Below are 258,212 nucleotides of genomic sequence, written 5' to 3'. Positions count from 1 at the left end.
TATCAGCAACGTTTCCAGGATCGGCCCTACTTCCCTGTGCTGGCTTCTTGTGAGGTAGGATAGCTGAGCGGGCATTCACATGCTGGTGCATGGCTACTTCCCAGAGGCCATGCACAGCAGGTGTGCACCCCACAAGGAGGGAGCAGGGGTCCCATGCTTTCCTACGTTGAGTTGCAGCCAGTTGACCCAGGATGGACAAAGACTGTCTTCTGGGCTCCTGTCCCCATCAGCAGCGACCCTAAACCCCACCCCCATGCCGGGATCTAATATAGGATGGCGTTAACAGGGGTGTGACCAAGGGGGGCAGGCAGTGGACACAAAATGCCCAGGCAAATGCTATCCGGGGAGCCTTGGGGGCTGTAAGGATGGTCCGGTTGGGGTGACATTTGGGCTTAGAGGAAAACATTTTCCCAGTACCTGCTGTGGACTGGACTCCACGGGAATTGCTTGGCAGTCTGTTGAATTCCCACACCAACTGCGGACAAGGCTGCCATCATTACCAGCGCTTGGTGGGTGAGGACCAAGTTCCTTGTTCAAGCTCAGTCAGACAGAATGGAGATGCTGCCAAACCCTGCCTCCAGAGCCTGGGGAGCCCGACTCCACGCACACACCCAAGGGGAATGTGGCTGGGGGAGGGACAGCCATAGGAGGAGAATTCATTTCTTGATTTCAATTCTTCATTTTTAATTGGAAGAGCACAGCGTGGGCCACCTCTGGGCCCTGGGATGATGGAGAGGAGGCTTCTGAGGAGAGTGTTAGCCCAAGTCGGGAGGGGGCTTGGTGGGTTCTCCATTGCTACCTGAAACCACACTCCAGCTGATTGATAAAGAAGAGGTGTTCTGGAGGCCGGGGTCCAGGAGCTACGTCTGCTGAGGGCCGTCTGCTGGTGGGGTCTCTGCAGAGGCCTGATGTGGCGAAGGGCAGTGCACAGAGAAAGGGTTCAAACAGAGACAGGCCGGCCTGGCTCCCAGGTTGCCAATGAAGAGAGCTGTGAGCCTGAACCTTGAGTGTGTGCCTTTTTGCTTGTGTTTTTTTTTCTTTTCTTTTAATGATCCAATATTAGTAAAGAATGTATAGCCAGGCACAGTGGTTCACACCTATAATCCCAGCTGCTTGGGAGGCTGAAGCAGGAGGATCATAAGTTTGAGGCCAACTTGGGCAATTTAGTGAGAACATAAAAAGGCCTGTAGCTGAAACTTAGAACTTGTCTAGCTTGTGAGAGGCCCTGGGTTCATCCTCAGTAACACCAAAAAAAAAAAAAAGAAAAAAAAAGTTTGGAAGTCTCTAAAGGAAATCCAGAAAAGATGAGAAAAAGTTGATGGTTGTTTATACACAAGTGAGTTCTAGAGATCCGGGGCAGTCAATGCCTATTTTGTGTGTGGCTGGCAGGTCCCCAGTCAGCACCCCCAGGGGATTTCATGGCAGAGATCCTCTCGTGAGATGTCTTCCTGGCACCTTGGAGGGTGGATTTCTGTCAAGCCCCCTCAGCACGGCAGCACGGCCGTTCTCCACACCCTCTTCAGCGAGACCTGGACCTCAGCTTGGGGCCTCTCTCTTGGGCATGTCTTCCCAGCCCCTGGGGTGATGGCTGCTCTTACACCTGCTATTCATACAGCTTTTAGGGTTCTCTTTACTTCTCATCAGCCAATTGTTCAACCCCAACCTTGCTACAGTGACTGAGTCTGTACTAACCTTGCCTGTTCAGATCACGGTGTGGTTTCTACCTCCTTATTAGACTCAGACAAATGTGCAGCTCCTCAGAAGCAAGTGTCAATCACTGGGTGGACATTTCAGAGAGGTGACTCTATCCTGGCCTGTCTCCAAAGGCGAACATAGCGCCGGTGTTAAGCGGACATAGCACAGGGCTACAACATAAGAGACTGGGTTCTAGATCTTATCTTGCTACCAAGTGGGACTCAGAGGGTGGGGACCTCCCAGTCCATCCATTTCCGCATCTGTAAGCTGCAGAAGGTAATGGGCCACATGGTCTTCTTATTGGTTAGAGTAAAAGCTAAGCTGCTGGAACAAAGGGACAGTTACCTGCTGGATTAGAGCACACAGAGGTTTATTATCTCTCAAATAAGGGCCCTCAGATGAGGGTCCGGACAGGTCTGCTCTGCTCCACACGGTCATCCAGGGACCCAGGTTTTTCCTCTCTTGCTGCTTTGCTGTCACATGGATGCCACTGTTAACCTGTGGTTCATGAGAAGGTGAAGACCAGGGAGGAGCTCCTGTTGTGAGGCCTGGAGTGGTGTCTGTCACCTCTGCTGACATTCCAGAGAGGGAGGTGGAGGGCACCTAGTCACCTGGCCACACTGACCTGCAGCGCAGGCTGGGAGATGGAATGTCCAGGAGAGCAGCCCAGGGAGGCAGCCACAGCTCCATCACACAGATACAGTGAAGGGGGGCTGGGGGCAAGTATCAATGTCCACCACCTGTCACCACTCCGCCAGGCTCCCCCATACCCAGAGCGCAATTCCACATAAACACCCTATGCTGATGGCTAGGGAAAGACTTCGGAGAGGAGGGGAATCCACGCCTCATCATTTTGCTTTTGTATTTTAGAATCAAGATCCATAGAGCTTGCAAGGAAGTTCTTTTAACGCTGAGAAGTAAGAAGGTGGCAGATGTGACTGTCAAAACAGTCCTTGTGCATCTGCTACGGAATGCAGATTTCCCCTCCAACCAACAAATTGGAACCATCTGGAATTTGAAAAGTCTGAGCTAAGGCTTCCTGGATGTGTTTGCTTAGGGAGCGATGATGAAAGTTAGGAAAACGGTAAGTCAGTGTGGAGGGACTTCTCTCCTGTGCCGAGTGGAAGGCACTGACTCTGGTGCCAGGCCGATTAAAGACTGAGGGTCATGCGACCCGTCAGCTATCGTTTGTCCCTTACCTGTCCCCAAAGCCCAGTGTTAAGTCTTAGTCTCCGGGTTGGTGCTGCGGGAGGTGGTGGAACCTTGAAGGGGAAAGGCCTAGTGGGACAGCGTTAGGTTCCTAGGGACATGCCTTAGAAGAGGATATGACACAGTACTACCCTCCTTGTTTACCATTGCTTCCTGTCCTTGAAGTGAGCAGTTTTGCTTTGCCATTCGATCCCTCCATAATGTGTTATAACCTCTCCCACCAAAGGCCTAAAAGCAATCTTCACAATCAGGGACTGGTGTTCCTTAAACCACCAGCCAAAATGAAACTTTTTTCTTTATAAGTTAATTACCTCAGGTATTTTCTTAGAGTGATAAAAAGCTAACACACCATCTTCAGTACTCAAATGTGCTAGGCACTGTTCTAAGAGTTTTGAAATGATAATTCTTCTAATCCTCACAAAAATATCTTGACTAAGATCTGTCATGTTCATTTTAGCGATGTGGAAATGAAGGCAGAGAATGGGGAAATAAAGTTATTTATTTCCTCAAGTTGAACAGCTAGTAAGTAATGGATCTAGGATTCAAAGTTAGATAATTTGGGCTGGGGATGTGGCTCAAGTGGTAGCGCGCTCGCCTGGCATGCGTGCGGCCTGGGTTCAATCCTCAACACCACAAACAAAGATGTTGTGTCCACCAAAAACTGAAAAGTAAATATTAAAATTCTCTCTCTCTCTCTCTCTCTAAAAACCAAACAAACAAACAAACAAAAACAAAGTTAGATAATTTGACTCCAGAATCTGTGTCAGGGACCTGCAGCCTTTCTCTGTAGAGCATCAGATAATAAATATTTGGGCTTTGCAGGTCACTGGTGGTCTCTGTGGTGACAACTCTGTAGGGGGAAAGTAGCCATTGGCAATGTAGAAACAGTGAAGCTGTGTTCCAATAAAACTTTATTGATGAACACTGAAGTTAGAAGTTCATAGAATCTCATGTGTCATGAAACATTATGCTTCTCTTGTTTTTCAGCTGTTTAAAAATGTAAAAGCCATTCTCAGCTCCTGGCCCTTGTTTGCTGACCTCTGACGATGCAATTGACCTTGACATGCTTTAATGCTTTAGAGACACTGATCAACACCTGCTGAGGATCGTGGTCCCAGGCGCTGGGCCTCCATGACTTGCCATCTTCCTCTAGGAGGCAGGTCCTGTTCCCATCATTGGCACTAGGTGAAGAGCAAAGTGTCCCTAGCGTAAGGGGGGACAAGGCCACACAGCCCGTCAGGAGCAGCGCTGAGGCTGTTGAGGGACAGGAAGGAGGGAGGGCTGGGGGGTTGGCAATCACGGCACTGGGAGGACCTGAGGATCACGGTGGGGTCTGTCCCCTTGGTCAGTCTTCTAGGCATGACCGGCAGAGAGGCCACTGCCACACAAGGGCGGGAGGAAGAGGTCCCTGTGTCCAACGCTCCCAAGATTCCCCGGGGAGATGCTCTGGCCGGAGGTGAGCATGCTGAGAGGTGTGCGCTGAGGACCGCACTCCGCACTTCCTCACTGGGCTCCCACCAGCTCGTCCTTCCACGGCCCGGCCGGGACTGAGTGCTGTCTGTCGGTCAGGAGGGGCGGCAGGCAGACCTGGGTCACGCTGGCTGCGGAATGTTGTGCTACTGGGGCCTCTGATGTGGGTTTCCTGGGATGGATCAGGTGGAACATGGGCCTTCCCAAGATGCCTGTGGTGCAGCCCTGAGCTCTCGCAGCCTCGGTGAGCTCCCTTCTGAGCCATGGGTGCTCGGGTTCCCAGTCCCCCTCTGGACTGGCATCCTGGACTGCCACAACACAGTTCCACAAACAGCTTGGCAACAGCACAGTTCCGGAGGATGGAAGTCCAAGTCAAGGTCTTGGCAGGGCCTGTCCCCTCCCAAGGCCCCAAGGAGGAGTCCTTCCTGCCTCTTCCAGTTTCCGGTGACGCTGGCAACCCGTCTGTTCTTTGGCTTGGGGGTGGACCATTCATGGCACTGGGGGTTAAGGGGTAGAGCACTTGCATAGTGTGCAGAGGCCCTGAATCTGATCCTAACACAGCAAAAGCCAATCAATCAATCAGTCAAAAGAGGCCTGGGGGGAGGCCCAATGACACTGGATGGGAACCACACTGAGCATCTCGTGCTGGGTCAGCAAGGTCAACTGACATGAAGAGTGGACAGATTGGAACAATACTCAGTATAAAAATGGGTTAAGTTAAGAGCTTTGCAGACTTTTAAAAATCCTAACTCCTGCTGGGAGTGGTGACATATACTTGTAGTCTCAGTTTCTTGGGAGGCTGTGGCAGGAGGATCTCAAGTTAGAGGCCAGTCTCAGCAACTTAGCGATCTTGTCTCAAAATAAAAGTAATAAAGGATTGGGGATGCAACTCAGTGGTAGAATGCTTCAAATGCAAGGCCATGGGTTCAATCTCTAGCACTCCACCCCCCCACAAAAAGACCCTCAAAAAAAAAAAAAAAAAAAACAAAGCCAGGTGAGTAGAATTTATGAACTCCACCATAATCTTATGGGCCTACTGCCATATATGTGTTGACTGTTGACTGGAATGTCATGGTGCCATGCATGAATATATTTATATAAAAGATTTCATGAATGATTAAGCTATAAGCTAGTCACCTTGATTTGGGTATAATGGCTTTTCTAGTTCCCAGGAGTAGCTGTGGGCTGGGGATGCTGTAAGTTATCCTCCCCTTTGTCCATAGAGACACAGCCACACAGACTTGCCCCTGTTCTTTGAGTCAACGACAGAAATATCTTGAGCCCATGCCCCAGCTGTGGGGACCATCCTTTTCAGAGGGCTAATGCTTGGTGGGGATGCTCTATGTTTTCAAGCGAGTGTTTTATACAGTGCTGTTTGGTCAAGAGTGCTGGGCAGAGCTGTGGGGAGACTGCAGAGTTGACGCCCACCCACGCTTCTCTGCCCTGGAATCCCCCGGGGAGCAGGCGAGGCCACCAAGGTGGGGAGCTGGGGCTTTTGCTGGAAGACGGCACTGGGGACGCTCTGCTGACCCTCCAGGGCCACTTGTGTCTGCCTTGCAAAGTTTACCTGGGCTGTGGGAGAGAAAGCCTCTCCCGTCCTGCCCACACTGACCCCTCCTGCTGAGCCTTTGCATAATAGGCTGAGAAGTGTCAGCTTCTTCAGAGACCTTCAAGAAAAAGAGCTCATGTCTAGGCAGGAGAGGTGATAAAAATAGGAACTTCTTAGCTTCCAGAAGAGCAAATAAATGAACAAATTGGCCCAATACAATTAAAGCTATTTCAACTGGGAGTTTTTTTTTTTTTCTTTTGATTGTCTCCTCAATCAAAATCAAAAGCTACAAAATACACAAACTGAGCTGATTGATAGATTTTTATTCATTAATTTCAAAAACACTTATAGGTCCTCCTCTACATACACGGTAATCAGTGCAGTAGCCAGATCCGGAGGTTGAAGGCATCTTGAGTTAAATCCTCCCGAGGTTGTTGGAGGGGAATACAGACCAGGGACACCCTTCTGTTATGGAAAATTCCTGCACTCCCCTGGGAATCACAGCCATTAGGTCTTATTTTGTTTGCTGAATCCATCCAAATGCAGGAAGCGAGGTGGGGTGTGCTGGGGTGGGTGGGGCAGTGGTCCTCCACATGGGACAGGGTGGCCCAGGACGGGGGCTGAGGAAGTCTGCCCGTTCCACCTCCGGGCAGGCCAGGGAATGTGAGCCTTGTGCTGAGTATATCCTGGAGGCCTGGCTTCTCAAGGTGGTCAGAGGACAGCAGCCCTGGCGTCTCCTGGGAGCTCACGTGGGGAGGAACCCCCACAAGATGTCCAGGGGACTCAAGTGCACCGAGGTCTGAGAGGACCTGATCTGGTATCCATGGTGGAGATGGCAGTTTCCCCCTGACCTCAAACTTCCCTCCACTTTAGGAAAAGACAGAGAACCTAGTGTCCCCTGCCACAGCTCCTTCAAGAGGATTCACTTTCTCTCAGACCCATAGGAGCTGGCCAGCCTCTGCTTCCAGATGGTCTGTTTCTTCCTGGTGGCAGCAGGCCTGGGGCTTGTCCTGAACCATGAAGGCGCTGGATTAAACCTACCTCCTGGTTGGAAGGTACCAAAGGTACCACTGCCTCAGGGGTGCCGCCCAGTGACATGAGGCTCCTGGGTCCGAGACTTGATTACTCCCGGCCGGGCAAGCAGCATGTTGCTTTAAAACCCAGTGTATTAATAGAAGATGTAAGGTATGGCAAGGCTGGAAGATCAGTGAGGATTGCCATTGCAGGGCAGTTTGTCACTCGTAGTTCCTAAGGAGGGGGGCACAGGTGCCATGCAGGAAGAACCAGGGCGAGGCGGCAGGGGGCGTGGGCGAGAGCCTTCACTGCAGCTTCCATGGGAGGGAGTGGAAAGTGGGGTTGGCTGCTGTGCACCACTTCAGAGGGCTCCGGAGATAGTGCTGTCCCTAGTTGGCACATGGCCCTGGGGCAATTGGGCCACATGGTCAGTGACCTAGAGAGTGACCCCCTATGGGAGTCTGATGAAGGAGGGATTTGGGTGTGGGCACTGGACCAGTTAGATTGCATTGGAAAAACTCACTTCCATGACAGTTGTTTACTCTCTTTAGGGATTGGTCAGCCCCGGGAGGGGAAGTCCTCTGGGGTCAGCAAGAACCCAGATGTCAAAGCATGAGAACACAGAAAAGAAAAGATGTGTGTGAGCACAAGCGAATGTTCAATATCCCCCAAGTCCCACAAGGGACCATGGAGGGCTCCGGTGGATATTGCTACAGTGGGTTTGCTTCCTAGCGGGGGACCCCTGAGTTCAGGGAACATGAATGTTTTATAATGGGCAGTAACCACACACCCAACCTTTGCCTGAGAGGGAGACATTACCTTTATCACATTAGACAATAACCGAACCTGCCTCGACCCCAAGGATGCTTGCTACACCTGACAACGCCGTCTGGAACAAAGGGCAGTTAGTACCTGTGCTCATCAATGTGCAGAAACGTGACACCCAGGGAGGATTGTCCCCAGCCATCACCTCACTGCTGCTGTCCCCCATCCCCACACTCTCACCCCGCATTGGTTCCTTTCTTGGGAAGAAACACCCTCTGAGCACCTGCTGTTCTCAGTGCTGGAAACATCGGAGGGGGGAGGACAGACAGGCTGTCTGCTCTCGGGGTTTACATCCCAGAAAAGGGAGACAGAAAAGGAAACAAGTGAGCAGAAACGGAGCATCTCAGAGTGCTGGCTGCTGGGAGGGACCGGCGCTTTGTGCCATGGGGAGGGTGCCACGCAGACGGGGTGGCTGGGGAGTCTTTGCTGGCGCCGTCCAAGTTTTCCTGAAATATATCGGTTCTCTCAAAGTGTGTTCCCTGGAACAGGGAGACACTTCAACATTTAAATTCCTGGGCCTATCCCCGACGTGCTATTATGGCTTGAACGTCCGTGTCGCTCTACAATTCACGGTGAAACTGAATCCCCCGTGTGATGACATTAAGAGGTGGGCTCTGCCCTTCTAAATGGATGTCTTGCCCTTATATCAAAGCTTCAGAGAGCCACCTGGCCCATCTGTCCCTTCGGTCCATTCTGCCATGTGAACAACTGTGTTTGTCCATTCAGAGGGTGAAGCAACAGGTGACATCTAGGAACCAGACAGCAGCCCTCACCAGCCACGGAATCTACCAGTGCCTCGATTTTGGACTTCTGGCCTCCAGAACTATGTGAAATATATTTCCATTATTATTTTCTATTATAGCTGCAGGAATGGACATACAGGTACGGAATCAGATACTCTGCTGGTCTTGGGACAAGCCATCTGGGCCCCAAGCCGAGCAGGCGGTTCGGATGCACTGCAGGTTGAGAACCCTGGCGTGATCCCTTCTCCACGCAGTGCCCTAGTGGGGTTCTTATTATGAAAGTCCTTATTAAGCACACGGCCCGGCCTGGCTCTGCCTGGCTCTTCCCATGCCTGGTCCCCTTTCTTGCTGGAGGGCCCCTGCGGTGGTGCCCCGCCCCCCACATCCCTGGGAGGCTCCTCCAAGCTCTCTGCACCAGCCCCACTTGCACCCGTGGGTCTCAGCTCAGAGGTACCCTAGCGAGGCCCTTCTGGTCCCTGACTAGCGAGGACTCCCAGGTGTTGTCCCCGTCACCATCTGTTCCTGTCCTGCACTACCTCGTTTACTGTTTGCTTGCTGCCTTGTCGGAACTCTCCCACAGCATGTGCCATGAAAGCAGCCCATCAGCTTGGTTCTTGGAGGAATCTTGTGTCCAGGTTGGTGTCAAATATTTGCCAAATAAATGAAGATGATTCTTTCCTTCCCACAATACCCCACAGCTACTTTTTTTTTTTTTTTTTTTTTTTGGTGCTGGGGATCGAACCCAGGGCCCTGCCCGTGCAAGGCCAGCTCTCCACCAACCGAGCTACATCCCCAGCCCCCCACAGCTGCTTTTTCACCAGAAACTCAGGCCCTCTCACCTCCAGATGAGCAGCTCGAAAGCTTGTGGGATCAGGGCTGAGGGCTGACCCTGCTCTCTGAGGCCTGCTGCCTGCTTTTATAAATAAGGTTTTATTTATTTTTTAATATTTTTTTTTTAGTTGCTGATGGACCTTCATTTTATTTATTTATTTAATTTTTAATATTTATTTTTTAGTTGTAGTTGGATACAACTTATTTATTTTTATGTGTTGCTAAGGATCAAACCCAGGGCCTTGCATGTGCTAGGCAAGCGCTCTACCTCTCAGCCCCAGCCCCAGCCCCATTTTATTTATTTGTATGTGGTGCTGAGGATCAAACCCAGTCCCTCGCACATGGAAGGCCAGAGCTCTACTGCTGTGCTACAACCCCAGCCAGTAAATAAAGTTTTATTGACACACAGTTGCCCACTCGTCCACAGATGGTCTATCATGCTTTTGTGCAGGGGAAGCCAAAGGCATTTACTATCTTTATAGAAAGTTTGGGGCTCCTGTCCCAGGGCCTCAGAGTCCTGAAGGAAAAATGAAGGCAGGAAGGGGGAGGAGGGACCCTCGCCTCTTTCTGCCTAGGCATGGACAGGACCCTCTTCACCTCTGCTCACATTCCTTCGGCAAGAACAGGTGGTTTGGACCCACCTGACTGTAAGGGAGATGTCCAGTCTGGCTGGACATTAGTGTCTCAGAAGCCAGCACAGTGACAGGAGAGAGAGTCCTGCAGTTCCCCTCCTTGTCTCACCTCCAGAGCCCCCTCCCGAGCCCAAGGGGACAGCTCGTCAGTTCCGAGCCCTGGGAATAGGACCCCCCACTCTCAGCACTGGGCCTCGGGCCTCAGAGCAGGGCAGCTGTCTCCAGCTTTAGAGATGAAGAAGCTGAGACAAGAGCAGCACGGGCATCGGCGAGGTCCTTGGAAGTCCAGGCGCAAGGCAGCTGGTGGCAGCAGGCCAGCCATCTTTCTTTTCAGTAAACCACACTAAGCTGAGATTTTGCTCAGCTTGGTTGCCAGAAATGTTTTCTTTGATAATGTAGCGATTCCTGGGCTGTTGGGGGTTGGGGGATTGGGGAGACCCTTCTAGAAATATGGGTTTCACCGGGTTCAAGGAGGCAGGGATGACTGGACTGTCCAGCCTGACATCCAGCCACCACGAGGCCTGGGACATGGCCAGAATATCCTTCCTTTTCAAGGCTGTGTACTACTCTATGGCCCCAATATATCACATCTTGTTTATTTCTTCATCCACTGATGGACGCTTGGTTCGCTTCCATGTCTTGTCCCTTTACTGCTTGACAGCATGGAGGGAAATGGTGCCGACTTAGAATTAGGTGCAGATTCTCCTGCACCGAAAGAAGACTCAGATCAGCTTGATACCAGCCAAAGTTTTCTGTTTTCTTTGTCTCCTCCGTGACTTTTGTTAGAATTCTGGGAATTGTACATTGCAACATGAAGTTCTGTTCCTTTTGTACAATTTGAAAGTGGTGCTTCCCCTTCCCTTTATGAGTTAGTCAAAGATTGAAGGCAAGGAAAGTTCTAGAACTCCTTGTCCTAGGAGTGTGGTGGAGAGAAAGGGAGCCAGGTGATCACCCCTGAACTCCCAGCAGCTCAAGAGGCTGAGGCAGGAGGAATATAAAAAGTTCAAAGCCAGCCTCAGCAACTAAGGAAGGCCCTGAGCAACTGAACGAGACCCTCTCTCAAAATAAAATATAAAAAGAGCCGGGATGTGGCTCAGTGGTTAAGTGCCCCTGGGCTCAATCCCCAGTTTAAAAAAAAAAAAAAAAGGCTTTAGAAAGTTAGAGGGCTGTTTGTGTAGATTCACAGTTTACTCCTCTGAATGCTGATTCCTTCATCCACAGAACAGGAGAGTAGCAAAACCCAGCCACACGCTCTGAGGGCTGGCAAGGTGATGTGGGTTTCGCAGGACCTGCCCAGGGCAGTGGCCAGTTGATAGTAGCTCTCTTCTCACTCCAGGCTCTACCCAACGGAAGGTCCACCTCTCTGGTGCTGGCCTCCTGGTTTCATGTCAGTCCTGTTTCTGTTCCTAACTGGGCAACGTGACCTTTGAGCCCCATGACCTCTTCCTGGAAGGAATGTCTCTCACATTTCTGCATGTCCAAATGGTCTGTTCTCTGTAGGTTCCGCCTTCGGATGCACCTGGAACTTGTTCAGAAAAGTCATCTAAACCTTCCTTTCTCTGGCTGGGTCTAAGTCTGTTTTCAATTGCTACAACAAAATATCTGAGGCTATATAATGCATAAAGAAAAAAAAGAAGTTTATTTTGGACGTCAGTGGTTCTGATGTCCAAGAGTGGGATGCTCACATCTGCTCAGCTTCTGGTGAGGGCCATGCCCTGCTGCATGCATGGTGTGAAAACAGAAGGGAAGCCAGGCACAGTGGTGCATGTTTGGAATCCCAGCTATTAAGGAGGTCGAGGCAGGAGGATCATAAGTTCGAGGCCAGCCTGGACAAATTAGTGAGACTCTGTTCTAAAATTAAAAATAAAACTGGGCATGGTGTTGCATGTCTGTAATCCCAGAGACTTGAGAGACTGAGGCGGGAGGATTGCAAGTTTGAGGCCAGCCTCAGCAACTTAGGGAGATCCTGTCTCAAAAAATAAAAAAAATAAATAAAAAAGGATGGGGGATGTGACTCAGTGGTAGAGTGCTCCTGGTTTTAATTCCCAGTGCTGGGGATAGGGTAAGGGATGCGGGGAGCAGAAGGAACCTTGGATGGATGCAAAGAGGTCACATGGCAAGACAGACCAAGGAGAGGAGACCTGCTTTAGAGGTCACTAATCCAGTTGCCACCTCACAATACCTTATACTGGGGACAAAGCATCCAGTGCTGAAACTTGATGGGGGACAAGCCACATCTAAACTGTGGCGCTGGGCTTGAGAATCTGGCTTTGGTCTTTGGAGGCTCCACAGTGTGGCAGAGTGTGGAAGGTTCTGGAATGGAGAGAGTGAGAGCGCTTGGGCAATTGGGCATCACAGGGCTGCCAGCACCTCGTTTGTTAGGTGGTGATGAGCCACCTGAGAAAATTAAAGTCTGAAATAGTAAAGAAATAAGAGGCCGAACCAGAAACCAGGTTTAAAGGAAGTGGAGCTCCTGATAGGTCCTCCAGTCCACACAGGAGCTGGGACTGAACAAACCAGAAAATGGCTCTGGTCCTTCATTTAAGGGAGAGTACATCAAAGGCAGGGACAAGGTTTCACAGGTGGGGTCTTGCTGCTTCATGATATCTTCCAGTCGACAGGTTGATTGGCATCTGCCAAGCCACACCCGTGTCTGAGAGGCTGTGGGCTATGTGGCTGCAGCAGGTCTCCCATCTCCAGTGCAGTGCGGAACCTGGCCGAGCGAGGCAGGATCTCATGTGTACTGGACAGTCCCAAACAGGCGGAGTGCCGCCGGGACTTCCCAGACACCAGACTCTCCTACCCACTGGCTGCCATGATGATTTGGTTCATGCGCAGTTCAAGGATGGCTTCCGGGAACTAGGAGCCCGACTTAGGCCTGGCTGTGGGAACTTGCTCATCCAGGGTGATCATGGCAGGTGGGCAGCTGGGTCCTCCAGGGGCCAGGCCTGGACCCCACTCACACCTTGGGGCTGATATGAGCACAGGGGCCTCCTCAGTGAAAGGCGGGTGCTTCACAGGGAGAGAGGATGGGCAAAAGGAACAAGCCTGTGACCCAGGGACACCCCTCCTGCTGTCTCTGCATGTGGCTGTCACCACCGGTGAGAACACTGAGCATTGTTTTGAGTACTCAGCATGGCAGGACTCAGCAGAATGATCCAGATGTGAAGAAGCAGCTTCCAGATGTGCTGTCTGCTGCTGATCTCGGGGTCCACCACCAGGACCCGTCCTGCCCACCCCTGACTCGGGGTCCAGGACTGTCCACTCAGATGGAAACTTATTGTCAGAAACCTTGCTGACCTCACCTGGCCCCCAGGGAGGATCTAGGGGGTCAGCACTGACCACTCAGATGCTGAGCTTTATCAGGTGATCTGACCGGAGGGAAGACGGTGCTCAGGGCCAAGAGCACAGGCTGGGCCTGTGCTGACCCCGCAGTGGGCAGGGGTGCGAGGCTCTCCGACCTGCTGCTCCCGGGGAGAGGATCTAGATCCTGTCTGGAGAATCAAATTGGCTCTGTCCCCGGGGTGGTGGGTGGGGTGGGGGTTGGGCTGGACAAACAAACACAGTGGAATGATGGACGGACACTGTTTTCCGTTTCTGGGGCATCTCAGCAGATAGCAACAGCAGCCCCAGGCATCTCCCCGTGGTGGGCATGTGTGCCATGGTGGCTGATGGTGGGTAACTCTGCTGGCAGACAGGGACAGGGCGAGAGGAAATGGCAGGAGAATAAGAGAGGGAAAGGCGAGAGCGAGGCAGGCGAGGTTGGGGAGGAAACGTGAAGTACCTAAGCCAACACTCTGGATTCCTATGAGGGGCCAGGCGCTGTCCCAAATGCTCCTGGGCACTGGGCGCACTCCTGACCAGCCCCCAAGGCACGCACCTTGAGTCCCCCCATTTCCCAGAGGTGGAGGGAGGCCCAGACACAGTTCATGGCCCTCCTGAAGCTCATATTCACAAACATCCACCGAGACACAACCTGTTTGTGGTCTTGGGGTTCAAGGGCCACGTGGTGAGTTTGGATGTTCTGCCTGAAATATCTGTCAGGTTGTGATTCCAGAATCTGCCGGGCCCTAGGGCTACAGGCCCAGTGTCCCTCCAGGAAGCTCACAGCCTGGCAAAGAGCAACCCAAATGCAACTTATTACAGTGAAACGGTAATGCGGTGGCCCAGGTGTGGACACTGAGGTTTTGAGAGGGATCAGGGACCCGAAGAGCCCAGTGGGGGAGGGGCCCCAGGCACCAGCAAGAGCCCAGCAGACACCAGCAGGAGCCAGCGGGCATCTGCACCTGTGAAGACTGGAGTGCAGGAGCTCAGCGTCCATGGGAGGAAGCGAGGGATGAGGAGTTACATTGGGAGGGTCTCCAAGGCCAGCAAAGGTGTGTGATCCTATGCCCCAGGATGGCAGATATGGAAAGATTGCCAAGAAGAGAATGTGTTAATCAGAGCTTTTTCAGTTGCAAAAGACAGAAATCAAATTCAAACTAGTTTAGACTGAAAAGGGAATGAATTAGGATCCTGGGGATTTCAAGGGTGCATGTGACTCCAGGGACTCAGGAACTAGAACAGGCTTTGGAATGGGGCTGGGACGTCCTCTTGCTGGGCCTTTGACCTGGGTTTCTCTGTGCTGCACATGCCCCTCCTTGCACAGAAGGCATTCTCCATGGGGCAGCTGCCTCCGTGTCACAGGGTGCACAGGTGGGAGCACCTCTGGTCAGCCGTACCCATTGACATCCCTGCAGTTTAGAAATCTTTGGAGAGCAGAGACTATTGCCCAGTGTCAATGTGAAACGCCCCAGGGAAGGACCCTAAGGGGCTAGTTTCTGTTGCATGCCAAACTGGACCAATTACCGTGGCCAGGGCACAAAGGAGGACAAAGGCAGCCTGAGTCATGTGGCTGCCATGTGACCGGGGTCATGTGATGGGGCTGGTGGAGGTGGCAGAAGTAGGCTGTGCCAGGCAACCCCCTCCCAGGGGAAGAGAACCTCTCTGAAGGAAAGGAAGAGAGTCTAGGCAGACAAACAGCAGATGTTCCTCCCAGGGAGGGTCCAAATCAGATGGGATTTAGAGATTACCCGGCAGGCAGCCAGGGGGAGGGGTGGGGGGCTGGGTCTGAAGCTGAGAGAGGCCGAGATTCAGCCCCAGAAATGTCTCTCAACTTTGTTAAACACCAGCGCACTTTCCCCACCCTGGATTGGAATAACAGCCCCGGCCTTTTTAGAATGTTATCTGAAATTCAAAATAGATGAAGTCTCAGGAAGATACAGAAACCAAATGAGCACCACTTGGCTTCCAAACCACACGCCCATTCCCTTGGGAGGCAGCAGCTCACACTCTGCTGCTGGGAGTGAAAAGACCAGAACTTGGCCGAGTGAGCAGTTGGGTGAGTGAGAAGGGATCCTGGAGTAGTTCCGCTCCAGCCGCGCTTCTCTCCCTGCGAGGGCTCTGGGAATCTTGGAGAAATGCAGGCTGATCATGCAGGTTGGGGGTGGGCTGAGAATCTGCTTCCAACAAGCCCCACAAGATGGTGACGCCCCTGGTCCCGGGACTTGCTTGTAGTGGTGAGGATTAGAACCTGGGATCGTCAGTGCTGGAGGAGAGGTGGGGTTAAGAGCTGGGAGCTGGCCAGCCCTGGGGGTTCCAGGCCAGACGAGCAGAGCCAGATGCCTGGGCCAGGCGGATGCGGGGACCCTCATGAGCCTGTCCTGTCTGAGCTCTCTGAACCCCTCACACCCACCTGAACACATGGAGAACCTGTGTCAGAGCCTGAGAGGGAGGCAGTGGGTCTGCTCTCACTTGGTGCTTGGATTAGAGCCTGAGGACCTCAGTGAGGTCCACTCGGGGTTCCTGTTCGGAGAAGGGCAGGCTTCCACCTGGGCCCTAGGGTCAGCCTCCGCCACTCCCTGCCAGTTCTACCAGGCAATGAGGATGCACTCCATCCCCGTCCTCTCTGTCCTAGACTGAATAATGTTCCCCTGAAATAGCAGCTTTTAATTCCTGGAATCAGTGATCGTTACTTAGGGCAAGGACTCTGCAAATGTGGTTAGTTGAAGGCTCTCAACATGGGAGATTATCCGGGATTATCCTGGCAGGGAGGCAAGCAGGCAGAGTCGACACAGAAGAGCAGAAGGTGAGGGCACTGCAGAGGCGGTGGCAGGGGCTCTGCTGCCAGGAGCAGAGGAAGGACAGCAGCCCCGAGGCTGCAGTCGGAAGCCTCTAAGGAGGGGCCTCCAGCACGTGGACTTCAGCCATCTGGCCTCCAGAACTGTGAGAGAACATGCGGGGCCTGTGGTCCTGCGGCACCCAATTTGTTACAGCAGCCACAGGAAACTAATACATGCAAACCGCCAGGTGCCAGAGGAGACCTCCACCCCGCCTCTGCCTCTCCTTCAGAGCCTAGGTCACCTTCATGCTGCTGGGAAAGGGCTTTTGGGGTTTCCTGACCTGTGGAAATGGAGGCGTCCCTGTAGGGCAGGAAAACCTGAGAGGTGGCTTGGGCAGCTGAAGATGATGTGCAAAGGCTGACATCAGCCACTCTGAAAGGACAAGGACAGTCTGTGTGGGGAAGGCCAGTGCCCAGAGGCTCTGCCTCCATAGCTCCCACTTTGCCTCTGGCCAGGCCCCAGTGACTGCCCACACTCACGCCTCTCTCCAACAGCCCCGTCCACTGGCCCAACCTCCTCCAGCCCACTGTCCCAGCAGGCAACGCCCCAAGCAGTGCCATGAGGCTCCCTCCCCTCCAGGGGTCTTTTAGAGCATCTGCCTTCTCTAGTCCTGGCACCTCCCTTCTGGTTCGCGAGAGCCCAGCTGTGGACTACACACCCTGTCTGTTAACTGTCACTTTTCACAGTCATGAAGCGGGGAGCCTGCTCAGTGGGCACCTGAGAGGGATGATGGGAAGAAAAAAAAACCCACAAAAATGATATTTCGAGGTCTTCCAGGGATGCAGCAGACTGGATTTGAATGAAGGGTAGTTCCAGAGAATCACAGTCTGGGTGAACCTAATTAATACAATTCCAGAAACAGTCGTGACAAAGGTGGTGTGACCAGTTGAATGGTGGCCCCCCCCCAAAAAAAAAAAAAAAAACACAAAAAATACCAACCAACCAATCAACCAACCAAAGGTATGTTGGGGTCCTAACCCCAGTATCTCTGATGATGAGGTGATCTTATTTGGAAATAAGTTCTCTGTGAATGTGATTAGTCAAGGTGAGCCCGTACTGGAGAAGGGCAAGCCCCATAACCCAGTATGATTGGCATCCTTGACAGAAGACAGCCACGTGGAGAGAGAGCCACACAGAGAAAGCCACATCGTGACCAAGACAGAGTGGTGCGGGAGTGAGCCAAGGAGTGCCAAAGACTGCCAGCAGACCCCAGGAGCTAGGCTAAGCAAGGTGGGACCCCCTCGTGTGGGTGGCAGAACGCCACCCTGCTGATACCTTGGTCCTGGACTTCAGCATCCAAAGCTGTGAAACCATAATCCATCTAGTTTGTGGCACTTTGTTAGGCAGCCCAGGATGCTGACCCACATGGTGCCTGCCTTTCTGCCCCTGCCATGGCCAGACCCTGACCCTTCCCAGGTGGTGAGTTTCTTCTCCTGCAATACCCACAATAAGCCCCTGACCTGAGCCTGAGAGTGGATGATCCCCAATAGAGAAATGAGGAGGGGTGAGAAGCAGGCAGAGAGAACATGACAATTAAGGACATGCTTTTGACAATGCATCAGAACCACTTCTGCCCTGCAAAGGAGGCACCTGAGAAGTCCCACGCCTTTCCTAATGACTGAACTGGGGATGTTACCTAATGCTTGGTCCTTGTCCCTGATGCCAATCCAATAATAGGGACATGGTTTGGGGACAAAGGAAAAAGGGCTAGTGCTTTGCTAACAAAGGAGAAGCATAGGAGACATCTGCTCATCTGGGGGAATAGGGGACTTTTAAAGAGGTGATTCAAAGGCTCCATTCCACGAGTTCTCTGTTGGAGTTGTACTTCACTTGTTAATCAGGGAGTCAGTCATTTCTGAGATCCTCTGATACATCCTCAAAATCTGGATTACTCCATTCCTATGGTGGGTATGTGCTCAAGGACAGATAACTCTGCCTAAAATGGGGGAAAAGGGTGATCCTGTTTCCCCTGGGATTAGAGAGTGGGAGAGATTAGGGAGGGGAAGAGAAATAAACATGTCCATTTAAAAAATAAGTTGCAGTAGCAGAGCAGTAAGGGCTATATTCAAAGCATAAAGTGGCCACTGTTACGTTTCCCACTGTCAACTTCTACATTCCATTTCTGTGGAAAAATTGGGTGATGGCATCTCTAAGCTGCTTCCTGCTGAAAAGGGGCAGTGTTGGGGGAAGTGGGGCATGGAAAGTTAAGGGTATTCAGCATCAGGGCTGTCCAGGGGTCCACAGTGGCAGATGGCAGGTGATAGGACAAGGCATACATAGGGCAGGGATCTGCTAAGACAACAATCAACAAGATAGCTAAGCATTACTTTTTGTAAGCAATTAGCACAAAAGCAATTAGTATTTCAGCCAGACTCTGAAAACCATGGAGATGGTAACTTATAATCATACCAGTGAAAAACAAAGCAAGTTTATCTGTGTAGGAGGTTAGGGAGATTTGTAGGTCTATGAGATTAGACTCAGGACAATCCTGTGACTCTAGAGTCCTTTGTGGTCATCGTTATTAAACACTCCCACACAAGGACACTTCCTTTAAGGTCTCCAACTTTACTTACTCTTGGGAAGGCTGACACAAGTGTATACCATTGTTTTTCCTTTTAAATGTCCACATAGGACTGTGCTTAGGCTGTCTTCTCCTGCTGGGTGTTTTGTTTAGGACCAAGTTGGTGAAAACTGACCTGATACCTATCCACTCTTAAGAGTCAGCTGAGATGCCTCAGAGAGCACTCTCGGGGACATGTGTGAAGCTTCTGGGCTCCTTTCACGTTCCTCTAGCTATGGTGCCATCTTCCAGGATGGGTCAGGGTCTTGCTGACCACACAGTGCTTCTCCTGGAAGCATCAGGGACATTTCTCTCTCCAATGACTCTCCTCTTTGCAGAATGTGCACTGGTTGGCTTTCTGAATCTCTAGAGCCCTCTCAATCCCACCCGCCCCCATCAGCAGATTGGGTGACTCATCAGGGCCCAGAGAGGGGTCCCATTATTCTCCAGGTCCTGGCTGATCTTAGAGGGCAAAGGCCAAAATGTTGGCTGTTTTTCTTTGACCCTTTGACCTCCTTGACTTTGGTCTCCAAGTTTTTGGATTTAAACATCCAGCAGACCAGTTTTAACGTGGGAGTAATGGGTCATGACTTCAATGTCTATAATTTTACAGTTACCCTTTTCTTTTAATTGGAGTCATTATTAATACTGCAAGTCAGCATTATATCCTGTCTGTCCTAGAGGTGATGACTTATGGTCTCGTATTAATTCAGTTTGCTCTGTGAGACGTAGTGTTTCTGCCAAACTCTAACAGGCAACAGTTGAAGGTTTTACAAGGAAAACACAAAATGAACATTAATGTATCTTTGACATATATTTTGCCTCTTCAAAGACCCATATATCTATCAACTCAATTACATACAAGTTTTACTTTATTTAAAACTCCTTTACAAACCTAAATTTCTTTTTTTAAATATTTATTTTTTAGTTATAAGTGGACACAATGTCTTTATTTTACCTTATGTGGTGCTGAGGATTGAACCCAGTGCCTCACAAATGCTAGGCGAGTGCTTTACCTCTGAGTCACAGCCCCAGCCCCACAAACCTAAATTTCTTTTATAATTTACTTAAAACTTTACTTAAGTTTTCTACTATATCCCCTGTTTACTTTGAGATCACAGCAATCTTTACAACAACAACAACAAAAATCTATGTTTTGAACACAACTTTAAATAAGCTTAATTCTAGCCTGGTGTGGAGCCGTCCTGACATGGAGGAGGATGAGAGGCAGAGCCTTAACTCAGTGAGGCTGGCCTCTTGACAAATCTTGAAAAATGTTTTAGTCCTGGATCGGATCTTTGCCCTTTTTAAACAACACGGTTCTACAAAGTCCTCATGTATCGTTTCCTGCGTGTAACTGAACATCAGTTAACTGTGCAACATTACACCCGAAACTAATCAGAGGGGCTAAGAGAGCTCTTAACTACTCTCTTGTGGAAAAGTGGCAGAATGTTTTCCTGGTCCACATTGTCAACCTTTGAACAAATCAGGATCTCCTTATGACCGTCCAAAATACATTTAAATTCCCATCCCAGTGTAAAGAGTAACACAAATTTTTAAATATAACTTATTGACAACAAGTTACGTTGATCCAGTTATAAAACATTAAAATATATAAATAAATACCAACCAAATTTGGGATTTCTATATAAATCTGAAGGAGACATACAATTTTAGATTGGAGAATCCAATTTGGTTAAGAGTTGTCCTAAGCTTTATATTTAACTAAGTGTAACTTTTAAAGTAAAATTTAGAATCCATAGTGCACAGTAACAATAATCACAGATCTGCATGGGTTAGCAGAACTAGCAAAAATGAAAGGATAGCCTATACATTTAGCAAACAGTGTTATTGATCAGAAATAAACTTAGTCAAAGCAAACAGATAGGGCTGGGGATGTGGCTCAAGCGGTAGCGCGCTCGCCTGGCATGCGTGCGGCCCGGGTTCGATCCTCAGCACCACGTACAAACAAAGATGTTGTGTCCGCCGAAAAACTAAAAATAAATAAATAAATTCTCTCTCTCTCTCTCCTTCTCCTCTAAAAAAAAAAAAAAAAAAAGCAAACAGATATGACAGGTGGCATTTCTATGTCAGATACAATGTATAAAAGAGAACACTTATTTGTTACCTTGCCAATAAATCTAGATAAACTTTTGTTTTGTAAACTTTTACATAAATTTAAACAAGACTCAGACAGATGTAGTTTTTAGATGTATACATATATCTAGTCACGTATATTTAGGGTGTCAACTATATTGTTGTGACCTAAAATAACTTGTTTATTTAACTAGTTATGAAACAATCATTTAAGACTTTAAAATTAGATACAAACCCTAATTTTGTATTTTCTAGTATGTATTATTTTCTAGTTTCCCTAAGTAATAAAACCTAACAGATACAAGAAAATCATCTTGATAGATAAGAGCAGTTCAATGATGCAGACTTTGCTTCATATTAATATGTTAAAATTTGAATAACTTTGTGTTAATTCCAGCAAATTCAATCGCAAACAAACTTTCTGAGGTCTATCTTCTATAAACCTTAGACCTTGTTTACATTCTTAGTTTTGTCCTCGTTCGTCTTGGACTTCAGCATAAGAATATTACTTTACCATTCAAAATACTTTCTCACCCAGAAACATTTCTTTTACCTTCCAATTTTCCATACTAAAATATATTTCCGTACATATAACTTTCTTAAATCTCTTTTCTAGTTTCAGACCCTTTCTTAAACTTATATTCTGAAACAATCCTTATGAATGTTACCTGTGCATTTAATTGACACAACAAATTTCATCCCAGGAGAGGGTTGGACGATTCAGCCTATGCAGAATCTATGCCTTAATTTTTTTTTCCTCCCAGGTTGTGCTCAAGAGGTTGCAGCACAGGATGTTTTGGGGCCTGACCTGCTCTCTTGTCATGATCACAATGCCACCAACGTCAAGTCAGTTGTACCCCAAGTCTCCTTGTGGGCACTTTTCTTACACTAGGCATATGGTATGCAATGGAGGAGACTTTCCATCCTTTTCTTTAGCTTCCTTGGAGATCTCTTTGCAGAGGTTGCCTACAAAACACAGGTGGGCCTTAGTTTCTGTCCTTTCCTTTTCAGGGTGCAGTTGTTTATCCTGTCAGTCTCCCCGGGCATTTAGTTTGATGGGACACTGTCATAACAAGGATTGTTCTGCCCCCTTGCTTGTTATAGCAAGGATTGCTCTGAATATCTCTTGGCCAAATGGAGTGTCCTGTCAGATCTTAAAAGAAGAGACCATTCCTGTTCCTGGGTCATCAACGAACAGTGCTAGAACTTACTGCCAAGGTTGTTAGGCCAGCAGGACCCACCTCCACGGGCAAAGGGGATTGGAAGGCAGGGTGGAGGCCAGGTTATTTTTGCCCATTTTTCTATAGCCCAGGAAGCTTTCCTGTAATGAGAACCTAGACCAGGCCAGAAGGGAGCAAATATCCCTAGATTTTCGAGTCCAGCTTAACCATGACTCCTATACCATTGGTGACTCCTATACCATTGGTGCCACAGATGTTCCCAGAAAGAAGAACCAGATGTTCCCCTGAAGGATCCAGATGTGTAGAATCAAGGGTCTCAGCATGCACAGCAGGAGACTTATCTGATAGCTAAAGGTGTTGCAATTTCGCTGAGTTTCCTTTTTCTTACAGTGGACCATGATGGAGCAAGCTGTACCTTTCAGGGAGAGAAGTTGGGAGCTTTGGCAGCTGCAGGATGGTCCTTCAGTCCCTCCCTTTACTCACAGGAACAGGTCCTCTGGTTCAACCTGAGGCAACTCACTCACCCCCTAACTCTCCTGCCAGCAATCTTGCATCCTCAGCATGGAAGTGGGGTTTCTTGGAGACCCAAACCTACCCATGGAAGCTGGACAGGGGCTGCTCTCAGGTCCCATCTGGGTCACCACATTTGTTACTGAAAGCTCAGTCATTGTCCTCTAAGCCAATCCAATAATAAGGACATGGTTTGGGAGAAAAGAAAAAGAAGATTTATTGCTTTGCTAGCAAATGAGAAATATAAGGGACTCCTATCCCTGAGGCTGCAATTATGCCCTTCAGCAGGAACAGGGGACTCTTAAAGAGGTGACTCAAAGGCTACCTTCCAGGTGTTCTCTGAGTTGTAATTCACTTGTTTATCTGGGAGACAGTCATTTCTGAGATATTCTGGTGCCATCCCAAAGTCTGAATTACTTTGTTCCTGTGGTGGATGTGCATGCAGGGACAGATAACTCTGCCCAGGATGGGGAAGAAAGAAAGGTGATCCTGTTTCCCTGAAATTAAGGAGGGAGAGAGATTAGGGAGGAGGAGAGAGGAAGAGAAAGAAACATGTCTGTTTAAAAAAAAATAATAAGTCTTGGGGCTGGGATTGTGGCTCAGCCCTAGAGCGCTCGCTTAGCACGGCCGGGACCCGGGTTCGATCCTCAGCACCACATAAAAATAAAGGCATTGTGCTGTGTCCATCTACACCAAAAAAAAAAAAAAAAAAAAAAAAAAATATATATATATATATATATATATATATATATATATATATATATATATATAAAAAATAATAAGTCTCAATGGCAGAGCAGTAAGGACTATATTCAAAACACTAAGTGGACCACTGTTACAGGAACTCTTCTAGGGAACTGCTTTTAGGACAAGTTGACAGTCCACAGGAGAAACCAGAAATGTCATGTTATGGCTGCATTCCAGATGTGTCTTCTAACATGGAAGTGCGTTTGATCACCCACCTGAATCACCTGACATGACTCTGAATAACTTTCAACCCTTTTTAAAAACTAGCTCCAGATTGGGACTGTCTGTGAAGAGCTTCCTTTAGGAGGATGTTAAAAAGTCTCAATCCTCCGGTGACTCCCCTCCGGCTAATCAATCACTCCAGCTCTGTGTGGTCTCAGGAATAGAGGAAACAGCATTTCCTTTCCGTAACGCCCTTCTTTTATTTTATTTTCTTACAATGCTAAAACAAGCCCATCCTGAGAGAGCCAAAGGAAGCTCATATTTTTTCCCTTGGGCTGGGTTAAATTCCTGATGATTCTTCTAAAAGAAATGATCCAAAACTCCCCAAGGGGCTTCCCCCTCTCTGTGTTGCTTGAGTCACTATACCTGAGGACTTCTAGGTAACAGGTTTTTTTTTTTTGTTTGTTTGTTTGTTTGTTTTTTAATGTGGAGGATTCAGCCCAGGAACTCCTACATGCTAGGCAAGGTGCTGCCACTGAGCTACATCCTCAGCCCCTCCATCTTATTTTAATCAAAGAGAGGATGAAAAGGGCACTTGGTTTTATTTTCATAATTTCCGATTCCCAATTTCTGCTCTTTACTTCCTATTGTTCCTCGATTAAATGCAACTGGAGGGGGAATTTTACACATTGCTTGAAACCATGATTGCCATGGAAACCAACGCTCCTTGCTGAGAAGAGGTGGAAAGGAGCCACTTGAATGTCAGATAAGCATCTTGCCTTAGCAGCCCCATGGCTCAGGCGGCCTCATCCTCTCTGGGCTTTGCTTCCTCTTCAACAAATGAAGAGGAATCCAGCCAAACAAATGGGCTGGGTCAGGTGCCTCAAGCTTGAATGTGCTTTCACTTTGCCCACACCACCGTAGTACAAGGCAGGTTCTGATTTGTAGGTCCCGGATGGGGTGTGGGATTTTGTACACCTCACAAGCTCCCAGGGGGCACCCAAGGATCCCACTTTGCTGAGTTGGGATGTGCAGACCCCCAGGCCCACTCCAGCCTCTTGAGCCAAACTTACATTTTTACCAGCTCCCTGGCCCTTCCAGTGTGGGTTGGGGTGTGGGCAAGCCGTGCCAGAACTCTGTCATCCAGAAGGAGCCTCAGTGACGTCACATCCTCTGTGGACTGTTCTCAGACTGCTGGCATCCAGCCCACCACCGGAGACCTCCTCTTAATGGGTGGGGATGGCCTGACATCAGGAACTTTTCAGTCCCCGGGTGATTTAAAGGACAGCAAGATTGAGAAATACTGGACTGGAAGGCTCTCAGGTCCCAATCGGGGACACCACTGATTTTATTAGGACTGCTGTGCTGGACACACCAGACCAGGTAAGGTACAGGCAGTGCAAGAGTGTCTAGGCTGCTGATTCTGGACTGTCCCAGCACCCTCAGGAGGGTCCAGCCCCTGGCAGTATTGTGAAATACACACCCCTTTCTCCCCTTTCCTCTGAGGTTTCCTTCAAACCTCAGGTCCAACAGGCCCTGCTCTAGCCTGGCCTCGTGAAATCCACCCATCATTTACAAGAGAGGGAAAGCTCAAGTCGGCAGGTTGCTGTCCTCTGTGGTGCCTACTAATTGCAGAATTACAGTGGGCAGAGTAGGAAGCAAGAGGACCCTGGAATCCCACCAGGATAGATCCATGGCTGGCTCTCCATGAGTTGTGTGGCCCTGAGTGCCTCAGTGTCCCCTGGGGGACCTCAGTGTTCTTATAAGTAAGGCCAGTTTCCTGGCTTGGGAGGATCTAAGTGAATTGCTGACTGAGGAAGGGCCTGGACATGGGTGCAGGGTGGGCAGGAAGTAGAGGTGAGTCTATGCAGAGGACTGTATCACAGGGACAGACAGAGATGGTCAGGGGGAGAACGCTACCTCCCCTGCTGAGTGTCCTGCCTCCTGGTCTGGCCCATCTGGGACCCAAGACACCTACTACACACCTTCTCCGGACAGGTCCCTCCCTTCGGCACAGACGCAGGCTGGCCTGTGCGTCTGTCTGCTCAGGCTGTTGGAGCCAAGTGCCACAGACACTTTGAACAACAGAAACGGGGTTTTCCACTGCTCTGGAAGCTGGGAGTTGGTGTCAGCAGGTCTGGTTTCTCCCAAGGCTGCTGTCCTGGGCTTGCAGATGGCCGCCCTCCTGCTGTGTCCCCACGTGGCCTTACGGAGACATCAGCCCTAGATTATGGCACACCCCAAATACCTCATTTAGACCTAATCACTGCTCTAAAGAGCTTATCTTCAGGTAAAGTCACATTCTGAGGTTCCAGAGATCAGAGCTTCAACACATGAATGGGTGGTGGGTGGGTGAGGGTGGTGTTGTGGGTGGTAGTACTCCCTGGAGCCTTGCCAGATAAAAAGCAATTATTCTGGCTGGGAGAATTTCTAATCCCAGACACTCAGGAGGATTGCAAATTCTAGGCCAGCCTCAGCAACTTAGTGAGACCCTGAAATAGAATAGAAAATAGAAATAAATAAATAAATAAATAACGAAGAGAAAGGGCTGGGGACGTAGCTCAGTGACAGAGCACCCCTGGGTTTAATCCTCAGGACTTCTAGCTAAATAAATAAATAAAATTTGAAAATAAAATTAAAAAGCAGTTAGTCAAGTTAAATTTGAATTCTAGATAAATAATGAACAACTTTTTAGTATATTTTAAATATTCCATGGAATATACTTACACAAAAAAATGGTTTCTTATTGAACTGAAATTCACATTTGATTGGCATTCTGCATTCTGCCGGGCTGGTGTCTTACTCTACAATCCATTACCATGAACCTCCTCACTCAGCTGCCCAGGGCTGGTGTGGACAGAGGGCAGAACTGGTACCTGGAGGGAGCTGATGGATGGGAGATCCTTGAAGGTCCCAGCGTCATGGTGAGGTCACGCCTGCCCCTGGAAGCTGCAGAGACGCTGCCAGGGTGGGGGTGGCCTGTGGTTCCGCTGAAACCACAGCATCTGTTTTAGTGAATCCTGGGAGGTACTTCCTGTTTCCCTTACAGCTTTCAAGTCTCTGTAGAGAGCAAAAGTCCTATAATACAGAAAGAATGTCCTTGGAGCGCACCAGCTTGTCCACTTTCACAGTGGCAGAGAGACACATTTTATAATCCATGTCATGACAACAAAAGTGCCCAGTCCCTTATCCATAATTCCAAAACCCAATACACTCTGGGACAAAAAAAATGGGGTGGGACAGTTAATTTGGAGATAAAATCTATTTGGATGCAAAACTGACCTGAGCAGACTTAGGGTTAATTAGAGACTCTCTTTATCCCTGACATGAATAACATACAAGGACCATAGGGACTGCCCCCAGGCCCTGCTGCGAGGCGTGATGTTCAGGTTGTGCCCATGTTCTCTACTTAAGGACCCCCAAACTCTAGTGCTAAGAATCCTAAGGTTTTACATAAGGGACCATACAACTCTACCAGCATGGTTATCAAGCTCCTGAATTGTGGGGACGCTGTGCTACAAGCCTTACATCTCTTATCTTTAGTGATTCCTCATGATCCATGAAATAGATGCTTTGATGTGCACTTTGGGGAACGTTTTGTGTGATGAAGTAGGACACGCACACAGGCCAGGATGTGTCCAGCTTACAGCTGGAGAATGACTGCCAAGAGACCAGGCCAGACCCCATACCAGCCGCATCCCAGAACCCCGCAGGCTCCCCCTGCCATTACCATCCAAGTTCTTATTCCAGTGTCTCACATTCCTCTGGCCTAGTGTTTTTAAAAAGCAGCTGTTTATTGAGCAGCTATGAGCCTGGAGCTTACGCTATTTCTCGCTTGATTCTTTCAGGGTGAGTATTTGCTACGACTTTGATAAGTTCCCCAAAGACACACATGCTGGAGCTTGGTCCCAGGTCCACGGTACTACAGGGACTTGGTGGAACCTTTGACAAGTGGCGCCTGGTGGGGGGGAATTTAGGTGGCTGGAGTGCATTCTTATAAGGGCTGTTGGGAACCTAGTCCCTTCTTCTCTCTCTTTTTTTTTCTCTGCCCGGTGCGCCAACCATGATGTACTATTGCCTTGCCACAGGCCAGGAACATTGGTCAACCGAAACCATGAGCTTCTCTCTCTCTCTCTTTCTGGGGGGTGGGGGGTAACCAGGATTGAGCCCAGGGGTGCTTTACCACTGAGCTTTACCCCAGTCACCACCCTCCCCAGCCTTTTTGTTTTAAGATAGGAATGCATTAAGTTACTAAGTCTGACCTTGAAATTGTGATCCTCCTTCCTTAGCCTCCCGAACCTCTGGGATTATAGACATGAGCCACCTTGCCCTTCTCCTTTTCTCTTTCTAAGTCTGTTACCTCAGGTATGTTGTTACAGCAATGGAAAACTGACCCACACAGTACTGAACTCTTTTCATTTATTGTGGAAGGGAAAAGAAATCTGAGCTTAGAAATGTTATATAACTGGCCCAAAATCAGTGCACTAGGAATTAGTAGAGATGAGACAGTTGTCCTAAACCTGTATTTGAGCATAATATATACATAAAACTATATGTATTTCATAAATTCAGCTCAGCAAAATTTCACGGGAGTATGCTCCCTTTAGTTGCCAAGTAGAAGTCACAGTTTGAACACACCACAATCCACTGCCCAGCCTCCTGCAGGTGGGTAGTAGGCAGATTTTAGCAAATACCACAGTGCTGTTCTCTGAGGCTTGCAGTGTCTCTTGGGGTGCATGTTCCTTTCAGTGCGTCTTGGAGTGGATTTGAGGCACACTGGAATGTGAGTCTATTTAGCTTTTTTAAAACTTCCAGTTTGGGACTGGGGGTGTAGCGCAGTGGTAGAGCACTTGCCTGGCATGTGTGAGGTCCTGGATATGATTCCCAGCAATGAAAGAGAGTTAGAGAGAAAATTTTTAGCTTTCCAAAGTGGCTGTACCAAGCTGTTACATATATTAATTCCACTTAAAGCAAACCAAAGACATTAAAGTGCAGCTTTTCCATCAAAATCATTTCTGTGCAATTAGTGGGACAAATTATGTCCTTCTTCAAACCCCTATGCTGGAGTCCCCATCCCTAGAATCTCAGAATGTGGCCTTGTTTAGAAGGGTCACTGCAGATGGAGGTAGTCAAGTTGGGCTGAGGGTCTCCTGGAGGCCCTACCCCATTCTAGGTGGCCCTACTCCAACATGACTTCTCAAAAGTGGAGACTTGGGTGGTGATGAGGCAGAGGTTGGGCCAACCTCTAGGGCAACCAACACCACAGATGCCAGCAGCCACCAGAGGCCAGGGGAGAGGCCACAGCAGAGTCCTCGTCGCGGCCTGAGAAGGAACCCACGCTGCCCACACCTTCCTTTCCAGCCTCCAGGGCTGTGAGATGCTGTCTTCCTGTTGGTCAGTTTGTGGTCCTTTGTTGGGACAGCCCTGGCACACTAACCCACGGCATGATTATCCACGTTTAATAGGGCGTCTGTTTGTACAGGACACTCATCATAGATTCCTCGAGCCAGTTTGATTAGCTATTGCGTTTTCAGTCGGTTTTGCCTTTTGAAATTTGATTCCAGAGCCATCTAGTGCATAATTTCTCATATTCCCAAATGTTTGAAGGGAAGGTAAACAAATGACTGGAGGATAATGAAAAGCTAGTCGATTCTGGCTAGTAAGCCTCAGCGGGACGTCGCCTGCCCGTCCAGCCTCTTGGGTGAGGGTCTAGGTGCAGCCTCATGGGGGATAGGAGACACCTGCTCCCAGCCTTTCAGGGTCTTGATCTTCCAGGCTGGGGTCTCCCCCTCCTGCTGTAGCAGGGACCACTGCAGAGAGTGGACCAAGACATCCTTTGGGGCAGCAGGGCTTGGCAGGGCAGCTGAACCATCTGTATTTTTCCTGGGCAGACAGCTTGCTGGCTCCAGGGGTCCCTTGGCAACCAGACTCCAGGGATTTCTGTGGCCAGTTGACAGGAGGAGAGGACTCGTCCTGGGGGCTCGGCTCACATCCTCCAGCTGGAAACTCAGACCCGGGATGACAGCTCCTAGGAGCGCATGGCTCAGAACTAAAAATAGTGCAATTTCTTAAAATTACACAGAGCTTTGATTACAGAGTGGATTGGTTTCCTGGGGCTGCTGTAACAAACTCCCACAAACTGGGTGGCTCAAAACAACAGGAATTTAGTTTTTCCCAGTTCTGGAGACCAGAAATCTCAAATGGAGGTGTGGGCAGGCTGTGGTCTCTCTGAGGCTCTGGGAAGGTCTCTCCTCCTCTACCTGTGCTGGTGCAGCGGGGGCCATCGGGTCAGGGCCCAGCCAGTGCAACATGCCCTCATTTTACCTCGCTGTATCTGCAAAGACCCCCTTTACAAGGAAAGTCACATTCTGAGGATCTGGGTCCACATGAATTGTGGGGAGATGCTATTCTGCCCAGTATGCAGAGCATTTCCTGTTTCAAAGTTTTTTTTTTGTAAAATTTGTGGATCTCTTCCTCCACTTTCTTGACCCTCAATTGTCTTAAGATTTGGAGAACATTTGCATATTAGTTGGGGGTAATTTCTGTATTGTAGTGAGCCAACGGTGTGAGTTTTTTCTTCACTCTGTGACCGCCAATCAACCTTCCTGATGAATGAGCAGTGTCAGTCCGAGCAGTGATCTGGGCACCCATCTTCGATCCTCTTCGGTCCTTCCTGGGGCTTCCAGGGTCGGCACTCTCTGGCTTCCTTTGCTGTCAACGTGGTCTGTGACTGAGTTGTTGCCCACGGAGCGTGTGTGGGCACAGCAGGCATTGCAGCCCGGCCTGGCACACAGGAGCTGCATGCCCTTCCCCTCTCCACCAGACACAGGTGATCCACATCGAGGCCGGACAGGCTCCTCCTAGGACAGCTCCTCGGCTGCTCTGCTGCCTGCTTTCCTGGATGAATCTCTGCTGAATCTCTGCTTGGCCTTTCTGATGCATCCTCAACTCCTTTCTGTGGCGTAAGTCAAAAACCTGCCAAGCTGAGTCGAGCCCCCTCTCCCTTCTGGGGGCTGTCCACAGACCCCAGCCGGGGACACATGGATCGCAGGAAGAGGATCGTTTCATGAAACTCTGATCTCACGTTTTCCTGTGCGTGTTCTGGGTTGTGGTGTGACACACTTGTCACCGAGGGCTGCCACCAAAGGCACTGGAAAGTCACTGGTCTGTGTGGGAGAATTTTCAAGTGAAGGATGAAAACAGGGAGGCAACAGCTGTTTTCCAGGTTTCAGAAAGGCCTTGTGTGTGCTCGTGATGTCCAGGAGTCCCCTGGGCTGGCCAATCAGGGCCACAACATTACCCCCAGGGCTACTTTGTTTCCCTGAACCTCAGTTTATTATTTGTCTGTGAAGTGGACTAAGCAGCCCCCTCGAGGAGGAGGGTGGAACAGCCACTGAGGTCCGCTGGGCCAGGATTTGAGCTGAGCCTTTCATGTCTATTATGCCAGTCCTGGGCAATACACCTCGGATCTAGTCCTCGTGTCACTAGGCTCACCTGGACAGGTAACCCAAGGCACAGAGAGGCATAGTAACTCGTCCACATGAGTCACTGAATGTAAAAATGGTGCAGCGTTTGGCGCAGTAGGTACTGAGCACGTTTTCCTTGTCTTACCTGGTTTTGTTTGCAACACTGTAAAGGACCCTCCGACACGGACAAGCGGACAAGCTGGTGGACAAAGGGGGAGAAGCTGGCTGCAAGCTGCCGGAAGGTGGCTTTAACTGGCCAGAGTGGGGCATGAGGCCCCCTCCTGGGAGGCCACCAGAGACGGTGGCTGCTGGCTGCAGGTGGATAGGTCCTTGCTGCCCTTTGGGGGAGCCTTACTTGTCTGGGAACCTAAAGGAGAGTTGAGAGGAGAGCACAGCCCACTGGGAAGACTCAGCCATGGTGACTGGAAGGAAAGGGAGATGGTGTCACAGTGGGCAGGGGGTCCAAGGAGGCCTTGGAGAAGGGCCTTGGTGTACATGATGGAAAAGAGATTTATTTACAAAAGTAATCAGTACATGTTCAAGGGAGAATGCAGTCATCTGAGGGATGAGAGGCACCTTTGGGGTTCCTGCTGAGGGGTGGGCCTGGGAAGGGATGTGAGGGATGTGGACAGGCGATGACGAGGTTCATGACGTCTGGACGTTCCCAGGATCCTGAGGTTGACCTGACCTCTCCTCCACTGTCACATCAACAGGCAACACTGAAGGTCCCCTGTGTTCTGGGCTTGGTTTCTCCCTCTGCTCGACCTACCCGAACACACACGGGCACCACGGGGCCACTTCACCGTGCACAGGGTGCCTCTCATACAGGAACCAACTTTCAGTACCTTTAAGATTGTGAGTGAAGACTCGTAGGAAATCTGGGAGCTCCAGGCCTGGGAGGAATCCTGGCTGGGAGTGGAGGGCTGAGAACTACACACACCTCTCATATCCAACTTGCCCTTCCTTTTTCTTCTATCCTGTCTCAACGCGGGGTAGGACTGTCAAGAAAGCAGTTTGTTGCAGATTGCTAAGGACTAGAGGCCAGGAGCCTCCTGCCCTCTCCCACGTCCGGAGACACCCCAATACGAATGCAGCTCCAGAGGGTCTCCAATTCCCTGCCCACAATGGCCACTCAAGGCCGCTCCAGGGGAGACTGCAGTCTCTGGAGGCCTGGGGAGAAGAGAGTCGATTCTCCCTGGAGGGCAGCGGAGCACCAGACAAGTAATTAGGCCAAACTGCAAGTGGCAATTACGTCTTTGCTTCTCAGAAATGATAAACAGAGGGCAGAGGGAGGGTTGCATCACAGACTCCCAGGGGCACAGGAACATTTGCTCTGAAAACTCAAGCTGGTCTCTGTGAACCAGGGTGAGGCCGCCAATCGGTTCCCTGCCGGGTGCGGAAACGTTTCTTCAACAATTACTGAGAGCTCCAAGCTCTTGAGTGAAAGGCTGACTGCCTCCTCGCAGAGGCTGCTCCATGCCCTGCTTGCTCTGGATCGCATTTCTGTACCATCTTCATTACATAATGTAATTTATGCCATGTTTTAATATAGTTGTCTTTTTATAGAACCTATGACTTGGTTTGGCTTCATTAACAAAACTCACTAATTTATCTTGTACTGTGCCTGTCCCATATTGGGCAGGAATGAGTGTTGGCAGCAGAGAGATGACTGCAATAATCCACATAAAATAATAATAATAATGGTCGTGGTAACAGAAGCTAAATATCGGGCCCCTCTCCCCGGCCTGGCCTCCTGTCTGGCCTGGGAAAACATCTGGGTGGGTGGGCCTGGCTTTAGTGTCCTCCTTCCTAGTTAACTGGGAAACAGTCCTCGCCCTCTGGGCAAGTCAAGGCTGGCAGAGGTGAATGTGGGTCAGGGAGGGAGCAGCAGTGATGCCTGGGAGCCCCTGAGCCCAAGCAGAGAGGCACAGAGGCGCTGGGCAGAGCTCCGTCCTTCCCATCCCTCCTAGAGCAGAGAGTCATTGCCCGGCACCTGTGTTTCAAAATACCCTGGCAGACTCCAGCTGGTGTGTGACTGCAGACTGCAGCGCTGGCAGGGGTGGGGCCCAGGGCAGGACACGCTGGCCTCCCAAGGTAGTGGGCAGGTGGGTCGGAGGGGTTCAGTCAAGCTGTTCAGAGCTCCCGGGGCTCTGAAACAGAAGTCAGCTGTGTGACAAGCGCTCTGGGTGACAAGAGCTCTGTACCCGGGAGGCAGAGTGCTCCTCAGGGCAAAGTTCAAGGCTATGGGCCAAGCAGGGGTCCGTGCTGCACTGGTCTGCTCAGGCTGCTATGCCAAGGCACTGCAGACTGGGTGGCTTAAATGCATGTGTTTATCCTCTCGAAGTCGGGCAGACGGGAAGTCCAAGGTCAAGGTACCACATGCTGGTTTCCCCTGGGGCCCTCTCCTGGACTTGCCAAGGGCCACTTTCCCACTAAGTCCTCAACTGGCCTCTCCTCCATGTACCAGCAGCCTGGGGGTTCTTCTCGAGGATGGCAGTCCTTGCTTGACCTGGGGCTCCTTTACGCCTCATTTAATCTCCATCCCCTCCTCCCAGGCCCTGTCTCCAAATAAGGTCATACTGGGGTTGGGGGGGTCAGAGTTTCAGCACCTGAGCTGGGGAGGAGCACAGTCCAGTCCATAGTAGGACGAAAAGCACTTCCAAGTATCTTCAAAGGCTCGGGGGCTATGGGTATGGCCTTAGGTAAGGTGCCCAAACTTTGCCATGTACTGTCTGAAGTCTTAGCTGTTTAAATGAGAACACGTGGGAGCAGACACCTATTCAAGCCAATAGAGACCAAGGACACTTTCCTCCTGGCGCTGCCTCTGCCTTGCAGCTGGGGCTGGAACTGCTGGTCTGGTGGCCGGGGCCACACCCCGTCATGCTCAGGCGTGGCCCACACCTGTCTTCCACCCAGCTGGAGACTAGACGTTCACACAGGAGGATGCGAGCCCGGGACCCCAGGACCCCAGGACCCCAGTGACACCCCTCTAAGCCCGTCCCCTTGTTCTTTCTCAGGGGTAATTCCAGTTCTCCTGGTGCTACATAAAATGATGTGCAAACTCAGTTTCCAAACTCTTCCAGAGAGACAGTGTGTAGGAGTCCCAAGAGTGTCCTTGGGTTTGGGGATTTTCTAGAAAGACTTCCAAAACAGAGAAAAGCTATTATTCTTATGCTTAGAATTTATCAGAGAGAAAAGGCCGGTAACAATCAGGGAAGGAAAGGGGCCCCTAGAGCTGAAGCCAGGAGAAGCCAGCGCAAGCTCCCAGAGTCCTTTCTCTGCAGACTGCAGACAGCACTTGGCCCTCCCAGTGAGAGGTCAGGCGAGGCGGGCAGGACCAAAGGAGGCAGATTTAAAAAGGCCAGTGAACGAGCGTTTATTTGAGATATCACTCCCGGGAGGAACTTGATCGACCGACAGAGCGGACAGGAGAAGGGTCGAGGAGAAACCAAGTGGGAGCTTGACCGGACTGGACTTTTATGGGGCTTACAGCAGGAAGGGAAGGGCTTGGGACAGGAAAAGGCATTTTTAGAGTCCCTTGTCCCACTGGAGTTGGTCGGGGGAACTGGTTGAAATCCAGGATTGGTTAGAAGACCCTGATGATTGACAGGCATTAGCCAGGAGATCCCGCTGATCCAGCACGGCCCAGGGTCCTCTTCATAAATGGCTCTGTTAGCATGAAGCTGGGTGTGGTCTAAGGTCTCAGGCTCACAGAGGCACTGTGATTGCAAAGGCTGCGCTACAGGCTCAGAGCTGGTCTCCCAAGCCACCAAGGCCACGTGCAGTGTTTGGTCAACCCAGACCTGCAGTTCCCTGTTAGTGCCCAGCCAGTATCCTCCCATCCCTCTGGTCAGGACATTCCAGAGCAGCCACACTCAGCGCTGGATGTTGTCAATCGGATCTTTTTTAAATTTAAGTTTATATTTTTAGTTGTAAATGGATACAATACCTTTCTTTTCTTTTATTTTTTATTTTTACATGGTGCTGTGGATCAAATCCAGTGCCTCACCTCACGCCTGCTGGGCAAGCACTCTGACCCTGGGCTACAGCCCCAGCCCCAGACATCTTTGTTAGTACGGTTTCAGAGAGATTCTGTAGTTCATGCAGAACAATTCTCCACGTGTTCTAGTGCCGTATGAATACCTTCTGCACTTTGGCCAGTATGTGTTCCTCTGTGTGTCGGCTTATTTATATTTTTATCATTTGTGTGGCTGCTTATGAATGCGGCACATGAGCTTTTTGTCACATGTTGCAAACACATTTCTACTCTTTCTTTTACCTTTATTCTTTTTGTGCATGATACAGAAATATATATATTTTACATAGATGGTTAATCTTTTCTTTCATCATTTCAGACCTTAGTGTTAGGATAAGAGAGATTTTTCCATTATTTCTTTTCATGCTTTATCTTTAAACAGTTAAGTATTTGGCCGTCTGGGATATATTATTGTGTACTATATTAATTTCCTGGGCTGCTGTAATAAATTACCATAAACTGGCTTAAAACAGCAGGTATTTATTTTCCACAGTTTTAGTAGCAACCCGTTTAAAATCAGGGTGTCAGCTGCGTTGTGCTTTCTCCAAGGCTCTCAAGGAGTGTCTGCTCCAGGCCTTTCCATAGCTCTTGATGGTGCCAGCAGCCTTTGGCATTCCTTGGCCTGAAGATATATATCTTTAATCTGACTCAGTCTTGACTTGATTGCTTCCTGTCTGTCCGTCTGTCTCTTAAGAACATCAGTCACATTGGATCAGTGACACCCTAACGATCTCAACTTGGTCTCTTCTACAAGGACCCTGTTTCAAATAAGGTCATATTCCCAGGTACCAGAGATTAGAACTTTAAAATATTTGGGGAGGGACACAAGCAATCCATGGCATATGATATAACATAATTTCATTTCTCTTCCCAAATGGTTACTTAATTATCCTCCTGCCACTTATGGAACCATCTACTTTTTATCCCCGGGTTTAATTCAAGGCTTTTTACTCTTATCCAATAATGTGTTGGTGGATTTCTGTTGAGGTCTCACACTGCTCAGGAAGTACACAGGGACAGCCGGGCCTCTGGCCTCTGGGGCACTTGGGTCAGGGCCAAGGCTCCAGTGCTTATGGTAGCCTCTGTCTCTCTCACTCCAGGCCGGGCTGTTCCACAAGCTCCACAGGGCAGCGGCATCTGCAGCTCCCTGCCAACCCCAGACAGCCCAGGGAAGGGCTCTGATTGGTCCAGCTGGGGTCAGGTGTGTCCAGCTCTGACCAATCAGTGGTGGCCGTGTGGATGGCATCTATAAGGTCATAGTGGCTCCCACTGGGGCACCACGGTGGTTATGGTGGGAAGAAGCAGCATTTCCCAGCAAGGTTGAATATTGACCCCTGCACCTGCCATCTCCAGCCTTGCTGGGGACAAGGTTCGGGGATCCTCTGAGGGCTGCTGTGAGGGCCACAGGAGCAGGGGCTGGGGAAGGCCCAGGGCTTCTCTTTACCACCCGGCTTTCACCCAGGGCTTGCTGGTCAACCTGAGTAGTGATGGTGGAGGGGGCGCAAGCGAGGGCCTCTGGCTGATAGGTTTGGGGTGAGTGTGGGGGTGATAAAGACCCTTTTCTGCATAAGGCCCATGGGATTTTTTGCAGCCCTCCCTGAGGTTTCTTTTACTTTAAGCCAAAAACCGTCGCTAGTTCAAAGGCCCCATTTCATCCTCTGTGCATCCCCACGATTGGCAAAACCGCAGCGCCTGTGGTTGTCGAGTGCCCAGAGGCACTTCACCAATACCACAGTTTTCACAGGGTGCCAGCCTTTGTGTTTCCACACACGTCCTTGGTAAACCCTCGCTGGTCACCTCCAACATGTCGAATGACATTCATTTTAACCCACATCTTCAAGAGACTGCCTGTGTGATTAGCAGAAACCATCTGCCGGCCTAATGAAATCGGAACAGCCAGTGTGTCCACCCCAAACTCGGGGATTAGAGAGGAAAGCCCATAAGCAGGGCCGGGGTTAGCTCAGCTGTGAGGCTGCAGGAGCAGATTGCGCGGCTCAGTCCAGCCTGAGTCTAGGAAATCTAGGTGGACACAATCCCAGATATTGGAAGGAAGGAAAAAAGGGAGGGCAGGAGGCAGAGGAGGAGCGGGGCAGACCTAGACTTTATTTTCCAAACAGTTCATTTTTTTCCCCTCTGTGCTACTGGGGATTGCACCCAGGGATGTGCTAACACTGGGCTACATAGCCAGGTCCTTTAATTTGTTTTTGTTGTTGTTATTTTAATTTTGAGAAAGGGTCTTGCTTAAGTTGCCCAGGCCAGCCTCAAATTTGCAAACCTCCTGCCTCAGCCTCTGGGGTTTCAGGCATGTGCCACTGTGCCCGGCCCAAACAGCTCAATATAAGGAGAGAAATAATTCAAGACAGAATGAATTGGTTGGACAACTGTATCGTTATGTGTATTCTATGGTTGTAGCTACACTAAGAGCAGAAATAGGAAGCGAGTGTATATTTTGCCAAAAGAGAATCTGTATGCTCATTTAAACTTTTTCCTTCTCATTTTAAAACCTGCAAATCCTTTTATGGAAACATTTTAAAACCATGAAGTGCACAGGGCAGGAGATGTGGAGAGGTGAGATGGGGTCTGCAGGCAGGGGTAAGGTCGAGCTCTGCCCACATCTGCCCCTTCGAGGGCTATGGGGATTTGCAGAGCCCACTGAGGGGGCTCCTGGGGCTCTTTACACCCAGGCAAGACAGCTAGGTCCCCAATAACCTGCCAGTCATTGGAGCAACAGTGTCAGCTTCCTAGAGCTAAATGAGATTCCTGGAGCTGTCATAACAAAGTGCCATCAACAGGCGGCTTAAAATGACAGAAATGTGTTCCTTCACACTCTGGAAGCCAGAAGTTCAAAACCAAGATGTTGGCAGGGCCGTGCTCTCTGAAGCCTCTAGAAGGTTCCCCCAGCTTCTCCCCGGCTTCAGTGGTTGCAGACCATCATTAGCTCCTTGGTGGGCCGTTGCATTGCTGTTCCCTGCTTCTGGCTTCCTGGGCGCTCCCCTCGGTGGGTCTAAGGAGGACACTGGTCGTGAGGGATCAAGGTCCATTCAACTCCAGTATAACTTTAACCTGGTTTAACCAACTACACCTCACATGACCGTATTTCCAAAGAAGTTCATGTTCTGAGGTTCTGGGAAAGACATTCATTCTTGGAGACACTGTTTTGGTGCACTGTGACCCTCCCACCCACAAAACCCCTCCTGAGACTGGACCAGAGTAGTAAGAGGGAGGAGTCTCCACTTCTGGGGTGCGGAGAGAGATTTGGTGGGAACTCATCTGGCTCTCAGGAGTCTGGATAGTGTCCCCAATGGCTGTAATTATCACCCCACTTTGACACGATGAGGCTCTAGCCTCAGCTCCAGCATCAATAGGCCCCGTGGTTCCAGGGTCTAGTGGCCTTACAAGACAGCGTGGGTCGGTGGTTCTGTGGGATTTCCAGAGGCAGTGGCTTTGGTGAAGCCATGTTCCTAATCTGTTAAGAGCCCCCATGGCACCCGGAACTTCCTCTTTACACACTGATAACAATGCAAACAAATAAGTTACCACGAGAGGGGTGTTTTTTTTACTGTCTTGGTGATCAGATGACCAGTGGTCTGCTGAGTAGGGCCACCAACTTGTCCAGTTTGTCCAGGGTTAGTCTCAGTGCAGCAGGTGCTACACCCAGAAATCCCTTCAGGCCCAAGCAGAAAGGACAGGTGGCCGCCCTCCTCGGACAGATGGGAGTCTCCATGAGCTGTATCTGCTTAATCCACTCTGCCTCCTCCTCCCTCTCTGTGCCTCTAATAAACATTTGATGACAACAATAATTATTGTTATTGGAAGTGCTCAGTAATTATTTGCTGAGTGAACAGGCCCTTGCCAGTGAAGGAAGAATTGTTTTCAATATTCTAATGTTTGGCCAATAAATGAAACAAATTGAATTTACAGATTTGCCTAAGAACTAATGGAGATTTTTGTGCAAGTAGAAAATGCCAAGTAGGGTAAGTTTTGCAGAGCTAAATCCTCGGAAAGAGATGACCAGTGGCCAGAATGGTTTGGTCTGATTCCTGGATCATAATTGGTGGAGATTATGACTGTCCAGATCCACTTGGTCATGAGGGGCCAGAGCAAGAAGGACAAATATTGGACAAATATGACAGGAAGAGAAAGAAATTATGTGACATGTCTCCAACATAGCTATTTCACAAACAGACACTTGCCTCGGGCACATGAGCTAGTAGACTTGGATGGGTGACATGATTTTTTTTAAGAACAAAGTAGAGACCTTTGTGGGTACTTTATTGCAATGTTCTCCCATCTCACTGCACTGCAATGATACCCAGTGGCTGTGAGATTCCTGAGACCATCCAGTCTTTATCCAGATGCGTTGGTCCCTGGACCCTGACCATGTAGATAATGTCAGCATGTGAGTGAAGGGCCAGCTCAGTAGGTCGGTGGCCTGATCCTGCCTGGGCTCCCGGGAAACCTGGACAATATCCAGCCTTTGCCAACCTTTGGGAATGTGGCCCTCGGGAGCCTGTCACATCTGTGATTGATGATTGCTTTGTGTGCATCCAGAGCAGTGGACCGTGCCCTGCTTCCTTGCCGGGATGGTTTGTACAAACATCAGGACTGATGTGTGCCTGGTCCCAATGCTGGAGTCCTGAGGTTCAGTTCTGTGGCTGATCGCTAAGCAGGATGTGTCCTTGTGATTCATCCCCCCCAAAGCCTTTGCCTGTGTTTTCTTGGGCAAAGTTCACATGCCCTGGAGTTCTCTGCCAGGTAGAGCACCCCGTGTCTGAAATGAGGAGGCAGGAGGAGGCTGGGCCAGGTGACTCTGGATCCTGCGATGCGCATCTCTTCCTGCTGCTATTTGCCTGTATCTTCCACGCAACAAACGTTAGCTTACTGAGTCTGGTCAGTCCTTCCAGCGAATCACCTCTGACACGTAAAAGAAAAGAGAGAAGCCCAGCTCCTTTTTATCCTGCTGGACATCGCCCAACCCTGAGAACCAGGTCTGTCCCCGATCTCGCCCAGGTGACCACTTCCAGGTTTGGGTGAGTGTTGAGAGAAGCAAGGGCTAGGGATGTCACAGATCAACCAGGAGCTCAAGTTATGACCGCCTTGGAGGTGGCTCCCTCTTCAGATGGAGGCCCCGGCATCTGCAGAAAGCACGATGTCCAGGTGGGGAGGCAAAGGTCCCTGGGCAGCACATCTCAGGGTTCTGGGATATGCAGACTCCGATTGATTCAGTACTGAAGTCAAGGCCTCAAGTGCTTCTGCGGAGCCCTGCTGTGGTTACTGGCTCAGCCAAGCAAGCACTTTGGGCCACGGTGTCCTCCAGCCCCAAACCCCGCCTGCGTTTCTGCCCTTTTCTCTTTCTCTTTTTATCTATCACCTATCTTTAATACTTTTATGTCTTTAAGTTGAGGAGCACAAGCATGACGGAAGTGTCGATAAAGTGATTTAAAAAGTAGGATAATTGAACAAATACCAATAAAACAAATTAAAAAGAGAGCTAACTGACAATCACACACACACACACTTGCTACTAAGATAAAGCCCCAGGATTTATTGTATGTGAAAGTGAATGGCTGCCAGGTGTGGTGGCTCATGCCCCTAATCCCAGTGACTTGGAGGCTGAGACAGGAGGATCACAAGTTCAAGAGTAGTCCCAGCAATTTAGTGAGGCCCCGAAGCAGCTTAGTGAGACCCTGTCTTAAAATGAAACCTAAGGCCTGGGGCTGTGGCTCAGGGGCAGAGCGCTCGCCTCACATATGGAAGGCACTAGGTTCAATCCTCAGCACCACACAAAAATAAAATAAAGGTATTGTGTCCATCTACAACTAAAAAAATTTTTTTAAAAATTTTAAAAAAGAAGAAGTATAAAAAGGGTGGGAGACGTGGCTCAGTGATAAAGCCCCTCTGGGTTCAATCCCTATTAGCAAAAAAAACAAAAAACAAAAAACAAAAAAGAATAGTTTTCCAGAATAGCCAAAACAATCTTGAAAAAGAAGAACAGGGGAGAAGGAGTCACCTTTCTGATTTGGAAACATACTACATCGGAGGTAATGAGGGCAGCGTGGGGCAGGCATCACACACAGACTAGTGGGGCAGGACTGAGAATTCAGAAACAAACCTACGTGTCTGTGGCCAACTGAATTTCAACAAGAATGTCAAGACCATGAAATGGGGAGAATGCTTTATTTTTAACCATTTGTGTTGGGCCAAGTGCAGTGACTCCTGTAATCCCAGAAATTTGAGAGGCTGAGACCTATGGATCTCAAGTTCAAGGCCAGCCTGCGCAAATTAGTGAGACCCTAAGCAACATAAAAAAATAAAATAAAATAAAAAGTACTGGGAATATGGCTTAGTGGTACTGGAATAGTTGTATAGCTGGGAAAAAAAAAAGAAAAAAGAAAAGAATTTTTTTTTTGGGGGGGGGTACTAGGAGAGACCCCCAAGGTTGCTTAATCACTGAGTCACATTCCCAGCCCTTTTTTATTTTTTATTTTGAGACAGGGTGTCTCTCAGTTGCTGGGGCTGGCCTTGAACTTCTGATTCTCCTGTCTCAGCCTCCGGAGCCAAAGGAGTTACAGACATGCACCACTGTACCCAGCCACAGAAATTAACTTAGCCCATTAAGTTTTTGAGTTTTTAATTCTGCGACTATTTCAGTGAAATTGACACAGGTGCATTGAAATAGGCTGGAAATTATAACCTAGAGCTTATATATCTTTTATATATTTTTCATGAAATTACATATTTTTTCAAAATCTCTTAATCATTCACTATTGTTTTTCTCAGAAGGAGGGAATTCTAAATACACAGTATTTATTTCAAGAGTTTCCATAAATGGTATGTTTTTTGCTCAAGTTAAATATTTTAGGTGTCTCACATCTAGGACAATGGAATTTAAGTTAAAATTGATCAAAGATCAAAATGTATAACTTCATGATGTCAGACTTTCAATGACATCCAAGATAAAACTCCTAAAGCACAAACAACAAAATAAGAAAGATAGATAATTTTAATTGGATTTTATCACAATTAAAACTTATTGCCATCAAAAAAGTGAAAAGAAATGAGTGCAGTTTCACGCACCTGCCACCCCACTGACCCAGGAGGCTGGGTCAGGAGAATCCCAGGAGAAAGGCCAATCTGGGCATTTTAGCAAGAGCCAGCTTCAAAATAAAATAAAAAGGGCTGGGGTGTAGCTCAGTGGTAGAGGGCCTGCTTAGCATGCATGAACTTCTGGGTTTAATCCCCAGTACTAAGAAAGAAAGAAAGAAAGAAAGAAAGAAAGAAAGAAAGAAAGAAAGAAAGGAAGGAAGGAAGGAAGGAAGGAAGGAAGGAAGGAAGGAAGGAAGGAAGGAAGGAAGGAGGGAAGGAAGGAAGGAAGAGAGAGAAAGGAAAAGGGGGCGGCAGTAGGGAGGGGAGAGGTGGAGGAGGCAACCCATGGATTGGGAGAAGGCATTTGTAAGACATATATCTGAGAAGAGTCTAATTTTCATAATATATAGAATTCAACAGTAAGACCAACAATCCAACTAAAAAATGGGCAAAAGACTTGGATCGGCATTTTGTGCACTGATAATATGCAAATGGTCAATAAGCACATGAAAAGACGCTCAGCATTATCAGCCATTAAGGAAATGCAAATCAAAACCACAACAAACCTCTGCACACCCCCCACAGTGGCTCTGACAAAAACTAACAAAGAACAAACCAAACAGAAACAACAAGAGGGGGCAGAGGTGAGCCGCTGAAGCCCCCAGTGCGGTGGGCTTCCACGGTGGAATCAGCCTGGTGTTTCCTCAGAAAGGGAAGCTGAGAGGCCCAGAGATTCTGCTCCCAGGTAAGCACTCCTCAAGTTGAAAACAGGTGTTTAAGCAAAAAGTTATACACAAATGCTCATAGCAGCATTATTCACAAAAGCCAAAAGGTATAAATAACCCAAATATCCGTGGATGGCGGAATGGATGGGCTAAGCGTGGTACCCAGCCACACAGTGGAAGGTTCGTGATGAGGATGAGTGCTGGCGGATGCTGCAGGATGGGCCAACCTTAAAATATCATGCTCCTGGGAAGGAGAAAAAAAGCACAAAAAAAGCACAAACCGCACGGTTCCATTTTTATGAATCATCTAGAATAAGCAAATCGGAAGATTAGCTGCTGCTTAGGGCTGGGGTGGAAGCTGGGGGTGCGAGCTGGGGTGTGGCGTTTCATCTTACGAGGCCATGGAAATGTTCCACAGTTGGCCGAGGTGACGTGCTCCAATCTGTAGATATTCTAGACACCACTGAAGTGTACAGTTATGTGGTGAGGTTCTGTGGTATTGCATTACGTCTCAATAAAGTCGTTTTAAAAAAAGAGAACAGTCGTCTTCCTTGGGCCGGCTGGATGCGTCCACCTGCTTGCTCTGTCCTCTCCCCACCCCACCCCCAACGTTTGTCAGGTAGAAAAAGCACAAAGGGGCTTTAGAACAAAAGGAAACCTGGTTCAATAAAGCAAAGCTCCTTAGATTCCGATCCCAGATCTCTTGTGAATTTGTCAAAGTAGTGGTCCTCCTAGCTTGCAAGAATATGAACACACAAAGGTTGTTCTGTAATCTTGGTGTGTTTGTGGATCTCCACAGGTCATCTGTGGATTCCCAGGCGAGGATCTTCGCAAGAATGAGCACACTTAGTAGTGCTTCGGGGTTTCTGAATGCCATTCTCACTGAAAACAACCAGTCTAGGAGAAAAGAGTTATATATATATTTGGGATAGAAAGAGAGGTAGAGAGGCGGGGTGGGGGGATGGTGTGGCCCTATATGGCAGAACGCTAACACTTGGTGTATCTGAGTGACGGGAGTATGGAGATATTTGTTATGATGCTGGGCCTTGCACATGCTAAGCAGACCCTCTACTACTGAGCTGGAATTTGTTTTTTATGCTATTCTTGCAACTCTTCAAATTTGCCATTATTCAAAAATAGAAATTTGAAAACTTTTAAAATTTTAAAAAGAATATTTTATAATAAGAGCAAGTAGATTTTGTGATGAAAAATAAAATATTTATGATAAAAAGTTTGAAAAACAAAGAACCTCTGCATAAAAACTTTAGTCACCGGGTATGGTGGCGCATGCCTGTATTTCCAGCCAGTCTAAGGTAAGGGGATTGCAAGTTCAAGCCCAGCCTGGGCAATTTTGTGAGATCCTGTCAACAAAAAGGACTGGTAGTTCAATCTCTGGTACCAAAAAAACAAAAAAACAAAACACAACTTTATAGACAAATTTCCTCTGCGGATACACACCACCACCCCCGAATCCTCCTGCCAGGCGGGCTGCGAGAGGTGCAAAGCCTGGTTGGCAAAGATACCAGCTGAGCATCCCAGAGGCCTGGAGCTGCCTGGGAGACGTCGCTGCTGGAAAGGTCGAGGATGAGAAAATCAAGTCTGAGACAAGGTGAGCTTCCAGAAGGATCCAAGAGCCCAGAGGCTCTACACGTCCTCACTGTTAGAGGCCAGCTGTGACCCTTCCAGTCTGCAATCTAGCCAGCACCAGGTAACCAAAGCACAGATTGAGCTCCTCCATCTACATAGGAGAAGAGGCCACCATCCCAAGCAATAGCAATGGCCTTGTAGAGGTGCCATTGCTAGCCACACACAAGTGTCACCACAGGGGGAACGGGTGACCCTTTACAAGCTTTTTGTGCCAAGGAGCATTTGAAATATTTCACTCATCTTTTGTCAGTTCTCCCAGCAACGTGTGAATGTGTGCATCACTACCGTCCGCTACTGTGCAGAAGGTAAGTGAGTAACTGGCCCAGCGTCACACAGCCAGGGACAGATCCGAAACTCCTGTCAAAACAAGACAGCATGCCTAGCCCTCGAACGCACCTCTCCTACTTTTGGATCCCGGGCTCCTGGGATGTAAGCCAGGCTAGCTGCAGGGAGCAGGCTCTGAGACACAGGGCCATGGCTGGGCTCCGACACAGAAGGCCCCTCTCCCCTGTGGTGGGAGTCTCTTCTCATGGTTCCATTGCTCAGTTATGAATAAATTGTTTAAACTTGGTATTTGTGAGTTTCACACCAAATTGGAAAAAAAGGTTGGTTCAGCCAGTTGGCATTTCTTAAGGATCTAAAATATTTAAATGTATTTAATATTTAAATGTGCTAGCTGAAGCTTTTGTGCATTCCCATGGAAAAGCTGCTGCCAAACATATTTCGAGGACCATTTGGAAGGACATATTGTCCTTCCCACACTGCCCAAGGGCCAGGACAAGGAGAGTTGGAGGAGAGAGCCTCCTTCTGTCCCCCTTAACCACTGAGCCACATCCCCAGCCCTTTTTTATATTTTATATAGAGACAGGGTCTCGCAGAGTTGCTCAGGGCCTTGCTAATTTGCTGAGACTGGCTTTGAACTGTGATCCTCCTGCCTCAGCCTCCCAGCCACTGGGATTACAGGTGTGCACCACTGGGCCTGGTTAGCTCTTGATTCTGGACCCCTCTTCTCAAGTTATTATACACAGTTGTAGCCACACAGCGACCTGCATCTTGGCTCCTCATCTGCTGGTCACCCCAAAGGCGTGCAGTACATAAATAAATGGTACTGTTTTTTTACAGCACAGATAGCTACTTGCCTTTGATCTGAGGGCAAGTAACCACCAGAAGCCCAGATTCTTCAGAAAGGTTGTTCTGTGGCTGGGCACAGTGTACATACCTGAAATCCCAGCCACTTGGGGGGCTGAGGCAGGAGGATGGCAAGTTTGAAGTCACCCTAGGCAAATTACAGAGAACCTGTCTCAAAATGAAAAGGACTAGGGATGTAGCTGAGTGGTAAATTGCCCCTGGTTCAATCCCCAGTACCAAAACAAACAAACAAACAAACAAATAAATAAAAGAAAACAAAAAGCAAGAGAAAGTGGAGTCTGTTGGTTTCCCGTCCCCTGGACCTGGGCTCTCGCTTGTGTGGGAGTGTTAGGCTGGGACAGAGGTGCTGTTGCATGATGTGAAGGTCAGAACAGGTCTGAGGCTTCTGTCCGGTTCTCTTGGAAGCTTCCCCTCCGGATGTCATGGCCTGGAGCCCACCCCCACGTCACAGGAGGCAGACATACAGGGGGCAGACCCCTGCCATGCAGCCACCCAGCCCAGATGCTCAGGAAGATATGCTGCTGATGACCAGCCACAGCCCTCCACACACACCTGGCCAGCTGAGGCTAGGCCTCCCCACCCACCCTGTCCAAGTTCCTGACCCTCAGAATCCCAGAGCAAGATGAAGTCATTCTTGTCTTCCGCTGTTATATCTGGGGTGGTTGTTACACAGCACAGATAGCCATGGGCACGTCCAGCAGCATCGGGGTTCACTGAATGACAGCTCTGGGAATGGGGACCCTTCAGATTTGGGTTGCAAAAGCAGCTAGAGCCCAGCTTTCTGGGCTCAAATCCAGTCTCTTACCAGCTCTGTGACCTCAGGAAAGTCACTTTCCTTCTCTGTGTCTTGCGTGTCTTCACCTGTGGAGAGTGACAGTCCACCCCTGGGAAGGCTGCCATGAGGCTCAGGTGGGAATGCAGGAGCAGCTCCTGGTCCCCTGGGAGCACCGTTGATGTCTTCACCATCGTCAACGGGCGTGGGCCTGGGCCCGGACGTGATGGCAGGAGGCGTTAGCCCTGGGCCAGTGGGAACTTATCTAAGGAAGCACTTGCACTTCTTTATCCCAGAGGCTGAGGGGGGAGGAAGGCTGTCTGTCTGTCACTCGTTGTCTGTGTGTTGGGCAGTTGAAGCATAAAGAAAAATGCCTTATTCAGGCAGGAAGGAGTTGAAGGTCCCAGTTAGGAGCCTGCTGGCAGAGTTGGAGCAATGGCAGAGGGGGCGCCTGTGGTATTAGTGTGTGCACGTGGATGCACGCGGGTGCATGTGTGTGGTGTGTGCGTGTGCACTTGTGCTGTGTTTTGTGCAGAAAGACAGTGGCGTGGCCCCAGGTCAAGGTGGGAGATGCCTCTAGGGACCCTGAGGGGCCTGGTGGGATATCAAGATTACACCCTAATGTCCAGGGACAGGGGCTTTAAGGGAGGCTTTGATCCAAGGCCCATCCTAGACAGCAGGGAGGGGCACATGGGAGGGGCAGAGAAGCATCAGGACAACCTGGTTCCCAGGCCAGGAGGACCCTCTCCCGTCACCTGCAGGGCTGGGGCTGGTGATGAGAGGAGCCAAGCCCCACTCCGTGTGGACGGCGTCTCTGTGCTGGCCGCTGGCTTTCCCGCAGCCTCTCTCTTCCCAGGCAAGGGAGCTGACCCCTAGCCTCCAGCTTCACCTGTCCTGGTTACCAATAGCAACAAGCCTCTGTCGCCAGGCTCCCTTCTGCCTCTGCCCATCGCTAACTGCATTAGACACCACACAACCGTCACTCAGACATGTGAACAGCCGTCCCCGGGGAGGCTGTTAGCCGTTTTAAAGACCTTGAAATTACTTTGATGAAAATGCTACTTATGATAAACTCCTGTTGCGAAGCAAATCTGCGTGGGCCATCTGCCGGCTCTAGCGACTGTGATTCCATGGTTTGTCCATAAAGGATCCTGGCCACTGCCACTGCTCGCAGACACAGCACAGACTAGCACGTTGCCATCACTCTGGGTCCCCAGACGGTTATGCCTCCTTGTGCCTGTGGTTGGCACATAGTGGGCACTTAATAGATGCTCATGTAAGGAGGGAATGAATAACTGGATAATAGGCACTGGCAGATATGAGGACCTCATTAAAACCTTCCTGATTCAAATCTCCTGGTCTGAAGCAGCTGTGATTCCAAGCCCCACCCACGCAGGGCAGATGCTTTCGAGTCCAGGGAAAAGAATAGGGCCAGGGGCAGAGCAGCATTCCCTGCCTGGGGGATCAGCCTCTGCCCAGGACCTCGCACCACAATGCCCTCTGCTACTTTATTGCCAGAGCCTCGGACCCTCACACCTGGGCCAGGGCCTTGGAAGGTCTTAGAATACGACTGTGGAACACAGCTAAGCGAGTCCCCCGCACGAGGAACCTGGGAGGACACGTCAGGCAGCCCTCTCTTCACAGTCTGAGGAATGCATGGGTCACAGAATGCAGCCACCCTTCAGGCTCAAGATCCAGTGCCCCTAACACGAGAACTGCCTTCCAACCTGGTGGCAAGTCTTTCTGAACATATCCCCATTAAATTAACAATCATTTTATTCTGTGAGGATTGATTTGAGTTCTAGAAAGAGCTGAGTCACTCAGGGCTGAATCTAGGGAATGAGGTGGATGATCAAGCTTGGATAACACATTTTTAGGTGTAAAATGACAAATGGCTTTAAAGCAATCAAACGGATTTTCACACGTGACTCCTCACCTGAATCTTGTACTACACGGACTTGGGGGCAAAGGAGGGGGCTGCTGGAAGAACACCCAGGGTGGCACTCATCCTCAGGGGCGGCCAGGTGTGATCTCTTTCTAAGGCCAGTGGTATTCATTATGGTCACGAGCACGGCTGACAAACAGATAGGCCGAATGACCACGCACCCTGAAAGACAGCAGACCACACCCTGGACTTCAGGAATAACTGATTCGTTGAGTGCCTGCCAGGCCCCACTTCCCTCTCCACCTTCCCCAAAGTAAACACTAACCTGCTGGTACAGGATTAGCCCTAGTTCCCGGAAGGAACAAAGGCTGAACTTAATTACTAGAATAAATTATTTGTTAGAATTACGTGAGGGTTCATTTACTAGCCTCTCTCCTGAGTGCTCAGGTGATTCTGAGTTCCCGCGGCAGACTCATTAGTGGTCCACCCAACACCCACTCCTCCCCTCTGCCTTGCTGGGAGACCCTCCACTTGTTATAGTAGAATCCATTCTCCTTGCAGTTGGAGGCACACTAGAGCAGAAGTCCAAGGGTTTCTGAAGAATCTTTTGACTTTCCTTATAAAAGGCACAGATATGACCGCAGCCTCCTCTTTTGTCACTTCTTGCTGTCTGGAAAGTAGACCGGATGTCTGGAACTGCAGCAGCCCTTATGGAACCAAAGGAAACGAGCCAGAGGAGAGAGTCAACCTGACAAGATGAGGACAAACAGCAGCCAGGATGGCCCGGTCCAGCAACAGAAGCAAGGCCAGCTACCCCCGGGTCCTCAGCATGCAGGACCCACAAGGGCTCTTGCCAGGGACTCCAGTCTCTCTGCTCCCAGCAGCACACACAGAACAGCCCAACACTCAGGCCACACCTTCATTCAAGGAGCATATGGTGAGTGGGGGGTGGGGGGGCAAGTGGGCATGTCACCACCAGCAATCCCAAGCCTCAGACGAATCTGTTCATTTAGGGAAAAGGTGGGAAGAACCCCAGCACTTCAAGGCTGCTGTGCTTCTCTTGAACAAATTCTGAAATCCATAGCTCCAACATGATTTTTCGTTCCTGACTTAAAATGCAGTAAAGCAACTGTATGTGAATATTTTGAATTTGCAAATGACTCATGTACTCAGCAGCCCATAATCTTCTCGTGGGCAGGAGAGGGGCCTGGATGCCTGTTAAGATCCCTGCTCAGCTGAGGGTGAAAGGAATCTGTGCATCACAGGATCCTGCTGTGTGCAGGAGACCCCACCTCCAGCGCTTCCTTTAATCCCACACCCACCTCCACGGTGACATCTTATTACCTCTCTTTTATACATTTTGAACCTGAGTCTCGGAGGTTGAGTGATTTTGCCCAAAGCTACGACTGGTAGTGCCAGTCAGACTCCCCAGCATTTCTCTCGGTTAGCACCAGCTCTGTGCCCAGTGCCTGACTGGCCTGAGTCTTGAGTCCTGATGGACACTGTCAGGGAAGAGCCTGCTTGGCTGCAACCTTAGAAGCATAGGTTTTCTTCCTTGCCCACCTCTCTTGCCTTCCTTCCTTCCTTTATCTCTCCCTCTCTTCCTTTCTCATGTTTTATTTTTTGGTAGATGGTGGGGGGAAATCAAACTTCAGAGTTTAGAAGCTCCCGAATTTCTCCTCGATGTATTGACTTGGGGAATTGCTACATTGCCCTCTGGACTATTTCGAGAGAATGTGAGTTGGGATCTGTGAAAGAGACAGTAATAGATGTGAACGCTTTACCAGGATGCAACAAAGCTGTGTTCATAAGGAGCCGACTGGGGTCCATCTGTTTAATTCTCTTCTCTTCTTGAGAGAAAATAACAGAACTATGTCAAAGTAACCCTGAGGATAGACTCACAATGGCCTTTCTCATGTCCAGTGTGTGGAAAGATAGCTCAACATCAGAGCTGTGGGTATTGTGTACAAATACCCCATACCTGGAAGACTTCTTGATTACATTCATATCTACCTCAACCTCCAGAATGCTGTCCTGTGGCCAAAGGAGTGAGTGCAGCTGTGTGGGAAGATTGGAGAAGAGATGGACATCGTCAGGACACTGTTCCACGGGGCAGCCCAGAGGAAGCAGCTGGAGAGACCAGGACGAGATGGTCCCAGTTCAGTTTGGGTTGTGGCCTCCGATTTGTATGCTAACATCCTCAGCCCCAGCACCTCAACATGTGATCTTATTTGCAGATGTAGCTAGTTAAGATGAGGTCATCCTGGGACAGCGTGGACCTCTAGTGCAGTATGTCTGTTGTCCATACAAAAAAACTGAAACTGGGGGACAAGTGGACAGACCAAGCCCGAGGTGATGCCAGGTATAGGTGGAGGCAGAGATTTGGGTGGTCTCCATAAGCCATGGAGTGCCGTGGTGTCCGGGTGCCAGCACACCCAGAGGCCAGGGAGAGGCTGCCCACTCTTCCTGGCAGCCTGCGGACACCTTGGTATCCACTTTCCTGCCTGCAGAGCTGGGAGATGACAAATTGCTGCTAAGTCTCCCAGTTGGTGGCACTTTGTTAGAACAGCCCTGACCAATGAATATGCCCTTCAAGGACACTGACCTTGATGACTAGGAAGTTTCCCACACGTCTGCTGATTTCTTCATGCGTTTTTCTTTCCTTTGTAGAATAGTTATTGGGCCGCATGTTGACCACCCTGCTGAGCCCTTCCTTGACCCCAAGAGTCTTGTTCCTGGGAGACAATGTGCCCCGTACCTTGGTGTGACCTTAAAGCTGTCACGTGCTGAGTTAGGTGATATAGGAGCATTGTGTGCATGCAGTGAGTGTGCATGTGAGAGTGTGTGCAGTATGTGTGTGTGAGTGCATGAGAGTGAACACGTCACCGTGTGTACCTGCAGGTGTGCACAACAGTGTGACTGTTCCTGGGTGTAAGCGTGTGTGAGCCGGAGTGAGGTCTCAGAGGCTCGGCCCCTTGTTGTTCTGGAGGTGGAGGCTGAGTGTGTCACTGGAGAGAAGGAAACCTGCCCAAAGTTCCCTCACAGGGGCCTGCGAGGGGGCAGCTCCACCCTCTGGAGGGCCCAGAGTTTTCCAGTGGGGTCCTGCGGGGGTCGGGCTAGGACTGGACTGGACTCACAGCTGGGACCCGCATGAGAGAAAGGAAAGAGCATTAAAGCTTTTCCAACAGCCTCCCTGTTTTCACCCCTGGGGAGTTCACCAGGAGTGGTGAGGCTGCAGGTGGGAGAGTTATGCAGCCATTGAAGGTCCACTTCGAGGAATTTTTAATCCCCGGGGAAGCTGCTTGTGGGTGGAAAGTAGAGCGACCTTCAACTCAGGAGTCCCGCAGACTCACTCAGTCCACATCTGGGCTCACGCGTTGCTGGCGGTATGTCCTCGGGCACCACCGCCCCTCCCTGCCTCGGGTTCTGTAAGACGGGTGCCACAAGCCTACCAGTCCCAGAGGCAGTGGGTGACACTGAGGGGTTCCCAGCACCAGAAGCCCTGACCTGTGGCATTTGCTGACTGTCATGACCACCATTCCCAGGATGACCAATATCAAGCTACTGATGGTTTAATGACTTATTCACAAAATTTCTGAAAATTTGACACCCACACAAGCCAGGGGAGCTGACCCAGCTCACCTCCAGAGGGTTACTCAGGAGATTAAAGGACTGTACATACCGAACACTGAGCAACGCCTAGCCCGAGAGACAAATGGGAGCTGTCATTACTATTGTATTTTAACACATCGTCATAGATACATAAGTGCAATAAAAAGAGTGACCAGTATGGTTGCACTCGCTTGTAATCCCAATGACTCATGAGGCTGAGGCAGGAGGATCACAGGTTTGAGGTCAGCCTCAGCAACTTAGTGAAGCCCCGTCTCAAAATAGAAAATACAGGGCGCTGGGGGTGTGGCTTGGTGGTTGAGTGTTCCTGTGTTCCATCTCTGTACTAAAAACAAAAAAAGTTAAAAATAAAATAAATAAAAAGAGCAATGATGTGTGACAGAGGAAGGGGTTAGTCTGGTTTTATAGGTTTAAGGCTCAAAATAAATTCATTAAAAGAGAGCTCTCATCCTGACAGTGGAGGATGAGGGGTCATTTATACATAAGTATGAGAACGTTTCCAAGTTTTGTACAATGAGCAAGAAGATCGATGGCTCCATTGCTCTGGGCCCAAGATGAGGCTCACATGGAGGGTGGGAAGGGCCGGTGGAGGGAAGCAGCTCATGGTGGGGTCAGGGGCAGAGAGAGAAAGAGGAGGAGGAGGAGGAGGAGGAGGAGGGGTGAGGGAAGAGGTCACAGGGACCAGGAGCCTTCCAGAGCACACCCGTGACCCAGCCACGCCCCACCTGCCTGAATGACCACCCAGTCAGTCCTTCAAACTAGAACTCATCAGGTTTCAGCTCCCATAGACCAATCACTTCACCTCTGCCGATTCCTGCAGAAACCCAGGAGCTTTGCGGGGACACCCCATATCCAACCCATGTCAGGTCTTTGCAGATGCAGTTAGCTAAAATGAGAATGTCCTGAAGCAGGGTAGCCCCTAACCCAACATGACTTGTGTCCTTGAGACTCAGCCTTACATGGCTGCCTGAGTCACAGCCACAGAGGGGAGGGCCTGCTGGGGGTGGGGGGCACAGGGAGAGGAGCAACGTGTCTGAAAGCCAAGAGCCACGGAGGATTGCCAGCAGGTGCCAGCAGCGAGGAGGAGCCTGGGGGCGGGGGGACTCTCCTAGGCCTTCTGGAAGGATCCAGCGTTGCGATGCCTTGGTCTGGGTTTCTGGCCTCCAGAACTGTGAGATGATACATTTCCACTGTGTCTAAGCCGCTGGTTTGTGCTGCTTTATTATGGCGCCCTGAGAAGTGAACACACTGAACCAAAGGCCAGGACTCAACCCCGGGGCCAGTCCCTGCCCAACCTCCAAGGGCAGCCCTGGGGAGCAGGGCCCCAGCTGGACTGCACCTGAAAGGAGCAAAGGCCTGGCTGCTGTGGGACAGGGACAAAGCTGAGGTGTTCAGAGGACGCTCCGCTCTGTTTCTTCAGGATCCTTGGACAGTGAGTCCCTCCTGACCCCCAAGGCACCGGCTAGGGACCAGGAGTGTGATCGCCCACTCACTGCGCAAAGCCAGACAGAGCAGAACCTGGAGCCGAGACCTTCCTGGGGCAGAGGAGGCGGGGGCTCAGGGCCACGCAGGGCCACTGTGGTTCTGGAGCTGGGTTGGGGTCCTCCCTAGCTCTCCGGCCCGGCCTTGGCCTCTCAGTCCTCAGCCCTTCCTCTCCACAGCTGTCATGATGGCAGTGCAGGAGGGGCCTCCCCAGCGGCTTAGTCCTCCCCTGGGAACAGAGCGGTGGCGGGAGATTAAGCTGCTAATTTGGAACCAGGGGCTGATGTGCTATAAAAAGCAGCCAGGCTTGGGGATCTGGTTGGCTTTCTAAAGTAAGCCATTTCAGAACCTCATCCCCCACACAGGGGAGATGGAGTCAGTGGGATTCGGCTGTCTCCTCACCCTCTTCCTCCTTTAAACGTTCTCTTCCAGCTCCCTCCCCTAACTCTTCGCACTCTGCCTACCCATGCCCCTGGTGGAGCTCTGGGAGAAGAGGGGACAGCCACGACCCCCCTCCAGCTGGGGTCAGCACCATTAACCAGGTGTATGTTGTCCTCCTGGGAGTCCAGCCACCCAGAGCAAGTGGGAGGAGGGCTGGACGACCCAAAGACACAGAGGGAGTGTCAGGGACGTGGTGGGCCCCTGTACAGTGTCCTGCCAGGAAGGTCTGCATTTCAGAAAAGCGGGGCAAGGGCCCAAGTGAATGGGGAGCTCACGTGGGAGTCCTAAGTCCTTGGAGGAAAACATTGCTGGTCAGGGAGGCCTTCGGGGGGCTCCGTGGAAACCACCCTGTACTCGCTCGGGTGTTCACACCGTTCTGCGCCTTTCTCAAAGCAGGGTCAGCAAGGCCCGGGGGACGTCACCGCCTTCCCTATGTCATGTGCATCTGGAAGCTCCAGAGGAGGCAGCTCAGTGTTCAAAAAACGATGATGCTAAAACAACAGGGTGCTGAACTGCACCCAGCTTCTCGTCTTCATCCTTCAGAAAGCAAGTGGGCAAGCTGTGTGGACACACAGGCCGGGGTGCACCCTGTGTGCACCATGAGGAGGCTTCTGGTGGTCTCAGCTCCACGGTGAAAAAGTTGCATCAGATTCAGTAGCTCTGAGTGTATCCAGGGTCCTCTGCAGAAAATACGCAAAGTGGTTTGGTTTTGTGTTTGTGAGATCCCCCCAAGCTGTTCTTTTCTGCTGGGATAAGCCACTTGGTGCACAGCCCCAACATTTCTCCCTGGAAAACTCGCTTGCAGGGAAGAGGCTTCCAGGTCCTTGGTGATAAGTTCCAGGACTTTTGTTTGTGGATATAACATCTGCTTAGCTTTTGAGAGTATTTATAAAAAGCCCGCAGAGCAGGAGGATCCTCTCACTGTCATAACCAGGGACCCTGGGGTGGCGGAAGCAGCAGCCTAGAACTGCTCTGTGCTTGGCCCTCCAGAGTCTCAAGGCTGCTCCTGTATTCTCAGGAGAAGAGACTGGGGTCTCCCTCTCACAGGTAGCAACAGAATCTCGGCTGCCCCAGGCCAGGCACGGCACAGGAAGATACTTTCAGGGCATCCCTGTGTTCTGAGGTCTCATTTTGGGGAGCACAGGGAGCACCGGGCTGTCTAGGGGGGAATCCAGACCTCACCCAGCCTGTGGGTGGGCGGAAGGGGGCGGGGCCAGGGCAGGGCTCTCTGAAAAGGCATCACCCTGCCACAAAGTACCCTCCTAACAACTTGTTTTAAAAAAATTCAATTGATTAAAGCATAATTTCTGGTATAATATAATTATAATATCATCATACAATATGGAATGATAATTATAAGGTATAACTTATACATTATATACAGTAGTATATAGGAATGATACGTATGGTATAATTTATAGCATTATATGATTTATCTGCTACACCAGTTTCTGATTTTTGACTCCTGTACAGTCATGCAGACTCTGTTATAACGAGGGCATAGAACAGACTGACAGCTTCAGAAACCCCTTCCTAATTGTGCCCTCGGGAGGGTCGTGGTTCCTAGCGATCTTGGTGATAAAGGTCCCATTTATGGGATGTGCTCATTCTTGAGCTCAGGCCTGGATCCTGTGCAGGCAGGAAGCTGTGGTACGTGCCTTCACCCGTGTTGTCCCAGGCACTCTGTCCCTGATCTAGAGGGTGACTTCCTTGGAACCTTGTCTCCCTTCATGTTTTTAGGTCTAAATATACTATTGGACCCAAGCCTGACTGATTATAGTTAACTTTCTAGGCTTTAATGGAAGCAGACCCAGCCATAACATTTGAAAATAGATCTCCTAGCTATCTCGTCCTCGGCAGGGAGGGCCGCCAACCTTGAGGACTTGCCAGGAGCAGTTGAGGAGCTTCACCTCCATTCAGCTCAGCTCCTGCAGAGTCTGAGGCCGCCTGGTTCTGGCACTGCAGAGACAAAGCCCATGGAGGGCCACTTCCAAGTTCAGGTAGGGCTGCCCACGGCAAAACTTGGTCCTCCCTGTCTTCCTCCTGGCCTGACAGACCCATTACCTGGGAGAAGCCCCTCGGCCACGCATCAGATGCCACTGGTATAAATTGTACCATACAGTATTCCCATTCCCATTTCCCCAAACTGCAACCAACATGTGGGTGCAGCTGGTTCTTCCTGAGTTTCCTTTTTTTTTTTTTTTTTTTGGATGTGTATGTGACCTGTGCACAGCCATGTCTCAGCTTTCCCCACATCATTCACACCTATGAGGCAGGCCCTGCGGTAAAACCCATGCGGGGAACACATCCCTCAGGAGTTCGAAGACCCAGTGATGGAGTGAAGTCAGGTCAGTGGAAGGACCCAGGACCCTCACTAGCCACTGAGTTGGACGGCTGTTGCCGCAGGTTAGCACAGGTCCCCTGGGGGGCTCCGTGAGCCCAGAACCCCACTCCTGCTGCCCCATGGGTTCTGCAGGGAGGAGCCACTTTACAGGAGACCAAGTGTGCACATTGGGGAGGTGTCCACCCCAGGAAAGACTGGGCAGCCCCAGGCTTCAAGCCTGCCAGGCACAGAGAGGGCAGCGGGGGTCCTGGGAAGGAGTCACTCCTGTCCTCATGGTCAGGACAGCCACATTCTGGAGACCTCTTTTTCTTTCCAACGTCCCTAAGTGTCCTGATGCATTTACAATAAGACACATGCAAAGCTGAACTCAGTCTCTCCCTGCCTGCTGGATGCCCATCCTGGGTCAGGAAATCGGGCTGAGAGGAGGGTGGGATTTCGAGAGGCGAGCCTGGAAGGTGGAAGCCCAGTGGAGAGGATGGTGGAGGCAGAGGGAGAGGAGAAAGACTCCATGAGCACAGACAGGGGCATGTGACCAGAGGCTTGCTGGAGCAGCAGTGCAGGGACGGCGAGGACATGCTGACGGGGCACTGGAGATGCAGTGCTCCCTCCCTCCCCCCTCCTTCCTTTCCTTCCTCACTGTCTAATGAACTGAGATGATTTCAGCAGGTGGAGGGGCTGCAGGGGAGGAGCCCGGACCCCAGCAGTCCTGGGCAGATGCATGGGGACCAGGGGTGGCCATGATAATGTACGGGAAGAAGAAGAAGCACTGAGGAGACCTGGTGGCCGCCCGTGGTCCTGCATGAGACACCCCTAGAGGGAGGCCCTCGGGGACTGTCTTGGTGCCTTGAAGGGAGGGTTGTGCAAATTATGCACGTGAGTTTCTGAGGTTTGAGTGGGCTGTGAGTGTGGGAGTGTGGGCGTGTGCCAGTGTGTGTGTATGTGTGTGTGCAGGTGAGTGTGTATGTAGCCAGCACACCCCACTTCTGGGTGGACTGGGAGCCTCTGTGAGGGTCAGGAGCTCCCAGCTCCTTGCTGACATTCCTGGGCCTCTGAACTTGGGCGAGGCGTCCCTTCTACAGGGACCCTCAGGGCGAGCAGCCCTGAGCAGGCGTGGGTGGTGGGCGGCTGACTCCACAGCACATCGCGAGGATGCGAGGATGCTGGTTCTGAGATAGAATAAGCTCCTTGCTGGAGGAACATGCTGTGCAAGGTGGAAAGGAACAGACAGACGCTGCCCACGCCTCCCACCCGCGCAGGGCTCTGGCAGGCAGGAGATGACTGATTGCTGAGGCAGAGGCACAGATGTGGGGCCGCCCAGCCAAGGGCTCCACTGCATGGAGGCCTAATTAATGCTCTTCCTCTTTACTGTTGTGTTATGCTACTAACAAGGAGTTGCCACAAACAAGTGAGGTGGGAGTCCTCTGTGCCCTCACCCCAACACTCAAACGTAAAGCAATGCATTTAAAAACAGCCTGATAGAATCCAAGTAGGCACATTTGATGAGTAGCCCAGGCCAGTTTATAGAAGCATGTTCTATTGAAACAGGTCAACCGCATCTTTTCCACAGGGAAGACCTAGTGGGGATGTGGCTGGAGTCGAGGTGTTTTCAGGAAGGACCTCATCAGGTTCCACTTGCTGGCTGGAGTCCACCATTCCCACATTCCCCAGGTGATTCTGGAAACTTCCTGGCTGTGTTTCAGGTGAAATTCCCCAAACCAGTTCTTGTGTCCTTGGGTTAACACGGGGACCTTCCCCCACCCAGCCCTGCTGCACAGCCCCATCTGAGGGCGCTGGACCCTGCCAAGCCTGCTGCTCCGCTCAGCCGGCAAAGGTGGGTGGGCTCCCAAGCCAAAAGAAGCACACCACCAGGGAGAGTCCTGACCCACAAGGAAAGGGCCAGGCCTCGGCTTCCTGGTTTTGAGGATTCACCAGGTAAAACAAAATTAAACGAAAATCAGAGCTGAAACACCTTCAGCAGGTGGAGAGGGTGGTGAGGGATTCCAGGCTCATCTGGATTCTGAGCAGGGGACTCAGAGAGTTAGGGAACGGATGCGGGCGAGCGGGTGAAGGAGCCAGTGGGTGGATGCCCGGGGGGGACCTGCAGTCTCCGTCAGTCTGGGCTGCTCTCACCAAACACCACAGCTGGGGGGACTTAGGTGACAGAAACTATGCTCCTGTGGTTCTGGAGTCTGGGAGTCCACGATCAGGGCTCTGGCTGATGAGTCCTGGTGAGGTCCTCTTCTGCCTTGCACATGGCTGCCCCTCGCTGTGTCCTGACACAGACAGGAGCTCCGGGGTCTCCTCTTATGAGGGTACTAATGCTGTCCTGGGGGCCCTACCCTCACGACCTTGTCAAAACTGCACACCCCCTGAAGTCCCCACCTCCTAGTACCATCACACCAGGGGTGGGGGCTTCAGCCTATGAACTTGGGGGGACATAAACACTCCGTCCATAACACCAGACAGCGATGCTGGTCCCACAGCAGACACCCCCTCTAACCGGCTTCTGTGGCACTCCGTCCCAGTGTTGCTGAGGCCCACTCCCACCCCATGTCAGGAACCTGGGCTTCAAGGGGACCCGTCATCTTTCTTACCCAGTGACAATAACTCCACCCCTGCCTTGAGGGTTCTGGGAGTCTCTGCTTCTTTGGGGGAAAAGAAAAGCCCTACTCCACTAGATCTTCTTCCAGGAAGGTTTTTAAATGCAGAAGGGAAGAGGGTCAAGCTCTGGTCCTAGGGCCTGGTGGTGACTAGATCAAAGCCCTCACCACTTGGGTCACCCTCTGCTCCTGCAGCCCTCGCCAGCCCACCAGCAGCCCACAGGGGTTCAAAGTCGTCAAAGATTTCTCCAGGTCTACCACCTGCAGAGCACCACTGGGGTCTCCTGGACGTCACCTGGATAAAGAAGACAGGAATCCAACCTTGGATCAGGAGAAGCACAGCAGGAATCAGCCGAGAGGCCAGGGGAGCTGGCTGCAGGTTCCCAGAGGCTGTGTTGGTGATTCCAGCAATTGCCTTCCACAATCCTCAGGAAACAGCGGAAACAACCCCCCACAGCGAGAGCAACTCTTCTTTTTCTACAGAGAGGACAGTATGGAAAGGGGAGGGCAGAAGAATAACATTACTCTTCAGAAAGACCTAACAACACTAACTCGTGGAAGGACTGGGGTCAGCACTGACGTGATGTCCAGCTGGCGTGAACCCTTGCTTTGATGTGATGAACCGGGGATGTCGCCTCTGTGGTCAAAACCCACCATGCACATCTCACTACCAGGAAAACTTCAGAAAATTGTGATAGAGGAGGATCCTCCTCTGTGCCTCCCTTAATTCCCTCCAAGAGTAAAGACCCCAAAGACCTAAGGACCTCCCACTAAGCTCCTCCTCTTAAAGGCCCCACCTTTTAAGCTGTCAAGGTCATCAAACCCAAGGAAAGTCTGAGAAGCTCAAATCTAGAAGACCCCCAAGGAGACAGACAACTAAATGCAAGGTGGAATTGTGGAAGAAAAGAGAGGTATTGGGTGAAAACAAAGGACAGTTGAATGATCTATGGTGGTAATAATAATCACTATAGCTTGAATGTAGTTTGTCCCCCAGGGGGTCATGTGCTAGAGGCTTGGTCTCCAGCTTGGTGATGGCAGTGGCGGGTCCTTTAGGAGGTAGAGACTAGTGGGAGGCTTTATCCTTGGAAAGAATTAAGGTGGTTCATGAGGGACTCCTGAGTTAATTCTCTTGAGAAGGTTGTTGTAAGAACAGTGAGCCTAACCCTCCAAGCTTGGGTTCTTTGTTTTGCCATAAGATCTCTCGCTCCCCCATGTTTCTGTCATGGCCAATAGGCCCTCACCAGAGGCTGAACCAAAGGGCTGCCAATCTTGAACTTTCAAGGGTTGAAACTGAGCTAAATAAATCTCTTTTCTTCATAAGTATACTGCCTCAGGTATTTCATTATAGTAATGAAAAGTGGACTGGTTAAAATATAATAGTATCAATATCGATTCGTTAATGAAAACAGAATGCACTATTGTTAAAAATTAATAATGGGAGAAATTGGGCACAGGGTATGTAGAAACTCTAAATCATCTGTTCCATGTATCTGTAAGTTTAATTCTATTCTTATAAAAAAATAGCATCTATTAAAGAAACAAAAACCTGCAACTGTGAGCTTTGGGATGGTCAACCTATAAGCCAGAAAAACTGCCTCTCCAGGAATTTTTTTGAGCTATTCAGTATCTTTTTAATAAAATCCTTTTTTGCTTAACCCAGCTACCATGGGAGTTCTGTTGTCCGCAACCAAGAAGCTAGACTAACACATGCCCATGCTTATTTACCTACAGCGTTTAAAAAAGAAAGAACTGCAGGAGATTTGGTGTCTTTTCCATTTTAAGTTGTCATCTTTTTAAAACGCAGGATAATGTCTGAGAAATACCTGGGGACAGAATCAGGACTAATGAGATAATATCTGCAAAATGTGTTGAGCTCCCTGGAGCCGCTGGAAGATGAGGCACATGTATCATCATCATTAGAAAAAAACATGCTTCACAACGTCGGCAGGAAGGTGGATATATGTGGAAATCAGTTCAATTACTGGTGCTTTTCAAAATAGACGAGTTCTATAAAAGTTAAAGTGATTTTTCCCCCACAAATAAAATTCCTCTTTAGTTCCTCCGTCAAACAGTACTGTCTGATGATATTTCAATTATTTTTGGTTGGGCTCCCTTTGACAATATATTTAGGCAGCTTTAGTTTCTCTGCTTCCAGATTATCGAGTGGAATAGTTTCGACCTTCAAAATCTATCTCCATTTTGAGAACTAGCACAGATCATGTGCTTTCTTTGAATGGCATTTGAAATTTCAAAACAAATATCATTATGGCCATAAATAAATCAATACAACGGTAATTATAGAGGAAAATATATTTTTTAAATGGGATCTATCTTGCTCCTGCTAGCTAGACATTCTCGCATTTCAGCCTCTAAGTAGCTAGGACTACAGGCAAGCATCACCAAGCCCAGCAAATATTTTTATCTTTAAAGTCACCTTTAAAAAATGTATCAGCTTATGTAAATACTGAGTGAGCTTGGGGTCTTGCATTCGCCCTGAGGGGGCTCTTCATGACCCTTGTAACATCCAGACTTGTATGTTATTTTGTTTTCAAAGTTCATAGGAAAGAAAAAAAATCAAATAAAATCATTCCTCAGTATCCACAGGATATTGGTTCCAGCTGTCAAAATCCATGAATGTTCAAGATCCTTACATAAAACAGTACAGTATTTGCATATAACCTATGCACATCACTTGTATATTTAAATCACTCAGATTACTTATAATGCATAATATGTGAGAGCTATGTAAACAGTTGCTACATTATAGCGTTCAAAGAACAACCAAAAAAAAAAAAAAAAAAAAGTATACCTGTCCAGTAGAGATGTCATTTTGCTTTGAATCTTTTTATCTACAACTGGTCAAATCCTTAAATGCAGAACCAGAGGTTATGTGTGGATTAAAGTGGAATAATGACAAGAACGTTTTCTTCCTCCTTTTAAGGATAGATATTTTACCCAGCAATTCTCCAAAGTGGTCGTATCAGTTACGACTCCATCATGAACATCAGCAATTATTGGCTCTCTGACCCCAGTTTGGTCACCTTCAACCCAAACTAGTGTTTTTTTTTTTTTTTTTTTCTTTTAAAACCTTACAAAAGATTCCAAGAATTAGCCAATAAAAATTCTAGAAAATTCCCAACCAATTTCCCAAAACTCTAGTTGATAAATATAAGACCTATTTCCCAAGACATAGTTAAAGATGACTTATTGAACCATTTGAAAATAAGAATTGCCAGTTTCAAAATTGGATTAGAGGTGTCCTCACTGTTAATCAGATAGCTTAGCTTTTCATGATTTAGGATTTTTGACATCTACCTCCTAGCACCAAATTCAGATTTGGTAAAAGTAGATATGTGGGGTTTTTTTGGGGGGAGGAGGGGGGTGCTGCTGGGAATTGAACCCAGGACCTTGTACATGCTAGGCAAGGGCTCTACTGAACCACACCTTCAGCACTTAGCAAAGATTTGTTAAAAATATTTATTTTAGTTTTTTTAGTGGACACAATATCTTTATTTTATTTTTATGTGGTGTTGAGGATTGAACCCAGTGCCCAGCACATGCCGGGCAAGCACGCTACCGCTTGAGCCACATCCTCAGCCCGAATTTTTCTTTTTTAAAAAATGGTAAGTAATTAGGAACTCAACTTAAATTGGCCTAAATGACAAAGGGCATGTAGGAACTCTGCACTAAATAAGTTCATTTTTTTGATGAAATTCATTTTAAGAACATTGTCTTCAAATTTTTTAAGTTGAAAAATACACATAAAAAGACCATTTTTAGCAATGATTCCCAATAGTCAGTCCCAGCTTAATTTGGCCCTGAATGTTACAACAAGGGGAAGTTTATGTTGAGCCTTTCAAAGGCAGCAGTTTCATATGAAGAACTTTGCTGTAAAATACCATTTGAAGGGAATTCAAGCTCTATGCCTGTCCTCTAGTGTTCCCAAAATAGGACAACTCCTCATCCAGCAGGTAAAAGTGTGTGTTTTTCCTTCCACAACCAACAAGCCTCTGTGGAGTGGCTTTTTCTGATTGACATTCAAATCTTCACGCAGTGCAGAATGAACCACCTGGGGGTTGTTGCACAAGCTTTCACAGAACCATCTCCTTTGTCGAGGGTTTTCTCTCTCTCTCTCTTTTTTTTTTGCAGTGGTAGCCCTCTGCCACTGAGTTACAGGCTGCCCTGGAACTGGAGATCCTCCTGCTTCAGCCTCCTGATAGCTGGGACTAGAGCGCTGTACCATGCTCGGCTTCACTGAAGTCTTCTCATCTGTTCCTGGGCAGAGTTTTGAAGGGTCTCCCGATGATACATGACACGGCAGGCGCCAGGAATGGGTAGCCAGCCTTTCTGAAGCACTATCAGGGCAAAACCCCAAGAATTTTTTTAAATACTATTTGCCCCACTTTGAAGAATTTTCCCACCACTTTGAAAATATCACAGTTTTTGTGATCTCTCCAAGGCTCCAGAGAACCATGTGTCTTCCAGCAGAATCTTGAATAAATTACCACACTCCATCTCCTTTATGGGTTTTTATAATAGAATCAAGAGGGGAGTTCTACCAATCTTCTGCAAAACTTGAAGTTTCATGTCTCAAGCGAATTCAGCTAATCATCGTCTGATTAAAAACTTGGACTGGCTTAAACAACAATCTGAAAACTTGGGCAGCTGTCAGAATGCAGATTTTCACATGTGATTCTCTGCCACGAAAGGTTGGCCTTTGTTGTTGTTATTGTTTTAATCTTGGTGATGGAAAAAGCTGAATCATACAAAACAAACCTTCAGCACTTTGTAGATTTCTGATATTATAGTCTAGTTCAGCCCAATCTTCTGTGCCACAGGAAATGAGCCTCTGTGGGAAAAACAAATGTGTAAGCATACAAAAATTCTTTTAAAAATATTTTGACTTAAGAATGATTTAAATCAAAGAATTTCTAGCAGTTATACAACATATACTAAAAAAAAAAAAAAGCCCATCCTTTGACACAAATCTGCATATATCTGACAATTAACACTGTCAAACATTTTGATGCCATCTTAAATAGTCTCCTTCTATATATTTGTTTCCACTATGTTATTACAGAATAGCCATGGCTGGGAATGTTATAGAGAAAAGAGGTTGTTGGGAATGGTGGTGCAGATCTGTCATCCCATCTGCTTCAGAGGTTGAGGCAGGAGATGTGACCAAGGATGTGACCATGAAAGTTTGGTCAGCCGCGCCGGGTTCCACGCCTGTGGAGTGATGAAGAGGTGGGTGGCTGGTCCAGGCCTGCCATCATGTCTGCAGGTGGGATGCTGGAGTACTTTAGCGTCCAGGAACCTTGTCCTTGGCCTACCCCATTTAGTGACACCAAGGCAAGGCTTAATAATTTTTCTTGACAATCGTTGGATGCTGTCCTTATGTTAGGTCAGGACAAACACTAATCTTTTCCGACAGAGGAGAGTCTCCGCACCTATTTTTATTCTTTGTTACAGAGTATATGAACTCCAATGTTATTTTAAAGATATATTCATATTTATATTTAGACAGAAAGCACATATACTGTGTAGTAAGAAGCAGCAGAACAAATTGGGTTTTATAGGCAGGTAAATATTGTACATTGCATTAGCACATCAATTTCCTCTCGATGTTTTCTTGCTTTTTTTTTCTTCCTAGCCTCTCCATTCCAGAAACTTGTTAATATTTATTCTCCGTGGTTTGTGTCATAAAATAAATGTAAATTCGTAATTTTCCAAGTACAGATGAACCCAACTTAACAACAGTTCAACTTGATTTTCTGACTTTACAATGTGCAGACTTCCAGGTTGTCTGATTACAGCCTTTCATTGTCTTTGAGCTACTTTGTGCCTCAGCAAGTTGTAGGTCACTGTTAGTTTCTGAGGGCCACCATGAGGCAGTCTCAGAGACCAGGGGACTGAGAACAGCAGACATTTCTTTCTGGGGCTCCAGAGGCTACAGGTCTGAGATCAGGGGGAGCTCACTCCCACATTTTCCCAGCTCCTGGTGGCTGAGACAGTGCTCTGGGTGTCTCAGAATGGATTGGATACACCCTCTGACCTCTGCCTCTCTGTTTACATCCCCTTGGCACTGTGCCTGTGTCACTGCATCCAAATTTCCTTCTTATGAAGATACCAGTCCTATTAGACTTAGGGTTTACGCTAATCCACTATGAGTTAATCTCAACTTGATTACATCTGCAAAGACCTGATTTCAAATAAGGTCAAGTGCTCAGGTTAGGGGTAGAAGTTTTGGTGGACACTGTTCAACCCAGTTCAGTCCCTGATAGCGCTGCCCAACAAGGCTTGTTTATAGATATGCAAATTCCACCCGGTTCAGGAGAGGTTCAGCTGACTTCTTGCCCAGCCGCCTTGGAAAACCAGCTAGCTGCCTTCATTTGCATGTTCATTTCAATATTCCTGATCTATAAACACATCTGCTCTTAGCCTTCTCTTTAAACTGGTTGGAACAGCTACCTAGTTTCTTCATTCACTAAATGAAATCTTTAAAATTTTTATCTGTATGGGAGCGGTGATTTTACTTTTTGTTATTAATATTATCTTCTAACAGTGAAAGGGGAAGGATGAAGAAAAGTCCAGGGACTCCCCCTCTCCTCCCCGGCCCTGGCCAGCCCTGAGCGAACCGCAGAAGCAGGCCAAGGTCGTGCTGGGCCATGGCTGCCTTCTGTGGGGCGGAACTCGTACCTGCTCAACCTCCAGGAGACATTCTCTTGGGTTCTCTGTCCTGCCACTCAGTGGCTGGGGCCCTTCCCTGGTGGCTGAGCACCTGAGCCAAATGCCTTCCTGCCCCAAGGCCACCAGGCTCAGGGGAACAGCCATGGGAGATGAGGGACCCACCGGACAGCCCCACCATCTCCTGCCTTTTGAGAAGCTGCTGCTGCTGCTGGCCCAGCTTCATCACCACTGAGTGTGACTTCTAGCCATGTCAGGGGACTGCTCTGCTTTCCCGTTTCTCCCTGGTTCTCCCTGAACTCAGGGTAGCATGACATCTATTCCCTGTCTTAACACTCGCTTCCTCTGGCACAACTGACCGTGGATAGGTAGGAAGTCAGCTCTTACAAATTGGGAAAGTTTTCAGATCAATTACTGTTTAAATCGCTTGTTTTTCTTTTTGGAAAAGGACAATTTATTTGTTTAAAATATTTCTTATTTGTAAATTTTTGTTAGTGGCCTCTTTGGTAGGTGACTTGGCCTAAATTTTCGAAGCCTTTGAATAATATTCGAACAACAGAAGGACTCAAGGAAACTCTTGGGGGTGATGGATATGTTTATTACCTGGATACGGTGATTGCAAGAGGAGTGTATATGTATGTCCAAACCTGCCAAATTTCACATGCTTATTAAGTGCAGGTTTTTTTGTTTGGTTTTGGTACCAGGGATCGAACCCAGGGGTATTTAACCACCGAGCCACATCCCCAGCCATTTTTAATATATATATTTTATTTTGAGACAAACTCTTGCCAAGTTGCTTAGGTCCTCACTAAGTTGCTGAGGCTGGCTTTGAACTTGTGATCCTCCTCCCTCAGCCTCCCAAGCTGCTAGGACTATAGGCATGCACCACCAGGCCTGGTAGGTGCAGTATTTTGATGTCCAATAAAGCTGGGAAATAATATAGAAATTCCATTTGCAATAATAACCAGAAAGACACAAAGCAATAGTGGGCTAAGATATACATAAAAATGTGCATTGTGCCTTTGTTTAAAACCACAGGAAATAAAGTAAGGTCTCATCAGAAGTGGACTGTGTGAGCACGTGAGGACGTCACTATACACAACTCATTGCCATGCACACATCAAGAAGGTTGTGGATTTTAATTTTTAATTTGTTAGTTTGCTAGGGCCGCCATAACGAGGTACCATCAACCAGGGAGCTAAAAGAACAGAAACCTGTCATCCCTGATGTCTGAAGTCACGCAGGACACACTCTCTTTGAGACCTGTTCCAGCTCCAGGTGGTCCCCAGCAATCCTGGGTGTTCCTTGGCTTGTCACTGTGTCACCCCACCACCGTCTTCACATGGCACGAAGGTCTCTGCCTCATGTCTCTCTTCTCCTCTTAAAAGGAAACCAGTCGTACTGGATTAAGGGCCCAGCCCAGCCCACTACGACTTCATCTTAACTAATCACATCCACAATGACCTTATCTTCAAATAGGTTCCCCTGCTTAGGTACTGGGGCTTAGGACTTCAGGGTTATCTTTTGGGGGAACACAATTCAACACATGAGAGCATGGCAAGAGACCTACAACAGCCAGGCACGGTAACACACCCTGCAACCCCTGCTATTCCAGAGGCTGAGGTAGGAGGAGGCCAAGTTAGAGGCCAGCCTCAGCAATTTAGCAAGAAAGACTCTGTCTTAAGATAAAATAATAAAATAAAATAAAACGCTGGGGACATACCCCAGTGGAAAAGCATTTACTTAGCATGCATGAGATCCTTGGTTCTACCCGACTACTCCCCCCACCAGTAAAAAAAGAGAGCTGCAACATATTCTTGAGCAGAAAGAACTAGTTAGAAGATACTGTCGTGGGCTGGGGAGTAGTTCAGTGGTAGAGTGCTCACCTGGCATGCTCATAGCCCTGGGTTTAATCCCAGATCCCACCAGAAATTATTTTTGTTGTTGTTTGAGAAGATACCTCCTCCTCTTCTTCCTCCTCCTCCCCTTCCTCCTCCTCCTCCTCCTCCTCCTCCCCTTCCTCCTCCTCCTCCTTTTCCTCCTCCTCCTCCTCCTCTTCCTCCTCCTCCTTCTTTTTTTCCCCCTTGTAACAGGGATTGATTCCAAGGGTGCTTAACCACTGAGCCACATCTCCAGCCCTTTTTAAATTTTTATATTTTGAGACAGGGTCTTACTGAGGCTGGCCTTGAACTTGCCATCCTCCTGCTTTACCCTCCTGAGTCCTGGGGTTACAGGATTGCGCTGCCGCCTGGCCTGGCAGGAGACACCATCTTGTTCATTCATGGGGGGAGGTCTGGTGGAATCCCACAGGTTGGCAGGAACTGTGGATCATCTTTCAAGGGTGAGCACAAGCCACACTGTCTCCTTGAGGCCTGGTTCTGACTGAGGAGGAACTTGTGAGCCTTTGAAAGTCAGATTGCCCATGCTTTGTGGCCCTCCAAAGGGTCAGATTCAGGGGAACAGATTTTGAGTCTGGAAGATTTCAAAGGTGTGACTGCTCCCTTGAGACCAGAGAACACCAATGTTGTGTGACAGCCAAGCCAGGGAACTGACCTGCGTCCTGGGCGGCTGGATTGGGCAGCCAAAATGCACAAGAAATAAGCAAAGATGTAAAAAAGGAAAAATAAACTTTAGGCAGCTTAGGCTTGCCCAGGGACAGATTGGCGGGCGGAGGAAGGCTCCAGGGGTGTAGGAATTCAGTGATCTCCCAGGTGTCAGGGTGGGAGGGAGTGGGCTAATCCAGATCAGGCCGGGCTTGTAGAAGTCTGTAAGGTTCTGGAAACTTCTCTGTGTTTGTTATTCCTGTGGGGCTGCCCTGGGCCACAGGGAAAGAAGTCAGGCAGGTTGGAGGCCCCTGTGTTCTGCTGCAGAGCTGGGACGGGCCCCAGCTGTGGTTGTGGTAAAGAGGACCCGGAAGGAGCAGGAAGCTCTTGCATGGCAGAAGGATGGAGAGTGGGCTGGACTCCCTGAGGGCCCCAGGGTGGACCCACCAGTGCCTTGGCTTGTGGCACCTGGGCTTGTGGCATGGACCATTGATGATGGCATTGCGCCTCATCCATCGCCAGCTTTCCTTCCCCAACCCCCATACCGGCCTAACCACTGAGCCACAGCCCCCGCCCTTTTTATTTTTTATTTTGAGACGGGGTCTTGCTAAGTTGCTCTGGCTGGTCTCGAGCCTGGGATCCTCCTGCCCCAGCCTCTGGCGTGCGCCACGCTCAGCTCCTTTACCACCTCTCTGCTTGGATTTTCGATCTTCCAGCCTTGGACCCAAGTCAAGTGGCTGAGCTCTGTTTCTCCCATTTCCTTCTGGCCTGCAGTGTCCCTGGAGGCTATGCTGAACACAGGAGGACAGCAGCCGTCCCCCAGGACCTACTGGAGAGACAAGGGCTGGTGTTCTGCAGAATAGAGCCAGGCCCATTCTGGCACTTAGGCAATGCCGCCGTGTGCCAGGCACTGTTTAAGCATTTGACATAAATTAGCTCACTCAGTCCTCACCGGAGAACTACGAGGAAGCCACTATTCTTATTCCTGTCTCTACAACAGCAGAAAGACTGTTCTACTTGTTAAGAGGGATGACTCTGGAGGCTGAGGCGGGAGGATTGCAAGCTGGAGGCCAACCTCAATAGTTTAGCGAGGCCTTGAGTACATCAGCAAGAACCTGTCTCAAAAAATAAAAAGGACTGTGGATGTAGTTCAGTGGTAGAACATTCTCCCCATGTGCAAGGCCCTGGGTTCAATCCCTAGCATCAAAACCAAATAAATATAAAATAAAATAAAAAGGAGGACCTGAAGAATGGGGTTTATTTTTGAGGGTTCCTGTGGGTGGAGAGCTGCCAGGCACAGTCTTCATCATCCGGGTCTTTCTGTGGGATAACGTGCAGCAGCCTCTGGGGATCAGGTAGGGTGGGCCTCCCGAGCCTTGGGGAGTCTGGGGTAAACTCTGATCTGGATGATGGTTAAACCACCAGCTGCCACAGGAGGAGGAGCTAGTGGCACTGGCACCTAGAACCAGGGGCTTCCTGTGCTGAGGTGGGGGTGGAGGGAGGGAGCCCTTTCTCAGCTGAGGCTGAAGGCTCAGGGACTGGGCTCCAGCACTGCAGGAGTTCCCTCTCGGGCCTCCAGCTACTGGGTGAAGACAGGGGAGGAGCTGGGTGGCCCTTCCCTCCCCAAGGGCTGCAGGTTAATAATAGCAGCTAATACGAATCCAGGCTGTCTCCCTTACAGATTTCACTTCACCCTTTTTCTGCGTGTTACCTTTCTCATCTTCTATTACAACCGTAGGAAGTGGTGTCACAGTCCTTGGAGAGGGAAAATAACTCAGGCTAAAAAGGATGGAGTTTTTGAAAAATATACTGAATGTCACAAACCCTCAGAAAAATCACGAAGGTGATTTTTAACTTACGTTAGTTACCTCTGAGTGAGCCCATCTGTGTACCTGTCTTTCAGAATAGTGCTCCCCAAACCTCCCTGTCCCCTCCTGCTCACTGCCCCCTCCCCGTTCCCAAAGGTCGACACTGTCTGATTTCCAACACTGAGATTAGTTGTGCCTGATTTGTAAACTTCTATGAATGGCCTTGTATATAGTGTGTGCTCTTGTGTGTTAGGCTCCTTTGAATCAGCCTTCTGTGAGTGACCTTTCCCTTGCTGTGGTGTGTGGCATAGTCCTTCCATTTTCTTGCTGTATACTACTCCGCTGTATAAATAGACTGTGACTGTCTTATCCAGTCTGCTGTTGTTAGAAGATACTTGTGTCCCACTGTGATGAGTGGAGCTCCTGTGACTACTTTGCTATTCCAGTTCCTGTCTTGTGGAACACACATGCTTATTGCCGCTGGGTGTACACAGCAGCGAAGGACTGAAACCCTGGGTTGGTGCCACGTGGGGTATGAACCTAGGTGAGATCAGGCTCCACCCAAGAGCGGTTCCAGATTCCACCATGTGCCCTGAGGGGTCCTAGAGCTGGGGCGCGGAGGCCAGATGGTAGTGGGGGACACCTGATGGGGCAGTGGGGGGTGAGAAGCAGGAGCGAAGGCCGTCTGAGGGTGACTGAGGAGAAACAGCAAGCTGGCTGTCTCTGTCTGGGGCTCCTGGCAGATGTGATGTCACCGTGTGTGATGTGGAAGGTGGAAGGAGGAACCAGTTTGGTCTGGCTGAGTGGGAGTCTCAGGACACCCAGGAACCTCCACTCCAGGTGACACTATTGAGGGTGCCACCTGCTGTGCTCTTAAAGCTGGACTCTGGAGCCCGGAGTCTGGGACTCCTGCTGGAGGTGAGATTGCCCGGGAGCACGGGGCGCAGAGAGGAGAGAGCCTGTGAGCGCAGGCGTGAAAGGGGCGGGGCAGGGAGAGGGCAGGGCTGCCAAGGGCCCAGAGAGCCTCCCTCGGTGCAGGCCACACCCTCTCTCAGTGCATCCCTGTTTAACTGGCCCAGGTTGTTTTGCTGGGTGGTACTTAACCGCCTGGGCCTTGGGTCTGCAGGGGGGGCGGGGTGGACAGCATTTCCCCAGAGGAGGGGCAAGCCTGCTGCAGGAAGGGGGGAGTCAAGAGCCAGGCAAGGAGAGGAGTCAGCAAGAGGACTTTATGTAAGACCTGGAAGAATTAACCTGAGGCAGGAGAAGAAAAGACAGAAAGCAGGTGGGAACTGGGAGGTAAAGGAGTTGGAGATTGCAGGACCTGGGAGGTCCCTGTGGTGCAGATCCACAGGGACTCTGGAGAGAGGAGGGTGGAAGAGTCTGTGCCTCAGGGCTCCTGTGGCTGGAATAGAGTAAAGGCCGTTTTTTCCACATTCACAGGAAAACCCTGGGCCTGCAGACTCCCCCTCTCAAGGCTGAGAGTCTCTGACATCAACACTTCTGCCTTAGCGCCTGCTACTGCTGAGTGGCAGACATTCACGGAAGGCCACGAGGTGAATGAATGGCGAGCATGTGATACCAGGAGTCCTTACAGAGGGACAGTGGTGATTTGTTGGAGGGAGGGAGGGAGGGAGGGAGGGAGAGAGAGAGAGAGAGAGAGAGCGAGCTTATGTTGGGTGAGGGACACGTGTGATTTCATATTGTACATAGTCAGGTTTTCTGCTGGAGAGAGTGACGGCAGGTCTCTGGGAGATGGACGCTCTGCAGGATGACAGTGTCCTGCTGCATTGTGTGGGAGGAGCGGGCAGGACTGGGGAAGACCTGGTAGGTGGGAAGGCCCAGGAAGAAGAGCAGGCAAAAGGGCTGCGTGAAGGAAAGGCCGATGGGAGGTAGGTCGGGGCGTTGGCAGGACACCCAACGCAGGAGTCCCTGGGTGCTGGCTAGGGGAAAGAAAGTTAGGTCAGCTTGAGACACGGTTAGGGTTGAGGGAAGAAGTTTTAGGAAACAGATCAGCATAGTTCAGAAATCTTCCTCGAAGGGCAGATTATGGGAGCCAAAGATGGATGTAAGAAGTAGCACCATTTTTTTTTCTGATAAAAATCTGGGGAAGAGGACTGGGGATGTGGCTCAAGTGGCATCGCGCCCGCTTGGCATGCGCGAGGCACTGGGTTCGATCCTCAACACCACATAAAAATAAAAGAAAGATGTTGTGTCCACCTAAAACTAAAAAATAAATATTTTTTTAAAAATCTGGGGAAGAGCAGATTGAGCCCAAGATTTTGGGACTCAGAGAGTGGAGAAGATCGAGATGGTGAGCAGTTAGGGACCATGTGATATGACACAATAATATGGTTATTGCATTAGGTCAAAACGGAATGTGATACTCTGCCCTCTGAGGGGTGGGTGTGTGGCATCTTCCTGCCAGTTTGGCATTAAAGCTCTTCTGAGAGAAGAAGAGTCTGTGGGACACAGGGGACGGGCCCTGTGTGACACCATCAGCAGTAATGCCACAGGTGTCCTCTCCTGCACCCTGGCCCCAGCGCCCTGGGGTGTTGTTAGGCTTCAGTGACATCTGAGAGGAGTGGAAGGAGAGACTTGGGTGTTTCTTCCAGTTCTTGGCCAACAAACCCCACTGACCAGCATGAGTCAGCGTTGGTCTTGCCCTGCCTCTGGGTGGTGAGGACCGGGAGCTGGCTTGCTCCCTCAACACTTAAGCCCTTTCTGCTCCACTCGATGATCTGAGAACTTTATTGAGGTCCTCTTCTTCTCAGTAACATCTCAACTCTTGGGTAACATCTTTCTGCCCTTCCGATTTGAGTGATGCCAAGCCCCGGCGGCTGGCAGCTCTCCCGACACTAGCTGCACATCTTGTGAGCAGGGCGCATGCGCAGGATCTTGCCATCCCGAGTAATTGGAAGCAGGACTGTGCTGGGTCCCTTTCCATCCCCGCCAATGCCTGGTGTGGGTGTCTAGAATAAATACACAAATGGCAGATCAACACTGAATTAATAAATACCAGGCAGGGGAGGAAGGGGAAGCGGTCTGACAGGTCTCTAGGCGCCCCTGAGGCGTCCATGCAGGCTGCCCGGGGGTCCCTGGGAGCCAGCGGCTGTCACAGGGAATGTGAGCGTGAGTCACCGGGTGAGGCGCCTGAGGAAATCTGTGACAAAACGTGCATGTGGAGAAGTGGAGGGTGCATCTGCTGTGCTCATGAGCCCGTTGACTGAGTAGCTCCAGATTAGGAGAGGGAAGAATAGAATCCGGGCATGTGTGTCACCAGGCACTGGGATCTTTCTGGTCCTAAAAATAAAATACCAGAATGTTCTGGTGAATTGCTCAAGAGAGCTACATCCTCCCAGCCACAACCCAGAAGCAGTCACACTCAAGTGCAGAAAAGGTGCTGAAGAAAAGTAGCAGCTGAGGGCCAACCTCAGTCCCCTCTCAGGGTCGCACTCTGGCCTAGTACCTCCAGCAGCTGCTCTGATCCCTTCCGGGTCAGGGAGGAGGGCAGCTGCTCTAGGAGGCTGGGTGGGGGCTCAGCCATCCCTTCATTTTCTCCAGAAATGCTTCCTGGGGCCCTCAGAGCCACATGCTGCTTTAGGACACAACAGGGACCACTCTGCTCCGGAAGATTCACACGTCCAGCTCACCCTCCTAGCCATGCCCCTCTGCAGTCCTGTGTGAGTGCCACTCCCCTTCCTGTGGCCCCAGGACCTGGGGAGCATGAGATATGTGCATCCCTATTTCCCAGCCCGCCCTGCTGAGCTGGGTGCCCCCAGGATGGGCCACTGGCATGAATCCCGGTGGCTGAGGCTGTGTCCCCTCACTGTTTAGGCAGGAATGGGCCATGTCAGTGTCACCTGTGGCCCAGGACTGGAAATACCCACAGCTGTAACAGAAGAGAAGTCCCAGGGCAAACAGCAGGGCAGGGATCCAAAGAGCCACAGGAGCAGAAGGGAAGGGAAGGCATTGCCTGCTTGCTTTATAGGTCACAGTGTGGGCAGGTTCCCCGAGAGGCACGGAAGACCTCCAGTTTTCAAATACATACACACGTGTGTGAGTGTGTGTGTGTGTGTTATTTTTATTTATTTTAGTATTGGGGATTGAACCCAGGGGCCATTTAACCTCTGAACCGTATCCCCCAGCCCTTTATATATATATATATATATATATATATATATATATATATATATATATATATATATTTCTGAGACAGCTTTGAACCTCCAGTCCTCCTGCCTCATCCTCCTGAGCCCCTGGGATTACAAGTGTGCACCACCAGCCAGCTAGTCAAGAGTTTTAAATGAGTAAATGAAAGTGGAAAGTGCGACTTGGGAAGATGTCTGAAGCAGGTTGGCTGTAAAGGGAGGTAGAGGTCTGAGTGCAGGAGAGCCTGGAGGACAGGCCGAGGGGCTATTCCCAGTCCTGAGGGCTTAGGATTTGGAGGCTGAGAAGGGACAAAGTTCAGAGAAGCTGCAGACCAGAGGGGACTCCAGGTGGTCACACAGGTGACTGCTCCCTCCCTTCTCTGCAGAGCAGGAGGTGAGGCCTTTAGGGGAGCATTGGGCAGGAAGGAAGTGGGGCAGATTTGAGAATCCTGCTTTGGGACCTGGAAGAGGGCATCCAGAAGGCTGCTGGAGTCAGGGTCGGGCAGGGAGAAAGAAGCCTGTAAGAGAGGGACTCTGGGACACATCCCCTCCAGGGCACGGACAGGAAGACCGCGTTACCGAATGCTGCATCCTTGTCCCCAAGGCCAATCCAATAGCAAGGATATGGTTTTGAGAAACAGGGAAAGGAAGTTTTATTGTTTTGCTAGCAAAGGAGGGACACAGGGAGTCCTGTCCCAGAGGCTGTGATTCTGTCCATCAGGGGGAACCGGGTTTTTTAAAGAGGTGATTCAAAGGCTACCTTCCTCGTGTTCTCTGTCGGAGTTGGAATTCACTGGTTAATTGGGGAGACAGTCATTTCTGAGATCTGGTGCCATCCCCAAGTCTGGATGACCTCATTCCTGAGGTGGCTGTGTACTCCAGGACGGGTAACTCTGCCTAGGATGGGGAAGAAAGGTGATCCTATTCCCCTGAGATTAGGGAGGGGGAGAGATTACAGAGGATCAAGGGGAGAGGAAGAGAAAGAAACATGTCCTTTTAAAAATAAGTTTCAGTGGCCAAGCATCAAGGGCTACATTCAAGGCATAAAGTGCACCCTTGTCACAACAGGACCGCAGGGAGGACGGAACCCCGCAGCTAGCAGGCCTGCTCCCCACTTCCTTCAGGTCTTGATTCAAAATCCACTTTCTCAGCGGGACCATCTCTGATCTTCTCTCATCTAAAATGTGACCCCTCTTTTCTTTCCCTGCTGTGTCTTCCCCTTGGCACATAACACTATTTAACATACTATGTTTGGATCTTTTTTTATTATATGTTTCTTCCAGGGGAATGGAAGCACTTAAAGGGCAGATGTTGTGGGTAGAATTGTATCCCTTCCCAAATTCACACTAGGGTCCAAACTTGGACATGTCAGAAAGTAAATTTATTTGGAAATAGGGTCCTTTTAGATGCACTTAGCTAGACAGGTGTTAGGGCAGGTCCTAGCTCAATACCACGGGTGTTCTCGTTAAGAAGCCAGACAGGGACTCAGACGCACATGTGGAGAGGCCAGGAGGAGATGAGACAGAGATGGGGTGACAGTGCCACAAAGCCCAGGGGCATCAGAGATGGACAGAGAGCCACCAGAGGCCAAGACATGGGGCAGACTTGCCTTTGAAGTCCTGGGAAGGAACAAATTCTGGGGACACCCTGAGATTGAGCTTTGGAGTCTCAAAGAACTGTCGACACAATGAATTTCTGTCGTTTGAGCCACCTTACTATGTGGCACCTTTTAAAGGCAATCCTAGCAAAAGAATACAGCAGAAAAACTTCAAATTTTTATTTCATTCTAGGTCTGAAATTAATTTATTTATTTTTATTTTTTTAAAGTGTTTTATTAGTTATTGATAGACCTTTATTTATTTATTTGTTTATATGTGGTGCTGAGAATCGAACCCAGTGCCTCACACATGTGAGGCAAGTGCTCTACCACTGAGCCACAACCCCAGCCCCATGAAATTAATTTAGAAGACTGGGAAGTGACAGATCAGGGGTACAGACTGCAATTCTCCCAGCATGCATTGCTTGTTCAGCCAAATCTCCCCTGCCTTATGTCTTGTCCCTAAGGGTACATTTAATCTGAATAAGACCAGTGACAAGTGTAAGCTAAACGGTAGGGTTCACAGTTGTAGCACTGGTCCACTTTATGCCTTGAATCTAGCCCTCGCTGCTCGGCCACTGCAACTTATTTTTAAAAGGGCATGTTTCTTTCTCTTCCTCTCCCCTTGATCCTCTGTAATCTCTCCCCCTCCCTAATCTCAGGGGAATAGAATCACCTTTCTTCCCCATCCCAGGCAGAGTTATCTGTCCTGGAGTACACAGCCACCACAGGAATGAAGCAATCTAGACTTTGGGGATGGCACCCAAAGATCTCCCAAATTAACAAGTGAATCACAACTCCAATGGAGAACATGGGAATGTAACCTTGAATCACCTCCATAAAACCCCCCAGTTCCTTCTGGCGGACAGAATCACAGCCTCTAACAGGACTCCCCTGGGTTTCTCTTTTGCTAGCAAAGCAATAAGCTTTTTTTCCCCTTTTCTTAAGACGGCGTCCTTAGTATTGGATTGGCATCAGGGATAAGGATGGAGCTTTCCGCAACAGAAACGGTAACTCTAAGATTCTGCTTTAGTCTCTGCTTTGATTACTGAACTTTCACTCAGCTGGGGAGAGTGACAGGGTGGCCACTTGGAGAGCTGGAGTGAAGCATGACTAGGTCCCTGTGCAGAGCTCGGCACAGTGCCACACCCCTACTGGTTCAGAAGGTGGCTTTTGAAGGGCTGGCAGCACCAGCGTGTGCTGATCCCCCAAGTTTCCTTGTTTTGAATCCCCAGCAGTCTGAGAATGGTGGTCACACACAGCGAGATCCAAGTCTGGCTTCGTAGGGAAAACTCCCAGTCAGAAACTGGTCTCAGATCTGGGTGCCGCCCAGGGCCAGCGTCTTCCAACCTAGAGGGGGGTTTTTACAAAGTCCCTGAAGATCCAGTGTGATGTGTGAATGGCTGAGGAAAGGTCAGGTTCTTGATCAGCTGCTCTGTGCTTGCTCTTGTACACCTGCAGAAAGACCTGAGACAGGAACCTGGGGGGTGTGGGGGGTCACAGGTCCTGAGGAATTACCTGCCCTTTTGTCCAAAGGGATCTGTTGAGCATCAACCAAGGTGGTGAGGCACCCTCTTAGAGGCTGGGGGTTAAAGAAATGAATAAGACCTTGTCACTGCTGACTCTCAGGTTACAAAGGGAGATGACAGTTTTACAAAAATGTATTGGAAAACAGAATAATGAGCACTGTTATCAGGGCCAGTGATTGGGAGAAGGGTGGAGTTTTTCCTGTTCTTGGGAGAGGAACTAGAGAGGTTGTCACTTCATATAAGCCTCCCAGGAGTGGTCTTTAAATTCCATCAACCTTGATTCAAAGGAGGACCCAAGTCTTTTGTCCTGAGAGTAAAAGGAGCTTTCCTGTCACGCCCACTATTGTTAATTCCAGTCGGAGAAGACTGCAGAATTGGCAGTTAAGTGTCACAGGCATTTATGTCTTCCAATATTTGCTCACACAGGCAGAATACTTCCCTCAAAGGAAATGAGGTTCCTTCACGGCTATGGGAATCTGATTCTACTAGGAGGAATCTAAGGGTCAAACAGCAACGATCTCTTCAGCAGGAGATCCAGACGTTCACAGAGGGAGCTTTCTTTGTATTCCCAGCGGATCTCAGTGGTATCTGGTCTGGCCATTCTCAGGTTGACTTGAGACATTCAAGGTTACTTCCTCTTAGTGCGGACAACTCAGGGAAATTTGCAAAAATTCTAAAACAAATCATTTTGGTTTTACTTGAATTGCTTTTGAAAAAAGAGTAAGTAAGAGACGTCCTGTCCCTCATTAACTAGGGCTTCTCTGGAGGCAGTGGCAGAGCGGGAGGAACCTGTTGAGAACCTCAAAGGCTCCAGCCTTTGAGTTTCGGAGAGGAAGGTGGGTTCAGGAAAATGAAGTGTCAACCCCTGGAGCCAGGTCCCAGCATCACTGCCCAGGCCAAGTCTGCCTCGAGTTCCTGTTCTTTTTTCTTTTTTTTCTCCGAAGCCCAATTCCAAGGCCTAAATCCTTTTCCTTTCTTTGAGCTTAGACTACCTCTGTCCACTCTTGGAAGAAAGCTGCCCGGGTTTCCCTGGCAGGTTCCTCAGCCCCACAAAGGCAGCGGGGAGGCCTTTCTCATTTTGATGAGCTTTGTTTCTTTGGCCATCGGGAGACCGCAGGAGCTAACAGAATGGATGCATATGCTGTGTGTTTTTCTTCTTTACTTTCTATAGATCTCTCTATATTTTGGCTATGAACCACCACCTTTTAAAAGGCAGCACAATAAGTTTTTCCAACATTTAATATTTTTGTCCCATTTGACTTTTTTCTAGAAAAAAAATTTTTTTTTCCACTTCACTTGCTTTTTTAGTTGCTAGCATGGAAACCAACTCTTGGAAAGCTCAATCAACAACAGCAGCAAAGGAATGTGTGAGATGTAGATACCTCAAGAGATCTGCTTTAAATTCACGGACAGGATCCCCTCCAAGCAAGAATCTCCACTGGAATTTGGTTACCTCATTCTAGAACAGTATGAGACAAGTCCAATGTTTGCATTGAAATCTTCCTGTCTAAGACCAAGGTACCATGCTCCAGTCTCTTTCCCTGAGGAGAATTTTCATGTATATCTTAAGTTTCTTCTTGATATTCTAGAAGCATATATTTGAATAACAGCAATGAACAAAATATTATAGTTCAAGAAACTCAAGCCACTCAAGGTGGGTCGTTCTTCCAAGGAAACACCTGGGAAAAGGTGCCTTTGTGTACATCAGAGAAAATGCTAGAAATACCCTAAACATCAAGAGTAAGAGGTTGGCCTGGTGTGGTGGGACACCAGAGACTCAGGAGGCTGGGGGCAGGAGGATGGCAAGTTGGAGGCCAGCCTGACTTTAAGATAAAAAATAGAGGGCTAAGGATACAGCTCAGTAGCAGAGCTTTCCTAGATTCAATCCCCAGTACCAGGGCGTGGGGGACTAGGAGATTGGTGAAACAAATAATGAATACCCAAAGTTAACACTTTCAGAATTGGAGCTGTCACTGCAGCTTATAGCTGGTGTAGCCATAATCAGAAGCTCCTTTGTCTGATACCACAGTGTGCTCTTTACCCCAAGCAAAGCAGCCTTCCCTACCACAAAATAAAAAGCATTTCTCATTCATTTCATGTGGGCTGCTTCTCCTGGTGAAAAAGCCAACAAATTTGGAGAAGCAGCTCCCGCAGAGCAACTTGTACCATCAGGCGAAGGGATGCTTTCTTTTTAATAATAATGAAATTTAACACAGTGTGCTCAATTCCAAAAGGTGCAAAGGCTTAAATCCATTGTCATTCAAACTTCCATCCCGTCCCTCGAGGTGGTGTGACTGCTAATTTTATGAACGTGGGGCGCTTGGGTTTACATCCATCTTCCAAACAAGGTGGGGACGGCACTATAGGTACCTTCTGTTTTCATCTTTAAAAAGATGTACACTGCTTGCAATTTTAAAAGACCTGACACAGAAAGGTAACCAAACTAGTGCTGATTTTTTTTAATGGCCCCAAAGAAATTATTCATCTGAAGGAATTGTGTAATGTATATCTTTGAAAATCATAAGTTAAAACAATCTGGGAGAATTTAACACAATTCCTTGAAATGTTATGGATTGCAAAGTTAGCCTGAGTTGGAAGTTCTAAGCTATTTTCTCTTCCTATGTAGGTTTTGTACACATAGTATATACATGTTGGCTTTACAAAAATACCTGTTTTTCAGCTGTCTTCCAGAAAGGTTGAGAATATTTTGTCTTTGTGGAGTTTATTTTTAAAAGATGGGGTGAGGGTGGGGACCCATCTGGGCTAGTTCTTTGCCGGGGACTTGTTAATCTTTCCCTTTTACCCTTCTGTAGTGCTGGGACAGAATCTAGAGCCCTGGCAGGCTAGGTAAGCGCTTTACCCCTGAGCTGCACACCTACCCCCTGCTCTTGTTTATCTTTAAGTGAAAACCATTCCAGTATTATTTGGACTCATATTTCTAAGAAAGGAAAGAAGGAAGTGGTAAACACTGAAGACAGCCTTAATTCCCTTGCTTAGTGGCATGGGTGATAAGGACCAACTTGCTTTAGAGCGCCCCAAAAGTATATGCGGGCAGGGCGCCCTGTCCTTCAGCGTTCTTATTTTAACCAAACCGGACCTCCCAGGCGGGAGGGGGCAGTTCAATTTGTAAGTCCCCTGACTGCTTTTAACAGGCGTTTGGAAAGGCTAACACAAGAACTGTCGACCTTGAAAGGGGAAATTCCCAGTGGGAATTTATGCATCTGTAGCTAGTTACAGAAAAAGGTAAAAAGTAAACCATTATCTGGGGTGTTTTTGGCTTCAGAAAGAAATCCCCGAGTTCAGAGCGAAGCCGGCGAGGCCAGGTTCTCTGCCAACTCCGGGTGCATTCAGGCGCGGACTCGTCTTCACCAGAAATCGCTGCTTGGGTCCCACCACCCTTCCCGGCCAGGTTCTGGGGCAGAGGTCATTCCTGTTCATCTGGCGACTCTGGAAGACACTGGGTGACCACAACAGTGTGTTGGGCCCAGCGCAGTGTGGCAGTAGGGGTTCAAGGGCTTCAGAGTCTCTCTGGGGCCCATACCGCTAACCGGGGATTTTGGACCAAGTTGCCCACCGGTGCCCCTCGGCTTGCCCTGCTGCGCCTGGGGTCCCCACGCCTCGTCTCCGGTGGTTGCATCCGCACAGTGTGGTTCCTCTTTGGACGAAGGTCTCCCACGAGTTGGCACCTGGTGGGCCCACGAAGATCGGTGCAAAAGAAGGAAGGAAAGGAGGTGGGTGGGCGGAGTAGAGATGTGGTCTCCGGGTCGGTCCCGTGACCCACGGCACTGCTTGTCAGACAGGGCCATGACCCGGGGCTCGGGAGGTCCTCACCAGGCGCCTACACGCACCGACTCTTCCACTAGGAGACGAGTCACGACGCATCTACCTCACCAAAGCGAGGGGCTCTCTGGCAAACCTCCCATGCTCTTCCTCCTCAACCCGCACCCAGACACTGAGAGGTCAGGCTCGGCCTGGTGGGTAAGGTCTGGACCCCTGGTCGACCGCCCTGGCCTGCGGCCCTTCTCTCAGCTCTTTAGGGCCCCGTCACTGGTTTCCAGGGTCGATCGGCCACGACTCTGTAGATCCCACCCACCACGTGACATTGCCCAGAGGCGGGGAGGGTGGGGTCCCTCTTGGCTCGGTTCGGTTGCAGATCCTTTCCACCTAGATGCTCCCCCCAAGTTCCTAACGCCTCCCTACTCCCCAGGATTGCTCTTTTCCGACCCATCGGCAAGCCGTGGCTGGCCCCGGTTCTGCGCGACTTGCGGTCTCTGCCAAGCCCTCCATCGCCCACGGTTCAGAGGGGCAGCACCGGCTGGGCACCCTTCTCCCCACCGGCCCGGGACCTCAGGGAACGGCTTCTTTCGCTCGTGCACCCGAACTCCGCGAGCGGTGCGTCCGGGGATTCCCCGGCCTTAAGCGGCCACGGCCGGGGCAGACTTGGTCCCGGAGTCTGGGCTCCCCGAAGGTGACGAAACGAGCTCTGAGCTTCGGCAGCGGCGAGAGAAAAATGCCCCCACTCCGGCCCCGGGGCCTGGAGCCCTCGGAGGGGGCGAGTCCCAGGGGATGGTGGTTTTCCAAGTTGGAAGCGGGCTCGGCCCTCAGCGTCCCCTGACCCCACCTCCGCCCCTGTCCCCCGGGGGCCGGTAGAGGGAGGGGCGGGGCCGCTCGTCGCCCCAGACGCTGGCTGTAGTTACTGCTTCTGATTCTCCCGCGCGAGCCTTTCTCGTCTCCGGGCAAAGCCGCTGGGTTACGGTCCCCGCGGTCCGGCGAGGCCCGGGTTCGCTCTGAACTCTCGCCAGGGACGCGCCCCTCCCGCCCGCGCCGCGGAGCCTCTACCCCGCCCGCAGCCGCCCGCGCCGCGCTCGGAAAGCCCCCGCGGCTCCTCCCACCCCCAGGGGCTTTTCTCCAGTCTCCAGTGACTTCTCCTGAGCGCAGCCGCCTGGCGCTTGTTTCCGCCGGGCTGGAGCGCGCGGGCCACTGCTTTTCTGGGGACGCACGGGGCGAGGAACGGTGACCTCGGTACGCGTCCCGCGTCCGCGTTTTCCGGCCCGCGCGGGGACCCCCGGCCCGCGCCCCGGCCGCCAGCATGGTGCTGCTGGCCGGGCCCGGGCCGGAGGGCGGCGGGGCGCGCTGCTTGTCCCCGCAGCCGCCGACCGCACCCCGGGGCGCGGAGACCGGGGACGACCCAGCGGACTACGAGGAATACGAGGACTTCTCGAGTCTGGCCGACACCCGCAGCATCGCTTCGGACGATTCCTTCTACCCTCCTGAAGGCGAGGACGAGTGCAGCGAGGTGAGCTCGGACAGCGTCTCGGAGGGCTTCCCGGAGGCGGCCACCTTCCTGCGCGCCGCCTGCGCCAACGACGTGGGGCTGCTGCAGGCGCTGGTGCGGCGGGGCCCGCGCGTCGAGGAGGTGCAGGAGACCGACCGCAACGGCCGGGTAAGCGGGCGTCCCCGCAGGGCTGTGCTCTCTTCGCTCAGTACCCTCTTTCGCCCCGGCACTCCCCAGGTCCCGGCCCAGGCCGGCCCCGCGGTTACCCCGGCCACAGCGCCTTTTGCTCTCTGTCCGCGCTCGCGGCTGGTGCTGGGCGGGTTCGCTCTGCCGAAAGTGCCGCGCGACGGGAGACGCTGTCACCCCGCTTCTTAGGGGTGACACCGCCCGACACCGCCCCGTGCTCCCTGAATTGGCCCTGGAGGCCGGCGCTGGAATCTTGAGTTGACTCTTGTGGGGCCTCTTCAGCCTTTTCCCCATCTGATCGCTACCTTTCCTCGGGAACCTGGTAGGCGACCGTGAGCCCTCGCCTGCAGGGGACAACCCTTCCTGACCAGCGCCCCGTTTGCCCTCTCTGCCCTCTCTCTGGTCTTGCCCCCAAACGCTGTTCTCAGGTCCGTTCCTCCCGGGGGCCACCAGGATTTGGAAGCGACAGTTCCTTTCTTTACACAGACATACTATTCTTTCCTACCGCTGTTCCTGGTGGCCCGCGCAGCCACCAGCCAGCATGATCTGTCCTGGTCACCGCCAGGAGCCAAGGCCCAGCAGCCCCCACTTCCGGCTAGGCAGGGCCCTAGGGGAGCAGCCACACACACCTGGACCGGGCAGGTGGGGTTGGAGGGAAGGAGGCACTGAGTACCCGTTAATTATGCCAAGGTGTTGAAATCTACAAATGTTTAGAAAAAAGTTGGCTTGAGACGACAGGAGAAGGACTGGCTGTGGAACAGAAGCCACCCAGCACTTCCACAGAGAAACTGCAGGGTGACCATGCTGGTCATGTCCCCATTAACCTCTGCTGGGTGGACAAATAGCAGTGTGTTCTCACCTGATTTTCGTATCCCCAGACTAGCAAAGCAGGGGTGCAGGTGCCTTCTGGGAGCCTGCAACTGAAGGAAAGTATGCGATTTGATTTTTGGGACCCAGGTGACCCTGTTTCTTTGGCCTATGTTGGGGCACAGGGTGCAAGGTGGTTGGCCCCTTTGTGGTCTGGGTGGGCTTTACAAACATGGGAAGCAGCGAGTGTCACTTTTGTTTGTGCTGATTTGACACCACAGTTGTCAGGCGAGAACTAAGGAGGGGACCCAAGGTGGGTTCCCAAGGCCAGCACCACCCCAGTGGCCTGTAGTCGCGTCACTGTTTGGCACTGGAGGGGGATGCTGCAGCCTCCCCCTTCTGCCCCAGGTAGCTGTGAGTCCCTCCTGAGGCTCAGGTGGCAGCTGGCTGTACTTTCAGTTTCACCTGGTGGGAGTTCCCATGCCCAGATGCTCATCTCTCCTCCCTGAAGCCAGTGCCATGGCCAGCTTTAAAGGAACCTCAGGAAGGTCACAGGTAGGGGAGGTCCCCTCTCTGTGGTCCCAACTGGGCTCAGCCTCCGCTCTTAGCTACCACAGGGCTCAGCTTTACTAGGTCTCCTTTAGTGGAAAAAAAAAAATAAGGAAGTTTGAAAACAGCTGAGAAAAGTGACAAGAATGTAAACGGGTCCTAGGGGGCTTAGGCTAGACAGAGGGTCCTGGGACCCCTTTGAAAGCCCCTGTCTCAGGGAGCGTAGGGGCGGGGGGGGGGGCTCCAGCCTCCCAGCATCTCTGCCTCAGTTTCTTCCCCTGTAAATAGGTTACCGTCGGCCAGTGCCTCCTGGGTTGAAAGCACAAGACCTCATCTTGCTCATGGAGCTCTGAGGCCGTTTAGGGGCTTGTCCCGTTTCTCACTCCCCTCCCCCCCCCCCTCACCTTTGCTCACCTTCCAGCTTGGCTTTGTGTTTTGCCGGGTGAAAGATTTCTCTGCTTTTCTTTTCTCTGGACTGTGAAGGTGGAAACTCATGACGCTTGTTTCTTTGTTTTGAGTCTCCTCTGTACCCCATCAGATAATGACGGGGACCCAACCGTGAGGGCCCTGGGCTCTTTAATCTCCCATCAGAAGGAGCAGGGCCCTGTGCTGTGCTGTTCAGGGGAGAAGGCAGGGGCTTCCCTTCTCCACATTCGCTTCATGATGCTGTTGGTTACACAGCCTCTGTCTCCCCGAGAAGCTGCTGAAAGGATCCAGTGTGGCAAAGTCCAATGCCCAGACCCATGGAAGACGGGCAGAGCCATGGCAGAAGTGTTTACTGAGACTGAGTGGGTGCGGGGGGTACTTCAGGAGGCTCAGGTGAATCCAGCAGCCCCTGCCTTTGAGCATCTTGGCCCATTAGTGAGAGAGGAACTTGAGAGGGAGCCAGAGCTTCCCCGTAGAGGCGGTATGAGAAGGGCCTCCAGAGACATGCAGGGTGAGGACAGTCCTGAAGGCCCTGTGAGAGCTGAAGAGGGCATGGACAAGGGGACGGAGGACATTCTAGTCGGGCAGGTGGAGCTGAGGGGGTGGTGGCAGCTGCAGCGTGGTTTGGTCCTGGTGTGGTGTGAGAGGAGGGGATGTGGAAAGCAAGGCCAGAGAGGCTCTCCTGAGCAGGTTGAGTGGGGCGTGGTCGTGCAGGCCTATAATCCCAGGGACCTGGGGGATCCCAAGTTCAAGGCCAGTCCTGGCAACTTAGAGACGGAGCTCCGTGGTAGAGTTCTTCCCCGGCTTGTACAAGGCCCTGGGTTCAATCTCCAGCCCTGGAAATAAGAAGAAAAAACAGGGAATTGGGAAACAAACTGGTTTCAGAATGTCAGTGGCCCAACGTGGGGCTGTGGTGTCACATGGCTTGCCTCTTAGGGCCTGCAGGTTTCCGTTTTAAGAGTTCCATCTTTGGGAGTCCTTTTCTGTTTTCCCCCACCTAAGCCAACAAGGCCCAGGAGCTAGTTACAGGCAGTCCAGGTACAGACAGTGAGGGCTGAGACTCAGGATAGGATGGTGAGTTGAGAGAGCAGGTGACACTGGAGCAAAGGACAGAGAAGGTCTCTGAAAAAGAGCCTTGAATTGACGGAAGTGCCAGTGCAAAGGCCCTGAGGGAGAAACTTCGCTGTGGCCTGGTCTACAAGTTCATCAGGAGTAGTGACCCCCAACAGCTTGGTGAGTAGAGGGGTAATTGCATTAATGGCAGAGGAATAGCTCCAAAGAGCCAGCTTCCCCGGGGGTGCGTGGGGGGTTTCTAAAGGCTTCTCCACTTGGCTGGTGTGTTGAGTGGTATTCTGCCTGTGCCGACAGGCATTCCATTAGGCTCGGGTGACCGAGGATCAGATGTTTTTGTTTAAGAAAACGTGTTCTTTCCTGCCTCCTGAGACGAGTAGAATACGGGATGTGGCTCAGCACACTGTTTTCCTTCTAAAATATTAATTGCTCTAAAAGGATTGTGTGATTTAATATGCAACAAGTGGATGTGTGTCAGGTGATCCGCTGACAGCATGCACTGCGGCTCCCGCCGTCTTCAGGGCTTAGGATCACCATGTTGCCTCTGATGTGGGGACAGTGGACGTGGCCATAATTCTTTTTCTTAATTCTTGTCCTCCTTGTATTACCACTCGAGAGTCTCTTCTACAGCCGTGGTGGCCCCTTAGGTGGCAATGAAAATGAAGGAGGTGTTTGTGCTGTTTTAATTGTCACAGAAGGACACTTTGCACGGCAGACAGCTCCTGAACCAAATTAGGCCCAATCATGCTGACTTTAAAACACGCCACTGCTCTCTGGGTGGCGTTCTGGGCCTGCAGGTTTAAATGACAGGCCCTCAGTCCCTTGGGTTCTATTAGCAGAGCAAAGCCAGACACCCAGGATGGGCGTCTCCTTTCCCCAGGGGCTTCCATTCGAGTTCTGCAGATTCATAGCTGTGATCAGATTTTATCTTGAAATATACTTGAGAAATTTGTCTTGCTGTCATTCATTGTTCGAGTGCTCCAAACAGATGTATAAACTGTGGAATCACCTGCCCTAAGACGAGGCTTACATTATTGCAGCCCATGGGCAGCCCTCTGCCCTCACCAGGCCTGGCACTCACAGCCTGCATGAGCGTGGAAACAGGGTGATTACTCCCATTCTTGCTGGTTACTATAGAAAGTGGACAGGCCTCATGTCTCTCCACGCGTACTGGGGTCCAGCGGGCACCAAAAGAGTCTTGTTTGCTGTTTGGGAACCTATGTCCCTGTTGTAGTAGTTGCATCCTCAAAGTTTGGGGTGTAGAAAAGCCGGTGACAAGGGAGATGGGAGTAGAATTCTAGACTCACAGCCCCAGGGACTGGAACAGATGTGAGTCAATTTCGGTGGCCTGGGAAGACTTGGGCCTGTGACAGGCGGTTAACAGATGTCCATCACTTCCTCCTTACTGACCATGGTGGGCTGCTCCAGGTCCAGCAGCAGTGGAGAGACCCATGTGCTTCTCATACAGGTGTGCTATTTATCTGTGGCCACAGTAGTGCTGCATATGTTAGTCAGCCTGGTGTTACTGTAATGAAATACCTGAGATAATTAACCATAAGGAGAAGAAGTTTATTTTGGCTCACTGTTTCGGAGCTTCCAGCCCAAAATTGGGTAAACCCATTGCATTGGCCTCACCCATTTGCGTCTGGTGGGGGTGCCAGGTGCAACGTTCAGGAGCACGTTGGTGGAGCACAGTGCTTACCACTTGAGGCAGGAAGCAAAACAGAAGAGGAAGAGACCAGGGGCTTGCAATTTCAACCTGTCCTCCTCTTTCCCCCAGCACTGGGAATTGAATCCGGGGCCTTGCAAACTGACTTTACATCCCAAATCCTGTTTTAAAATTTTATTTTAAAACAGGATTTTATTGTGTTGCCCAGGCTGGCCTCAACTTTGCTATCCTCCTGTCTCTGCATCTGAGTAGTTGGGATTACAGGTGTGCACCACTGTACCTGGCTTGGAATCCCTTGGAGGGAACATCTTCGATGACCTCAGGACCTCCTGCCAGGCCGCACCCCCTAAAGTCTCCACCACCTCCTAATAGCACCACCCTGGGAACCCAAACTTTAACACGTGGACCTTTGAGGGACACACAACTATGAAAGCCCACGGGGGTGTGCCACAGTGACCATTTTGCCAAGGTGGCGCAACCCAGCTGATCCAGGCTGGATTTCTAATTAGTCTGCAGTCAGCTGGTGGTCAGCCGCAGATGGCAGGGCCAGGATGGTCTCGGCTGGGGTGACTCATCTGTGCTCCACGTGGCCTCTCAGGTCCCAGCAGGCCGACCCCTTGCTGCTTCTCCATGGCTGGGGCAGCGTTCCAGAAGTCAGCAGGACCTCAGGAGGCTCCAGCTTGGCTCAGGTTCAATGTCACATTTGCTGACACAAGTCTGGAGGTCACACCTAAATTTAAGCAGGAGGAGTGTGACCCCTCCTCTCAAGGGGAGGAGCTGCACGTGGTAGACAGAGGGAGGAGGCCTGGGGCCATTTTTACAACCAGTCTAGAGAGGTGAGGGTGAGGGGTGGCTAGGGACACCTTGGGCACTCACCCATGGTGCATCTCCATGAGCTGGTGGCCTTTGTTCTTAGCTCTTGAGCTGGTTTTGTGTGTGTGTGTGTGTGTGTGTGTGTGTGTGCGCGTGCATGGGGGGTGATCGCTGGAGCTCTTGGCGAGGAGGGGTGTGAACTCACAGTGGCTTCTGAGGGAGGCTCACGCAGCTTGTCCGCCCTTGGGGGCCGAGATGTGGGTGGGTTGTCTTGGTTAAGGGCGAAGAGATGGGTTCCTGGAGGGGCATAGGTGTTCCCGTGACTGAGCCAGCGAGGTGGTCTATGTGCAAAACCCACCATCCCTGCAGCACCGTGGTCCCACCTGCTGTCCAGGAGCCTGCTGGACATGCACCCCAGTAGACTCTGGAATGCCGCCAGGGGAGGGGTGAGCTGGCGTCCCTGCTGGCCTGAGGCCCCTGCCATTCAGTGGACGCGACTGTGGCGATGGTATCTTCTGTGCTCCAGGAGGCCTCCAGCTTAGATGTGGAATCACTCCGTCACGTTGACAGTGCTCAAGAGGATGAGAACTCCACTCCATCTCGCAGGCCCTGCTGATGTATGCACCAAGGAGAGGCCTAACTCTTAGTGATGGCGTAGGGTTGGAACTAGAGTGAACTGGTGGCAAATCCAAGGAGATTCCCAGGTACGAACTGGCTTCTGTTTGAAAAGGATGTGATGTACTCAACCTCAGTGTTGATTTAAAATTTCTGTTTGCTGTGAAAAACGTCAGCCAGGGACTCCAGTCGTGGAAGTGACCCCAGGAGTTGCAGATTCAGCATCCCCAGCCTCAGCCCCTCAAGGCTACTGCCATTTTGAGGGGAAAGGTTACACTGAATGGCAAGGAGTGTGTCTGTTTCAGAAATTTAGGACCTTTGTCCCAAGATTAGAGCTGGAAGGGATTTTGTAGTCTTGTGTTAACTTCATCTCTGGACAGAATGTCTGAGATGATCAAATTGATAAGGGAAAAGGTTCATTTTAGCTCATGATTGCAGCAGTTTCTGTCTGTGCTCGCTCGACCGGGTTGCTTTGGGCCTGTTCACAGGACACCATGGTGGGAGCACGTGGTGGAAGGGGACTGTTCACCTCCTGGCACATCAGGAAGTAAAGAGAGGGGGACAGCTGGGGCTAGTCCCAATGTCCCATTCAGGGGCCTGCCCTGTGACCCGACTTCCTTCCTAGGCTCCATCTGCAAAAGACCTTGGGAGCGTCCTGGGCTGGGATCGAGCCTTTACACCTGGACCTTTGGCACCACTAGAGATCCAAACTACAGCATGGTTATAACCCTCTGTTTCGTAGTTGGCAGAGTGGGGCTCAGGGTAGAGAGAGAGGAGCGGGGCAGGGCTGGGTCCAGACCTAGCTTTGATGCTGCTTGTGAAGGTTCTGACCCCCTCAGGGCCTCTCCCTGGGGTTCCTCAGCTTCCCACCTTCACCTGTATGCAGGAATGCAGGAATGGGATTGCTAGGGGGCAATGGGTGTGTGTTGGGGGGTTTCTCTGTTTTGTTTTTTGGTACCAGGGGTTGAAACCACTGAGCCACAGCATCCCCAGCCCTTTTTAAAATTTTATTTAGAGACAGGGTCTCACTGAGTTGCTTAGCACCTCATTAAATTGCTGAGGCTGGCTTTGAATTCATGATCCTCCTGCCTCAGCCTCCCAAGCTGCTGGGATTACAGGTGTGTGCCACTGCACCTGGCTGTTGGGTGGTTTTGAACATCTTATTTAACTAATGTCCGTCATAAACTTCAAGCCCCCATGAGACCTCCAGGTCTGTAATCCCCTAAATGATCTTAGGACTATTCAAATTTCATGTTTCTTTCTTGGTCTATTATGAGAACTTTTATTTTCTAGGAAACTGCCCCATTACATCTAAGTTTATCATTATAAAGCTGTAGAGTTTTTTTTAATCTTTGTGATAACTGTATTATATACTGGTTCCCCCCCCCCCCCCTTTTTTTTAATGGTTCAGTAATGGGGATCAGACTCAGGGGTATTCTCACACTGAGCTGCATCCCCAGATCTTTTATATTTTATTTTGAGATGGAGTCTTACTAAGTTGCTTAAGTTCTTTCCAAATTGCTGAGGCTACTACCTTGGGAGTGTCCTTGCAATCCTCCTGCCTCAGCCTCCCAAGTATCTGGGATACCCTGGATCCTGTATTTAAAAATTTGTGCTGTTTCTCTTTTTCATGACAAATATTATGAAAACAATCTACTTCATTATTATTTTCTGATAATCAGCTTTTGCTCTGGATCTGTGATCTTTACTCTGTCACCAATTTCTACTATTTCTTTTTACTATATCCTGGTGATTCTCCATCAAGTATCACTTTTACTTTTCCCCATAAATTTTGCTATGTGGTATTTTTAGTACTGTTCTCTTCTAATCTACATTATGATTTCTTTTTCTTTTTAACCTAAGTAATTTAGAATCGTGCTTAAATTTTTAAAAATGTATCTTTATTTAGAAGAAAAACTTTTAACCTAGTTTAGGGAGCACGGTCTGTATGATACCACTTCTTTGTAATATCTCTAATTTTTCTTTTTAAGTTTCTCGAGACTGGCTTTCCAGCCTATGGAGCCAGTAACTAGAAATCACAATCATGGGGCATTCTAAAATTGTTCTAAGTCAAAACAATTCCATATGTAAACCAATATGTAATTTCATTTAATTCAAAGAAGAATGTAGAGCAGTAGTAAAACTGGACAAAGAGAGTGTGTTTCATTCAAGAGGGCTGGGCAGTAATTCATTGAGACAGCTGGTGGAGAGCTGGTGGGTCTGCATGCTCCTGTGCCTGTGAGATCACCAGGGTAAGGTGGGTTGGATGGGAGCTGCAGAGACCTGCGTAGCCTGGAGAGCAGGATGTCCTTCCTCACTCTGCCCGGAGAGAGAGGCCACAGTGGCTCCTGTTTGTAGATCTTAGGTGGTCAGATTTTAAGATGAAGCAGGACCTTAAGAATCCCTGATGTCTGTATAACGTGTGTACATAAAATGTTTTGTAAGAGGTGGTTTTAAGCAGTGTTCCCGAACTGAAGAACATTTTTCTTCTCTCTACTAAAGTCAGAGGTGCAGAAATTAAGGTAGAAGTGAACTCCCATGTGACAGGTGGCTCAGTGGCAAAACTGGATTGGAGTGGTGGGATTTGAAAGCAATTTCCAAGTATCAGAGAAATAAATGTATGCTTCCAAAGGCATATTTATGTCAGATCTGCATAAGCTCAGATCAAAAGTAGGCCTTTGGTGGGGACAGAGAATTTCTGTCTGGCTTCTAAGAATTTCTGGGATGCTTACCTGGCTTTAGAATTGGAGCCCATGACTCTGGCTAGGGACACTGCCCCAAGAGGGGCAGACAGGTGTATGGAGGGAAGGCCAGATGAGGTGGCAGGAGCAACCATGTCACCTGTGCTCAAGGAGGTGCCAGCCAAGGGTGTTAAGTAAATTCATAGTAGTCATTCTTCTGAGGCAAGGAAAGGAAAATGTAGTTTGTTCATCTATTTTGCCATGCTGAGGGTCAAACCCAGGGCCTGGTACATGCTAGGCAACACGCTATATCCCCAGTCCCCGAGGTTGCTTGAAAAATAAAGGAAGACCAGGGAATTATGCTGAGTGACAAGATCTCAAGAAATCACAAGGCGCACGATTCCGATCATATGACTTCCTCGAACAGATGCAGTTGTGGAGCCTCCCCAGCTGCTGCCTGGAGGAGACGGGGAGAGGTGGAAATATGAAGGACAGTTAACTGTGATCCCACTTTAGCCCTGAAACACAGGGTCTGTCAAAGAGGACCGTCACTGAAACTGCACGTGTTGGACCTTGCCGGGATCAAAAACTTCAAAAGAACCTGGATGCCAAGAAGAGACCTCCTCATTGCTGAGACCCCCCAGCTCTGTCTTCTGGGTACAGATGCTGCCAATCCTAGGGGCCTCCTTGACTCCTGGGTCCCAAAGCCATTGCCTTCACCTCCAGTTTCAGTGATGCTCTTCTTTGACAGACCTCAAGTTTCTCTCTCTCTCTCTCTCTCTTTTTTTTTTTTTTTTTTTTTGTGGTGCTGGGGATTGAACTCAGGGCCTTGTGCATGCGGGGTAATCACTCTACCAGCTGAGCTATCTCCCCAGCCCCGACTCCGAGTTTCCCGAGGCAATCTTGGGGTCAGGGTTAAGAACTGCCCTTCATATTTCCAACAGCCTCTCCTCTCCCCATTTCTTCTGTGCCGCAGCTTTGGGAGGTTCTAAGACTGCAATCATGGAGTTGGACTAGCAAATACGGCTTCTAATCACCTTCTCCCCTGTTCTTTGGGATTTCTGCTACCTTTTATCAAAAGATAATTTGAGTTTTGTAGCTCACATACAAGTAAGCTGGCTTCACAGTCTGGTGATTATAAGGGGTGCTTGTAAAATGTTTGTTTCTAAAATTTGTTGTTTCAGAGTGATTATGATCAATATCTAGAAGCCGATTTCTGGTGAATCATCCATTTATTTTGTACTATTGTCAAGCAGCTCCATAGTTGATGATTTACCCAGTAAGTGAATTGGAGCCCATGACTCTGGCTAGGGACATTGCCCCGAGAGGCAGTAAAGTTGCTCTTCTTTAGATGAGTTGAAGGAAAGTGTGCATTTCCTTTTATCCAAACCTTACTAATTTTGGAAATGAAAGCAGGGTCCAACCTAGTGAATGGGGGGGAGCGGACCAACTGGAGACGTTGGGTGTTGGAACCTTTGCTTCCTAAAGGGGTGGTGAGGGGACCAATCAAAGTGTGGGCATCTAAAGGAGCTTTCCCCATAACCCTCCCCTGGCCCACTGAGCCAGACCTGCATTTTAAGAGGGTTTTCATGTTAGAAGAACTTTAGGCATTTCCTGGGAGTGGATAAGTGGGCGTTGAGTTTGGTGGTTACAGATGAAGGCTTGATTAGGGTGGTTAATCTAACCACCTAATTAAAAACAAAACCCTGGTCTTTTGATCCCCGTTTCCTTTAACCTGAAATGGAGACACTTCTGAAGGTAATAACATCTTCCTGAGGTTCTTTGCAGAATAGATTAGTAACTTAAATAGAAAGTTTCTGCTCTGTGCTAGACACTCAATAAACAGAGCTCTAGTTTTTGTAGGTGAATTAGTCTCAAATGGTTTTCCATTACTGCTGGTTCCCTTTCAGCCAGGGAAAAAGGTGGAAGCAAAGTAAATGTTTAACTAAATATGAATAATAAAGAAAATGGCATGTCCACACGATGAGGATTCTTGTAACCATTAGAAGTGGCAGCTGGTGCCTAGGGGTGACAAAGCTGTGGGGGAGATCAGGAGGAAGCAGAGAAGGGTCTGGGGCTCCTCTGGGTGCACCTTGCGGCACCTCTGGCTCCAGGTGGATAGAGAACGAGGTGCTGCCCCAAGAAATGGAACTGAGGCAGATTTGGGCTTGGAGGAGCATCAGATTCCAGACGCAGGTAGCTGGGCAAGGAGGGCATTTCTGCAAGGGATTGTGCCAGCAATGGCCACAGCTTTTCTCTGTTTTTGATGTTCTCCTGAGTACGGGATTAGAGCAAAGGGCCCTAGATTTGGGCCCTCCCATCCCCGACGTGCAGGGCAGGTTCTGTCTGTTGCACTGTCAAGTGAGCAGCTGCGGAGGATCCCCGGGTTCCTCCCCTGCTGGGAGGGTCAGTCTGTGTTTTTTCCTTCTGGACTTTTGGCTTCGGTCCTTTACAACTGGGGCAATAGTCATCTGCTAAAAATAGTGGTGGTGACATTTTTCCTCCGTCAGTTCTGCTGGTGCTGGGGTTAGGTTTTTTCCTTTGATGTGAGATCACGGGCATATTTCTAGGAAATGAGTTCCTGGTACAGCAGAGCAGGCTCAGTTGACCTTGACCTTGCTTGAGACCTTGAACTGACCTTGGTGCACTGAGGGGCCCTTAGATTACAGGAGCTGTATCTCCTTGCTGACCATTATCATTGGGGTGGGGGTGTCAGACACTTGGGGACCCCATCCCCCTGGAGTGCAGAGGGCACAGTGGAGCAGGGGAAGGAGCCTCAGGCATGTCCCTTCACCTGTATGTCCTATGTTCAAGGGTGGGCTGGCCAGGCACCCTGAGGCCCCTCTCTCAGCAGGCAAGCATTGGCCCTAGGGGTCCTTCAACTCAGACTCTTCATCACAGGAGAGCCGTCACCCAACCTGGGGACACAGGACATATCTTTTTGGTGGGCCTTTGGGAGACAGGAAATCCTTCATCAGGGAGGGCTCATAGACAGGGATGGATTGAGAGGTTCAACTTCCAATGATGTGGAGTGAACATACTTCTCGGAAAAATTCAGTTAGTTAAAACACACAAGGGAGGCTCTGGTGAGTTGTTTTTTAATAGAAATTATCTTTTTAACTTTTCTTGGGCATAAACAATTCTAAATCCTTTGGGTTTGTTTGCAATGAGGCACAAGTGTATTTTGATTAAAAGAACATGAGACCTACCTCATTTGTTAGAAGCAGTGACTGTAGTGACTCTGTGGACAATTTTACTGGGTCCCAAAATATTTAAGATGCCATGAACTTTCCATTTCCTAATTTTAATTCAGTGGGGACTTTCAAAAATAATAAAAAACTCTTATTATCCTTCTGTTTGGGTTGGGCGGGTTCCACATTTCTGCTTGCAAAGGGGTTGATTCTGAGTGTGAGTTCTAGTGTAACATGAAGGCTGTGGGTTTTTAAATCAGTAATACAGAAAATGTCACTGTTGAGTAATGGCATTTTGGCAAAGGAATAGACATCCCAATACCAGACCTTAAACCATGTGCTACAGAACTATAGTAACAAAAATGGCATGATAATGGCACCAAAATAGACTTGTAGACCAAGGTACAGAGTAGAGGACATAGAGACAAACCCACATAAATACGGTTATGTCATACTAGACAAGGGTGCCAAAAACATTCACTGGAGAAAGATAGCCTGTTCAACAAATGGTGCTGGCAAAACTGGAAATCCATATGAGGCAAAGTGAAATTAAACCTCTATCTGTCACCCTGCACAAAAATCAACTCAAAGTGGATCAAAGACTTAGGCACTACAGCAGAGACCCTGTGGCTAATAGAAGAAAAACTAGGCCCAAATCTTTACCATGTTGGCCTAGGACCTGACTTCCTCAACAAGACTCCTAAAGCGCAAGAAGTAAAATTAAGAATCAATAAATGGGATGGATTCAAATTAAAAAGCTTCTTCTCAGCAAAGGAAACAATTAATAATGTGAGGAGAGAACCTACAGATTGGGAGAAAATCTTTACCACATGCACCTCCGATAAAGCATTATTCTCTAGGTTATATAAAGAACTCAAAAAACTTAACACCAAAAAAGACCAAATAATCCAATCTATAAATGGGCTAAGGAACTGAACAGACACTTTACAGAAGAAGAAATACAATTGAGCAACAAATTTATAAAAAAGTGTTCAATATCTCTAGCAATTAGAGAAATGCAAATCAAAACTACTCTAATATTTCATCTCCTGTCAAAATGGCAATCATCAAGAATACAGGCAACAATAAATGTTGGCAAGGATGTGGTGAAAAATGTACACGCATACATTGCTGGTGGGATTGTAAATTGGTGCAACCACTATGGAAAGCAGTATGGAGATTCCTCAGAAAACGGGGAATGGAATCACCATTTGACCCAAAGGACTTAAAATCAGCATACTGTATTGATGCAGCCTCATCAATGTTCATAGCAGCTCAATTCACAATAGCTAGACTATGGAACCAACCTAGGTGTCCCTCAACAGATGAATGGATAAAGAAAATGTGGTATATATACTCAATGGAATATTACTCAGCTTTAAAGAAGAGTGAAATTATGGCATTTGCCAGAAAATGGTTGGAGTTGGAGAATATCATGCTAAACAAAATAAGCCAATTTCATAAAACCAAGGGCTGAATGTTTTCTCTAATTTGCGGATGCTAATTCACAAGAAGGCTGGGGCACTAGGGAAGAATAGCATTACCTTAGATTAGGTAGATGGAAGTGATGGTAGGGTAGGGTAGGGGATGTGGAGATAGGAAAGATAGTAGAATGAAACAGACATTATTACTGTATGTGTATATGTGACTGCGTGACCAATACGATTCTGCAACATGTACACTCAGAAAAACAAGAATATATCCCATCTATGTATATCAAAGTGCATAAATGCATTCTACTGTCATGTTTAACTAATTAAAACAAATAAAAGGATTTTAAAAAAAACCACAATATCAAATGCTGAAGGAATAATAAAGTTTTGTGTTTTGAATATCTTTCCAACAAATGGAATATGTAGTTTTAAAAATATTTGAATAGAATTACATATGCATGACTTTGAAAGTCACTTATACTTACAGAATCCCAAGGTCTCTACCCAGAAAATCAAATAGACTCACATATAGATGTTTTTCAGCTCTGAAAATGTGGACTTTTAGTATCCTATGATTATTTAACATGAGTGTTTAATTTAATAAAATTCAACAGTTCAAATTAAATAATTAGAGGATGCTTAAGAAAAAAAAAAACTATAAAAAGAAAGCTAATTAAAATTCTATAGTAGAAAATCCCCAAAATGCAAAACAGAAAGAAATCATTTGAAGCCAAGCATGGTAGGTTGCACCTGTAATTCTAGCTACTTGGGAGGCTCAGGCAGGAACACCACATGTTTGAGACCAGCCTCATCAACTTAGCGAGACCCTGTCTCAAAATTATATAAAAGCTAGGGATGTGGCTCAGGGGTAGAGCACCTACCTAGCATGTACCAGCTTGGGGTTCTATTCCCAGGGCCCTCCCGTGTACCCACACACAAAGTAATTTGCAAGAGAAAGTGGAAAAAAAATCTTTAAAAATAAAAAAGAATACAGTCGCACTGAGTTCACATACCATACAGTTCACTGGTTCAAGGTATGAAAATCGGTGGTTTCCAGTATACCCACAGATGATTGGCAGCCACTGACACCGACAACTGTAGCAGCTTTTCATCACTCCAGAATCTCAGACCCTTTTAGCCCTCACCTTAAATCCCTCCCATCCCTAAGCAACCACTAAGCTACTTTCTGTAGATTATGTACATTATTTATAGAAGGACTTTTACATTATTTATAGAAGGATTCTTATGAAAGAACTGGATCCTTGTAACTTAATGTCAACACGCCTTGACATTCTCAATAACATTCCCTCAGTGAGAGCTGACTCCCGGGAACTGCCTGCCGCACCAAGGGTGACCTGTGTCCGCGAGTCCCCTGCTCCTAACTCTGTGGTGCCAGCGTAAGGAAGGGCGGTTTTTCAGTATCTTCTGTTGTTGTTGTTGAGTCCAGGACCTCACCCACGCCAAGCCAGGGCTCTACCACGGAGCTACAGCCTCAGGCTTTTTGAACATCATTTTGTTTTGAGACAGGGCCTTGCCAAGTGCCCCAGGTCAGCCTGGCCCTTGTGATCCTCCTGCCTCCAGTTCCTCCTTGTGCCGTGTCCATCTGCCCTCCTCCGCTTCCTTCCTTTCCTCTTATCCACCTGCTGTGTCTCTCCTGACATTAAGGAAAAGCCAAACAAAACCCAAACTCACTTGCCAGTGGGTTGGGCCTGGCAGGCCCTTGAGGTGCCCAGCTGGCCAAGGCCAAGGCCAAGGCCAAGGGCTGAGGGTGGTGGTGCAGTCCCCTTGATCTGCCTTCAGCCTGGGCCAGGGCGAGCCTGCCCTTGGGCACTTAGGGCTTCCCTGGCGGGTGGGTGTCACAAAGGCCCCTCTCTTGGCTGTCACCCTCACCCCCATGAATTCTGATTTCTTCCCACCCACCCCCGAAGCTTCTCCTGGCCTTGGCGGGGCTGCCTCTTCTCTCTCCCCCAGCGTTTTGGGCACTATCACAAGAATGGGGAATGAGACGCTCTCCTGGGGCGAAGGTGTCAGGGGCAGGGTTTCAGACTCTATCACCTCTCAGCCAGGTGAGTGTGTGTGTGTGTGTGTGTGTGTGTGTGTGAGAGAGAGAGAGAGAGAGAGAGAGAGAGAGAGAGAGAGAGAGAGAGCGCAAGAGCAGCCAGTGCCACGTGCACAGTGGTCTGACCACCACCGGGAGCAGGCAGCCCCCACAGTCATGTGAGCCAATTTCTTAAAATAAATCTCTTTCTGTCCATGTCTCCTATTGGTCCTGTCTCTGGAGAGCTCTTGCTGATCCTCCCTGAGCAATATCCTCTGCTGGCAGTCTGGTGCTGCTGATGCCAGCTTGGCCCTGGGCCTTGGTCCCGAGAGTCACACTGGCACCTGGATGGTCTGCAGGATTCCTCCAGCTTCCCTTCCTCGAGCCTCTCCTGCTTTCTTGCTGCTGTTGCCTCCAGAGCCGGCTTCCTGGGTTTGCAGTCGGTAGCCTATGATTATGAGGGCCCCGTTCTGAACCTTGATGCTTGGGAACCAGGGCCTGCATTTTCATCTTGCGCCAGGGTGCAAATTACACAGTTGGTCCTGGCTGCCCCCCATTTCTGGTTGCCCACCCTTCCTCAACTGCTGTTTCCAAGCCCTGCCTGCCCCACCAAGATGGTCTCTCACTTTTCATGGGGGTCTCACTTATATCGCTTCCCCCTGAGTCTCCATCGTCTGGTGTGTCCTGCTCCCACTCCTGGTTTTATCGCCACGTGCAGCTCTTGTTAAAGCATTGTCTTCAAGACTGTTCCTTTAAGGCCCCCCAGACCGTGCTCTGTATGCGTCCCTTTGTGTCATACAAACGGGTGACCTGCTGTCCCCCAGTCATATGCTGGGCCACCTGCTCCCAACCATGCAGAACATGCCTTCCCTCTGAGGTCCCTTTTGCATGCATTTCCTGTGCCGTCACCACATGGCTTCTCGCTGACTGCTCTCAGTGAGGCCCTTCTGCTTTGTCTGTAGGATTAGTGATTTCTCTTGAAGTGAGGTCAGCTGCGTGAGGGAAAACCCTGGTCCCATTCAGCGTGTGCCCTCGTCAGTTCCACAGAACTTGTTGCTCATGGTTGGTGGTTTGTATCTGCTGCTGAATGGAACTTGGGTACTGTGTCCTGCTGCCAGTTACACACCCTTGATTTTGAAGTTGCCAGATGCTCCTCAACTGGTGTTGGGGTCATGTCTCCGCAAACCCATCCTACAGTGAAAATATCATCAACTGAAAACACACTCTCGCCCACATCCCACGCAGGCGACGGAATTGGGGTCTCTCTTGGTGGAGTGGGCTGGCTGCGGAATAAAAGCTAATAAAGAGAAAATGGAGAAAAACCACAGTACCCGGGAAGTGATTTTGGAAAGCCGAGGCAGGAAGGCTCTCCGATCTTAGGGATGGAGCTTCCATACCAGAAAGAGAGAGAGATGGAGCCCGCGCTTGCTTTATTTATGTGGGGGGACATCAAAGGTCTTCCATGGAATGTTCTTTGCCAACTAAGGTAGGAGAAGGGCAGCCCAGTTCCCAACAGGTTATACCCAACTCCAGAGCTATGAGAGCTATCTCACTAGCACAGCAAAGACAGAGACCTCATGGCTTGGGCGGCCTGATATTCACGGGAAATCTAGGTCTCCAGGGCTCATGGGTGGCTTCCCACAACACACCAAATACATCTAGCCTGCGTACATTAGGCTTCTCCTGTGACCATGGGCTTTTTGGGAACGGAGGCCCACCGCCTCTGTCCAGCCTGAGAGACAGGGTGGGGCCCACCACTTGTTGCTAGGCTGGGCACAGATCCAAATTCAAAATTCAGAGTCAGTTTCTACTGCATGTGTATTGCCTTCACATCACATGGTCGCAGAATCGGAAGTCAAGCCACCATTAAGTTGGATATCCTCTGTCTTCTAAGCAGGACAAAGTTTCTCAGTGTTGGCACTGCTGACGCCTTGGGTCCCAAGGACTGTCCTGTGCATTGCAGGGTGCTGAGTAGCATCCTGACCTCTGTCCATTCAATGCCAGTATCCACATGCTCCCTAGCTGTGCAACCAAAACTGTCCCTGGGGACACAGTTACTCCGAGTTGAAAATCACTGCAGATTAGGGAGGAGGAGACCGCTGGAGTTGTGAACCTGGGCACCTTTTAACCTGGAGAGGGTTGTGAGGTCATAGAAAGTTCCACAGAGTTGGCATGCCTGGTGCCTCTCCTGCTTCTTTCTCACGAGAGCTCTATCAGTTGCTTTTAATTTATTTATTCACTTATATGTTTATAATGTTGTAATTATGCTGTTTTTTTTTTAACACATTTTTTTGTGTGTGTGGTGCTGGGGATTGAACCCAGGGCCTCACTCATGCTAGGCAAGTGCCAACTGAGCTACATCCCAAGTCCTTTCAATTTTAATTTGAGTCAGGGTCTTGCTAAGTTACCCAGACTGGCTTTGCGCTTCTGATCCATCCTTCTTCCTCAGCCTCTTGAGTAGCTGAGATTACAGCCATGAGCTACTGCTCATAGCTCCAGTTCCTCCAGTTTCTTGATTGTCCCTCTACATTTATCCAGTGCCTGTGACGGGGGGCATCGTGGGTGAGTGGAGGTGACCACCATGTGTGCTGTGAAAATTTAATTGAAAACGAAGCTAATGAAGAGCCAGAGACAACCTCCCTCATGCTCAGCAAGATCGCATGATATGTATTTAGCCAAGAAAACTGAATATTAGTTTTTCATTTAAGGGATTTTTAATAACTAATAACAAATGAAGCAAATATTTATGCCTTGCATTTCTCCCTTTAAAAAGACATACTGCAGGGCTGGGGTTGTGGCTCAGTGGTAGAGTGCTTGCCTGACATGTATGAGGCACTGGGTTAGATTCTCAGCACCTTATATAAATGAATGAATAAAATAAAGGTCTATCAACAACTAAAAAAAAAAATTAAAAAAAAAAGAAATGTTACATAATACAGTTTGCCTTAAATATGCTTGATTGTGCCTTAGGTTGCCTTTTTGGAGTCTAATGTGTTCATTTACTTAGCAAGTATTTATTGAATGTCTATACCTGTGCCAGGTGCTGTTCTAGGAGTAGAACCCTGAACTAAGAGGGAGATTGTTGCTCTGATGAGCTTACTTGCTGTTGGGGAAAGAGACAGTGAGATGACTGAGACATGTGCAGTCCTTAGCAAGGGAGGGCTGGTAAGTGCTCAGGAGGAAGGATAAGGATGGACAGGCAGGGGATGGACGGCTCTTGCAGTCCCGGGTCGGCACTGAAATTTCCCTTCCTTGCTGAGGAAGGAAACTTTGAGTAAAGACTCAAAGGTAGAGAAAGTTGTGTTGCTTGGAAGTTTAGGCAAATATGTTCCAGGCAGATGGAGCTGGTGGGAAGCCTGGAATGTTTTAGAACAGCCAGGAGGCAGAGAGGCTGGGGCAGAGCAGGCTGGTAGGAGGAGAAAACCTGAGGGACTAGTGATTCACTGTAGACCTTAAGCTGTGGCTGTTCAGGTCCACTTCCAGCTGGAGCGTCCACTTCCACTGGACTCAGGTTTCAGCGTGTGACCACGGGAGTGTGGAGGACGAGGCTGCCCTTGCTCCAGTGAAGGGAAGCACCCAGAACTGGAAAGCACTTCCTGGGTGCTGCACTTCCTCGTGAGCCCCCTGCCTGCTGCCCAGAGGCCCACTTGGCTGTGGGGTGCGCTCAGGTTGGGATTGCTGCTTGCTGGGCACCTCCATGGAAGAAGGGGCCCCGGGCTGTGGAGTTAAGAGAGGGGCCCACCTGAAGCAGAGCTGTGGTCACATGGGTGGCCTCACAGTGTGGCCCCACCTCTGGGTCCTCCCCCGAGACAGATGCTTTTTATCAGTCCTCCACCTGGCCCACTTCTTTGCTGATGATTCCAGTGGACGGTGGTACAGTCCATGCGTCTTGAGAGTCCCCCGTCGTTTCTGCTCATTATGCGACAGTGTGGAATAATTCAGCCCCATGTGAAGGATGGAGAGAAGTCGTGGTGCCACAATTCCAGTTGGAAATCATTGTATCTGACGCAGTGTGGGAATATGGTGTGCGTCAGGTTCCTGTAAGAGTGTGTGTGTGTGTGTGTGTGTGAGAGAGAGAGAGAGAGAGAGAGAGAGAGAGAGAGACTTTCTTCCCTCAGCTTTCTGTAGTTTCTAAGACAACATTCAGACCAATAAATAATCCTTGTCTGCAGTCTTTTAGTGCTGAACAAGTTTTTCTGTGCTGCATCTTAATGCTTGGTTTAGGAAACTGCTGTCAGTCTCCTGTAGTCAAGAGCCAGATTCAATGGGGAAAGATCTTTCCAGTGCAAATGTGGGCCTTTCCCAGTACATTTACATGCACCACATTTACATGTACCGGGACATTACTCATTTGTTTCCTGAAGTTTAACTTATCAGCAGTGCAAATGGGGGCCTTTTCAGTGCATTTACATGTACCAGGACATCACGTTTCCTGGCTTTTAACTTAATAGTGGTATGTACTTGGCTAAGAAGCCGGGAGAAACTTTTGCTTGCTGTGTTTCAAGGGGCAATGGATTTGGGGGTCTGTGAATCTTTCACTGCAGGAGAATGTTTCTGCTGTGTGTGTGTGTGTGTGTCTATGTGTGGTGCTAGGGTTGAACCCAGGACCTTGCACATGCTAGACAAGTGCTGTACCACTGAGCTACATCCCCAGCCCTTTATTATTCTATTTTGAGACAGAGTTTTGTTGAATTACCCAGACTGGCCTTGAACTTGGAATCGTCCTGCCTCAGCCTCAGCCTTCCAGGTAGCTGGGATCACAGGTGTGCACCTGCTCTAATCCCCTGGCCTAAGTGAAGCTGCCTCATTTTCCCTGTGAGTGATCAACCCATACTGTGAGCATCTCTGACATCAAATACTAATGTTTGTTAGGTATTGTATTCTGCTTCTAATAGAAATACTCATTGGGGAAAAGAGAAATACTGAACAAAGAAGAAATAAAAAATAAGTGACCTAGGTGACCAGTGCTTGGACACAATGATAGTTAACATTTGGGCTTCTTTTCTGACCTGTGCTATGGAATGTGTAGGGTCTATCAGTCTGTAAAGTTATCCATAAATACAATCAGATCCTCCTTGTTTTCACTTTCCACACTCTGAGCTCATTTCTATGTTAGAAATGCAAAAGAATTTCGGACTCCATTTTCTACATACATCGTAGATTATTGGCTAATTTGGGGGCATTTTGGTTGTTTCTAGCCTCTTGCTATGTAGATCATGCTCTGATGCATGAATGTCTTAGTGCAACCCCTGCTGGCTCTTGGGCCTTCCTTTTTAGATCACTCCCTAGAAAGCCTATTAATTGGTATCACAGTATGAGCCTTTTAAAAGCCACCTTGCTCTTTAGGAAGACCACACCAATTTGCCTTTCCACCAGTGGGGTGTGAAATTGCTCACTTTGCTATATTCTTATCATACTGAACACTAATTATTACAAGTATTGAAATGGCCTTTTGGCCTTTGAAACATTAAAAGTCATGTATGCTTATTGTAAAATATTCAGATGACATAGAAAGGTAAAATACCAAAGATGAAAAAGAGTCACTGCCAGTTTATTATCTAGACATAATTGTGTATTTTAGGTATTACTTTAGAGATATTTAATATAATATGATACATGTAATTTTCTTTTTTTTCATAGCCACATATTGAGGGCATCTTTCTATGTCAGCTAATGCATAGTGCAATGCATTCTTTTTCTGGATATTTTAATTTATTTAATCCATGACTTCCTGTGGACATCAGTTATTCCTAGTGTCTGATTTAGGAACAGAACAGTGACTCACATGTATTCTTGCACACTAATCTATTTATTTTCTTGGGAAATTATTGGAGCTTGAGTTTGGATCAGTATTTTGAAGTTATCTGCTTGCCCTTGAGGCAGGATTACGCTTTTATCCATCATGCCATGCATGGTCATGCACTTGGTTTGGCCAGTTTAGCAAGAAGCAAGTGGCATAGCTTTTGGGCAAATGTTTGAAGACCCAGTACTTGATCCGCTGTGCCCTCCTTTCCCTCTTCCAGGTAGCGTCTCCTCCAACAGCCTGTGTCCTGGAAGGGAAAGCAATGGGGAAAGAGCTGACCTGCATGACATGTGGTATGAACAAGAATCAGACATTGGTCATAAGCCCTTGGGATTTGGGGATTGCTTGTTATTGCTGCATTACTAAGCCTATACTGACCAACATAGTGCATATGAACAAATTGCCCTGTAGGAAAAGGGGGCTTGATTATTGCCATGACAATACTGTCGTGGCATCCATCTTCTGCCCTTAACCAAAATATTTTAAGGCAGTTTTTGCCCTGAGCTGCTTGCAACATTACTTCTGTTTTAAGCCTGGAACCCAGTAATATCATCCCTGAGTTCGTGCTTGGCCTCAGGTGCTCTTCAAGTTACCCACTCCTGTCCTGTCAGGGGGAAACCACTAGGCAGTGCCCTGACCTCAGTATTGGCTCTGGCCCCTGGTTCCTGCCCCTTGATGTTTGATTGCACTTGTTCTGGAAGACTCCTCCAGTCTCTCTGGCCTGGTCAGGGGAGCTACCCTCTCCTCTTGAACTCGGTGGGTAATAAATTCCATCTTGTCATTGTTCCTGTCTCGTCGTGCCTCCCTGTGCCTCCCTGCCTGTATCACACCTAGCTTAGAGACCTCACCTGACAGATCACAGCACAGCTCACTAGCAGGGTCATATCCATATGCTTGCCAACACTGGTGACTCCAGCTTCTTTTCATCTTTTTCCATTCAAGGTCACAAAATGATACTTTACCTTAAGCTGTGTGTCTTTGATTTTTGGAGTTTTAACATGTTCAATAGAATTTGATTTCTAGCATTTTATACTTTTTCTCTTTTTGAATTTCTTCTTTATATCTTTTGCCTGTTTTTTGAGGTCTAAGGATTATATTTTTGTCTGTCTTTTTGAGGTCTAAGAATTTTTTTCAAACATATGCTAAAGATGTTAATTCTTTGTCTATCATATGTATCACATTCTTTTTTTAGTTTGTGATTAAAAAAAAATATCTTGTTTGGGGTTTGTAGAATCTCTTGCATTTGTGGCCTAATATCTTTGTCAGTTTTGGACAATTCTCTGCTATTGTCTTGTCGTATTATTTGACCCCTTTGTCTTATTGCTCTGTGACATCAGATTCATGTATTTCAGACTCCATCCACCATGTTCCATGTATATCTCACTTTTTTCTATCTTTTTTATTCTCTCTATTCTCTACTTTGCTCTTTAGCTTAATCTGCTGTTGCTTTTTAAATTCTTTTTGGATCTATTTTTAATTGTTACATACGAACATAAAGATTGTACATATTAATGGGGTACAATGTAACGCTTCAGTAAATGTGTACATGTGCAATGTTTAAGTCAGTTTAAGCATATCTGCCTCAAGAATATGTCAGGTTTTTTTCTTGTCTTCTTCTCCTTCTCTTTCTTCTTTAGAACTGGGAATGGAACTCAGAGGTGCTGTACCTTTGAACTGCAACACAGCTCCTATGTATTTTTTTTTTTTTTTTTTTAATATCAAGACAGGGTCTTGCTGAGTTCTGAGGCTGGCCTCAAACTTGGAATCCTCCTGCCTCTGCCTCCCATGTAGCTGGGATTACAGCATGCAGCCATGTCCAGCTGTACCATTTCTTTATGAAGAAAACTTATAGGAGCCTTTCTTTTTGCTTTTTGAAATACACAGTGTATTATTTTATCCTTAGTCACCCTGCTATACAATAGCACACCAAAACTTTTTGTTCAACTATAACTTAATCCTCAGTGATCAGCCTTTCCCTATCTGCACCCCCACCCCGATTTTTAAATTCTTTTTTTTTTCCTTAGTGCCGGGAATTGTCTAGCACCTTAAGCATACTGGGCAAACAGTTCACCACTGAGCTACACCTCCAGCCCTTATATTCTTAATTTGTTATATATATTTTACTTGTAATTTTTTTATTTGATTCATCTTTACTCTGCTTATTCTTCTAGTTTTCTGGTAAAATTCATTTGTCATCTTTTTTAAAAAACAGATTAAGTAGTTATTTTATTTATTTATTTATTTTTGTGATACTGGGGTTTGAATCCAAGGTTGCTGTGCCACTGAGCTACATCCCCAGCCCTTTTAATTTATTTTGAAAGCGGATCTCACTAAGTCGCCCAGGCTGGCCTCAATTTTGCGATCCTCCCGCCTTCTCCAGAGTCACTGGGATTATGGGTATGTGCCACTGTGCCTGGCTAGGTACTTACTTCAAACTTGGATAATTCCAGTGTATGGATGTCCTTGGAGATGTTTTCTTTTGTCTGTTTTTCTCCCAATATGTCCAGTAATTTTTTTGGAGTGCTAGACATTGTGCATAAAAATTGAAGTACTCTGGATGGTGTTGTCTTCCTCCAGAGAGATTTTAGTTTGCTTCTGGCAGACAGAGCCAGGCAGGTGACTGTGGACTAGGTCGGAGTCTTTGCAAGGTTGCTGCTCTTTGTGGCTTGCCTGACTTGAAGGAGGGATTTCCTATGGAATCATGGCGTGCTTCCCAGGCCTGTTATCCTGGGCAGCCGTGAACTCCCTGATCTTCAGACTGTCTCTCTGGAGGCTCAGCCGAGCTCTGATGCTTCCCTGCTGCTGTCTGTGTGGTTTCTGAGCCTCACAGCCCTGTGAATTCACAAATGCCACCTGGGGATAGTGACCAGAATGGCAGCCCATCTTCAGGCTGTGACCTTCTTCCTGGGCAGGGGGCTGTGAGACCTGGTTGTGTTGGAAATGCGATGCCTCTGAGTGGATATTTAACAAATGGAGTCAGTGCTGTTACTTTTTTTTTTTAGAGAGGGAATTTATTTATTTTTTGGCGGACACAACATCTTTGTTTGTACATGGTGCTGAGGATCGAACCCGAGCCTCACGCATGCCAGGCGAGCGCGCTACCGCTTGAGCCACATCCCCAGCCCCCAGTGCTGTTACTTGATCTCAGTGGCAGAGGGTCTGATTGAAGCTAGCATCTTATGGCTGAAAGAGAAAGTCCCTGGTCTGTTTTCCTGAGAAGGTTTGAATTTTTGTAGAGTCAGATTTATCTATCTTATTCTTTGTGGTCTCTGGCTGTGCTATCATGCTTCAGTTGTTTTTTCTAAGCCAAGTTTATAGAAGTCGTCATCTACATTTTCTTCCAGTGTTGTTATGTATTCAAGGATTCATTTTGGCATAAGAGATGAGGTGGAGATCCAGCCTCACTCTTGCCCATATGGCCAGGGTGTTTGTCCAGCACTGTCGACTGAGTGATCAGTTTTCTGTGAAGTTCTGAAGTATGATCCTTACTGTTTAGTATCTGGTTTCTTGTTAATAGTTAATTTACATGACTTTGCTTATTAGTGAGGTTCTACATAGTTCACATATATTTATTAGCTCTTAGCTAATTTGGGGTTTTCTGTTCTTTACTCATTTGAAAAACTGTATTCTTGGTGTTTTCATGTTAATATTCAATATATTTTTGTTGATATTTAAATAAACTTGTGTATGTCATTAATTTTGATTGCTGTTTTTTGATTGCCTTTTAGTTTGGCTTATGATTTTTTTTTTCCAGTATTAGGGATTGAACTAAGCACCTCATATATGCTAAGCAAGTGTCCCAGCCTTTTTGACTTTTTATTTTGGGTCAGGGTCTAGCTAAGTTTTTCAGGGTGTCCTCAGTCTTGGGGTCCTCCTGTCTTGGCTGCCCGAGTAGCTGGGATTACAGGTGTGCCTATTATGCCTGGTTTTGCTCATGATTTTTTTTTTTCTTTTTTTGCTACCAGGGATTGAACCCAGAGGTGCTTAACCACCGAGCCATATCCGCAGCCCTTTTTATTTTTTATTTTGAAACAAAGTCTCGGAAAGTTACTTAGGGCCTTGCTAAGTTGCTGAAGCTGGCTTTGAACTTGGAATCTTCCCGCCTCAGCCTCCCAAATTGCTGGAATTACAGGCATGTGCCACTGCACCCAGCTGCTTATGATTTTTTGATATAAGTGAATATTGTGTTTTTATGCAGTTAAATACATTTGTGTATTTATTGTCATTTAATTCATTGTTTTTATGCTTTTGAGATCCTTCCTCATCTCATGATCAGCAGATGCCTTAGGATACTGATGTATGCTAACATTAATTTTTGCCTTTAACGTTTTAGTCCTTTTGTGTTATATTTTGATTCATGGTATGTGTCATGCTCAATCATTCACTTTTCCAGCAATGTTGGTGAAATACTTCATCTGTTGTCCTGATTATTCCTAGAACACATATGTGCCTTTAAAGAAAGGGTCTTATTCCGGACCACCTGCTCTGTTTTTCGCCCCATGTGTTTGTGTTTTTATTCTTTTAAGTATTCTACTTTTTCTCTTCCTCATTTTTGTTAAGATGGTACGTGCATGTGATAGAACAGAGAATCCGCAGGGCCTGGGAGTGAAAGCGGCCGTTACTCTCCCTGACCTCCGCCCACCTGTCTGCTGCTTGGGGCCATTGCTTGTGACCACTTCTCCTTTCCCTGTCTGTGGTCCCTCCCTGCCGGTATGCAGCCTGCTCGTAGTGACCTGACTTGGTTTATCCCTTCAGGACAATACTTAGGGTTCCTTGCTGTGACAGATGGAGTTTTTTGCTACTACCTTACTTTTCCCTGGATCCAGTCAGACACACCCACCCATAATTTTGCCTGCCTTTGTTCTAGATTCTTGTATAATATATTTTATTTCAACCTTAACTCCTTTCCATCAATTGTAGCCAGCATTTTTGGACTGGTAAGGACATTCCCAACCTGTTCCCCTTCTCCTCTCCACATCCACCTCTCCTGGTCTTTACTCCTTTTCCAGTGACGATCTTAACATTTCCTTAACTTTGTCATTGTGTTTATTTTCTCAGTTTTAGAGTTTGATGTTACACGTTGATCTTACAGGTTGTTTATGTGGTTAGAGCTCTCTGTTGTTATTTTTTATGTAAATGGAATTGTTTGGTAGGTTGTACGTCAAGTCTGGTTTCTTCACTGAGCACAATACTTGTGAAATCCCATCCCTGTCATTTCAACAGGTGGTTCATTGCTTTTTATTGCTTAACAGAACCCATTGTGTGGAGATATCTCACCCTGTTTATTTATTTATTTATTGGCTGGTTGGTTTGCTACTGGTGATCTGGGATTGAACCCAGGTTTTACCGCTGAGCTGCATTCCCAGCCCTTTCTGTTTTTTATTTTGACCAAGTTGCTAAGGGCCTGGCTAAGTTGAAAAAGCTGACCTTGAACTTGCCATTCTCCTGCCTTAGTCTCCCCAGTTGCTGGGATTACAGGCATTCACTACTGCACCTGGCTCTATCCATCTTTTAATGGACATTTTGTTGTGTCCAGTTTGAGGCCTTTATGAATAAAGCTGAAATTAACATTCAAGTTCAAAAAACAAACGACTCTATCCTTGGTTGAAGAGTCAGCTGGTGAGTCAGTCTAGGATTGCCTCTCCTTTTCTGAGCAATAATGCATTTTAAATTGCTATAGCATACATTTTACTTGGTGTTTTTTCTTTTTTCTTTCTTTTCTTTTCTTTCTTTCTTTTTTTTTTTTTGGTAAAGCTGCAGCTGTTAATTCATTGTGCCTCTTTAAGGAAAAGAAAACAGAATTTGTCTGACTTTCATAGCCCCACTTTTGCAATTTGGATACAGCATAGGCTTTACTTCACTTAGGACATTGGTTCAGGTATTAGAAAATTTGCAGGTGGATCTTGGGAGCATCTGATCAGCTGACAGGCTTCTGATTTCAGAACGATGGAGGGGCAGGTGTAACTTCAAATAATAGAGCTGAAGCCAGGGTGAATCAGAGGTAGCAATGGCTTGTGACAGCCAACTGTCAGTAACATAGGCATAATGAGTCCCAAGGTGCCATCGTCTTGGGAGGGAGTGATCCTAATGAATGTACAGCTCTCTTGAGGAGGGGTTTGGGAACTGGGGGTTGAGACATGGGCCAGAAGTCAATGGGCCCTGCTTGGAGTGTGTTTCAGAGAACTGTGAGCAGGTGAACTCTGGCTTCTCCCTGACACTGACGAGGGATCTCTTTGACGACGTTGGTTGCTGGGTGGTTTGTTTCTTTTGCGTTTGCATTTAGTCATTTGAAGGAACAGCATGTATGTTACTGGCCTTGATTTGCAAATGTGTGTTCCATTCATATCCCTTGCCAGCCATGATTTCCCTCACAGTAAAAGTGGAGGTTCCTGGTGACTGGATGAGTGTAAACTAAGCAAATTGCTAGGTACTTTGAATACTTGAGTGCACAGCACAGTCAGATTTTATTTTTGCAAATGTGCAAAGCGAATACCTGCTCTCAAAGCAGCTGCCACTGACAGGATGTCACCAAGGCCAGGAACAGAGTTGGTCCTGAAAGGGCCTTTCCGAGCATGGTGCCAGGTACGCTGAAATAGTTAGCTCTTGAACTAACAAAGGGATGCTGGTGTTTCTACTGAACACATTAGATCCGCATTGGATCAGCTGACATGCTTCTGAGTTCAGAACGACGGAGGGGCACGTGTAACTGGCCCCTCCATGGTACTTGATAGGGATCAAGTACCATTCCATCACTTCATGAATAAAAAGGGAAACTGAACATCAAAAAAGGAGGAAGAGCAGCTTCTGAGGGGGAAAAGACTGTTCTGGAAGTTGAACACGTGAAGCTGTATGAAGGGCTCACCTCTCTGTCCATTGTGCTGTGTTCTCATTTGGACTTTCTTGGGAACGACACGGGACCCTGGATGGGGCTGTAGCCCAGCAGTGCCCTGTACTTGCCAGCGCAGATGCCCATGTGGACAGCTGTGCTGAGGTTTCCAGTCCGGGGTCAGGAGGAGACCACTGCCAGCCCTGTCCCTAGCACTCCTAGCAGTGACCTGCTAACCAGACCAGGCCACAAGAGGCCAGGGCCTCCCACCAGCCGGGTTCTTGCATGGAAGATGGCACAGGGCCTCTTGCTTCTTCTCTGAAGGTCCCACCTGTCTCTCTAAAGGTGGGACAGGTGCCTCAGCAGTAGGGGTCTCCAGCCTTAGCTGAGCACTGAGAGCACTGGGGAGCGGGGGGCCCGCATGGCGAGAGGGAGACCTGTAGCTCTCTGCTCCTAGCAGGGAAGAGGTGGTCTGCTCTGGTGGGCAGGTGCAGGGGACTTTAGTGAGGATCTCTTTGCAGAGGTGTGGGCAGGGCATCAGGAGGCCACGAGGGCCATCATATGCTTGAGGTGAGTCACTGCAAGGACCAGAAGACCCCCATGTCCCAGGAGACAAGGAGAGTGGCATTTGGCCTGGAACAGAGCCAGGAAGGACAAGCTGTGGCTAATGTTGATGAGTGCAGCTGGCCAGCAAGATGGCCTCCCTTCCTCTAGTCCCTGCCTCTGATCTGCCTGGGTCCCCAGGGACCAGCTAGAACCATGCAGATGGACCTCCTAGCACCCATCAGTCACCTGGGTGTGTGTGTGTGGGGTGTTGCAATCCCAGGGCCCAGTGAGGACACTTGTGCAGTCCTGTTTCATGGTGTCTTTTGCTGAGGGGGCCCCCTTTCTGCTGCAGGCATGTTCAGGGGTCACTGACCATCCCTCAGCTGTTCCTCCAGAACCGGTTCCCACCTTCTTTACGTCTCAGTTTCCCAGAGAGAGCTGGTGCAGCTCTTCCCGGCCCTCAGCCCAGCAGGCGCCGTTATCCTTGCAAGGACCCTCAGCATCATCCTGCCCCAGAGTGTGGGGCCCTGGCTTGTGGCATCTGGTGTTTTCACCCCAGACACCCAGTACCTGCCCTCCTGCGTGGGTTTCCCAGCCTGGACATCAGTGTTCCTGAAGATAAATCCGTGCATTGGCCAGGACTGTGTGCACGCCAGGCCACAGAGATGGGGCTGCACTGGAAAAGCACTGGAGAAGATAACAGAGGAGCATTTGGAGGGACAAGCCCCTGGCCTGCTGGGGACAAGCTAAAGCCTTGCTAATATTTGGTTGCATTTTAGGACCTTAACTTCCCGTGAACTGTAGCTCACCTCGGCTCACCGTGGCTCCTCCTGGGCCCGGCCTCCCATTCACCTTGTGCTCTAGCTGAGCTCCCCCAACCCTGCTCCCCTCCAGACCCCTGATTCCATCCCTGCTCCCTCCCCCCAGGCACCTGGCTCAGACCTGACCCTGATTCAACCCCCAGCCCCTCAACCCCCTTTGAGATTCCCCCACCCCAGCTCACAGCTCGACACCCCTGACCCTGGACCCTATTCCAGGTGGCCCTGCCTGTGCACACACTCTCCCCTGCCTCCTCCCACCGAGGACAGCTCCTCTCTGCGACAAGACTGCTGTGTCCATCGGGCTGGTGTTTGGGCTGTCTCTGGACCTAACTGTGGTGTCATATCATGTGCTGGGGTGATGTCAGAATCGGATCCAGTCAATGTCTCTGTAGTGAGCAAAGCTGGCAAGACCAAACGTCGAGGGGCCACCTGTGGCGGTCGTGAGGAACGGTCACCAGTTTCTTATGGCTGACCAGGGGCCGCCATTGTCTTCCTTGTCGTGGGCATATTCCCTGTTCAGTGTTGTTCCTCATTTCCTGGTCAGGGAGAGGTGGGAGGGGGTGGCTTGTGACATATGGGGATCTCAGAACACACGTTCTTCCCATGGTTCGTCTTGCCTGCTCTTCCTCTGTGCAGCTGTGCTCATCCCCGTATGATCCGGAAGACCTTCAGGGCCACAGAGGGTTGGGGGCTTAAGACTGAAGTCTCGAGGGGACTCAGGTGTCACCCATGAGGTGGGTAAGACAGGGACCTGGAGGAAGGGTTCCTGGGAGAACAGGAGGTAATGGGAGAGGGGTTCTCTGAGAGTGTGTTGCCTGGAGCCCAAAGCTGCCGGGCCTGGGGGCCTGGGGGCCTGGTGGGGTTGGGCTTGAGGGACCCACAGGGAGGATGTGGAACAGGCAGGACCTGACCACAGATGGGTGGGGACAGGGAGGTGGCTGGCTGCAAGGTCCAGGGGCAGAACTGGGTTTTCTTGGTGGTGGAGGATGGGAAGGGCTGTGCGGTGGCGGTGAAGGAGTTGTTCTGGATGTAAGGCTGCGTCAGGGAGGGAGGGCGTGGCATGGAGGTTCCAGGCCCGCAGAAGGTCTGCCTGCACTTACACAGAGCCCCTGGGCTAAGCAGCCTGGCCTGGAGCATCTGCTGATGGGAGGCGTCTGGGCCTGAGCTTGCCGGGGAAGGGGACTGGACGGGCTGTGGGGAGTCTCCTCACCATCACCAAGTGGATCCGTGTGTTCTCTGTGGCTGGGCATTGGACATAGGTACAGGGTCTGGTGGCTGGTGGGACCCGGTGAGACTCCTGCCACAGGCCCTGTATGGGGGATCAGCCAACTGAGAAGATCCCGTCTTGCCTGTGCCTGGGGGCGCGGGGGAGTCTATTGTTCTTGGCATGAGTGGAACAGATTGTTCTAGGCTAGAAAAAAATCAAACCAAAACAACAAAATGACTTAATTATGTGCCAGCACCCTTGGAAATTATTCTTTCTAATATGAACCTCTAATGCAAGTTGGATATATCTCAGATGTGTGTGGGATTTTTAAAAAATGAGTTTTGAGTTTCTGGACCTTGCTACATTTACCCAGAGGCCTGGGTTTTCTGGCTCTTTCTGTTTTTCATGGGGCCCAGGTCAGGAGCCAGCCCCTACATTCCCCACGCCCATCAGGCATATAATCCCCCGCCTCGGTCACTTCTGAGCCTGTCCTGGGACACTGGGAGATGCCACCTCACTCACTGTGTCATTTTATGCAGGTGACTCCTGGTGGGCCTCCTAATTCTGTCCCCACCTGTCCCAGTGCTGGCAGTGCCTCGTCACCTTCAAGCCCTGCTTTACGTTCCTGGCACTTGATGGAGGTATAATTCATACTGGTGACGTGCACACCTTCTGAATGGCCAGCAGTGGTTTTCAACAGATATGGCCAGGCATCGCTTAGCAACAGGAACGTGTTTGGAGAAACGAGTTGTCAGGTAACTTTGTTGTGGGGACATCCATCACACAGTGTGATGACACCAGCCAGGTGGTGCGGGCCCATCACTGGGTGGCCTCTTGTACTGTCAAGCGACACAGTGCCCTATTCAGGGGTGCTTACTTATAATCCTAGCTCCTCCGGAGGCTGAGGCTGGCGGAGGATTGGGAGTTTGAGGCCAGCCTTGGCAACTTAGCCAGATTCTGTCTCAAAGTAAAACAAAAAGGGCTGGGGAGGTAGCTCATGGTTGAGTGCTTGTTCTGGTTCAATCCTGGGTATGGCCAAAATAATAATAATAATAACAACAACAATAATAATAATAAACTGGAGACACGAGTCTGATGCTAGCACAGCGTAAGCAGGAGTCCACTCTGAAATAATGATAAAAACTCCAGAAAACAGTAAATATATCATCCTTTAATATGGTCACTGATTGTCCTCAAATGTCATGTACTACACATGACAGTATGCGCTACACTTTGTATGACTTTGTGCAGTAAATCAATTTACATCAGCTTCACTCTAGACATGAATTTATGATGGCCTTGAAGTCGTTGTGACAGGAGTCTTCCAGCTTCGTGTAATCATCGTACCAAGGATTGAACCCTGAGCCTTGGCCGTGCGAAGCAGGTGCTCTACCATCAGCTGCGTTGTCCAGGCTGATCTGCACCTGTGATCCTCCGGCCTCAGCCTCCCAAGTGATATATTGGGTTCTTACGGGACCACGGTTGTACCTGGGGTGTCACTGACTGAAATGTCTTTATGTGGCACATTGCTGTACTTGTGCCTGTGTGGTTGTCCCCCCTCCTAAAACACAAGCCATGTTGTCCCCAGTTAGTTTCCTCCTGCTCCTTTTAGTTAGTCTGCACCCATGAAAGCCAACCGCCATTCACGCAGTGAAGCTGGGTTGAACTTCAGAGGACTGGCACGTGACAGGCTGTGGTGCCTGGCTTCTGTCCTTGACACACTGGGTTTGACATGTACCTATCTTGTGTGTATCACTGAGTTGCTTCTTTAAACTTCTCATTTTAAATAGCTTCATTGAGATATGATTTATATAGCATACAGTTTGCCCACTTAAAGTCTCCAACTCAATGTATTTTTTTGCATATTCCATTTTTAATTTTTAAAATTATGCTAAAATATAGATAATATAAAATTGGTCATTTTGATCATTATAGTAAGTGTGTTATTTACTGGCATTGATTCTGTTTGCAATGTTGTGCAATATCACCACTATTTTCAATTTTTTTCCGTCACCCTAAACAGAACCCTGTAGCCCTTAAGCAATAACTTTTCCTCCAGCCCCTGTAACCTCTAATCTACGTTCTTCCTTATTCCACTTATTTCACATAAACACAATTGTGTATTTGTCCTTTTGTGTCTGGCTTATATCACTTCACATGTTTTCAAGCTTTATTTATGTTGTGTGTAGATTTCATTCCTTTTTAAGACTGGATGATATTCTGTTATATGGATACACCAGTTTGCTTATCCATTCATGTATTGACGGGCACTTGGGTGCCTTCACGTTTTAGCTATTGTGAACAATTCTGCTGGGAACATGGGTGTACAAATGTCCTTTTGTACCCTCCTTTTAACCTAGGAGTAGAATTGATGGATCCTATGGTAACTCTGATGTCCAGCTGTTTGAGGACCACAACAATCTTTTCCACAGTGGCCACACATCTGAGATTATGACCAGCAATGCAGAAAGGTTCTGATTTCTCCAGAGCCTGGCCAGCACTTGTTGGTTTGTCTCTGTGTCAAGTTACAGCCGTCTTAGGAAGTGTGAGTGGCATCTCATTTGGTTCGGTTGGCACTTCCCTGGTGACTAATGCTGTCGAGCATCTTTTCAGGTGCCTTTGGCCACTTGTGTCTTCTCCTTGCCTGTGTTGCTTTTTATGCCATCATTACTTTATTGACATATTTGCATATTGGGAAATGCATACTTCTTAAAAGTAAAACTTAATGTCTTTGACAAATTTATATATGCACATGCAAATATCACCCAAATTGAGACAGGATGATTCTGTCACCCAGAAGTTCTCTAAGCCACTTTCCATGAATCCCCACCCTCTTCCCATCACTGTGTATTAATTATTAATCTTGCTTATTCTTGGATTTCATTAGATGACTAAAAAAACAAGCGTGTGTGTGTGTGTGTTTGGCTGTTGTGTTAGTGTAGTGTTTGAGGTCTGTGTCAGTGTTCTTGTGTATCAACCAGGACTTTGTCTTTGTTGCTGAGCAGTTTCCTGAGTTTGGGTACAGCCGAGTTTACTCATTCAGTCTCTTGATGATGAATATTTGAGTTTTTTGCTGTTTTTGGCTTTTCTGAATAAAGCCGCCCTAAACGTTTTTGTACATGTCTTTATGTGGAGATAGTCTCTTCTCTGAGTGGAGCTGCTGGGTCACAAGCGAGGCACGTGCTGAACTTTAATAGAAACTGTCAGTTTTCCAGTGTGGTTGTTCCATTTTACACCCCCACCCCCTGGGAACACACGTCCCACACTCTTGCCAGCATTTGGTATTGTCAGTCTTTAATTTTAGCCACTCTGGTGGGTGTGTGGTGGTATCTCATTATGGGTTTAATTTGCATCTCCCTGATGACTAATGATATCAGCACTTTCGCATTTGGAAAAGGTTGTGATTTACATTTTTCACATTAAAAAGTTAAGTGAGAAGATCCTAATGAACACCTGCAGAACAGCCCTGGGAGCTCAGGACGTCCGTTCTGACAGTTGAGTCAGATTGACAGATGTCAGTTTCTGATACATCTTCAATCACAAATGAGTCGGCAACTCAGTTAAAAAATAAAAATTGAGGGTAGGCATGTATTTTAAGAATATTTGGACAATAGCGGAAAATGGCCAGGCTCTCTCCTCCCATCTTGCCTCCCACTGAGAACTAGCTTTCTAGAGGGAAGATTCTGGTCCTGACACACGCTGATAGCACCGTGATGTTTCCCCTCCAGCTCTGAGCACATTCCGGCCCCTTGGCCCTCTGGCCTCGCGCCGACCTGGGATGCACTAAGCTCTGGCTCTTTACGGCCTTCTCTGCACGTGCAAGACCCCTCCTCCCTGGTCCCACAGGGCGACTCTTGGCTTGGCTGAGGAGGCTCAGCCTGCGTCCGTGCCAACTCCTCCCCTGCCTGGACCAGTTTCCTAGTCTGTGTCCCTCAGTCCCCTGGGCCAGCGCTGCCTCGCCATTGTTTACTTCCTCCTCTCCCTCCCAGGCAGCATCCCTGGGGGCCTGTCCTGTCAGCATTCATCTTCATGTTCCCAGCCCAGCCAGGCCCCAGCAGGCCACACCGCTGCTTGTTGGGTGGGGACAGATGCCCATGGGTTGTTGGGCACAGGTTCTGAAGGCCTGGGCCTTCCTCCCCGGGAGCGTGCTTTCTGTGGTTTATTTCGTCACACCCTTTCCAAGTGTGTGTGACCACACCTGTGTATTCCTAAATCTATGACACAAAATACAGGCCCCCGGACCTTGCATCCTGACCTTCTCCCTGTGGCCACTGCACCCCAGCCTGTGACATGGGGCTGCCATTTGTCCCCATGGGAGCAGGGAGCCTCAGAGTTGGAGGTGGCCAGCTAGGAGGCATTTGAGGCGTGGCCCGAGGCACCTAGGCCAGGACTAGGTGAGGATTTGTTTGGATCGTGTATGGGAGAGCCCAGGCATGACAGAAAGTGGACGCTTCTCCCTGTCCAAAGAAGCAGCGGTCAGGCTAAGAATTAATGAGGTGCATTGAGCTGTATCTGCCATCCCCGAGGAAGTGAGCAAGAAGTGTGTGCCTGGTGCCCAGGTGCAGCGTTGGCACGTCACCGTCCACCTGAGAGCCCCCGCAGAGCACCAGCCTGGGACCTTGCCCTGCAGGCCCTACAGCTCCCAGGCCATGTTAAAAGACCAGGATTCAGGAGGCCTAGGCTGGGGCGGGGATCCTGCCTGTCTCTGAGCTCCCTGTGACCCTGATGCTGCTGGTCCCAGAGCCTCACTTTGAGGGACTGGGGCTGAACCTAAACCCACCAGGAAAGAGCAACTTGGTTGTTGGTGACTGGCCGGGTGGTCCATTCTCGTCCACTCTATGTGAGGCAGACCAGCATTTGTACATCATGGAATTTATACTTGTGAAAACATTGCCTTTAAGAAAGGATTTGGGCTTTCTTTATCGTTACGGAGAACGTACTGAGACCTGCGTGCCTGCAGTGCATGGGGGGTGGGCGAGCTGCTTGGCACACGCTCCAACCATCTGAGAAGGCTTAATTCTTTGAATTGAACATTTGTGGCCAATTTAGATTTTTTTGGGGGGGGTACTTTTATGTTGTGATTTTACAGGAAATTCATGAAATTGATGGTAAACTCTAGGTCCAGAAAGGTTCCATTCATTATTCATTGATTGCTGGTTATAGACTTATACAGACCCCCCCCAACTCTTTCTTTTTTGGGGCCCTGGGGGTTGGCCCTTGGGCTTTGCATGTGCTGGGCAAGTGGTCTACCTCAGAGCCACACCCCCAGCCCTTTTTATTTTACTTTGAGACAGGATCTCCCTGAGTCGCCCAGGCTGGCCTTGAACTCGCCACCCTCCTGCCTCAGCCTCATGCAGCTGGGATCACAGGCATGGCCACTGCCTGCCCCAGCTCCGCCCCAGGGGCTCTTTGATGGGAACAGCCTTTCTTCCTTTCACTGTTTCCTTACAACCTATGAACTCGCTTTTGTAATTAAACAAGTTGGAGATGGGAAACTTTGTCAGGATTTGTATTTTCATAAAAATTCTGCATTTTCTGATTATTAAATAGAAGCAACTATTCATTGTAGGAAAGAATGGGACTTTTTACTAGAGAAAAACATAAAGAAAAAGAAGTCACTAATAAGCTCATCATTCAGAATCGTCACTACTGAAATTTGGGTTCATTTCCTGGTATATTTTTATGTGTGTTAATGGATAATTTTACAGAATTGTTTATAACAGTTTTCACTTTATATTACTATTTCATACTGTCCTCATGATTAAACTTCTTTACAGTTTTCATTTTTAATTAATTATTTTTTGGTGAGGGGGTACTGGGGAATGAACTCAGGGGCACTCCACTAAATCCCCAACCTGATTTTATATTTTGTCTAGAGACAGGATCTCACTGAGTTGCTTAGAGCCTCACTTTTGCTGAGGCTGGTTTTTGAACTCGTGATTCTCCGGCCTCAGCCTCCCGAGCCGCTGGGATCACAGGTGCGTGCCACCACACCTGGCATACTCCTCACTTTTAGTAATACTTGATAACAGGAGATTATATACCATAGGAAATTTTCTTAACCCCCATTTCCACTAATTTCAAAAGGAAAGGACATTTTTTTTTTTTTTTTTTTAAATGACATTGTCCTATGCCTTCTAAGAATCTAGTGAATCCTGGCTGAAGCCCAGAGGGGAAATTTTCTTAGCTTTGTGGCAAATTCTACTGAACCTAGCATACATCTAGTAGATTATGGTTAATAAAATACTAGTACATTTTGTTTAATTATATTTCCATATAAACGTATTCAACCCCAAGCAGAGATCCATTCCCAATAAAGACCTAAACTTGTCTGTTAGTGTGTCCAGGATGTAGAAGATTGGGAATGGATCTTGTCAATAGTCTGTCCTATGTACTTGTGATGTTTATTACATTGTTGCTGTATTATATCGTCCCCAAACATAATGACTTAAATGAACACTTGGTTTATTTTCTCTCACCGTCTGTGGCTCAGGAACTTGGGAGCAGCCTGGGTGGTTCCGATGGAGAGAATAAGGAGATGGTTGTCTGAAACTATGATTTTCTGAAGGCCTGGCTGAGGCTATGGGGTCCCCTTCTAAAGCGCCTCACTCCACGGCTGATGAGTTGGTGGCTGGCGGCCTGAGTTCCTCTCCTTGGAGAATCTCTCCACGGGTCTGCTTGAGCATCCACAGGGCATGATGGCTGGCTTCCACCAGAGCCTGTAATCCAAGAGACCAAGGTCAAAGCCACAGACTGCTGAAGGCCTGGCTTTAGGGGTGCCTATCATTACTTCCATCATATTCTGTGGGCTACACAAGGCCATCCTGATTCAGCCCCGGAGGTGACTACCAAGAGTGTGAGACCAGGAGGCAAAGATCACTGGGCCCTCTTGGAGCCGGCTGCCCCGTCTGTCACTGTGAATATTAGAAGTATTATTATATTAGTGTGGAATTGCAATGACGTATGTCTTTTGGTTTTCAAACATGATTCCTGACTTATAACTCCCTTTCCAAGGTGGGCCATAGAAACTCATCTTCCCCCACCTTTACTTGGCCATAAAGAATTCTGTGATCTACCTTGTCTTTTAAGACTCTCTTCATTCCAGAGAAGCCCTACCCAACGTCCTGAAGGAAGGAATGCTATGAGAGAGGCCAAGGAGAATCTGAGTAGGCAGGCCCTAATGAGTGTCCCCACCCAGCCTGTTAGCCTGGCGCATGTGCCATTAGTCTCAGGGAAAAACACACAGGGACAGGGTTCTTGCAGGGAGCTGAACACGTAGGGTTCTTGGAGGCAGATGCACCCCTAGAGGACACGGAAGCCCCATGTCCTTTCTCCCACACCTTGCCCTATGCATCTCTTCAATTGTATCTTTCATAATGTCCTTCATAATAAACCAATGAATGTGTTTTCCTGAGTCCTGTGAGCTGCTCAAGCAGATTAAACCCAAAGAAGGGTAGTGGGATCCCTGATTGACAGCTGCTGGTCAGAAGTGCATGTTATAAACCACCTGGGGCTTGTGACTGGCACCTGAAGTGGGGGAGAGTCCTGGGACTGAGGCCCGGCCTGTGGGATCTCACGCCATCTGCACTGGCTCAGAGGATACCCAGTCAGGCTCACCACTGCTGCAGAGCGTGCTGGGGGTCAGGGGTCTCCCGTGTTGATTGTGGGGGAGCAGAGGGAAAACCAGATACCTTGTCATCCTGACCCATGGAGGAATAAGGAAGAAAGGTGTGCTCATGCCAGATGGATGTGGTTTCCTCCCCTGGCAGGGCCAAGAGGTCTCCCAGGTGTTGCTCCTCTAGTTCTGTTTCCTTGTAGTTCTGCACTGAGCTGTGTGCGTCCACGGTAAAAATCCCAAGCCTGATTTCAAGGTCACTCAGTGAGTCAATGGTCTGAAAAACATGGATTGCCCTCGACTGTCACTGCCTTTGGGTTCCCCATTGGTGAAAGATGTGGCTTCCTGTCCCCACCTGCTGCACTGTGTGGAAACCATTCCTGCCCCTGGGAAACTGGGACATTAGAAGAGACTCTGAGACGTGAGTAGATTGTGTGTGTGTGTGTGTGTGTGTGTGTGTGTGTGCGCGCGCGCGCGTGCGCGCGTGCACGCGCGCTGGACTCACAGGCAGTTAGGTTCATAAAGTGACTTACAAACTTAGGCAGCTTTTTAAATTTTGTTTTTAATCTTTGTAGTGCTAGGAATTAAACTTGGGGCTTGATGTGTGGTAGGCAAGTGTCTGCCATCGAGCCACAGCTCAGCTAAAATTACCAACAATCTGAAATCATAATTCCAAGTAAGAGGTTTGCAAAGATAGTAAAATTCACATTTTATGCAGAATTTAATCTAAAGGGGAAATTGTTTTGAATTACTGACAACCTGAACTCATCAAATCCTACTTCTAGGACGACAGAGTGAACCCTCCCTTGGAAAGAATTCTCTTGATATATTTTACTCGGAAAGAATTCTCCTGATGTATTTTACACGTTTATTTGTCCTTTTATTAGTGTTTGCCTCATTTATTTCTTCAAAACAATTTATTTGGCATCTTTTTACTTGAGGCAGAAAAGCATCAATAAAAATATAAATATCATCGGGAGCACTCCTGTCGTGTGACTTTATTTGGATAATTAAAAAAGCATGAACCTTGAAAGGACATTGAAACAGATTCAGATTATAAAACCTACAAGGCTTGTCTCTCACAGAATGGCCAGTTAGGTTTCCTTTTTCTCCTTTCAGAAAAATAAAAGAACTTCAGTCTTGCCAGAGCCACGCACACATGTTGGAAAGGAAAGAAGGAATAGTATCATACCCCTGTTCTGAACTGTGGTTATTATTATTTTTTCATCTAATACTGTCATGAGCTGCTAGGATTATCGGCGTGTGCCATCGCGCCCGGCTAGCTAGCCATCTCTGTGTATTTCAGGCTTTGGCAGTTACAGATCTTTCTGCAGATCTCTTGACACACTTCTGATGTCCCTACAGCACATTCCTGAGGGTGGAGGTCCTGTGTTTAGCGCCTTGGGTTCATTAGGTCTGCCTGTTGCTCTCAGATCTCTTACTCATCCTCAGCTCTGGGCCCAGAGCAGTGCTTGCCACACTGACAGGCAACCGTCTGTCCTACGGTTTCCTCAAGTCACTTCCTTTCTTGAGTGCGGAAGCAAGATAAAGACCTGAAGCTCACCTCACCCGGTGCCAGCCCTTGGTTCAGAGTGAGCCAAGCGTCGAGGAGGTAGGAGGTCCTGGAGCACCCCAGCGGCTTGAGCATTCATTCAGCAGATGCTTATCGACATCTTGCAGATGTCCGGAAACCCAGCTAGAAAGGTAGGACTGTGACCCACTCGGGCCCAGCGTCCCTGGCAGACTGGCATGTTCAGGGGCTTGAACATGGATGGTCTGCAGGAGGGTCAGGCGTGGAGATCCACTAGGCCTTGCAGGCAGTGGGCAGAGGAAGGGCTCTCGAGGCAGAGGCTTGAAGGGAAGGAGCCAGAAGTGTCTCTGGGGACACTTAACCATAGCACCTCATCTGGCCACACTGGGTTCAGCCAGCTCAGGTTCTAAATGTACGCCCTGAATGGCAAATCCCCGGCGGCTGGGCTCACCTTGTCTTTAGAATGTATGGTATAACATGGGTGTCAAATTTTTGTTTCTCAAAAAGTCCAAACTCCCGTCCTCACCAGTGCATAACTGTAAGTGCATCTTCTTCCTGATCAAGTAGCAAATACAGAAAGATAAAATAAAGCACAGTCCCGGGGTGGAGGGGTAGTGGCATTGCAGACAGTTGTTGATGCGACACAGTGGTAGGCGCACACTACTGTCACACACACACACACACTCAGGACAGGCTGTGTTCACTGGGATGACAGGCAACCCCAGGTTTCAGTGGCTTAGCATGACCGAGGCTGGCTTCCTGCTCACCCATGCACGGGTGCCAGCTGCGGGGCTGGGTGTGGGGCCTGTCCTCCCTCCCTGTATGGAGCCCAGGCTGAGTGTCCTTCTTTCTCAGCATCTGGATGGTTCAGGCAGAAAGCAGGGAACATGGCAGACCGTACGCCCTCTTGCAGTGGAAGCAACACGTGCCATTTGGCTGACATTTCATTACCCAAAGCAAGTCTGAGTCAAGTCAGAATCTCACAAAAGGTTGGGAAGTGGAGTTCTTCCATGTGGCCCGAAAACCTAGGTACCGTGGGAACAGCTCCGGTGATCAGCACAACTGAAGTGTCCTTGGGCTTTTGTTTTTAAAATTTTTTTGTCTCTTTTCACCATCTCCTTCGAGGGCCATTGCTCACCAGGTCAAGAGTGTCCCCTCTCTGTACTAGTGTTTCCCCTCTCCTCTGTACTAGTGTGTCCCCTCTCTGTACTAGTGTGTAGGACAAGTGGAAGAGAACCCTGCTAGGGGCATTTGGGGGCACAGGGGGATCGAGCCCAGGGGGATCGAGCCCAGGGGGCTCCACCCCTGAGCTACATTCCCAGCCCTTTTAATTTTTCATTCTGAGACAGTCTTGCTAAGTTGCCTAGGCTGGCCTCAAAATTGTGATTCTCCTGCCTCAGCCTTCTGAGTCGCTGGGATTATAGGTGTGCTCCTGTGCCTGGCTGTCAGGGCATTTTTAAGGAATGCTAACTAAGGGGTGTTGGGACAGTGAGACACACCGGGCCATGAGCTGGCAACATTTCTGGAGAAATGAGCTCATCTTATTCATAGTTAAACCACTGAGTCGACGATTTTCGGCAGCAGGGCCCTTTCTCCCTCTCCAGGCGCTTAGCGCTCAGCCCATGTCTGCTCCTGGCAGCTCAAGCGTCTGGTCTTAGGGCATCCCCTTGTGACTTGGGGGCTGGTGTGGTTTTTTTTTTTTTTTTTTTTGTACCAGGGATTGAACCCAGGCAGGGGCGCTTAATCACTGAGCCACATCCTCAGGCCCTTTTTAGTTTTTATTTTGAGGTAGGATCTCGTAAGTTGCTGAGGCTGGCCTTGATGGTCTGGTGTCTTGACAGTCTGCTCTTTCCTCCTGGCCGAAAGAATAACTGATTGTTTAAAGTGAACCTTCCTAATTGTCTTAGTCTGTTTTGTGCTGCTGTAACAAAATACTGCAGACTAGGTAGTTTATAGACAACATAGGTTTGTTTGGCTGATGGTACTGAATATGGGGAGTCCCAGATCCAGGGCCCAGTTGGTCAGGGCCCTCTTTCTGCATCATCCCAGATGACCCGCATGGCTTTGGGGTGGCCAGGGCTGCTTGGGTACGACCCCCTCCCTTCACAGGCAGTTCCTTTTCTGTTGTTCAGAGGTTTGTTTGCTGAGAGAACGCCGTTGGCCTAGACGCTGTCTTGCCTGCTTTTCATGGTTGATTAAAGTGATGTAAGTTCTTCACAGCTCTGCTTTATTTTAAAGAATTCAAACTGCGCGGAAACAGCAGGTAGGAGTGACGGTAGTTCTTTAGTGTTCCTTCCTGCTCTGCGTTAGTGGGAGGTCTCCAGAGTACGGTGTGTGTGTGTGTGTGTGTGTGTGTTATATATATGTGGTGAGAATTGTTGTAAGGACTTGTTGGCTGATAGGACTGTGGGGGTGGGGGCTCGGGAGGAGTGGCAGTCTGAACTGAAGGCAGATACTGGTCACCCTCTTACTGCCCAGTGTGTGTGTGGGGGGGCATCATCTTTTCTCTTAAGGCCTTCAACTTATCAGATGAGGCTCACCACACTATGATGGTCTGTTTTACTCAAAGTCTACTGTTTCTTTTGTTTTTTTTTTTTTTTTTTTTTTTCGTACTTAGGATTGAACTCAGGGGAGCTCTACCACTGAGCTATATCCCCCAACCCTTTTTATTTTGAGACAGGGTCTTGCTAAGATGCCGAAACTGGCCTGGAACTTGCGATCCTCCTGCTTTCGCCTCCCAAGTCCCTAGCATTACAAGCATGTACCACCATACTCAGCTCAAAGCTGACTGTTTTAAGTCTTATCTAAAAACCTACCTTCACAGAAACATCTAGAGGAATGTCAATCCAGCACCAGGGTCGCGTGGCCCAGCTGGCCCCACACCACCCTCCCTCCCTGTGCTGTCTTGGTGGGGCGTGTGTGTGTGTGTGTGGCTGAGTGTTCTGACCCGCGGAGCCTGCTGTCACCCCTTCATTGCTATTGCTGTAGAGGCCGTGAACAGATCCCTGGTGTCATGTCCTCCCTTCTTCCTGCCTGGACCTGGCACACGCACAAGTTGAGACCCCTCTTTTTTCAGGTCATGGTCATTTCTGACCAGGGATGTCACTGGCGTCCAGGCTGCCATCGGTAGAGGCCTGTGGTGTGTTTGGGGCAGTCTTTCCTGAGGAGGCAGGAGGGGTGTGGAGGTGCAGGTGACCCCGGGCAGGAGCCTGGAGAGCACCCTCTACCTCCGATGGAAGCTTCCTGGTCCTTCATAGGTCTGTGGGGTGGCGGGGCACCTGCCGTTGGCCTTCTGAGGTGGGTCTGTGGTGTGTGCTGACAGCTGGCCGGGGGTCTGTTCCCTTCACTCCTGAGCTCTGCCCTGAGGAGCTCTCCCGGGAAGGCGAGGAGCGCTGTGCAGGACCCCTTAGCTCTAGGGGATCCCTGGCAGGGTTCACTCACTCCTAGGACAGAAAAATGAGAAATTGGCAACTAGGCGCCCAGAGAGGGGACCTGTTGTCACTGTGATCCCAGCCCTGGTGGAGTGCAGTGCCGTGTGTCTACTAGATAATTTGACACCGGTGCTTTTGTTGATGTGAGACGATAACTGCTGAGAAATCCCTGCCTGAAATATGCTGCCGAGGGTCCTGTTTCCATGTGCATGTGCGGGCATGTGGACAGGTGTGGTCTCTGCGATTCTGAAATTTCCTGCAATAAATGACACAAAGGGCTGCTTTTGGAATCATGGAAAGGAAGACGTCACGTTGTGTCCAGTCTGTCTTATTAATGTCAGGAAGTTGTGGCATAGTGGAGAAGTCCTACCATCCAGAGAAGCTCCAAGTGAGGTCTAGGGTGCCGGCTGGAGTCCCAGGTGTCCCTCCCATTGTGTAACAGAAGCCCTCAGGACAGGCCCACTGCAGAGAGGAGTCGGCAGCGAGAGCCCCGGTTAGCAGAGAAACTGCAAGTTCCAGGAGCTTGTTAGTGGATCGATCGGCCGCTCACTCCATGTTCTTTTCTCTTTAAAATCAAACTATTGAAAAGCTTTTCACGCTATGAATGGATCACTCCAAAGAGTGCATCTGCTAGAGAATGCTCTATTGAACGGCTTTCATTGAGTTGAGGATGTTGTGAGGATGTCGATGTTGAAACCTATCATTGGTGTCCTCTAGAACTTAAAACAACATCCATGATCTACTGTCCTCTTGGGAGGGCAGCTGGGAGGCTTATTGAGATATCAGGCAGGGGGGGGTGTCCGTGAAAAATGGTGTTTTTATTAAGAATCTGGTGGTAGTAGCACTGGTCCACTGTGGGGTTGCTCTGAACTTGACCTTGATGTCCCAAAGCAGTGGCAGGTACTGGAAGTGCTGGCCGTGGCTTGAGTATTAGCTCTGGGTTGGATTTTATCATCTCACTGCATCTGCATGTCTGAGGAGGTGGACCCGAGTCTTAGCCTGCTATAAGGTGTCTCAGTTAGCTCTGGCTGCTATAACAAACACGGTAGACTGCGAGGCTTGTGAATCACAGGAACCTCATTCTCACAGTTCTGGAGGCTGGAAGTTCCAGATCAGGTGACAGCAGGGTTGGTTTCTGTTGAAGACGGCCACCTTCTCTCTGTGTCCCCACATGGTGGCAGAAGGGGCTACAGAGATCTTCAAGGTGCCTTTCATGAGGTTCCACCCTCATGACCTCATAACCTGGAGACTCTACCTCCAAATATCACCACGTTGTGGGTAGGGATTCCAACAGGCAGTGCCCTCTGCGACCAATGGCTGCCTCCTTTGGCCTTGTGTTTCTTGTCCTTTGGTCATTCCTGAATACGTTTTCCTCACGTGTGTGGGGGACGTGTGTGTGTGTGAGAGTGGATGTGTGTGTGCTGGGGATGTCAGGCCTGGGTATTTAGACTCTGCAGTTTCAAAGGACGGCACAGGGTCCCCACCCTTACCTCTTACCACTGACTTGATGGACTGATAGAGTAAACCCTGCTTCTGAAATTCCTCCGACCCCACAGGGAACGTCACAGAGTTCCAGGGGGGAAGAGCCCTTTCTCTGGGAGTCACAGGGGGAAAAATCTGCTAGTGCCAGCACAGACTTCAGTGTGACTCACATTCACGGGCAGTTTTGATGATATGCTGCTGATAAGGCAAATGCATTCATGAATTGGGAATCTTTCCATGGCAACCGTACAAAACCCAATTCATATTAACTTATCATCTTTTCTTCTCTCTCTCTCTTAAAAAAAAAAGAACAACAAAAAGAAGGGTGCAAAGTGTTATCACCCCACATAATTGGAAAGTCTAGAACCACCATGTCAGGTGAGGCTTGATCCAGCTGCCCTTACCGTGGCTGCAGGACCGGGTTCTCTGTCTTTCCACTCTGCCTTCCTTGACTGGAGCCTTGCCCTCTGGCTTCACCACCTTCTCCTGGGCAGCAGCAGAGCACAGTGGCTGCCAGAGCCCTGCACCCTCTTGCCCCCTCCTCCAGCCAGAGCTACGGAAGCTCTCCCCATAGCTCTTGCTCAACCCCTGTATCATTGGCCCTGTTAGGTGACATGCCTCTCCAACCCAGTCTCTGTGCTCAGGGATGGAGAGGTGACAGCTGGGATCCCTGGAAGGGGGAAGGCTCACTCCCATGGAAACTGTGGGGCTGACTCAGAGTGACTCATTTCCCAAAGAACAATTGCGCCATGTTAACCAGAGGAGAGGATGAATATTGGAGGCCACAAACCCCCCCCCCCCCCCACTGTGGCACTTTTGAGATTTGTCCTGTAATGAAAAGTGACACTAGCCAGTTTAGAGGAGAGATGGTCACTGTGCACAGGGGATCAAGGTTGGTAAAAGTGGGCTGAGTTCTTAGGGCCGAGAATCCTAGCTCCAAACAGCAGAACTTTCTTGTTCCGTCGTCTGGAGATGGGAAGTCTGAAGCCCAGGGGTCATGGGAGGCCATCTTCACCGAGGCCTGCAGAGGAGAGTTCATCCTGCCTCTGCCAGCCCTCAGTGTCCTCTGCAGTCTCTGCCATGTGGTCACATGGCCATGTGGTCACATGGCTTCTCCCTGTGTCTCCCCCCTCTCCTGTAGGACTGTAGTCACATTGGATTGGGGTCTACTCTACTGAGGTGTGGTCTTGTCTTAACTGCTCCCATCTACATTGACCCTGTCTCCAGATAAGTTCACGCTCATGGGCACGGGGGTCAGGACTTTACCATCTCAATCTGCAGGGTCACAGTTCATTCCATAGAAAAGCCTTTCTGGGGAGCCTCGGGGAGGACTTGGTGGCTTGGTGTTTATTTTGGCTGATGGGCAAGGCTGGCTGCAGGCCCTTGGCCCCGACTGTTTTATGGTGGAGTTGCTTTGTCTCACCTCATAAGGGGTCTGTGGACCCCACAGAGAGGGCTGTGGCTTAGGGCCCAGTGGGCACTGGAGACAGTGAGCCAGGGACCTGCCACATGGATGGATTTGTCTCCACCTCCACGACCTGCTGCTTCCTGTCCGTCATGGTCCGTGGACACCAGTGAGTGCAGGGATGCGGGGACCAAGACTCAGCTTTGCATTCTGGCTTCCTGTGTCCCTCGCCAAGGGACCCAGGCAAGTTCAGTGGCTGCAGGCTGTAGAGGCCATCCTGTGAACCAGGTGACAGGTCTCTTCTCACGGTCGCTGTGTAAGACGTGCAGGTGGGATGCTGTGCCTGGCAGCCGGCGGGGGCTTCCCGGTGGTCTCATTGCTGTTGCTGCTGAAGACGTGCACAATGGCGGACCTGTCATACGCTATCCCCTCACCAGTGCATGACGGTGGGCGTGTCGTCCGCTGTCCCCTCACCCATGCATGATGGCGGGCCTGTCATACACTGTCCCCTCACCAGTGCACGATGGCGGGCCTGTCATCTGCTGTCCCCATGCACAATGGTGGGCCTGTAATATACTGTCCCCTCACCCGTGCACAATGGTGAACTTGACATACACTCTCCCCTCAACCATGCATAATGGCAGGCCTGTTGTCTGCTGTCCCCTCACCCATGCACGATGGTGGGCCTGTCATAAGTTGTCCCCTCACCCATGCACGATGGCAGGCCTGTCGTCTGCTGTCCCCATGCACGATGGTGGGACTATCATACGCTATCCCCTCATCCATGCACGATGGCGGGCCTGTCGTCTGCTGTCCCCTCACCCATGCATGATGGCGGGCCTGTCATACACTGTCCCCTCACCAGTGCACGATGGCGGGCCTGTCGTCTGCTGTCCCCATGCACAATGGTGGGCCTGTAATATACTGTCCCCTCACCCGTGCACAATGGTGAACTTGACATACACTCTCCCCTCACCCATGCACGATGGCAGGCCTGTTGTCTGCTGTCCCCATGCACGATGGTGGGACTGTCATAAGCTGTCCTTTCACCCGTGCACGATGATGGGCCTGTCGTCCACTGTCCCATCACCCATGCCCGATGGCAGCCTGTCGTCTGCTCTCCTCCTCACTCACCAACCTGCTGTGGGGTTATGTTTCCTTGTCTTTCTGGAGACCAGTGGTCTCAGGCTGTTGGGGTGGACCTTGCTGTCCACCTGTTCAGCAGAGGTCCTAGAGGAGCTCAAATGCTATCACCCTTCTAGGAACAGAGGACACTGGGAAAATCAGGCCACCTCTACCATAAAGTTGCTGATGGCGTGCACATCGGCCATGACTCTGTTGATGGTCTCAGATATTAATATTTAATATGCCTAATGGTTTGGCAGATATTTAGTTACCAGCTCTCCAGAATCAACTTTCAGCTTGCTTCTCTATCCTGTTTGGACCTCTTCTCCAGAGCCGCACAGTGTCCACCTCTCCCCAGGTCTCCTCCTGGCTGTCAACGAGGCCATCTTTCCCAGCACCTGCTCCGAGTATCTCCTCCATCTCATTTGATGGCAGCCGCATCTGCCCAGTTGCTTACCTGAACTTTGGGGTCCTCGTGGGCTCTTCTCTTCCTTTCACAAACCATGTTCACTCTAATAGAAAAACTTCACAAGGTGTCTGGAATCCAAACGTGTCTCTCCTCTGCCCCTCTGCTGGGTGATGGCCACTGCCACCTTCCTGGTCTCCTGGAGCCTGCTTCTGGCCCCGCAGCCAGACCTGAAGCAGAGTGGACAGCCCACTCCCCTCGGCTCTGAGGGGCTCCTCCCCCGGCACCCTGCTCCATCCTGCTGGCTGTGGACTCCTCCCAGGGAAGGCGCGGTCCTGAGGATGCTCTGTGTTTCCTCTCTGGGGCTGTTTCCCCTCTTCCTCCCCCAGGCTCATTCCCTCGGCTCCTTCATGTCCTGGGTCCAACAGCCCCTTCTCCCCAGTCTCCCTGCCCCACATCCTGCCCTGTCCTCACATCCTACCTGCCCCGTATTACAGTCTAAATCACCCGAGCGCTTACCCGTCTCCGAGGCCTGAGGTGGAGCCGAGTCTTCCCTGATCTCTCCACACGCCATGCCTCCCTCCCATCTGATCAGAAGACCTTGAGCGTGAACCAGCAGGTGATTTGCTCCACAGTGTCACTGAGAGCTGGGGACTGGGGGTCCTTGTTGCACTTACCCAGCGCCTGGAGGTCAGTGGTGGGTTGAGGACGCTGAGGCTTTGCCCCTCTGACCCGCTTCCCCTCTTCGTTTCTAGACCGGCCTTATTGTCGCCTGCTACCATGGCTTTGTGGACACTGTGGTGGCCTTAGCCGAGTGCCCCCACGTTGACGTCAACTGGCAGGACAACGAGGGGAACACGGCCCTAATCACAGCTGCGCAGGCAGGTAAGAGCTGGCCTGGCCTTCCTCCTGGGGCTCTGCTCTGGCAGCGTGGCCTTCGTGTCGGAAGGATGCAAACCGATCTGTGCTCACAGGTGCAAGGAGGGGCCTGACGGGTGTGCGGGCCCCTCCTCTCTGTGCGTTGGGGACCATGAGGAGGTGACCCACTCCTGGGGAATGCAGCGTGGGGCAGGCCAGTTCCCGATGTAGCCGGCTCCTCTGGATATGCAGTTGCACCGGAGACCCCATCTCCCCGCCCCCTCACCCAGAACGTCACAGCCCGCCAGCTCCCCGAGAAGTCATGGCTGGTGCTGTGAACCCACTAGAGGAAGAGACAGGAAGAGACTCCACCATGTTTTAGTGGCAGCTGAACATGAAAGTAGATCCACTTGGAAGTGACCTTGCACTTTACCTACAGATTTAAAGGAACACCAGGAATTGCTTTCTGAGGGCTGTTAGACTATTAGCATACCAAGGTGAGGCTGAATTAGCGAGATGGCCCTGAAAGTGTGGGTTGGTACAGGTCCTCAGGCCTGTTCACTGTCATCTCAAGAAGCCAGCACTTACATTACCATGGCCACGTGCATCCTGGCCTCCTCCTTCGATTGTGTTCAGACACTTTTTGAGGTCAATGTGAAACCCGCATTTTCCCCTCATGGTAACACTTCAGTCTTAACTGAGGTCTTGACCAAGTCTGTAACTCATCTTTTCCAAGAAATTGGCTTCCAACGAATAATCAGACCTTTGTACCCTCAGGCTCCACATCAATCATGGGTAGAAAATATTTTACAAAGTTTGTACTGAACACATTCAGATTTTATTCGTGTTATTATTCCCTAAACAATTCAGTGTAACAATGATTTTAATGTAGTATTTACGTTGAAGTAGGTGTTATCAGTAATCTAGAGATTTAAAGTGTGCAGGCAGATGTATAAGTTATATGCAAATTCTATGCCATTTCTATAAGGCATGTAGGCCTCGAAGTCCCCGAGGAGGGACAACTGTGTATCTGCCTCATCAGTCAAGACCTCAAATGCAGGTAATGCAGCTGCCTCAGACTGAACCAGAAAGAGAAGGGTTTGTGTATTAAGGAACTTGAGGTAGTTCACAAACAGGGCCCAGGGCCAAGAAGCCGGAGGAAATGCTCCAAACCACACTGTCCCTTGACCTTGGTAAGGAAGTGTCTGCTGTTGTCCCCAAAGACAGACCTCCTGTCCCTTCTTGCTGCCTTGGCTTCTGTGTCAGTGCTTGCCTGGGTGGATCTGATTGGGGTCCCTAGGAAAACTGGAAACTCAGTATACGATTGTTTCATTCCGCAGAGTGGGAGGTGGTCTGTGCACCCCTCTTGTCCTTCAGGACACAGGGCAGAGGGCTCCCGAAACTCAGAAAGGACCGGGGTTTGTGCTAACACCTGTTTCCCTAAGTGTGATCTCCATTGAGGACTCCAAGCACTAGAAGCCGAGGTCACAACTTTGAGAGCAGCATGTGAAAGGCCATGGTGAGGTGCTTGGTGACAGGAACCTCTGGAGGGCCAGGCACCGTGTCAGGGACCAGGACTCACAGCACGGGGAGGCTTTGTCCTTAAGTCATTTTCTAGCTCATGGGGCAGAAATAGACGTGGAACCCAGCGCTGTCTGTTGGGGCTCTGATGAAGGGGTGCCCTGGGTGTCATGGAATAAGATCACTCCATCTGGCCTGGATGTTCAGGGCAGGGATTGCTGAAGAGGTGGCTCGAGTCCAGTGTTCTAGAAGTCAGAGGCAGGTCCTTTGTTACAATGGATTGCAAAGCCCTGGGGCTGAGCTGGAGCTGAGAGAATCTCAGGAATGGCTGGTCTGAGGGACAGAGCAGGTGGTTGGTGGTAGGATGAAGTTACCTGGGAGAGACGAGAGGCCCTTGAAGAAGGCAGGGGCCTGATCACCCAGGGTCTGGTGCAAGGGGATGTATTCCAGTGGCATGGGGCCTCATGTGTGGTGATGGGGCCCCAGGAGGTTCCAGAGCGTGTGGCTGGAGCACTGTGGTCAGAGGATGTGAGGTGGGCAGTGGAGAAGGGTGAGTGGCGGGCGTTGTGGTCAGGCATCTGCACAGGGTCAGCGCTAGCTGCAGAGGGGACAGAGAACAGGGAGTGGGAGACATACAGGCTTCGTTCTGGCCATGGGGCCTTTGAAATGCTGTGAAACATCGAGTAAGCCAGCCTGGCTGGCGGTGGAGAGGACAGCACTGTCCTCGCTGTCCCTCCTGGCAACAGCTGGTTTACTGGGATGGGGGACCCTGAGGGCGGAGGACAGGGTAGGATCCTGAGCAGTGTGAGAACGGGAGGGAGGGAAGGAGGCTCCTTTTCTGATTAATTTGCGGGAGTGTTCACTGGGGCTGTTTAAGACTTTTTTTATTTTGTATTCACATGTAAGTAACAATTTATCTAGAAAAATAGCGCACCCCTCCCTCCCTCCCTTCCTTCCTCATTTCCTTCATTTCCTTTGGTCTCACAGAGGAAGAGGTGGAGCCCAGCCTGCTCTCTGCGTCTCTGTTATGGTTTGGGTGTGGGGGTCCCCCCAAAGCTCACGTGTGAGACAGTGCAAGAAGGTTCAGAGGTGAAATGACTGGGTTGTGAGAACCTTAACCAGCCAGTGACGAATCCCCTGATGGAATTAACTGAGTGACAGCCGAAGTGGTGGGCGTGGCCGGAGGAGGTGGGCGTGGCCGGAGGAGGTGGGCTTGAAGGCGTGGCTTGGGGCTGTCTGGCCAGTGGTCTCTCTGCCTCCTGATCACCATGTGAGCTTCCCTCTGCCATCCTCTCCCACCATGATGCCCTGCTGAGCCCTGAGCAATGGAGCTGGCCTTCTATGGACTAACACCCCTGAAACTGAGCCTTCAATTAAACTTTCCTTCTCTACATTGTTCTGGTCAGATCTTTCAGTCCCAGCAGTGAAAAAGGTAAAACGGTGCCGTACCTGGAGGAGCTCCCACCCCACCCTTGACACTGGGAGAGGAATCCAAAACCCCCACTGTGTGCGCCTCAGTCCTTTTTGTGTTTGAGTTAAACTCAGTGCTTTTCCTTTAGGAAACTCCCCCGCCCCCATCTCTGGCTCCGAATCTGCCTTGTTTTGTTGGTGTCCCCCTTGGGTGTCCATGGACCTGGAGATGAGGTCACCTGTCCAGCTCCAGTTTTCTCTCACCATTCTGTCTCCATCCTTTCACTCCAGGGTCCAGGGAAACCCCTCAGGTCCTCCACTACCTGGTTTGGTGGCCATTTCCCAGTGCTTTCTTTAGAAAGCTCCAGTTGGCAAGTAGTTCCCCCAGTTGTATCTGTTTGCCTGTTGGTACCAGGGGTGAACCCAGGGTGCTGAGCCACTGAGCCACATCCCAGCCCTTTCTGTTCTTCTTCCTTTGAGACAAGGTCTCACTAAGTTGCTTAGGGCCTTGCTAAATTGCTGAGGCTGGCTTCGAACTTGAGATCCTCCTGCCTCAGCCTCTCCTGAGCTGCTAGGATTGTAGGTGTGTGCCACCACGTGTGGCCCAAAACTTTGGTCTGAGAAATTGAGAACAGTTGAATGAAAAGTAAGAGAATCTGCCCATAAGATTCCACAGTGGCCAGCAACTGTGCCAATCTGCTGCTTTCTCTGCTGACCCATTAGAGTTAGTGGCAGACACCCACCCTGACCTACTCCAGCAGGATCTCCTCAACAGCGTGCAAAATGCATCCCTGCCACATCCAACAAATTCCACATTGATTCAATGAAATTATTTATTATATCTCAGACTGATAGTCAAACTCCCCCCATTGCCCTGCAAACATCCTTTATAGTTTTGCTGCTGAAATTTTTTGTTGTTATTATTTTTAAGTAGACACGACAGGAGAGTGTATTTTGCCAGGTGGAGTAGAACTTGTTCTAATGAGGATCCTGTCCTGTGGTTATACATGACGTGGAGTTACACTGATCGTATATTCATATATGAACATAGGAGAGTTATGTCTGATTTATTCCACCGTCTTTCCTATTCTCATCCCCACTTCCTTCCCTTCATGTCCCTTTGTTGATGAACTTTGATTGGAGGTGAGATTACTTCAATGTTGAGCCCCTTCAACTCGCCACCCTGAAGGGGATCTGCCCTTTTTGGTTCCAGGAACAAGGCCAGCTTCATGGGCTGTGAGCTCTGCGCTGGACAGGCCCTGGCTCACAGCCCCTGCTCCTCTTCCTTCCTGCCCTGAATCTGCCTTGCACCTTGCCCGGATCCTGTGGCTGCCCCACTTGGTTCTGAACGTCACTGTCCTCACACTGACCAGGAGATTTTCTTTCTCTTGCATTGGGCTGCCCTTGCCCAGCCCTGACTTGAGTCCCAGGAGGCCTGTGTCCTAGGGAAGGAAGGGCTGCAGTGGCTCGGCCCAGGACCAGGACCTGGGCTATGGCAGGAAGCACTCAACAGGGTGGGTCCTGCTCCCACCCTGCAGACATCCCTGTGTCAGGGAGGGAGGTGAAACTCCAAACCTTTGTTCCTGTGTTCCGATGAAAGAAAATTTAAAGCCAGACACCAAAAGCCAAGCAAGAGAACTTTAATATTATAAGTGATAGTAAAGAGAAAGGGAGATGAAAGCAAAGTAAAAGCAAAGCGAGACTCGTCTCTGAGCAGAGAACAACAAAGGAGACGACGCTGTCCCCAATTTTTTACTGTTTGATGTTGAGAGCTGGGGACCACCTCTGTACTCTTTGCCAATCAGGTGTTCAACTCCTTCACGTCGGGAGGTGGAGTTTTGACCTTAGTTGGTTCTCTCTGGAACCGTCATGGTGGACGTCCTATTTAGCAGGACTTCAGCTACAAGTCAACCCCATGTTAATGTGGGCACTGGGGTCAGCAGCTGGTCAGGAGTTACCTTAGTGCACCTGCACTACTAAAGGAATCTTCCTTCCCAGACAGATGGAGACACTTACAGCCGTAATTCCTAGCTTCACATCAACCTCAGCGGACCCTGTCAAGAGATAAACCCATTGATCCTTATCTTTTGACGTGCTTTCCATTTGTTCCTTTGCTTTGGTTTATTTTCTACAAATTAACTGCCGCCCTTTGCTTCCTTTTCCATTTTGCAAGTGGTTTAAAGAAGACACTAAAGTAATTCCAAGAACACCTGTGACCTAGCCATGCATTCCTGCTCATTGCTCACTACTACCTAACACCTGCACTACAGATTTCTTCTCAGCCAAGTGTGGTGGGGCTGCCATGGGAGCAGGGGGCAGCCCACCCTCTGCCTGGGGTTACCTCTGGAGAAGGCTGACCCCCCAGGCACAGGGCTCATCTTGGTCTCACATGTCCAGGGTGTTGAAGAGTGTGAGGGTGGGTCTCAGGGCATCCATGAAGACCACCTCTACCCCCACCCCTGCTTCTCATCTGCAGGGCTCTGCCAGACTTTTGCCCTGATTTACTTAATTGGTGTAATAATCCCTTCTGCTTCCCCAAGGTGGCCTGTCTCCACTACCCCAAGTGAGGTGTCCGTAGAGGAACACAGAGACTATGATGTTAATGTGAAAACCAGGAAGGGAATGAGGAGCTGCTCACAGCTTCCACTTTTACCAAGGGGAGCTCTTCTGCTCCAACCAGGAGGTGGTCTACTCCAACACCATTCTATAATCATCCGCTTGATGATTCCAAAAGTTGTAGCAATAGGTGCTGACAATTAAAAGAAAATCACAGCAGAATTAATATGAGAGAAAGAGGGAGTGGAAGAGAGAGCCCCTCTCCCCTTCCTGACTCTCTGTTCCAAGTCAGCACTTGGGTCCTCAGGAGCCACGGTGCAGCCAGCTGCAGTCAGACCTCACACACGTGTACACACACTTGTAACTTGCACAACCAGGATAAGCTTCTGATTGTAATCCTCTGCCCTTGGTCTGGCTAGGAGCTCCTTCTGTGTCCTCCTGGTCCTCACAGCCACCCTCCTGAGGGTGACCTGTGCTCCCTGTACTTTCCACTGAGACCCAAGTGTGGCAAGGAGGAGGGAGCATGTTGCTTTTGCTTATTGGACCTGGCTCTCCTCACAGCCCTTCTTCTTGAAGGACTTGCTGAATAAGTATTTGTTTTAAAAGAAGATACTGTGTGGAATGGAGGAACCGAGGCTCACTTACGTGCCCCACAGCTACTGGGTGGGCAGGTCTTGAATGAACCACGTGATCAAGGCTGCACTGGGGTTCTGTGAGCAGGCATGACTGTCTGCGGTGTCAGCCCAGGTGGCAGGAAGCGGAGTGAGTGGCAAGCAGCCTAGAGGCACTGATGAAGGAACTCACTCCAGGTGGCAGGGCAGGGTTGAGACAGACCCTGTGAGGGTGGCCCAGGCCGAGAAGGCGACCACTCCAAGCTGGGGCTGGGCCAGGGAGACCAGGCCGGTCTCCTGATGAGCCCGTCTGAAACTTCAGGGGTAGCAACCCCAGCAGGTGCAGGAGGAGGCCAGCCTCCCAGGCCAGAAGCAAGCACAGAGGGAGAGAAGAAATGCACAGAGATTGTTCTGAATTGCTTCCTAAAGGGCTTGGCAAATCCCGAGTTTCCTGCCCCTGCCCAGCATTTTCCTGTGGGCCTCTGTATTCCTGTGAGGTCCTTCCTTGGGAGCAGGGTACCGCCCCTCTCTGAGCTGGGCAGGCAGGAGGGAGCCGGGCAGCCCAGCCCCACCCTCCATCAGTCTCCGGCCTGTCCTGCAGGCAGCCAGCTCTGCTCCCCCATCTGCTCCCCCCCTGCTCTGGGGAAGAATTCCTGGGAGAGTCCTGCTCTCCTTCTGGCCGGTGGGATGCTGTATTTCCAAAGCCGACAGTTCCCTCTACTGGCCTCGTTGGGGGAACTACATTTTGAGCACCTGGAGTGACAGCAGTCAGGTTTTTAGGCAACCTAAATTCTCTAGTCTTTTTATTTTCTGTTTGCTTTCCTGGAATCAAGGAGTCCCCGTTTCATTTGTTACTATGTTCTTAGTGACGGCACGATCCTTACCCCCTAACCGGCCTCAGGAATCGTTGAATGAATCAGTGATTAGTTGTGTTGTCTTGATAATCAGAAACCTTTTAATAAATGAGCTTCTGCGTGCGAGGGGAGAAGAAGGAAGCTTCCCGTCTTTTTCACTTGATGAATATTTGTCACACTCCCCTGGGTGTTCACTAGGAGACTGCTGGTGACGTGGGGCAGTTTGTGGGATGATGGGGGAAAGCTGAGGGGTTCCCTTCTGTGGTTTCTGTTCCCTCTGAAGTAGGAGGTGAGTCATCTCCTAGGAGAGGAGCTTGCCATGAGGCAGGTGGCTTTAGACCGTAAAAAGTTCAAAATTTCCCACATGCTTGGTGGGTAGTCAACCAGGAAGCACAGGAGTGGGCCAGGCCAAGCGGCCCCTCAGGCTCGGGTACCAGGGACTTCTACCACCTCAGACGTGCTCTGGGTGGAGACGCCATTGCTACATGGACCCAGAGCCTGGGGCCGGGGTGGAGCCAGAGTTGGCTGTGGCTTTCCTCCTGCTCTTGCGCTGTGGCCCGTCCACTCACTTGGTTAGAAGCACGCTGAATCAACTACTTGTCTCCCTCCTCCTGCCCTCCGGGTCTGGCCACCATCCTCTGTCTCCTGTGTGCACCTACCCCAGCATCCTGGTGACCTCCGGCCACAGGGTAGCGCTGGCGAACAGGATGGATAGGATCCTCACCAGGCAGTGGCTGGGAATCCTTGTCCCTGCCTTGCATTCTTTTGGAATGGCCCTGAGCTCATTCTCTTCTTTTTAAAAACAGATTTTAGATTTCAGAACACTTTAGACTTAGAGAAAAACTGCAAATTGTACAAAGAATTCCTGTGAATCCCAGTTTCCTCTGTGGCTCAGATCTGCGATAGTGTAACGCTGTTGACCGAGGACTGAGCCTGTGGCCATGTGTTGTTATTAACGGAAGTCCCCTCTTTATTTGGATTTCCCCAGATTTTCCTGTCCCCGGTTCCCATCCGACATCCCACAGCGCATGTGGTCATCGTGTCCAGGAGCCTCAGATGTTCCATTTTTGATGTGTGTCTGTGTCCACAGAGGGAGGCTCTGGGCTCCAGCCCGGGTGCCGTGGTTGACAGGGTGGCTGTCATGGGGAAGACAGGAGCCACTGAGTGCATCCACAGGTTCTGGTATTCTGTTCTCGTGATGCTGAAGCTGGCGCCGGGCCCTGGGGGAGGCCTGGGCCTCGGCAGGGAGGCAGGGTTCTCGGGGCAGCTGGCAGCCTCCAGCTCACTCAGCCCTCTCAGTCTGCAGGCAGAGTCTCATTTCTGTCCCACCTCAGGAGAATGATGGCCTCACCTCCTCTCCCCCACACACAGTGCCACCCATTGGAGGCCTCTGTCCTGAAATTGGAGAGTCTAACCCTGGGGGTCCTGGCTCCTCTAAGGCTGGGGGCTTCCTTGGGGTGGGGGAGATGCTGAGTTAACCAGAGGAGTGCAGGGAAGTGTCCATGACGTCCAAGCTTGTGGCCCTGACGTGGAGCTGGGCCTAACAGCGTTGGAGTGACCTGGGAGGCTGTTGGTATGTAAGGACGGATGTGGCTGCACACCCAGCACCTCCCCGGGGCTCTGCAAAAGGGACTTGTGCAGACTGCTGACATCCCCAAGGGAATGCTCACCATCACCTGCAGGGGCCAGGATGGGGCAGGCAGCTGAGGGGGGTGGCTAGCCAGGGCCAGGGACAAAGGCGCTGGGAGAGGACCTGTTTCCCACTTGGTGTGGTTGGTCCTGGGACAGTGCGGAAGGGTCCTCTAGGTCAGTAGTTCTCAACCCAGGTGATTTACCCCCTCCCGTTCCCACCCTACCAGGGGACAGGTGGCAGTGTCTGGGCCCATATTTTGTTGCCACAGTTGGGGCAGGAGTTGGGGGTTCGTTGCTGCTGGCACTTCGTGGGTCGAGACCAGGTGCTGCTAGCCGTCCTTCAGTGCCCAGGACAGCTGCACCCCAGAGTGATCCAACCCAGGATGCTGTAGGGAATCGAGGTGTGTCTGTGGTCGGGTGTGTGTGTGGTCGGGGGAGTCCAGCACAGAAAGACTGAGGGGGTGGGCTAGCCTTGGGCTTGGGTGGCAGACCCAGGAGCCACCTTGTGTCTCAGGAAGCTCTACTTGAGACAGGGTTTTCCAGGGGTGGATGCTTGAACTATTGCCTTTTGCACAATGGTCTCCTTATTCACCCCGACTGAGAGCACCTTGGGCTTTTTGAGAGTATCTCTGGCAATAAGCAGAAAATTGGATCCGTTTTTGGAGGAGCAAGATGAGAAAGGGGAGAAATCTATAATCCCCAATGAGTTTCCTGAATCTTCTCAACTGCTCAGGGTTGTGGCTGAGGCAGCCTCCTTGTGATCATGTGTGAGTGGGGGGTGGGGAGGGAGGGAGGGACAGACACTCTCTTCTGAGTGGCAGCAGAGGTGTGAGCGTGAGCTGGTGTTATCTCTTTGCTATGACGATGAGCTTTTCCTCCCTGAAGCACCGGAGCACTTGGAAATGCTTCGGAGGCTCATTCCTAGCTTAGCTTCTGTCTGCCCCAGCGGCTCCAGCTGGGAGCTGCCAGCGCCCGCCTGTGATGACACTGCTGTCCCTGCCCAGCCTCCTCTGCCGCACGGTGGGACCCTGCACCACTCAGGTGGGTGGCTGAAGGGCCCTGAGTGAACCTGAGACATCCATGTGGCCAGGACAGGGGCCCCTGCCTCCTCCTGCTTCCTGGGCTCCAGAAGGATTGCCTGGAGATCAGAGAGGAAAACGTGCAGAGCAGGAAGCTGCCCGGGGCCTGGCTTCCTCCTGCGCCACGCCCCGACACACCCCAGTCCCTCTGGAGGCCTCGTGAGACCCACACGTGCACCGTTCTCTTTCAGGGCACGCCACCATCACCAACTACCTGTTGAACTATTTCCCTGGTCTTGACCTTGAAAGGAGGAACGTGTTTGGCTTCACCGCCCTGATGAAAGCAGCTATGCAGGGCCGGACAGAGTGCGTCAGAGCCCTGATGCTCGCAGGTACGTGCCTCTTGTCCCTCTCACCTGTGGGCCCTGGAAATAACTGACTCCTTTAAAGAACGTCCCCGAAAGAGACGGATCATCCCCATGGAAACAGCCTGGCAGATGCCATAAAGAATGGGTTCTTTGTTGAGGTGGTGACAGTTGCCTTCAGGGTTGCGGAGAGGGTCACAGCCAGCCGCTGACAGGTCAGTGCTGAGCTCTGGGAGGAGTGACGCCTTCCCTTGCCCTTGGCTTCCTCCCACCCACACATCTGCTCCCAACCCTGTGCACATCTGCTCTTCAGAAATGTGCATTCTGGTCTTGGCCCTGGGTGGGCCCACGGCTGTTGGAGTGGGCACAGGAGGGGGTGGTCCGATGCTGTTGGAGTGGGTACAGGAGGGGGTGGTCCGGACCAGGCTGCCTCCTGCTCGCTGGCAGTTGAGCTGCAGGATGATGTGTTGTGTGGCAGTTTCCAGAGTCAGTGGAAAGTTCCAGGCTTCAGCTTGGGATCAACAGGGCAGCCCCCTTTGTCCCTTAGGTCCTTGTCAGCCTGGAGAAGACACTCACCGGGTCCCCATCTGCAAAATGGGGGTAATGACCTCTTTCTGTCCCTCCTTCCTGAGGACGAAATAGTTTACTTTATAAACTCTCAAGGGCTATGCAGTTTTAATGAGCTACTAAACTAAATTCCTTCTGATGAACCTCTTAATTCTTTTCCTGACTTGAAACTGGGGTCAGGGATAGTCTTTAGTGCCACCTCACCGGGTTATTTGGAGAATTAAGGGAGAAGATGTGTCTAAGTACATGTAATGCACTCAATATCCAATAGCTGTTGCTCGTATTCATTTTGCTGCCTTAATTTATCTTTATTTTTGGCTGTGGCACGGGGGTCAGCCAATTCTGCTTAGTGCTACGAGTTCCTGAAGAGCTGACATTTTCCCTCTCTTAGTCCATTCTTGCTGCTATAGCAAAATACCAGACGGGATGATTTATAAACAATATGTTTATTGCTCACAGTTCAGAGGCAGGGAAGCCAAGATCAAGGTACCAGCAGACTGATGTCCGGTGGGGGCCTGTTCCCTCTTGTCATGTCCTCCCCTGTTGGAAGGGCTGGGGGCACCCTCTGGCCTCTTGCATGAGGGCACCAATCCCATTCCTGAGGCCCATCCTGTGACCAAGCACCTCCTAAAACCCCCACCTCTTCATACCATCCCCTTGGGTATGGAGTGCCACACCTATGAAGTCTGGGGGGGCCAACATTCAGATGGTGGTTCTCCTGGGAATGCCATCAGAGTCTTCCAGATCCCGTCTCCTCCGTTAATGCTCCTTCTCTGTCCCAGGACCCCAGCTGGCTCCCCGTCTAGTTGTCATGTGTTCCTGGTTGCCTCTGGCCTGTGACAGTTTGTCTTCATGTATTGTTTATGACTCGGCATTGTGTGGTGCACCCCCACCTGAGCCTGTTTTTCTTCCATCCATCTGGGATTTGGGGATTTACAACTTTTAATTTTTTTCCTCCTGCTTTAAACTCCGAGTCTTACAGGATGCTATAGGACAAATAAACTCAAAGAACAAGGATAGAGGTTTTGAAGATTGCAAATCTACTTAGAAATATAAAAGGATCATAATTAATCCCATTGGTTGTGGTTTTGATTCAGTGGCAGTTTTAGTTTTGAAAAGCAAGAGCTAGGTTTCAGCAGAGTTTAGGCCCTGCCTGTCCTGTGTCAGTGAGAAGTGGTCCCTCCTAGTTAAATGGTGATTGTGGGATGCTCTTAGGAGTGGCAGAAGCTTCATCTGCTTTTATTACTTTTGGATTGAGTTTTAATTGAGTGCAGATTTTTAGTAATTTACTTTTTCAACTGACAGAGTGTCAGTCACATCAAATGCATTTTTTCCCAACAAGTTAATTTGAATTACCAACTTTTTTTTTTCCTTTTGGTGGGGGGGGGTCAATTGCCTTCTAATCGCCCTGGAAAACATGAGGGGCTCAGTCTCACTATCATTGTCATTTCGTCTTCTTTGGGTCTCTTAGAAGTTTCCGGCATTTGCTGCAGTATTTATAGCATCTCAGAAATGCCCTCCATATCTCTTGGGGAGATGGTGCTGGGGGCGATGGGCGGGGTGTTAAGGTCACCTGTACCCCCCAGTTGTGGTTACAGATTAGACATCGGGTCTGTAGACGCTCTTCCCTGTCCCCCCTGGGAGTTCTCCCCCAGTGAAGTCTGGAGCCCTTGTGGGCACAGGCCCTGCCTGTCCATGCCTCGGGCTTCCCTCTGCACTGTGCTGCTACAGAGCGGGGAGGGGGGGGTAAGTGACCCAGAAAGCCAGGGCGCAGGCTTCGACCCAGCTCCATACCTGCGGCAGTCACTTGCCTTTCTGGACCGTGGTTTCCTCTTCTCAGGGATGGAAGCCGTGATGGCGCTGAGGGAGGGAGCTCTCTCTTGCCAGGGCCACCCTAGATGCCTGCCATCAGGGCATGTCGCTTAGGATTGTGTTGTTACTGTTATTAGGGAGTTTATGTTATTCATTAAGTGAATAAAAGAACAAGGCATATTTTTCTCTTTGAAAAAATATCCTGTGATGAGATCCTCAACTTACTAGGGTAGTAAGCATGTAACTCAGGGGTTTCTTAACCTTGGCATGATCTTGAGATTTGGGGCCAGATAAGTTCATGTGGTGGGGGCGGGGGGAGGTTCCGACAGCTGTAGGTTGTTCAGTGATGTCCCTGGCCTCTACCCTCTAGATGGCTGAAGTATCCCCAGTCATGACAGCCAGAAATGTCCCAGGCACTGCCAAACATCCTCTGCGGAGGCCGGGGGGTGGGGGGCGGGAACAGCAACTACTGATATAACTAGTAAGTGAGAAAGGATGAAAAAAGAGAAGATCTTTTCCTTCTTAGATATGTTTCTCCCTCCCAGCTGGTTCCACATTGTCTAAAATAAAGATGAGACCTTTTCCAGGGAGCATTCAAGCTGCCCCCTTAGGCTTTAGTTGGGAGTGGTCATTTGCTATTGTCACTACTAAGTTAGATTACAATTCTCAACTATTTTTATGTCTCTTATTTCCATTTAAACATATCCATATCAGGAGAACTTAAAGCATTGAAAGTTCCCAACAGCCTGAGCATTTCTTTTAGATCGACAGACCCTTCAACATGGAGTGAGTCTATGTATAGCTTAGGAAGGTTACCCAGGAGTTAACTGCAAAACAGTCATCCTGTGATAATTTGAAAAGTAAAGTGGGAAACTGTTACTACATATAAAAACATGCCTTTCTAAGTTCTTCAGAGGAGGTGATCTTCGTTTCCTGGATGTTTTTCTGCACCTTAGTTTCTGAGTTGCAGTTTATTTTCAATAGCAAACATTTCAGCTTATATGTGATGAATGATCAAATTGCATGAAACCCTCAACTGTTTAGATTTTCTCACCATCTGTAATGTACAGGTACAGATCAGCTTGGGTCTGCATGTGCAGTAGAACAAAAGAATGTTAGAAGTATCAGAAATTCTAATTTAAATAAAAAATATAACCGGATTCTGGAAACCTGATTCAGTGGGTCTTTGGGTTTGGCTTCCTAATACTGTTGTCTGTGCTGATGACAATCCCAAGGGAGGCAGCAGAACCTTGTTGATTCAGTGGAATATTAATGTCCCAGAGTGACAAGTCTATTTAAATCAGTGGCTCTGAGAAGCCGCATGGAGGACAGGATTTTTTTATGGAGATTGCCAGTTCCAGGTTGCTTTCGAGAGCTCCTGTTTGTACTGAAGTGCGGCGTAAAGCAAGGCTGCTGCCGCGGGAGGAGGAAAAATCAAAGGCCTGCATCTTGCACAATTCCAGGGAGCACACAGATTAAAAGGAAGATGAAGAGCCAGAAAAGACACCGTGTTCTTGCTCCACGGTCCTGCTCATCTCCGGCAAGCCCTGACTAGACTTCTGGTAAACCAGGGACTTATACTAAGACGTTGCTTTCTGTTTATGAGGAAAATGGGAATTTTTTGTGAACTGAGAATTTGCCACACTGGAGTTGTTTCACGTTATTAGAGAAAAATTAACTCAGGAAATTCATACCACACCCCTCCACCCCCAAATCAAACCCTGAGACCAGGACTTGGGGACAAGGAGATTTTTTCAAAGATTGCTTTGGGGAAGCAGCCTGGCAGGGTGCCGGTGGGGGGAGTGAGTTAGGAAGAGACAATGCTAATGCGGTGACTTCGGGCTCCTGAGCAGGTTGCTGGTGGGTGACTGGGACTCATTCCTGCTGGACCCTCTGAGAGATGAGCAGAATTCATCTGGGAGATACCCCAAGGGACAAGGACACTGGGGATTTATCTTCCAATTCTGGCCCCACATGGGGGCAGGGTACACCTTTCCCACCTGCCGTGCCATGGAGGTGGCTCCTCAGTCCCACTGGGCTGGACGGCAGGCTCTCCCCCGTGACCCTGCAATCCTGACTTGCTGCGCTGATTACATACCCGGTTCCCCAGACACAGGCTAGAGGTGGCCCAGCAGGAAGCTGGCAGGGCTGGCCCACCCTTGTGGTGTGTCACCTCCTGTGGCAGGAGGGCGGCCTGGGCTGGGCTGCCTAGGAAGGATGCCGTCAGGGTGGGGGCTGGTGGAGAAGAAAGAACGTGACTACTGCACCCACCGCCCACTGTCCTTGGGGGCCTGGCTGACTCCCAGGGGAAAGTGAACTGAGAGGGCGGGAACATGCATTTTTTCCCCTTTGGCACTAGTTTGGGATGTTTTCCACTGCAGTAGCAGAAGTCCTGGCTTGAGAGTGGATTCGAGAAAACAGGTCTTTTCCTCATATCTCACTAGGAGTTTTAAGGTTGGTGGTCACTGTCCAAAGCTGGTCTTGGTTCAGAGAAGACAACATGGACCTGATTTTCTTCTCCTATTCATCAATTCCCTTAGCTTCCTGCTTTGTCACCTCTTGATTCCAAGAGAGTCACCAGACCTCTGGTAGGAGACAGTGGTAACAGCAGCAAATTCACTTGTCCCTGTTCTCAGGAGGTGAATACCCCATAGGGCTCTGGCCAGCACCAGGTTGCTTGGATACAGGCAGCCGGACAAATGGGAAGCAGACTTCAGTCATTAGGTTAGACCGGTTCAGAGTCAGGGACGATATTGCCCCCCAGGTGACATTTGGTAACAGCTGGATACATTGCTGGTTGTCACAACTGGTGGAGTGCTACTGATATCTCTTGAGTAGTCACCAGAGATGCTGTTAGAAGTCCTTCACTGCACAGGACAGCCCTCACCACAAGCATGGCCAAAAATGCCAATAATGCTGAGGCTGGGCAGTCTTAGGCTAGACCATTATGATCCATTGCCTAGAACTGAGTATGTTGCTTTGAATAAAATAGAAGATGATTTTGTGCAGACCACTCTTAGCTGTCAGCAAGTTGGCAAGTGGACCCATTGGCAAGAGCCCACCCTTGGTCCACAGGTTTGAGTACTGTTGGGTAGGAGGCAAGGATGCTGGTGGTGTCAGGGGAGAAGATGGACACAGTGGCATTTTGGAAGTTCTCTATATCCGTTTAAAGGTATTCAAGTAAAATGTTAATCATCAGTACAGTTGATCTTCCCATGTCCTGGGTTCTGTTCCATGGATTCAGGCAACTACAGATATAAAATATCTCTAAAAAATGCATTTGTATGGAACCGGTACAGACCTGTTACCTTGTCACTGGTCACTAGACAATACAGCCTAGCAACTGTTTACACAGCATTTACCTTGCCTTAGGTTTTGTAAGTAATCTAGAAATGGTTTGGTGTCTATGGAAGTGCATGGGTTATATGCAAAGATCATGCCATTTTCTACAAGGGACTTGAGCATCCTTGGAATTTGGTGTCCATGGGGGTCTTGGAAGCAATCCCCTGTGGACACTGAAGGGTAACTGTGCTTGTCATTCATAATTTACCTGCTATGTCCTGGCCATCAATGTCACCCTTAGCAGTGGTTTCTTAGGAAGTGAATCCCTAATTAAGCACCACTCAGATCCTAGAACTGCATGGCAGTCACAATGGCTCTTGTTCTTTGGGGTGTTTGTATTTTCTGAGCATTTTGAAAAGGTGGGGAACAACAGGAAGAAGGACGCTGCGCTCTGGACAGCTGTTCCTTTCGTTTTCCATTAGCATTTGAAAAATGTCTCTTTCACGCAGTGTTCATTAAGATTTTAATTTTGCAGTTTGTTCCTTTTTTAAGTGACATGCAATTAATTAAGGTTTAATGTGTCATCTATTTTCTGCAATGACATTTTTACTGCCCCCTTTTCATTTTAGTCAGTTTATAAATTGTACTCTAACTAATGAGTTCTCCTGATTTCTGGTTCCAAATAATTACCACTCTTGTAAGATGGCTATTCTTTAATGTGTCACAGAATTAAGACCATTAGCAGGTGAGCTCAGGTGAGCCAGGTCTGCCTGGCTCTGAGGCCACTGTGGGCTGGCAGGGCAGGGAAGTGGCAGCGCCCCCCGCCTCTCTCAGCTCAGCACGTATTGATCAGCCACCGCATGTCAACACCTGGGTCTGTGTGGGATATAAATGAAGCTGCCTCTGCCAGGCCTGTCTCCAGGGAGCTCACAGACTAGATAATTGCCCTAGTTTTTCACATTGCTTTGCCAGTAGAGATATGACTAATGGGACTTGAAATCCTGAATGATTTCTAACTGTATGTGGAGCTGAGTTTGGACCAAGATTAACAGCAACTTTGTAATAATTTCTACATTGCCAAGTTGAAATTTATGCAGAGTTCACCAGGATGATTTGGAGTTTAATGTTGGAATGTTTGTATGTGGGGGGGGGGGGGTAGTGGGTAGAACGGAGAGACATTCAGGAAGACGTTGGGGATACATCATTAAAGATTCTCTAGACAATCAGAACTGATAGGGTGCATAAATTAAGAGATTTATTTTAAGGAATTGGCTCATGCAGTTGTGGGGGTTGGTAAGTCTAAAATTTGTAGACTAGGCCCACAGGTAGGAGATAATACTGAAGTCTAGAGGCAGAACTTTTTCTTTTATTCCATGTTTTTTTGTTGGTGCATTATAATTTTTTATGTTTTATTTATTCTACTTAGTTATACATGACAGCAGAATGTATTTCAATTCATTGTACACAATGGAGCATAACTTTTCAATTCTCAGGTTGTACACGATGTAGAGTTGTACCATTCGTGCCATTATACATGTATCTAGGGTAATGATGTCTGTCTCATTCCACCATCTTTCCTGCCCCACGCCCCCTTCCCTCCCCCACCCTCCTCTTTGCCCAATCCAAAGTTCCTCCATTCTTCCCATGCCCCCCACCCCCACCATTATGGATCAGCACCCACTAATCCGAGAAAACATTCTGCCTTTGGTTTTATGGGACTGGCTTACTTTATGTAGCATGATATTCTCCAGCTCTATCCATTTACGTGCAAATGCCATAATTTTATTCTTTTTTAATGCTGAGAAATAGTCCATTGTGTATACATACCAGTCTCTTTATCCATTCATCTAGGTTGGTTTCACAGACAAGCTATTGTGAATTGAGCTGCTATAAACATTGATGTGGCTGCATCACTGTAGTATGATGTATTATAATTATATATAACGATGGGATTTGCTGTTGCATATTCATATATGAATGCAACAAGAACTTTTTCTTCTCTAGGAAATTTGAGTCTTTGCTCTTAAGGCAGTCAATGATTGGATGAGGCCCAGCCACTTCTTTGGGGTTGATCTCCTTGACTTAAAGTTAACTGATTAGAAGGTGTTAGCCAAAGCTACAAGATCCCTTCAGGCCACACCTAGATTAGTGTTTGATTAAAGCACTGGATGTTCTAGTGTAGCCAAGCTGACACAGAGTACTGACCATCACACCTGCCTGCTGGCTGGTTGTTAGCACACAGAGCTGAGTGCAGGGGACCCAAGGCGCTCCCTGGAGCTCTCTACTCCATGGAGCTTGCCAGCTTTGCAGCCCAGGCAGGCCCCCAGCCACTGTGACCATCATTCATTCTGTCATGAACCTTTGTTACAGGCATGCCTCCCACCTGCCAGGATTAGATGTGTTGCAGAAGAAAAATGCATAAGTTATGGCCTCTGTTTTGGAATAGCCCACCGTCTGGTCTATAGGAATATGGGCTGCAGTCCCCCAGCCGGTTAACTACTCAGTGGGAGAGGTGAAGGACCACCATTTCCCACAAAACGGAACCCACAGAAGCTCTCCAAGTGACAGGACAGAAGAGATGGCACCAAGTGCCTTGCAAGTGACTGTTACCATTAGCATTTAGAGCACTCCAGCTGCATCATCAAGTGATCTCGAGACATCTTTGTTGTCTAGTCATATCTCCTTTGGCAGAGAGCTAAAGTGCCAAATCTTCTTTCTTTCTTTTGGGTACCAGGGATTGAACTCAGAGGCACTCAACCACTGAGCCACATCCCCAGCCCTATTGTGTATTTTATTTAGAGACAGGGGCTCACTGACTTGCTTAGTGCCTTGCTATTGCTGAGGCTGGCTTTGAACTTGCAATCAATCCTCCTGCCTCAACCTCCCGAGCTGCTGAGATTCAGGAGAGGAGCCACTGCACCCGGCTAGAATTTTATTTCTTAAAAAAAAAAAAAATCATGATTTAGATTTAGACAATTTTTTATTTAGAAAAGAGAGAAACATCAAATGATGCATGAGAAACCTTTTCTTGTTGCAGTGGTAAATACAGTAGGTCACTGTCACATGCAGGTGGCAGTGGTCTAGGATAGAGCTTGTTATTAGGTTTGGGAAAGTTTACCTTTGTTCCATTCTTTGCCTGTGAGTTGCTGCTGCAGCCACCCATTTGTGCTTCTTATTTTTCAGGGGCTGATGTACACGCCCGGGACAGCCGCCGTGGGATGTCACCCCAGGAGTGGGCTGCTTACACAGGCAGGGTGGAGGCCGTCCGACTCATGCAGAGGCTGCTGGAGCGACCCTGCCCTGAACAGTTTGGGGAGAAGTACAGGCCAGAGTTGCCGCTGACCCCGGAGGCGGTTCTGAAGCCTGCAGCCTCCAAAAACTGCTTGCAGAGGCTCGCTGAATTCGTGCGGTCCGCACTGACCTCGCGCTCAGGCCGGGGCCTGGAGGATGGGGGCGTCCTTGACCACATGGTCAGGATGACCACAAGCCTTTATAGTCCCGCTGTGGCCATCGTCTGCCAAACTGTGTGCCCTGAGGACCCTCCCTGTGTTGGAAAAAGGCGGCTGGCAGTGCAGGAAATCCTGGCTGCTAAGGGGGACCAGGGCACCCTTGCCCAAGAGAGGGACGAGGCAGAAGGCGCTGAACAGCAATTTCGGACTTCTGAAGTGGTGGGGGGCTCCGGAGAGGAGGCTCCGAGACTCAGTCCCCCGTCTCCCTACCTGCCAGGGGCCCAGGGGTCAGCCTCTGCCCGGCGGAAGGCCAGCCTCCTGCCCCTGCAGCTCCTGCGCCGGAGCAGTGTGCGGCCAGGTGTGGTGGTCCCCAGGGTCCGCATCAGCAAGGCGCCTGCGCCCACCTTCCAGCCAGAGCGCATAGGCCGCAAGGGCAGCGCCAAGGACAGCACCCACCTGCAGATCCCCAAGTGGCGGTACAAGGAGGCCAAGGAAGAAAAGAAGAAGGCAGAAGAGGCCGAGAGGAAGCGCCAGGAGGAAGCCCAGAAGGAAAAGCGGGCGCCGCGCTGGAGGAAAAGGACGTGAAGGGGTTGGAGGGCCTGTGTGGGGCCAGCGCTGCGCTGCGGGGGCGCAGAGCCCCAGCGGGAGAAGGGCGGGGGCGCGACCTTGGAAAAGGTGGAGAAGCGCAGGGGAGGCTGCCCGCGGCTGGGCGCTCAGAGGTGCGCCAGGCTCCTGCAGTGCGCTCCTCCAGCGCTGCGCCGCCTTCTGGGATCCCAGGAAGTGGTCAAGTGTTCCCAAGAGGGAGCTGGGAACAGCACGTATTGATTTGCCTAACCCTCCTTCCTCTAGCAATCAATACACCTAGCGGGCAACACACCTAATGTCTCCCTTTAGAGAACCTCGATTAAGAATTTTTAAAAACCAATTTATCAAAGGGTGGGTTTTTTTTTTTTTTTTTTGCATAATTTTGTACTTTTAATCATCATTTACCAATCTGCAGCATTTTACAGGTGATGGGACTGTTTGTATTTAAGGCAGTTTTAATATATGAGTCTGAAGACCCCTGGTTTAAAATACTGTATCTAGCAATAAACATTTGTGAGAGCTGTATGAATTCACACAATTCAGTGGATTCTCCCTCTTTTTGCCATTGGTTTTGGCTTTGCTTTTCCATCTCATTGTGGGTGCGCTTTGGCACTAGATTTTCCTATTTGATTAACTGATGCTGAATATTTGTTTTTATTTGATGGAGGCATTGACTTTTACAGCAAAATGATCAAATGAAATAGTTCAGATTTCAGTGTCTTATTTTAAAACTCTCTTGTTCATACAGTTATAATAATGAAAATCATTGTCGAATTATTAGGAAACAATGCATTAACTGCATTTCTTGCTAGACTCATTTTAAACAGGGGCTTTGGATAAACTGCCTAGGAAATCTTTTATTGGAAATAAGAGAAAAATTGTCTTTTAATAAGTGGGGTGAGCTTAGCAAATGATTACTGGAAATACAAAATTAAGTCATACGTGCTCTTAGATAAGTCAAATCTGTATATCCTTAAAATATAAAAATGCACGAAAGATAGGATCCCAGAGGGATGGAACTGCTGAAGGGGGCAGGAGGGTGATTTTTAGGAACAGGAGGCTAGAACTGAGTTTTAAGCAAGCTTGTTTTGGGCAAATTTCTAGGAGTATTTGGCATTTTCAGGGCAGCCCTCTCATCCAGGCTCAAGTGGAGTTTACTTTTATTTCTCCTGTGATGATTGTCCCTGATCTTCAGCACGTCCTTATGCCAACTGTGTAAGATGTCCAGGATGTGGGGACTTTGGCAGGACGCCGATGTGAGTTGCCTGGGCCCTGAGCTCTCAGGGGGAGTTTTCTGTTTATGCTTTTATCTCCAAAGACTGAGAAATTCTTACTGGATCTTAGAGTATCTGTTACACATGCACTTTATTTAAATATTTAATTGAAATACTGGGAACCATGGATTTAAAAACTATCATAGACTGTTTGGAAGCTCTTTACTATAACCCTGGATACGTGCTATCTGTCTCGTGATGCAGGCAGTGAGTGGCTCTGGGTTCTCCTTGTGACTTCCCATCAGCACCTTCGGGATGTTGAGCAATCAGGGATCTCACACTAGCCCTTCCCCACTTATCAGATCATAAGGTTGTGTCCAGGCTGATGGAGAGACTGGTGAGATAAAAATACCGTGTTTCAGAATCAGATTTTAGCATGTTTCTCCTTAATCCCAGAAAGACATCAAGATGAATGCCACAGAATCCTGGACCCACCTTTAGAACTACGCATATTAGTTGGTTGTGGAGCACCCCTGTGGCTTGGAAGTTGGATTTGACCACATCTCCTTGACCTCAGTTATCTTTGGAGGTTGTCTTTTCTGGGTCCCTGGCATTGTGGCATCTCCATGCCATGTCTATGGAATCCACAGCTTCACCTAGCTTGCCACAAGCTCCTCCCTCATCAGCTGAGCGCCCAGCCAGGCAGTGCCAAATGGCCTCTAATCCGTGGCTTTCAACACTGGGTGCCCTGAGGACCACCAGGCAGTTTGTCAACATTTCCTGCCTTTACCCCTACTGCAGAGGCTGGCACTGTGTTGGTCTGGGGAAGAAGAACCCCAGTGTTTGAGTTCCCAGGAGAGTACACTGCAGCTTGTGTTGAGAACTGCAGCTTCTCCTCTCACTTGGGGGTTGCTCTTCCTGGACACCCATCCTGAGCTCCCACAGAAGGCTCTAACTTTGTAAGAATGTCAAATTATCTTTGGAACAGCCAGTGTTAGCTGATCCGGCATCTGCCTGCCACTGCATTGCCAAGTAGTCCTGCTTCTAACCACCCTGGGACCTGTGCACTGGGAATGGTATGGAGCCCCGCACCCCGTCAAGCCGTGTCTCTGCTCTACCTGATCAGTACACATTCCTGGTCCCACGGGCCCCCTACCTCACACGACCCATTGTCAGAGTCCAGTGATGGGTGGACTGTCAACAGCGTGACAGGTGATCTCTTCAGTTTCTGTTCTGGGGCCTCCTCTCCTGTTTGTTCCAGCCTTGACCAGCTGCACAGGACGCACCTGACCAGCATGGGGCTTGGCCAGCAAGACTGCTGGTGTCCACAGGACAGCTCCAGAGATACATGTGTTTAGAAAGTCTACCAGGCCAGGAAACTGGGGTCAGCCCAGCAGTTTCTTTGGCAGACTTGAAGGTGAACCCACCACGTTCCCTGTTCCATGGGAGTGGCCATGACCTGGTGGGCTTCGTGAAGTAAGAATGATAGATGCGTGGGGGAGCTGACTGGCAGGAGGGGAGCTGAGGTGTACCCCCAGACAGAAGAACTTGTCTGTGAAGCCCAAAGGACTCAAGTGCAGGAAGTGTCCGTGCAGAGCCTGGTGCAAACTCTCACCAGTCCCTCTCTCCAGAATCAAATCACTGTGGGCTGCCTGGGGAGGCCCTCTCTGGGGTGTCCTTGGGTGGGGTCCAGGTGGCTTCTGGACCAGGTGCCCAGCACTTGTCACTGTGGCTGTGTGGAAGCATATTTGCCAGCAGAGTTTTCCTTCAAGGACAATGTCTCTCCCCTCTTTCCTCTCTCTAAGGAGGAGGCTTTTGCTCTCGTTTTCTCGGCCTCTTTGGAGTGGGCTACAGGACAGCCAGTGGACACTGTGCCCAGGCTTGGGCAGGTGGTGCAGGAGGTCAGGAAGAGAAGTCTGGATGCTTCTCAGCAGGTGGCCTTTGGAGTCTCTCAATTTGGGGATCTGTGGGAGCACAAGGACAGATATCCTCAAGTGGGACCCTTCTGCCCAGGCTTGAAAGTGTCACTGCGAGAAGGGTGGGGGAGGCAGGTGGGGGCAGCAGCTGGGCTGGTGATTAGCTCCACCGAGAGAGTGAGTAAGCCAGGTCACCTTGAGGAGGCTTGTGGGGCTCAGTGAGCCAGTCCCTTCTTAGGCAACATTGTTAGGGTGACCTTCTCTGGGTATGGGATTCGCAGAGAAGACATGATCGTCTGGTCCCTGAGGCGGAGAGAAACCGCCCCTGGTCTCCCTGACAGTCCAACTGGCATCATTTGTGTGTGTTTTTACTGCTTTGAGCAGCGGCACCTCGTCACTGAGGCTCCGCCCTCCATTTATCATCAGGTGCTGATGGGCGAGGACCCTCCACAGTGTCCCCTCCAGCTTCCACACTCCTTCCCTGAAGTCCTCTTTACCTTCTCTTTAGCTCCCCTTCCTTTTCTTTCTTGGCCTGTTTTCTTCTCCCAGTTTGGTTAAACTCCTTGCTCATCTTTGGCACCAGCTGTCCTGAAGTCTAAAAAAATCAGAACAGGGGTTCCTGAGACGCATTATGGTGGCCCTGCTGCACTGTCAGGTCAGGACCTCTGAGTCCCCAGGGACGAGTGAGCAGCAGACCCCGCCACTCCTGCGCTGGGCTCCCGCCTCAGCACCCAACCCCTCCCGCTTTTAGGAAGGGTGGCCTGGTCTGCTCTCCTGACATGGGACAGCACAGAGGGCGCAGGCTTGGGGCCTCTGCTTGCACCCAGGGTGTTTATTAACTGTAAATAGCGAATTTCAAGTTGACAGGTATCTTCTCAGGGATTTATATATAAATATAGTTAGGAGAACGGTGAAGTATATTTTAATACGTTTTAGAGCTTGAGTAAATTATGATTAAACTGGACAGAAGAAATATTTCGAAAACATTGTTAATGCTGCTGATTTTAAGTGAGGTTTCTGGAACTTACCCCTCGGCAGAGATTTCCTTGGTTACTGGAGATTGGGGGACCCTGGCAGAGGAATTGGCTGTGGGGTGGCTGTGAAGTCGCTTCTGTGTGAGAAGAGGTGGCTACTTGACAACGCTGATGGGCCCTTCATGACTTCTACCTCTAGAGCTGGCTACGCCAGGTCTGACGCTGCAGGTACACAGTGATGCTGATGCGGTTTTTCCATTTGCTGTGTGCTTAAGCGTCCCGCAGTCGGCCCAGCACCAGCCTACCAAGAAGGAGCAGGGAGAGTCGGAGCTGCTCCTCTCTGCTTGCTGTAGAGAAGTGCCCACGTCACATCATGGACATCCTGGGAATCACGGACATCATGGTGCAGCCTCTCGGGCTACCCTAGCAGATTCCCAGCAGCGCTAGATACCTCAGAATTGCAAGGCCATCACCACCTCCACGTTGGGCACTCCTGAGATGACAGCTCATTCCGTGGCTCAGGAGAGTTTGTGACGTGGGCTGGAAAATGGGATTTGTGATGCCTCTGTCCGTTCCTTCCCAGCTGTCAGCAGGAACCAGACCTCTGGAGTAGAGGCTACTGTGGGTGAGACAGAGGCCCAGAAGGGGCCCAGATCTCAGGCCCCTTGATGGAAAGACTACCGTCTCAGACAGTTGGGAAGCCACAGGACGCCCAAGTTCCATGAAGAAATGGCTCCTGGAGAGTAAAGGAGTGAGCCCAAAGCAGGAGAGGGTAGGAAGTGCCCTGCACGCTCCCCCTGTCCACACTACCTAAAGCCAGAAGACCCTTTTTGTGTAATTTGCCTTGACCTAAGTTTGCCCTGGGGAGTGGGTTACACCCTGATGCGAGTCTCCAGGTGTACTACAGGGTCGGGCTGGCTCCTTGTTAACACTACGCTTGCTTCCCACTCGGGTCAGAGTGGTCAGGCACTACTGTGCACTCCCAGCACAGTTGGTCTGTTATGTGATGAAGTGCTTTTTCTTTACAGTACTTGGGAAGTCACCTATCTTCCACGTGTTTGCTCAGGGTCTCGGTCTTGCACAGGGGGTAGCTGTTTGAATTCTGGACCCTGCTGCCTCGTTCTTGGTTTGCTGCCCACCAGAAGCACACAAGCCCCCCACTTTGAGCCAGGCAGTCACCTGGAGGGCCTCCGTCTTCTAGGGAAAGAAAGGATGGAACATTGATCCTGTTCTTATTAAGATTCATAGGAAACAGAAAGTATCGATCGCGATAGATCCTTACAACAAGCCAGTCACGGTTATTGAGACACGTGGAACTGTCACAACGGATGACATTAGCCACAAAGAACTTAGAACAAACCTAGCTCTGCCTAAAATGCTGATTGTTCAAGTTCCCACCTCTGGACGCATTTAGAACTTGTTTTATGCACCTATATAATAACTCTTGAGTCAGCGAGTCATTTCTGTGCCCTTGGGTTCACATTTCTTCATTAAGATTTTAAATAAGTGGCTAAAAAATGCCTCTGATTTTTTTTTTTTAATTTAAAGAAACGGGAGAAAACAAAACAAAACAACTACCTGCATTGATTGGACTGATTTTCAAGGACATTGAATGCCAGTGCTCACACTCAGTTTCCTCACTCTGTCTGCAATAAGACTTCTGTGCGAAGTGCACCCCTGTTGTGTGCCAGCAAGCACAGTGTGTGATAGGTGACTGTGTGCAGAGGTGACCAGGCACACACACGTGCACACACACCAGGTACACACAGATGACCTCAAGGGAGACCAGATTGCCTGGAAAGGTGACAGTGGCTCCCAGGGAGTGTCTAGGTGACCCACTTGGTCAGAAGAATCATAAACCTGAGGGCTCCCTGGGAGTCCAGGTAACGTGTCTCTTTTTGAAAGATGACCCAGGCAGTTTGAACAGAGCCACTTTGGCCGGGTCTGTGAGATCTCTCTGCCTTGATCAAGGCACCTGACCATCCATTACGAGTTCTAGAAGCTGGTTTGGAACCATATAACTATGGTTACACTCAATGGGAACCAAGTGCATGATACCACACTCCCAGGAATGGTACCCAGCAATCCCAGGAACCCTCAGTGGATTCAGACTCTTGGTTTGAATCAGATTCTTCATTCAAATGAAGTGTTAGAGCTAATCTTACTGGGATTTTCTTTGCTCAGATGACAGATGGCGTTTACTGGATGTCCCAGGATCTGTGTTTTTAAGCAATGGTGTCTTTGTGATAGGTTAGGAATGGAACAGACTTTTGCACAGGGTGCGGGGTTTCAAATTTTGTCATTTTGGTATAAACGGGTCTTAGAACCTGTTTTCTGAATGTAAAGCTATTTTGTTTATCATTTCTATAAACCCAGACTTGATACTGTAAAGCTATTGAATATGGATATAATTATATACATTTCAGAGTGTTTTATTTTAAGGTGAGAGTTTTGTTACAGTTTATAAGAGATATTTTCCTATTTAGATCTCAGGGCTATCTTGGGACCTTCAGATAAATGTGACCCCCCTCCCCAGCAGCTTCAATTATTGATATTCAAAAGGTTCATGATTTTTAAGTTAAATGTGATATTTTCAGCAGAAAGAATGTTTTTTCCTTTTTAACTTATGACAAATTCTATTGAATATTTTAAGTCTAGAAAAAAGATGTGGTAGTGTAAAAACATGGGGAAATTGTGGCAAAAGAATTAAAACCACTTGCAAAATAAACATTCTCGTGACATTTGAATAAACTTGTGTGTATAAATTACAAAAGAAATATATATGGTATATTTCAGGTGATATTTTAATTGAATCAGATTTGTACTTTCTTATTTCCACACTCTTTCACTTAATTTTTCCAAGGTAAGTATTTGAAATATGTCAATTCCCCATGAATACTTTCTCATACAGTGAAATGATGGAGAATTGAGATGGTATTTCTCAGACGCTTCCATAGGCAGGAATTCACATCACACACAGAAGCAAAATAGAGCTTCCTTTTACCTAAATGGTATGCTGGATGTGTTTGGGGGAACCTTTTAAAATAATTTAAAAAGTATTTTATTAACTTTTTTTTAAGAGAGAGAGAGAATTTTAATATTTATTTTTTAGTTCTCGGCGGACACAAGATCTTTGTTTGTATGTGGTGCTGAGGATTGAACCCAGGCCGCACGCATGCCAGGCGAGTGCGCTACCACTTGAGCCACATCCCCAGCCCAAACTTTTTGGGGAGTGGGTACCAGGGATTGAATCCAGGGGTGCTTAACAACTGATCCACAGCCCCAGCCTTTTTGATATTTTATTTAGACACAGGGTTTTGTAGAGTTGCTTAGGGCTTTGCTAAATTACTGAGGCTGGCTTTGAACTTGTGATGCTCCTGCTTCAGCCTCCGAAGCTACTGGGATTACAGGCATCCACCAACATGCCTGGCCTTTTATCTACTTTTTTTTTTTCAATAATTTTACTAAACCCAGGGATGCTTTACCACTGAGTTATATCCCTGGTCCTTTTTACTTTTTTTTTTTTGTTTTGAGACAGGATTGCACTAAGTTGCTTAGCTGCTGAGGCCGGACTCAAACTCGCAATCCCCCTGCTGTAGCCTCACAGGTCCCTGGGATTATAGGCATGTGCCACCACACCCAGCTGGAACCAAGTTTTTAATGTGCTCTTCCCGCTCTTGTATAAACAAGATCCCACTGGACGAGCAGTTTTGTTCACTGTCTGTATTTTGGGAGAACATTTACATCCCTTTCATTCAATTTCCACATAGTATTCCCCAGGAGAGGTGAAACATAAATGTTCTTGTTTTTTACCGTTTATAAATAAGGAAGGTCCCCGTACCTATTTATTTGTACACACAAATGAGTGTTTTTAAAAGAGCAGAGTGTAGAAGCAAAATTTGCCAGGTAAAGGAATTATGCATGTTAATTTCTATAGTGACATTACATGGCTCTTTGCACAGGCTCGGCCTTGCACTCAGCCACCAGCAGGGGGCAAGAGGGCCTCCCCCCTTGCAGCACTAAGTTTGCAAATCCAGTGGTGAATTAAGGCATCTCATTGCCTTAATTTTCATTTCCCCAGTTATTGGTGAGGTTGAGTATCTTTGCATGTTTCTCCAACAATTTTTATTTTCTGTTTCATAAATTCCTTATTTACATTTGTTCTTCATTTTTAATTTTTTTAAATTTTACAATTTAGCATTATTTTTGCTGATTTTTTTAAGGTTTGCTATGTATTTGGGGAATTGAACCCAGGGGTTAATTCCCACCTGTTGTATGCATTTCCCTCATTTACCACTCATTCTTATGATACCTTTTGTATGTAAGATTGATTTAAATCAAATTTGTCAAGCTTTTTTTATATTTACATTTTGTGTTTCTCTAAGAAGGCCCTTTCTACCCCAAGTCAGCAGTTTAATTTTTCTATAGTTTCTTCTAATGATTTATAGGCATGTAGTTTTTTTCTTTTTAGCTCAAAGAATTAAACACACTTCATCATTTAGGTTAATTTTTAAATTTTTTGTTTTAATTAGTTGTATATGACAGTAGAATGCATTTATGCACTTTGATATATCATACATAAATGGGGTATAATTTCTCACTTTTCTGATTGTGCATGCTGTAGAATCACATCAGTCATGCAGTCATGTGTATACATACAGTAATAATGTCTGTTGCATTCTACTATCTTTTCTATTCCACACCCCCTCCCCTCCCTTCATTCCTCTCTACCTAAAGTCACTCTATTCTTCTCTAGTGCCCCCCCCCCACCTTATTGTGAATTAGTTTATTTTTGATGGGACTTGAAATAATTAGTTCCTATTTACTTGGGAGTTTTGCTCTGATCTTAAGAAGTCTAAAGTCCAACTCATTAAACATCATAATACTACATGATTTTTAAGGAAGGACCCAAATAGGTGATTTCCTCTTTAACTTTAGGGTAGAATCGTAATTGGAGGTAATTGGTGCTTGCTTATGAAATAGTCAATGATGTATTTGGTGGGTGGAAATACTAAATTAGAAGTTAACAGACGAGGAATGGACCTTGTAAAGCAGCCTGAGAACTGGGACATGAAAAGTGAGAGGGGGAGGCGGAGGAGGAAGACGGTGGTCTTGTCTCTGGTTTCTGGCTGGATACTTGGGGGCCTGGAAGCACTAAGCTCCCCGCTGCAAGCTGGGAGTGAGGTGGGTAGACATAGGCCAGCACTTCCCTGGGGGTTCACCCTGTCCAGTGGCCTTGGGAGGAGTGTGTGTGCCTGCCGAGTGTGGTCAGGAATGTCCGTGGAGGCTTCTGCATGCAGGCGCCCTTGCCCTTGGTTCACCACAGAGCTTCTGTGGCCACTGGCTCGCAGGTCATGCCTGCTGTGTGCCTGGGTGAGGACTGGGCAGGTTTCCAGCCAGGGCCATGAAAGGCAGTCCTGAGCCTCCAGTCTGCCCACAGCTGTCAGTGCAAATTGCTCAGGTAGATCGTCAGCTTGCAGCCGGTGGCTCCGTGACCCTGGGGGTCACTGCCCCTGCAGCAGGGTTGGCCAGATGGGTCTCTGCGCAGTGTGGAGAGTGCCCAGAGGGCCACGGGCAGGGCAGACACCCCTGCCCACCCACCCATGCTGCATGCTGCTTGTTGCCCTACTGTGTTCAACTCTGCATTGCTCTCTAAAAATTAACAGAAACTGAACAAAAGTGGAATGTTTTCCTAGCTAGAAAAAAATATGTGAATAAAACTCAAGTCCACCTTGATATTTCAGAAGCGTGATTTTAAAAAAACAAGAATATCAAGAAATTAGCTGCAAGGAGATGACTTTACCTTGTCTTTACCCCCTACTAAGACAGAAGCCTGGTCAGTGTCACAGCTGGGTGAGAGTCTGGATAGGGACTGGGTTCACAGACCATGGTGAGGAAGCCATTTCCCTATAGTGGAAAGGGGACTGTCCTCATTTCCAGGACAAAGGAGTCCATCAGGGAAGCCACTCAACAGCCTGGGCTCACTATGGCCAATCTGGATCCTGCAAAGGGATCTGCTCTGGCCCCCCGCTACCCTTTCTTCCCCACGATGCAGCCCTGACCTGTCACAGCCTTGGGTGACCAAGTGCAGGTGCCGATGAGAGGCCCTTCCTGACCCCATCCTACCGGCATGGCCTCCCCGTGCATGATGCATTCTCCCCCCTTGAATCAGATGCAGTGTCTTCTTGGGGTGACAGGAATAGGTCAGAGGCGGGAAATGCCACACCTGTCCTCTTCCTATCCCTGGCTCTATAGGTGCTGGGTCTGAATGCCCCATCCTCATACTGAGCCCTGAGAGCAGGACTCCACTCGCTGTCCCAGTCCTGGACTCAGGACTAGGAGGCCCTTGAGACACTGTGGCAACCTCCACATTCTTCCGGATTAATCCTCCATTACCCGAACCAGTGGTCTTCAAACGGTGATCCCAGCAGTATCAACACACCCAGAAAACTGTCAGAAATGTGTGTTCTTGGGCCCCACCTGGATCCCTTGGGTTGCTACAGCAAACCACCACAACTTGGATGACTTGAAACAACAGAAATGTATTTTCTCACTGTTCTGGAGGCCAGAAGTTCAACGAACCACATTCCCTCAGAAGCCCTTGGGGAGGGTCCCTTCTTGCCTCTGCCAGCTTAAATGGCTGCTCATGATCCTTAGCCTTCCTTCGCCTGTGGCCAGGTTGCTCCCATGTGTTCCTGTCACCTGTGTCTGAATTTCCCTTTTCTAGTCATTGGATTAGCATCACCCTACCTGAATGGGATCATGTTTTAACCGTATTACATGTTTTAGGTCCCTATTTCCAAATAAGCTCACATGGGTACCAGGGGTTAGGACTTGAATGAAATTTGTGGGGACACCACCACCCCAGGATACTGACTCAGAGCCTGGAGATCTCTTGTCCCCTTCATGCCCAGTGGATGCGAATCTGAGTGCCTTCCTTGCCTGGACTAATTCTCATCCACCTGTGGGTGAGGGAGGGATTCCTACCTGGGTTGTGAGTGGAGCACACAGCACTGGACAGATGACAGCAGCAGATAGAACCACAAATGCTCACAGTCTGGGCGAGAAAGACCCTGCAGGCCACAATGGACCACATGAGGAGCCAGTGGCAGAGGGCATGCCAGGAGGTGGGCACCCCCTAGTTTCTGCAAGAAGATGTGACTGGCATTTTGGGAAATTGCAGGGATTAGCAGGCCCTGTGTCTGGTCGTGGGACAGGAAGACTGCTGCTATTTGTCCACAAGCTGAGTGGGGGATGGAACTTGTGGTTGGACCATAACGGTCTCTCCTGGTTCTACCAGCTGTCGAGGAGGCACGCGATGTTAACTTTAGGTTCAGGTCTTACACCATATTAATTGGTAGAATGTACCTCAAATCCTTCACCTGTCATTGGCTGCCATCCGGGTCCGAGCTCCGGTCCTCCCAGGCAGAAAACCATGAATCTGACCCTGCTGCCCTCCAGCTCAAAACCTGCCACTCCTTTCTGCTGCACCTAGAGAAAGACCCAGCCTCCTTCCCTGGCCTTGAGGTGGGCGGGGAGCAGCCTGCTGTGCTCCCTGTGTCGGGGATGTCTTGAAGACGAGAGGGGCTCCTTCTCCCAGCAGATTTGTGCTGCTCCCTGCGACACAGGTCTGCCCGGTCCTAGCTCTGCTCTCCTTAGGTCCTCTCCTGGACACCCAGCTAAAGCTCAACTCAGTCTTTCTGCCATCTCACGTGTTCCCTGTGGCACTCTGCGTGTTGTCCTATCTGGCCTCCACCCCACACCTAGCAAAACCTCCTAGGGAGCTGGAGCCCCATCTTTCTCCTTCCCAGCTTCTAGAGCAGGGCTTGCACCACAGCGTTGCTCCATTTCAACTATGTGTTGCAGGACAGGTGTCCTGGCTTTCTGCTGAGCTGGGGCCATGAGCTGAGTCCAGCTCCCATCCCCTAAGGGGCAGCTTGGACCACAGAGGGCAGAGGCCATGGGTCAGCTCTGCCCGCTACTGGCCATGGGGTCCTGGGGGCAAGTCGCTGAACTTCTCAGTGTCCATTTCAGCATGGACCGTTCCCAGTTTTAGGGTTTTCATGATGTAATTAATTGACATAGAGATCATAGTAAGGTCTTAACAAGTTGGTGGCCACTGAACGGTGGTGTCCTACCTTCTTCTGTCTGACTCCAGACTAAATAATGGACTTCCTTAGACCCCAGGGATGACCACAGAGACATCCACCTCTTGAGCCAGGCTCCCAGGTAAGTGAGTGGAGATTGAAACACGGCCCCCCTCCCACACCCACCTGCTCACCTTCGTCAGTTCCAAAGCCTCCTTGACCACACACAGGCCACATTCATGGCTTCCTGCGTCTTTTTATCCCAAGATTAAAGATGGATCACAGCTTGTGCCTGCACCAAGTGTACTTGGTGTTCTCAGGGCTAAAGCCCCTGCATCCCACAGCAGGGCAGGAGCAAGGAGGGGGTCTTGTGACCCTTTGTGCTTCTACCTGGAAGCCTCTTGAATGCCAGACAGGGCGGCACCCCCTCCCAGCTTGGGCTGTGTAGCTTCTGACCCACACTTTTGAGCTTTGTCCTTCCCAGGAGCAAGCCCCCTTCAGGAGGTGAGCAGAGGCTGCCCCTGTTTGGAGCAGTCACTGGCCTCCCCACGTCTTCTGTTCAGGGGTCAGAAATGGCCTGCTACCTGTTGGCCTGGGCAGAGCGACTGTCCTACCAAACCCCTCTCCAGACTTTGCAGATGAGGCCATGTTGATGGAGGTGCTGGCATTTACTAGGGGGATGTTGAATGACAATGGAAATCAGCTAAATCATCTCAGAAAAGATGGCAATGTAGAAAATACTGGCTTTATTAGACCCAGCCTGGCTCTTTTCCCAGAAAAGCATACGGGGAAGAAGATGCTTGGCTTGCTTAATTAAACCAGATGACAACGGACATATCCTAAGCTATGTGCCGAAAGTCTTTGGAGACAGACTGATGGGTTTGATCCTGGCTGCATGCTTTCCTTGTGATCCTGCTTTGTGCGTGAATCAGTGAACACTGAATGCCAGTGCCTGTGCTACAGAGGGCTCACCTCAGCAGATTCTGTGCCCAATGCCTTGACTGATGGTCCTGGGGGTTCCCCATGTCTTCCCTGCCTCCCTGCCCTCCAGGTGATCAAGAGCATCTCTCGAGGCCCCCAGTGAAGCCTGACACAGGGAAGAGAAGCACAGTACTGGCTTCAGCAGGGTGACACATATTTTAAGTCCTTCTGAGTTCTAACAATGTCCATAAACGTCTCCCCAGGGAGAATCAGGCCAACCTGCTCAGCCGCAGGCCCTGTATGAACTCCGGTGAGCTGCTCTGAACTACGCATGGTCTTCAGGCAGGTAGAGAGGGGTCCTTGGTTCCTTGCTCCCCGGTGCAATCATGTTCCCAAAGAATCTACGTTCCACCTTGCCATGTGTGCTGTGGGGTCCTTCACACAGGGACAGTGTCCTGAACGGTCTCGGCCAATAGCTTTCCAGTTGTGGTGAGAGGGAGGCGAGTGTCTGCCAGGAGGAGTCATTATCTCCCCGGAGCCCTGTGTGCATCAGGAGTCTTGCCCCTGGACCTCCCAGGAGAAGAAGGACAATTCTCTCACCTGCCCTCCCATAACCCACCACTTAGAACTGGGAGAAAAGCTTAGACCTATTGCAAGAGTGGTCCTGAGCTCTGGCCCTGCAGATCCTCAGGGGTGGAGCCTGGACTGGCGTCTAGACATGGAGACTGTAGCCAACAGAACAAGTGTCTAATTTTTTTGATCTTTCTTTTATCATTCATCGGCAAATAAAACTTAACGCTACTTTCTTAAAGAAGTTGATTTCCTTAAAGAAGCATAGGCTGTTTTGGGAAACCAGGGCTAAAAAATGCATGTTCAGTCTCACTAAGCCACAGGCCACTGCCCCTGGTTTCCCTGTACCCTCCATCAACTAATTGGATCCCCCACGAGGGGATCTAATGTGGGATCCCTTACCTAGACCAAGCACAGAGGGTGATGTCCTCCTGATCCTCGAGGGCCTGAGGTGGCCCATGGGGCCATCTGATACTCAGGTCTTCATTTCTGTTTTGCAAAAGGATTGGGGGTCCAGAGTTAGCCAAACTGCAAGGTGTGGGGGCACAGTCCCCAAGACGTGCTCACTTCTGATGAAATAGTATCATCAGATGCTGGGGGGGGGGTTTTCTCCAAACTGTCCTCAGCTCCAGTAATTTCCTAGAAGGACTCAAGAACTCAGGGAAAGCCACATACTCATGGGTCACCCCTCAGCGCTGAGGGCTATGTACAGACCCCACACTTGGACTCCACTACTGAGTGAGTATGAGGAGGGTGGGAGCACTCTCCCTGAGCACCCCCGGCTCTGCACCCCTGGTGACGGCAGCAAGAACTTGTGGAGGGGCCGTCTGGTAGGGATGGTGCCAGAAGACAGGATGGAGACCAGGCCACAGTCCCTGTCTGAAGACAACTCTCCCTGCACGAGCTTCTTTCATGCTGCTGTTCTACAGGGTGACACTCATTTTCCTCTTTAGCCATGTGTCCCTTCACCGTGTGTCCTGATAACTTTGAGGTTAATCAGCTCAAGGCACTCACGGTTCATGGTAGAAAATAGGCTGCAATCATTTGGAAAGAGGTTTCCAGACCTTTCTTTGAGAAAAATTTAAATGGCTGAAAGCCTGGATGCCCTGGATGGGTGTGCAGGGGAAGCCACCAAGGACATTTATCTCTGCTCTTCTTTGCATCAGTGTCTGAGAAAACAGTCATTATGCTGAGAACCACTGAATGCTCTCCTGAAGGAACAGATCTGCTCCACCTAAAGTTTCCCACTGCATCCCACCTTTGTGTAAAACAGATTCCCCTCCATAAAGTCTGCATCTCAGCGATTTGCTGTTTTCTGCTCCAGGGACTGAAAACCCACGCAAGCTTGAGCTACTTCAGCCACCACCACTGACCGCGCCCTCACCGTGGGAACACGTATTGCTTGTTTTCAAGAATCCAGGTTGGGGGCATTGGCCTTTGCTTGTTTAATGGATGCCCTCATTCTGTGTAGAAGGACGTCCATGCATGGGGGGACATTGGGTAACACCTCTGCCCTCTGTGCACTAGATGCCACTAACTGGCCCCCCTCCTTCCTGTGCCAACTAGTTCTGACAACCAAAAATATCTCCAGACTTTGCCCAAATTCCCTGGGCAGCAGCATCGCCCCCAGATGAATACCACTGCTCCAGGGATGATGAACATTGTCGTTATTGTTCCAATTGTGTTCCGTGTTCTCTGTGAGAGGAACATCTGCAGGTTTGGGGTAATTTTCACAGGAAACTGAGCCCTTATGCTACAAAATGTTGGACTTTCTCTTTGAAGTGACCAGTGGCATTGCAGAATGACAATGTTGAAATGTAATCAAAAAGCTGTTTAGCGCTTGTGGGTAGAGTCCCAATCCTCCAGATTATATTAGTTCATAATATCAGATAGTGTTGGGTCTTTTCTGGTTGACAAATTGGATTTTTTTTTAAAGCAAGGCAGTTGGATTTATAATATTTAGGATTAAAGGGGAGAATGAGGGGAAAATTATTTTCTCTTGCCCTTAACTGAATTTTAGAGAGTCTGTTTGGAAGAGCAAGATCAATGTTAGGCAGAATGTGTGAAGACACCTCATTAGGACGGATGTAAAAACAGACTTAAGATGCTTGGAGACTCAAAGAACAATGACCTGTAATGGACTCTTTAATACATTTTTTTTAGTTGTAGATGGACAGAATACCTTTATTTTACTTATTTTATGTGGTGTAGAGGATCAAACTCAGTACCTCACACATACAAGGCAAGCACTTCACCACTGAGCCACACCCCCAGCCCTGCAATGCACTCTTTGCTCAATTTTATGTGTCAACTTGGCTGGTCCGTAGAGCCCAGATATTTGGTTAAACATTGTTCTAGATGTTTCTGCAAGGGTGTTTTTGGATGTGGTTTACATTTAAATTGAAGACCTTTGTGTAAAACAGATTCCCCTCCATAAAGTGGTGGACCTCCTCCAATCTATTGAAGGTCTGAACAGAACAAAACCCGCACCCGCTGCCTGAGCAACAGGGGATTCTGCAGAAGAGAGCCCCAAGACTTCACTGCAACACATTTCTTCCCGGGCTGCCAGCCTGCCAGCCCACCCTGCAAATAGAGAATTTGCCCAGTCTCCATAAGATCATGAGCCAATTCTTTAAAAAAGTTTGTGTGTGTGTGTGTGTGTGTATGTGTGTGTGTGTGTGTGTGTGTAGTCACATGCCACTAAGGACAGGGATACGTTCTGAGAAATGCATCCTTAGGTGATTTTGTTATCTGCAAACACCTTAGAATGTACTACACAAACCAAGATGGCGGCCACATCCCTATGCAATAGAGTCTTATAGGCCTACCACTGTATATGTGGCCTGTTGTGGAACAAAACATTGCTGTGAGGTACATGACTGTCTATCTACAACATCTTATTATTTCAGGTTCTCCAGAGAACCCTGACTAATATAACCATTCCGAGGACATTTCAGGTACTCAAAGTTTCATGGTTTGCCACCGTCACCCACTCACCTCCCTGTTCTTCAGGAGCATATGGTTATAGAGGCCTCCTGGGAGTGTTACGAAATGCCTGGGGTTTTGTTTTGTTTTGTTTTTATCCTGCAGAGGCCAGCAGGATGCCAAGTCTTGGGGGAAAAAACTTTACTTTGAGTTTGTAAAAAGAAGCATTTAACCAGCGCAGCATCTGTGGAGTCAGGAAATATGCAGAACAGTGGAAGAACACCATGGGCTGTCCAGGCAGGAGGCAGATGTTCTGAAAATAATTAATTCATTACAAACCTGCTAGGTCAACAATATCTGCCTTTCCCCACAGTCCCTGCCCGTTCTCTGGCTGTCTGAGCTCAAGGCTCCTCCCGCCCAGGCTGTGCCCTCCCCTTGGCTGGAGGTCACTCCCATGTCTCCATTGCCAGGGCTCTTGAAAATGCTGGGCACATCTCACCCTGTAGCTTTGCGGCCGTGTGCGCATGGGTGCTTACCTGACGCCTGAACCTGGGCTTAGGGAAGAGCCAGGACTGGTTGCATAGTTCTGTGCGAGTGTTTGTGCCCTTCCAGTCAATATTCGAGCTTGTGACACAAGACTTGATCCTCTGGCCCATGACCTTGCACCAGCCCACCCTGTTGGTAACCACGCCTAAGTGAAGTGGATTTTTTTTCCTCCAAGGTCTGTCTCCGGTCACTGTTGGAGGAAGTCCTAAGATTGGCTGGAACAACTCCACTTGCGGTCCATTCTACTCTCAGTTCAGTCTTTCAAGGCTCAGCCAGTTTTGAACCACCTTCAGCTGGCCCTGTGTGGTGCATGCTCTCATCTTCTCCTTGCCTCTTCTGCAGAATGAGAGGCTTTGCCGAGAGGCTGAGTTTGTGCTTCTGCAATGGGTGCCATTAGCTGTCCTCTTCCTGACCTCAACACCATTTCCCTGTGTCCACATCTGCTTCTGTCCCCCTCATCTTCCCCTCAAGGGGAGGCTCATGAGCTATGGGAACCAGGGGCAGACAGCTCTCTGTAAAGGGGGGGGCATCTGCCCCTTTGCGCCCCCTTCTAGTCTTCTCTCTCCACTCCTGAAGATGGCTCTGCTTGGTGACCAGTGGCACTGCCATGAACTGAGCATGGCAGGTGCAGTGATGGAAAGGTGATTTACTAAAGGAACAATTAATGGACTGGTGTGGCCAGGAATTTAGCAAGAGGTTGGTGCCCTGGGTTGACTAGTGTCCTCCTCCCAAAATATTCAAGCACTGACTCCCACTGCCTGTAGATGTGACCTCATTTGGAAGTAGGGTTTTTGCATTTGTAATTGGTGAAGATGATGTCACATTGGATCAGAGAAGGCACAAATCTAATGACCGGTGTCCTTTGGGACATTTGGACATAGACACACAGAGAAGGGGATGGCCATGTGACTGCAGAGTCTGAGATGAGATTTATGTTTATATTGCTCTGAGCCAGAAAATGGCAAAGGTGGCGGCTGCCTGAAGCTTGATGGTGGGAAGGAGCCCCTCTTGTGCCTTCAGAGGGAGGACAGATGTCCTGCCAGCACCTCGACTTTCAACATCCAGACTCCAGAATGGGCAGAGGACGCGGTTCTGTTGTTTGGAGCCACTCAGTTTGTGGCTCTATTATGGCAGCAGCAGGGAACCAATGCAGGGACAATGGTATTTCTCAGTGCCAGGGAAACCCCCGGGGTCAGTCCCGTCCATGTCTGATGTGTGTGTGGTGCTTCCATCCACCACTGCGTATTGATGGAGAGTATCGACTGCCCCATGATACAAAATGAGCAAGACCCTCAGCCCTGTCCCCAGGAGGCAGGACACCCACATACAAACAGCAGCTTCCAGAGGCAGCAGGATGTGAGGGAGAGGGCTGTAGGGAGTTGCACTGTGTGATAACGGCCACACCCAAGCTTGGTCCATCCTGACCTTGCAGCTTCCAGGGAGAAAATTCCAGGGGTCCCTCCCAGCTCAAACTCAGACTTGGTCCTGCACCTCTGGGTTGTCTGCCTCCTGGTCTCCTCTGGGAGGCCTTCTCATGCAGGCAGATGTTTGGCATATAACAAAGAACCAGCTACCGACCACCACCTCTAGGCTTACTATGAGTGATTCTCTTTAAAATCTGTTCCCAATGGGCCTGCTCAGCACAGGGCCAGCCCAGTTGCTGGGCCCAAGTAATACATTTCCACCAACTATATTAAGCTTTTCCATGTTTTGCCAATCTCAGTAGATGATCATGCTCCAGTTGCCAGGTGTTCAACAGTTCAGATCTGTGACTGGGAAATGATTTTTTGAAAATATTCATCACGTATGCACATTTGTATTTCTACTGAAACCACCTGGCAGCCCCAGGAAAATGTAAAAGGGAATCTCTGAGATGTGAGAGAAACAAGCCATGAGAATTGATGCGGGAGCTTTATTAGAATCTCTATTATTCTTGCAGTCGGCGATTGATAAACTCATTCAGAAAAGCACTTGCTTTCAGGGATCTAGAGTCCACAGTCGCGTGTGCAATCTAGCTTGGAGTTTATGGAACGTGCCTCTGGAAAAACTGGCGTGCCTCTGGCGGCAGGAGGTCCTTTCAACAAGACAGGGGCAGGCTGCTCCTGTGGCGTGTTCCATGGCAGTACTGCCAGCCAGGCCTGGGTCTCCAGAGACGCCCTCTGTTCATACCTACGTTTCAGCGATTAAGAAATATGAAATCGGCAACGTGGGCCTTGAGGGTTATGCCCTGGCATCCCAGGAAACCAATGCTGCCCATCAATGTGGTGCTGGGCTTCTCCCCCAGGGAAGAGGACAAGCTGACCTGACCAGCTTGCCTTGGTTTTTGCCACCTGACACACAAGCCTGGAGAAGGTACCAGAAAGGCTGGTCACATGAAGGATGCCCACAGTGCCACCTGGACCTGCAGCAGACTCCACTGCTGGTGGGTGGGACGGTCAGGCACACCCTCTCCTGAGCAGCGCTCCAGAAGCTTCTAATGTCTGCTTTTTTGGAAAAGCAGAGCACACCATAGCCTCAAGACAAGGACTAATTTAGAGCATCTGGGAGCAGGAGACACGTGTAGAAACTGCACAATCTGATGTGCCCAAGTGAGGGTGGGTGCGGGCGGATGTGTGCCTGGGTAGGAGGGATTCTGGTCTCAGGGAGACAGACCACGCTCAGGGGGACGTGGTGATCCCTGGGGAGGCAAAGGGCAGGCCTCGACCCCGTCTCTCATGCTTTCAACTCTTGAGTGAAGCACCCCAGAGCTACCTGTGTCCTCCTCCACCCTGGAAGGTGGTCACCTCCAGGCCAGAGCAGCCCTAGAGGTGACTGCTGAACCTTGAGGTCTGTCTCCTTCTTCCCAGAGCCTGGACTGAGACGATCTCACTGGGCAAGTGCTGCTGGGATCCCCCTGCCCACGACCTCAGCACAATGGCCTCTGGAAATAAAGAGCCTTTTCAGAGCCGACCGCTTTCCTTTGAGTCCTGTGATGCTTGGGCACCTTGTACTGAGACCCTTGTTGCCCAGGGGGGGATTCAGTGTCAGGTGCCTGCTCAAAGACCCTCCCTGAGACCTGCCAGTCCAGCCCTTATGTCATACCCTCCCGTGGCCATGCAGACTGTTACGTTTTTACTAAAAAGCATGAAATGGTTGTGCTTTTCCTTAACCTTATTGAATCTTGCCACACTGTGCCCTCTTGTTCTCAGGACCACAGGCAGGACTCCAGAACACCGCGAAGACAGAGTTAGGCTAAAGGGTGAAGGACTTCATTTTACTTGGGTCTCAGCAAATTCTGCTAATGGCACTTCTGGGGGAGGGTGCGAGGATCTTTCAATGACATCCCACCAAGACTCCTAGAACACATTTGGGGTTTGAATGTTTCTAATTTTAAATATGGAAATTTAAGACAAAGGAAGGGGTGCTTGGCTTTGTCTTAGATTTCCCAGGTTGAGCAGCTCTTGGAGAAGGTGCTGGGTCTCCACTGGGGAGGTCACAGGGAAGTGAAGCCAGGTCTGCTGGGGTGTCGGGGTGCAGGTGCTCCTTCACTTGCGAGGCTGCTGGATGTGCTGGGTCCTGGGGGAAGGGTGCTTGTCTATGGAGGCGTGAGGCTTCTGGTGAGCCACCTGTGCAGCCGCTGGGGGGAAGTCCTTGTCACCCTGTCGGAGACACAAATGAGCCACTGTGAAAGGGTGGGCTAGGTGCCAGGGCCCCACACCCAGCGTCCACTGGTTTCCTGCAGGGAAAGCAGAGGCTGAGGGGCAATGGGGCAGTGACCTCTCAGCAGCGAGGAGCCCCTCTCCTGTGGCTGGGGGCCAAGGCTCTCAGGGGGCCTCAGGACCAGGGGCCGGGGGGGAGGGCAGCACAGAGACTGTTAGCTGGCTCTGCCCCAGGCCACGAGACAGATGCACAGCAGGACTCGCTCTGCCCTGAGCTGGGTGCTGGCAGCTTCCCCTGCTAGGTCTTTGTGATCATCCACATTAGGGGCGAAAGGACCAAAACCTGAGCCTCAGATTTGCCATCATGGCTGTGGGCTAGGCCTGGGTGCTGGTGGGGAAGGAAAGGCACAGGAGAAGGGGCCTGGCTGTTTTCCAGGGGTTGGGGGTTCAGTTGGCTTCTTGCACCAACAGCGGGCTATGACGGGGCTGTGCTTGGTGGAGCCTGGCCACGGGGTGGCCTCACATTTGTGCTGGTGTGGCAGACATATCTGTCTGTCCCAGGGTGTCTGGATGGCTGTGGCTACAGCTCCATCACAGAGCTGTCCTCACTAGTGGCCCTTTCTTCAGGCATGGCGGGATCAGGACCTGGATGTGTGGAGAGCAGCAGAGCCCAGGTGGCACTATGGACAGAGCCTGCAGACAGGCAGAGTGTAGTCTCCCAGATGAGGGGGATTCGAAGGGTTAGGGTGCAACTGAACCATGGGTTTAACTCAGCAGAGGGCAGAAGAAAGAGCCATCGCTAGGACATAGTGGACGACGTAGCTATGTGCCACTAAAGCTATTCATGGACACCAAGTTGTATTTCTTAAATTCTCTTATGTCGTGACATGATTCTTATGTTGATGTTTAAAGTCATTTAAAAATGTGAGAACACTTTTAGCTGAGGTCACTGAAGAACGCCTGCCCCGGGGCATGGTTTCTGGAGCCCTGGCTGTCTGCAGAGGGCAGGGGCAGAGGCAGGTGGTCCCTGACCACGGGGCAGTCAGGTCCCCCTCTGCGGCAGAAATGTGCTGCACGAAGGAAACGGGACAAAAAAGAAAGTAACAGGCCCTGGGTGGGTGGGGGGGGAGGGGGTGCGCAGCGCTGCGGGTTAGTCTAGGAGGGGTTCCCAAGAACCAGCATTGGGAGGCGGTGCGATGCTCCCATCTGATGCACGGCGTGGGTGCTGCAGGTGCCGCAGGGCGGGCCGGTGAGCTTACCCGGGCGATGACTCCCGAGATGAACACGGTTGGCTTAGGCGGGCTGGAAAACAAGGAGGGAAAGGCGGGTTTAACAGGCAGGCCACAGAAGGCGACATGCAGCTGGAACGACGGAGGCTTCGGGACTGAAGAGGCCCAAGGAGGATGGGAGCAGACCCCTCCCTGGGTGCTGGTGTCCACAAGCACTAGGTGGTGGGGCTCTAAGTCTGAAGGCCCTTTGGAAAGGCTACTAGGAAGCTTTGCTCTGAAGTGAGTCCAAGCAAAGAGTGAGAGAGGAAAACAGGTGGCAGAAGACACAGCCCCAAAGAACTTCTTTTGGCTTGTTTTTCGGTCAGTCCTCAAGTTCTCACTGTGAGGAAGCTGGGCAGTTCTGATTTGGTGGGATTGTGGAAACAGGGAAGTAGCTTGGCTCTGGGGTGAATTTCCCTCCCTCTCCACCAGGGGCTTCCCTGCCCAGTGTCCCCATGGAGTCCATGAGTTCCAGAAACTTCTAACCAGTGAGACCCCAAAACCGATGCAAATTCCTGGCACCTGTGGACCACCAAGCATCATGGACTCAAGGTTCTTATGATGGCAGCTGTCACTTTTTCACCTGTAAATTAATACCCATCTTCCCAAACTGTCAACGGTATTGAGAGGGCAGAATATGGCACCCTAGTAGCATATGAACCTTCACGAAGAGGAGACAAACCAAAGAGTGTTGGTGATGACCACTGTTAACATGCGGTCCCTGTCTGTGGACAGATGCACATGCTTTTCTTAATAATTTGAACCTCCAGCTGCCCTGGGAGCCTCTCAATGAGATGGTCCCATCATGGCTGCTTAGTGGCCTTCAGACTTAGGGCTGAAGCAGAACTTAGCAGTAGGAATGACCCCAGTCCAGTCATCCCAGGGCTGTCTGCGGGAGCACCCACAGGAGGCCACTCCTCGGGCCTCTAGCCCAGCCAACACACCCCTGCCCACCTGCTGAGGTTTAGCTGCCCTTTGGCTCTTACTCATTAAGGGAGATAGTCAGTGAAACTGTAAGGAACTCAGAGTAAAGAACATGCTCTGACAACAATCAGGTGACAGTGGAGAGGGAGGTTCCATGGGTGCAGCTGCGCTGGGTACGGCCAGCTTTGTGTTATGTTCTGCACAATGTGGCTAGTTAGGCTTCAGGAGGGAATTTCTGGATCATTATACCTAAATTGATGGACACTTCTGGGTTAGGGAAGAGAGGAGGGGACAGATAACAGGGTTCCCACAGCAGTGGCCTCCCACAGGGTGGGGATAGCCCTTTGGAAAGGAATCCGGAAATGGTAAATATTAAGCACCACAAATAATTCAAATTTTCATATTGAATTATCATTAAATATTTTTAAATGAGTAAATACTGATGAATAAAGAAGTAAAAATTCAAGTATCACCTTTCAAGCCTACTTTGGGGATATATGTCTTAAAATGTACACTGCCTATCTGTGTGCATCCAGATCACACATGATGGGTGCCCGTCGGTAGTGATGGGCATGCATCAAGAGCATCACGCAAGCTCTCCCGTCACCGGAGCCCACCGGGGCTCCAGGGAGTCAAGTGGACTGGAGGGAGGGCAGGTGTGTGCACAGTGTCTGCCATAGTGGCTCAGGAAGTGGCTGCAGCCACACCAACCTGTGTTTCAGTGTTGTAGCCATGGCAGGCCCTGTTCACCCTGTTGGGGTTGGTGTTTGAGACTGAGGAGTGGTCGGCGTGACTCAGGGTCTGATGGCCACAGTTGAAGGGATGAAGTACAGAAAGGGTGTGGACCTAACTTATGTGCTCCCCTGAGGGCTGATTCTGGTCTGTAGCAGGGACAGTGATGGGATTGGGGGATGAGCTGTGTGCAGAGCAGACTTTGGGTGTGACCTAAACACTGTACATTCTGTTAGACTAGCAGGCTCAAGGGTAGGGCATCAGTAACGCCTCCAAGGCTCCATCCTGCGTTGCTCTTCTCCAGTGCCTCTGTTTGGTGCCAGTCAGAAATAAAGTAGTGAAAGAAATGAGGCTAATTTCTGCGAATGAGGCATGATCGCAGGCAAGGCTTTTACCTTAAGATGATACTTCAAAAATTAAGAATCGTGCTTGCACGTGCAGAGCCTTCTAGTCACGAGGAGGAGACTGGGGGGAAGTTTAAACAAGGACCCCTGGTAAAGAGTCGGGTGCACCGCTGTGCTTGGGAAACACTGGAACATTAGATTCCATCAGGGCCCGTGCCCAGGGTAACCTACTTTCCAGGTTCTATACAGTGTGAGAGCTGCTTTGAGGATATATGTAATCTGATGAGATCGTTCTGACAGGTGTTGTTTTGAAGATGCACCATTATTCTCTCTCAGGAAACGGAGACAGGGAAGACTGTCTTCCCTTGTTCCCCGCACCCTCAGGCCTTGGCAGTCTCACCCAACACACTCACTGAACTCCAAGGCACTGCGAGTCAGTCAGTCTGGATTGGAGTCCTGGGGACACTTCCCAACATCAGCAGGAACTGAAGCTGTGCCCCGTGGGGACGAGGCAGTGCTGAGCCTGGTCCCGTGTCTCACCTGATAATGACCACATCAAACCCTCAACAGGGTCACTGGTCTTGACTGGTCTTCCCTGTTCCTTATTCTCTAAATTTCCTTGGTGAACAAAGCTTGGCATTTTATGGACCCGCAGGCAGACAGGATGAAGTGCCAGCCCTCGCCACCCCAGACAGGATTCTGCACAGCAGGGAGGGTTCACTGCCCTTCCGACTGGTCAGCCTGTCCTTCCCAAGCATGCTGATAAGGACTGGGGTCGGGGTGCTACCCTGTGAGAGGATTTGGGGAGGGGGAGATGCACACCATGCACGCATGCACATCAGTAAGCCTGGAAACCCAGGCGCAGCACAGGTCCTAGGGAAGGCCGAGATGGCGGCACGGGCAGAACCATTTTCAGGTTAGTAGTTTTGACATGGGTTCATTTTCTGCAAATGCTTTTTCCTATTCACATGGACACCTGCTAAAAGAGCCAGTGGAGGTGTTTCTTGGAAAAATGCAAAGCCCTCCATCACCCCAAACAGGATTCTACATAGCAGGGAGGGTTCACCTCTCCATTTTCCAGATAAGGATGATAAATCAGAGATGGTCAATAATTTTCCTGAAAGCTATACAATAGCTAAGTGCTGGGAGCCAGACTTGGGACAAAGGCCATCCAGGGTACATGAGTGTGGCCAGGAGCCCACCCCCTCATTTTAAGGGACCTCAAATTATAGGTCTGTCTTCTATGATTTAGAGTGCAGATAGTCATCTAAATGCAATATAAGAGTCTCTTGTTCAACCAGCTAGTACATTAAGTCTATCTAAACATTCATTTTCTAATGTGAAATGAAGTTTTTTTCTTAAAAACTATCATTTATGTCTGTAGCACTTAATTGGAATGCAGAATACTTCTGTTCACCTGAGTCTCCTCAGCAGGTGTGATTTCTATTTGAAGGAGGAAACGGAGGGTCAGAGGGCGTTGTAAATGTGTTCAAGGTCCCAGGGGCAGAGCTAGGGGACTCTCAGGCCACACTCTACCCACCTCATAGGTCTCTGTTCCCAGGCTTCAGGAATACAGTGCTTTCCTAACTGACCAGTCAAGATGCAGTGGTCAGGTTCACATGGAAGGACAGGAGGAAAGGTGGCAAACCCACACCTTCCAGGTGGGCCCTGCTGTCAGACATCTATGTTCAAATCTGAGTCTGCCAGGAACCAGCTGGTGGGTAGGTGCTTAGCCTTTCTGAGGCCAGGTTTCCTCCTCTGTGGAATGGGCTAGCGCAGACTCTACCACACCAGGTGACTGTATGCTTATGAGTACACACACACACACACACACACACACACACACTGCTTAGCACACAGAAAGCACTCCATCAATGTTAGCTGTGGATGGTGATGATGACAATGACAACACCACCCCACCTGTCCCATGCACACTGCCGTGCACATTCATGACGGGTCCAGCTTTGCTTCACTGTGGATCCTACGGCCAGGGGTGGTTACTGCTTATTGGAACAGAAGGGTTTCCAAAGTAAGCAAAGAAAGGGCCTTGCAATCGCTGGACTGGACGTGAGGAAAATCTCTCCAGGCCCTTCCTCTGTTTGGCTTGAGGGTTTGACATGGTTTAGGCAGCAACTTAGCTTCCGAGCCCACTGAAGACAAGAAGAAACAAATGCAAGTGGCATGGTGGCCGAGCACCCTGAGAGCTGCCGGGGGCCCTGGGGAAGAGGGCTGGAGGAGAGGGTGAGGGGCCTTCAGGGACGGGCCACTAGCTCCTCCTCCACTCCCACTTCCGATGCAGCCCATGAAACAGGGACAGAAGGAACACCACCACTGTTGACAGTGGTCAGTGGTGCATAGTGCCATCGAGGGCTGGGAAGGGGCCCATCATGTGCCACTTCCCTCACTTCCTGGTACAGAAGTAGTCAGTATTCAGAAAGGATACTCCCCTAAAATCTCCCTGCAAGTCCAAGTTGCCCAGTGAGCCAGGGGCGGGGTATGAAGCTGTGTGCAGAGTCTCGATTGCACTTTCTAGAGCAAAGCCTCTCAGTTCCATGGAAAGGTCTAGTTCACCAGCAGCACCTTGGGAGGAGCGTCAGGCTGCTCCAAGACCGGGAAGCCCCTGAGGGTATCTGTGCCATGTCAACAGAGGGGGAGAGGCTGCTGTCATACCAGATCCAGTCCTACTAATGGACACTCCCAGTGTGTTCCCGCCTGCTGGTGGGTCAGGCGGGTGAGCACCGGCTGGAAAGAATGTGATCATCTCTGTGGGGGCTTCAATTGACAGCACCGTGTCCTCCTCTGCCCCAGGCAGAACAGATGGGGACGATTAAAGTCCACCAAGGACTCCAAGTGCCTCTCCACAGTGGAGGTGCTGAGCGCCTAGGGCAAGGAGCAGGCACCTGCTGTGGGAGTCCATGCAGACCCAGGCATGGCCACTGAGCTCTGCATGTGTGCACATGAGTGTGCATATCTGTGTAAGAGAACAGAGAGCTCAGTTTCAGGAAGAAGGACATGTTTTAATTAGTATTCACCAGTGCTAAGTGAATGAGGTCAGGGGGTGGGCTGGGGGGGGCTCGTGTGGCACCCAGTTGGGTGGGTGGGTGAGGTGGGGCTGCCTCTGGTGGCCATTCTCTGGAAAGCCTTCCTTCTACACACCCTCCTAATGGAAGTGAAACAAATTCTGAAACTCTTCTTTGACTTTGCTCTGAACATGTGGCTTTGTGTTTTCATGAAATTTATGGAAAAGTCTATTCCCATCTGAGGGGCTTTCACAATCACTTTCTAGTAAACAGCCGGAAAACAAATGCTTTCCTGCTATTTTTAGTTCTTGAAATATCTTCCTGACCTGGTCTTACTTTACTGGGCTTTTTAATTTTCTAGACACCAAAATAACAACGAGCGTGGCTGGTGAGCAGAGGGACAGCCTTGCCCCACTTACGTCCCTCTGCCCTGTTATTCTTCAAAACCTGACAGTCAAGGGCTTCGTTCCTGTGGCCTGACTTCAGGTGCTGAGATCACCCCACAAGATGGCACTGCTGGTCCTCTCAGGGCCCGCAAGGCTCAACGCTACCCCCAGGATGACAGGAACCAGGTGTCCCCTGCTGGCAAGCATGTCCTTTCTCTCTAAGGAGTCCCTTAATTGTCAAGTGAGTCTGACTGAAGGTGAAAAACAAAAACAAAACCTCAGCATAAATGCTTTAAGAACAATTCTAAACCCAGGAGAAAAGACTCTGGAACCCAATTCCTTCCAGATTTGGTATGTGGAATTTATAGTGTTGTTCAAAAGAGCCCTAGCAAAAGAACTTGGCTGGGGTGGAGCTTGTGAGCTCTGTTCAGTCTGGTTCAATGACATTGGATTTCCAGTAAGAAGATGGTGCTTTGTGACACCAAAATTCCAGTCTTCAGATCCTGCAGTGAAGGGCCTGTGACCCAGCAAACCAGCTCTGCTTTCTTAGTGATCCACTCCCTCCTGCAGAGAGGGGAGAGGCTGCCTCCCTCATCAGGGCCGCAAATACACAAAGTCTAACCCTGCTGGTTCCCGAGTGTCTCCAGATGAGCAGGGGCTGGTTGCCACTGGGAGGACAGTTCTTGCCTGGGTTCTAAAACACTCCTCCCAGGTGCTTGGCTAGCTGTTGATAAACACCTCGAAACCTCACCGGCCCCCTTCTGCAGCTAGAGAAGACTTGAACCCCCACTCCTGAGTATGGGGTGTTTACGGCTTGCATGTAGAGATGGGGTCCACCCTCCTCATGGTGAGGAGGAGATAGGCACCTGCTATGGGAGTCCATGCAGATCCAGACATGGCCACTGAGCCAGCTGTTTTAACAGGTGCTGGGATCTTCATTGTACCCATGGACATAGTTCCAGAGCTGCTTTCTCTCTTGACAACCAGAGAATTTGACTTGGGCTTTTCCCACTCCTTCTTCCCTCTGCTGTCACCTAGACCCCTTCTTCCCTGGATGCAAAGAAGACAAATGATCACAGTATGTGTTCTGGTTACTTATTTTGCATCTCACAGATTTAATACACAGTGATGGTCCAGGGCCACTGTGGGCCTCTACCTCCATCCCTACACGGAGGAGAGGACGTCCTGACAGGTGAGGGAGTAAGGGCTTGTGCCCAGCAGTTCTGCTGCTGCCCCTGCAGAGTGCAGAGCATCTGAAGCCCAGAGGAAAGCCCCGTGCAGTGGTGCATTTCAGAGCCTGGGCTTTGGAGACAGAGAGCCCTGGGTCCACACAAGAAGCTCCTCTGTGCTCAGTGTCCATTTGTAAAATGGAAACAACACCCGATTCATAGAATATTTGGGAGTTTTAATGAAATAACATTTTTACTTTGCTTAGAATGAACCTCAATTGACAAGCTCATATTTAGTAGTAATAACTGAATTAACTGACTGTATAAAGTCAGTCTAGAGCTGGGCATGGTGGTACGTGCCTGTAATCCTAGCCACTTGGGCGCTGACGCAGAGGGATTCCAAGTTTTCTAAGGCCAGCCCTGGAAACTTAGCAAGATCCTCTCTCAAAAAATAAAATAAAATAAATAAATCAAAAGGGCTGGGGAGGCAATTCAGTGGTATAGAGCCTCTTGGTTCAATTTCCAATATTGGGGAAAAAAAGTCTAGAAGTTGCTAATTTTTCTTCTAAATTATAATTTGAGAATGATTTTTTTCCTTTCTTTTCTTTTCTCCCTTCCTACTTCCTTTTCTCCCTCCCTTTCTTCCTGGGGTGGCTAAAGAATTTTGGGGTTTCTTAGAGCATCTCTGAGGAACGCGAGGTTGCCCACATGGAGTTTTCTCTCCTTTGTTCTAAGCACCATGGGTACCACAGGGTGGGACTGGAGGTATTTCAGTGAGAAAAGATCCCTCAGTGCCACAGAATTTGGATTCCTCTGTCGCCACCCCCATCCTGTGTGTCCCCAACAATATATCCCCACTAGCACACGGCAACAGCCTCAGTAAATGTGCCAGAGAGGATCATTTTTAGGGAGCTGTTAGGGAGGCTAAGATCACAGGCAAGGCATCTGTTTAAAAATGAAGCCATTTTGTGCATGTGTTTTACGGAGTGGCAGCGCAGAAGGAAGACGGTAGATGCTGGGGGTGGGGTGGGGAGCCCTCTGCTGCTCTGCTCCACTGCTAAGCTGCTGGAAGACCCCTGCCAGTGGCCGCCAGCCCCCAGCCTGCAGGTGTCTGGGATGCTGGGGAAGGCTCCCAGGCCTGGCTGGGAAGCGCCTGCTCATCACACAGCGAGGAACAAGTTGTGTGGTCGTTGGACAGTCTGTATGACCATGTTACATGTATTAAAACTTTACAAGTTACTCAATTTCAGTAAGTACCACACTTAATGTGATTCCACCTTTTATTCTGAACACATTGATGTTTTAGGCTCCTTCCTTTGAATTTCAATTATGAGGAAGTGCCGGTGAATAAGCCGTGCTTATTAGACAGCTGGCGAAAATCAGAGCATTAATCGTTCCATCTTGAAATGGGAGCTTCAGGTTCAAGGGTCATGTTTTACAATGGTTTTGGGGAGGAGGGTATCCCTGGTTCAGAATGCAAAGTGTGTGGTTGGTACAAGACAGCTATTACAGCTTAAAAAGGAGACGGATTACGTAAGTAGAAAAATTTCACAAGACAACTGCTAATAAAATTCCTATTAGAAAGGACATGATAATCAAATATAGACACTGAGAATCTCATTCTCTGCATCTCATCCCATCCCCAGAAGTACAGGTGGCTGGCTTTAAATGAGACAGCTGTCACTAGGTTTTTGCACAGAACTCAGAAATAAAAGAAGAGAAAAGCGATTTCCCTGCTCTCGTGTGCCTTCAGCTGCTCTCCTGGTGGCAGGAGTGTGCATCTAGCAAGGGCGAAGCTCAGCCAGGGAGGGTGAAGCTCAGCTGGGCCAAAGTCCAGCACACTGAGCAATGGAGAGAGCTTTCTGGCTTCCCTGTTGCTGGATCCACGGGAACTGTACCTGTAACCCCCCTTCCATGTGCCTGCGGGAGGGGCTTGGTGACCTGGGAGAGCAGCTCTGCCCAGCTGGCAGATGAGCTGCTGACAGCAGTGATCTCAGGACGTGCAAATCCAACAGCTGTCTGATTGGAAAGGCCAGTTCTAAGGACCACCTCAGACCACACCCAGTGCTCAAGCCTTTTCTGGAATTAGCAGAAGGGGAGCAGAGTCAAATATGAAGGAAATCAAACCCCACCAATTCTGCTTCCTTTCAACAGCAGCTGGTGGGGAGGACTTCTGTTTCATCCAGGAGCCCTTGTGCCCTGGATGTTCAGAGCAAGCAGTGATGGCGGAGCAGGGAGCACAGCAGAGGGACTGCAGGCAGACTAGCACCAGGCCACTTCAGCTGCGGGGTCTGAGTGCACTCGGAGCACTGAATAAAGTCTCTACCCCCTGATGCTCTGATGCTGAGTCAGCACGGGTCAGTTAGTACCTCTGTCCTCTGCACTAACAAGCGTTTGGTGATCACACACCATACAGGGTTCTGGGCTCAGGGCTGCGGTGAGGACATGGACTGGTCCTGAAAGGCCCTTTGAGAGGCCAGTGGGACAGCTGTGAGGTTTGCCGGAAGCTGGTGTGGGAAACAGGTCATCAGGATTTTCTGGGAACAGGGTTGTCCCTGTGTTAGTGTGGACAGCATCTGTCACAACCAAGAGGAAACTGTCCTTATGGGTGGGAAGAACTTCCACAAGTCTGAACCTCTGTTGAGAGTTAATTCCCTCCAGTTCCCTGGGACATCCAGGGCACCACACAGCATCTCTTTAAACTTCTCAAATGAGGGTTTCGGGGGAGGAGTGAAGGAGTGGGTCATGCGCAGAGCAGGCATCAAGCCATGCACGACTTGCAGGCTGTGGCCCAGGGCCTCAACCTTCCTGCTTCCCCACACTCCCTCGCTCCCTGAGGAGCTGCCCTGGGGCCTCTCCATGCTTCCCAGAGGACAGCCAGGTCCCATCTTACCCATGGGACAGTCAACCTGCCTTGTTATCTACAAAGTGAGGAGCAGATGAGAGCTGGAGGGGCAGTCCCACAGGGGGACATGAGACCAGGGCTAGGAGACAAGACGAGTGTTCTAACCCAGGGCCAGACTGGAATTCCTGGAACTTCAGCTTCCTTCCTGAAACAAGGAGCCAAGCATCTCCTCTGGAGCTTGCAGGAAGGAGTTTGGGGAAGGTCAAATGAGCTCCCAAACATTAGGTTTGTAGCACATGCAGTGTGACTCAGGAAGAGACCTATTAGTAAGTGACATGTCAGTGGAAACAGTTGTAGAGGTCAAATGAGAGTGTGGGGACAGCAGGACAGGATGAAGGCTACAAACGTCAGAGCCGACAGGCACTGTCCTTAGGTGTTGAGGATGCTCTGTTTGCGCTCAGGCTCTGGGACCACAGGGTGAAACTTCCCATCGCTCTGCAGGCAGGACACTCGAGGAGCTGAGATGCACCCTGCCACAGCACAGAGAGGGGACCTGGAGGCTGGACACGACTTGCTTCCAGGGAACAACAGGGCTAAGTATACACTCACAGTTAAGAAGTCGGAGGAGAACTTATATTTATAGATCTCACTTTGAGATCGTGTGCGTGTTGAGACCCCGACACTGGAAACTCCCCTGGTCATCAGGCATGGGCCAGAAGACCCACTGTCCCACTCCCAGCCTGGCTATTGTGAGCAGGGGGGAGTGCAAGAACAGTACGGCTGCTTTTCAGAGAAGTTTGGGAATAACTACTGGCCATCACCAGCCAAGGCTACAAAGATGACTGACCTAGAATGTAAACTAAGTTTGGGGCCAACGGAGGAGCTGGAAGGAGGCAGGGGGTTGTGTTGGGGAAGGGCATTTTCAGTGGCATGCCCTGCCTGGCGCTGTGGAGCCCAGGACACAGCAATCAGCATGAGAGGAACCTGTGCCCGCCATCACCTATGCTGTGCCTGCCCATCAGATACCGTCACCAAGCAGCCCCCGGGCCTGCCACAGAGCTAGGTGCTGCAGGCTCAGTGGCTGCCAGCGCAGTTGGGCCTGCCCTGCTGGAGCCTAACTAGAGCAGGGTGCTGGGCTCCACAATGGTGTGGACTCAGGGCAGCCCTGACCTGCTCTGCCTACTCACCCTGGGCCCCCGTGTCTCTGGATCACATGCTACTTTTCAGGTAACGCCACGGCCTTGCATTCTGCCATCCAGGACCAGAACACACTGCCTGCCATCTACCAGTCCTTGTGTAGACAACGGGAGAGAACGCAGAGACTAGCACTGACCCAGAAAAGCTGGGCTGTGTGGCCTAAGCTCTGGAGTAGCAGGCTGTGCCTGTGCTGCCCTGTTCTGAGCATCCAGGGAAGGACCCAGGGAGAGGCAACCCCAGGAGGAAAAGCAGGGAGTCTGGCTGGGGCACCTGGGTGCACGGCCAACACCTGAAGCGTCTGTTTTTGATGAAGACTTCTTTTTTCCAAGAAAATAAAGGGCATTGTGTCTAAAATGAGCTACCTTGGCAAAGCCCTCAGAGAAGCTGATTGTATCTCTGCTGCTTGTTCTGCAGGGAAGGTGAGGAGGGAAAACAAGGCTAGCTTGAACACTGTGTAAAGGCAGTGAATTCTGTCATGCACGAAGAGCGCAAGACAAACCAGCAGTTCTTTTCAAGTTCAAGATTCAATTTGTTGCTTTTCCTGAGCATTTGCCTCAAAAGGTACCAATTTGAAAGTAAAGAAAACACCAGCATCTTTATGGTTCAATAACAGGGCCTAACGACAGTCCTAAAATGGTTATCAGGGACACAAGTACAAACATTTTTCTGCACTGTAGTTTCAGAATGATTGCAATGGCAGATGGCATTTGTATTTGTCTTCCACCCTTTTCTTTAAAAAAAAAAAAAAAAAAAAAAAAGGACAACAAATGACCTGCTGTTTCTCCTCTGACCAGTAGAGGGAGACACTTCACTCAAGGAGACAGACATAGGCCTCAAGTGTTCTGCAGGTTAGGATCCCAATTCCCAGAGTAGCTGGGTTCAGGTATCTGTCCTCTGTCCTGGTATAATTACTGATAGTGCCTTCTTTCTCTCTCAAAGGTATCCCAGACTACACATGCTGTTGCAGTCACTCCAGGTTGAGAGAATTCCAAAATGATCTTCAACTTTACCAGGGCTCTCAAGAGTTTCACTTCTGATGGGAGAAATGTTGGCATTCCCTCTGCCTGGCACAACCTTAATGTTTGAGGCAGCTGGGGCACCAGCTTCAAAGGCTGGCTCACTTCTTAACTTTCCACAGTCTCCCCTGACCCTCCCAGGGCAGACCTTTCCCAGCTGTGTGGCTATAGGAACTTCCTACTCCTGCTTGCCTGGCTCCCCTTCAAGGTCAAGGACAGGGTGGAGTTTGCTGTATGCCTAGCGTCCTGCCTGACAGATGCTCAACAAGTGCTGTTAGCACCTTGAGCATGGCTGGCCAGCGAGCCTTAGCTTGGTATAAGTTTGCAACAGCAGCCAGGGGGTGAATTCACCAGGATGGCTAACCTGAGCCGTTTGTAGCTCCCTTCTTAGAAATGAAACTCCTTGTGCACAGTGAGCCTGAAAGGGCTGCAAGAGAGTCATCAGATGTATGTGGGTTTATTTCTGTTGACTAACAATCTGGCAGAGCTGGATCCACTGGTGATGGGGCACTGCCTTGGATTTCCCAAGCAAAAGGGCTCTTCCTGCAGCTTTTGCTGAACCTTGAAGATTTCCAACAGTTTTTCTCCCTCTTAAGAGGGAGCCAGGCTAAGATGTACTTCTTCAAACAGTCTCAAGTTAAACTTGAGAATTATGATGGAACCAAGTTCAATCTTAACCAATGAGGTTGCTTAGCTGGGGGCAGGTAGGGAAAGAGGGTGTGCACCTTATCAAAGACCCCTTCCAAGAGACTGAATGAGTACATTTAATGGGGGAAAAAACTCCAACCACTTTCCATGTGGCAACTCCAGGCAATGGTGACAGCACAACTTTCCTCAGCAGGACTCTCGCCATATTTCCCAAACATCTGGAATAGTCCAGAAGATACAGGGGCAGACTCAAAGGCAGCTCGTCCTGTAAAGAGCTCAATGTGTTCTCAGTGTGTGATGTTACTCATGACAAACAACCCAACTCAATGCAAAAGTGACCACAGCCTCCAGGGCATTCTCATAGGACTAAGACCTCCTGCCACAATTCTCACCCCTAGCCAGGACGACCTCGGCTTCTTCAGCCTGAAGGATGCACACCTTAGTTTTGAAAAGTTCTCCTTATCCAGGGCCAGCCAGGTCATCACGTATAACTACTCGGAAACAGGCTATTTCCCTTGACTTCCTTTTCTCCACGAGCACAGCTAACAGGAGCAAGGCACCCAGAGCCTGTGGGAATGACTCTGGGGCTGAAGGCTACTTATGAAGGGTGCTCCCCAAGTAGAGGGCGCACATGGTGGACACAGTAGGGTTTTCCCAGGTCTCTAAGCTGCTGTAATTCACGGACTACAGGTGGCTATTAATTCTCAGGCTGAGACCTGAGACTGGCTGTCTTCCACAGAGCTGTGGCAGCCCAGGGGAGGGCAGGGGCCCCTCTGATTCCTGCGAGTAGGTCTATTTACTGTACACTGGGTGACTTCAACTCAGGGACAAATGTGCAGGATTCTATTTTAGAATTCTGGAAGCATCATTTCAAGGGAGTAGCCCAGTGAACTTAGCTCCAAAAAGACTCTTTCCTTTATCAATTAAAAGAAATAGACAAAAGGACCCACAAGGGATAAATAAATTATTAAACTATTAAGACGTTGTTATAAATATGCAATGGTGATTCAATAATTCATAATGGACTACTACAACAAGATTCTTAGGTTTCATAAAGCATCGCTGCTTTGGCGTAGCCAGCTTCCTGGGGCATGGGCCAACTGCTTCTCTACCCAGCAGCCTGGGTGCAGGGGTGCCAGGGAGCCTGTGGCGGGGGCAGAGCAAGACCTTGCTGTGTGATGTTTCCTGTAGTGTGGCATGCACTCTACGAGCTTCTGCTTGATCCTGCTTCCTGTTTTGAAAGTGCTGATCTCTACTCACTAACCTGACTTCATGGACCGCCAGTGGGTGACAACCTAGTTTGAAGGAACAGGTTAAAGAAGCTTCCATTTCCTATGTAACCACAAGCAGTGAGTGATGTCACTGTGGCTCTGCAGGTCAATTCCCATGCTGCAGGTCTGTTGCAGGAATGGGGTTTGGGACAACAGTCGACAGTGACCACCATCACGGTTCTTAGAACCTGTGACCAGACACATTGGGAGCACAGGGGATCACATGTGCTTCTCAGTAGGGGAATCATTCTCCAACAGACTCAAGCCTTATTTAGCTGAATTTCACTAATTTGAAGTTTGTGCTCATTGGTTAAGGGCCATAGACAACACAAACAAGATGGAAGAATATTAAAATCCCCCAAGAAAACAAGGTTGGGGAAACCCAACAATATTCTGTAGTGAAAGCTTACACACAAATAACTGATGTGCTTATTACAAATAATTCTATTTGTACATTGAATCATGCATCCTGTAAGAGGAATTTACTGGGCCCCTCTGCTAGACAAGTCTGAGCCATGGTGTGATCTGAAAGTAACACCACATTTCCTTATAAATATTTTATAATTTGGATTTTTAGAAAGCAGATCAAACTACCATTCACTATGATTAATACAAGATGGCGAGGTTCTACAGCACAAGGGCATACTTCATAAACGTTTCTATGTTTGCTATTCAGAATACGCACAAGTGTCCTATAAAGAGCCCTAGAAATCGCCTGCCATGGAAGACAAAGAGGAGCCCAATCCCAGCACCCAGTGGGCAAGGTGCAGCCCGCCTGTACACAAGACCCCGACCCAGCACAGGAGGGAAGAAGGAAAGAGGTATATAAGCCCCACTGGAGAGGTTTGATGAGGGTCCTTTTGCCCAGGTGGGCTCATAAACATTCCTCTGGGCTGCTTCATGGTCGGGTGGGTTTGGCAGGTGTGGGTTAAACAGGGTTTGCGGCCTTCTCTCAGGCAGGCACACCCCTTGGCTGGGTTCTAAGCTAGGATGGGCTGTGAATTCCCCAGAGGCGACCCTAGGAGGATCTGTGTCTGCGACCCCTGGCCGGAACTCTTCATCAGAGTGCTTGACATAAATGGCTAAGAAAGATGTCACACAACAAAGAACATGCCCACACTCCACAAGGCGGTGACAGGGCTGTGTTAAAGAAGCAGAGAGTCACCGGTGTGTACCATGTCCCAGGCGATGCCTCAAAGGGAATAGTAAGGTCTGCTGCCCCAAATTCGTCAGCGTTTCCCTCTTATTCATTAGGGCAGTAGGTCAAGCAGCGCCCAGGACTTAGGCGTCAGCACTGATTCACCCAGGAAACTGAACTGCATATTCTGAAGCCACACCAGACACCTCCTTTGGAATCTTGGGGGCCAGTGACCTGCTTTGAGCCAGGCCCTGGTGATGCTGGTGTGGCCCAAGGTCGAGAATCTGGCTCTGCTTGGAGGGTCCAGTGCCCACAGGAAGGGGCAGTCCTGGGCGGCCTCTACCACTTCCACCTTTAGAAACAAATCAGGGAAAAGCCAGTACCCAGGGCCGGGCAATGAGAAAAACAAGGAAGTGCTTTTTAGTTGCCTTCCCTCCCAGCCCTTTCTAGAGAAATCCAGTCCTGAGGCCCTGGGTGGAGCTGAGCAAATGTGTTTCAGAGCCTGCTGCCGGCCAGGTGCCATTCACAGAGAGGCCTTGGCCAGCCTCGATCATGGAAAATCCTATGGGAGGACATGACAAGGCTCAGAGCGTTGCAGACTCTCCAGGTAGAGTTTACCTGGCAAACGCCACCCAGCAGCTATGGCAGACATGAACAGGCCCCTGCTCTCGCCGTACACTTAGCCATGCACCAAGGTCCTCCTGGGAATCGGGTCCACGGTCACAACACCAGACATCACTGAAGGGACTGTGGGAGATTCTTAGGGGGATCAGGGCGGCCAATGGCTCTGTGTGGAGTCAGGCTGCCTTTGTCACTGGGTCTGGACACCTAGTTGGATAGTAGGGAGCACGGGAAAGCTCAGAGAGGAAGGGAGAGAGGGACCAGCCTGGAGGACGGGCCAGTGGCCAGGCAGCATATAGAGAGTGAGGCCAGAGAGGCATCTCCAGGGAGGACAAATGCACGCGGCCTTCTGAGGACGATGGTGGCAGCGGGTGGGCTTACTCTGCAGCCTGAGCCTGGCACAGCTGGGTATGGGCAGCTGGTGGCTTCCACGGGAGCCTGGGCCCTGCCCTGGGGAAAATGCCCAGGTTAGACGGCCAGTGTCCCAGCTCCAGCCCCTCCCAAGGTGACACATAAGACACCTGAGGACAGGTGGCCTGCTGCAGAGCACAGCCCTTGTCCACCTGTCTCATGGCTTCCCCTGACCTACGCCAGAGCTGGCGAGGACTCTGTGGTGGGGACTCTGTGGCGGGGAGGTAGGTTAAAACACACCCGTCAGCACACCCAGGCTGAAAGGCTACTCAGCGCTCCAGGGAAGCCAGGAAGGGGCGTGTCACCCTGCTGGGCGCTCAGGCCCAGTGCTGTGGGACGAGGAGCTGGGGTCAGGAGGAGCTGGGGTCAGGAGGTGGAAGGGGAAGGCTTGTGCATTTTACCCGTTGTGAAATGGCCCCGTGCCAGGGCTGGAGACACATGATGGCTGAGGCCCCAGTGTCCCCAGTGGCTCCCACCCCACAGAGGCCCCAGAGTGCACACAGGCTGAAGAGGAACTGAAGATGAGCAATCAGTCAGGAATGGGGATTCCCACTAACGGAACCGCAGAGCACCTGCTGTGAGGCTTACTTGAGTTACCAGACTATGACTTTGGTTACAAACATCTAGACTTTTTATCACAGGCACAAGAATCCCCTACACACAGGGCTGCAGGCGCACACACACAGTGGTGTGTGTGTGTGTATGTGTGTGTGTGTGTGTGTGCATGCGCATGAACGTGTGGGTTCATGTTGGGGGAACCGTGGAGCAAATGAGAAGTGGGTATAGAGGACGGGCAAATGGAATTTGGTTTGGGACAATCCAAGCAAGATGACTTGGGCATGCGTGTTGGGGTGTAGCCAGCAATGTGCTGCCGCAGGGCAGTAATGGGTGCGAGATGCACAGGGGTTCTGTGCAGATGCACTGCCTGGAAAGCTGAAGTTGAAAGGAGATCCCTCTGAGCATGTGTGAAAGGACAGGGGACAGAGAGGAAATGTCATGTGGCTGATCAGGAGCAACTGAGGGGGTTGGTTAAACATGAGTGAATGTGGGACTCAACCCCTTAAATATTCAAAATCTTTAAACATGAAAGAAATCCTACCATGGGTACATGCTTCCAGGCTTGAAGACAGGGCAGAGGACAGGGTTACACTCCTCTGCACTTTGAAAGGCGCAGTGAGGGCTGGGCAGAACCAGGACTCAGCATGGCCACGGTTCCTACAGCTGCTCTGGGAGGTGGACGGTCTCCCACCGGGGTCGGCCTGAGGATGGGTATCAGGGACCCCTCATCATCCGGGGAAAGTCCCACCAGCCTGCATGTGTGTTTTCCATCCCTATTTGCGATGGAAAACATTAATTTAGACTGACAGTGAGCAGATTTGCCAAGAGCCTCTTAAATGAAGATGCAGGTTCTTTCCTCAGAGGAGATACACATGGGGCTCAGAACCATCAGAGCTCCACGGAAATCCAGACCTTAGGAAAGTTGTCTGATGTCACAGAAAATCAGAGACCTGATAGGAGTTTAGACATGCATGCTTTACTATAAAATGTACCAAGACATAAGGACATATCACATCTAACACATCCAAAAGTAAAACCCAGGGCACCCAGGAACCAGGCGGGGGAACCAACTAACGACCAATTGACCATCCTTACGACTCTGCTTCCCCCAACATCTCATTGGTACTTGGCATTCCTTCTCGCTAAGAGATAGTAGCCCAGTTCCTACTTTAGAAGAGAGGGAAAGGAGGGCCACACCTAAGACACTGCAGAGGCTGAAGAACTGTCATCAGAAGTCCCATGGAAGTGTGCTGCTGTATCCCACCCTGTGGCAACCTCCTGCGGTAACAGAAATGCTGGCTGAAGTCCAAGGCTCAGGACGGCAGTGGGAGTAACTCTCCGGCCTGTCCACTACTGACACTCACCCACGTCCAGGGCCACTCGAAAGCCTGGCCACACCTGCTCCAATCCACCCACAGGGACACAGAGCAGAGGCTGGATCAGTCCTGGTTCCCAACTCATGTTGACCTGGAGAGACCCCCACACGCTGGCTTTAACAGGCAGCTCCTGAGGACCTAGCAAATGGCCTTCTAAAATAGCTGCTGCGTGACTTCTAGGTAAATAGCACCCCTCCAAAGCAGCAGAAGGGTGCTACGAGTAAACGCAATGGTGGGAGGCAGTGGGTTAAGGAAGGCCTCAGGAAAACCAGGAAGTTCGGGCAGGTTGCTCTCAGTGGGTGGAAGCCGGCAGCCTCCTTCACCCTCCGCCTCACGGCAGGAACGCATGGTGGAGTTTCAGCACCAGCTATTTATCACCTTCTGCACATGTCGGCTTGTAACATGTAACAATTAATTTGATGATCCCAAACTGGGCCTGACAGGACGCCTTGATGGTTCCCTGGGCCTAGATTTAGCAGAGATACACACCCTCGCTGATTTCTCCCGCAGAGGATGCTGGCATCAGCCCAGGACAGCTTTCCTTCATCGCCAGTCCTCTCGCCTGGGGACCGCCTCCTATCGACCTGCTCCCTGTTCCTAATCGCATGGCCAGTGTCAGGACACACGGCTGTCACGGGCGTCTACTGACCACTTAACAGTTTAGAGGCAAAGAGGACATGAGGGGGAGAAACAGAAATTGAGTGCTGTCAATGGAGAATCAGAGGGAAACAGGCTCAAACTGTAGTTTGCAAGGAGCAAAGCAAACCTCTGAGATCTGGATACCCGTAGGCAGCAACAAAACAATGATATTATCCAGCCCTTCTCCCCAAACTAACTCTAAACTGTTGACAGCTGTATGGTGGCTGGCCATTGTCTGCCATACCTCACCTGGACCCAGATGCCATGGGAATGCCACCCTAATGAAAACCACTGGGGTTGGTCCTCAGTTCCTTCCTCGCGAATCCTTTAAGACCATCCTGGGGAGGATGACACAGCAGCCACCATCAGCAATACCCTCCCCAAACCCGCCACCCAGTGACTGATGGCGCATGCCAATTTTTTCCTGAAATTACTATTCCCCAGCATGCTTTAGGGAGTGCAGTTAGGAAGGAGCACACAGAAATGGGTATCAATCACAGGAGCCGCTGAGCCAGGCGCTCAGTGCTCCATGTACCGAGAAATCCTCTTTACACATCTTTATGCTTCTGGCCATTGCGGCCGCAAAGTCCCAGCCATTAGAAGGGACAGCCATCTTTCAGAGCTGTGTTCCCTGGTGAAATGAAATGTCAAAGCCAAGGAAATCCAGACAGACACGCCTTGCTTATTTGCTCTCTCTCTCTTCCCTCTTGCCATCATGTTCTCCTCCAAGAGAGTAAAGTTATTAAAGATAAAAAGCCAAATATTTAGTTCCTCTAAAACAGCATTTGTGACAGACTTATGCTGACAGAGGGGGACAGATATGGTATTAACAGTCCACCAGATTAAAAAAAAAACTAGGAGAATGATAATAATCAGAGAAACTAATTCAACTCTCTCTCTACATATTTCTTTTTCTATCCTATAAATATAGTTTGATTCATGCAAGGTCACTGGCCCACCTCAGGTCTTTCATCAGGAGTTTTATGGGGGGGTCTTGCACTTCATTCACCCCATGCCTCCTAAGAAAAATGCAGCCTACAGAACTTTGCAAATAATGCCGGCTGCTCTGGTCAGTAAGTAGAGACCAGGGCTCTGTTTACTGTGAGTGAGCCCCTGGGGGAAGGCATGGCAGAGAGGTGGAGAAACAAGCAGTAAGAGGACCAGGCAGGAGATCAAACAAAAGAGTCCTGAGCATTTTTAGTAAAGAAAAAGACAGCAGGCTCTAGTCACTAATTAACACATAGCACTCTCCAAGGAGAGGCTCCAGCCCAGGCTACAGGCCAGAAAGCAAGAGAATAAAAGTGTGAAATCCAGATCCCCTCTCATTAAACGCCCTCCATCTGCCTTGGCTATACATTTCATTATGGTCCTTATCTCCGCCCTCAGCAGTTCCCACAGACAGCCCCGAGTTGGCAGAGCTCCCCAGGCTTCTGAGAATAGGCTGGTCCATCTCGCTGTGCATCACGGGGCTGTTTGTCATCCCCAGCATTTGCCAGTTGTCTATTTGGATGGTTATGGAAGCAAAGGTCAAAACACAAATGACGCATTGTTTGGGTGCGGAAGAGAAAGAAAACATACAGCACAAAAGTGAACCATGAGGCTGGTTCAGTGCTTCCTGTGCTGCCCTACAATTGTTTCACAATCATCTCTGGTAAAAACCTTAAATTAAAAATATTTAAAGCACAGCACCTCTAATTCTGCATGACTGAAATAATTTTTGAACACCTACCCAGGACCTACCCTCCCACCAAAGCCGCACAGGACCAGCCAATCTCAGTGAGGACTAGCCAGCTCTGGGGGGGTTTCTTGCAGACTAACTTCTCTTTTCTTATCTCCTTCAGCATCTAGTGAGGTTCACCCTCATTAACAGAAAACACACAAGAATGAGGCTGTTATTGATTCATGCTGTGCTTTTAATTCTTTTCATAACTTTCAGATTCTCATTTTTATCTCATCTTGTTTTTATCATAAAAGTCCTAAAAGAGGAGCAGACACATGCATAAATCGGCTACAGCCATGAAAACAGGTGCCACAGCCAGTGATTTACCTGAGCCCCCCCCCCCCCCCCAACTGCCTCCAGGCTTGTCCCAGGACCCTGGGGAGCCCAGGGCTCCTCCCCTAAGCTCAGGATGCTCCCAGACAAAAAGTGTGAAATGCACATTTCAGGAGGATAAGCAGGCTGACTTTTAGGGACTGTGTGCACCTAATTTGCTTAATTCAGGGTCATTACCAAGGTCTCTGATTAAAAAAAGAAGTTAGAAAGACCAACAGAGGAAAGGGCAGGGCTGTCTGGGTTGCTTCAAGGTCATGCCCCTGGTAAACACTTTCCTTTTCTGGTTCCATTCCCTCGGGGATGTGGGGAGCTCAGGGACTCTAAGGAGGCAGGGCCCTTCTGCTCCCTGGGACCTGGGTTTCAGTGCCTGTCACCCAGGAAGTGGGCACAGCCAAGCTCTGTAGGGCTGGTTTCCTCCTTCTTCCAGGAGAAGAAGGGTCCCACAGAGCTCGTAGGACCTGCCTTTCTCTTGTGCCAAGGGGGGTCCCTCCATCCAGCACCTGGCTCTGCCTTGCCACAGCTGGTCTGGTTCCTTTCTATCCACCCCCACATTTGGACCCCTGCAAAAGGAAAGACACTCTTCTAATTCCTTAGCAGCTCTTGTCGGGGCCCAAAGGTGCCACCCTTTCCATTTAAGGGTAGGGCCCCGCCCCCCACTAAATGTCATCTTGAATTCAGTAGCAGGGACTCATCAGGTCTTACTGACTCCAATTTCCTTTTTGTGCTTTCCCCTCCGGATCTCCTTTCTTGGAAGCTTCCTTGGGGAACCCCACTTTCTGGCCTTGAAATCTAGGTGGGGGTGTCACTGTGCCCTCAGGCAGGGCCAGGCATTCCCCTGGGATGGTCCTTTTGCTGGTTCTGGGACTCCTGGTGTGGCGGGTGCTGGGGAGGGGGCAGTTCCACAGAAGCGATGCTCCTGCACAGCATCCTGCACTGTCCTGGTACCTTGTAAAACCACAAGCCCAAGCTGATGATCAGAGACGGAAAATAACAGAAACTCCTGCATCTTAACTGAGCTTGGGTGGAAGCCGGTGCCTAGTAGTGTACTCTACTAGCAAAAAGACCTCTGAATTTAAAATAGCAGGTAGAATTGCAGGTGTTCTTCTTAACAACCACACCCCCCAGTGCTTTAGAAAAGGACCACCAGCTGCTAGAAGAGAGATGGTGGGCAGGGGAGTGGCCAGAGCCTCTGCCATCCACACATTCAGACTTAAATATTATTTCTGACAGTTCGCTGGATGACAATGGGCACTTCCTCATCTTTCCACAGCAGATCTCCTTGACCATCCAGTGGGGTTGCGTCCACACCCCTGTAGGATGTGAAGACAAAGGAAGGCTAAGGATGAAAGCATTTGCCATTATTTGGCTTCTAGACTTTCAGAATAATGCTGAATTGCTTGTTTAACACCCAGGACAATATTCTAACCTTCTCATTCCCCAAGGTGACACGAAGATGAGACCTAAGCATAAATTCAACAGGCTGAATGTCACACATTTCCAAAATACAAAAAGTCCCATGGGGGAAAAAAAATCCAGTTCTGCTCTACGAGCAGCTCTCACTCACACTGTCTCCCAGTTCCCTTCCAGAGCACCTGTAAACACAGTGGTCGATCAGAAGTGTAATTTCTCAGCCACAACTAACAGGTAAGTTATTCACAAAGCATTTCTTCCTTCTACAGAGACTGGGGTGCAGGCCTTAAAGCTTTGCTGCTAGTGTGGGTGGGGGGAGGCCCAGGCAACACCACCATGGCCAGGCTGGAGAGAAGTAGCCCCAGGCCCTGCCCAGACCTGCTAGTGCAGAGCCTGAGTTTTGACCTGGTTCCCAAGTGATTTGCAATGAGAAGCTCTGCTCACTCCTCAGTCACACAGAGGAGGCAGGTCATGCAGAGGTCAAGGTGCTGGCCAGGGACTCAGGAGACCAGGATTCTGATTGTTCAGCCTCTGAACTTGCCACAGTGTGTGTGTCTGTGTGGGGGGGGGGGAGTCAGAGAAAAGGAACATTTATCACTCACAGCAAAAACAGACAAACCAAACCTCCGGATACGAGTGGTGGACTAGCATTTGTTCCTGGAGCATTGGTTCCTACAGTGACAGAGACAAGGGGTCACCTGTGCATGCAGGACACCCTCACAGGAGAGGGATCTGAAATTAGGGAACCCTCATCTTACCCAGGGCTCTGCTGGAGAGACAGGGATGAGACGGGGCAGAAAGTATGCAGTTGTCCTGGGAGGTGGCGGTGGGAGGGTTACTGCTCTGGGTCATCTCTGGGGAGGGAAGGCTCTCTGAGCTTCCCTGATCTGAAATGTCCCCTTACAGGAACACTATTAACCAGCTGCGTCTCTCTTTGCTCAGAGAATCCGAAGTGCAGGAACAAGAGATGTCTGTGGAGAACTGACACCTGGTGTGTCTGTGTCCAGAAGACAGGTGGCTGGAACACAGCAGGGGACAACGCAGCTCTGCCCCAGGAGCTAGTAGCAGAGGGTGCCACAATCAAGTGGTCCTGCTGGGAGAGGGGAAGTCCCAGGTGTCCTTGGGAATACCAGGCCACCAAAGCCTGCCTCCCCACCCTCAGCCCAGGGAGGTGGGGGAGATGCTGTTTGGGAAGGGTCCCCAGGGCTGCTGACTCCCAGCTGAGCTCAGTGTTCAGAATGGCAGGACAGATGGGTGTGAGAGGCACATGGGAGGGGGCTGCAGCCTCGTTCTTGATGCCCAAGGACCTGGTTTATTCTGAGGTTCTGGTCATGGGGGACTGGAGAGAAGGAGAAATAAACACCAATTTCCTGATCCTGGTGTGGTTAACTAAGAAATGAGAGCCCAACAAGGGTCTGAAAAGCCAGGAGGAGAGAGAAGGGAGAGGGAGAAATGGCAGGGCTTATAGACAGAGAGCGGATCCGACTATGATTAGTAGGAATGAGATACAACATCAAGGAGGTAAGCTCTTTTTCTAGATGCCAGGGAGAGTGAAGTTTTATTTATTTTTTGTTTATTCACTAATAGTATTTATTTACAAATATTTACTCTTGTGAATCGTTTGTGTTCTTTTTAATCTGTTGGGAGTTTGATGTATTTATTATTCATTTATATGAACTTCCCATTCATTCGGACAGTCTGTACTGGGTTTTAATTATCATGCTTACTTTTAAGAAGATAAGTATGGAGCTATTTAAAACCCTGGGGGAAGACTTAGACTTACCCAGGTACAGGCAAGAAAGATACAGTGGGGACCCTGGTGGCCCACAACCACAGTCTTCTGCCCTACTCTTCAGAGCTTCAGGGAAAGGAGATACAGATAGATGTACAGAGCCGCAGATCCTGGGGTTAAGGAGGTAAAGCAGTGATACAGATTTATGATCTTACCGATTCTGAGTGTTCTTTAGAAACTTGGCCTGCCATAAGTCTAGGTGTGGAGAGTCACCAAACTCCTACGTTCCAATTCATGGCAAACCAGGAAAACCTATCTTGTCCCAAAATGCAACTGTTTGATTGTGGCCCACACAGCACTTGGGCCAGGGGCCCCTATCAGACACTGAAGCCTTGGGGAGAAATATGCCCCCATGATACCCTTATGAGAGAGGGGGAGGGGGAGGGAGAGAGAGAGGGAGAAAGACAGGGAGGGAGGAAGAGAGGGGGGAGAAATAGAGGAGGGAGGGAGGGAGAGAGGGAGGAAGGGAGGAGGGAGAAAGAGAGGAGGGAGAGAGAGAGGGAGAAAGGGAGGGAAGGAGGAAGAGGGAGAAAAGGAGTGAGGGAGGGAGAGAGGGAGGGAGGGGGAGGGAGAAAAAGAGAGAAACAGAGAGAGGGAAGGAGAGAGAAAGAGGGAGGAGAAAGGGAGGAGAGAGAGAAAGAGAAAGAGAGGAGGGAGGGAGGGAGAGAGAGGTAGGGGCAGAGAGGGAGAAAGGGAGGGAGAGAGAGGTAGGGGCAGAGAGGGAGAAAGAGAGGGGGAGAGAGAGGGAGGAGGAAGAGAGGGAGGGGAGGAGAGAGGGAGAAAGGGAGGGAAGGAAGGAGGGGAGAGAGAGAAAGAGAGATGAGAGGGGAAGGGAAGGAGGCAGCCCGGTCCTCTCTCCAGCATCAGCACCAAAGATTCTGCCTTTTTCAAAAAGTCCGTGGATGCGCTGCCTCCTGACTAGCACAGACTGCCTGTGTAGCAACTTATCAAAATTCTACATGTGCTTCTAGGTTCAGAGAGAATAACTTTTAACATATAAGTTAAACCGCTTATTAGTTAGTGACTAATGTTAATTGTCTGAGTTTTTCTCTCAATGCACAGAACTTACTTAATGTTCCAGGTGCTGTGGTTGGATATGGTTGGCGTGTGTCTCCAAGGGGTCACGTGTTGAACTTTAGTTGCCACCTTGAGGTTTTAGAGGGTCAAGACTTCATCACACCATGGTGGTGCCTCTGGGAGCTTAGAGTTAGATAAGGTCAGTGGGGTGGGGGCCCCATGACTGAATGAATCCTGGTGGCTTTATAAAGAGAGGGGCAGAGACCAGAAGAGGCACACACACGAGCACACTCCTTGTTCTTGCCATGTGATTCCACGCACAGCCTTGGAATTCTGCTTGCAGGAAGGATAACACCGGATATGGCCCCTTGGCCTTGGATCTTTGGAACCAAGAGACAGAATAAACCTTTTTTCTTGATAAATTTATCCAACCCCAGGTAATTAGTGAAAGTAATGCAAAACGGCTTAATACAGCAGGATTTCAACAGTGCTTTTCCCACAAAGAATATAGATTTCAAAACTGTCAAAACAATCCCCTCATGTCTGCTTTCTGCTGAATCCCTGTGTAGCTGCAAGTTAATCTTCCCTACAGAGGTCATGCTGTTGCTAATCCATAGGTGGGAATGCTAGATGAAAAGAATGAGTTAGTGCTTGTAAGTGAAATAAACTTTATCCTGGACCATCATCTTTCAAAATAGGCCCCTGCCTCAGAATGTGTGATTTCTGCCGCATTGTCTTGGCATTTCTTCCTCTCCCTTCTCTCCCCTTCCTCTCCTTTCTTGCTGTCCTGACTCTCAATGAGTGAGCAGCATTACTTTTCTCAGTTAGTCAGGCTGCCTGAAGTTGCCTGAATGCCTTCATCATCACTCTGGGAGGAACTGCTACAAAGGAACACCTAGCAGATGTCACTCACAATCTTCTTATTCTCAGCATAAATAAATTCCAAGTTATCTAGTTAGTGGTGGGAGTCCAGGTTTTTTGACAAATTCTTGGCACTCTGAAGATGGTGCTCTTTCTCTGGTGCTCTGTGGTTTTCCACTTGGGGATCTGTTTTGTAGAATATCAGGGAGGCAGCAGCCAACCAAACTCAGACCAGAGCACCAAACAACTCTGATGTGACTGTGTGTTATTGGCAAAATTCTTAGCCTCCGACCTGCCATCGGTCTGGCCACACCCATAAGATTGAATTCTGGCTTTATTAGCAGAAAACTTGTATTTGTGGTGTGCAAGTCAACAGCGGGGTGGAAGCGTGCTGTCATCCTGGCACGCAGCAAGAGCATGGCTCAGAGCTCCCGCTGGCTCCTGGGCCCACAGACACTGCCTGCCGGGCCACATCTGGGACATCTGCTCGGCATCCGTCTTCATTCTCTCTTCCCACATGCGTTCTGCACAGGCCTTGGCTGTCATCACGTGGTTAAGAGCACTCCATCAGGCCATCTTCCCGTGCAGTTTTCTTAGGAGTTGAAGCACCCAGTGCCCTCTGCCTGCTCTGGTTTCTTTGCAGCACCAATAACTTAACTTGCCATGGCACAAATTCGATCATCTGCGTGCGTATCACCCCCACTGGACTGTAAGGTCTGGGAAAAGAGGGATGGGTTTTGTTTTGTCTACAAACATGTCCCCACTGTGTAGAAGAGTGCCTAGTGGATAGCAGGTGTGTGCAGGGGCCGGGGGATAAGCGAATGGTCAAGGACCGCAGAGTGGGCCACATGGATGTGTGCACCCTTGGAAATAGGTAACGGCTGCTGCTGAGAAATTAGTGACCTGACCTCTCTGTCCCATGCCTGTCTACTGGACAGTGGGGGACAGAGGATTCTAGGAACGCACCCAGGCATCTCTAGTCTGTGCCGATGGTGCAGGCAGGGACTGAACTTTAAAATGATTTGGCTTTCCTCAGAAGCCCCGGTTTTCCACTCTGTGTGCCTGGGCACTGCTGTGTCGACCTCTGGGTTCAAGTGTGTGCATTCTGGGGACAGGTCTGACTTTCTTTGGGGCTCTACTGGGGGCACTGGGAGGGGAATCTTTCTGCAGTTTTTGCTGGAAGCCAGTTGTTCCCAGGGCCTGGGCTGGGATGCTGTCCTCCTGCTGCCAGCCACACAGGGTGGGATCCTGAGCCCTGGTCTGGAACCCTGTTCCCACGTTCTTGTTCTAGGCTCTGATGCACGGCTCAGCTGCCCTCCCTGGACTTCACTCCTTGTCTGCTTATCTGGAGCACCTGCTCATCCCACAGGTCCACGTGACGTTCCTGGCCTGGCCTCTGCCTGATGCCTGGCCTGTGGGACTGGTCTTTGTGTCTAAATTCCTCCCATGCTCTCCACTGCACACTGTGGGCCTAAGCCTGTCAGCCACGTTGGACTTAGGGAGTCACGTGACCCAGTCGTGGCTGATGGCTTTGCCAGGGGGCTTCCAGCAAAACTTGTCTTGCTCCTAAACAGAGATGCAAGAGATGCCTGTTTTGTCTTTTGGATCCCACTTGTCTGGGTGTGAGCCTGGACCGGCTGTGGCGAGCCCCCTGTAGCTGGGAAGCAACTCGAGGAGGAGCCCAGGGACCCTACCTCTGCTGCAGCCAAGGCCAGGCTGGCCCTTCTTCACAGAACCCGGCATGCCCTCACTACCTGAGCATCCGCCCTTGCTGCACGAGGATGCCTTGCTTCCCACCTCCCCCAGGAGCGCCCTGGTGTCCTGGGGACTGTGGCCATGGCCCCCAGAAAGCCATGTCCCCCAGAAGTGAGCTTCCACTTTCCCAGCTAAAAAACTTGGGCTAGACCAAAGACTCTTTATACATAAAGCCTTTTGTTTTGGGAGGAAACATTCATAGGACATGGAATTCACCATTTTAACCATTTTAAATTTTGCATTCACTATTAGATAGTGACTAGTCATCACTATCTGATCCTGGACACTTTCTCTACTCTCAGAAGGAGCTATACACAGGCACTGCCCAGCCACTGGCAACTACTGATCTGCTTTCTGTTTTTAAAGATTTGCTTCTTCTGGACATTTAACATAAGTGGAATCAAATAACCTGTGAGCAATTGGGTCTACCTTCTTTTACTTAGCCTAATGTTTTTCAAGGTCCATCTGGCGCTGTGACAGCAGTCATCACTTCATTCCTTTTTATGGCTGAATAATATTCCACTGCATGGATAGATCTTTTGTTTACCCATTCATCAGTTGATGGATGTGTGGCTTGTTTCCATTTTCTGGCTATTGTCAATAGTAAGATGATAAACATTCAAGAATACATTTGTTTTGAACACTTATTTTCAATCCTCTTGGGTAAACACCTAGAGGTAGAATTGTTGCTCATATGTGAATGCTCTTTAGCTCTTTTAGGAGCCATTTACAATAGCAGCCAGTGCTTCTTTGTTGTCTTTTAAAATTACTTTTTAAATAATTTAAAATTATTTTTAAAGTGGTAAAAATACATAATAAAACTTATCATCTTAAACACTTTTAAAGTGTACACTTCTGTAGTGCCAGGTCTATTGACATGGTTATGAAACCAAGCACCAAAACTTCTCTGTCTTGTGAATCTGGAACTCCAGATATATGAAATGCTAACTCCCCACCCCTCGCCCAGCCCTCGGTAGCCACTGCCCTCCTTCCTAATCTATGATGTGGCCACTTTAGATGTCTCATAAGGGGAACTATACAGTATTTGTCCCTTGGTGACTGGCTTCTCTCAATCAGCTCCACATCCTCGTGGCTCACCCATGCCGCAGCCTGTGGCAGGATTTCCTTTGTTTACCCCCATCTGTCAATGGACATCGGGCTGCTCCCTGCTCTTGGCTATGCACACAGTGCATCTGTGAATGTAGGAGACCCTGCATTAGGATACCTACTCAGAAGTGGGTGGGGGTTTGCTTTTAGCATGAAAGAACTCTGTGGGTCCTTACTGTTATGGTTTAGATGTGGTGTCCCCCAAAAACATATGTGTGAGACAATGTAAGGCTTAGAGGAGAAACAATTGGATTATAAGAACCTTCCAATCAGTGGATTAATCTCCTGATGGGGACTGACTGAGTGGTAGCTGAAGGCAGGTGTGGCTGGAGGAGGCGGGTCCCTAGAGGTGTGATTTATTTTTTATCTGTTGAATGGAGTGTCTCTGCTTACTGATCATTATCTGAGCTGCTTTCCTCTGTCACACTCTGCTGCCATGATGTCCTGCCTCATCCTGAGCCCCGAGGAATGGAGTCTGCTGTCTATGGACTGAGACCTCTGAAACTGTGAACCCCCAAAGAAACTTTTCCTCTCCCACAATTGTGCTGGTTGGGTCTTTTAGCTGCAGCCATGAAGAAAGCTGATAAGACACTTATCTGGCACATGTTTTACTTTTGGTGTCTGAATCCTTCTGGATCTTCAGCAAATTCTTGGATTTTGCCCCTTGGGGGTCCCATTTGAGAGCGCTAGGTCTGGGGATCCCTCAGGTGGGTCCAGCTTTGAATCTGACAAGTCTACAAGCAGTCTCTGGGTACAGCTCCACCTGCAGCCCTCCACATTACCTCCTTCAGTCCACATCATTTCTATATTCATGACTGCAGCCCAGTCTGATGTACACAACCAAAAATCAAGTGAACACACTGCCTAGAGAGAGCGGAGAGCCTGCAAAATGTGGCTACAAAGACTAAGAATTTTCTTCCCCAACATTGACACTGCCCCATTCACCCATTTTCATCAGCTGGAAAGTAAGAAGTAATTATGCTACTAAGTTACATAACTGTCAAAGAATCAAAGCCTAAGCTAATTTCACTGATGTGCCAAGTATTTTCAGAGTGCTGTGTGTTCCTACACAGTTGAAGTCAATGGGGTTTGCTTAGATGCTTAAGTTTCAGGCAAAGTAATTTGATGTAATAAGTTCAATAGAGGGCTCTTGTTTCTATGTAGTTATTATGTATTCATCCCATAAAATCCAGTTGCTAGACCGATGATTTGAATCTGGCTCACACATTTACATAGAACACTCCGATAGCCGCCATACAACAGAAGCACAGAGCATCACTTGTTGGGCGAGGCCGACTCCAGCACAGATGTGCAGAGCAGGGTCTGGGAGGGAAAGCCCCGGCTGCACCTCCTAACTGTCTCTTCCCATCTGACAAGAAGGGCTCTCCTGGTGTGAGGCGGCTCAGAAGCTAGTAAATCACACCTGGTTTCCACACCTGTCACGCAACCAGATGTTGTACAAACACTGCCACGAAGCCTCTCGCCAGCACCAGGGTGGGAAAGAAGCCAGCCTGCTGGGCTTTCCTTCCCCCAGACGCGAGGAGTCCAGCCCAGATCCTGGGACATATGGGCGCCCATATGCTCCACGGCTGCAGAGCACCAGAACCTGCCAGACCTGGGCCTTCCTCTGCTGCCCATCCAGCGAGAGGAGGAATCAGAGACGGAGATCCTGCCAGCACAGAAGCCATGACTTCTAGTACATGGTGACATGTTAGAGGAGAAATAAGTGTCTGCATCCTGCACATCCTGATCTGCACTCACAGGTGACACTGGGCAAAGCTTCTTAAAACACACATATCGTACTCCTGTTGATTGTGCTAAAACACACGTGCCTGCAGGTTTTGGAATGAAATGTTTAATTTCTACCATGCACAACAACGAAACGGTTTTGGGATCACCAGGAGGCAAGCAATGGCTAAGGCAATTCCTTCTGCTTAAGAAGACTATGATTAGATGGGAAATTGAGATCAACATGAAAATCTGTTCTGTTCACATTTTTTTTAATCCAAAGAAACAAAACAAATTGTGTTTTGTCACTGTTTACTATGTGCACTGTAAAAATTGTCCACAGGCAAACTGTCCCTCAGCTGGCCCCATGGTCCTAAGGGCTCCTGAGGAAGGTCTGGGGTCACCACCCTCAGGCTCTGTGTCCCAACACTTGCTCTCAGTGTCTTAAAACTCACATGGGACCGTGTCTGAGGGACAGGGTGATTGAATTCTCTGGTTCTATCTTCAATGTATCCCAAGTATGAGAATTATGCCCAAATGTTACATTATGAATGAATTTAAACTAACTTTTACAAAATGGACAAGTGGATTAAGAAAATAAAGCCAGGTGTGGTGGCACACGCTGGTGATCCCAGCAGCTTCAGAGGCTGAGGCAGGAGGATTGCGAGTTCCAAGCCAGCCTCAGCAACTTAGTGAGGACCTAAGCCACTTAGTGAACCCTGCCTCTAAATAAAATATACAAAAGAACTGGGGATGTTGCTAAGTGGTTAAGCACCCTTGGGTTCATTCCCTGGTACAAAAAAATAAATAAATAAATAAAATAAAAGAAAAAAAGAAAGGAAAATTCCTGCAAAAAGACACTCTGGATGCTGGATGCTGACGTTGATCTGTATACAGCACAGCGAACAATACGAGAGGAATGAGCTCACACCTCCCCTCATCAACAGCAGCACAGATATCAGGGATCTAATCAGACCTGACAAGGAGCACCCTCCCCCACAAAACCCCGGAATTACCTGAAGGTCGTTAGAAATTCAGATTCACATCCTGGATCATTAATGAGAAACTTCACCTCAAGGGTATTTGGACTTTGTGATATTAGCTAACGAGAGTATGAAGTCACAGTGCTTAGCAACACATTTAAAATACTGCTTATTTCTCCTCTAACATGTCACCATCCATTTTTGTATACATGTTACAACCTACACATGTGTAATTTACATATGCATGTATGTTGGAGATGAATGCGGAGCACATTCCTTTTAACTTGACAGGCAGGCTAATGGATCGGCAGAGTGTCCGCCTGATTTGGAAGGCAGGCTGCCGCAGTGCTCAACGGGAAGTGCTGGCCCAGGAGGAAGAGGGACTCGTTTGCCACGTAGACCTCAGTTAAAAAATTATTGTGCAGCCATTCATTCATCCCCCGGATGTCAAAGGACCGGGGGAGCGGGGCACTGCCAACCAATGCATACAGCAGGATTGTGTCCTAAAGAAAAAAAAGTAAGTCAGAAGTCCTAACCCCCAGAACCTCAAAATGTGACCGTATTTGGAAATAATGTTGTTGCAGATGTAGTTAGTTAGGAGGAGAGGATTCTGAAGTAGGGTATGTGCCATAGGCCAGTTCTCCTTCTGAGAAGCGGCATTTGAACAGACATGTGCACAGGGAGAAATGGAAGACTAGAGTTCTGTGGCCACATTCAAGGAACTAAGGAGGCTAAGAGAGGGCCCCAGGGCAGACCCTTCCCAGCACCTCTAGGGGAGCGCAGTCCTGCTGCTACCTTCAAACATCAGGCCTCTGGAACAGCGAATCAACAAATTTCAGTTAAACCACCCAGTTTGTGGCACGTTACTAGGGTAGCCCCAGGAAGCCAATAGTCTGTGCCAGAGGAGAGGCAGCCTGCTAGGCAGTTCTGCCCGCTGCGGCCTGCTGGCAATGAGAGCGAGTCAGCCTGAGCCTCTGCAGGGCAATGGACAGATGTGGCCTTTAGGGCAGACTGTAGGGATAAGGCAGGCGTCACCAAACCTCCCTCGATGGCCTCTGGTGATGCCACCTCAGAGGTACGTAGTGTGCAGTTGATGCTCCCAGCGACCTGGCTCTGGCGAGGGATGCGGGGCCTGAGCTGGCTCTGCCCACCTTTCACTGCCCAGGTTACCACAGGCAAATGATGACCTGCACCGCTCCATGGCTGGTATGAAAACTGCTCACTTCAGCAATGCCCCCTTTGCCTACAGAGTTAGAGCATTAATTCTGAGGCTCATGTGGACAGCCCCAATGGAAGAGCCACCTAATAGCCACTACTCTTCCCATTTTTCTTACCAGGGCAGACTGGATATTTATTACCATTTTGTGCTGCCATAAAATTTACCTTTCAAGTGCTTTGGATCTGAGCATCTCGCTGTGCCTTCTGAGAGCTTCATTACTGAGGCATGTCAGTCCACAATCAGGGGACAACCAATTAGCTACCTCATAAGGACATGGTATGTCATACAAGGCACTGAATACATGGAAAGGCTGCCTTTGGCAGGACAGGGCTCTGTGGCCCCTACACACCACACCTGGGCTGGCTGTTGCTGCCTTGTTGTAGGGGATCCAAAGCAACACTGGACTTGGTGCTGGCTGGCGCTCAGTATCTTTGCTCAACTGGCATCTCTGCGGATACCACAGGGAGAAGGAGGTACTCTTTTAAAAGGCAGCCGACAACCAGCCTGTATACAAAATACGACATTGGGACTTGTGGGGGGTATGGACATTGGTTCGCCACAAGGAGCCATTAAAGTCACACCTGCAGACCACAGCTCTCAGCTCAAAGACAGACATTCTCAGGCAGGTAGGTCATGAGATCCCAGCTGGCTCACAGCTGTGCCACTTTTCAGTTTCAGAGATCTTAATATTTTATTTCTTAACAATGAATTTTATCGAGAGAACCTTTAAAAACAGCCATGGATCACAATATGGCATCTGTTTGGGTTCACTTATATCTTCCAAAAAGAATGTGTTGAAGTCCTAAACCTCCAGGCCATCAACTTATGACCTTACTTGGAAATAGGGACTTCTCGGATGTAATCAGTTAAAATGAAGTCATCAGAGTGGCCCTGATCCAATAAAACGGGGAAATTTGGACACAGAGACAGACACATAGAGGGAAAATGGTGAGAAAGACCGAGGGAGAGCACCAGGTACAGGCAGAGGATCCTAGGGATGCATCTGCAGGCCAAGCAATGCCGGACAGCCAGTAAGTCCCCAGAAGCCAGGGAGAGGCCGGGAATGGGTTCCCTCAAGCCTTCAGATGATACCTGGATTTCAGACTTCCAGCCCGAAGAACAGTGAAACAATATCTGGTTTAAGGTACTTTGTTAAGGCAGCCCCAAAAATCTAAAAAGCGTACCCTGATAGTAATAATTGTCAGGCAAAAATCATCAGTAAATGCTAACGTAGCAGGTCAAAGTTTGATGAGAATCAGAACATTTAGATAGCCTCAAAGTTATTTCCCCACAAGACAAATTCTGATAACCAAGGGAAAAATAGAAGTTTACAGAGGAGAATCTTGGCAGAGACCATCTTACTCAGGTTGATGAAGTGGACACTGCTAGGAGAGGGACATGAAGACATCATGTGCCTTCTGATTTGATGCATCCTATAGGTGTGGTATCCCTGCCCAACACGACCTGGACGCCATCATGGAGAAACATCAGAGAAGTGAAGTTAAGGGACATTCTACAAAATAAATGACTTGCACTCTTTAAACACAATGAGGCTATGGAAGGTTGAAAAAAGGCTGGAGGACCACTCTAGATTGGAAAAGACTAAACAGACATAAGTAAATGAAGTTTTTATCCTGGATAGAAATCTGAGCCGGGGACACTGATCAAATCTTAAAAAGTCTGCAGATTAGATAATTACTGTTTTGATGCTAATTTCCTGATTTTAATGCTCATGGGATACTTGTTTTAAGTAAGGCAGTTGAAGCATTCAAAAGTAAAAGGCTTTATATCTGGAACTCATTCTGAAATGATTCAGGAGAGAGTTCATGTAGACAGATGAAGATTTGATGTATACAATAGTAAGAAACAGAAGCAAACAAGGTAAAAATCTTATCATGCAGGAAGTGTGGTGAGGGGTAGATGAGATTTTTTTGGTACTTTTTTTTTTTGCAACTTTTCTGTAGGTCTAAAATTATTTCAAAATACAGTTTTAAAAAATAATGATTATCCTTTGTTGAATACCTGAAATGGTTTGAGGCATTAATATATATTTCAAATATAATTCCTGCCAGCACTCCAAACCTCACCCAGAGTATCATGGAGAGGCCTGGCAAGGTAGGAGAGGCAGGGGAACAGAGAACCTTCCACTGCATGTCAGCATCACACAAGGGGCCTGCTGATGTCTGAGACCAGGACAGAAAAACAGAGACAAATCTCAGCACTCAAAATCTAGACCATAAGTAGTGGGAAGGTTATGATCCCACCTTCAAATCTTAACTTGAAATTTGTGGCCACTTGAATCCAAATAGAGGAATGACACAGCCCTGGCCCAGTAGAGACACTAGATTGGCTCAGTGCGCGTGCGCACACACACACGAATGAGCTTGATCAGAAAGGCATACTATTTTCTGGACTAGAGTAAAAATCATTTACATCAGTCTCCAGTGTTCTTACTTCTGCCACTGCCATTCTTTCACATATGAGTTATTACTTCAACTAAAAGTTATTAGACACATGAAAAGATGATGTGATCCACTGAAAAGAAATAAACAGTAAGTAGAACTAGAAAACAGACCAGAAAACATGGCCCAGATGTTGGATTCATCAGGTATAAATCTAAAAATAACTATGATAAAAGTTTGAAAAGATAGGAAATTTCAGCAGAGAAATGGAAAAGATATAATTTTAAAATTAAATTTTTAAATTTTAATTTTAAGATTTTTTTTAAATTTAGTATACAACCAGAGATATGAAAAATTGTGCTCTATATGTGTAATAAGAATTGTAATGCATTCTGCTGTCATATATAAATAAAAAAAGAATAATGAAAAAGGAAAAAAATTAACTCTGAATTTTTAACTCTGAATTTTTAAAAAAAATTTTTTAAAAATTTAAATGTTAGAAATGAAAAAACAGGATATCAGAAGTGAAGAATCTTTTTGAGGGACTTAGAATGAGACTGGGTACAACAGAGGAGGGAATTGGTGGTCATGAATACAGGTTAATGGAAATTAATCAGAAATACAAATATGAAAAGGAGTCGGGGCACAGGAGAAGGACAGAGTATCTGAGACCTGAGGGCACACCATTGGTTTAATGAAGCAACTGGAGTCTTAGAAAAGGAGAGTGAAGCAGAAGCAATTTTTACAAAGTTAATGGCTAACAATTTTTCTAAATGGATAATATTAAACCATAAACCCAAGAAGCTCAGAGAACCTTAAATAAGACAAATACAAAGAAAATCATGCTTCTTGAATCACAAACTATTGAAAAACAAAGAGAAAATCTTGAAAGGTACCAAAGGTAAGCAGAATTATTACACAAAGGAACAATGATAAGAAATACCACTGATTTCTCACTGTAAACAATGGGGACCAGAAGACAATGGAAAGTCACATTTAAAGTATTAGAAGAAAAAAACATAATTAGGAATTCAATAGTGAAAACATCTTTTCAAAGTTAAAGCAAAACAAATTCATTTTCAGACAGAGACAAGCAGAAAGAATTCATCCCTATCAGATGAGTACCTTCTTACACTGTATTGGTTCATTCTCTGTTACTATAATGAAATCTAAGGCAGAATAACTTTAACAGAAAGAGGTTTCATTTTGGCTCATGGTTCCATCCAAGGTCCTGGGTCTGCATCCAATAAAGACGTTCCTGCTGGCAGAGTTCCAAGGTGGTGCAGGCATCAAACGGCAAGAACAGAGTGCAGATGTATGGGGGTCTCCTCTGGTCTCCCTCCCCCTTCTTAAAAAACCACCAGAATCAATCATGGAGGCTCCACCCTCATGACCTTATCTACTCCTAATTGCCTCCTAGAAGCCTCACCTCTAAACACCATAGTCATATTAACTTTTCACCCTCCTAAGACCTCACACTGGAAATTAAATCTCAACACCTGAACCCTTGGGAGACACACTCAAGCCACAGCCAAATCAGAGTTCTACACTATGAGATGTTTTTGTGGAAATACATAATGGACCTTTACAAATACCTCCCATCTTTCTTTAAATCTCTTTAAAAGATAATTGATCTTTAAAAAAAAATAATAACTGGTTGTAGCCACTAGTGTGCCAGAGTTGACTGGAAGCATCTCTTCACAAGTTCATGTTTAGTAACGTCATGTTGCTCACTTAAAACTGGCCATGGTGGGGAGGTTTTACACCATAAAGATAGTAACTGCCACAGATCAGGGCTTTTGTGCTGCTATACAGTGAGTAGTGAAGTAGTTATCTGCATTTATTCCTTGGAGTATAGATAGAAGTAAAGAATCTGACAACAGCACAAAGTGGGGAAGAGGAAATTAGAAGTATACAGTTGTAAGGTTCTTAATTGTTTATGAAGTAGAACATTTTTTGAAGGTAGACTAAATTAAAATAGGGGCTGGCAAACTTTTCTAAAAGGGCCACATAGTAAGTGAGTAGTCCATCTTCTCTGCTCACAGACCCCTGTTGCTATGCACTTGCCTACTTGCAAACCCTGGAGGTGCTCACAGGGTTGCTCACAGATGTTCACACAAGCAGCAGAAACTCAGTCATCAATACGCACTTCCCCAGCTGGGGTCCCGCAGGTAACCCTTGCCTTCTTCATCCCATAAACACATGTCCTTTTCATGGTTTCTACTGTAAAGACATTCTCTCTGTGTTATCTTATAACTAATAAATATATTGAAGAAAATACTTTGAGACTATGCAAATATTCTGGTCATTCTCAAATTTACACCCACAAACCTAATTTCTACTGGTGAATTTTGCTTATAAAAATTACTATACTGGGCTGGGGTTGTGGCTCAGTGGTAGAGCACTTGCTTAGCATGTGTGAGGCACTGGGTTCGATCCTTGGCACCATATAAAAATAAATAAATAAAATAAAAATACTGTGTCCATCTACAACTACAAAAATATTTTTAAAAATTACTGTAATTTTTGCCTACTGGCGATATTCTACTTCCCTCCTTCTTTTTTTTTTTTTATTAATTGGAATTATTCAATAAAGAAGAGCTGTATTATCCCTTCCTTCTTTGTTCATGTCAGTGTGGACTTGTGGATATCAATTTTGCTGTGGCGGCTGTATATTTTGGGGCAGACTGTTTCAACTTTGGCATTAAGAGACCCTGTGAGTGGGCCTCTATGTGTTCTGCCATGCCTGGGCCTTTCTGAAGCACTTCCTTATGTTCTGGCATTACAAATGTTCCAGGCTGATCTAGTCCTTTCCTTGCTGTGGTCCTGGAATCCACAACTTCTTCAAGGGACCTGTTCCCATGACTGGGAATACTGTGTAGAAACCAAGATGTCAGCCCTAGGTGCTTATGGCTGCATGGGTGTTAGTTTTTAGGACCCCTCAGTGAAGAGAGGCAGGGCATAGAAGCAGGAAATACTCGTATGTGTACTAACCCCTCATCTTCATTTATTTTGGTGCCTATGTATGTATATAATGCATCTTCCATCCACCCACCCATCTAAAACCATCAGTTCTGACAGTTATCTCCTCCCCCATCCATCAGCACAAAGTCCATTTCAGTCCTCCCTCTGTTTGTGACCCCTTGTTCTGGCAGTGAGAAACTTGATCTACAACATATTTACCAACTTGTTCAATTCTAGTATATACTTAGAGCTACCCCAACCCCCTATGGGAAAACTGTTTACTAACTGTAGTACGACATTGGGGTGTGATGCTTTTTTATCTTCAGCCTTACAGTATCCAACCAAAATGTTGTTTTACAAAGTTACTTAGGCAACCTCCTACTCCCTTACATGTGGTCACATTAATCAATTGTAGTGCAGTCAGCCTCATCTGTTACTGTTTGTATGCAGGTTGGATCCCCCACTCCTGCATTTGGTTGATGTCAATGGTTTGCTTATTTCTTGGATGTGTGGAACAATACCATGGTTCTAGCTGAGAGGGACACGAAAATCCAAGCTCAGTGAGGAGCTGCTTGCTCCCTCCCGATCCTGACTGCTCATTCCATCCAATCATTCTTACTACTCTTTATCCTCCCAATCCTGGTGGAAACAAAATGCATTCATTTGCTGCACATGGTGGCCCACACATGTAATCCCAGTGACTGGGGAGGCTAAAGCAGGAGGATCACAAGTTTAAAGCCAACCTCAGCAACTTAGAGAGGCCCTAAGCAACTTAGTGAGAAAAAATAAAAAAGGGCTGGGGATGTGGCTCAGTGGTAAAGTGGTCCTGGGTTCAGTCTCTGAACCCAAACCCAAAACAACAACAAATTAAACAGCTCATTCATTTCTGGTTTACTCTTTCTGACACTCATTGCTTTTTAATGTCTTGTATTAAGCCTGGTTCATGGCAGGTCCTCCATAATACTCAACATTAATCATTTCCTTCAGTGAATCCTGACTCTTGGAGCCCATCCCACACCTGCAGTTTCTCCTGTTCACAGTGAAGCTGGGCACATCATTTTATTATGCCCAACAAAAGGCTCTGAGGACAACCTCTGCTTTTCTCAATTGGGTCACTTATGAGATGGAATCTAGCAGCCACTAAGGAGAGCACAAGGAACCTTGTACTCTCCTTGGATGTCAAGACTCATAGATGACTAGAACACAGCCTGATGGGAATTCTTGGGCAACATTTTCACATTCCGGCCACTTTCTTCTCCTTTTTTTAAAAAGGTACCATCTCAAAACAACTTAGTAGCATGAGATTATTTTTAAATTTCTGGAAAATTACAAGATTAAAGGGAGCAAGAATTACACAAATATTTGCAAAACAAAAGTAATTACTAGTAAAGGTTTTGGGATTTCTATTGGTCACATAATAACCTTTTCAATGATCCAAGTTTTCATTTTCTCTGTAATCAGTGTATGATTTCTCAATGAGTGGGGAAGGAAGCCACCAGAAATGAGTTGGTAAATTAAGAACAGTTGTAAATATTTGGGAAATAAAAACAAAGAGTTTGTAAATGTAGATCTATGTTGAAAGAGGAAACTGGCATCCAACACAATGCACTTATCATCATATCTGAAGAACTTTGCATCAAAACACAAAACTTTAGGATTGGGATATGATGAGTCATAGGCCATATGATATTTCCAAGAGGATCATTTCATGTTTTACAAATTCTGCAAATAAAAAGATCTTCCCATATGTAAAATAAAACCAGCCCCCTGAAACCTTGTTGTAAGCTGACAATTAGACCATCTCTGGATGGGGAGGCTGAAGATGGGTAGGATTATGGGTTTGAGAAGCACAGACAATGTCCTAGGCAACCTCAGAATGATGAGGTTGAGAAAGGATCCAGACTGCAGGCTACGTTGATCAGGGGCTTCTGTAACAACTTGAGATTTGGGCTTCTGTTACAGTTTAGTTCTGGAGCCCAAAGGCTCATGTGTTGAAGGCTGGGTCCCTAGTGCAGCAGTGTTCAGAGCAGGACCTTTGGGAAGTGATTAATCTATGTGCTCGTAATTTAATGGCATTGGGGGGTGGTCGATGGGGTGGGAGGTGGGGCCCTCTTGACCTGGCCCCTTCCTCACAATGCCCCCCACCTTCCGCCTGCTTCCTGGCTGTCATGAGGTGAGCATCTTCCTTCTGCGGTGCTCTTCTGCCACGGTGTTCTGCCTCACCTTAGACCCAGAGCAATGGAACCAGCTGCCCATGTATTAAAACCTCGGAAATTATGAGCCAAATAAGTCTTTCCTCCTTTGAGTTGTCTCTCTCAGGTATTTTTTCACAGTGAAAAGTTGACTAACAAAGCTTCTAAGTCAAGACCGACTCAGGGATCAATCCTGGCCAGGCCACTGACTGGCTACCTATCATGGGGTTGGATAACCACCCTAAGCCTTCTTTCTTCATCTCTACGAGGGGCACATTAACACCAAGGTGTAAGTGGCATTAAACCTGATGTGAAATGGGAATCGGCAGGCGCAGTTTCATGGCTAAGAGTGAAGAATCTGGACCCAGCTGCCAGCACTCTGCCACTTACTTGCTGTGTGACCTTAGAAAACTCACCTAACTCTGAGCCACCAAAAAGAGATTAGAATCTGAAATGAAGATAATAATCACTAGTCAACTTTGAAATAGTGAAAATAACAGAGCAGTTATGAGAATTCAATGAATTAAGGGGGACAGAGCACTTAGAACAGGCAGATTCCCTGCTCTCCATAAGAGCTAGCAATGATTACCAATTATTCAACTACCAACAGGAAAATGGGGTGGGCATTGTGGTACAAGTAAACGGTTATACAGGTCCACGGCCTGATGTGAGGTTTTAGAGCTGTGTTGGCGACACAGGTCAGAAGCTGAAGAGCACAGCTCCCTGCACTCCGCGTGTTCTGTCACTGGTTTAACCCATGCTGAACAGGAGCCAGCCAGGGTGAAGAGGACAAGAGTGACACACTGCAGCTCAGCTGCAGAGACTGACAAGCAAAGCCCCTGACTGTGTCTGCAGACCCCACACAGCTTCTAAGTCAAGACAGACCCGGGGAGCGGTCCTGGCCAGGACACTGACGGGCCACCTGTCACTGGGTTGGATAACCAGCAGTCAGCTGTGGCCTGTACTCTGTAGTCAGCTTGCTTTAAAACCTCAGGTCTACACAGAGAGAGAGAGAGTGATCTTTCTGGTGAAGGAGGGATCTGAAGCGCTGGGGAGAGCCACCTTTTCCGTTTCCACTGTTCATCCTCTGGCACGGTTATTTAAACTGCTCATCTTCCATAAATGCTGTATTTGATTTCAGGGACAAATCAGTAGAAAGAAAACTGACAAACTGTTCTGCCCTTATTTCTAAGCATGCGACTTAGGCTTCTCAGCACTTGACTGGGCAGGGGACAAGCCATGGGTCCTTGCCCCAGTGACATTTAGAAAGGCACCTTCCCTACCCATGCAGGACCTCACTCCAGCAGCGCCTTCCCTCTCTTATCCTCTTCCTGCATCTTGAGGAAGGACGGCGGCAGCAGGTGTCCTGGAGGAGGACACCCCTGTAGGCCAGATCCTCTTGCCCTCTATTCTTGAATGTTCTGAAATTGTGAGTTTCCCTATGTCCCCTATGGAGGCAAAACTTCACCTGCACTATTTACAGGTCCCTACAGGTGAGGATTCAGCCCACCTGGCTGGAGGGCAGTGAGCAGCTTGTGACAGGTGCCTGTGCCCTGGCAGCTGGATGGTGTCTGCATGACTGCATCACATGTGCATCACTCTCTAAAACCTCAACCTTTATGGAGCCTGAGACAACCTGGGCCCCAGGGTGTGGACCTGGAGGAGTTACTGCTGCCCTTGCAACCCATATGCAGCTCTGGAAAATAGTCAGTGAGAAATAATCGTGGAATTTTCTTTAAACTGCTTTCTTCTTTTAAAACCAGAATTTGAGTATATGCTTATCATGTGCAGGGCTCAGAGTTCAACCCCAGCATCAAACAAATGGACAAAAAAAGAGTTTAAAAAAAAATAAAACCATGACTTAGGCTGAACTTTCTTTGACATTGCTGACTCAATTCAAAATGGGAAATGATTGCACAGAAACTTCATGCAGATGTCTTCCCCTTAAGTAGTGCTTGACTGGGTCTGTACTCTGTGATCAGCTTGCTTCAAAACCTTGGGTCTATACAGAGAGAGAGCAATCTTTTGGGTGAAGGAGAGGCTAGAAACTGAAGCACCCATACAAGGCTTATGGAAAATGCCCAGTGGGGGATACCTGCCACCAGACACATGGTACCAAGTACACCTGCCTTCCTGTTGGTGTGCACTCCCAGGAGTTCCCTTTTGGAAGCCTGGCCTTCTCTGAACCCCACTAGACTGCATTTAAATGACTGCTCTATTAACTGGGAAGAAGCGTGATGTGGGATCCCATTTCCTTGTGTGTAATTTGGGGAGAATACTACCTGCTGCTCAGCACTACAGGAGTGAAATGAAGTCAGATTGTGTTCCTGGCCCACAGGAGCAAGAGCTCACTGCTGTCCACGCCCTCCTTCCCTCCCATCCTTTGTTTCCTCCTCTGCTGTCTGGAGACAAGTTATAAGCAGAAAATTGGATGTTCACATTCTTCCTCGTGGACACCTAGAAAGGTGCATGTGTCTGTGGTGCCTGCTTGTACATAGCAAGGTCAAGCACAGCAAAGGACGAGGCCCTTGAGCCAAGCTTGAACTCAGAACCTCCAAGGAGAAGAGATGCCCAACAGAAGGGTAAGCAGAGAGGTTCCAAGACCCAAAGGGAGCAGAAATGTCACGTAAGGTTTTCCCATAAACATTTCTTAAACCAGAAGTTCTCCATCCCACTGCGCAGATGGCCAAGATTCAACTAGTGTAGTATCTCAGGGTTCCCAGGGGTTTCAGAACGTAGCCCCAGTGGAGAACTGCAGTCCACAGACTGTTAGTGCACACTTCTCTGGAATAGTAAACGGAAACCTAGAGTGTACAGGACCTGCAGTCCCAAGAATTAACCTATTTCCTCCACTCGGGCCTGGAGGGAAATGATGGTGGCTTTGTGTCCCCCCGGAGACCCAGGGGCCAGTAAGCTTCTCCAGGGTCTCCTGCTCCTGCTGGCACAGCCCCTCAGCTTGCAGGAAGAGAGGGGCCCTGACCTACCCAGGGCACAGAGAGGCTGCCTGTGCCTGCCAACACCAGTGCAGTCCCTGCACCTGCCTGGGCTTGTGGGTTGTCGACAGAGAAAACGGTGTACTTTACATGCCCTGTCTCCTGCCCAAGTGACACAGAACTCTACCTCATTGACAGGGAAAGTAAGAATACACAGCCCAGGTCCAGCTGCCCAGGAGTTATCAGAACAGAGGAAGGACAAACATTAATGTTTAACTGAACGATCGTTATTTGCAAAGTTTGTTAAGAGTCACCAGACGTCTCTCACCTGGGACTTTCCCATTCCTGGTCATCCTTGTCTTTTTCTTCCTTGGTGTCTCCAGCATGTGGGTGTTTCTGCACAATCCGCATTCCACCAGCTTTCACTGAAATGAAAACCAAGGGCAAGTATGATTAGTATAGACGGGGAACTGCCTCAGAGTTTTGCCCAGAGGCCACAAGTCAGTTTGGAGACACTGGCAGTGACAATCATTAACTGGGGGTAGGGGGTAGTGTGGTTTGGAGGAGATTCAATGTGTTACCTGTGCAATGCTATCTCTTATCATTATCAGATGTTAGAAACTTTCCAAGACTCTGGGGTCCCTTTTTGGTTACCTCTCACGTATTTTATAAGAACAGTCACATAACCAAAATGTGAAGCATGCGGAGCAGTGGCTGCTTAGTTCTGCACATCTTCTTGATACAGGGGCTCCCTAAACCCTGCCCTACCCTGTGAACATTATTTTCTCAAATACCAGTGATGCTTTTGATAGGTGACATAGTTACAGGTGACACAGAACAGCTACTGTGTTAGTCACAGAGCCTAGTCGGGAGTGGCAAAGATGTCCAGAGTAGCCCTTCCCAGGCTGTGCTGTGAAACCCTCCTATTGGTAGATATTCATTCTGTTTTTAGAAAAACAGCCTCATTGCAGTTGGGTATGGTGGCACACGCGTGTAATCCAGCAGCTCGAGAAGCTGAGGCAGGAGGATTGTGAGTTCAAGCCAGCCTCAGGAACTCGGAAAGGCCCTAAGCAACTTAGTGAGACTCTGTCTCTAAATAAAACATAAAAAATGGTTAGGGATGTGGCTCTGTGGTTAAGTGCCCTTGGGTTCAATCTCCCCCACCAAAAGCTTCATCAAGATCTAATTTATGTACAATTCACCCATGAAAATTATATAATACAGTGGTTTGAGTATATTCAAAGTTATGCAACCACCACTACAATAAATTTCTGTCACCCAAGCAGAAAATCCCATACCCACAAACAGTTGTTCCCTGTTCACCTGTCCCCCAGCAACCAGTTACAACAGTTACTTGGGCTGGTCTCTTCTGGACACTTGGAATAGAAATGGAATCATAAAACACATGGGTTTGGGTGGCTGCCTCCTTTCAGACAGCACGTGTTCAGGTTCGCCTGTGCTGCAGTGTGAGGGCTCGATCCTTCTCAAGGACAAAACACTCCATCACACAGAATCACCGCGTTCCATTCCTCCGTTCATCACATGGTGGATATATGGGTTGTTTCCACTTTTCAGCTGTTATGGATAATAAGCTTTGAACACATTTATGTGACTTTTTCTGTGTACATATTTTCATTTTCTTAGGTTTGTACCTAGGAACGAATGGCTGGGTCACATATTGACTCTGCATTACACTGGTGAGGAACCAGGATTGCTTTTCAGTTGTGCGCCATTTTCCATTCTCACTGGTGTGAGGATTTCTGCACATGTGTCCATGCTTGTCATTGTCTATTTAATTATAGCTGTCCTAGTGGGTGTGATGTGCTATTTCATAGTAGTTTGATTCACATTTGCCAAACACTAACATCTTAATACTATCTTACAAGGAGGACGAGAGTGGGACATGGGACACCAGGATCTAATGGGTGTAGGAAATACTAGGTTAAACAAAAGCAAATGGGCTTCTTCTAGAGAGATTTTGGGGCCCTTTAGCATGCTAATGTGCATCATGAAGCTTTCTGAGGGGCATGGAGCATGCATGCAGTCTCCCCCAGATGTTTCTTTCTCTTTTTTTCTGTGTGTATGTGTGTGTGTGTGTGTGTGTGTGTGTGTGCATGGACGCAATGGGGATTGAACCCAGGGGAGCTTTACATTGAGCAACATCCCCAACCCTTTTTTAGTTTTTTTTCTTTATCTAGAAGTGTTTATTTTTTATTAGTGCATAATAGTTATACATAATAGTGGGGTTCATTTTGACATATTCATAAATGCATAAAACATAGTTTCCTCATTTCAGTCTCCTGCCTTTTAAAAATTTTGAGACAGGATCTCAGTAAATTGTCCAGGCAGGCCTCAAACTTGTGATCCTCCTGCCTCAGCCTACCAGGTTGCTAGGATTACTGGTATGCCTGGCCCCAGATGCATTTGACTCAGTTTTTGTTTTGATCTATTTTTGGTTTTGCAGTAATGCTGTTATCATCTTTTAGCACCACAGTGTCCCATGGAATAGAGTTTGGAAATACTAGCCATATATCCAAAAAGATGACCTCACATGGTGGTGTGGAGCTGAGGTTCTTTGAAGAAGCTGCACCCATATAGAAGATCTTGCATACTGCTTGACTGGCTGGGCAAGAGGACTGCGATTGTGGAGAGATGGAAGATTTCAGATCGGGATCCCAGGCATCTTGGTATTTCTTAGGCTCTTTAGTAGCCACTTAATTTCAACTCCTATATCTGCCATTATAAATTCAAATAAAACTCAGAATAAACCACTAAACTTTGCAGACCTATAAGCATCCACCAAGCTAAGCATGTTTAAGGTAATGGCTAAACCTACAGGAAAGATTTTTCTCCCTCTGCTATAGCCAGCCTAACTGATGACCCGCCAAATGTTTGCTAAATGTATTGATTAGGACTTCCCTTGTTTTGTGGCTATAAAAGTTGCATGGTGGAGTATGTCATGTAGTGCCACTTCCCAGACCACAGCCACTCCTGTTTGGCTTAGGATAAACTATTTTCTTGTTTCCTTTAAAGCACAGTTGTTATTTTACATGGACAGTGGTTGCTTAATCTGCATAAAGGGGAGAAAACTCCAAGATGGAGACATTCAAAGGAGGGAACAGCAGTTTACACCACAGGCCTCCTTTACCAATTCTCAAGGAGGGGAGTGCTTTTTTTTTTTTTTTTTTTTTTTTTGCATTTACCCCAGGTTCTTGATGCAGGCCTCAGGGAGTCCCACCCTTGCCCTACTCAGGGCAGCTACTGGGTCTTTGGCCACGAAGCAGCCACATCCCACAGTACCGTCCATTTGTCACTACAGCTCCTCCGGGGTCCCAAATCTGGGTGGACGTTGCTGGTTCACAAAAGTCCAGGGCAAGTTGATAATGCTGATGAACAGGAAGAGACTGTGAAGTCACCTCAGCCTCACATGCTCCAAGTTGATTAGTCTACAATTTCTCAGACTTCAGGAAGACGATGACGCTTGCTTCTCAGGGACAATGGTATCCTAGCAGCTGTCCCTCAGATGAGGGCAAAACAGGCATCAAGTAAAATAAATGGTTGTGTTTAAACAGTGCCCATGCTGGTCTGGGATTGGAACTACAATCTCCCTGTGCCCCACCACTTCTTTCATGGAGCGGGGGCATTCTACTTTGGAAAGAAAGAAATAGGATCCTGTTCAGTGATCCGCTTTTTATCTTAGGAATTCATTTCTAATCATTTTGCGTCTGACTGCGAGAGCTTATGACTTGTGGTCTCCAACTCATCAGGTCTTTACTTGATAGGCTCTGCTTCTTTTCTCATGTTTCCCATTATAATAAACTTAACCATTTGGGCACACATGTATGTGCACTTAGAGTTGTATAGGCAGATATTTTGTCACCTGGGGCCCTAGGAGTCAGTCCTCCTGTTGGTTTCTGTCTGCTCCTTCTTGCTCTCATGCAGGCGACTGTGGATCACACACTTGTCCTCACCGGGCCTGTCAGGAAGATCTTATGGGGCCCGTGGTGTAGACAGCAATTCTTTCAAGAAATGCTGCTTGTGATCTACTAGATCAAGAGGAAGGTGCCTGAAAGTCCTTACCAAGGATTTCTTAGGATGGAACAGCCAGACCAGACAGTGTAATCTGAACCCCACTCATAGAAGCCAGCCTCATTTACCAATTCTCAAGGAGATTTGTGCTTCCACTCAGAGCCCATGCTGACACCCAAGGCTGCGGGGACCCTTCCTTGCCATTCCACTGTGTTGCTGGGGAGGGTCCCCTCTGCCATGTCTCCCCCAGGGTTTGGCTTCTGAGCATGAAGCATTATGCTACAGTCTGGGGTCTGTGGGCCAACTCTCATGCTGTCTGAATTTCAGTTCCTTGTTTTTGGTTTCTAAGGATTTTCCTCACTTTAAACTCAGATTAAAAAAAAAAAAAAAGATAGCTGAGTACAGGAGGCTGAGGAAAGAGGATCACAAGTTCAAAGCCAGCCTCAGCAACTTAGTGAGATGCTAAGCAACTCAGTGAGATCCTGTCTCAAAATAAAATACAATAAAAGGGCTGGGAATGTGGCTCAGGGGTTAAGTTCCCCTGAGTTCAATATCTGGGAGAGAGAGAGAGAGAGAAATCTACTATTAGTGGACAGCTTTTAAATCTAAGATTTCCCAGCCTGTGTAGTACCCCATTAGAAATGGAGTTTGAAAATAAAATTCTGCAGTACAGTAAATGACTTTCCACTCTCTTGAAATGTGGAATTTGAGAATTATGTTTTTGACCAAAAGAAGAGCCTAGAATCGTCCCATGAATTTTTTTTCTTTTTAAAATTCTTTTCATAGTTGTACACAGACAGCATGCCTTTTATTTTATTTACTTATTTTTATGTGGTGCTGAAGATTGAACCCAGTGCCTCACACAAGCTAGGCAAGTGCTCTGCCACTGAGCTATAGCCCCAGCCTCCATGAAATGTTTTTCACAATACATTTTCCTTTTCTCACACCTTGATCCCATGCCCTTCAGAAATTGATTAGAGATGCTGTTATGTTCCACCAAAATGCAAAGTCTTAACACCTTAGATAGTGTGTGTCTTTAAAGAGGTAATTAAGTTAAAACTAGGTCAGACCCTGATCCAATAAGATTATGTCCTTATAAGAAGCGGGTACAGTGGTGCACGCCTATAATCCCAGTAGGAGGCTGAGGCAGGAGGATTGTGAGTTCAGAGCCAGCCTCAGCAACTTAATGAAGCCCTAAGCAACCCAGCAAGACTTTGTCTCTAAATAAAAACATAAAAAAGGCTAGGGATGTGGCTCCTAATCCCCAGTACCCCTCTCCCAAAAAGGAAGAGATGCAGCGAATGCACGTGCACAGAAAAAAGGCAGAGAGAAGAGCCAACTGCCAGCCAAAGAGAGGCCTCAGGAGAATCCACACCTGCCCACACCTTGATCCTGGACTTGCAACCTCCAGAACTGTGAGAAAGAAAGGTCTTAGTATTCTGTTATGGCATCCCTAGCAAACTCATTCAGGTGCCCATTTAAAAATAATCTCTGAATCATTTTTACTTGGCAGACATAAAACCTTTGAACTGTAACTCACAGATGTATTCCATAAACTAACTAAAAGTAAAAAGGGCTGTGAAACCACTACAAAGAAAACTGATACTGAGCATCAAGGTGACATTTGAAATAATCAAGTCTCTGAAAGCTCTGTGGAAAGGCCTGTCCATTCTTCCATTGAAATAAGGGCTCAGTGGCAGGGCTAGTCACCCAGCATTAGCACTTGCATTTAATTCTGTTTCTAAAAACAATTAACTTCATTAATCTCTCTCAGTATGTTTGGTGATTAATGCAGCAATAAGAAGTGACAATAATAATAATTCAAGGTTGAGACAGATTAATTTTAACTTGCAATACTGCCCCAAAATATGACAACTAAATTTATTGTGATTGTTGTATCCATGTCTCAAAAACTTTCCATTGGTAAAACTATAACGGCAGAATTATTTTCTCGGAAATCTTTGCAGAATTATTTGCCAATCTAGATATTTTTGTGAGACATCAGGAAAAAAACTCGAATTTTTGTACTGGTGGTTGTTATTCAAACAAAAGCTTCAAATTTAAGGAAGAACTACATACCTTTCAGCATAAGTGCTATGCAGAGGAGAAGCGCATGATCCTGGGGCCAGACCCTCAGGCTCACTTCCACCCCTGCCTGCGTGTTTGTGTGCATGTGTGTGCACGTGTGTGCCCAGGCATCTGTACATGTGTGAATGTGCCTAGCAAGCTGTCAAAGCTCTCTGTGCCTCAAGATCCCCCTCTGTGAAGAGAGTGACAGTATTTCTCCTCCCACAGACAGCTGAGGACTATGTGAACTGGCACCCTGGAAATCCCTCCAGCGGGCCTGGTACATAGGAGGTGCATAGCTGTTAGCTAGTCTCACCACGCAGGGTCTCAGTCAGCTTTTCACTCCTGTGACCAAAGCACCTCACAAGAACAAGTTTAGAAAAGGAAAAGTTTATTTGAGGCTCACAGTTTTAGAGGTCTCAGTCCCTAGATGGCCAACTCCATTCCTCAGTGCCGTCAGGGCCCAGGGCAAGGCAGCACACCATGGCAGATGGGTGTTGTGGAAGAGAGCAGGTCAGGACATGACCAGCAAGGAGGAGAGGAGGGGGGAGACGGGGGGGGGGGGGTGGAGAGAGAGAGAGTGAACACGTGCACTCCCCCCTCATGGACAAAATATAGTCCCCAAAGGCACACCCTCCAGCCACCCACCTCCTCCAGCCATACCCTACCTGCCTGCAGTCAACACCTAGTTAATCCCTATCAGGGGGTTGATGACTTGTCATTTTACCTCTAAACTTTCTTGCATTACCTCACATGAGCTTTTGGGGGACACCTCCCAACTAAACCATGACAGGCAGGTTTTACAAATTAGAATTGCGTGCTTAGAGACCTCTACAGTGCTCAAATCCTTGGTGCCTGAATGTCTCCTCCCTGTGGTGACAGCATCAACCTATGACCTCCAGGTCATTGAGGAATGAAGGAGAGGCCTGCAAAGTGCTTGGCCACTGTGCTGCTGCTGATCATGTGGCCAGCTGACCATCACCAGGTAGTTACCACTACCTCACCACCTAAGCAGGGAAGCTTCCAGAGACTCTGGGATCCTGGACAATCCTCCCACTTTCTGCTTTCTTTGCTGTCACTGTGCGGGTACTGCCGTGGGCACTCCTATGCATGGTCCCACTTCATCAGCTCCCCATGGGGCAGGGCCTGAAGCAGCAGCCACCATGCACAGGCAGCCAGCAGCACAGCAGGATGAGATCCAAGATCTGCTCCCCAGTCACACCCACATCTTCCTATGCTGGGGATCCTTCCAAGATGCAGAGCATGGAGGCTCTTCAGTGTAGGGTGGGGCCTACAGGTAGGTCCAGAGTACTCTGTCCCCTCCATGAGGGAACTGTGAGAGGAAGTCACTAGCAGCTAGCTATTGGTAATGCTCAATAGCTGGCTAGAAAAATCTATAACATGCAGATGGAGGGGGAAAGAGAAGGGTCTTTCCAGGGTCACTCAGTACCTGAGGAGCCCTGTGAGCCCCAGTGTAGTGCCCAGCAGGGAAGAGGAAGGGTGTGGATGCACACAAAAGTCCCCAAAGCACTGAATGTGGAGACTGGAGCGTGACTTAGAAGTGTTGCTGCCTTTGTTCTTGCCTAAGGGCTATTGAAACGTTATTCAAAGGGACGTTAATCCACTACAAGAAATGAAGATTCCGAGGATCATTCTGGTAGGAAAAACAAAAGAAAACAAAACAGAAAACAAGCAGAGTGTGTAGGTTAGGATTAAACCTGATGTCTAGGGCATTGTGGTAGCAGATAAGCACATGGAATCGGACCTCCCCTCCCCTCCAATGTGAGATTGGAGGGTGAGCCTCCTGAGAGGCACAGGGCAAGGGCTGCCATCTATTTTAGTCAAGAGAAATGGCTCTACTAGGAGAGAACCACTTGGCAAGAACCCCCTTCGATGGAAGCTCATTACCCCAGGGCAGAGCCCTGTCAAGACAAAGTGGAAAGAATAAGAGGCCAGAGGCAGAGAGAAGCTGTGGGGCACTGGGTTCTGACATCTGGACTGAAAGCACACCAGCTGTGGGGGACCCCAGACTGTGGGGACAGACAGGGGCTTTCTGGTACGTACACATACACAGGTGGAAGTGCTAAAACTTGAGCCCCCAATACGCTGCTGAACTTGCACCCCAGATGGAAGGAAGGGAAGTGCGTCTGAGCACTGAGAATGACTGTGAAGGTGCTAAGGCACTCAGGCCTTACCATATCACTTTCCAGGACATGGTAAGGCCCACAGGCCCTGAGGGCTTTGACTCAGCTAGAAGGGCTGGGTGTGTCTTCCATAGCTGTTTACTCCATTCAGGACACAGCTTTGACCTCAAGGACAAACTGGGTGGGGAAATGGAGGGGGACCCTGGTGGGCAGATAACCATGTCCCCTTCAAGCTGAGAAAGTGTGGGGGTCAGCAGTGTAGGGAACCTTGAATTTAGGGAAAGAAATTAGTTCTAAAAATGCCAGGGGAAAGTAGGATCCATTGCCTGGAGGTGCTCAGGAGAAGCCCGGCAGTGAGGATTGTTGGCTGAGGCAGGGACTCTCAGCGTCCCTTGCAGTTGGTTTGGGGCCATTTAAGTGGGTCCTAGACAAAGGAATGGGAAAAGTGACTGGTGGGCAGCATAGTGTTGCTCATCCCAGGACCTTAGATGTGCTATGTGGCAAGGGGGAATCAAGGCTGGGAGTAAGAGGCTGATCAGCTGATCTGAACATGAGGAGACTGCCTGCATTATCCTCATGGCCCATGTGATCACAGGGTCTTCAAACACGCAAGAGTAGAGAAAGAGTCAGGGTTGGGGGCTGTGATGGAAGAAGGATGTAAGCAGCCACTGTGGCCTCTGCAGACGGAGCAGGGGCCACAAGGCAAGTGGATGCCTCTGGACTCTGGGAATGGCAGGGGAACCGTTCTCCCCCAAAGCCTCCAGAAGGAACAGCCCGGCTGACACCTTGACTCGTTTTGGACTTCTCACCTCCAGAATCATAAGATAATAAAGAACTGAATTATTTTTCAGTTACTAAAACAAACACAGTGGCCTGTTCCCCATTTGACTTTAAATAAATACACTCATGTGTAATGATTTTAAGTTTACAGTGGTTTTAAACTACCAAGGTTATTGTGTTTTGCTATAGTAGTCATAAAAACTAACCCAGTGAAGCATGCCGCTTGCAGGACCCAAGCATGCTGACCCACACTTATCCCCCTCTGTAGTGGCTTTGCCTTGAAACAGCAGTGTCCTGCAGCAGGAGGGGTCTGGGCCTCTGTACTGTTTCTTGTAGAGGGTCGCCCAGGAAACAAATAAACCTTAATTTGTTCAGCTCACTTACTGTACTTTTTACAAAAGTGAATATCCTTTATATAAATACAAAGACTTCTGAGGTTGAGAAGGGGAAACTATTCATAAAACCAAGTCAGAACGCACAGAGCATTGGCTGAAATGAAAAGGACACACATAGAAGATGTTAGAAGGGGAAAATAACCAAAGGTGGCTAGGGAACAACAGTAAAACCTAGAAAGGCTGTGATCCAGCCTGACCAGAAGCTTCTTAAAAAAACAAAAACAAAACAACAACAACAAAACAACCACACAATAACTGAAGGATATTTTCCCCTTGGCATGCTGGAACCAAAAGCACACCTCTGACCTGCATCTAGCAGAGAACATGAGGATGCTGTTGGGCAGTCTGTGACTATATGATTAATACAATAAAAGACAACGGAGCTTCGCATTTCTAGCAGTAGAATGGCCTGGATAACTTGAAAACCCTCCTACAGGAAGATAATTCAGGGAGAAATGTTACCCTCAACCTTATAAATTCTCCCTTAACTCATGACTGACCGACTGGTTCATGTTCATATTTTCACTTGACTTAGTTCTATGGGGGGGGGGGTGCCACCCACTTTTTGAAGAAAACTATATAACATTAGTAACATTCAATGCTATCATATCAGACTTATGAGACTTCACTGACACATGGTTTTGGCTCCTCTGAAAAATGGGGGCAGGGGAATGTGGCCAGCAACATGTATTTATTCACATCACTGCCAAAACCCACAGAGACTGGCAGAGATGAGTAACAGTATGGCTTGTAATCATGTCCTCCTTTCTGCTGTGGAAGGCTATTGCTGCTGTTGGGGGAAATAGCAAGGAATCTCACTACTTTTAACTTTGCTAATCCAGTTTTGCAAAACTTCTCATAAAATAAGCATTCTTCACCCCATTTCTCTGCAAATATTTTGTAGTGGAGAACAGTGGTGGGGTCTCCAGTCACTAAATGGATTTCTTCTGCAAAGAGTTGGCAGAATGTGGTGTAGGTCATCCATCACTCTCAAGTGACGATACTTTGTATCTGCACAGAACCTTCCTTTCACACTAACCAGAAGCCTTTACAAACTGCCCCAATAATATCACACCTTCAGAGGCAGCACCTGGCAAGTGACAGGGTCCCCTGTCTGGCTGTAAGCAGCAAAGGCCCTTCAGGCTGGTCCCCTGGTCACTGGCTCAGAGGAGTTAGCAAGACATACTCCTAACAGTTTGGACAGTTTTTTAAATGGCACTGTCCTCAGGGTCCCAATGTTAAGGTAACTACTAATTTAATGACAGTGCCAAGTGCTTAGAACTGTGCTGGCACAGTATTACACTCAGTCCGCCATTTCCTGCATTCCTCAACCTAAATGAGAAAAGGGGACGGCTTGCACCATTAGCACACAATGGAGAGGTCTCACACAGGGAAGTTGGAAGCTTACCATGCTTTGGGGAATAGAAGGTGAGAAAGGGCCTGAAGTAACTCCCAGGAGAAAGCTGTTTGTGGAGTATCTCATGCCAGGCACAGTGAGACCCCTGGGATTTAAAGATATTTCAATAAGACTCAGCCCTGGAAGCCAGGAGAAGAGAGGCAGACAGGGAGAGGTAAGTGCAATAAAGAAAATGGGACTACTGTGGGGAAAGGGAAGAGGAGACCTGATCCAGACAGCAATAAAGAGAAAACACAAAAGAACAGCAAGACAGTCACTGTAAGAGAATTTTATTATTTCTGATTAAGGATTTAAGCACAAGTCTGTTATCCAATTTAAGCACTTAATAAAAGTGTTCCCAAAGTTTTTAAGGCAATTATTTTAATTTATGAATTATGCTCTTGGCTATCTTTGATGATTATTATAGTGGCTGGCAGAATGGCTTACTCTCTGGCAATACCAGACTGAAGAACATTGGGAGCTTCCTGGGAAAAGAGGCTTGCACACAGGTCCTCTGTAAACTGGGGAAAGCATGCCTCCCAGGAGCACTGCAGAGCCAATACTGCAATTTCCAAGTACTGTACCTTCCAAGTACCTGTCTACCTAGGCTTCTGGGCTCAGAGCCCAGGGCCTTTCCTTCAATTCTGGCCAAGTCTTATTGGCCTTGAAAATGCTGTGTGACAGAGACAGCTACCCAAAGCACTCCTGCTAGACTTGGGCCCCTCAGTTAAGAGGTGTGCCCTGAAATCCCTGGAGTTTACTGTGGTTAACTGACCTGGGGGCTTTGATCCTGAGGGGGGCAGGTGAGAGCTTGGAAGAGTCACAGCAGCAAAGGCTGTGTACTGGGACTTATCCAGAGGAAGATCTCCATGCCATCCTGGGATTTCACAGATGAGGAAATCTGAGTCCCACAGAAATGGAGTGGCCTGTCTCCAAACTTGGAACCCAAGTTCACTGATATATAGGTGCAAATAAATTGCCTCTTCTCTTGTTAGGCATAAATAAATCATTAATTTTTTTAATTCAAAAGCCTTGTAGTTTACAATTCAAGCAAAATTAGAATTCTGCATGAAAATTTCTCCCAGAGAGTTAACATGTACAGTTGATAATTCTGATCTTAAAAATCTCCATATGGATATGTCTATATATGCAATTTAATTACTGCTACTTTAATTTGGTATCATTCCAGCAAATATACTTGAATGAATTCACTACTGTGGGGGAGTGGACAGTCTCAGGAAGACTGCTGCTGCAAGGTTCTGGGGTGTCAACCCTGCCATGAGGGTAAATAAAGGAGTTCCTCCCAACACAGAAGCACAGAGCTACAGGCAGCTGGGCAGGGACACCTTGCTGTAGGAATTAAAGATCAGAGCTATCCTTAAAGGAAATCCCTTCGAGGGTGGTTTTGCTTGTGTTTTGTATTTTGGTTTTTCTGTGCTACCGATAGCACTCAGGGCACCAGGTACTCTATCACTTAGCAACACCTCCAGGCCTTGGGGGGCTCTTTGTTTTTGTTGTTATGAGCAAAAGCTCCCAAAGCCATTTCCATTACAGTGGGACACTTTTCTAACACAGGTCCTGATAAGTCCTCTTGGAACAGCCAGCCATTTTTTTTCACTCTTAGTGCAAGTTGTTGCTGTTGGGAGGCTGTCACTAGTGAAGTATATTCCTCCTCTGCAGTGTAACATATTTAAAGATTGTCCCTATTCCCTGTAATGAGGCAGAGAATTTGTGTCCCACAGTGGGAGACAGATTACGAATTCTTCACTATTAGATGGCATAGATGTGCCACAAAAAGAAGCCTCAGTCCTCTGAGGATTTGTGAGCGAAAGACTGAGTTCTAGTCCTGACGTTTGCAATTAAGACCCTAAAAGAACCCCAAACCTCAATGTGACCTGTCTTCTGTCACCTAAGTACTTTGATCTGCTCACCAAGTGTCTTTCCATATGGATCCACTGTCCCTTGAAAGGGCAGCAGAAATGGAAATCGACCAGTCTGGACAACATCAGAGAAAACAGCACTGTGAGCAGAGAGAGAAGGCCCCAGTGAACCCAAAGGCTGCTTAAATTCCTATATTCTAAGAAAGATGGCTCTTTCCTGGGTTTAGCTTGTTTGGCTCAGAAGTTTAGCATTTTCTTTCTTTTTTTTAAAGCACCTTTGAAAAAAAGCTGGACGTGAAAGAAAGTGGGGTAAGAGAAATCATATTGAGTGATTAATGATGAAAATGATTTCCGCCCCTTTGGTTCTTTTATCAGTACCCAATGCTGTCGGGCTACAATTAATCATTCCGATATTGAAAACACAGACTCCTGTTACTCTTTTAAAAAGGAAAAAAAAAAAACAACTCTGTACATTCTTAGTAAACAATAACAGCTCAAACTTTCTTTTGTAAAGTTGTGCAACTGGGCTTAGGCCGTTGTCATTAGCAAGCAACGGCCACAGGTAGGCTACGTGTCGCACTCGTCATCACAGCGGGTCTCGGCGGGCGCGGGCCCGGGTCTGCCAACCGCAGCGGGTGGGGCAGCGGTGGAATCCCGCACAGGCCGGCGGACCGCGCGCCCGGGCGCCCGCACTCCCCTGCGCCCCGCGCTCGGGCATCGGGGCGCGCGGTCCCTCGGGGGCCTCCCCCGCCCGGCGCCCCCGAGAGTAAGCGGAAACGAGTCAGTACCGGCGGGCGGGTGTCCAGCTTTAGTCTCTAGTTTCCCTTCGGGAGGCGAAGACATGGTGCCACCGGAGTTCCGCGGGGCTGGGCGGCGGCGGCGGCGGCGGCGGCGGCGCGGCTGGCGGACCTGAAGGGAGTGCGCGTGCGAGAGCGAGAGTACGCGCAGGGGGCGAGGCAGCCAGGGGGGCGCGCCGCCGCCCGGCGGGGGGCGTGGCCGATGAGCGTCGACGTGGCACGCTCCGCCCTCCGGCACCGGGCGCGCCGACGTCACTGCGGCCGCCCCGCCCCGCCCCGCCCCGGCGGCCTCCTGCGCGCGCGTACAGAGCATGCGCAGTGGGCCGTGCCACGTTGGGGATCGTGGGGAGGAGCGAACGGGAAGGAGGGCGTGGCGTTCGGTTTTAGGGGAAGTAGGGGGTCGGGGCTGGCTGAGGACCGGGAGAGTAGCTGGTGACTAAAAAGGGCCCAGCTTGAGAACACTCCCCCCTCCACGAAACAGCTCCGCCTGCCAGTGTCCCCACGTGGACGGCCACGCGATGGGGAGCTGAGGTCTCGACCTGAAGTCCTCAGCTAGACTTGAGACCCCTGATGGGGCCGGGGGTCGGATTTTGTAAAGAGACGACGCAAAGGAAGAGCCTGCTCCCCGGGACAGAAAGGCAGCTCCGGAAACGGCGAGTTCCCGAGCAGCCGCGTGGGTGCGGCCTCGGAGCCGTGGTCTCCCTGCTGCGCGGGCTCGCGGGTCTCCCCAGCGCCCTGCAGCCCCAGGGACTCCAGGGCCGCCGTCTCCGTGGCTGGATTAGCATTCAGACATGCCCAAGACCTTGGAAGGAAACACCGTCACCTCTCTTGGCTGTAGGTTTGTCTGTGATGACAGAACTGTTCAAAGTGGTCGGGAACCTCGCCCCTTCTTAGCAGCAGTCAACCTGGTTTTCAGTCAGCTCCCCTGCGGCTTCCCCCAATTACGGGGAAATCCCTTAGTCAAGTCTCACATGACCTCCATGCTGCCAAATCCAGTGGTCACTCTTCCACTGATTCTACTTGACCTCTTAGCATTACTTTGAAGAAGCCACCCATCCTCCTGTTCAGCTTCAGGGATGCCATGTTAGTGCCTCGTCTTGCAGTTTTGGGGCCACCCTGGCTGCACAGTCTATATTTCTAAATATTTGTCCCAAACCTCAACATTGCCTCCCGCCCCTGCCGCCCCTTTCCCTAGGCTTAGATGGTGTCTTTGTCTGTGTTCTGCTGCTACAACAAAATCTGAGAAGGGGTTAAAGAGCAGAGATTTCTTTGGCTACTGGTTCTGGAAGCTGAGAAGTTCAAAGGCACAATGATGGCATATTGGTGAGGCCTTGGTGCAGCAACACCTCAGAGTGAAAAGTGAAAGGGTGAAGAAGAGGGCTGAACTCTCCTAATGAATTCACTGTAAGGGTGACCCTGTAAAAGCAAACTTGATTCATGGGGGCAGAACTCTCATGACTTAATCACTTCCTACTAAGCCCCCATCTCCTGCATTGTTGCATTCAGGATTTAAGTTCAACACTTGAACCTTGGAGGGAAGTGTCAAACCATAGAACATCTTGGATGCCTTCTATCACAGGCAAGCCCACGAGTATGACTTTCATCCACATGCTTACAGATCCCAGGCCTGCAAACCAATTTCTGTATCCTTGATCTCTTGACTGATACATTCCATTGGCTCTGAAACTCCATCAAAGAAGATGCCTCCTTCAGGGCTGCCCAGTTCTTTGTGTCAGGCCACACACACTGATAGTGGCCATACGCTGATCTTGCACTCACCCTCCATGTTTCACTATCACTAATGGCTGTGGGCCACCTGATGGTTGTGATACAGTTGTCATTGTCTTGCATTCACATCAGAAGTTGCAAACCAGTAAGAACAGCTTAGAAGGAAATCCTGGAATAACAGTGAAGCACTTTTCTCCTCTGTAGTATTGGGGATCGAATCCAAGGCCTCGCACATACTAGACAGGCATTCTACCAACCCAGCCCCAAAGTGCTCTTTTCACTAACACTCTTGAAGGAACAGAGAGAATCCGAAGACAGTGCTTTGGATTTTGAACTGAGAAGCTTTAAGAATACCTAACCAATTAATTTTATGAATATTTTCCTTTTTCTGTATATGACTAAAAATTCAAGTCTTAACAACTGTAAAATAATTATTTCTAAGAAATACAAAATAAAAACTTTAGTTTGAAAGAAAACATTGTATTAAAGTTTAATTGGCCATGTTTTCCCCTTTTCGGCACATAAAGTAGCAGGCATAAGCTATGGCATCTCAGACTCAATAACAAACAGGATTGTTAGGGAATGCTGGGGTAAAAGGAGGAGCTTTCTGAGGAAAGAGCGGAGTGACTCTGGGGGCCACAGACACCAATGGGATGGCCTGAGGTCTGAGAGGACTAGACTGATGGGGCCCTCTAGTGTAACAGCATGTACAGTGCCACATGTTCAGAGCAGAGTTCCTGGTCACCTACTTACCCACCAATAGCTTCCTCTCTGGAGCAGAGGCCAAGCTACTCTATCAGTGTGCCAACTGGGCAGCATTCCTGCCGAAGAAGACACTGTCATTTAAGGAGGAATTGAACTTAGCTTTAAAAACACAGATTTTCAACGTCCCTTGCAGGGGGTGGTGAGAGATCGCATTTCTGACCACTGAAATGTACTTGGAATCTGTGGGGGCAAAGCAGAGGGCAGTGTCCTGGTTTGGATCTGGAATGCCTTCCAGGATTTAAGAGATGAGGCTTTTGGGAAGTGACCTCATCAGAGCCATTGAAGCCAAGTGGACCACAGGGAGGTGGGACCTTGTTGGAGGAAGAAGGTCACTGAGGTCTTTCCTGGAGTGGTCTTTCTTCCCTCCTGACCCATCCCCTCTCTTCACTGTGGCCATGAGCTGAGTAGTTTTCCTCCCTCACACCCCTTCTGCCACGGCGTTCTGCCTCACCTCCTGCCCAAGGCCGTGGAGACTTTGGACCACTGACCACTGACTGAGAGCTCTGAAGCCATGAACCAAAATAAATCTTTCCCATCAGTTATATTGATAACATAACAAATGAGTTATCACCTTGAGGCAGCCAAAGGCTTGAAAACCACACCTGGACGATGGCAGAGCACAAGGCCAAAGCACATGGGACTTGAAAACAAGTCCCTGTTATATGGAGACCTTGTGCTTGGAGGCTGTGTGGATGGCCAGAGGCAAGCTAGAGCCCTTGCAGCCCACCAGGCATAGCACGATGGGGCCCTGCCCAGCTGTCAGCTCATCTGTCCTGGCTCCAGTGGCCACACTGTCCCAAGTGATGCTCCTTTAGTGGGACAAGCTGATTCTTCCCTTCAGGCCTTAACATCAACCATTTCCACCACTAAGAACCATCTCTCCAGATCCTGTGTGATCGACTCCTTCCTGTTTTGTAATCAGCTTCCCGAGGCCTTGTCTTGAACCATTTCCTGTAAAGAAGCCACCCAGAAGCTCAACTGATACCACTTTTACTGAGTTGAATAGCTTTTCATCCTTGTCTTAAATCCCCCGTGTAACTGTCTGCTCACCCACTGTCTTTCTCCATTGATGACAAGGTCATCTCCATGAAGGGAGAGACCTTGTCCATCTGGCCTGCTCCTGTGTCCCAGCTTCCAAAGGCATGGTGGGCACCACAGCAGTGTTCAGTAGTATCTTCTCCTCATAATTCTGGAGCACAAACACAGGATTTCTTCTAACTGTTTACCTGAATGAAGGGAGCACAGGAGGACTGCATAGGGAATGAGGAGGATGCCAAGAATCAGAAGGCAAATGCCTCTAATCTTTCCTGATATTTACCTTCGCTGTAAACAAGCGAAGCGTGTGCCTGCCTGCCTTGCTTTGCTTTTCTCTTCTCTCCCTTCCTCTCTTTCTTTCCCTCCCTCTCTCCCTTCCTTCATATCTCTCTCTCTCTCTCTCTCTCTCTCTCTCTCTCTCTCTCTCTCTCTCTCTCTTTTTTCTATGTGCTACTGCAGATTATACCCAGGGACTTGCCAGTGTGCCGCACTGAGTTACATTCCCAGCAGTTTTTAGAAAATTTGAGACAGGGCCTCACTAAGTTGCTACGATTGGCCTCACACTTGTGCTCTTCCTCCCTCAGCCTCCTGAGTGTCTGGGATTACTCAGATGTGTGCATCACTGTCCTAACTTCTAAGTAGATTTTTCTCTGGTCTTATGTTGTTTTGAAACAATGGCATCCAATCTGATACTCCTTAATGGGAGTACTGTAAGCACTGGGAAGAGTGTTTGAAGAAGAAACATAATTACAGATTCTCTTTTCCATGGGTATACTTTGTAACCTTGGTGATATCAAGACATGAACTTGAATATCTCTTGTGCTAGTCAGCTTTCCACCACTACAACAAACACTGTGATAAATTAATTTATACATATATAAAAAAGGTTGGGCTTTGGGAGAGAGCACTTACCAGCATGCCTGAGGCCTTGAGTTTGATTTCCAGCATTGTAAAAATCAATCAATAATAAAAAGTTTAAAAAATAGAGAAAAATCTTCATTTTGGCTCATATTTTTGGAGGTTCTAGTTCATGAGGGATTGACTTCATTTCTTTAGGGTCAGTGGTAGGCAGCACATCATGGTGGGGGTGCATGGTGGAGTGAAACCATTCACACTGTGTTCTGGGGTTCCCTCATCCCCATGGATATGCCCCCAGTGGCCTGAAAGCCTCTCACCAGAACTTACCTCTTAAAGTTTTGATCACCTCCCAATAGCCCCCCAACTGGGCACCAAGCCTTTACCACATGGGCTTTTGGGGACATTCCAGATGAAACTGTAGCACCTCCCCGGGAATGGAGAGTTCAGGGCTTTGGATCAATGCACCTATCTCTGTGCTATCCCATTACTGCCCATGGGATCCTGAGGCATGGCGACATCTCTGGCCTTGTTAATGGAGAAAATGAGCCTGTGAAGGGCAGTATTGGTACCTTAGTGGGAAGGCCCTAGAGAGTCTGCTTTTGCCACCATTCCCACCTCATGCTGCAAACCATACTGTCCTAGAGAACGTCCTGTTAGTACTGCAGTGGGAGTTTTTCACCAGCCTTCATAAAACACATGAATTGTCACATGTCATACTATAATGACCCCATGCATCAATCAGTTCCATGAACCTTGCATTCTTATTCCAGGTTAGCCCCACTTTCTGTCTTCTAGTGCTGCTGTCTGGTGGATGAGAACTTTTACAGTGTTAGTTCTTACACAGAATCTCTTCCATTATTGATTTTTCTCATAAAGCGAGGGCAACAGTCATTTTCGACTTTGCTTTGTAACATCCAGAATGAATCTACCTAATTTATTTTTCTTTCTTTCTTTCCTCCTCCTCCTCCTCCTCCTCCTTTTTTTTTTTTTTTTTTTTTTTTTTTTTTCCAGTGATGGGGATTGAACCCAGGGCCTTGTGCATATTAGGCAAGTGCTTTACCACTGAGCAACATTTCAGTCTGACGGGCAGGATATATTTTTTTTTATAATATATTACAGAGGCTTTAAATAAAATCAATTTAAATATAATGTATTTGGCATATGCACATCTATACTAGAATACTTGAAGAGGATACACACCTTCTGTCCCAAAGCCAAATAAAAACAATAGAGCATCACATATTACATATCTTGCCCCACCTCCCCCACATGAGGAATTTCTGGAGGTTTCATTGTCATTTAGTCACAGGGTAATTGAGAAACACTTTGGGGGAACTTTTCAAAAGAAGTTCATCAGCTAATAAAGAACACAGAGATCAACTTTAGTCATATATGAAGTTTTACATTAGTAAAAGATATTTGAAGGAAAAAATATCCAATCTGAACCTTGGCAAAATATCTCTCTTATCTTTATTTGGAAGTTAGAAAATAGAAACTGAAAAAAGATGACAGTAATGCAACCATGAATACTGATTTCCCACTGAATTTCCAAACGCTTGAGAGTTATTTATGAAAAATGTGTCTTAGTGAGAAACTAGGGAAGGGGAGGGATAAATTGTATTTCTGGCTCTTCCTCTGAGTCATTCTTTGACCTTGTGCAAGCTCCTTACATATTCTGTGATTATAATTCTGCACTGGAGGCAATAATACTTATCTTACTTAGGGATTCAAATAGTTATTCAATATTATGTCTTAGCATTTATCTCCTTGTATGAAATTTCTTACAAGGGTGTATGAATTGCTATAAGTTAAAAAATAAACATGACAAAGACATCAAAAATAAAGAGGCTTTCAGCAAGACAAAATAATCTCCAGGGAGCCTGAATTTTGAAATGGAAGAATAACATGTTTTATTACCTTCTCCCCTTTTTAAAAAGATTCTATCTAGGAGGCAGCAGCATGGGAACATTTTTTTTTTCCTAATCCCTCCTTCCTTAAACAAAACAAAACATGAAACGTTTCAAAAGGCTCTTGAGGGGTCAGTGTGTCATATCCGGGGGCACCGTAGAAACAGCAGAAGGGCCGCTTATGTGCCTTCTCAAGCCCGAGAGGCTCTGCTCAGACTTTTCTCATGGGCTCCATCTGGAAGGAGAGCCTGCAAGTGACTGAACGCTGGTGTCTGGACCTAGGGCTGAGACTCAGCCTTCCAGAATGCTCCATCCTCTCCGAGTCTCAGAGCTGCTGCCTCCACACAGGGAGACTAATGCCCCCCTAGGATGTTTACAAGAGGCACAGGTGATAGTGCTCAGAATTCTTTGTCAAACTGAAGGAAATAAACGAATCTACTAGAAGCACATTGCTTGTTGGTGAGAGATTTTAGAGCAACAGCAAAGTGAAATAGACTTAGAATAGGAGGCAGAATGTGATGGTATTCTAGGAAGGGTCTCACTGGTGCTGTGTGGGGGGAAGGGTGAGGATGAGCCGATGCCACGGCAGGAGATGGACCTGAGAGTTTCCCCTTGGCAGGAGATGGGGGCATTCAGACAGAGGAGAGCAGAGGGGAGGCGTGGAGGTGGGGACGGAGCCTGGCCCCAGCAGACCTGCAGGCAGCAGAGCTCCTGCCCGGGTCAGGCTGAAGGGAAGGCAGCTGCCCCTCACCCGTGTGGCCTTCATTCTCTTGCCCGGAACCACAGGAAAATTCCACTGCACACTGGAGAGAGAAGAAGAGTGGGAAGCAACAAATAATATCCAAAAACATAATTTCAACTTCAGTTTGGTGCAGCCACTCTGGAAAGCAGTATGGAGATGCCTCAGAAAACTTGAAATGGAGCCACCGTTTGACCTAGCTATCCCACTCCTTGGTTTATACCCAAAGGACTTAAAATCAGCATACTACAGTGATGCAGCCACATCAGTGTTTATCGAAGCTCAATTCATAAGAGCTAAACTATGGAACCAACTTAGGTGCCCTTCAATAGATGAATGGGATAAAAAGAAATGTGGTTTATATATACAATGGCACATTACTCAGCCTTAAAGAAGAATGAAATTATGGCATTCGCTGGTAAATGGATGGAACTGGAGACAATCATGCTAGGTAAAATAAGCCAATACCCCAAGACCAAAGGCTGAAGGTTTCTCTGATATGCAGATGCTAACTTACAATAAGGGGGGCAGCTAGGGAAGAATAGAGGTACTTTGTATTAGGCAGAGGGGAGTGAAGGAAGGGGAAGGGGTATGGGGTATGGAAGGATACTGGAATCAAGCAGACATTATTACCCTATGAGCATATATTATTACATGACTGGTGTGATTCTACACCAGGTACAATCAGAAAAATGAGAAGTTATACTGCATTTATGCATGATGTGTCAAAGTGCATTCTACTGTCATGCATAACTATTACAACAACAACAGGACAAAAAAATCCACATAATTTGAACCTCCCAGATCCCCTGAATGGGCTTAGGGAACCTCCAGTGTTCCTCCTAACACACTTTGAGAACCGCTGTTCTAGACATTCCTTAGATACTTATTGATAGAAGATACAAAATTAAAAAAAAAATCTGGATTAGTAATGTGACCACCACAGTGGAGGGGGTGGGGTCATCAGCACCATGACAGCATGACAGGCTGGGCCTGCAGCGTGAGCTGGTGCAGCCCCAGTGGCCCGGTCAGCAGGTGGGGCTTGGGGCTCCCCTCTCCTGGACACCCACAGATGCTGGGGGGCACCTGGGCCTTGTCCCCCAGGAAAAGGCTTCCCTACACCGCAGCGTCTCTGGACCCACGGGGCCCCCACTCTGTGCTGTTCTGCCTCAGGGACGGTGGCCTGGGCAACCTCAGGGTCCACAGTGTCGAGGGCTCCGTTTCCCCCAGGGCTGTTTGCACAGGCCCCTGAGTGTGGGATGGAGTCCTCTGGGCGTGTGTCCTCCATAGCGCCCTCTTGTGCTTTCTCACGGTGGGACACATGGTGTTTGGGCTAAGGAAGAGCTTTTTATGAGCACACTTTCACAGAAAAATGCAAAAGCAATGCCCTTTTGTTGGCCACTTTCCGTGGCTGTGAACCAACACCGGAGACAAACCCCTCAAAAGGAGGGAGACTGATTTCCACTCACAGTTTCAGAGGCGTCAGTCTGTGATTGCTTGGCCCAGCGGCTCTTGGGCCCAGAGTGAGGCGGCTCATGGTGGAAGGAGCCTTGGCTGAGGAAAGGTGTCCAGGAAGCAGAGAGAGAGGGAGGGACCAGGGACACAATATACCCTTCATCGCCATGTCTCCAATGACCTACTTCCTCATGTCGGCCCCGCGTCCCAGTTCCCACCACCAGCTGGGGACAAGCCTTCACCCCGTGAGCTCTTGGGGCACATCCCAGATCTAGACCAAGACAACTTTCAAAAACCCGAATAACAGTAATGCCAAGGGGAAAAAGCCCGGCGGCATCGCCCACAGCCTGCCCACGTGCGGAATGGGCCACTGACCACGTCCTGTGGCACGTCGCTCGGCTTCCAGGAAGCCAGACAAAGACCCTTCTCAGCTGTCTGTCTCTGTGGACTGTCCCTGGGATCCTGGCAGGTGTGTTTCCCAGGGTTCAGCAGCAGCTGGGGTGTGGGAGTCCCCTGTGCCACTTGCATCACCGTGTGTGGCGGGTTGGGGGGGAGTGCTGTTGGCACTGCTGGTCACCGAGGTCATCGGCCTGGTGATCGCCTTGCTGGTGGAGGGTTGTGGCCGCTGTACAAGACTTAAGCTCGCGTGTCGGTGAGTTCAGCTCTTTATTGGGAATCAGTGTGAACATTGTATTGGGAGATGGTATGAGTGTCCCCCAAGACTTCAAGTGTTGAAATGGAATCTCACTGTGAGGTGTTGAGAAGGTGGAAACTTAATCCAGCCATAGTGTGTAGAGGTGGGGTTTGGGGAAGGGATTAAAGTCTTTGGCGTGGAGCCCCCATCATTGATCCTGATGGCTTTGTAAGAAGAGGGAGAGAGACCAGAAAGGCACACATTCAATGTGTGCTCCCTTTCTTGCCATGTGTTGCTCTGAGGCTGTGCCAGCAAGAAGGCCATCATGGGATGAGGCCTCTAGATCTTACACCTCCAGAACTGAGGGCCAAAATAACCTTTTTCTCTTTTTAAAGTAGCCTGCTCCAAGTATTTTGTTGTGGCAATGCAAATGGACTAAATCAGTAAACTTAGAGTTTCTTAATAATTCCTAAGAGTCTATATTAACAAGCATATATCTGGGCATAATTCTGGAAGATACTTTTAGGCTCTTCCCCTCTTTCCTTTATTCTTTCTGTCTATTCTGTGTTAGAGATGGCTGGTAATATCCCTAAAACATTTAAAGGCTATTTTTCCAGCTGAAATTACTTGGGTTTCTTTTTAAACCATTTTTTCTTCTCAGCAAGGACTTTTCCATCATTGACTAATTATTCCAATCAGGCTGAAGTATCTGCGTGTGACTTTGCGGGCTAGAGAAGGTTGTAAATAATGACTTCTGTCAAATCGCAGTCCTCAGTGTTTGCAAAAAAAATCAGTTGTGTTCTTGTTCAATATTAGAAAAGGTCCAAACTTGGGAAATATGATTGCTATTAAATCCAGAGAAGAACAAATCTCAAACCCATCCTTTAAGTTTTAAGGGGCCCTCTGGGGCACCCTCCAGGAGCTTCTCACTGGTGTGAATTAATAAACTACCTTTGACCATGGGGGAAAAAAAGAAAGAAAATACACAATTTCAGCAGCTCACAGGAGACTTACAACATGACCATTCTTCACCTTCAGCAAGAGCCATGGGATATCTGGGAAAAGGCGGCTACACTGGAGCCCTGCGTCCCAGGCTGTGGGAGAGGAACCCTGGGCATGGTGCCCCTCAGCCACAGCACCAAGGACTGGCCGTGAGCAGGCCGGGCTTGGGCTTCTTTACGGTTCCTTTGTCCCTAAAGGCTGCTTGATGTCATTCCCCCTTTCTCTTTCCCTCTCTTCTCTCTCCCCCCATCCCTTTCCCAGGAGAAATCCACTCTGAGTTTCTAATTGGGATATCTGTGGAATTCTGGAGGAGCTCATGGGATCCAGGAGGGGACCCTTGCCAGGTCAGGAAGGAGGAAAACCAGGGAATCTCTAGAAATACCAGCAACAACCTTCTCTCTCCAGGACGTTGCCAGGATGACTCAGGTGATGGTTCATTTTGCATGTGAACTTGGCTGGACCAGGGGACCCAGGTATTTGGTCAAACATTATTCTAGATGTTTCTATGAAGCTATTTTTTTTTTAAAGATGGGATTTAAAATTGGTTAATTTTGAGTAAAGTAGATGACCCTCTGTAATGTGAGTGGGCTTCACTTGATCAGTTGAGGGCCTTTAAAAATATAAATACCAACTATAGCTTCCACAATCCCACGAAACCAATTCCTTACAATCAATCATTCTGTCCCTCTGTCGATCTGTGTCCCCATCTCTGCCTCTCCTTACCCACAAACACCCACAGCAGTTGTTTCTCTGGAGAACCCTGGCTACTGCACTCTGCTGTGCCTGTCCCCCTCTCCGGGTGACCATTCTGATTCAGAGAACGTGTCATGTGCTGGTCTCGACTGCTGGAGCGCAGAGGCCGTGCTGTGTAGGACCTTGCCGGGTGCTGATCGACAAGCCAACGTGGGTACGACACTTAGAACCCAGGGATCAGAAACAGGAGCCCCTCTGCCTGGAAGTCTCAAGCCACACTGAATCCTCCCAGATGCACCTACGTCATGGATCCTGCCTATCAGGTTTTCCTGGGTCTGGTGTCAAGGATGCTCCTGTTCTCCAACCCTGTCTTACTGGTCAGGAAGGGAACACTTCGCCTCCATTTGTGCAACTCCACGCCTTCCCAGCCCCTGGCCACCAGCTCCTTGCTCCCTGTAAAATGTCGAGTTGATAAGATCTCAGCTTTCTTGTTGGAGGCCCACACTGTGCATGGTGACAAGTGACAGAGGCAGGCTCTGTTATTCTCCCGTTAGACAAGCTGCACAGCTGAATAGCGCCCCGGTTTCTGAGGCTCTGCAATGTTAACATGCTGTGTTGTTTCTGGACAAATATTGGCTCCCTTTCCTGAGACACATTTTCAAAGCCAAGCGGGACATCATGGCACTTCTGCTTCAGGCAGGGTGGCGGGGGCTGCGGGGGCTGGCTCGCACGCCCCTCATCCCTTCCAGTTGCTCAAGCCAGGGCGAGCCTTTTGAAGAGACTCCTTCATCCTCTCTAGAGGAGTCAGTAAACCGTGGCTCAAGACCAAATCCAGCCGGCTGCCTGTGTTTGTCCCTCGCCCCTGGAGCACTGCCACACGCTCTGCACGTGGCGGGATGCTGCTCTCCCTAGCAGGAGCAAGGCTGGAGCTTGCAGTGAGGTGGTGCGGCTGCGCAGCCAGGCTGTCCATCTGGCTTTTTACAGGAGGTGTGCGGACTCCTCTGTGGATCAGGGTTTCCAGAGTGTGGTCCCTGGAGCAGGAGCATCAGCTTCACTGAAGGCTAGTAAAGAAATCCAAGTTCTCACTCCACCCCGGCACACTAATCAGAATCTCGGGTGGTGGGCCCTGCTGGTGAATCTGACCACACTGAAGGTTGAGAACCACCGGGTATCATGTGACCCTAGTTTCAAGGCAACACTAGCCTACCAGGAAGTTAGGAACCTGTAGCAGTTTTTAATTCCTAGTATGGCCTTATTTTTTCACAATTGCTTAGGAAAATGAATATTGTGTGTTGTGACGTGTTGGCTGAGGAATTTCAAGAGGCTGTTTGTAGTGGTGTCTATGATTAAGAATTGTGCTTCCTGCAGAAGGGATCATTAGCTGACTTCATAACACTTACGAGGGCTGATTTATGCACATTGCATCGATGTCCCTTTTTAAAGTTAAATCTCTTTAAATTAATTTTTGATCACACTTGAGCGTGAGACACTGACTGACGATGTGCATTAGTGGGCTGTGATAGTGAACAGCTCCCACGCTGTCCCGGGGGCTGCCGATGAGCCTGATTCAAGACGTCCATGAAAGGCACGGAAAGGCATGACTATGGGGGTGTCCCTCTGTTGGGGGTGTCGCGATGCTGCCTCCGATTGCCCTTGTCTGTTCTGTGCTCTGTGATGGAATGCCGCAGACTGGGTGGTTCATGAAGAACAGTTACTCCTCACCGTTTCAGAGACTGGAAAGACAAGGTGGTTTGACTTTGACCTTTGTTTCCAGTTTTGCTTTATTCTCCTGCCTGTGTCTGGGGAGCGCCTCCTCCCTGTGTGACCTGGCAGAAGGTGCCACGTGGTGATGGGGAGGGAGGCCCACACAGGGGGAGGGCCACAAATCCACTCCTGAGTGACACCCGCTCTCCAGGAGCTCAGGCCTGGTGACCCAGCTGCCTCTTACAGGTCCCGCCTCTCACCCTCTTGCTTGGAGGTCAGTAGTGACCCATGGACTTTGAGGGAGGCCTTCAAACCCACGGCAAGCTTCTTCTCCGCTGGGGAGAGTGCGGCACCAGGGTCACACACTGAACTGCGTTTCAAGGTTTGGGACATCTGAGAAGCAAAGGGAAGGGTGACGTGGGAGGGTGAGCCCTGGGCGCCAGCTGCTGTCATCTCCATCTGTGGCTGGACCAGGAGCGAGGAGATTCCACCAGGCTTCTCTGGACTGTGGCCTCCTGACTCGTGTTTCTAGGCACTCAGACTTGAAAAGGCTTCACCAAGCCTCTTCCTTTGCCTGCATTTCGGGCTTAGTAATTATCATCACCAGGATTTTCTTTCACTCACCTGTCTTCTTCACGCAGATGGGATTTTCATGGGCCACCCAGTAATTTTGTTGTCATAAAATCAGCCAAAAGAAATGAACAGCACCCGCATTCCAGGTGCTTAGGTAGAGATTCACCGTTAGGACGACAGGGAGAGATTTCAACTCTGACCACACTCACCTCACTGGTTTCACAGCTTCACACAACTTTTAAGAATTATTATAGACAGCAGGAGGGTTCACAGATCACAGTTTCCATTCTTGGATGGTGATGGCCGTTACAGCCTCCGAACAAAACCTGCATATTTACGCTAAAGCGTTGTGCACACGTGTCACCCTAATGTTTGTCTGAAATAGTAGCACACTGGTTTGACTTTAACCTTCGTTTCCAGTTTTGCTTTATTCTCCAGTAGAAGGATTCAGGCTCTTCTCTACTGTGGAGTTGGTAAACTACAACCTGTGGGCAAGTCCTGCCTGTTTGTGCAAATAAAGTTTTATTGGAACTCAGCCATGCCCACTGGTTGACATATTGTTTATGACTATTTTTTTGTGCCTCAATAGCTGTGTTGAGTTACTGTGACTGAGGCCATATGGCCTTCAAAGAAAACTACCTTAAATGTCCCTTATGAAAAGATTGACAGCTTCTGCTCTTCTGTGTCACCAGCCAAGGCAGCATTTCAGGGCTAGAGATGGATTTATTGGTAGACAGTAAATCAGGTGGAGGATGTGTTCCTCTCAGTGTTGGCTTTGCTGTAGGTATAAGTGCAGAAGCAGAAGCAGAGCACTTTGTACTCAGTGTTTAGAATAATGGACTGCCGCAGTCTGGCTGGGCACAATCAGGAGCCACTTGTCAAAAGAAACTAACTTTATTTTTAGAACCAAACACGCTAAACAAACAGCCTCTCAGGAAAAACCCCTCAGAGCCTCAACTGCCACCACCGGCTTTCCACAAGCCTGTCTCTCCCCCCACAAGCTTCTCTCCACCTCCCACAATCCTCCTGCTCTTGAGGCCGATTGGCTGGGTCACGTGGGCAGAGCCAAAAAGTCCCCCAATGAGCAGCTCCGTGGTCTGAAAGGGCAGGGAAACAGTCCAATGAGCATCACCGCAGAGGAGCCAATCAGCTAGATGTTGCTGGGGCCGAGGAGCCAATCAGCTAGATGTTGCTGGGGCCGCTGTGAGCCAATCATCAGCCGGCAGCTGGATTGCTGGCAGCTGGAAGTTTGCTGGGGCCCCTTCGGCTGTGGCTCTCAACATCTCCCCCTCTCTGTTTAAACAACAAGCATGTGGCTTAGGGACCGTGCCTGTTAGGCAGTCCAATTCAACATATGGTCCTTACCCGTCATCGGATGAACTGACCTCTAGGCGTCAGCCTCCTGTCTTAGGTTGGTACCACTGCAATTGGATCATACCCGTCACTGACTACCGGTCCAGCATACAGCTATACTTGTGGATAGGCCTTTGCACCAGTGGGGGGGTGAGGTTCTTTGCCTCACCTCTGTTGGCCCCCAAATTTTAGACCATCACTAGTAGAGGAGGATGCAAAATGCCATGACATTAAGCCAATTGAGGGCTCCTTTGAAAAATTGTACCACCGGTGACATCATCAGCAAAAATACCCCAACACTACCACAAGTCGCTGCACCAACAGATAGTTCACAATGCATACAGGTGAGCTCACAATGTGTCCAGGCAAGTTCTGCAAGCAGTTCAGTGATGGCTATTGTAGAAGGTGTAGATTGGTTTTATCTTTGACTTCACCAGCACTGGGATGAAGATAGGAATTCTGGCAATAATGGCTAAAGAAAAAATTATGTAACATTACAGAAGGCACTAAAAGAAAACAATTTTCTTAACAATTTACATTATCTTTAAGAGAATTATTAAATATAATGAAAAGGAAAGGTGAAAGTAAACAAACAGATCTGTTAACCTTCTTTTTTGTTTACATATTAAAACAATCCTCAACAGTTGTTTACCCAATTTAAATTAAACCATATAAATCACGTGAAAAAAAAATATTTGGATCCATTTTATCATGAGCGCTCATCATATATGATATATGGACATACGTACATTCAAACATATAACACAAAACACAAGTGTGCACACATAATATAATACATACAACACATAACATTATAGTAAAGGCCTTATAACTTTTTACAGGTGAAATCTCCATTGCAATGTTTAAAAACTCTATAATCAAAAAATAGAACTGATCAGCAAAACATTAACCTAGGTATGTATGAGCTCAAAAAACAAAATAGAACTTCATGATATGGCAAAGGGCAATAATAAAATAGATATTGAAAAAAGCATCCTGGTTCTGTTGCAGATGTAAGAATAGCCAAACTGGAGTTTTGGATATCAGTTGTTATGGATTTGAGCCAAATCATCTTCTTTTTGGTCTGTAGAAATCGCTTTAGTTAATCTTTCTGGAATCCAAATCGGCTGCTGTTCTCCCTGTGGAAACACATAAACAGACCCCCGACTCCAGACAATCACTGGGTCAGGACCTTGGTTAATCTCTCTGGAATCCAAATCGGCTGCTGTTCTCCCTGTGGAAACACACAAACAGACCCCCGACTCCAGACAATTACTGGGTCAGGACCTTTCCATTGTCCTGTTAGAATATCCTTCCAAAGTACCTTGGGCTTATGTACATTTTTTGGACACATATGCCTTTCCGCAGCACTAAGTCCTGATGAATCCAAATTTAAAAAGTTTAGAGTAAAAAGGGTTATTTTAAGTTTATCTTTGGGGAATATATACCCCTTCCCAATTCCTTCTTTTTGCTTTAATAAGTACATTTTAATAGTTTGATGAGCTCTTTCAACTATGCCTTGTCCCTGTGGATTGTATGGGATTCCTGTTATATGAGTAATGCCAAATGTTGAGCAAAATTGTTTAAAAGAGGTAGAAGTATAACCAGGGGCATTATCTGTTTTTAACTGTTTTGGAACACCCACAGTGGCAAAATTTTGTAAGCAGTGAGCTATAACATCTTTAGTTTTTTCTCCGGCATGAAGGGAGCCCATCAAAAATCCAGAAGAAGTATCAACTGTAACATGCAAATATTTTAATTTTCCAAATTCTGGCAAGTGTGTGACGTCCATCTGCCAAATATGGTTAGGTATCAATCCTCTAGGATTGACTCCAAGATTAACTTGTGGTAAAAAGGTCACACAATTTTGACATTGTTTTATTATTTGTCTAGCTTGTTCCTTAGTTATTTTAAAACGCTTTTGTAAAGTATTAGCATTGACATGGAACTCTTTATGAAAATTTATAGCTTCTTCTAGTGTAGAGAAAATATGTATGTCATGTGTAGTTTTATCTGCTAAATCATTGCCCAAACTAAGGGCTCCAGGCAATCCTGTATGTGCCCTGATATGTCCTATAAAGAATGGATCTTTTCTGTCCCAGATTAGACTTTGTATAGTGGAAAGCAAAGAGAAAACAGTAGAAGAAGGGGAAATCCTACCAGCATCTTCAAGAGATACTATAGCATTAACTACATACTGACTATCAGAAAATAAATTAAATACAGAATCTTTAAACATCACAAAAGCTTGTAAAACTGCATTAAGCTCTACCTTTTGAGCTGATTGTTTGGGTACTAAAAATGTAAAAGTTTGATCAGGGGTAACTACTGCTGCTGTACCATTATTTGACCCATCAGTGAATATATTTGGAGCATTCATGATAGGTGTTTTTCTTGTCATTTTTGGAAAAATTACAGGATGCAATGACCAAAAAGACAATAAAGGATTAGATGGTAAGTGGTTATCAAATGAAACATTAGATTTGCACATGATTATTGCCCAAGTATTTAACTCATTAGCTAACTCATCAATTTGATTCAGAGTATATGGAGTAATAATTTTATTGGGAGAAATTCCAAACACTCCCTTTGCTGCTTTTATTCCTTTGAGTATTAATTGTCCTACAGCCTCAGGATACCTAGTAAGAATAGTGTTAGGAGAATAAGATAAATGTATCCATAATAATGGACCTTCTTGCCAAAATACTCCTGTAGGAATATTTTTTGTTGGTAGTACAATAAATAATAAAGGCAAACTTATATCAATTCTATCCAAATGCATATTTTCCATATATGTTTCAATGATTTTTAATGCCTTTCTTGCTTCAGGCGTTAACATTCGGGGTGAATTTGGATCTGATGGACCTTTTAGGATATCAAATAAAGGTCCCAACTCTCCTGTTGGTATACCTAAATAAGGCCTTATCCAATTTATGTCTCCTAATAACTTTTGAAAGTCATTAAGTGATTTGAGTTGATCTACTCGTATTTGAATTTTTGGTGGACGGACCATGGTTGAGGATAATAGAACTCCTAAATAATTAATTGGAAAATTTAATTGTACTTTATCTATTGCTATCTCTAGATTATAATTTTTTAATAAGTTTGTAAGTGTGGCATAACATTCTAGCAATGTGTTTTTATCTTTGTGTGCTAATAATACATCATCCATATAGTGAAATATTTGTAGTTCAGAATTTTGATTTCTAAGTGGCTGGATTGCTTTGTTAACATAAATTTGACACATAGTTGGGCTGTTAGCCATCCCTTGAGGGAGTACTTTCCATTCATATCTCTGATCAGGACCTTCATGATTCAGTGCAGGGATAGTAAATGCAAAACGTGGACTATCCTCAGGATGAATTGGAATTGAAAAAAAACAATCTTTAATATCTATAACTAAAACATACCAGGTTTTTGGCAAAGCAGACAACTGAGGAATCCCTGATTGAGCAGGTCCCATAATAACCATCTCATTATTAATGGCTCTTAAATCTTGCAATAATCTCCATTTACCAGATTTCTTTTTGATGACAAAAATGGGAGTATTATGGGGAGATACAGAAGGTTGTATATGTCCTTCTGCTAATTGTTGTTTGACCAGGTCATGGGCTGCTTGTATCTTTTCTTTAGTCAGGGGCCACTGAGGAACCCATACTGGTCTTTCTGATTTCCAAGTAATTTTTATTGTCTCAGTGGCCCTTTCTGAAAATCCAACCCATGTCTGTCTGTTCCTTGATCTATTTGTATTGGTGCTGCTATACCTTGTTCTTGTTTTTCTAATCTTTTTCCTTTCCTAAAACCTTGTCTAGTCATAATAGTGGGTGCATTTTGGTTGATGTTATTTGTTAATGTCAAACCTAATTGATCTAGGACATCTCGTCCCCATAAATTTACGGGAAGATGATCCAATACATATGGCTGTATAGTTCCTTCACATCCTTCAGGATCCTTCCAATCTAATACCATTGCACTTCTATGGGGATTAGTCGCCACTCCTAGGCCTCGAAGCGTTTGAGTGGCTTGTTGTAATGGCCAATGTTTTGGCCATTCTTGACGAGAGATGATGCTAAGGTCTGCACCTGTATCCAGTAGCCCATTAAATTCATGTCCTTGAATATTTAGTTTTAGCATGGGGCGAGAATCTAAATTTAAAGAAAGCATAGCCCAATCTACACCTGTGGAGCCTAATCCCTTGGAACCTCTTTCTACAGCACGACTGGAAAATTTATCATGTAGGCTGGGTATTATTAGTAACTGTGCTATTCTATCTCCTGGTGAAATTACTGATATACCCTTTGGAGAACTGGCTATAATTTTTATTTCACCTTCATAATCGGGATCAATTACCCCAGGACTTATCATAAGTCCTTTTAGAGTAGAAGAGCTGCGTCCCAATAATAAGCCTACTGTTCCTTTGGGAAGAGGTCCTTTCACCCCTGTGGGAATGATTTGAACTCCCATCTCTGGAGTTAGTACTGCTCTGGCGGAAGCGCAGATGTCCAACCCTGCGCTCCCTCTGGTTTGTCTGATGAGGGATCTGATGGACAATGTGTCCTGGGCACTACCCTGATGGGGTTGCTGGGTTCCTCCAGTGCTCCGTATATTTGTGGTTTTGGGCCCCGGAGCATTGGGCCCCCTTGTCCATTTTTTGGCAATGGAGCCTGATGCCTTTCTCCACGATATCGTGGATAAACACCTGGTCCTTGTTCGTTTTTTGATAATGGAGTACCCTCTATGGTGGTTTGAGAACGGCATTCATTAGCCCAATGTCTCCCTCTACGGCATCGTGGGCAAATACCTGGTATTCTACTCCTTGGATACCTAGTTTTGTTAAACCCTCCTCCAATGGGGCAATTCCTTTTAAAATGTCCTGTTTGTTCACAATTGTAGCATGTTCTTGGCCTGGCATCTAAAGCCTGTTTTACTGCAGCTGCCACAATTTGCCCTTGTTCATTAATGTCTCTGGCATCTAAAGCCTGTTTTACTGCAGCTGCCACGACTTGCTCTTGTTCATTAATGTCTCTACATAATTTAATATATGTGTTTAAATCTTCATGTTTCCATGGTCTAATGATATCTCTGCACCAACGATTCGCTTGCTCATAAGCCAGGTGTTTTAGTAATGGCATTGCTTGTTCTGTATTCCCAAAAACTCTGGTAGCTGTTTGAATAAGCCTATCTACAAATTCAGCATAAGGTTCATTAGCTCCTTGTATTACCTTAGATAATTGACCTTGTAAACCTCCATGTCCTTGTAAAGTCTTCCATGCCTTAATTGCATCTGCAGCAATTTGTGCGTATACGCCAGGATCATATGCAATTTGTTGCTGCTGATCCTCATAAGGTCCCTTTCCTAACAACATATCTAGATTTCTCTGAGGATAACCAGCTGCTGCATTTCGCCTAGCCGTCTCCTTGCAAAATTCCTCATTGGCAACCTTCCATAACAGGTATTGTCCTCCATTTAGCACAGCTTTACACATATTAGCCCAATCTGCTGGCGTCATGTTCAAGTTGTTAATGGATTCGACCAAGCTTACAGTGAAGGGTGCTTGAGGACCATAGGTTGTTACAGCCTCTTTTAGCTGCTTCACTGTTTTGAAATTTAAAACTTGGTAAAATCGCTGCCCTCCTGCCTCAAATACAGGGCATGTTAATATTTGAGATCTTGTCTCAGGATCCCAACTATCAACTGCGGGGGTTGGGGACCTCCCAGCATATGGAAGTGGCCTTGTTAGTTGGACACTTACGTCCTCTGGTGATAGAAAGGTGTTAGTAGCAGTCTCCTGTAGAGGTGGTGCTGTTGGTTGGACACTTACACCCTCTGGTGATAGAAAGGTGTTAGTAGCAGTCTCCTGTTGTAACTTTCCCCCTGATGGCTTTTTCTGTTTTACACTTTCTTTCTCTGTCTGACTAACTTGAGAGGCCTTCTCTTTTACTTGAATCTTTTCCTCTGTCTGACTAACTTGAGAGACCTTCTTTTTTACTTGAATCTTTTCCTCTGTCTGACTAACTTGAGAGACCTTCTCTTTTACTTGAATCATTATGTCTTCTCCTTCCTCTACCATTGTCTGAACTGAAGGCTTTGGACTAAGCAAACAAGATACGAACGTCCACAATGGCAATGTGCCAACTGGCAGAGTCCCTGGGCTTTTCTTTTCTATTCTTTTTAAATCTTCACCATGATGGTTCCATTGTGATATATTTAACAACTCCTCCTTAAAAAGCCATGGGCTACATTTTTGTATTGTATCAACGTATGCCCTGACTGTTCTTGATTTTACTGAGATGCCTCCTTCCTCTATCAATTTACTTAACACTCTTTCAGTTTGTTTTTTACTAATTTCTGATCCCGTATTTCTACTATAATACAACCCAACAAGATGACGCCAAACAAAACCGAGACAGAATGAGATAAAAAGGGAACAACAAAAAGTCATTATAGCCTTTCTATCCTCCTGACATGTGCATCCGTCCTTTCTCCCTATCTGTTCCTCAGACGTAAATAGTTTTTCCTCAGATGTGAGCGGTTTTTCTTCCGTCTCACTCATCTCCAGGGACAGGCAACTTAAAACAAAAGTGAAACAAAATAACAAAAGAAGAATCTTAAAATGGCTACCCATCCTCTCGCCCTGCCCTCAGGGGCGAGCAGTTTCACTTACCCTCAGTCGCTCCCCGTGCGAGCCACCAAATGCCGCAGTCTGGCTGGGCACAATCAGGAGCCACTTGTCAAAAGAAACTAACTTTATTTTTAGAACCAAACACGCTAAACAAACAGCCTCTCAGGAAAAACCCCTCAGAGCCTCAACTGCCACCACCGGCTTTCCACAAGCCTGTCTCTCCCCCCACAAGCTTCTCTCCACCTCCCACAATCCTCCTGCTCTTGAGGCCGATTGGCTGGGTCACGTGGGCAGAGCCAAAAAGTCCCCCAATGAGCAGCTCCGTGGTCTGAAAGGGCAGGGAAACAGTCCAATGAGCATCACCGCAGAGGAGCCAATCAGCTAGATGTTGCTGGGGCCGAGGAGCCAATCAGCTAGATGTTGCTGGGGCCGCTGTGAGCCAATCATCAGCCGGCAGCTGGATTGCTGGCAGCTGGAAGTTTGCTGGGGCCCCTTCGGCTGTGGCTCTCAACAATGGACCACGGTGGAGTGGAGTTTTCCATGATTTATTTTTAACCCTTATTCCTATTCAAACGTGATAGAAAAGGATCCTTCCAGAGAGTGCTATCTTTCCTATTTGTGATAGAACCCTGAGCGCAAACTCCTTATGAGAGAATGTCCTGGCGAAAGGGCTCATGCTGTGTGGAAGCTCCTTTGACCAGAATGTGGGAGGCAGCCTCTAAGATAAGCCCCATCGGCCCTGCTCCTGTGTTCACATCATCACATAATCTCCCGCTTGTGGGCTGGATCTGGAATCTGGCTTCTAATAAACAGAGTAAAGTAAAAGTGGTGCAGCATCGCAGCTGAGAGTGGGCTGTGAAAGACTCTCTCTCCCTGTTTGCTCACCTTGGGGGATGCCGGGGCAGTCACAAAGCAACCCTGCTGCTATGGTTTGGGTCTGTCTCCTGCCAGGAGCCCAATGACAGGTGTCCAGGCCACAAGGGTAGAGAGAATGGATCAATGACATCATCACAGGACTGGGCTCATTAGCAAGGAATGGATTTCATGTGGAAGGATGAGTTTAGCAGTTTCCTACCCACTTTCTCGCCTTCTCTTTGTCTTTCAGCATTGGATGGTGCAACAAAACGGCCCTTGCCAGACGTGGCCCTTCCTTCCTGGACTTCCCAGCTTCCAGAGCTTGGAGCTGATACATTTTTGTTCATTACAATTGCCCAGTCTGTAGTAATATGTTACAGCAGCACAAACAGACTGAGACACTGTGAAAAGGCCCATGTGGCAAGAGACCAAGCCATGCCAATGACCACACAAGTGGCCTTGGAAGCAAATCCACACCCACCACTCTAGGCTGAGCCTCAGATGAGACCACAGCCTTGGTTGACAGCTGACTGCAACCTCACAAGACCCGGCCCAGCCATGCCTGCACTCCTTACCCAGAGACTGTGAGATTAAAAATGTTTGTTGTTTTAAGCCACCAAATTTTAGGGTCCTTTGTTCCCCAAGAGGGAAAAACTCAGCTGAACTAGGGAATGATGCCATTTTCAGGCAATGTAACTTACTCAGTCCACTTTATTAGTTAATAGTAATTGACAAGGGCAAGTCAGCACCCTCTTGAAGTGCAATTGTTCCTTGGTATCCAGGGAAATACAAAAATCCCAGGTTCTAGATCACTTGTATAAAATGGCACAGAGCTGGGCAGGTGGCTCTGGACACTGAGGCAAGGGGATCCTGAGTTCAAAGCCAGCCTCAGCAACTGAGCAAGGCCTAAGCAACCTAGAGAGACCCTGCCTCTTAAAAAAAAAAGGCTGGGGATGTGGCTCAAGTGCTCCTGGGTCAAGTGCTCCTGGGTCAATCCTGGGTACCAAAACAAACAAATAAATAAACGGTGTTTTCAGATAGCCTATGCATATCCTCCCTGCACTGCACTTTTAATTATCTCAAGATTACTTATAACACTGAATATAATTATAAATGCTATGTAAGTAGTTGTTATGTTTTAAAATTTATATTTTTTTATTTAAAATAGTTTTAAATATTTTATATCTGTGGTTGCTTGAGCCCATGGAAGTGGAGCTCACAGATAGAGAGACAGAGTGATCTGTTATTCCATGGGATTCACTTGTCCCCAACTACTGTCAACACGCCCAAGGCCTCGCTCCCGTCTCCAGGGTTGCACACTACTCTGAGGATTGGCAGATACTGTGGTGAGTCTCCACTCCTCTTTATGCACAATCATTATGTCTTAGCTCACATGGCTATCTGTGATATATATAAGAGTGGCTAATTTTATGGGAAATGAAAGACCAGAAATTGCCCACTTTGAAGAGCTATCTATTCTTTTGAAAGTGAAGCCAAGGCACGTTACAGGTGCCAACATCTGTACTTTGTAAGATTCAAGCTTTGACCTATCTCCACTGTAGGGCCAGCCTCGTGCTCCGGCAGCCCCCAGCTCCTGCAGCTGCCTGGCAGAGGAGCTGTGAACAGCCAGGCCTGAGCAGCTGCAGCTGTCCCAGAGTCCCCCAGCCCATGTCCTACTGGCCTTTGCTGCTCATCAGACCCCTGACAGCTGTCAGGTGGCCAGCATAGGCGGGGGAAGCTCTGTGGCCATCAGGAGAGTTGTGAGGGCAGGACAAGCAGAGCTCACCAGCTGCTGGCCCAGCCTGGAGGCTGATTTGGTGAAGACAAACCAGTTCAATTTGTTCTTTTCCTTTCTTCTCTCATGTACATCCGTGGGATCTCGAGGCTCCTCTCTGCATATGGACACGTACTTAGGGGCATGCGCAGACCATAGCGGCAGGGCGGCTTCCTCTGAGGGAGAATCTGCCCCAGATCTCTCCATGGCTTGACAGGGGCCATCTTCTTTTTGTGTTTATTCTTGTTGACTTCCTTCAATGCATGTCTGTGTCCAATTTTCCTGTTTTATGAGGACGCCAGTCATATTGAATGGGGCCTCTGCCTCAGTGACCCACTTTCAGGCTTAATTACCACTGTAAGGACTCTATTTACAAATAAGCTCACATTATGAGGCACCAGGAGTCAGGACTCCAACAGACTCTTTTAGAGGGGGACACAGTTCTACTTCTACATCAGTGCCTTCACCCAAAAGATATTAAAGTATTCCATAATTATTAAATGGCCATAGCTAAGATTTGTGGGGTGCTTACTAGTCAAGATAAGTGTTTTATGTGCATTTTAAAATTTTAACCTTTACAGCAACCTTGGAAAAAGTTATGTTATTATTATTTCCAATTTAGAGATGATGAAAGTGAGGACTGAAGAGATTATGTAACTTGTCCAAGACCTCACAACCTGGGGATGGCAGGGTGGGACTCTAGTCCAGGTTGGAATGATTGCAGAGACCACAATTTTCATATCACGAGTTCAATTATCAGAGTGTTCTGCTTGTTAGGCAAGCACCCACTGTGATTAGTCAATGTCTTTCTTCCCTATGTTATCGAGCTAACCTTTCCTCCTTGTTTTGCAACCAGATTGACTGCATTCCCTGGTCAAAGTCAGGTGTGTGTGCAAGGTTCCCGGGCCCTTTGAAAGCTTCACTCTTCCAGGAAGCAATGCCTGACTTCCCCTCAGATGATATAACCCTGCATCCTCTGATCACAGGGCCCATCTATCCAGAGCCTTCTTGTTTGCTGATGAATATCTTGAAGAGTGTCCCCAGAGCAGACGGGAGCTGCTCCAAACACACTGGCTTGTTGTGTTCCTGGTAAATGAAACCTCCCAGTCCCTTTAAGCCAGACAACAGGTAGCTCCTTCTCCTTCCCCAGAAGTGTATCAGAATGTAGGCCAAGCAAATGCCATACACTGAAACTCAACGCACCTTTGAATTAAGCCTGAAGAACACTTTCTCTCTGCCTCATTGAAGGCCAAGTCATCAGCTGAGGCCAGCAGGCAGGCCCTAGGGCTTCAGGAAGAGTGAGGACCCTGTTGTTGGGACCCTGCCCCAGTCAATAGCAAAGGGCTGCCTTTGTGGGCATCTCACAGCAAACTTGTGCACGTGCTGCTAGGCTTTGTCACTGGTGTTTGTTGTCTGGTCTCTTCTTGGTGTCTGTTATGGTTTGGATATGAGGTGTCCCCCAGAGCCCCTGTGTTGATGCAGGAATGTCTGGAGATGAAATGACTGGATCATGAGAGTCCATCCTAGTCTGAATGGCCTGGCTTGGAGGAACCCGCAGCAGGTGGCGGGTAGCTGGGGAAGTGGGTCTCTAGGGGTGTTTCCTGGAAGGCGCATCTTCCCCGTGGCTCCTTCCCCCTTCCCCCTCTCTGCTACCACGAGCTGAGCCGCTGCCTTCCCCACACCCTTCCACTGCCACGTTCTGCCTCCCCTCGGCCCGAGCAGTGGAGTCACTGAACCCACAAACACATGAGCCAACATAACCTTTTGCTCCTCTCAGTTGTTCTTGTTGGGTATTTTGGTCATGGAGGTAAAAGGCTGACTGGCGTGGTCCTCCGTGAGGCTCTAGCGTGTCTGGAGGCAGGAAGGACTTTCCCTTTCTCCAGCTGGCTGTGTCTTCCTTTGTTTTTTTAAAATTGCCCATTAGGTGGTTTTGTAAGTGAAGAGATTATCATTCTCCCAAACCCTAGGTTTTAAACTCGCCTGCTAAACTACCGAGGAGATTGACACTCATCTGAAGGTGCACAGCCAGAGTGTCCTGGGTGGTCTCAGCACCTGTGATGGGGCAAGGACCCAGCTGCCAAGCCCTCCCTCCTGCCTCCCCAAATGGCACTGGGATTGAATAAGACAGACAAGGTTGCTGCTCTTAGAGGCATTCTGCCTGGAGGTTGATAGGGGTGTGTGTGATAGAGTGTGGGTGTGTGTGATAGAGTGTGTGTGTGTGTGCACGCGTGCCCAGGTGTGCCTCACTGGGCTCCTCTAGAGCTACTTCCTGGATTCTGCTTCATGCCTTACTAGCTGTAAAGACTCGGGTGCATCTTGGTATCCACCATATCCCTGTCTCAGTCATCTTTTCTTCGCTGTGAACAAAAGACTTGATGAGAACAACTTGAAGAAGGAAGAGTGTATTTTGGCTCATGATTTAGAGAATTAGTCAGGGGTTGGTCAGCTCCATAGCTCTGGGCCTGAAGAATATCATGGCAGAAGAGTGTGGTGGAGGCCAGCAGCTCAGGACACAAAATCCACGAAGCAGAGAGAGCGTCGCTCACCAGCAACAAAATATAAAACCCAAAGGCATGCCCCTTCCTCCAGTCACACCCTACCTGCCTGTGGTTAGTTACCTCCCAGTTAATCCAGATCAGTGGATTAATCCACCGATTAAGTTACAGCTCTCATAACCTCATCATTTCACCTCTGAACATCCCTGCATTGTCTTACACACGAGCTTCGGGGGGACACCTCATATCAAAACCATAACAATCCCCCTTTATTTGCCAGGTGAAGTTCTGCAAAGGAGACTTTGAACTTACCATAGTTGTGAAATTTAAAGTATCACACACACACTGAACCAGCTTGAAGCAGGAAGCTCTTCTAGACAGCATTTCTAGACATCTCTGAACCATGCACAGTTCTGGACATCTGCCATGAAATGACGTGCAGAACCTCTGCGTTGTGAGAGCTGAGAGAAGAAAGCAGAGCCCTAGGGAACCGTGGAGTTGGGCAAGATGGCCTTGCCTTGCTGCCCTTCTGGCCTTTCATGTTCCTAGTACTAACCTCTCCAAGCCCTCTGCAGGCTCTGCAGCTTCTGTCTTTCCCACTTATCAAAAACAAGAAGAGAGTTTCTGTATCTATATGTGATTAGAAGGAAGACCAGGATCAGGAGTGTTTGCCTAGGAGCCTCGACCCATTTTTCTGCAGCCTCAACAGTTTGCATCCTCTAGAACCTTGAGCCTGGCCACCCGAGTGGCAGGTCTGGGATCCTGACAGGTCATCCCCATGAGGAAAGGGGAGCTTCCAGGCCAGCCCCCCAACCTCAGTGAGGCATGGAGGCAGCCAAGGTCACGGTACACAACACAGTATGTGCTGTCACACTGGGAAAGTCCTTCTGTGGGGAACAGAGGGCCCTCAAGCCCTGGGAAAGAAAGGAGGCTCTAAGCAGGTCCCTGTTTTCCTGAGGCTCAGCTGGACAGATGTCCCCAGAGTCTTCCAGATACCTGTCCTAAGCCAAAATGGAGGTAAAAATTCTAGCAAGCTGTTGTTTTGGTTTGTAGGTAATTTATACTGTGGAATAGAAGGCTCTGGACTCTAAACATGATCTCTCTTTCTGTTATTTCTTTTTATTCACATGTATTAGTTGTACATAATAGTGGGGCTCAATGTGACACCTCACACATGCACTCGGTATGCACTGGTCAAATCCAGTCTTCCTTTGTCTGCCCTTCCCCTCCCCAAGACACGTCCCAACCTCTGTCAATCACTATTTTATATGCAGGGTGACTTTTTCAGCTTCTACATATGAGACAGAGCATGCAGTGCTCGTCTCCCTGTGTCTGGCTTATTTCACTTAAATGTCCTTTAGCTTCATTCATCCTGCTGAAAACGATGGGATTCTACTTTTTCTTATGTGTATATGGACATGCAGGCTGATTCCCAGTCTTAACTAATTCAAATTGTGATGGGATAGATACACTTTGGTTCTGTGTATAAACCCAGCAGTGGGATTGTAGGGTATGGTAGTTCAGTTTTCAACTTCTTGAGGAACCTCCCCTTATGCTTTCATAGTGGTTGTACTAAGCCCACCCCACCGGCAGTTCACATGATCTTTCACACATCCAGCTAAACTGCCTAGTTTCTGAGCAGTCGGGTGTGGTGGGGGAGCTGCTCAGCCTGGCCTCCGGTCCACCCTGAAATGCTACTCAGGGTAGAGCAGTCCCCAAGGACTACTGCCAGCCTACTCCAGAGTGGCCAGGGGATAGGGAATTATAACAGGAAGTATGGGCCACAGAGGCCATGCCAGGCTACTGATCACATGGCCCCCAGCTCAGCTAGGCAGCCGAGGTCTCCCCGTGGCAGCTCCAGGACAGAGTACACCATGTCCTCAGAGTTCTGCCCTGCAGGGTGGCTGCTTCCTTCCCGTCTCTCTTCACCCTGGATTTTCTCTGTTTTCTCCTCTAGTGCAATTCTCCAGCTTGGTAGAGCTCACTTCCTGGGTGCCTTGGCCTGTCATCTGGACCAAGCCACTGCCTGGCTTTCCCCCCTGTGTACTCTGACGCGAGACCCCACACCTCGGCCAGGAGCCCATCCTTCCTGTTACTATGGACCCTCAGAGCCAGAAGCTAGAAGCAGGAAGCAGGAAACCACACAGCTATCGGTGCTTCTTCAGGAGTCCTTCCTCTGGGCCCTGGTCGGTGAGACTATGCAATCCTGACCTTGGGGTTTGCCGTAGTTTGGATCTGGACCATCTCCCAAAGGTACACGGAGTAAAGGCTTGGTTCCCAGTGAGGTCTCTGGACACGGGAAACCTTTAAGGAGGGACCACTGGGATGTGCTGAGGGCACTGAGGGTGTGTCCTCGAGGCAGATACTGGGGCCGCTGACTTTCTTCTTCCTTTCTTTCACTTCCTGGCTATGGTCGAGCAGTTCTACTTCCACTCATTTCTGCCATCTGTGCTGCTTTGCCACAGGCCCCAAACAGGGCTGATTGATCATGGACTGAAACCTCCAACACTGTGAGCCAAAAAGAAACCTTAAATAAGTTGGTTTATCTCAGGTATCTGTTAGAGTGATGAAAAACTCACCGACATAGGGTAAAACCATACAGAATACTTGAGGAGATTATTGATTGGGATGTTGATTTCAGCTACTAGGAAGATAAAAATGTGAGAAAAAAATATTGGAGAGACATTGGAGAAATAACAATGTTAATAATGATTATTTGAATGCACTATTGGAGAAACCTGTGACACACATTAAAAAAGTGTCCAAAATTTTCTTCGATTACAGAAATTAATCCTGGCTTAGATGTGTCCCATTTTCCTGGTGTATGACTCTGATAGTATGGTATAAAAATAACAAGACAGAATTACACTGTAACAAACATGAGTTTGGACACCTCACTGAGACATATCATATCAAATACCATATTTGTGCAACTTCCTATTCATGGCTAGTTTTTCATGGAAACATTGAGTACAAATTAAAGTGTCTTGAGTCACATAGAATTTTAAATATCCTTTAAAATCTGTGTCTATTGCACACATTCTCAAAGGAGAGAGATTGCACATGGGGTGAAAATTTGAGGGGATGCATGTGTGCAAAACATAATATTCTTTTTTTTAATTTTTTTTAAAAAAATTTATATATGACAGCAGAATGCATTACAATTTTTATTACACATATAGAGTACAATTTTTTATATCTCTGGTTGTATACAAAGTATATTCACACCAATTTGTGTCTTCATACATGTGCTTTGGATAATAATGTCCATCATATTCCACCACCATTTCTAGCCCCATGCCCCTTCCCTTTCCCTCCAATCCCTCT

The 258,212-nt window shown here is 48.7% G+C and overlaps 2 protein-coding genes across 2 annotated transcripts; one reads left to right on the top strand and one right to left on the bottom strand.

The window, feature by feature from the left end:
- The first annotated feature begins 82,050 nt into the window (after nt 1-82,050).
- Ankrd33b (ankyrin repeat domain 33B) lies at nt 82,051-157,289 on the top strand. Its single transcript, XM_027943880.3, has 4 exons — nt 82,051-82,404; nt 130,669-130,798; nt 140,626-140,766; nt 149,584-157,289. The coding sequence occupies exons 1-4, from the start codon at nt 82,051-82,053 to the stop codon at nt 150,432-150,434; spliced, it is 1,476 nt and encodes a 491-aa protein (XP_027799681.1). The 3' UTR covers nt 150,435-157,289.
- Nucleotides 157,290-170,813: 13,524 nt separating this feature from the next.
- Dap (death associated protein) lies at nt 170,814-228,816 on the bottom strand. The gene is made up of 4 exons (XM_027943879.2): nt 228,684-228,816; nt 215,533-215,629; nt 172,485-172,527; nt 170,814-171,225 (listed from the first exon to the last, which is right to left on the bottom strand). Exons 1-4 carry the CDS (start codon nt 228,736-228,738, stop codon nt 171,112-171,114), a joined length of 309 nt encoding a protein of 102 aa, XP_027799680.1. The 5' UTR covers nt 228,739-228,816; the 3' UTR covers nt 170,814-171,111.
- Nucleotides 228,817-258,212: the final 29,396 nt, after the last annotated feature.

This window comes from Marmota flaviventris, chromosome 5 (genome assembly GCF_047511675.1).
Source record: "Marmota flaviventris isolate mMarFla1 chromosome 5, mMarFla1.hap1, whole genome shotgun sequence".
In the NCBI taxonomy this organism is placed as follows: Eukaryota; Metazoa; Chordata; class Mammalia; order Rodentia; family Sciuridae; genus Marmota; species Marmota flaviventris.
The sequence above is the reverse complement of the archived record's forward strand: the minus strand, read 5'-3'. Positions and strand labels throughout refer to the sequence as shown.

What these genes read in the sequence shown, in the direction of transcription:
- Ankrd33b (XM_027943880.3), top strand. Translation starts at nt 82,051, where the DNA reads ATGGTGCTGCTGGCCGGGCCCGGGCCGGAGGGCGGCGGGGCGCGCTGC. An exon ending in AGACCGACCGCAACGGCCGG is followed by an intron (nt 82,405 to 130,668) that starts GTAAGCGGGCGT and finishes CTTCGTTTCTAG; the next exon opens with ACCGGCCTTATTGTCGCCTG. An exon ending in CAGAGCCCTGATGCTCGCAG is followed by an intron (nt 140,767 to 149,583) that starts GTACGTGCCTCT and finishes CTTATTTTTCAG; the next exon opens with GGGCTGATGTACACGCCCGG.
- Dap (XM_027943879.2), bottom strand. Translation starts at nt 228,738, where the DNA reads ATGTCTTCGCCTCCCGAAGGGAAACTAGAGACTAAAGCTGGACACCCG. An exon ending in AGCTGGACACCCGCCCGCCG is followed by an intron (nt 215,630 to 228,683) that starts GTACTGACTCGT and finishes TTTTCATTTCAG; the next exon opens with TGAAAGCTGGTGGAATGCGG. An exon ending in CAGGAATGGGAAAGTCCCAG is followed by an intron (nt 172,528 to 215,532) that starts GTGAGAGACGTC and finishes CTTGTTTTCCAG; the next exon opens with CCCGCCTAAGCCAACCGTGT.